The 288,358-nt window shown below is 42.6% G+C and overlaps 1 protein-coding gene across 1 annotated transcript; it reads right to left on the reverse strand.

Annotated features, from left to right (window-relative positions):
• Nucleotides 1-24,125: 24,125 nt before the first annotated feature.
• LOC126162945 (progestin and adipoQ receptor family member 3-like) lies at nt 24,126-145,351 on the reverse strand. The gene is made up of 8 exons (XM_049919781.1): nt 145,236-145,351; nt 99,046-99,136; nt 96,506-96,720; nt 85,126-85,282; nt 77,193-77,345; nt 60,570-60,758; nt 52,950-53,040; nt 24,126-24,850 (listed from the first exon to the last, which is right to left on the reverse strand). The coding sequence occupies exons 1-8, from the start codon at nt 145,304-145,306 to the stop codon at nt 24,708-24,710; spliced, it is 1,110 nt and encodes a 369-aa protein (XP_049775738.1). The 5' UTR covers nt 145,307-145,351; the 3' UTR covers nt 24,126-24,707.
• Between the last annotated feature and the right edge of the window lie 143,007 nt (nt 145,352-288,358).

Genomic DNA, 288,358 nt, shown 5'->3' on the forward strand with positions numbered 1-288,358 from the left:
TTCTCTAATGTTATTCCACAGGTCTGAAATGTTTATAATACGCACTTGAATGGCAGTTTGTTTACAGGCACTAAGTTGAACGCGAGAGACGCTCTGAGGTCGTTTAATTTGTCCATCAGGCTGAAAGAAATTGTTTAACATAGATGATTTTTCTTCAGAGTTTAAATTCTCGCTTTTTCTTTGCTCTGATGACAGTGTAGACATAAACAGGTTATTCTGTAGTCATCGGTACTTTTCACAGAAGAATAGTGGAAGATTTTTTTACAGTTTTACACAGGGTGGACATATGTAGGCTTCTGAATTTTGGTCGTATGTAAACGATGGCGATACACATTGTTGGATGTCGCAAAATAATGAGATGCAAATTGTGTCCTGCAGTCAAACATAAAAACTGTACCAATTTTGCTCATAAACTAAAAGAAAATGGACTGTTCCTATTTTTGTGGAAAGAAGACATTTATTATCATCGTGATTGTGTTTTACTTTTTAAAAGATGCTTGATATAAGAGATGTGTTGACATTAAATGAAAGTGTCCTCTATTTCATAACTGCAGTCACTTGCAATGCGGCAGTGTGGAGGATGGTACAATGTTAGTGGTGGGCAGTCGCACTAGGCAGCTGTGTCCCTACCAGGTCATGGCCTATGGGGCGGGGTGGCCTTTATTTGTCTCCTACTGATTAGTTGGGTACACATGCTTTTGTGTTGGTAAATGACCATCGCCTCAAGGAGACTGCGAGATTGTGGCATGCCATCTCATCTGCGGGCGGAATGGTGGTAGGTCACAGAAAACCGCCAGGCGCCCGGCGGTAGCAGCTGACCGTTTGAAAAAGCGTGTGTCCCGTGTAGGTGGAGGGAGGGAGGAAGGGAGGGAGGGGAAGGGATGAGGGGAAGCAAGAGGGCCACCAATTTTCTGCAGTTGGTAACTGTACATCGAGGAGTACGCACATTCAACTATCGCCCCCTCTGCAGTCTTTTATCATGACGATTTTCTGCAGTACATGTGTTGCATTATAACATGTTCATTACAACGGCTGGTGTTTTTCAAGACAGTGTCGATGTGTAATTAGAACAGTGATGCTTTTTCCATCAGTTGTGGTAGAGTGTATTTGCTTCGATTACCTGGGCTGCAGGGTGACTGCTGAGCGGGGGTCTGTAGTGACCTCTGATGTCAAACAGCAATAGATACAGTCCTCAGCTATATGCTTGTAGGCTATACGCTTATTAAACTCCTCTCTGTCCAATACCACCATCTTATCAGTTGAATATACACTCCTGGAAGTGGAAAAAAGAACACATTGACACCGGTGTGTCAGACCCACCATACTTGCTCCGGACACTGCGAGAGGGCTGTACAAGCAATGATCACACGCACGGCACAGCGGACACACCAGGAACCGCGGTGTTGGCCGTCGAATGGCGCTAGCTGCGCAGCATTTGTGCACCGCCGCCGTCAGTGTCAGCCAGTTTGCCGTGGCATACGGAGCTCCATCGCAGTCTTTAACACTGGTAGCATGCCACGACAGCGTGGACGTGAACCGTATGTGCAGTTGACGGACTTTGAGCGAGGGCGTATAGTGGGCATGCGGGAGGCCGGGTGGACGTACCGCCGAATTGCTCAACACGTGGGGCGTGAGGTCTCCACAGTACATCGATGTTGTCGCCAGTGGTCGGCGGAAGGTGCACGTGCCCGTCGACCTGGGACCGGACCGCAGCGACGCACGGATGCACGCCAAGACCGTAGGATCCTACGCAGTGCCGTAGGGGACCGCACCGCCACTTCCCAGCAAATTAGGGACACTGTTGCTCCTGGGGTATCGGCGAGGACCATTCGCAACCGTCTCCATGAAGCTGGGCTACGGTCCCGCACACCGTTACGCCGTCTTCCGCTCACGCCCCAACATCGTGCAGCCCGCCTCCAGTGGTGTCGCGACAGGCGTGAATGGAGGGACGAATGGAGACGTGTCGTCTTCAGCGATGAGAGTCGCTTCTGCCTTGGTGCCAAAGATGGTCGTATGCGTGTTTGGCGCCGTGCAGGTGAGCGCCACAATCAGGACTGCATACGACCGAGGCACACAGGGCCAACACCCGGCATCATGGTGTGGGGAGCGATCTCCTACACTGGGCGTACACCACTGGTGATCGTCGAGGGGACACTGAATAGTGCACGGTACATCCAAACCGTCATCGAACCCATCGTTCTACCATTCCTAGACCGGCAAGGGAACTTGCTGTTCCAACAGGACAATGCACGTCCGCATGTATCCCGTGCCACCCAACGTGCTCTAGAAGGTGTAAGTCAACTACCCTGGCCAGCAAGATCTCCGGATCTGTCCCTCATTGAGCATGTTTGGGACTGGATGAAGCGTCGTCTCACGCGGTCTGCACGTCCAGCACGAACGCTGGTCCAACTGAGGCGCCAGGTGGAAATGGCATGGCAAGCCGTTCCACAGGACTACATCCAGCATCTCTACGATCGTCTCCATGGGAGAATAGCAGCCTGCATTGCTGCGAAAGGTGGATATACACTGTACTAGTGCCGACATTGTGCATGCTCTGTTGCCTGTGTCTATGTGCCTGTGGTTCTGTCAGTGTGATCATGTGATGTATCTGACCCCAGGAATGTGTCAATAAAGTTTCCCCTTCCTGGGACAATGAATTCACGGTGTTCTTATTTCAATTTCCAGGAGTGTATTTCTGCCAAAAAAATAAAGATTGTACCTTACACCCCAGCCTTTTTCCTGCCAGCTTGCAGGTGAGGGGTAAAGTTTGAGTGGTACTGAGTGGTATTGTGAAATTTTTTCCCAGCTGAATAACAGCAGCTGCAAGGGATCATCAATTTTTGAGCTGTATTGCGGCTGTAGGTAAGCCTTGTGCAGCCCTACACATATAGCTGTGAAATTAATACCTATCTGCATGATTAATTACGTAATTATGACCAATCTTTACTTCTGTTCACCAAGCAAAATAAATAAAGTACACTAACCTATCCTTCCTCCCCAGCATATGGGCAGTTAACATGTGTTGCGGAGGGTGCACTTGGACTTTCTGTCCAGAAGGACCAGGGTTTGAGTCCCAGAAAGGCCACCGCCATTTTTAATTCCCCGGCAGTTCTCGGATGGAAGGGAGGAGTGAGACGTCAGCACAGCCCTGAACAATGAATTCCCGTCAAAATTCGAAATTCCCACCATTTTTTAAATTCCTGTGAATAGGGTAGATGGGGTGTAGTGGGGAGGGTGCGGAGACCCACGTGCTGGCTGTTGGAAACATATGACGTCATCTGGGGGGTGGGCGTGGTTGGGGTAATTAATTGATCAATTTAATTAATTGGCATATCGATTTGTGATCAATCTGATATCAAAACTGCACTAGCAGCAACATCTCGCCACTACTTTAGTAGCGTGAGTACATTGAACCTGTTTAACGAAGTACGGTTTGATTTCAGAAGTGGAAGAATTCCAGTATCGGTAACTGCAGAGTTTACAAAAATGGTACACTGCTGAGTGCACGAAGTGAGTGCAAATACCAGTCTTTGGTGCGTATCAGGGAAAATATTACTACACACTGCACTAATAGTTTTGTACATAATCGTGGAACAAGAGCCAATTTGGAGTTATATTTACTAAGAAAGAAAACTAACAAAAAAACTGAAACATCGTTTATATCAGAGCATAAAATTGTATAATAAATTGCCAAACGGAGCGAAAAAGATTACGGAAACACATGTTTAAAAATGCAGCTAATACGTTATTCACAAGTAACGCATTTTACACAATTTAAGATTACTAAGAGGACTCAGAGTAGTAGATAGTGATGAAGGGAGATAATAACAACAGCTCGTCACATATCAGTACATGGTTATGGTTTACTGCTTTAACTACGATCATGTGTCAAGATGTGTAAGGAAAAGAAATACACTGCTGTAAAAATACATTTTTGATGAAAAATTTCTGGAAACAGTATCTACAGTAAAATATCTAGGAATAACTATACAGAACGACCTTAAGTGGAAGAAAATGTAATTGATTCACGAAGGAACCGGCTTGTAAGGCGCTTTTTCTGCCGATTCTTGACTATTGTTCATTAAACTGGGAGCATTACCTGGTAGGATTGACTGAAAAAATTGAGAAGATTCAACGAGGAGTGGCGCGTTTCGTCGCGAGATCGTTTAGGCCCGCGCGAGAACCTTACAGAGACGCTCAAAAAATTCCTGTGGCAGACCCTGCAAGTGACGTAATATGCATTGCGGAGAGGCTTACTATTCAAAATTTGTGAGAATACTTCCTGGTGACAGTCGGACAACGTATTACCACTACGAGAATATTCGAGAAATTAGAGCCAATACAGAGGCTTACAGACGACCATTCTTCCCACGCGTCATTCGCGAGTGGGAAAGAGTATGGGGATTGACTTATTGGTGCCAAAAGCACCCTCCGCTGCATACCGTTAGGTGGCTTGCGGAGCATGATGCAGATGTAGATAATGCGTTACTGTAATGTCGGTTGGTTTAGTTTCTCAGGTGGAGAGTCGCTTGGAGTCACCGGTGGGCCTTTTAGTATGAGCAGCAATGAAGATTGGATCCATCTTTTACACAGCAAGTGACTAGATACAGTCCAGGCGTCACCAACGGGTGTCCTCAGTGGGTGGGCAGTGAAGAACAAAACTATATTTTATACTGCAAGTTACCTGAGACCATATGGGTAAAAATGTAGGAACACTATACGACAGAGAATTAGCGAGTGAGGAAGTGAAGCTGTTAGGACACTTAACTCATATTTGGGAAGATGGAGCTGTTCTGTCAGGTCATTCTGATTTGGATATCCCGTGGTTTTCCTAGATCGCTAAGGCAAATGCCGGAAGGCCGACCACCTGGCCCATCCCCATAGGCTACCTGTCGTACCCTCTTAAAGTGTGTTCAGTATGCTATGATATTTTGGCCTGTTTAACTGGCATTGTGCTACCTTGACAAATCCTTCATAATTGTGAGATGATAATTTGATGAATAAAGATAAAAAAATAAAAACTTGGCCAGCTGCGAGTAGGAGACGAGCACTGAGGTTTCCGTATAAACTTAATTGCGTATATGGACAGGTCATCCGTTCTGGGACTCGAGGTTCTCGAAGATTTTTGCCCGCTGTCGACATTGAGGGTCCCTGGGATTCTAAGACTTTCGAGAATGTTTTCATTTCAAGCTTTAAGTCGGATAACGCAAGAGAAAAGAAATATTTTTTTCGTGCGATATGATAATAAATTAACATGTTTTTTCGGATTTTTCCTTTTACTTCTACTGTGAAACCTTTTCTTGGCGCCAAATTTCATGATGTCACGTCAAGGGAATATACCCTATAGGTTTTAATGAGTGAATTTGCGAGTATCAAAGTAAGTGAGATAAATGGGCGTATTGTTTGATTGTATTGACTTATAAACTAACGTTTATTATACCGCCAAGGAGCCACAGACATTAGTATGTGATATAAATGTAACCCCATACGTTTACCTGCTTCCCTGGTACTTTAAATATGATGCTGGCAATAAACAGAGCAAAATGCCTCGGACCTTTGGAGGTGACGGAGTCCCACCTCTAACTGACAAACCAGGAACTCCTAAGATACGACTTGGCAAACAAATGGTAATGAGACGGGGAGCTATTAATATCAATGGGGGCTACTCTGGGAAGAAGGTAGAGATGGCAGAGGCTGCAAGTAAGATGGGGCTGGACGTTTTAGCTGTTAGTGACATTCGGTGAGAAAGAAGAGGAAGTGGGAGAATACAAGGTCTACCTGTCAGGAGTCAAAGCAGGAATAGCACAATGGGGTGTAGGGCTTTACATCAGGAAAGAAATGGAACCCAGCGTAGTTGCAATAAGGTATGTAAACGAACGACTGATGTGGCTAGATTTGACAGTGTGTAGCAAGAAAATTAGGATTGTGTCAGTATATTCGCATTGTGAAGGGACAGATCAAGATAAGATGGATAGCTTTTATGAGGCACTTAGTGATGTAGTTGTCAGAGTAAAGGACAAGGACAGTGTTCTGCTCATGGGTGATTTTAACGCCAGGATTGGAAATCGAACAGAAGGGTATGAAAAGGTTATGGGTAAATTTGGAGAGGATATGGAAGCCAACAGGAACGGGAAACAACTCTTGGATTTCTGTGCCAGTATGGGCTTAGTAATCACAAACTCCTTTTTTAAACATAAGAACATTCACCGGTATACTTGGGAAGGCAGGGGAACCAGATCTGTCATTGACTATATAATAACAGATCAGGAATTCAGGAAGGCTGTGAGGGACACACGTGTATTCAGGGGATTCTTTGATGACACTGATCATTATTTAACCTGCAGTGAAATTGGGATTGTGAGGCCGAAAGTGCAGGAGGTCAGGTCCATATGTAGGAGGATAAGAGTGGAGAAACTTCAGGATAAGGAAATCAGGCACAAGTACATAACAGCGATCTCAGAAAGGTACCAGTTAGTTGAATGTAGTCAATTACAGTCATTGGAAAAGGAATGGACAAGGTACAGGGACACAGTACTAGAAGTGGCTAAAGAATGTCTTGGAACAGTAGTGTGTAAAAGTAGGATGAAGCAAACAGCTTGGTGGAATGATACAGTCAAGGCAGCCTGTAAAAGGAAAAAGAAGGCGTATCAAAAATGGCTACATACCAGAACCCAGGTAGATAGAGAAAGTTATGTTGAAGAAAGAAACAAAGCCAAACAGATAATTGCAGCATCGAAGAAGAAATCGTGGGAAGACTTTGGAAACAGGTTGGAGACTATGGGTCAAGCTGCTGGAAAACCATTCTGGAGTGTAATTAGCAGTCTTCGAAAGGGAGGTAAGAAGGAAATGACAAGTATTTTGGACAGGTCAGGAAAACTGCTGGTGAATCCTGTGGATGCCTTGGGCAGATGGAGGGAATATTTTGAAGAGTTGCTCAATGTAGGTGAAAATGCGATCAGTAATGTTTCAGATTTCGAGGTACAATGGGATAGGAATGATGACGGAAATAGGATCACATTTTAGGAAGTGGAAAAAATGGTCAATAGATTGCAGTGCAATAAAGCAGCTGGGGTGGATGAAATTAAATCAGAACTCATCAAATACAGTGGAATGTCAGGTCTTAAATGGCTACACAGGATAACTGAAATGGCCCTGGAGTCGGGACAGGTTCCATCAGACTGGACAAAAGCAGCAATCACACCAATCTTTAAACATGGAAACAGAAAAGATTGTAACAACTACAGAGGTATCTCTTTAATCAGCGTTGTGGGTAAAATCTTCGCAGGTATTGTTGAAAGGAAAGTGCGAGTATTAGTTGAGGACCAATTGGATGAAAATCAGTGTGGGTTTAGGCCTCTTAGAGGTTGTCAGGACGAGATCTTTAGCTTACGGCAAATAATGGAGAAGTGTTATGAGTGGAACAGGGAATTGTATCTATGCTTTATAGATCTAGAAAAGGCATATGACCGGGTTCCTAGGAGGAATTTATTGTCTGTCCTACAAGATTATGGAATAGGAGGCAAACTTTTTCAAGCAATTAAAGGTCTTTACATGGATAGTCAGGCAGCAGTTAGAGTTGACGGTAAATTGAGTTCATGGTTCAGAGTAGTTTCAGGGGTAAGACAAGGCTGCAACCTGTCTCGACTGTTGTTCATATTATTTATGGATCATATGTTGAAAACAATAGACTGGCTGGGTGAGATTAAGATATGTGAACACAAAATAAGCAGTCTTGCATATGCGGATGACTTAGTTGTGATGGCAGATTCGATTGAAAGTTTGCAAAGTAATATTTCAGAGCTAGATCAGAAATGTAAGGACTATGGTATGAAGATTGGCATCTCCAAAGCGAAAGTAATGTCAGTGGGAAAGAAATATAAACGGATTGAGTGCCAAATAGGAGGAACAAAGTTAGAACAGGTGGACGGTTTCAAGTACTTAGGATGCATATTCTCACAGGATGGCAACACAGTGAAAGAACTGGAAGCGAGGTGTAGCAAAGCTAATGCAGTGAGCGCTCAGCTACGATCTACTCTCTTCTGCAAGAAGGAAGTCAGTACCAAGACTAAGTTATCTGTGCACCGTTCAATCTTTCGACCAACTTTGTTGTATGGGAGCTAAAGCTGGGTGGATTCAGGTTACCTTATCAACAAGGTTGAGGTTACGGATATTAAAGTAGCTAGGATGATTGCAGGTACTAGTAGATGGGAACAATGGCAGGAGGGTGTCCACAATGAGGAAATCAAAGAAAAACTGGGAATGAACTCTATAGATGTAGCAGTCAGGGCGAACAGGCTTAGATGGTGGGGTCATGTTACACGCATGAGAGAAGCAAGGTTACCCAAGAGACTCATGGTTTCAGCAGTAGAGGGTAGGAGGAGTCGGGGCAGACCGAGGAGAAAGTACCTGGATTCCGTTAAGAATGATTTTGAAGTAATAGGTTTAACATCAGAAGAGGCACCAATGTTAGCACTGAATAGGGGATCATGGAGGAACTGTATAAGGGGGGCTATGTTCCAGACTGAACGCTGAAAGGCATAATCAGTCTTAAATGATGATGATGATACGTTTACCTCTTATTGAGAAAACAGGGGTCTTAACAGAAGGAAGAACAGACAGAGAGTCTGATAACAAATAAGGAAAAAAAATTGTGTGATGTAATTACAAATTAACAATTTTCAGATTTTCCTTTGGTTGTAGTGTGAAATCTTGCTTCTTGATGAACTGCTTGTTTCTAGGTTAACGGCTCGGATTATGTATGTTTTGACGAGTGAAGTTTGATAATGACTGGGTCCACAGTCTTTGTGAAATTTTTGAATGTTTGTATCGTTATTTGACCAGCTTTTTAACGTGCGTGATATATGGAACAGCAGATAAATTCACAACACCACATACAACTGCTCTTACACAGAATGTCACAGCTTCAGGGTACTGAGTGGATTGCAACATAAGTAGCTTCGAAATTTCCGCTTTAACGTTTGGAAATTTCATAGTTACGTGTACTATATTTGACGGCTGACTATTTTCAAAATGCTAAAAAATGACCACGTGTCGAAATTGCAGTCGTAAAAAATAATGTTTTAACAGCCTAAATCGGAATTATTTCATTTAAAAATTTGAAGAGTGAGCTTAAGAGTATCAAAATATGTTGCATAAACGGCCTATCTTTTGATTGCATCGCCAAGAGACCGCAGATCTTAATATGTGATATAAATTTCAAGTTCATACGTCTGCCCGTTCCCGAGAAAAAGTTTTTTGAGTTGTCGGACAGACAGTCGGACACCAAAGTGATCCTACGAGGGTTCCGTTTTTAGCATTTGAGCTACCGAACCCTAAAAAGCACGCGGAAGGGGAGGAGGAAACGGAATGAAATTTCACGGTTTGAAAGGGTATGTGACGTTATTTCTGTGATTACCCGATCGAGTCGAATTTACAAAGAACTTGATAGTAAGAGCGCACTTATCACTCACTATGACGTAGCACACCGACTTTCCTGGATGCCTACAATAATGCAGTGCCGATGTGATTCTGATAACGGTGCACTGCGGCGACCACAGTCGTTACTAAACACATCAGATGAATTCTCAATTGCGAATATTGACTACCATCAGCTGTAGAATGGAATGACGACAATGAAAATTTGTGTCAGGCAGGGACTCGAACCCGGATTTCACGCTTATCGCTAGCGGTCGCCTTACCATTTTATTATTATTATTATACAAATTTGGCCGTTAAAGACCGTGAAAACAGTTATTTCTTGCGCTTCTGGGAAGTCTTCTTTCTCTCAGTCCACACTTCTTTCATTCTTGCGCTGAAGGCGGCTTTTCTCTCTTCAGACCATTTAGTTCCACAAGTCTTCTTAATTTTCACACCGAAACCCGTGAATGAATTCAGTTTTTTTCTAAAAAGGTTTCTGTTAAATATTGTTTCCTGATCTATGTCCATTTCTTTTAGATCTCTTTCTGTGTTGATAAACCATAAATTTTTTTTTAGATTTGCGATGTACGAAAATATTTGTTTTGTAAGCCTATTCGGGTTCATCCTCATGATGTGAGCATAAAAGGAGCATCTTCTTTTTCTAATTTCGTCTGTAATTTTGCTGCACTTCGTATACACTTCTTTGTTGCTTTTTAGTCTGTATACAGGCTTGCCTTGATCATCTGTTACTTACCATTTTATTATTATTATTTTGCTTATCTCATTTAGTTCGTAATTGCTCGTTGGATATGTTCGGGGCGGACGTTTCGTGACACCTGTTTAGTTCACCGTTGATCCGTTCACAATTTTTTTTTTTTTTTGTATTACAGAAGGCAGCTAACGCTCTGACCGAACACCACTGAGCGGGCTACCATTCGGCTATACGCGCACGACTCACGGCCAGCCCCAAACGTCCAGAAGTCGTCGACCATACGTCTACGATCTGTACTCGTACATCCATTATGTGTATGCTCGTACAGGTCACACATTGTGCTGGAAAGTCGCATGGCCGGTATCGGCAGAAAAACACGATATTGCTGTTCTAGTTCCGGCCGGGGACCTTTTTTTTGTCGTCATTCTATTTTACAGCTGATGGTAGTCAATATTCGCAACTGAGAATTCATCTGATGTGATCCTGGATATACGATCTGATAAAGGGTGTTATAAAGCTGTTTTAGCCTCTCTTGTGGCAAGATGGTCCACAATTGTTGTTAGCTGGTCCGTGATGTCCTAAATACTGGCATAGAGAGTCAGAGAAGTTCCCACACATGCTCTGTCGGGATCACATCCGGGTATCTTGCTGGCCATAGGAATACCTCAATATCACGCAGACGTTTCATATGTGGACGAGCGCTGTCCTGTTGAAAAATGGCACCACGATACTGGCCCATGAGAAGTAACACAAGGGGACGTGGGATGCCCGTGACGTACCGTTCTGCCGTCAGAGTTCCATCAATCACTAAACGCCGCGATCGGAAGTCATACCCACGCCCGGGTTCCCGGGTTCGATTCCCGGCGGGGTCAGGGATTTTCTCTGCCTCGTGATGGCTGGGTGTTGTGTGCTGTCCTTAGGTTAGTTAGGTTTAAGTAGTTCTAAGTTATAGGGGACTTATGACCACAGCAGTTGAGTCCCATAGTGCTCAGAGCCATTTGAACCAGAAGTCATAGCCGATGGCCTACGCACTATGACGTGAGGAGCAACACCGCTGGGCTTCTCCAGGAGATTCGAAGAATGGGCCCGAGCTGCGACTTATCGCTGAAAACAATGTGACGCCTTTCATCAGTAGTCCATAATTCCCGGCGATGGCATCACTCCAAGCGTAACCATTTCGGTTGTGGTATTACCGCAGCCTACGCCTGAGACGCCTTTTCCTTAGTCCGGCTGCTACGAGAAGACACAATATATTGCAGGGAGACCATTACTTGCACTCATATGGCGGGCTCAGATTTGAAAAGGTTACGATGAACTTGAAACACAGTACAGTCATCTTCCCCTGTGATGGTCAAACGTGGTCGGCAGAAAGCTTGACGGCGAGTATGCCTGCCCCTCACGTTCCCATGCAGTCAAACATCGTGCCACTGTCACCGACCAGCTGGGCAAATGAAGACCCACATTGAGACCCCTTTGAAACTCTGTCAGGTGACGCTGTTCCACACGTGTACACGGCATCACGGTGTCGTCCGCGATCACTCAGTATCTGACGCTGTTGACGCCTCCTGTGTACCAAGCCTCGTAACAACACTAAATACGAACAACACTGAAGCACTCTGGTTAGCGTTCTACCTGTCATAGACAACCCGCAACTCTAATCATTTACATTCCCACCGATGATGTGTACGTGTACGGAGTTACCGTGACATCTGACCATGTCTTCCGTGCGCTTCGCGGATTTTTTTTCAGGCAGTGTATGTAGGAGTAATGTCTTTAATGTTGTTGGATTGTCGATCTTCAGTTGCTAGTAACATGTTACATGGCATACGTCGTTCTACTAGCCTTATTTCAGTAAAGTTAACTTTTTTGAACCTTAAAATTTTTGCGGCCACATTACTTTTCAGCCAGGCAAACATACCCATTTCAAGGTTGCTGGATAAAAGCTTCCTACTCGATGCTGCTCCGTGATTCCAGCTGGTTGTCGTTAACTGTACTTCTGTTTGTAAAAAGTGAAACATCAGAAGCAATGGTCTGCAACACGCCACGATAAGGGGACGCGTAGAACAGCGGAAACAAAGTAAGTGATCTAAATGGAGGAGAGGTCGCGTGCACATAGGTCCAGCAGCGCTTTGTTTTGTGTGGCAGGACAGGTCAGTATTATCCAATGCTCAGTCGGTGTGGAACCGTCATACGAAGTGGAAACATGTAACCAAGTGCCACTATGCCTCGTCAAGATCACAGCGTTGAATATCAGCATGTGAGTGCATTCGAACTGTGCAGTATGGCAGGTCTCCGGGAGGCAGGTCTGTCGTTCCTTGACGTTGAGGCTCATACAGGGCATGCTGCTTCAACAGTGTGACGTATTGGAACCAGTGGGGAGAAAAGGGCCGTACACAGCACCGACAAGGCACTGGACGATACAGTGTAACCACAGCGCGAGATGACGGCCGTCTTGTCCGCATGGCCGTAACGGACGGAATTGCCTGTGGTGGCACGCATGCCATTACGTCGTCTTCATCTGAACAGAATCCAACAACGGCGCACACTGCAATTTGTACGTGAACGCCGTGGCAAAATGTACTAGTTTCGGATAATTCTCACTTCAACTTGTCCTAGAGTAATGGCCATATGCGCGTTCGACGCAACCATGATGAACTCAATCGAGCAAACTGTATTGTTGGGGCCGGCCGGTGTGGCCGAGCGGTTCTAGGCGCTTCGGTCTGGAACCGCGCGACCGCTACGGTCGCAGGTTCGAATCCTGCCTCGGGCATGGATGTGTGTGATGTCCTTAGGTTAGTTAGGTTTAAGTAGTTCTAAGTTCTAGGGGACTGATGACCTCAGATGTAAAGTCCCATAGTGCTCAGAGCCATTTGAACCATTTGTATTGTTGGGCGGTATAGCGGTCAAACGCGAAATGTGATGGTTTGGGGCGCCATTGCCTATAACACGCGATGTCGCCTCCTATGTCTTGAGGGAATCTGAAAAGCTACCGCCGCATCAGCGAGGTTGTACAGCCAGAGCACTGCTCCTACTACAGACCGTTCCACATTCCATATTTCAGCAGGACAACGCCTGGCTGCATGTAGCGAGGAATATGCAAGCCTTCTTCGCAAAACGACGGATGCCACTGTTTACCTGGCCTGCCAGTTCGCCTGATATGTTGCTCATCGAACATGTCTGGGATATGGTCGGTAGGCCACTTGTTCGTTAAGGTCCTCCTACAGCCGCAGTTGATGCTTTGTGAACATGCCTACAAACCGCGTGGCAGAGTATTCCCCAGCAGCATATTCAGTCGCTCTTTGATTCCATCGTGCGGTTCTAGGCCCTTCAGTCTGGAACTGCGTGACCGCTACGGTCGCAGGTTCGAATCCTGCCTCGGGCATGGATTTGTGTGATGTCCTTAGGTTAGTTAGGTTTAAGAAGTTCTAAGTTCTCGGGGACTGATGACCACAGATGTTAGCCGGCCGCGGTGGTCTAGCGGTTCTAGGCGCTCAGTCCGGAACCGCGCGACTGCTACGGTCGCAGGTTCGAATCCTGCCTCGGGCATGGATATGTGTCATGTCCTTAGGTTAGTTAGGTTTAAGTAGTTCTAAGTTCTAGGGGACTGATGACCACAGATGTTAAGTCCCATAGTGCTCAGAGCCATTTGAACCATTTTTGAACCACAGATGTTAAGTCCCATAGTGCTCAGAGCCATTTGAATCATTTTTGATTCCATCCCCTGACGTCTAGCGCTTGGTGCACGTGGTGGCGCTACTCTGTACTGAACTTCCAGTCACAGTGCTTGTACAGGTCTGCAACGCTAACCATTTGTGTAGTGTCATGTCCCTAATCGGTGGAACAGATTTCATTGTGATAATAGCTCTCGTTCTTGGTGTTTCACTTTCTCCAAACAGTAGTGTAGCAAACACGATGTTTGATCTTGGCATCTACCATATATCTTCAGGTGAGCCATCCAAGACAGCTGACCTGCAGAAGTCTGGTAGGAGCATAGATGAAATAGAGTACCTGATAGTGAATGACAACACTTATAACCATGGAACAGCATCGGTTGTTCAGTACGCAGGGAAAATATCAAGATTCAAGTTGTTCTTATTCATCAGCCTTAGCTTTGCCTGGAGAGTATCAGGCCATGTGAAGAGCAGCCAATCAAAAAGCGAAGCGGCGGCTTGATACTTCACCGATTCACTTCTGTACTGGCTCTCCGAGAGAAAAGACTCTCTCTCAGATTTAATCCCGCTGTGCGCTGCGGCTCGCCGTTTTTCACCTTTCAGTTTGTGAGGCACTTGCCCAGGAGTTCTGTTCCCTAATATCAAATTTTGCCGTTATTAATCTGTGGCCGACTGGAGCCCACAAGTGGCGCGGGATGCACCATCAAACAGAAGGGATTTGGCGCCTATCATCTTGGCTCAGGGCAGTTGGTATGAGAGGGATTGAAGAATGAGTCGCAGGCGAACGGAGTGCGGAAAATAGGCACCATTATTAATAACTGTTGATTCACGTTACTTTTGTATGAAATGAAAGAACATACAATAGTTTACTGCGAACGGACTGAATTAGAAAACCAATGACTATCTGGAATGGAGTTGTGGATGACATGTAAACATCGTCGAGACGTGTTCTATAAACTTACAGTATTAGCAGCTTTGTAAAAAACCACGCTGGTCTTAGGTTAATGTTAGTTTGGCATCAGACTCTTGATCTTGACTTCAAAGGTACATGTATTTCTGTAATACAGTTACTAACCGTGTCCCTAAGTGAGACGCGTCCTGTCAAACTCCTAATCTTATTACTCCTATAATTGATTCAGTAACACATACAAATATGAGAAATGTATCTTGTAATCAAACACTTTGGGCTAACCACTGTGTTTATTCGTGTTACTAAGTCAAATAGTCATGAAGTAAGAATGGGAAGTTGATAGGGGACGTGTCACTTACTTGGTAATCACGTAATCTGAACGCTCATAATTTTTTTAGTTACATATACGTAATTAATTATCAAAATTAAGAAGTGGGAGAACGTGTGATAAAATATAATGTGATTTTATTACGGCTTTGTAATTTCAAGTATATTTTGGAAACTTGGTGTTAGCTACTCTAGTGTATGTTCCAGAAATGTTGCCAAAGACGGATGAGCTCGCCGATCTTCAACAGTAACATTCAGAAGCAAACGGAAGCTTTCTTTACCTGCCACCAGGTAACAGTACCCCTGATTCACACACTGCCGTCACTTTTAGCTCCCATTCGCCAAACACTTAAGACGGATGCGAACTCGTAAATTTTCCTCCGTAACACCTGGGAGGCGTAGATAGCCTTCATTTAAAGTTGGTTTATTTTGCGAGCTTTCAGCCAGAGTACTACCGGGATTTCTTCGCGTATTCCGGTATCGTTGAACAACTTGCTTTTTTTCGGTTGCTGAAAACTTTTGACCCTTATTATTATTTAACATTATTTACACCAGATGTACCAGATTACACTTTTTAACATTTCTTTCTTACCGGCGATGGCACTATGTCGCATTCATCGACGTCTTTTCCTAATGAGTAGCGGAATAAGTTTCATCTCTCCCCTATTTGTTTGGTAATCCTATTAGTATCAGCTATATTTCGATATCTGTAGTACACACATTTACAAGGATAGTAAACTGTCGTGGAAAGCGCACGCTCAGGATCTTGTCAAAAGACTTAATGCTGCCATTTTTACTATTAGAACGGTGTCTGAAGTACGTGATAGCTCGACACGAAAAGTAGTCTACTTTGCTTATTTTCATTCGCTTGTGACGTATGGTATTATATTTTGGTGTAGCTCCTCCCATTCTCAAAGGATATTTTTGGCTCCAAAACGGGCGGTTCGGGCAAATTCTGGTGTTACGTTCGCGGCCCCTGTTCATTAGTCTGGGTATTCTGACATTGGCTTCTCCATACAGATATTTTTTACTGTAGTTTCTTTTTATCAATATCAGCTTATTCCTAAGAATAGCAGCTTTCACTCAGTTAATACCAGGCAGAGATACAATCTGCATTTGGATCGCACTTCCTTACTCTTATGTAGAAAGACGTGCAGTATACTGCTGCATCCTTTTCAATAAGCTACCACAAGAATTCAAAACTCTTAGCAGTAATCTAAACTGAAGAGTTTCCTCATGGGTCACTCCTTTTTTCCAGACTAGGAGTTCCTTGAAAAATTAAGCTGATTCCTTTGTTATAATGTTGATAGCGTTTACATAAACTTAGGGCTTGTGGTTTTTTGTATTCATACACATTTTATTTTATTTTTTATTACTTTTCTGTTGTAGTTTCATGTACTGACACGATCCATGACTTTGAAGATTTGCTCCTCAATTTGGTCCTACGGAACTAGTACATATATACATCTGCTTCGTACTTGCGTAATACTGCTGAATTGTAAAACTTCTGCAGTAACATGATGTTATCTTTTCAGCAATTACTATGTATGCCTTCAATGGGTCCTGTTTGGTAGGCAAAGCTTTTACTATGTATCAGCTGATCGTTCTTCATGTCAATCGGTCCCATATGAATAATCGTAATGAAAGTGGGTTTGCCGTTCCTTTCCGCCAATCTGTTATGAAGCCTGACGGATATATTTATGTGTGTATGTATGTGAGCGCGCCATGATACAACTCGTAAAGGTTCGGTTCTTTATACAGGGCATTTACACAAAGAATGGCCACCACTGGGATTTGAACCAACTACCTCAAAGTCGATAACTGACCCATTACCGCCAGCTGCGGCCATACGGCAGCCTCTGGGAGGATTCCAGCGACAGCCAGTTCATTCAAATGACAGTACAGATCGACCAGGACATTTCAGACCCTAGAGGCTGGTTTAAAAGAGGAGGAATTTAGTATCCTCGTCAGCTATCGACATGAGCGCGGATGACGATAGACTCGACTCCATAGAGGGCGCCATCTGGAAGTAGCGCAAAGCTCCACCATCGTCCATGCCGGCAGCACGTCACCTAGGCTGATTGAAGACTGGCTGTTAGTAAAAGAGTCGCTGAGCATCTGCCGTCTCCAATGCTGTCTTCATAATTACTTCAATATTACCAAGTCAGCATTACGTGCCTGTGCTCTCCACAGTGCGGGCGTATGAAGTGACGTGCGGTTATGGCAAGGTATATATCGGCAAAACTGAAAGGACAATAAAAGAACACGTAAAGAACACAAATGCCACATACGTTTAGGCCAAAACGTAAAGACTGCGGTAGCAGAGCCAGAAGCAGAAGGCGACCAAATTATGGATTTTAACAACAAACGAGTACTAGCCAGAGAAAGTAATATTTACGGAAGAAAAGCCCGTGAGTAAATGGAAATATTGAAGCATGAACTCAGTTTCAAACGAGATGGGAAAATACTCTGTGTCTTTCGATTCGCCATATTTATCTCCCTTGATATCCGAAAGCCATTGACCACACATGGCATTCTGGACACATGTCATTCTGGATTGTTATTCAAGACACAAACCTACGCACTCACAGTCACCTATGCCCGCCTTATAGCATTCTTCACCACCGTCCTACATATGTCATAATCAACCACACCTTCCCCCAAGAATTTCACCCCACTGCAGTTGTTCCTCAAGGCGTTGTCCTGTGCCCCTTCCTTTACATCCTGTACGCTGGAGACCTTCCTATATCATCACACCCCACTTACCTCCAGCTGACCACAGCGCCAAACTAGCCATTCGCCACACCCTTCATCTGTCCCATGGCGACCCTGCCAGGACCCATATGAATCATCCCCTTAGAAAAATTATACATGACTGTGCTTAAACTGACACACAATATTTTTAGCGCAACGCAATCCGACTTTCAGAAATCCCTACAAAAGAATGGCCCTGACTAACATTAACCTATGCATTTCACAAATCGCTTACCTCACAAAAATCTTGGTTACTCGAACTACTGCAATACAGCGAGCGCCACTACTGCCAGCTAAATAAAAGATTCAACCTACGGAAGGCACTAACTACTGATAGGCATAGTTAGCAAATGAAAGATTTTGATAGAGAACAAACAATGTATTTACCTTAATAATCATAATATATATAGCAGTTCATGCCATCCAGTCTTACAAATTTCAAATCTCCGCCATTTCTCTCCCCACATCCACCACTGCTGGCGGCTCACGTCCAACTGCGCAACGCTACATGCTGTTCACATCCAGCTGCCCAACACTACAATGGCAGACAACAATGCAAACTAGCCACAGGCTGCACATAGCACAGCCAGTAATTTTCATACAGAGCGCTACGTGGCGTTACCAATAAAAAAACCTATACAGTCTACTTACAAAAGTAATTAAGACTACTCCTTGACAAAAAAACTTATATGATATGTATAACGGAACAACTATACCAAGCACATTATATAACAAATTTTTCAAAATCTTTTTCGATGCAACTGTCGATCGACTAATCTCGAAATAATATGTGAATATTGGTAATGGAGATACCTTTTAACTTATAAAATGTGTTACTTCTGTTGTGTCGGCTGCTAAGGGAGTCAACACTCACACAGACAAGGAAGGAAAGAAGTTGCGATGGCTGGTGACAAAGAGTCCAAAATGATCTGTACATTAAACTTGAAGAATAATTGAACATATTACTTTTAAAAAGAAGAGAAACTTAACTTCTTGATTCGTGCCCTTACTGTGCCTCCTGTGTACAAGTACTTTACTTTATATCACTAATCGCACAACGCAGTCTAAGTATCGTCTTCGTATTACTCAATACTGATGCTCTCGAAGTCTGCGACGAAATGGGACCGACCAGTGATGGGCGGCTGGTTAAGTCAGCTTTGACAGGGAGCGCTGAACCCTGTCTTCCTGGAGTTGTGACCCTGCCCGCTCTTTCAATTGGCGCGCAGGTCAGCACCTTCTTGACGCCGTTTCACGGCCTGCGCTGGGCGGTGTGCAGTCGATGCTTTAGTACTGCATAACTTTTGAATGTTCATTGTCATAAGAAGATAAAAAGGTGCAACAATTATTTTTACAATAGGAAATGGCAGCTGTACTCCAAGGGTTTAAATATTGACTGAATTAGGTGTAAAAATATTACCCTAAAAATCAGACAATTGAATTGGACGACTGGCTTGGCATACTCAATGGTGACGTCCGCAGCATTAGCAGGAAGTTAGGCAGTGGCGAGGCCTTGAGGTGTGTCGAAGCTATTTCGATGGCGGCAGGTGTAAAATTGTTGTGGTGGTAAACTAGGTGTCGAAACGGTTGTAACAGGTATGACTTTCACTTGCACAGTATTAAGTCGTCTCTAATAGCATCAAAACGCGGATACAAGAATTTGACACTGTGAAGTTGTGTGAACGATGGCTGCCTCTGGAAAAATCTCTCTGGAATCGTCAAACTTATTGGCTTATACTCATTAATCAGAGACATTGTAACACCCAAATTACAGAAACCCTAATAAACAACCCCTTGTTGTAAAAGAAGTACGAAAATTAGTCGTCCTGACAGTGACGACAGCTACTGACGATAAATTTTACACTTGTGATAATTTGATCAACAGGAATGTCATATGAATAATAATATTTATCATGAAATAGAGACTGAATGAAAGAATACGCTAGGATACGCAACAAAAAACATCAAAGAAAGAATTGCAAAATAATTAATAACGAAGGTTAAAGTCCAGATGGTAAATTGGCCAAAGATAACATTTGCCATAGAAGAGAGTTGTAGCCGCATCGAAAAGGAAGTTCGATGTGACTACAATGTAACTCGGATATGGAAATGTTAGCTTCAGTTGCTATCTAGTCGCTCTCTAGTACTATTGCCATCGTAGCATGCATGTAAGCGCTACTAGATTGATTTAAGCTAATCGGAAGTTTGAAAGTTTTGCGATATAGACTGAAGCATTATTCAGAAGTCATACTAAAGCAAAGTCATTTTTACCGTTAGCAAGATAACGGGATACGGAGATTCACGACGAAGTTAAATCGTGTGAGCTTTGTGATTGGTTTTAGCCTTCGTGATACTGAATAAGCACGAACATTCAAGGACACTGAAAAAGGAAAATCTCCGACAGAAAAACAATTATTAGTCTCGAGTAGGTACATACAAACGCCAACACGAAGAACGTACAATTGCGCCGAGTTGTCAGATGTTGTCGTCAACGACAGGATTACTCATGCAAAAGGAAGCAATTCCCTGAGTGAGAAATCGGTGTGCGTGCTCAGCATAGGGACAATTAATTACAAGGAACAATAAAATTGGTTTCAAACTTTAAATCTTCGTGTCACCTACATAATTGAATAGATATTATCAAGTGTATAGTGAAAATTAATTGGCTGTTAGAATATTATGAAGTGAAAAGTGAATTCTTGATTATTTAGCAGTGAACAGTCATCGATTTGTCCCAAGATTACGACGCATTCTGAACATTGCTTAAGAATATGCCATTCTGGAATTACGTCGTGTAGTTACTGAACACGCGACGTAGCGAAGTTTTGACGACGGCATAACAATTTATCAACTTAACATCCTCGCAGTTCCATAATGTGGCCACGACTTGGGTGATGGATTGATGATTGAAGACTTTATATTATTAATATTCAACATCCATTATCTAACCGGGCATAATAAAAAGAAGAACTACAGGTAGCCAGTTCGTGCAAGCTCAGAAGTCTGTCGCGGACTCACAACAAAAGAGAACCACGCGAGGAGTTTGTGTTTTTCTATTAGTTGCAGGGTGGCGCTGTCGTAGGCGACGGACGCCGTTCCACGTCATACCGACTGGGTCAACCGTCACCGCCGAGCCGTGTCGACTCTAAAGAGACGCAAACGCCACAACATGAAGCCATATGAGACCATCGTCCACCACACTTCCGATGACACAATCACGACGGATAAAACGAGCTAAATGTGATCATCAGGTGATGACCTCGTCCCGTGTCTGAAAGGTTTCTTACTGACACTGCCAACGAGCTTAGAGAGGTTAGTGATTCAGATTTCTCTTTAAACGAGAAAGCTGTCCTTGGAGACACTGGAATGAGCCAACAAATCGGAACGAGAAGAAAATGATCGTTTCAAGGCCTGAAACTGTTTACCTCTCCCCACTTCTGACTTCTTTGTAGATAAAAATAAAATATTCACCAGTTTTCTAGTTTCCCAAGTTTATCTTTGCATGTTAATTGCCTGCAGAAAGGCTGTTTGAACAGTGGAAATGGGAAACGTTCTAAGAGCCAAATCTGACGCTTGTCAGGGGAGTGAAAAAATAATGTGTATCTGTTTGTACATAACAGATTTGTATCCAAAAAACAGAATTATGCTGCTCACCACTTCACAGCAAAAATAATGGGACAAATTAGAAGATATACACTGTATTAAGGAAGTTATAAGTACCATACCAGGAAACCGACCGGTTCTGTATGCCAATATGCAAGTCTTTATAAGTCGATTCTTGTAAAGAAGAAAACAACAACCAGCTACTGTTAACAATGCTATAGGGTCATTACCTGTTTTGATCTGACAGGTTCATTTTCAGATGGCTGATCACTTCATATTACGTTTGTTGTTGTTTTACATTATTTGTTGGCCGTTTTTTTCCAACAGCTAATGTAACAGCGCTTTTCATGTAATTGAACAGAATTGTTAATAACGCTGGTTGCTATTTCCTTCTTTGCAAGAACCAGCTTGTATTTTATGCACAGTTACGGTCTCAGAAATGTCAGTTTTCGACAAAATAGTAGGAAGAAAGTCTTTGTTCCAAGCGCAATTAATATTGTGGCACCATGTTTATTCATGATGATTCAAGTACAGAAATACACATTAGGTTTCCAACTAGCAGAAATATAACCAACGAAAACCACTTCTCATATTCTCTCAATACTGAAACTCCAGTGGGCATAGCTTGACACAAAAACAATGTGCCACATACTAACGCACATTTGAAAGACTTTCTCCATGGTTTCGCATCTGGATGAAATCTAGGGATATGCAACAGAGTACTGAGAATACAGCAGCACTGTAAAAGCGTTTTGTGGAAACACAGCACTTAGAACGTTTTCCATTTCGACTATTTCAAGGACAGCAGACATACAAAGCAAGCATTTAACGAGTTCAGAAAGGAACTGTAGCAAAGAATAAAGAATTTAAATAACATGTGGCACACTAAATAATTACACAAAAGAGATGTACCAGGTGAGACATTAAATCCCAGTAAAGGTGCCATAGAAATAAAATTAACAACATTGATAGGTAAAAGAGGCACATAAGTAGGGGAGCCTGAGGCACATTTACGTGGATTTCTTTTCGCAATTTAAAAAAAATTGTAGTTGGATTTATCGTGTTTAAAATTGTTTAGTCTTATAACATGGTTATTAATTTGGTATATATGCTTTCAAATCAACACTACACCTAAGAGTGCAAAATGATTTTATGTGGCCTCAAGTCGAGCATATCATAGAACACAATAATGAGTTAACAAAACTTGCTACTAAACTTTTCAAAATGTTTTGTTGGCAATAAAAAAATGCAGTCTTACTTACACCAGTTAACATGGTAAAACACAAGAATTTCGCTGGCATTCACTTGCAAGAGAATGAAAATGTTAAAATTTTACTTGTAATACTGGTTGATCCATAGGGAAAGTAGGTTTGTAATCATATAAAACTTGGGGGAAGTCAGTGCGCAAGGGAATTGGCTAGGTGAGAATAGAAAAGGGGGAGCTGGCGATCGAACTGCAAGACTCCTGTGTGGCGTGAGTCAGTCGGTGGCTAGCAGGCAAGGTGTGTGCATCTTGTGGACTGAAAGAGGCGAGAAGAACCGCAAGACGATATAATATAACGTCTGGTACGTCTAATATCTTATCAGCAAAACAGAATTTCAGATCAAGTAAAGTCAATCCCAATAATTAACTTTCTTTACGAATCATGTTAATACTCGGTATAACTTTGTCTGGTTAGGCTGGCGACCGTTTCCTTTTACGTAATTACAGTTTACTTGATTACTAATAGAACCATGGTTCGATTCCCGTTAGTTCTGCTATTGCTTCCTTTCTACAGAAATCTTTAGAGATACAAAAAAAAGTCCGATACCTTTCTATTACGGACGACCACAGTCAAATAAGTATTCTTTCACAAGAGTAACATTATCGGTGTATTTCTAATTTAGTATTAGCCGGTAGTATTAAGTGCTCCCTAGCAGCTTCAATATTTGAGTAACAAAAATTTACTCATCTTGCACAAAAATAGGAATATGATCTTTGCGCTAAGAAGTTCACTCAACAGGTACCGTGAAGTTTGTGAGAGCTCTCAATAGATGGCAGTACTAATCTATTGGCAGTAGCACTCTAGTAAGAAGGCTCGAGTAAAGTGATCTGGGTAAACTTGCTCCGGTATCCCCTGCTTGAAACGTGTTTAGAAGTACTTTGGATTTTTGCTTGTAAGGAACATAACAGGTATCGATAGGAAGTACGCAGCTAGTCTTAGCTGGTGTCTGATTGAAAGACCCAGGCACGTGTGAAAGAGAAACAATACAAAATTGCAGCTGTTGATTTGTGGGGAATTAAAAAACTACTTGCAAAATCGGTAATAAGAAACAAGACCATTGTTCGGATTTTTCGCTACTGGTTCCCTATTCAGGTTGCACATTTCGTACGATCATAGTTTTTACGCAATAAACTGACAATAATGCAAAATATATTTTAAGGCACAGTATTATGGAGATTGTATTTGTACAGTATTCATAAAGGTACTATATAATTTTCGTCTTGTACTTAATAACGACGTGCCGCGCGGGATTAGCCGAGCGGTCTCGGGCGCTGGAGTCATGGACTATGCGGCTGATCTCGGCGGAGGTTCGAGTCCTCCCTCGGGCATGGGTGTGTGTGCTTGTTCTTAGGATAATTTAGGTTAAGTAGTGTGTAAGCTTAGGGACTGATGACCTTAGTACACATTTGAACATTTTAATAACGACGGAATGCTTTTTATTGTAATTGTAAACACAATTCTGGGTGCTTAAAATGGGGCAAATGATAAGATAAGAACAGGAAAAGACATTTTATTACACTATTTACAACAAAAATAGACAAACAAATAACTCAACTGAAAAAAGAATCAGAGGAAAACTTGCTAGGTGACTTACATGTTGAGGGGAATAATAGAAAAGGTAAACAAAACTGTAATTGTTAATAACGACGTGACACTGAAGGATAATACGACAGCTCGAAAAATCTGAAATCTGTACAAAGGCAACAAATATGTTGACGATAAATTACTGAACTATGATATAATACATAAAAATATCACGCCATGACGATAGTGATTATGGCACGGTGCTTTACAAGCGTAGTGACTGTATTCATTATGGTGCTGGAGGAGAAATTAAAATAAATAAGTATAATGGTAGTTACAAATGAACCTGCAATATATGATACAAAGCATTACAGAATACTTCAGGGATATAAGACGAAAAGAGAAGAACAGGTTGAGAATGGAGAGCTGTATCACGTGACTTGGGAAACCCGTTTGACGTTATGAGGTAAACAGGTGTCAGTGCACAAGGGCAGCAGGTAGAGGACGAGCGGCTGTTGGTTCTGGGGCTACAGCATGCCCGTGTAGGCGGGGCAGCCGTGCGTGATCCGGAAGACGACGTAGAGGGTACCGGTGTTGTACCAGTGGTACAACGCCAGCACGACCAACGCGTGCCAGATCTGGTGCGACGAACCCACCACGTCCAGACGACCTGCAACCAACAACACACGTTATTCTCCCTAGTTCAATACTACTTGTTTGTGATTGTGTTGAGTTAAAGCAAAGAGGACTCTAGCGTAACTCTAGCGTAGTACAGGTTTTTGACAATGCAGCTGAACGTCATAAAATGTGCATGAATTTTAATTTTATTACAGTGTTTAACACATCACATCGCTTTAATTTTATCCATAGCTGAATGAATGTTAGGTCGCCGTTGTGATTCAACAATTTAAGAGGGGTAGGACGTCAAACGGGCCGTCTTGGAGAAGGAGAGACACCACAGGACATTTTATTTTCCACTGTCTATACTTTTATGAATAAATTCAGAAAACTTTGTCAGCATGACCAGGAAGGATTCAGGATTCACAATAATAGCAGTGGGAGTTCAAAAAAATAACAAAATAATTTTTTTTACATTTGAAAGTTCATCATTTTTTCACTTCTATTTGCTGCGTTTGTTGCTATAGGTACACGTTTCATCATAAGTAAGAGAGATTCTTCGATGAATTTTGCACAACATACAAACCATACTTACAGGTGTATGAAACTCTAGAAATTATTTAATTTTTGAAAAAATGAATGTGCTGTTACATTTTAAACTTCATCTTTAGAAAAGACTCAAATTATATATGAAACTTCCTGGAAGATTAAAACTGTGTGCCCGACCGAGACTCGAACTCGGGACCTTTGCCTTTCGCGGGCAAGTGTTCATATCAGCGCACACTCCGCTGCAGAGTGAAAATCTCATTCTCAAATTATATAGTTAATAATCTCGATTTTTACGACAGTTTTTAATAGATTTGGAAAATTCTAGAGTTTCATACATCTGTAAGTATGGTTTAAATGCTGTGCAAAATTCATCCAAAAATCTCCCTAACTTATGAAGAAAAGTGTACTTATAGGAACAAATGCAGCCAATGATAAGTGAACAAAAGGTGAAATACAAATGTAAAAAATAAATTATTTTCTTATATTTTTGTACTTCCACCACTATAAGTGTAAATCCTGAATCCTTTCTGGTCATTCTGACAAATTTTTATGAATTTATTTTTAAAAGTATAGACAGTGGAAATTAAAAATTCCTGTGGTGTCTCTCCTGCTCCAAGTCGTCCCGTTTGACGTCCTACCCCCTCAAAGGTATATTTAGGCACAACCACAGTTATGAAGTTACGATCACCTTAATACCTGATCACATTAAAACTAGGGATTCGGCAGAGCAAGCTTCCAGTTTCACGCATGACGAGAATCAGAATATCTTATCGAACAAGAGCTTCAAAACACATATTATGTGTACAATTTTGCTTCCGCCGTTTTTTTCTCAAAATTTGAGGCTTTGTTACGAAAAATTTACAAAAAACTTACGATTCGAAGTGTTGGCCATCGCTGGTCACTACTGTCTCCCACCTTTCTGTCAGCAGACGAACTGAGAATAAGTCGAAGAAAGACGAAAGTAATAAGAAGTAGCAGAAATGAGAACAGCGAGAAACTTAACATCAGGATTGGGGCTCACGAAGTAGACGAAGTTAAGGAGTTCTACTACCTAGGCAGCAAAGTAATCTACACTCCTGGAAATTGAAATAAGAACACCGTGAATTCATTGTCCCAGGAAGGGGAAACTTTATTGACACATTCCTGGGGTCAGATACATCACATGATCACACTGACAGAACCACAGGCACATAGACACAGGCAACAGAGCATGCACAATGCCGACACTAGTACGGTGTATATCCACCTTTCGCAGCAATGCAGGCTGCTATTCTCCCATGGAGACGATCGTAGAGATGCTGGATGTAGTCCTGTGGAACGGCTTGCCATGCCATTTCCACCTGGCGCCTCAGTTGGACCAGCGTTCGTGCTGGACGTGCAGACCGCGTGAGACGACGCTTCATCCAGTCCCAAACATGCTCAATGGGGGACAGATCCGGAGATCTTGCTGGCCAGGGTAGTTGACTTACACCTTCTAGAGCACGTTGGGTGGCACGGGATACATGCGGACGTGCATTGTCCTGTTGGAACAGCAAGTTCCCTTGCCGGTCTAGGAATGGTAGAACGATGGGTTCGATGACGGTTTGGATGTACCGTGCACTATTCAGTGTCCCCTCGACGATCACCAGTGGTGTACGGCCAGTGTAGGAGATCGCTCCCCACACCATGATGCCGGGTGTTGGCCCTGTGTGCCTCGGTCGTATGCAGTCCTGATTGTGGCGCTCACCTGCACGGCGCCAAACACGCATACGACCATCATTGGCACCAAGGCAGAAGCGACTCCCATCGCTGAAGACGACACGTCCTCGCCGATACCCCAGGAGCAACAGTGTCCCTAATTTGCTGGGAAGTGGCGGTGCGGTCCCCTACGGCACTGCGTAGGGTCCTACGGTCTTGGCGTGCATCCGTGCGTAGCTGCGGTCCGGTCCCAGGTCGATGGGCACGTGCACCTTCCGCCGACCACTGGCGACAACATCGATGTACTGTGGAGACCTCACGCCCCACGTGTTGAGCAATTCGGCGGTACGTCCACCCGGCCTCCCGCATGCCCACTATACGCCCTCGCTCAAAGTCCGTCAACTGCACATACGGTTCACGTCCACGCTGTCGCGGCATGCTACCAGTGTTAAAGACTGCGATGGAGCTCCGTATGCCACGGCAAACTGGCTGACACTGACGGCGGCGATGCACAAATGCTGCGCAGCTAGCGCCATTCGACGGCGAACACCGCGGTTCCTGGTGTGTCCGCTGTGCCGTGCGTGTGATCATTGCTTGTACAGCCCTCTCGCAGTGTCCGGAGCAAGTATGGTGGGTCTGACACACCGGTGTCAATGTGTTCTTTTTTCCATTTCCAGGAGTGTATGAGGGTCGGTGCAAGAAGAACGCAAAAGCTGACTAGCATCGGTAAAAAGGGCATTTCTGGCCAAGAGAAGTCTACTGGCATCAAACCTAGGTGTTATTTTGAAGAAGAAATTTCTGAGAATGTACGTTTAGAGCACAGCATTACACGGTAATGAGACATGGGCCATGAGAAAACATGAACAGAAGAGAATCAAAACATTTTAGAGGTGGTGCTACAAATGAATGTAGAAAATTAGGAGAACTGATAACGTAAGGAATGAGGAGGTTCTCCACGGAATCGGCGAAGAAAGGAGTATACAGAAAACACTGATAAGAAGAAGGAACAGGAACTTCCATGCTACTAGAGGGAACTGAAGAGGATAAAAACTACAGAAGAAGACCGAGATTTTAGAATACATCCAGCAAATAAATGAGGACGTAGTTTGCAATTGCTACTCTGAGATGGAAAGGTTGTCACACGAGAGGAATTCGTGGCGGATCGCATCAAATCAGAAAGAAATCGAATTGGGCGTCTTTTGAGGAGGTCCATCAGTCGATTCAATTTAGCATTTTTTCATATGATAAGAGATACTGATCAGCCAGACCGTGTGCCTTGGATCGAAAGAGGTGGTAGCCAGAGGTAGCATTGTCTGGAGGATGCGGTGGATGGGGAACGATTTCCCATTTCAGCGTTTCCAAGTATGTTTTGACCGGACATGGGGCCGAGCATTGACATTCTGCAAAATCTCCTTTTCTGCATCTACATCTACGTGATTACTCTGCTATTCACAATAAAGTGCCTGGCAGAGAGTTCAATGAACCACCTTCAAGCTGTCTCTCTACCGTTCCACCCTCGTACGGCACACGGGAAAAACGAGCACTTAAATTTTTCTGTGCGATCCCTGATTTATCTTATTTTATGTGTGATGATCATTTCTCCCTATGTAGGTGGGTGCCAACAGAATGTTTTCGCAATCGGAGAAGAAAACTGGTGATTGAAATTTCATGAGAAGATCCCGTCGCAACGAAAAACGCCTTTGTTTTAATGATTGCCACTCCAATTCACGTATCATGTCTGTGACACTATCTCCCCTATTTCGCGATAATACAAAACGAGCTGCCCTTCTTCGTACTTTTTCGATGTCATCCGTCAGTCCCACCTGATGCGGATCCCACATCGCACAGCAATACTCCAGAATAAGGCGGACAAGCGTGATGTAAGCAGTCTTTTTAGTAGATCTGTTGCACCTTCTAAGTGTTCTGCCAATGAATCGCAGTCTTTGGTTTGCTCTACCCACAACATTATCTATGTGATCGTTCCAATTTAGGTTATTTGTAATCGTAATCCCTAAGTATTTAGTTGAATTTACAGCCTTCGGATTTGTGTGACTTATCGCGTAATCGAAAATTAACTGATTTCTTTTAGTACTCATGTGAATAACTTCACACTTTTCCTTATTCAGGGTCAATTGCCACTTTTGGCACCATACAGATATCTTATCTAAATCATTTTGCAAGTCGTTTTGATCAACTGATGACTTTACAAGACGGTAAATGACAGCATCATCTGCAAATAATCTAAGACGGCTACTCAGATTGTCTCCTATGTCGTTAATATAGATCAGGATCAATAGAGAGCCTATAACACTTCCTTGGGGAACGCCGGATGTTACTTCTGTTTTACTCGATGACTGTCCGTCTGTTACTACGAACTGTGACATTTCTGACATGAAATCACGAATCCAGTCGCACAACTGAGGCGATACTCCGTAGGCACGCAGTTTGGTTAGAAGAAGCTTGTGAGGAACCGTGTCGAAAGCTTTCTGGAAATCTAAAAATATGGAATCAATTTGACATCCCCTATCGATTGCACTTATTATTTCATGAGTATAAAGAGCTAGTTGTGTTAAACAAGAACGATATTTTCTGAAACCGTGCTGACTATGTGTCAATAAATCGTTTTCTTCGAGGTACTTCATAATGTTTGAGTACAGTATATGTTCGAAAACCCTACTGCAAATCGACGTTAGTGATATAGGCCTGTAATTCACCGGATTACTCCTACTTCCCTTTTTGGGTATTAGTGTGACTTGAGCAATTTTTCAGTCTTTAGGCACGGATATTTCTGTGAGCGAGTGGTTGTATATAATTGCTAAATATGGAGCTATTTTATCAGCATACTCTGAGAGGAACCTGACTGGTATACAATCTGGACCGGAGGCCTTGTCTTTATTACGTGATTTAAGCTGCTTCGTTACTCCGAGAATATATACTTCTATGTTTCTCGTCTTGGCAGTTATTCTTGATTGGAATTCAGGAATATTTACTTCGTCTTCTTTGGTGAAGGAGCTTCATGCCGATCGCTGTGTTTTGGCCGTTTGTCTTTCAGTGCTCTGCTCAAACGCATCAACAGCTTTGGACAACGATCTCCTGCCATTGTTGGTAGCTTCGTAAACCTTCTTACTTCCGTTGCCATGCCGGTCTTCGATGACAAATTCACTAATGTTGAAGCTTTGAAACCAATCTCTGGACGTTCTTTCACTAATAGGAGCCTCACCATAGGTATCACCCAGCATTTTATGAGCCTCAACCGCAGATTTCTTCATGTTAAAGAAGAAAATCAGCACTTCCCGCAAATGAAAAGTATTGGTCACGAAGTTGACATATGCAATCGAGAATAACCTTATGACGCAATCACAAATCGTCTAATACTTCGATGGCGTTATGTTTACAAATGCCTAAGCTTTCTGCTTGACACTTACGATCTACCACATGCAACACCATTTGCCGCTACTGACATCTACTGCAAAACGGCAGAAGCAAGATTGTATACATAGTAAAATAGTCTGAATTTTTTACTCATGAATAATTTTTGTAGCTCTTATTTGACGAGGGATTGAAATTTTTGCGAATGATAGCTTGCTCTTTCGAAAGGACCAGATTTAATGTAATCATATTTTAAAATGATTAACAGTAACGGAAACCAAGAAAAAATTGGGGAAAAGGAAGTGAAGTTCGTGGAGAAGAGTTAAAAACATTCATCTTTGTCGATGACATCGTAATTCTCTATGCGACTTAAAAAAGCTTGGTAGATCAGCTGAAACGGATGGATAGGTCTTGTACACAGGTTGTAAGATACACAGAAAGAAAAGTGAAACGAAGGTAACGGAGTCGTGTCGATTTAAATCAGATAGCACTGAGGGAATTAGGTTAAGAAATGGGACAACAGTAGCAGTAAACCAGTTTTGATATCTGCACAGAAAAATAACTGACTATGCACAAGTCACAAGTAAAGAAGACGTAATACGCAGACTGACATGTAAATACAAGAATTAAGAAGTTCTCTCTAAAAGTATTTGTCTGGAGTGTATCCTTATATGGAAGAGAATGTGAAACATAAACAGTACATGGACAAAAACGACAAGTTTTCCTGTTATTAATCACTGTTTGTTTATATCCACAGTGCGTTTCAAAGGTTTAAACCTCCTTCATCCGCTGGATTCATATGTGTTAAGATGACGTGTGTGTTGTATTACGACTTTGGGGTAACCTGTGGCACTGTCTAGTGAAAAAACACAATTTCAGAACACGGCTCTGTGGAGGTCTTCGACTAAAAACTAAACGTAAATGTAAAAGTGAAAAATAAAAAAAAAACAAAAATAGAATGTCTCCACTGGTCACGGGTTCCTTTCACTGTCGTAATGAATCACACATAATTTCAGATGTTTTATTTTTCACACTTACAGTTACGTTTAATTTTCAGTCGAAGGCCTCCACAGAGCCATCTTCTGAAATAGTGTTTTGTTACTCCACTAGACAGAGGCACAGGTTACCCCAAAGTCGGAACACACATGCCGTATTGGCACATATAAATCCACCGGATGATGGAGGTTTAAATCTTTGAAACGCTTTGTGGATATAAATGAACAGTGACTGGTAACAGTAAAAGCTGATATTTCATTTGATATCGGTAACAGTCACGGTAAAGCCTAACACAAAATGTTCGCGTAAAAAATAAACAGTATAGACAAGAATAGAACAGCCGCTTTGAAATGTGATGTTAGACAAGAATGCTGAAGGATAAGTGGGTACATCAAGTAAATAACGAACAGATACTCAATCGAATTGAGAGAAAAGAGCTTAATGGCACAGTCTAACTAAAGAAGAAGTTTATACGACACACCCTGAGGCATCAAGGTATAGGTATTTTGCTAACGGGGGGAAAATTTTTTTGGGGGGACGGGTAAAAAATGTAGAACGAGACCAGGATTTGACTAGAGTAAGCATACTCAGGGGGATGTGAATTGCAGTAGTTATGCAAAGATAAAGAGAGTCACATAGGATAGATTATCATGGAGAGCCGCATCAAATCTTCTTCTAAATGAAGATCACAACAATATTATCATCTACTACGTTAAACATTTCTATATTTTAAAGCTTCCGTGATGTAATACCTCGTAAGTTGTTCCCGACGTTATGCTAATGGCATACTTTTAGTTTTGGATCCTCATTTGTTGCTGCTGCATGTTGGTTCTCCTTCGAGAGCTATGATTTCATGCATATACTTAGCAGACGTAATTTCGCATTAATCGATTGTTCCACTGCTTCTCGGCAGAGCAGTTACATACTGAAGATCGAAAAGCAAGCAAGTTGTACTTTGTTCAATTAACGTATGTTTATTTTCAACCGGATTTCACCATATTATGCTATCATTTGGTAACAATCGAGTAATGTCTGCAAAGACAGAAGTGTGCAATAAAGCAACCCTTGAAAACTAAACGCGTTAATAACTGCACTGGCCGCGCGGGGTAGCCGCGCTGTCTAAGGCGCCTAGCCACGGTCCGTGCGGCTCTCCCCGTCGGAGGTTCGAGTCCTCCCTCGGGCATGGGTGTGTGTGTTGTCCATAGCGTAAGTTAGTTTAAGTTAGATTAAGTAGTGTGTAGGCTTAGGGACCGATGACCTCAGCAGTTTGGTCCCATAAGACCATACCACGAATTTCCGAAAATAGCTGCACTGAATTCTTGATCACGATATTAGACGGGAATGCCAAATCGAGAGTTCACGACTCGTGTTACGTATCGAATATGTTATGACCAGATCGAGGCTTTTACTCTCTGGTGCGTGGTACAACTGTATGGGGAAAAAGAAATTGATACTAACGGACACATTTAAATACAAACAACACATGAAGTCTAATTTTTAACATGAGACAGATATTGTAAGTTTCCGGAGATATGTGGTTCCAGATTTCCACCCATAGGTCACGAAAATCCAGTACATTGCGGGTGGTTTCCTTATACGCGAAGAGATGGGGCCTGCAGAATCGCAGCTGTATTGCTTTGCCCGATAGTGTCCCAGATATGACCCATCGGATTCAGATTGAGCGAACATAGTAGACAAGACATAAACGTGAATACACTATCGTGCTCCTCAAACTACTGTGGCACTAGCCTGGCCTTGTGACAGGGACAATAATCTTGCTTGAAGGTTCCGTAGCAGTCGGAGAAGACATCTACATCTGCATCTGTACTCCGCAAGCCACCTAACGGTGTATGGCGGAGGGTACCCTGAGTACCTCTATCGGTTCTCCCTTCTATTCCAGCCTCGTGTTGTTCGTGGAAAGAAGGATTGTTGGTATGCCTCTGTGCAAGCTCTAATCACTTTGATTTTATCCTCGAGGTCTCTTCGCGAGATATACGTAGGAAGGAGCAATATACTGCTTGACTCATCGGTGAAGGTATGTTCTCGAAACTACAACAAAAGCCTGTACCGAGCTACTTAGCGTCTCTTTTGTAGAGTCTTCCACTGGAGTCTATCTATCATCTCCGTAACGCTTTCGCGATTACTATATGATCCTGTAACGAAGCCCGCTGCTCTCCGTTGTATCTTCTCCATCTCTTCTATCAACCCTATCTGGTACGGATCCCACACCGGTGAGCAGTATTCAAGCAGTGGACGAACAAGTGTACTGTACCCTACTTCCTTTGTTTTCGGACTGCATTTCCTTAGGATTCTTCCAATGAATCTCAGTCTGGCATCTGATTTACCGACGATTAATTTTCTATGGTCATTCCATTTAGATCACGTCTAACGCCTACTCCCAGATAATTTGTGGAATTAACTGCTTCCAAAACGAGGATAATGGAATGTAGTCGAATTAAGTCGGGTGATGCTGAGGGAATTAGATTAGGAAATGAGACACTTAAAGTAGTAAAGGAGTTTTGCTATTTGTGGAGGAAAATAACTGATGATGGCCGAAGTAGAGAGGCAAGGCAATGGCAAGGAAAGCGTTTCTGAAGAAGAGAAATTTGTTAACATCAAGTATAGATTTAAGTGTCAGGAAGTCGTTTCTGAAAGAATTTGTATGGAGTGTAGCCATGTATGGAAGTGAAACATGGACGATAAATAATTTGGATACGAAGAGAATACAAGCTTTCGAAATGTGGTGCTACAGAAGAATGCTGAAGATTAGATGGGTAGATCACATAACTAATGAGGAGGTATTGAATAGGATTGGGGAGAAGAGGAGTTTGTGGCACAACTTGACTAGAAGAAGGGATCGGTTGGTAGAGCATGTTCTGAGGCATCAAGGGATCTCCAATTTAGTATTGGAGGGCAGCGTGGAGGGTAAAAATCGTAGAGGGAGACCAAGAGATGAATACACTAAGCAGATTAAAAAGGATGTAGGTTGCAGTAGGTAATGGGAGATGAAGAAGCTTGCACAGGATAGAGTAGCATGGAGAGCTGCATGAAACCAGTCTCAGGACTGGTTCAAATGGTTCAAATGGCTCTGAGCACTATGGAACTTAACTTCTGAGGTCATCAGTCCCCTAGAACTTAGAACTACTTAAACCTAACTAACCTAAGGACATCACACACATCCATGCCAGAGGCAGGATTCGAACCTGTGACCGTAGCAGTCGCGCGGTTCCAGAATGAAGCGCCTAGAACCGCACGGCCACCGCGGCCGGCCTCAGGACTGAAGACCACAACAACAACAACTGCTTCCAGTTGCTGACCTGCTATATTGTAACTAAATGATAAAGGATCTTTCTTTCTATGTATTCGCAGCACATTACACTTGTCTACATTGAGATTCAATTGCCATTCCCTGCACCATGCGTCAATCCGTTGCAGATCCTCCTGCATTTCAGTACAATTTTCCATTGTTACAACCTCTCGATATGCTACAGCATTGTCCGCAAAAAGCCTCAGTGGACTTCCGATGTTATCCACAAGGTCATTTATAATTATTGTGAATAGCAACGCTCCTACGACACTCCCCTGCGGCACACCTGAAATCACTCTTACTTCGGAACACTACTCTCCATTGAGAATGACATGCTGCGTTCTGTTATCTAGGAACTCTTCAATCCAATCATACAATTGGTCTGACAGTCCATATGCTCTTACTTTGTTCATTAATCGACTGTGGGGAACTGTATCATACGCCTTGCCGGCCGGTATGGCCGAGCGGTTCTAGGCGCTACAGACTGGAACTGCGCGACCGCTACGGTCGCAGGTTCGAATCCTGCCTCGGGCATGGATGTCTGTGATGTCCTTAGGTTAGTTAGGTTTAAGTAGTTCTAAGTTCTAGGGGACTGATGACCTCAGATGTAAAGTCCCATAGTGCTCAGAGCCATTTGGACCATTTGGATCAAACGCCTTGCGGAAGTCAAGAAACATGTCATCTACCTGGGAACCCGTGTCTATGGCCCTCTGAGTCTCGTGGACGAATAGCATGAGATAGGTTTCACACGATCGTCTTTTTCGAAACCCAATTAGTTAGTATTAATAACGCTAGTCTCCAGAAAAGTCATTATACTCGAACATAATACGTGTTCCAAAATTCTACGACGCATTAAGGGATGCAGGAGGTCCACAATAATGTTCACGTAGTCCGCAGCTTTCATGTGTCCTTCGATTGGTAACACAGATGTCATCGGAGCCCAGATGGATGTCGTCCATGGCGTAAAACTGTCCCCATCGGGCTGCTTCCATGGAGCAGTGCATTGTTCCGAACAGGAGCTCATCCTGGCGAGCTGCATATGCCGGCACGGTCATCGAACTGCTGTAACAAGAAACGTATCGTCCGACTAGATGACACATTTCCATCGATCCATGGTCCACTCTCAATGATCCTGTACCCACTGACACATTAAGGTCGTAACTGACGATATCGTACGATCAGCATGGGAACACGTAGGCGGCGCCAGCTGCAGTTCCCTGTGTTCAATAATGAGCGCTGAACGGTGACTTCCGAAATACTTGTCGTGAGATCGCTGCCTATCCTGCATTACAGAGTGGACAAGCCTCAGGTCTACTGTACTGATGTGTGGATGTCCAACACCTCGTCGCCTACGCGTAGCCTCAACATCTTTCAACCTCCTGTAGAAGATTCAAGAGTAGCCATTTCGGAGATATCTGTTCCCAGGCATCAGACCATAACAGTCTGTCCTATGTCAAAGTGGTTTTCTTCATTTCCGTACTATCAGTAGAATCATTCATCATTCGACTCTGGTACCTCACATGCTTTCCTTATGAGGTTATGTACTGGTTATGTACGCCACCAGGTGGCATTCTGCGTCGCCTTGCGCTGCGGGCATAATGTTTTATACACTCCTGGAAATTGAAATAAGAACACCGTGAATTCATTGTCCCAGGAAGGGGAAACTTTATTGACACATTCCTGGGGTCAGATACATCACATGATCACACTGACAGAACCACAGGCACATAGACACAGGCAACAGAGCATGCACAATGTCGGCACTACTACAGTGTATATCCACCTTTCGCAGCAATGCAGGCTGCTATTCTCCCATGGAGACGATCGTAGAGATGCTGGATGTAGTCCTGTGGAACGGCTTGCCATGCCATTTCCACCTGGCGCCTCAGTTGGACCAGCGTTCGTGCTGGACGTGCAGACCGCGTGAGACGACGCTTCATCCAGTCCCAAACATGCTCAATGGGGGACAGATCCGGAGATCTTGCTGGCCAGGGTAGTTGACTTACACCTTCTAGAGCACGTTGGGTGGCACGGGATACATGCGGACGTGCATTGTCCTGTTGGAACAGCAAGTTCCCTTGCCGGTCTAGGAATGGTAGAACGATGGGTTCGATGACGGTTTGGATGTACCGTGCACTATTCAGTGTCCCCTCGACGATCACCAGTGGTGTACGGCCAGTGTGGGAGATCGCTCCCCACACCATGATGCCGGGTGTTGGCCCTGTGTGCCTCGGTCGTATGCAGTCCTGATTGTGGCGCTCACCTGCACGGCGCCAAACACGCATACGACCATCATTGGCACCAAGGCAGAAGCGACTCTCATCGCTGAAGACGACACGTCTCCATTCGTCCCTCCATTCACGCCTGTCGCGACACCACTGGAGGCGGGCTGCACGATGTTGGGGCGTGAGCGGAAGACGGCCTAACGGTGTGCGGGACCGTAGCCCAGCTTCATGGAGACGGTTGCGAATGGTCCTCGCCGATACCCCAGGAGCAACAGTGTCCCTAATTTGCTGGGAAGTGGCGGTGCGGTCCCCTACGGCACTGCGTAGGATCCTACGGTCTTGGCGTGCATTCGTGCGTCGCTGCGGTCCGGTCCCAGGTCGACGGGCACGTGCACCTTCCGCCGACCACTGGCGACAACATCGATGTACTGTGGAGACCTCACGCCCCACGTGTTGAGCAATTCGGCGGTACGTCCACCCGGCCTCCCGCATGCCCACTATACGCCCTCGCTCAAAGTCCGTCAACTGCACATACGGTTCACGTCCACGCTGTCGCGGCATGCAACCAGTGTTAAAGACTGCGATGGAGCTCCGTATGCCACGGCAAACTGGCTGACACTGACGGCGGCGGTGCACAAATGCTGCGCAGCTAGCGCCATTCGACGGCCAACACCGCGGTTCCTGGTGTGTCCGCTGTGCTGTGCGTGTGATCATTGCTTGTACAGCCCTCTCGCAGTGTCCGGAGCAAGTATGGTGGGTCTGACACACCGGTGTCAATGTGTTCTTTTTACCATTTCCAGGAGTGTATATAACGTAGCTATAAATTGAACGAAACGTTAATCTAAGCATGTTTTTGGACTGGTACTGTCACTGCAATAAACTTAATTTTCATTGCACTGATACGGTCGCTCTATCGCCTAACACGGTAGTAGATACCGTCGTTATCTACTTAACGCCTTTGACGGAGGTTTCGTCTCATCTCTGCACTGTCTCTAACCAGCGATCGGACATTAAAATTTCAATTCAAAAGCTAGATTTCTTGTTTTGTCAGGATGCTTAACGCTCGTAATAAGCTATCATCATGAATAAAATTACATACACTATACGCTAGTGGGTTGATCCGCCTCTTCCAGATGGAACAACTCCTTAATTAAGACTAGTTTTCAGCTCCTGTCTCGTATGGAAGCAATTAAAGCCTTACTGGCATAAAAATTAAAAGCGGAGCATTAACGAAGTTTCGGACAAAGACGGGAGACGCTTGAAAGAAACACTCTGACAAATCAACGCCTTAATATACTTCCCTAAAAGTGTGTCTAGTTAGCTGTATTATGTAAATGGGTGCTTGTAGAGTGTAGTGTTCGTTATGGATGAAAATAAGAGGGAGGGTGAAACCCAAAGCTGTCGCAAAGCGTTCATGGATCTCGACATCTCTATACGATAGACGGATGATCCGACAGTGTAACTTGTCCGCACAGTGGAAACGCTTAGAATTTTACCCTGGAAATTTACGAATAGCATGGAGATCAAGAACTGTACACCGTTTCTGGTCAAATAACAGGGATGAAACTCATCGCCTCCGAATTTTGCTGTTCGCACCACACACGCTGGCAGATGACGTTCGCCGGGCATTCGCCATACCCACACCCTGCCATCGGATCGCCACATTGTTTACCGTGATTCATCACTCCACACAACCTTTTTCCACTGTTCAATCGTCCAATGTTTACCCTCCTTACATCATGCAAGGCGTCGTTTGGGATTTACCGGCGTGATGTGTGGCTTATGAGCAGCCGCTCGACCATGAAGTCCAAGTTTTCTCACCACCAGCCTGTCATAGAACTTGCAGTGGATTCCTATGCAGTTTGGAATTCCTGTGTGATGATCTGGATAGATGTTTGCTTATAAAACACTACGACCCTCTTCAACTATCGGCGATCTCTGTCAGTCAACAGACGAGGTCGGCCTGTACGCTTTTGTGCTGTACGTGTCCCTTCTCGTTTCCACTTCACCATCACATCGGAAACAGTGGACCTAGGGATGTTTAGGAGTGTGGAAATCTCGCCTACAGACGTATCACACAAGTGACACCCAGTCACCTGACCACGTTCGAAGTCCGTGAGTTCCGCGGAGCGCCCCGTTCTGCTCTCTCAAGATGTCTAATGACTACTGAGGTCACTGATATGGAGTACCTGGCAGTAGGTGGCAGTACAATACACCTAATATGAAAAAATGTTTTTGGGGATGTCCGGATAGTTTTGATCACATAGTGTAATTAATTCCCACGCTAAGGTTTTCTGCAGGGATCTGAAATCTGCCACTTCAACCTGTTACGTTTCGTCGAAATACAGAGGCGACTTTACTTTCCGTTCATTCGTAACTATTCATAATCGTTACTATTATTTTGAAAAGCCATTGCCGGCCGCGGTGGCCTAGCTGTTCTAGGTGCTTCAGTCCGGAACCGCGCTGCTGCTGCGGTCGCAGGTTCGAATCCTGCCTCGGGTATGGATGTCTGTGATGTACTTAGGTTAGTTAGGTTTAAGTAGTTATAAGTCTAGGGGACTGTAGACCTCAGATGTTAAGTCCCATAGTGCTTAGAGCCATTTGAAGCATTTGAAAAGTCATTGCAGGTCTGATAATAACCCTTTTGAAACTTTCTGACAGATTAAAAGTGTTTGCTTGATCGGAACTCGAACCCTGAACTTCGCCTTGGACGGACAACATTGTTAGCGTCTGAGCTTTCCAAGATCGAGTCACGACCCGCCCTCACAGCTTCAGTTCTGACATAAGTCATTCCCCACATCCCAAACTTGGCAGAAGCGCTTCCACATACCGTGCCGAACTAGCACTCGTGAGAGAAAGGTTGCAGTGGATAAATGACCTGGCCACAGATTAGGGATTGTTTCCATCATGAATATTTCCCTCTGCAGCAGAATATACACAAGAGTACTGCATCCGCACATTGAACCGAGTGACTGGCAGTTTGTTCGCCATCATCGATATCCAAGCGATTTAGCCAGGTCAGCGAAAGAAAATCAGGGGAAAGAATTCGTGCAGTCAATTTTTGTGCAGTTGTAAGGGGAAGTGTAATGAATAACATATAAAAAAAGCCCTCTCCGGAGTGGGGTGTGACCGTGGGGGTGGGGTTGGGGCTGTAACACCGGAAATGCATATCCTCCTATTTCCATCTAGTGTACTGTAATTTTTTTCCTTGTTTTGTTACCTGAATATATGACATTTCTGTGTCTTTACATATTGTAATTGTTCTACTATATATATATATATATATATATATATATATATATATATATATATATATATATTTATGCATTTATGTCGATGTATAATTGGTTTGTTTCGTAAATATTATTTGTATTTTTACGCTGGGTCTTGCCTAGGGAAAACTGCTATCGAACGATTACATCGATAGGTCGTGTGAAGAACGAAAGTGTTTAGGATCTTTGGTAGTGTTAACTCTGCCGCGTGGAGCGCAGGCTGAATAGAGAGGGAGTCTGGCTGGAGGAGTGCAGTGGAGCAGGTGTGTTGTGTGAAGCTCCCGCGAGTTGCCGCGCTTTCGGGGTTGGGCAGCATGTAATTGTGCTCGACTTGCGATGATGGTTTCTGACATGGTGTCGCGGACGGGAAGCATTAGCTGGCGCACATCAAGAGCCCGTTTCGCCTGCTGACCGTGTCGAGAAGAAGGCGCGCCAACATCCAGCTTCTGCAACAGCGACGGCCGACAATGAGTGACTGTCGCCACCTCCTCGATCGACGGCTTCAAACCTTCAATCAACCAACAAGGAAGACTGGAAGCACGTAAAGTTTTAGAACTGTATGGCAGACCTCAGCTTTTCAAACTTTTAAAATTGTTGCATCAAAATTACAACAACTTAGCATGAACCTTTGTTGCTCATTGTCCCCATTGCATTACCAAGCAGGGTCCCTTCCTTTTCCGGAATGAACCCGAGTGTCGTTGAAATTCAAATTCGATTTCACTGCTTTAATTTCAAAGTTCAGTTTAGGTATTCATAGCTGGCTACAATATTTAGATTACACAAGCACGAATTAAGAGTGCGAGTTTTGTTACCGTATTTTAGCTTACCTGTGACTGCAGCTCAGCTTGGTACGTACTAAATTTTACTATTGTTCAGAATCATTTAATTCAAGTTTAAAGTTAAATCTCTTATTTCTAAATTGCGTAGATTCAAGTAGCTTTTGAAATGATTGTTGAGGTAGTCCAAGACTAACCGTGTTTTACTGAATTTCGATGTGCTTCAGAAAGAAAGCTCACTATTAACTTCAGTCACTAAATTAACTTTCGATTTTCCGGTTTTATTAATTCTTTTGCTAAATTAAGTCAGGGTGTAGCGAAATTTATTACTTCTGACAAACTTTCAGTTTTCACATTACACGTGTCAACCTTCAGTTGCCACGCTTCTAGTGCTAATTATATGTGTAATAATCTTTCTTTTTCAGTTACTATAGTAATTGTCCTTAGGACTGGCGACCGTAATTTCCCCCAAAACTCAAATATCTAATTACCGCTAGTTAATTGTTGACGTAACGGCCGCACATTTACTTTCTTTATTAACTTTACCCCTTTTCAAAATTAATTTCCACCAGTTTCATTAGCATTTTTCCTTTCATTTAGATGTAACCCTTTCCTCCCTCTTTACCGACAGATTAACTTCGGTGACGATTGCTTTTCCCAAATTTCCATTAGGTACACGCGGTTTAACTTTTCACTGTCATTAAGGTCGATAAGTGAGGAGGAGGTTACAGGGCGACCTTTTTAAGTTCACGTTTTTATGTTTATCTTGACCATCTAGAAAACCGCGGCTTCTAGCGAAAATGTTTCCCAGTGAAAAATTAAACTGCATTAAATTTTCTACAGTACAGGTCCCATTCATGTTTTCTCTAGGACTAATAGTCTCGGAAAAGTGCAGATTATTAAAAATAGTGTTTCGATGGTATAAAATTGACGTAAAAGATTATTCTAAATTAGTTACCCAAAAAGAAACAGTTAATAATTTCGAAACCATTGATTGACAGTTCTCCGGGAGCTCTTCAAGCCTCGTGCCGTGTTCTCAAGTTTCAGTCCTACGCCTGCAGATGTCGCTCGCCATGCGGACACAGTGTGACCGCAGTTGCAATGGAGACGTATAGCGATGCGGAACATGCTAACAATGAGCTGCTTGTGGTACCACGAAATGCAGTTACCTACTGTTGTAAGAAGACGCTCCAGAACGGAGTACACAAAGCTCCGCCTCAGGCAAAGACTATAAAAGCTCGGTATCATCAGTTTGTGGAAACAGGTTGTGTGACACATAGAGAGAAAGGTCAAAGTCGCCTACGGGTAGCAGATCACATTGTGGAAGCTGTGAGGGAGGAGTATGCACGGAGTCCAAGGAAGTCCACAATGAGAGCAAGTTTGGAGCTAAATGTTCCTCATGGAGAATTTTACGACAGTGACTGCAGTGTAAATCGTACAAGTTCCAACTGTTTGTTTGATCGGGACACGAACTAGTGCTAACAAGGGGGCCGCACAAACTTCCCCTCACCTGAGAAAATCGAACTCCAAAAATTATAGGTGTGCTTATGCTGTATGTGTTGTAGGGCGCCTAATGCTCGTGGAGTGAACAGGCGAGGGAGTCGCCGGCACGGTAGCTCAGCGTGTTCGGTCAGAGGGTTAGCTGCCCTCTGTAAAAAATCTCGCTGCCGGTACTACTTTTTTTGTGCCTACCTGCGCCGGTATTCGGTTCTACGCTTCGATATACGTGACGACCAATAACCGTTCATGATTATAAAGCAAGTTGTAAGAGGTATGCGATGTATGCGCTGCCTGCAACAGGCAAGACTTAGGAGAGTCTCTGACCAGAGAGCAGTATGTAGTTAGTTGTTGCTTGTCGCTAGTCGACAGTAGTCTGCGTGAGTCGGCAGTAGTCTGCGCGTGTCTGCGCGTGTCGGCAGTCTGCTCTGGTCGGGACTCTGGAGGATGAGTATTATTGTAGAAGGTAAAGAAGCAGCGTTGCGCATATCTAGTAATGTATGTTAACTGTCATCCAATTTCTTTCAAAAAATGCCCCAATAATAATTTTTATAATATAAAGTAATTTTTTTTAAAAAAAGGCATTCATTTCAATTTAAAGATTTTATTCATGCCGGCCGCGGTGGTCTAGCGGTTCTAGGCGCGCAGTCCGGAACCGCGCGACTGCTACGGTCGCAGGTTCGAATCCTGCCTCGGGCATGGATGTGTGTGATGTCCTTAGGTTAGTTAGGTTTAAGTAGTTCTAAGTTCTAGGGGACTGATGACCTCAGATGTTAAGTCCCATAGTGCTCAGAGCCATTTGAACCATTTTTTGATTTTATTCAATAGATTATCTTTCCTTTCATGAATCACAAAGCATAGGCCAGTATTGCACGGAGCTGAGCCGAAATTTTTTTACGTAAGAGCAGATATATTCGCAGTTTTTATTGAGGTAAGAATTTTTGCTTTTTTATTCAGAGTACAGGGCCGTGGCGCAGCGTTGCTGTCGTCATAAAATTTACCAGGTTCCTGATTTTTTTTATTATTTCCGGGTTCAGGAATTGAATTTTGTGGTTACATTAAATGTGAATGCATTTCTGCACAGAGATTATAAATGGGAGCCAATTTTGTTCAGAGGTTAATTAATATTTCCGTGGGGAGGTTACAAAGTTTGTTTTGTAATAGACACACTGAAAAAATCCACGGACATGCAAAACTTTGGCGTTTCTTACATCTGCTGTACGTCGCGATAACTACTGTTTTTCATGTTCCTACGGTCAGTATAATCCTGGTTCGCACAGTGCTGCGTAGGCTACGCATAATACTTGTCACAAATGTAGATTCAATAATGTAAATAAAATTATTACACTGATTTAATTGAAAGTTCTCCTGTATCCTTTCTTCATTTAGAATCTCTTTCAGAAAAAAAAGTTTTCTCCTTTTTTATGTTAAGGATTAGGAAAATAGCGAATGGATTATTAAATATTGATACTTTGTTGTTGTAAATACACCGGAATGAATGAAAAAGCAGCAATATTAGATGCAGAGATGAAACAAAGCGCTTGTTCGTTCAGCTGATGTGCCACCGCTGTCAACGTTATTGGCCCCACGAGGCATATAGCACAAGCAAGCCTACAATTTTCAAACTCAGTTTTCTCAAACAGATTGAGAGTTGCGTCTTCCTGTTTATATATGTTCAAGTCCTAGTCATGTTTTGCAGACACTGCCAATATGAATCAAATTGTTGAGGGGCAGTTAGTACGGTCCCCTTGCAGTCAGAGACGTTACGACTTCTATATGGACATGATGAACAGAATTGGAAAATAAAGAAAAATTTTCTTGACAAGACAATTTTCAGTGGTATGGAGGGTACACAGAACCGGAATGAGGTCTTGGAAGATACACTCGACTCGCTGAAAGTGAATGACTTTTATGCATTGACGACCGTCAAAGTGTACCAGCCATATTTTTCAGTCAGCAGATGTCAACGCAATCACACATCTAGATATGTTGCAGAAGTACCTGATACCACAAGTTCAAGAGGACAAGGGTGTATTCACTTTTCACCGAACTGGGCCCCTTCCACGTTACCACCGAGCGGTGACAGCATACCTACGAGGGTGAGTCAAATGAAAACCTTAAATATTTTTTAAAAATATTATTTCATGTGCAGAAATTGTATCACTTTTCAACATAATCTCCCCCACGTTCAATGCAAGCCCTCCAGCACTTACAAAGTGCATAAATTTCTTTAGAAAAAAATTCTTTTGGTAGTCCGTGCAACCGCTCATGCACCGCGTGGCGTACCTCTTCATCAGAACGGAACTCCTTTCCTCCCATTGCTTCTTTGAGTGGTCCAAACATATGGAAATAACTTGGGGCAAGGTCTGGTGAGTATGGTGGATGAGGAAGCCACTCAAAATGCAGGTCTGTGATTGTCGCAACTGTTGTACGGGCAGTGTGGGGACTTGCATTGTCATGTTGCAAAAGGGCACCTGCTGACAGCAATCCACGTCGCTTTGATTTGATTGCAGGCAGCAGATGATTTTTTAGGAGATCTATGTATGATGCACTGGTGGCAGTGGTCCCTCTAGGCATGTAATGCTCGAAATGACGCCTTTTTCGTCCCAAAAGAGAGTCAGCATAACCTTCCCTGCTGATGGTTCTGTTCGAAACTTTTTTGGTTTCGGTGATGAGGAATGGCGCCATTCCTTGCTCACTCTCTTCGTTTCCGGTTGGTGGAAGTGAACCAAGGTTTCGTCCCCAGTAACGATTCTTGCAAAGAAGCCATCACCCTCTAGTTCAAAGCGCCGAAGAAGTACTTCAAAAGCATCTACACGTCGTTCTCTCATTTCAGGAGTCAGCTGCCGTGGCACCCATCTTGCAGACACTTTGTGAAACTGGAGCACATCATGCACAATGTGATGTGCTGACCCATGACTAATCTGTACACATGCTGCAATGTCCTTCAGTGCCACTTGGCGGTTTTCCTTCACTATGGCTTCAACTGCTGCAACGTTCTGTGGAGTCACAACTCGTTGTGCCTGACCTGGACGAGGAGCATCTTCCACTAAAGTCACACCATTTGTAGACTTGCTGCTGTGACAAACATGCATCGCCGTACTGAACCTTTATTTGTCGATGAATTTCAATAGGTTTCACACCTTCACTACGCAAAAACCGAATAACAGAACGCTGTTCTTCCCTGGTGCAAGTCGCAAGTGTGGCGGCCATCTGCCATTCTGCCCGCTGTTTGTAGCACGCTTACCAACTTACAGGATAACGGCGCGAAATGTTATTACAAATTTAAGGTTTTCATTTGACTCATCCTCGTATATCGAACTGTTCCCGTCTGGATTGGACGAGGTGGGAACATAGCTCGGCAAACCGAGGTCTCCTGATCTGATACCGTCAGACTTTTATCTGTGGGGATATGTTAAAGAAAAGGTGTACAACGCCGCACTTTCTGCAACTATCGATTAACTTCGCAAACACAACGGAGCGTTGGCTGAGTTTGATGCTGGCATACACTGAGGTGACAAAGATCATAGAATACCTCCTCCTTATATCGTGTCTCACCTCCTTTTGCCCGGCATAGTGCAGCAGCTCGACGTGGCATGGACTCAACAAGTCGTTGGAACTCCCGTGCAGGAACAGTTAGCCATACTGGCTCTGTAGCTGTCCATAATTGCGAAAGTTTTGTCGGTGCAGGATTTTGAGCACAAACTGAGCTCTCAATTATGTCCCATAAATGTTCGACTGCATTTATGTCGGGCAGTCTGGATGGGCAGATCATTCGCTCGAACTGCCCAGAACGTTCTTCAATCGAATGTGAACAACTGTTACCCAGTGACATGGCGCATTGTCAAAATGGTTCAGATTGGTTCAAATGGCTCTGAGCACTATGGGACTTAACATCTATGGTCAGCAGTCCCCTAGAACTTAGAACTACTTAAACCTAACTAACCTAAGGACATCACACAACACCCAGTCATCACGAGGCAGAGAAAATCCCTGACCCCGCCGGGAATCGAACCCGGGAACCCGGGCGTGGGAAGCGAGAACGCTACCGCACGACCACGAGCTGCGGCGCATTGTCATCCACAAAAATTCCAACGTAGTTTAGGAACACGAAGTCCATGAACGACTGCAAATGGCCTCCTAGTAGCCGAACGTAACCTGTCCTGTCCTACCTGATACGTTCATCGTACTTCCCATTTTGATATCTACGGTTGTTTCAAGAAATGTTGCTTGTCTGTTAGCACTGACAACTCTACGGAAACGCCGCTGCTCAGTATCGTCAAGTGAAGGCCATCGGCCACTGCGTTGTCCATGGTGAGAGATAATCCCTGGAATTTGGTATTCTCTGCTTACTCTTGACACTGCGGATCTCGGAATATTGAGTACACTAACGATTTCCGAAGTGGAATGTCCCATATTAAATGTATGTACCACATCTAACCCCCCCCCCCCCCCCCCCCATGAACCATGGACCTTGCCGTTGGTGGGGAGGCTTGCGTGCCTCAGCGATACAGACAGCCGTATCGTAGGTACAACCACAACGGAGGGGTATCTGTTGAGAGGCCAGACAAACGTGTGGTTCCTGAATAGGGGCAGCAGCCTTTTCAGTAGTTGCAAGGGCAACAGTCTGGATGATTGACTGATCTGGCCTTGTAACAATAACCAAAACGGCCTTGCTGTGCTGGTACTGCGAACGGCTGAAAGCAAGGGGAAACTACGGCCGTAATTTTTCCCGAGGGCATGCGGCTATAGATATAGTGGGAATTAGTGAAGTTCAGTGGCAGGAGGAACAAGACTTCTGGTCAGGTGACTACAGGGTTATAAACACAAAGTCAAATAGGGGTAATGCAGGAGTAGGTTTAATAATGAATAGGAAAATAGGAATGCGGGTAAGCTACTACAAACAGCGTAGTGAACGCATTATTGTGGCCAAGATAGATACGAAGCCCACACCTACTACAGTAGTACAAGTTTATATGCCAACTAGCTCTGCAGATGACGAAGAAATTGAAGAAATGTATGATGAATAAAAGAAATTATTCAGATTGTGAAGGGAGACGAAAATTTAATAGTCATGGGTGACTGGAATGCGAGTGTAGGAAAAGGGAGAGAAGGAAACGTAGTAGGTGAATATGGATTGGGGCTAAGAAATGAAAGAGGAAGCCGCCTGGTAGAATTCTGCACAGAGCACAACTTAATCATAGCTAACACTTGGTTTAAGAATCATGATAGAAGGTTGTATACATGGAAGAACCCTGGAGATACTAAAAGGTATCAGATAGATTATATAATGGTAAGACAGAGATTTAGGAACCAGGTTTTAAATTGTAAGACATTTCCAGGGGCAGATGTGGACTCTGACAACAATCTATTGGTTATGACCTGTAGATTAAAACTGAAGAAACTGCAAAAAGGTGGGAATTTAAGGAGATGGGACCTGGATAAACTGAAAGAACCAGAGGTTGCACAGAATTTCAGGGAGAGCATAAGGGAACAATTGACAGGAATGGGGGAAAGAAATACAGTAGAAGAGGAATGGGTAGCTTTGAGGGATGAAGTAGTGAAGGCAGCAGACGATCAAGTAGGTAAAAAGACGAGGGCTAGTAGAAATCCTTGGGTAACAGAAGAAATATTGAATTTAATTGATGAAAGGAGAAAATATAAAAATGCAGTAAATGAAGCAGGCAAAAAGGAATACAAACGTCTCAAAAATGAGATCGACAGGAAGTGCAAAATGGCTAAGCAGGGATGGCTAGAGGACAAATGTAAGGATGTAGAGGCTTATCTCACTAGGGGTAAGATAGATACTGCCTACAGGAAAATTAAAGAGACCTTTGGAGATAAGAGAACCACTTGTATGAACATCAAGAGCTCAGATGGAAACCCAGTTCTAAGCAAAGAAGGGAAAGCAGAAAGGTGGAAGGAGTATATAGAGGGTCTATACAAGGGCGATGTACTTGAGGACAATATTATGGAAATGGAAGAGGATGTAGATGAAGATGAAATGGGAGATACGATACTGCGTGAAGAGTTTGACAGAGCACTGAAAGACCTGAGTCGAAACAAGGCCCCCGGAGTAGACAACATTCCATTGGAACTACTGACGGCCTTGGGAGAGCCAGTCCTGACAAAACTCTACCATCTGGTGAGCAAGATGTATGAGACAGGTGAAATACCCTCAGACTTCAAGAAGAATATAATAATTCCAATCCCAAAGAAAGCAGGTGTTGACAGATGTGAAAATTACCGAACAATCAGTTTAATAAGCCACAGCTGCAAAATACTAACACGAATTCTTTACAGACGAATGGAAAAACAAGTAGAAGCCAATCTCGGGGAAGATCAGTTTGGATTCCGTAGAAATACTGGAACACGTGAGGCAATACTGACCTTACGACTTATCTTAGAAGAAAGATTAAGGAAAGGCAAACCTACGTTTCTAGCATTTGTAGACTTAGAGAAAGCTTTTGACAATGTTGACTGGAATACTCTCTTTCAAATTCTAAAGGTGGCAGGGGTAAAATACAGGGAGCGAAAGGCTATTTACAATTTGTACAGAAACCAGATGGCTGTTATAAGAGTCGAGGGACATGAAAGGGAAGCAGCGGTGGGGAAGGGAGTAAGACAGGGTTGTAGCCTCTCCCCGATGTTATTCAATCTGTATATTGAGCAAGCAGTAAAGGAAACAAAAGAAAATTTCGGAGTAGGTATTAAAATCCATGGAGAAGAAATAAAAACTTTGAGGTTTGCCGATGACATTGTAATTCTGTCAGAGACAGCAAAGGACTTGGAAGAGCAGTTGAACGGAATGGATGGTATCTTGAAGGGAGGATATAAGATGAACATCAACAAAAGCAAAACGAGGATAATGGAATGTAGTGGAATTAAGTCGGGTGATGCTGAGGGAATTAGATTAGGAAATGAGACACTTAAAGTAGTAAAGGAGTTTTGCTATTTGGGGAGCAAAATAACTGATGATGGTCGAAGTAGAGAGGATACAAAATGTAGACTGTTAATGGCAAGGAAAGCGTTTCTGAAGAAGAGAAATTTGTTAACATCGAGTATAGATTTGTCAGGAAGTCATTTCTGAAAGTATTTGTATGGAGTGTAGCCATGTATGGAAGTGAAACATGGACGGTAAATAGTTTGGACAAGAAGAGAATAGAAGCTTTCGAAATGTGGTGCTACAGAAGAATGCTGAAGATTAGATGGGTAGATCACATAACTAATGAGGAAGTATTGAATAGGATTGGGGAGAAGAGAAGTTTGTGGCACAACGTGACCAGAAGAAGGGATCGGTTGGTAGGAGATGTTGTGGGGCATCAAGGAATCACCAATTTAGTATTGGAGGACAGCGTGGAGGGTAATAATCGTAGTGGGAGACCAAGAGATGAATACACTAAGCAGATTCTGAAGGGTGTAGGTTGCAGTAGGTACTGGGAGATGAAGAAGCTTGCACAGGATAGAGTAGCATGGAGAGCTGCATCAAACCAGTCTCAGGACTGAAGACCACAACAACAACAACCACATCTAAGAGCAGTATATCCGTATTAAGGGAAAAATTGTGAATTAGAGGTATAACATAGTGGAAAGATGGCGGTGGTAGTTAGAAGCGTCAGGGAAGGGGGTTGCCAGATGCACTTCCCTCCTTCATAGTTCTGCAAAATGAAGAGCGAGCAGGAAATTCCCCATTTTTGCTACCGCACTACGTCATAAAACGCAACTACAGGGTATTTCACAAAGTTATATTTATAAATCACTAATTACGCAGTGTGCAAATATTCCCAGGGTGTTTATTTTCTGCAAAGTGCGATAAAGCTACATGAAAGAGAGATATGAATCACTAATAATGCTAACGCAAGAAACACATGTATGGACAGAAGCTACGTAAATCTCTGCAAACTGTTCTACAATACTACACGGAAATTGATTCTTAGTCGACCTGTGCGGCAGCTATAACGTTGTTCCGGGAGAGGCAGCTTGCCCTACCACGATTCCGGATCGCTTTTCAGTTTACAGAGAGACTATAGCTCCCAACATTTCCTGTACAGTTCTCTCACGCGAACAGACAAAATAACTTCACTAAGCTAGTGTTTATATAGTACAGTTATTTTGAGTTTAACGAGTAATAACCGCAACAACTGGAGCTGTCAACTGCCTTCTACAACGAAGAGCCTTCGCCAAGTGTAACATGCTGTCAACATGTGTTCGACAATGTCGATGTCATTGTCTCCGCTATCAACGACTGGAACACTTTTAGCAGCTTGAGAGTATCAGATTCATCACCCCGGCCTCAGATCTCCCAACATATGAAGGCTCTCCCTCTAACAGAGGTAGGTCACCTAGGTGTTATGGAGCTTCAAATCTTTCAAAAAACGTCAGACAGTGCATTACAGCAGATTACTATTCTTGATTTAAACGTGATCAGCCCTGTTTCATGAAACTTATTGACAGTCACCTTTAAAGATATCTACATATACATGGATACTCTGCAAATCACACTTAAGTGCCTGACAGAAGGTTCATCAAATCACCTTCACAATAATCCTATGTTATTCCATTCTGGAACAGCGCGCGGAAGAAACGAACACCTATATCATTCCGAGCGACCTCTGATTTCCCTTATTTTATTATGATTGCCATTTCTCCCTATGTAGGTCGGTGTCAACAAAATATTTTCGCGTTCTGAGGAGAAAGTTTGTGATTGCAACTTCATGAAACTATCCCGCCGCAATACTGTTTCACGTCAGTCACACTCTCCCCCTATTTCTCGAACTTTCTCGATGTACTCCGTTAATCCTATCTGGTAAGGATCCCACACCTAACAGCAGAACTCGAAAACAGGACAGAGCGTAGTGTAGGCAGTCATTTTAGTAGGTCTGTTGCATCTTCTAAGTGTTCTGTCAATAAAACGCAATCTTTGGTTCGCCTTCTGTAAAACATTTTGTACGTGTTCTCGCCAGTTTAAGTTGTTGGTAATTATAATTTCTAGGTATTTAGTTGAATTTACTGCCTTTAGAGTTAATTGGTTTATCGTGTAACCGAAGTTTAACGGATTCCTTTTAGCACTCATGTGGAAGACCTCACGCTATTCATTATTTCGGATCAATTGCCAATTTTCGTACCATACAGATATATTTTCTAAATGGTTGTGCAGTTTGTTCTGATCTTCTATATCTAAATCGTTTTGCAGTATGTTTTGATCTGCTGATGACTTTACCAGGCGGTAAACGCCAGCGTCACCTGAAAACAACCTAAGACTGCTGCTCAGATTGTCTCCTAAGTCGTTTATATGGGTAATGAACTGCAGAGGGCTATAACATATAGATGTTTTGTGTGTGAAAGTGGCTCGCCTCAGCACAGCCCACCCCAAGTGCCAGCAATTTCTGAGTGGAAGAGTTTTCTGAAGTCTACCAGTAACACAATTAATGGTGAGAGAAGTGCAATAACTTCACGGTCATACATTAATTCAGCACCAAGTTATTTCAGCACAATTACGTGGCTTAACAATATGCTATCAAAGACAGATGCCAGCAAGATGTCACATTTAAGAAAATGATTAAAATGGCTCTGAGTACTATGGGGCTTAACTTCTGACGTCATCAGTCCACTATAACTTAGAACTAATTAAACCTAACTAACCTAAGGACATCACACACATCCATGCCCGAGGCAGGATTCGAACCTGCGACTGTAGCGGTCCCGCGGTTTCAGACTGTAGCACCTAGAACCGCGTGGCCACTCCGGCCGGCGATGTCACATTTACCAGTCAAATCCCTTTTCCACTAACGTTACATAAGTCACTGACAACATCACACAAATGTAGCACTTGTCAGCCATTGTTTACAGTGACGTATTTTCCACAATAGCCCACTTAACTGTAAGTAAGTACTCACTAAATGAACTGAAATAACGCCACTATGTAAACACGAGTTCAGAGATTCTGTCCATTCGCATGAGAGAACTGGATAGGAAATACGTAATAAGGAGGTATAGTCTGTCCGTTAACTGAAAAGCGAGCGGCGCTCAAGGTGGAGGAAGTCGCCTTTTCCGGAAGAAAACTACAACTGCTAAGATGCAGTTTCCCCTACAGCAGTGCAGAACAGTGTGCAGAGATTTACGTAGAATCTGCCCATATGCTTGTCTTGTGTTTGTATTATTAGCAACTCATATCTGTATTCAATGTAGTGCCAACACACTTTATGAAAAACAAACACTCTCTCCGGGAGTGTCTGCGCAGTGCATCGACAGTGATTCATCTGCGAAATTCTGCCTCGTTAGACATAAAACTTTAAACGAAAAGGAAAAAGAGATCCTCGCAGGCTGAGAAAATGATGAATACCGTAAGAGTTTGCTGTTGACCTTCTATGGGAAGTACATAAAAACAAGAAGAAGAATATCCATATTTAAGGAATGTAAAGCGAAGTATGGAAAATGTGTTTCCTGTTTGCGGAACAGGTTAGCTAGTCTCGTCTGCTCTTACCTGGAAACCAACGTTCCGGGATCTTGGTGCAGTAGATCAAGAATGCAGTGCCACCAATCGCATAGAGTTCGAGGATTCTTGGTAGGAATATCTGAAACACAGAAAGATGCCAACCTTCATTTGTATTGTAGCTTTTAATACTGTACAACATTAGTAGGTCTTACTTGCTATTGGCTAGAATGCCAATTAATAAATACTCCAAAAAGCATAGAACCGGTTATTGATCCATAGCTGCTATAATCTGGGTGTAAAACAGCAAAAATATGTTCGTGTATTTTGTGCTAGTCTGCCTTATGATTTTTACCAAACTGCTGGATCTGTGTTTGAATAATTGTTCTCCTTCACGCTGTATTATGATCGATTATGATAATTATACGTCGAATGCTTAGTAGTTACGTATCTCATTGCCGGCCGCTGTGGACGAGCGGTCCTAGGCGCTTCAGTCCGAAACCACGCGGCTACTACGGTCGCAGGTTAGAATCCTGCCTCGGGCATGTATGGTGTGATGTACTTAGAGTAGTTAAGTTTAAGTAGTTCTAAGTCTAGGAGACTAATGACCTCATATGTTAAGTCCCATAGTGCTTAGAGCCTTTTGAACCATTTTTACGTATCTCATTACTGTATATTCAACTACAGAAAAAAATTATAAAGTTACATAACATTTTATTGTTACTGCTATTTCGCAGTTTCCCTGATTTACTCAGAAAATGGCATCCACTTTTCTATTTCGTATCTTGCCTCACAGGAAACTAAATTTCCTTCGTTACTGTCTCAGTGTAGCTATCCACCTATTATTTTGCTGTGTAACACATTGCTACTGTTTTGTCTTTAGATATAACTAAGTACAAACGTTTTATTTATTTGCGAATATCAGTGCACTCCTTTAAAAAAAAAAAAGCACTCCGTCTTCAGGCCACAAGTGGCCTACTGGGACCATCCGACCACCGTGTCATCCTCAGATGAGGATGCGGTTAGGAGGGGCGTGGGGTCAGCACACCGCTCTCCCGGTCGTTACGATTGTATTCTTGACCGAAGCCGCTACTAATCGGTCGAGTAGCTCCTCAATTGGCATCAGGAGGCTGAGTAAATCCCGAAAAATGGCAACAGCGCATGGTGGCCTGGATGGTCACCCATCCAAGTGCCGACCAAGCCCAACAGCGCTTAACTTCGGTGATCTTACGGGAACTGGTGTAAGCACATTATTTATAAGAACCGGTTATCATAAAACATGAAGTAATTTCCGGAAGGCTCTTCTAGAAAATTGTAAGTGTTCAGCTGTTGTTTCCACTGATCTTGCTTCTCCCATTTTAAAATAGAGAAATTTGTAACACACTGCAACCTTGGCTCACGCGGAAACGCCACATGAGTCCCAATCTATTATCTGTTAGAGCGATTGAAATGTCATGTATATTACCGATGACGAATAGCCGTTCAGTATAGCACTATTCACAAAACCATCTGCTTTTATATTGTCTATTGCACTTTTTGATTGTTAATGTTAAATTCCTTATTGCTTTCAGTTTCCAGGCGTGAAAATTTTCCACCGCCATGTATGTTTTCGTAAAGACCTGGTTTTGCTTCATAATAGATATACACTACTGGCCATTGAAATTGCTACACCAAGAAGAAATGCAGATGATAAACGGGTATTCATTGGACAAATATATTATACTAGAACTGCCATGTGATTACATTTTCAGCAATTTGGGTGCATAGATCCTGAGAAATCAGTACACAGAACAACCACCTCTGGCCGTTCAAATGGTTCAAATGGCTCTGAGCACCATGGGACTCAACATCTTAGGTCATAAGTCCCCTACAACTTAGAACTACTTAAACCGAACTAACCTAAGGACATCACACACACCCATGCCCGAGGCAGGATTCGAACCTGCGACCGTAGCAGCCTCGCGGTTCCAGACTGCAGCGCCAGAACCGCACGGCCACCGCGGCCGGCTTCTGGCCGTAATAACGGCCTTGACACGCCTGGGCATTGGGTCAAACAGAGCTTGGATGGCGTGTACAGGTACAGCCGCCCACGCAGCTTCAACACCATACCACAGTTCATCAAGAGTAGTCACTGGCGTTTTGTGACGAGCCAGTTGCTCGGCCATCATTGTTCAGACATTTTCAGTTGGTGAGAGATCTGGAGAATGTGCTGGCCAGGGCAGGAGTCGAACATTTCCTGTATCTAGAAAGGTCCGTGCAGGACCGGCAATATGCGGTCGTGCATTATCCTGCTGAAATGTAGGGTTTCGCAGGGATTGAATGAAGGGTAGAGTCACGGGTCGTAACACATCTGAAATGTAACGTCCACTGTTCAAAGTGCCGTCAATGCGAACAAGAGGTGACCGAGACGTGTAACCAATGGCACCCCATACCATCACGCCGGGTGATACGCCAGTATGGCGATGACGAATACACGCTTCCAATGTGCGTTCACCGAGATGTCGCCAAACACGGATGCGACCATCATGATGCTGAAACAGAACCTGAATTAATCCGAAAAAATGACGTTTTGCCATTCGTGCACCCAGGTTCGTCTTTGAGTACACTATCGCAACCGCTCCTGTCTGTGATGCAGCGTCAAGGGTAACCGCAGCCATAGTTTCCGAGCTGATAGTCCATGCTGCTGTAAACGTCGTCGAACTGTTCGTGCAGATGGTTGTTGTCTTGCAAACGTCCCCATCTCTTGACTCAGGGATCGAGACGTGGCTGCACGATCCGTTACAGCCATGCGGATAAGATGGCTGTCATCTCGAATGCTAGTGATACGAGGCCGTTGGGATCCAGCACGGCATCCTGTATTACCCTCCTGAACCGAACGATTCCATATTCTGCTAACAGTCATTGGATCTCGACCAACGCGAGCAGCAATGTCGCGATACGATAAACCGCAATCGCGATAGGCTACAATCCGACCTTTATCAAACACTGGTAGCAGTTACATCTGTAAAATATCTGGGAGTATGCGTGCGGAACGATTTGAAGTGGAATGATCATATAAAATTAATTGTTGGTAAGGCGGGTACCAGGTTGAGATTCATTGGGAGAGTCCTTAGAAAATGTAGTCCATCAACAAAGGAGGTGGCTTACAAAACACTCGTTCGACCTATACTTGAGTATTGCTCATCAGTGTGGGATCCGTACCAGATCGGGTTGACGGAGGAGATAGAGAAGATCCAAGGAAGAGCGGCGCGTTTCGTCACAGGGTTATTTGGTAACCGTGATAGCGTTACGGAGATGTTTAACAAACTCAAGTGGCAGACTCTGCAAGAGAGGCGTTCTGCATCGCGGTGTAGCTTGCTCGCCAGGTTTCGAGAGGGTGCGTTTCTGGATGAGGTATCGAATATATTGCTTCCCCCTACTTATACCTCCCGAGGAGATCACGAATGTAAAATTAGAGAGATTAGAGCGCGCACGGAGGCTTTCAGACAGTCGTTCTTCCCGCGAACCATACGCGACTGGAACAGGAAAGGGAGGTAATGACAGTGGCACGTGAAGTGCCCTCCGCCACACACCGTTGGGTGGCTTGCGGAGTATAAATGTAGATGTAGATGTAGATGTAGAATGTCGGAAACGTGATGGTAACCATTTATCCTTCTTACACGAGGCTTCACAACAACGTTTCACCAGGCAACGCCGGTCAACTGCTGCTTGTGTATGAGAAATCGGTTGGAAATCTTTGTCAGCACATTGTAGGTGTCGCCACCGGCGCCAATCTTATGTGAATGCTCTGAAAAGCTAATCATTTGCATATCACAGTATCTTCTTCCTGTCGGTTAAATTTCGCGTCTGTAGCACGTCATCTTCGTGGTGTAGCAATTTTAATGGCCAGTAGTGTATGTTATCATATGTTCATGTCTTTATGGAATATCTACAAGATAAAATGTATCTGCGTCATTAAGAAGACTGTGGATTATTTTCATCAAAACATACACATGAGTGGAAATTTTCTAGATTGACTCTGTCTACAATCTAGAAAAACGCAAGAAGTCTTTTTTCGGATGTCGAGTTTATTAAGCAGTGTGTGGCAGAATGTCCAAGCATATTGTGGCCTGTTCTTAGCATCAAACTTGAAAGCACTCATTGTCAAGAAGATCTACAGTGCGGCATAAGGATTGAGTTAGTGATGGACTCACAGAACAGTTGAAGACTGCGAGCAAAGATTTTGTTGTGTCTTCTTTGGCAATAGATGAGAGCACAGATAACGAAGACACTGCACAATTACTTATCATTATCAGTGGAATTAATGAAAACTTCGTCACCACAAAGGAGTTACTTGGTCTATAGTCAATGACAGATAGAATCACTGTTTGGGACTTGCTAGAGCGTGCTGTGTGTAGAGAAAAGAAGCTTATTCTGGGTCGAACCGGCAAGCATACAAAAAATGAGGCCAGAGTGTTCTTTGGGAAAATTGTAGGTATATTTCAACTTTAAAAAAAAAACAAGATATATGCATAAGACACACACTGTGGCAGTTCGTATTTTTCATTGTATTTTGCATCAGGAGAGCCTTTGTAAAGCAGTACTGGACTTAAAGTATGTGGTAGAGATATGTTCTAAGTTGGCGTGGTCCACACAATAAGAGCAAGGGCGTTACAGCATTGACATTTCAGATCTTTTCTTGAGGATGTGGAGCCACAGCGGCAAGGGGTAATTTATCACTACAGCTTGAACTGCTTGAGCCTTGTCAAAGTGATAAAAGGAGTTTGGGCATTTCAGAATTTCTGGACAAGAAAGAGATAGCTTATTAATTTGTGAGATAGTGTTTGCAGCCTGATATATCCGAGATATTGAATGAAATGACTGTGACATTCCAGGGGAAGGAATTGTTTGTTCATCAAATGTGGAAGAATGTAATATCTTTCAATGCAAAAGTAGGTCTACTGGAAAATCAAGCAGATAAAGGCAATTTTTGTCATTTTCTTCATTAGGAATAAAGAAAGTGCCTGAAAGTGATTCGGTTAATATTAGCGGTTTCTGCAGAGTCTGTAGGAGTAGATTACAAGAAGATCTCAGGACTTAAAGAAAGCCAGCCGGTGTGGCCGAGCGGTTCTAGGCGCTTCAGTCTCGAACCGCGCGACCGCTATGGTCGCAGGTTCGAATCCTGCCACGGACATGGATGTGTGTGATGTTTGGTTTAAGTAGTTCTACGTTCTAGGGGACTGATGACCTCACATGTGCTCAGAGCCATTTGAACCATTTTTTTTTAACTTAAAGAAAATTATGCCTAAATTCAGTTCTCTCTCTCATCCCATCACTGTTGATTTTCACACAGCGCCTGAGAAAATACAACTAGAAATTATTAATATGCAGTCAGATCACACTGTGGAAGAAAAGTTTAATGCTGTGATGTTCATGAGTTTTACAAATCTTAGTTTGCTAAAAGATTTCCATACGTGAAGAAGTTTTCTGTACTTGGCTCAACATATATTTGGTGGCAAAGTTTTTCTTGCTTCAGGATCAACATGGATAAACAGAGATGGCCCTTGAAAGACATTATCTAGTAGGCAGTGATGAGTATCTCAACAAGAAAAGTCACTCCTGATTACAAGAAATTGTAGAAAATGGTGACAGGATGCATTTGTTTAATTAAACTGATTTTAAATTAAATGCGCTTGAAGCTACAGATGATATGAAATTAGCACAATAAGTAAACTGAATATAATTGTCAGCGTTTTATTTTTTTTCACTTATTGACTTTCATGGTGCAATTTACACATTTCCTTAAATACAAAGTTAATTATCAAATTCAGTCTTTCCAAAAGGTGCAGCCCTTCGCTAATCTCCGCTTCCACAATGTGGCTCCCAAGTCAAAATAATTGCCCACCCCTGCTTTACTGAATTATCCATATTGCTATCAGTTCACATAACAGTCACAAATTTCCAAATACTAATTAAGTTTAATAACAGTGTTTCAATTGTTTTAACATACTGTTATGAACACTTCACACTCCTTTATTCACAAAAATATGATAATGAAGCCTAAATAAACTTTTAACGGTTTATAAGAAACGAAGTATCTCAGTTTCAATACTCCAACCAAAGGATATCTGACCAATTCCTCATATCTATTCAATGTAATTTTATTTCTATAGTGACTTTATTACTTTCTTATTTAGGTATTTCTGATCTTATTGTTCGCAAGACCTAAAAATATTTCACATATGCCACAGTGGGCAAGACAGGAAAGGAACGTATCAATATGTTTCTGCCAGACTGAACAGTAACTGATTATATAGAGCATAGTTAATAATAATTAATTTTTGTGATATTTTTCATTGGAAGTTCACCAATTCATACTGTATTGTTTTTTTCAAACCGTCTGTTTGAAATTCTTCTGAGTGAACTTTTCATTAGTCAAGGGTAAGACTGCTACCTAGAAAAAACCTGTAGTCTTTGATCTGTACTGTTGTAATTCTGTTTATCTAGCACTGATACATAGAAAAAGAAGAAATAATTGTTTCCTAGGACAAAGTAACCTAAATTTGCCGCAAAAATCTTTTCCCTACAGATAATTGCATTCCCATAATCCGTATATCCTGCTAATGCATGGATTGAGTGTTCAATAAGGAAAAAATGATAAACAATATTATACAGCAAAGAAGATTGAAGTTATGCAATTCACAAAACTAGAAGCATAATGTAGATGAAACATACAAATTTTTAAGTGTAAAAAAATAAGCATATAAAATGGTGAAACTAGCAGTGAAAAACTCTTATGAGTGTTGTAAATAAATTACACCAAGGCACATTAAACACAAGTAACTGGCATTTATATAGTAGAAGGAGGAAACACAAATTAAAAGAAAAGAAAAATAAAATTATTATGCAGAATGTTTGTATCAATATTACTTGTAGGTTTCATCCCAAAAAGAAGCAATTGGTGAACATTCTGTTGTGAAGGAGTATACAATTTGATTAAAAAGATGAACCAGGACTGCAGCAAAATGAAAATGAATGAAAGTACTAGTAAAGATTAACATAACGGTATCCAGAGGAAAGCAGGCAAATGAACTGATAAATTTAACAGATTAATATATATGATCACCGACTATTACATGAAGTTTGGAGTGGTGTTCTGCTTCCTACACTTTCTTAAAGGTTCTCTGTAGCTAACCTGTATTCTGTCTCATAGTCAAATGACAGTGAGCGAGAGGTAATAACTGCTTCTGTTTATCGTTCCTCACTGCCTTAATAAACTATCAATAGGGCACATGCTATAGATTTTTGGCAAATTTCGTTACTTGCATCAAAGTGAGGGATAGAACAGAACACGGACAACTTCTTGAACTCCAGTACGTCAGTTGAGCCCCACTTATGTGTTCACCAAATTGTCCTAGACAACTCGTTCTCCTCAAGATGTAGTACGAGACCTTGACTGACCGTAGTTTGAACAATGGGGTTGTAAGCAGGTGTCTGCCTGCCTTAACAACGAGCGAGTGGGGACTGAGACTGAACACTAACAACCTCTGGAACCCCAGTACACGAGTTGCACCCAGATTACGTCACATGTCCACTGAACTGTCCTAGATGCATCATTCTGCTCATACTATTGTAGGGTAACTCGACTAACTTTGAACTGATTGATGAGGTTTCAAGCAGCTCTCCGCCTACCTTGACAACAGGCGAAGCCCACCCGCCGTGCATGGCGGCGAGGTGTACGGTGGGCACCATGCCGTAGCCCGCCCACGCCAGCAGCACCCCCTGGCGCACCAGCAGCGGCACCCGCAGCCACGGAAGCTGCGCCACCAGCGCCACGCCCAACATCAGAGCCACCGTCGCCGTGTAGAAATGCCGCCACCACTGCCGGCACCACAGACACAGTCACTATAGTTCAGTTCTTTTATCTTGGCGGCTCGCGCATGCCCGCCCAGACGCGGGACATTGCTGCGTTGCCAGTTGCACACGACGCACGCGCCAATGGAAGCAGCGTCTAGTATAGCATAGTTCGCAAGCTTACGTTTAGGGGGGAGCGCGCAGTTCATGAAGTAAAGCCACCACGGCCGCATTAACCCTTTCGCTGCTACAGAGACGTGCTCCCTGCATTCCGCGCTGTGCGCGATTTTGTCACTGCACTGCTCGCGTGTGCAGACACATGGTGCTCCGACTGCTTTGACACTCTTATCATTCGCGCCCGGTGTAAATAAAACTTTTATTACAGTCGCAAAAGACGGAATATTTCTCAATATTACATACGACACCTATGTGGTACTTAAATTAAATGAGATATTGTTATACAGTAAATTTTATATGAAATTTAGGTATCTTGTCCACATTTCATTCTCAACATTGTGGCAATTAAAATCGACCATACGGAAAGTATATGCTATGGACTTTTACCTCTGCAAACTCTTCAAAATTTCGTGCAATGGTTTACTACATTTAATGCTGCACAATAACTGCGTTGAACATCGAAACAAAATTAAGACATTTATGGGGGGAAGGTATCAGTCAACAAGATGTGTAAAAATCAAATTTTCTGGCCAAATAGTTTTTGTGAAATCGAATGATAAGAGTGTCAAAGCAGTAGGAACACCATGTGTCTGCACAGGCGAGCAGTGCAGTGATGACAAAATCGCGCACAGTGCGAAATGCGGGGAGCACGTGTCTTCAGCAGCAAAAGGATTAATGAAGAGACAAAGCATTAGAAATTTCAAAAATTGCATTCAAACGAATAAAATTCGTGAAGTAAGACACTTCGATATTGTTTTTAAATAATGAAAATATTAAGCATCACACAAGGATCGAACCCACACCCTTTCACTTCATAGCCCAATACCTTAACCATTACGCTCACACAGCTCGTTGGTGGACCCCAACACGTCACGCAAAATACTGTCAAACACTGTTGGCATGACTATGAATTACTCATGCTTCATCGAAGTACAATAGGAAATAAACAATTACCACTGTTCTTTATTGCGAAAAACAGTTCGTGAGATTGATACAAACACCTTTCCTTGCTATCGCCTGAATTAGGAGGCTTATTGTTTGTTTGGTTTAATTAATTAATAAAATATGAAGCAATTGGTATAAAGAATGCTTTTTCCAAACTTTCTATAAAAGAAAGTCTGCTATCAAGACATTGCTTTTGTTCTATTACTTTATTTATGACTGAACGTTTCTAAAACTGAAGACACTCGTCTGTGCTCTGCACTGCAGTCGAGATCTGGCAACGTCGTTCTCTGTTCATTGGCTGACTGTGTTTTGTGACGTCAGATGCGCAGAACGCACCTAAACTCGGCCGCCAACATAAATGATGCGCACTCTAGTCGCCTCCTGAACTTCGCTTCTTTGCGCAAAATCCGTGTGGCGTAAAGTGTGTCAAGTGTTTCAATTCTACACTCTGAGACACAGAAAGCGACAGGCCACGAAACAATGATCCGAATCTGATGGAAATCTGTATATCCAATGTGCATATACAAATAAACGAATGATTATAGTTTCAGAAAAATTGTATGATCATACAGGAGTAGTTTCACAAAGTGAACAAGTTTGGCCTTTATACAAGCAGTTACTCGACTTGGTACCGATTGTCTGCGTTGTTCGATATCTGCTTGAGGGATATAGTGCGAAATTCTGTCCTATTTGCACGTTACATCGTCAAAATTCCGAGCTGGTTGGAAGACTCTGCTCACAAGGTTCCAAACGTTCTCTTACTGGACGAGGTAGCGTTTGGCAAGCACGAAGACAAGCGTTACAAATTTTCACTATGTGCGGTCGAGAATTATCTTGCTAAAATGTAAGCCAATTATGGCTTGCCGCCAGCCGCTGTGACCGAGCGGTTCCAGGCGCTTCAGTCTGGAACCGCGCGACCGCTACGATCGCAGGTTCGAATCCTGCCTCGGGCATGGATGTGTGTGATGTCCTTAGGTTCGTTACGTTTAAGTAGTTGTAAGTTTTAGGGGACTGATGACCTCGTATGTTAAGTCCCAGGTTCGTATCCTGCCTCGGGCATAGGTGTGTGTGATGTCCTTAGGTTAGTTACGTTTTAGTAGTTCTAAGTTCTAGGGGACTGATGACCTCATATGTTAAGTCCCAGGTTCGAATCCTGCCTCGGGCATGGGTGTGTGTCCTTAGGTTAGTTACGTTTTAGTAGTTCTAAGTTCTAGGGGACTGATGACCTCGGATGTGAAGTCCCATAGTCCTCAGAGCCGTTTGAACCATTTGATGGCTTGCCGTGAAGGGCAACAAAATGGAGAACAGAATATCGTCGACGGATCGCTGTGCTGTAGGGTGCCGCGGATGACAACCAAACGGTGTCCTGCTATGAAATGAAGTGTCATCCCAAACCGTGTCTCTTGATCGTCGGGCCTTATGCCCGGCGACGGTCAGGTTGGTATCTCACCGCTGTCCAGGGCGTCTCTAGACACGTCTTCGGCTTCGATTCTCATTGATTGGAATAGAATTATCTCCAGTGATGAGTCCTGCTTCGAATTTAGCCCCGGCGACCAGAGACTTTGCACTCGAGACGCCCCAGATACCAGTGGGTACCAACCTGACTGTCGCTCGCCATATGATCTGACAGCTACAAGTGATGGTCGTGGGTCCCGTTCCTTTTCATAGAAGGACACCTTTGGTTGTCATCCGCGACAGCTTTACAGCACAGCTGTAAGTCGATGATATTTTTCACCCCGTTTTGTTGTCCATCATGACAAGCCATCCTGGGCTTACATTTCATTCGAAAGGTAATTCTCGGCCGCACACGGCGAGACTTTCTATTACTTGTCAGCGTGCTTGTCAAACTCCACCTTGGCCTGCAAGGTCGCCCGATCTCTCCCCAGTTGAGAACGTTTGCATCATTATGAGCACGGCCCTGCAACCAGCTCGGCATTTTTACGATCTAACGCACCGGTTGGACAGAATTCTGCATGATATCCCTGAGTATCCAGCAACTATCTGACAGTCCCAATCCGGATAAATGCTTGCATAAGGGCTAGAGGTGGACCAACGCGTTACTCAATTTGTGAAGCTCTTTCTCTTTAATAAATCATTCAACTATGCTCAATCTGTAATAAGCTGTTTTCCTTACGGTGATTATTAACGAATCTGTCAACTGTTCCAGTAATTATATTTAGCGACTAGTTTGAAGCCTGGCCTCCTGAGGCTGCGCTGAAAGAGCCTGGTCTTAATCATGAACATCAAGCCAAAACCAAACTGTTGACAGATTCGCTAACAAACGCTTTATGAAACCGAATAAAATTGCTGGTTTTCAGTCAACAAAAGTGTTGAAACTGAAAAATTTGTTTTTCTGTACATGTACATCACTTTTACGATTTCTGTCCCGTGCGGTTAATTACTTCGTGGTGCACGCTATTTTTTCCCCTTAGAGTGTTTTTTAATGATTTAAAATGTGTTGCGATAGGAGATAAGTATCAAACGTAGAGTGGTATATGTAGATTATGGGCTGAAATTTGACTGGGGCGACTGCAGTGAATAACTGAATGGGGAATTCAGCAAGATTCTCCCACGGAACATTAGGCTCTGGAGAAAAAGACAGGAGAATCGCCGAACAGGAGACAAAGACATGTACCTTTCAGGCAGAATTAGACTGCGTGAAATTTGAAATGAAAAGGTTCAATTGGGGGGGGGGGGGGGGAATAGATCGTGTGAACTGGGTGAAGGTAACAAGTAGTGGACGAACGGGAACAGCTCTGTGACTTCATTTGCATTTGAGCTAACAGTATCGAAGCCTCATCCAGCTATAGGTTACAATAGAGTGCAGCAGACTTCTAACGAAGAAATTAACTGTAGGTCAGTAATAAAAAAAGAGGAGGTCGAAAAGAGTCTTGATGTTAGGTACTAGCCATGAGGGGGATGTAGGCTAGATAATACAGTATAAACTAGAAACAGGGTATCAGATCACAAGTACTACGACGCCCAAGTGCTAACCTTGACAAGTAAATCTTTGTAAAGATTACGACAAGGAGGATCCGATTATCATATCAGGTGTAGCAGGGAACAGCCTCGTTAAAGACAAAAATTACAGAATTAGGAGTGACCTGGATGCTCTGTACACATAAACATGAGTCTTGTGGAGGTCCAGCAGTGCCATGACCGTGCCTGGGTTAGCACTAATGTGAGCTGTGTGAACACAGAGCTGCGCGGGCAGCTGCTGACCGAAATGAAATCGTACGTGAGTGCAGTGCCTTGTTGCTATAATTGGGAAATGGGGATATCATAGACATGACGTACATCTGAATAGCATAGGGAAAGATGGATTAGCTGAGATTCTTGCAGAAAATGTATGGTGCACCACTCAGTGCAACATCCCTGTGGTTACTGGTATCAGAATCAGCATTCAGCCACCCTGTTATGAAAGAAGTCAAAATAGCGGAAGACCCACCCAAAATGATTAAGGACTCACAGAAATGTAACGTTAGATTACTTCGTCACAATATTAGAGGACTAAGTAATAAGGTAAAAGAAAATTTAGACAGCTCTGAAAAGACAGATATCGTGTGCCTATTCGAGCACCACACAACCACCAGACTAGAGAAGTTAAATATAAAAGATTACGTTCTAGCGCCTTACTCACGCAGAACTAATGTGGGAAAAGGAGGCACTGTAATGTATATTAAGACAGTTTTTATTTTGATTAGTACATATAAGTCTGTACTTGTAAATTACTGGCCAAATAACAGGGTAACAACACTACTGAATTACATAGAAGGCCTGTAAATGACGAGTCGCAGACACGAAGTGCAGTTAATAATCCTTTCTTAAATATTGTGGAAAATATAGGACAAACAGTTCAAGATAAAAAGCACAGCAGTATTCTGAAAAAGCAATTCATAAAATTCAATCAAATGAACGTATGACAGACTTTTCCCTCTGAAATTAATAAAATGGTTTATTTCCTCAATAATATAAGCTCATACGGATTTGATGTGTTTCTAAGTATTAAAGACGGAGCATAAAAGATTTGCTGCTATATAATAAGTCCAGTCTTATCTGAAATATGTAATGCATCACTTACTTAAGGCATTTTCCTAGAGAACTTGAGATATTCCATTGTCAAACCACTCTAGAAGAAAAGTGAAAGAATAGATGTCAATAATTACTGTCCTATTTCACTACTGACATTTTCCAAATTTTCTGAGCAACAATAATACCCTTAGTAAATCGCAGTATGAAATTCAGAAGAGTTGTTCTACTGAGAATGCCATTTACATGTTCACTAACCAAATTTTACAAGCATTAAATAACGAAATAGCATTGGTTAGTATTTTCTGCGACCTGTCGAAGGCATTTGACTGCGTTAACCACAATATCCTCCGAGAGAAGCATGTTTTATGGATTTGATGGTACAGCCTAACAGTGAGAAATGTAATATCTAACTAAAGAATGCAACTGTTCGAATAGACATCACCTCTCAGGTGTATAAACATGCCTTCCAATTTTCGTTTATGTCACACAACACCTTCTTGGCGTTGCGATTTTTTTCCGTCATTGTATTAAGACAGAACACAAGTTCAAAAACGATGAGACAAGTAGCTTTTGCAGTGATCAGCACACAGAAGTGTGTGGCTGTGAATTAACACTGTTCGCTTCTAATTGTAACTGTATATAGATCCCCACTGGGAAATTTTGAATTGTTTATGAGAAATTTGTGTTCCTTACTATGCTATCTGTCAGACAGCAGGAAGCAGTTAACAGTATGTGGTGATTTCAATGTAGAGTTTCCGAAGGATTATTATAACAAAAATGATCTGGGAACCTTATTTAGATCCTATAATTAATTAATTAACTTTCCAGTACAGGTGGATAAAGACAGTAGTACTCTAGTAGATAACATTCCCTCTGATGAAGCTTAAATCAAAGAAACAACTATATATCCAGTACCAAATGCTCTCTCTGATCATGATTCACAGTGAGTTAGAATAAATGAGACAGTGCCTTGCAGTATAGTTCTCCCGAGTGGAAATCAGTTGTAACAAATGTTTTTTGGAGTAGTTTACAGGAGATAACTTGGGATGAAATTTACAAGGAACCAAATACAGACAAAAAAATTAATTTATTCAATAATAAATTCATCTCATTAGATGAAAATATTTTTCCACATAAACCAATCACAAAAAATATAAAACAGCCTTGTAAAAACTATCGATCACTAGAAGGATTGAAATAACCTGAAAAAAAAGGAATTGTATCTATTCGCAAGAACAAGTAAAGATTCTGCGGTGGAAGCACACTACAAAAACTATTCAAAATTACTAAGAAAAGTTAGTAAAAATCAAGGAACATGCATATTATTTCAAAACTCCGTAATTTTGAAAACAGTAAAACGAGAGAAAGGACAACTAGCCAAAGAGCATGATGATAGCACTATTAAACCGAATGGAAGGACTATAAATGATAAGTCTCATGCAGCAAATTCATTTAATGATCATTTCTTAAATAGCGTAGAAAGTACATGGACACACAGTTCAAGAGAAAAAGCACAGCAGTATATTGAAAAAGCCACTCTCATAAAAGTCAGTAATATATGTATTACCAACTTGTCCCTCTGAAATTAATACAATTGTGCATTCTCCCAACAATAAAAGCTGATATGGAGCTGATCGTGTTTTCAACAGAGTACTCAAGATGTCCTCCAGTATAATAAGTTCTGTGTTATTTGAAGTTTGTAATGCATTACTTAAGCAAGGCATTATTCGAGAGAGATTGAAATATACCATTGTTCAACTCCTCTATAAGAAATGTGATAGGAGGAAAGTCACTGAATACTGTCCTGCTTCACTGCTGGAATAATTTGCAAATAACAGGTCGGATTTCAGAAGAGTTGCCCTACTGAAAATGCCATTTACACGTTCACACATCAAATTTCGCAAGCATTCAATAACGAAATACCCCTAGTTGGTATTTTCCGTGACCTATCTAAAGAATTTGATGTTGTGAACAACAATATCCTGCTAGATAAAGTGAGGTTTTATGGAATTGCTGGTATAGCCAATCAATGGATAATGTCATATCTAACCAAAAGAATCTAGAAACTCGTACTTAGTAATCCAACTTTCGTAATCAGGTGAGATTCCTCTGAGTGAGGAGAAATCAAATACAGAGATCCGTAAGGAACAATATTAGATCCGAAATTACTGCTGGTATATGTAAATGATGTTCCATCTAATGTAGAACTAACAGAATTAGTTCTTTTTGTGGGTGACACTACTACTATAACCAATCCAAGAATACGTAGAGCATCAGAAGAAATGGTAAACAGTGTTCTTAACAGTGCCATTGACTAGTTTTCTGGGAATGGTCTCACTCTCAATTTTAAAAAGACACGGCGTATTCAGTTCCGCACATCTAGAGATACTACACAAATGATATTAGCAACACGCAATGCGGAAATAATAGGAAGGGTTGGAACTTAATAATTTTAGGTATCCATACTGATGAGAATTTAAACTGGTAAAAGCTCATTTCGGAACTCCTAAAACAACTTAGTTCAGTCACATTTGCAATGAGAATCACTGCAAATCTTTGCTAGAGGCAGTTCAGTAAGTTGACATATTTTTCATATTTTTGTCAATAATGACATATGGAAAATGTTCTCGGGTAACTCATATTCAAGAAAGGAAGTCTTCATTGCTGAAAACGAGCAGTAGACATATTAATGTATGTTTTGCTCACCCCAATCATCTTGTAGACATCTGCTTAAAGAGTTGGGAATTCTGACTATTGCATCAGATATATTTATTCCCTTATGAAGTTTGTGGTAAATAACCCACTGCAGTTCAAACGGAACAATGAGATACATAACTTCAATACCAGAAGGATAAATGACGTTCACTACTCCATGTTAAACTCTGTTTTAGTACTAAAAGGGGCGGACAATGCTAAAAGGTAAACCTTTTGATCACTTACCCAGTGATATAAATTGTCTGACAGACAGAAAAGTAAAATTTGAAAACAAACAAAAATTTTCTACTTGACAGCTCCTATTCCATAGCAGAACTTTTGTTATTGTAATGTGTAATAGGTGTTTGGTACATGCTTAATAATAATGACCATAATAATAATAAAACTTATAAATATTCAGCATGTAGCCATAGTTACAAATTAATTTGTGATGTGAATGTAAAATCACTCGTTCCACATCATTACGATTTATTGCGCAAATGATCCAATGAACAAGAACCTAACTAATTATTAACTAACTAACCAACCGTCTTTGTAAGAGCTGATTTTGGGCCCAGTCCTATATTTAAGCTTTTTAATTTTCTTTGAGAAGAAAATATTGGTAATTGCTAAGGACAAGCAGTGATTGAAAAAGAAAGAAGGAAGAATAATTTTTAATGTCCTGTCGACAACGATCACATTAGAGGATCACAACCTCCGATCGGTGAAGCCTGGAGTAGGATATCGATTAGCCTGGAGTAGGATATCGATTGTGCCCTTTTGGAAGAACCATCCAGGCTTTTGTCTTAACTGGTTTATGGAAACGGTAGAAAATGTAAATCAGGGTGGTCGGAAGGGGATTTGAATCGTGATCGACCCACGTCCAACGTGCTAATCACTGAGCACTCTCGAACGCTGTGGCTGAGAAGGGAGTGAGCCAGTATTGTACCCTATCCCGATATTATTCAATATGTACAATGAACAAGCAGTGAAGAGAACCAAAGAAAAATTTGGAGATGGGATTAAAGTACAGGGAGAAGAAATAAAAACTTCAATGTTTGCCTATGACATTATAATTCTGTCAGAGACAGCAAAGGACTTGGGAGAGAAGTTGAACAGAATGGACAGTGTGTTGAAAAGAGGATATAAGATGAATATCAACAAAAGAAAAACAAGGTTAATGGAAAGTGGTCGAATTAAATCAGGCGATGTTCGGGAAATCAGATTAGGAAATGACACACTGAAAGTAGTAGATGAGATTTGGTATTAAGGCAGCAAAAAAAAAAAAAACTAATGATGGCCGAAGTAGAGAAGATATAAAATGGAGACTGGTAATGACCAAAGAGTCTTTTTGAAGAAGAGAAATTTGTTAACATGAATCATAAACTGAAGTGTTAGGAAGTCCTTTCTGAATATCCTCTTGTACGGGAGTGAAACGTGGACGATAAGAATCTCAGGCAAAAAGAGAATAAAAGCTTTTGAAATGCGGTGCAACAGGATAATGCAGATCGCGTATGTAATGAAGAGGTATTGAACAGAATTGCCGTGAAAAAAAAATTGCGACACAACTTGACAAAGAGAAGGGATCGGTTCTTATGGTGCATTCTGAGACATCAAATAATCACAAATTTAGTACTGGAGGGAAATATGGAGGTTGAAAATTATATAGGGAGCCCAAGAAATGAATGCAATAGCAGATTCAAGAGAATTAGGTTGCAGCACTTATTCGGAGATGGAGAGGTTTGCGGAGGACAGAGTAACATGGGGAGCTGCATCAAAAAAGTATTCAGACTGAAGAACGAACAAAAACAGTGAAACTGCTGTCAAAATAGCGTAATTTTTAGGAAGTATCTGCAGAATGTTCTTGAACTAATACCAGATATTATTCTTATACCAAGCTTCTATACACTGAAAATTTCATCGCTGCAAGTGCAGTTTCCCATAAAGTGATGGTATAAGGCATTAGTGTATGATAACATGCAGAATAAACTAGCAGTAAATATACGTATTGTAAATGTAACTGATCTAAGATTCTCCATCCAATCTAGGCTCTGAGTTTTCTAATTAAAATTGTAAATTATGTGCAGTCCATAAAAGTTAACATTTTCTGTTTATTGTATTTAGTCTTGTAGCTATCGTCAACTATTTGTCTTCTTTGGAGCCAGCAGCTTAATATATACCTCATAACAACATGGTTATTACAGTAGATGCACCAAATAACTGCTTATAATAATTAATCTGTATTCACGATAGACTGTTTCAGCGTTATCGCCATTGGCAAGTACGTCTAGATTGATGTGACGTCCGTATTAAGTAGTTAGTGGACTGTCTTACAATTTCCACTGTTTTCATAAGATGATAAATGATAACAATATTTTGAAACTAAAATGTTAATTACGATGTGACAGTAGTCTGACAATACCACTCTTACGACGCTATATGTTTACCAACCGGAAGAGTGGAACTGTCAAACTACTGTCACATCGTAATTAATATTTTATTTTCAACATATTGACATCATTTACCATCTTATGAAAACAGTGGCAGTTATAAGACAGTCCTTAACTACGTAATATGGACATAACATCAGTCTAGACGTACTTCAAAATGGTGATAAAACCAAAACAGTCTGTCGTGAATACAGATTACGTATTATAAGCAGCTATTTGATGCACCTATCGTAATAAAAGGCTTGTAGGTTTCTATTGGAAGCACTATGCCTACGGATGGGCCAATAAAAGACCTACAAACAAACATTTCCCGACAAAAAGGTGAAATATCCAGAAGACATGATCAGCTGTCAGCGTAACTTTGAACACCTGCACACTGTAGGTGCGTATGTAAATGATTAGATACACAATCCTCTGTGACACGTAGAACGGAGACCAGAGTGCATTAGCGTCGTTCGAGTAAGTGTTGTTACCAGGTCTAATGCGTGAAGAACGTCAGATGTTTGGCGGTCACAGTAAAGGACCAGAGATGTCGAGTACCCGTATGAGACAGCGCTATCAGCGCCAGACTTAGAATTAATAGAAAGAAGAAGCCTCTATTCTGATTTACAAAATAAATTGAGAATTTTAATTTTAGTGTGTGCCAAGTTATCGACAGAACTTAAATTTACCTAACATCAGGAGTCACGGTAGCTCGCAGTGAAAGATCTGGCCTCCTGTTGGAAACCGGCGAGCTTTTCGTGATCTTTCTCTAGATCAAAAATAACAACAACAAAAAAATACCTGAGGTGGACGCTGTCGCAAAGCAGGCTAATGAGTATATATCTGATTTGTGTTGAACCCGATGTCCGTATGAAAAATACTGATATCGTCAACGTTTTTGCGAATACTAAGGCTACGAAAGAAAATTTTCTGCGAATATGTTTGTTATTTTAAAACTGAATGACTATTTGTATATATGTTAGTATTGTACGTAAGAGGAATTTGAAACAAAGAAATGGAGCTAGATCATAAATAATAGATAAACAACTTACTATAGCTATTATAACATACCAACAAAGAAGTTAAAAGGCACAACGGACCTTGATTACGATACAGTGATATACAGAGGAGTAACTAAAAACATACGAGCGAGATACGGGTTGCCAGTCCTAACAAATAACAAACGGAAAAGAAAAATTATAGAATATTCCTTCATCAACGAACGATTTGTTAGATGTAAATTCAAAACTGACAGAAGATGTTTAGGCATTATAGGTGTATATGCACCTGAAGCCGGGAAGAAAACAGAAGTAAAACTGTTCTCTGACAAACGGCAAAGGGTGCTAAATAAAGTAAATAGGAGATATCAGGTTCTCATCTGCGGATACCTAAATGCTACAGTCGGTAACATACCCACCTCAGGAGCTGTGGGTATATTCGGTGAACAACACATCCATGAAAATGGTGAAGAACGTAGACAGTTTGCAACCTTCAACCAACTTAAGATCACTAACGCGTTTCTTAGGAGAAAAGCGGTACACAAGTTTACATGGAGTGCGTAATCGCAAACGACAGGATATGTAATCAGGTTCAAGATGTACACATACGCTGAAGAAGCGATATCTGATTTGATTAGTCTTTAGTTGTCACAACACTTACAATGATAGCTAAATGGAAGAAACTTAGGCCAAGACGAGAAACAAAGGTTGAGGATGTCTTTAAGCTGTACCATCCGGAACAAGGGAGTATTAGGAAATTTTTTCAAAACCTTCTGCAGAAATATCTGCTAGTCATTCCAGCTGTTCGGGATATAGAGAAAGAATGGCAAAATATTTAAGAATGCTTAAGCGACATATCAGATATTGGGGAAAAAGAAGAAATTAAGGAAAAAGAAAGGAAATAACTAGGTTAGCACACCAAGAGCCATGGGACCATTTCATACCTAAAGGAGAACAAGATATACACGGGAGGTAAACTTTTGCCTGTAAACTAATGAATGATACTGCAGAACTAAATACAATTAGCGAAGATCAATGGAAATTATTTTATAAAAATTGTGCCAAATAGATCTAGAATTGGAGGAGGAGGGGATAAGATTACGTAATAGTATGGTAAATTCAATAAGAATACAAGAACTGTAAGTAGTTCTAAAAAGTATGAAAAAACAGAAAAGCAATTGGATCGGATGGTATTAATATGGAACTTTTAAAACACGCTTGTCCCTTCTGTGATTTTAGATCATTAAATTTATTTAATGAATGCTGACACTGATGTAGAACCTCGGACTCTTGAAAAATATCAGAAATTATATTAATTGCTTAAAAAGGTCAGAGACACAATTCTAAAACTTATAGAGTAATTTGCCTTCTAAACTCAGCCTATGAAATATTTGGAAAAATAATCAATTATCATCTAAGAATCATAACAGAGACTCTCCTATCAGAAGAACGATGTGAATTCCGGTAAGGCCGTTCATGCAGTGATAACATATTCATCATAAAAATAACTTTAGAGAAACAATGACAATTCGGTTTAGAAACACATATGGCTTTTATTGTCTTCGAAAAAACTTTTGACATTGTGAGCAGAAATAAGCTAAAGGAGATGACGATTAAAAATGGGTACCCTAGACATCTTATTGAAACTATAAAAAGCTTATACATGGACACAAAAATAATAATATACGAGTAATTTTGTAGTAAAAAACTGAAGAAATCACTATCAATAAGGTGTTCTGACAAGGCTTAACCTGTCATCGACCTTATTCAATGTATATATAAATGACATTAAAAATTGGAGTCAAGGAGAAAAACCAGGTATACAGATTAATAGAAATAAATCTGTTAATATTCCTACAATATCTTTACGTACGCAGGTGATGTTACCGTTTTCGAAGAAAGTGAAGATGAGCTACAAAAAGCAGTTTACAAAATATCAATTAGCGATAAGAGATTATGATCTTCGAACATCAACAAAGAAAACTAAAATCATGGCTCATCACAGGAAATGCACCATGTGCTCAAAAATAAAGCAGAAAATTCGCGACTTGAGCAGGTTTCCTACTGTAGGCTAATTTTTTAGGGTTCCATGCAAGCTAGACATGGTCAAGGACATAAAAAATAAGATTAAAAAATGGCAGTCAATATGCAGAATAATAAATAAAACAACCAAAATAAAAAAAGAAGGAAAGAAAATTAAAATTTTATAAAACCATGGCTACACTTGAATTGCCATATGGAAGTCTGTCACGGATCTTTAAAAACGCGATGAAAGCAAACTACAAGCGGCAGAAATGAGATTTCTTAAGAAAATGGGAGGTGTTACGAGGGAAGACTGTATAATAAATGAAGTAATTAGGAATCTAATAAATTTTTATAACATTAATGAAAAGAATGAACAAAACAAAACATTATAGAAACATCGCCTACAAAGAATAAATGCAGAGAATTCCGCCTCTGGGCATGCTATACCAACAAAGAGAAAGAAGGGGCATAGGAAGATCGAGGATGTGATGGTAGTGAAAAGTGAAGACGGAACAGTCACACTAGCCTAAGCCTTGAAGTGCAGAAGGAGAAGAAGTATTGCATGTGTAATAAATGAAGATTTAACAAAACCTGTTTTTCTGTAAACACTTAAATAAAATTGATATACCATTAAATTTTTGAATATTAGGGATGGATTATGTAATCAGTCTAGCTTCAACATCAGCTGGGGGCATCATGTATTGCTCGCAGTCCTGTGACGAATAGGCTACAGCCGTCTGTACATATGGCTGTGCCGCTGCGGAACAGATAGTAGGAAATATTGTGGAGAAATTCTCGCTCTGTGCATTTAAAGGTGGTCGCAAGACTTGCAGCAAATCATACATAGTGCTGCCGCCTGTTGGTCAAATTTAAACATTAATCTGTAAAAATATTGTGTACACATATGAGAATGTTGTGTGATGACATACAATAATAATAATAATAGGACAATGTTATATATGAATGGATAGTTCTGCAGCGATATGTACTGAAAAAAATCCCTCAGGCCTGCAGTCGCTTCAAGTGGTTTACAATCCACGAGCTTTCGACGGAGCTGTCACCGGTGAGGAGTCCAGCACCGTACAAGCAAACGTTTTGGTCACAAAACCGTCGCGCCCACTTCAACCTTCCGATGGCCAGATCCGAAGCTGTGCTTAGCTGTATTTGGGGGCTATTCAGAACTTTTGTACTCGATCGCTTCTTTTATGGCAGACGTTTTGTCGAATGCAACTCGGTGTGCCATTTGCAGAGCATGCTTTGCTACTGCTGATTTCTCGGGATACCGTAAGTCCGAACAACTCTTATTTTATGTATGACGCTGTTCAGTCGTGCTCACAGACGGTCCAATATCCATACGGTATTCCCTATATTCCCGGCATTCTGAGGCCTGATGTGTTGCCGATACTGAGCCACAGAACGCCAAAAACACAAGCTTCTTCCTGTCCTTCTCAGCGGCCTTCTGCTTGCGAGTCTTCGGTGAGATTGCTTGCGTTCTTTTTATTGTTGTTGTTGTAGTACCCGTTTTCTTTCAAATCTTTCCGTATGTGGCTCAGATTTACAGCGTCTGAAACGTCTCCCGCTCGATGTACCAAGGTCATCAGAACAGAATGTTTATGTGCTGGATCGTGGTAGCTGGTAGTGTGCAGATACCGGTCTGTGAGGATGTTTTCTATAAACATTCTGGCTCAGGCACTATTTTGCTTTTCGGTGGACAAGGACATCAAGGAATGGCAAGACACCGTCCGTCTCTATCTCGTCGTGAATTTGATGTGGCCATGGATATTGTCGATATGGTCCAAGAACTCTTTCGATTTTTCAAGTCCATGAGGCTGGAAGAGTTCTTGGACCGCAGCAGATATATTCAAGATCCGTCAAGTTCACTACGGAGGTAGAGATAGGGTACCTCAATCACAGTGTTTACAGAAAAACCACCCACACGAACCGGTGTCTGCATGCAACCAGCTACCGCCACCTAGCATAGAAACATTCTGGTCTGAGGACATTGATACATCGATCGGGAGCGTTTCAGACGCTGTAAACCTGTCGAAGGAACTGAGCCACGTACTGAAAGTGAGGAGGAGGAGATTAGTGTTTAACATCCCGTCGACAACGAGGTCAGTAGAGACGGAGCGCAAGCTCGGGTGGGGGAAGGATGGGAAGGAAATCGGCCGTGCCCTTTCAAAGGAACCATCCCGGCATTTGCCTGAAGCGATTTAGGGAAATCACGGAAAACCTAAATCAGGATGGCCGGAGACGGAATTGAACCGTCGTCCTCCCGAATGCGAGTCCAGTGTGCTAACCACTGCGCCACCTCGCTCGGTCGTACTGAAACTTTCACCGAAGACACGCAAGCAGAAGAAGCTTGCGTTTTTGTGGTTGTGTGGCTCAGTAACAGGAAAGAATAGCCGACACAAAATCGATTCAGTCTTCAGGAAAGCAGCATAAATCTGACAACACAAGAGGCCTCAGAACGTCAGGAATACGCAGTATACCGTGCAAGTGTGAACAGTTTTATGTTTGATCAACAATGCACACTGCCGGCCGAAGTGGCCGTGCGGTTAAAGGCGCTGCAGTCTGGAGCCGCAAGACCGCTACGGTCGCAGGTTCGAATCCTGCCTAGGGCATGGATGTTTGTGATGTCCTTAGGTTAGTTAGGTTTAACTAGTTCTAAGTTCTAGGGGACTAATGACCTCAGCAGTTGAGTCCTATAGTGCTCAGAGCCATTTGAACCATTTTTTTAACAGTGCACACTATTGAACAATGCCGTATAGAACATGAGAGGTGTTTCTGCTTACAGTATCCCAAAAAAGTCAATAGTATCAGAACGGACATTGAATATCATTCGAAACAACTGTTATTAAAAGGACAAATGGTTTCTGGGCTAGCATTAGGAAAAAAGCCAACGAGATTAAGCACAGCATCGGATACTCCCATCGGAAGGTTGGAACGGGTACAGCGGTCGCGCGAGCGAACCATTACCTTGTATGCCACTGGACTGGGCACCAGTGACGTCAGCAGGCGGCAGCGCGGCTATGTAAAGATAACAATGGTAACCTCGTGACAGTCACCACTTGACAAAGTACGAACAATACTCAGCCGAAAGCTTGTGGATTTTAAACCGCTTGCCGCGGCTGGAAGCTGGAGAGAATTTTATTTACCTCGTGACACCAGAAACCGTACTGTACTCCGGACAGGAACATGGAGAGCAGCGAGATGATGATGCCCAGCATGTCCAGCGTGAGGAAGAGCTCGTGGCAGCGCTGTGACGCGCACACGAACACGTGGTACAGCGTCGACAGCGCCATCGTTATCTGCAACGCGGGCACACATTCTCTCAATTAAATATCAGATGCGGTTCATACTGAGACCCGTGATACGACATGTTCCCATAATAGTTGAGCACGCTTATCGGTGTGACACTCGTGTTTCTGCTAGGATGAATTACTTATTTATTTATTGACTGATTGATTTATTTTTGAGTCATCAGTCTTCTGACTGGTTGTTGCACCACCCTATGATATCCTCTTTTGTACCAATATTTTAATCTTAGAGTAGCTCTTATAACATACGTCCTCAATTATTTGCAGTATGCATTCCAATATCTGTCTTTCTCTACAGTTTTTAGCCTCACAGATGATACGATATGAACTATGATACACGATGCAACTCGCCTTACAATAAGAAGCAAGACAGCATGAATCATGTTTCTGTTTCAGTTTCGATAAGAGCTCACCTGAAGAGTACGACATTGTGGTTTATCATTATTTTAAAGATCAAAAACCTGAAAAAGAAAGAAAGTCGTGGCTGCACCAGTACAATGTTATAAATGTCTAACATAGTTCAGCTATGACATTTATAGCATTGTACCGGTGCATCCCGGCCCGCAGGTTAGCTGAGGGCACTAACGCGCTGCTCCCTGGACTCAGGTAGGTGCGCCAGCCCAGGATCGAATCCGCCTGGCATATTAACGACGAGGGCCAGTGTGCCGACCAGCCTGGATGTGGTTTTTAGGCGGTTTTCCACATCCCCTCGGTGAATACTGGGCCAGTCCCCATGTTCCGCCTCAGTTACATGATTCACAGACATCTGCAACACGTTTTCGCTATTTCATGGATTACACTAGATGCAGACAGCTGGGGTACACTAATTCTATCCCGTGGGGGGGGGGGGGGGATGGGATGGCGACAGAAAGAGCATCCGTCCATCCTTTGAGGCTGTCATTTCCAAATCCATAATAACAGGGCCGACCCCGCTTTGAAAGTGGGACAAAGGCCCCAGGAAATGATGATGATGTACTGGTGCATCCAGGATTTCAGGAGTTCAGCTGTGGATTTTCGGGAGATCTCCCAACACGAATAGAAATTCCATGAGTTCTACAGAATGACCACAGACAGTTTCCACTTTTAGGAGCAACTAGTATCAGCTACTCTGATGAAGCAGGACACAAATTTTCGAGCTGCGGCTTCTCCTGCTGAGACGCTATTCTTTACATTGAGCTTAGTTGGTGGTAGTGTTTGAGTGACGATAAAAATGCCGCCAAGAAAAGTTTATTTTTAGTAAGGCCACCTAGTATGGCACTTCATTCAGTATGTATATATACACCCTGAGTTTACCCAGTAACGCCACCTCGTATGGCACTATATTCAGTATGTACACACTGATCAGCCGGAACATTATGGCAGTCTACCTAACAGTCGGTATGTCCACCGTTGGGACGGATAACAGCGGTGCCACATTATTGCATGGAAACAATGTGGTCTTGGTAGGTCGCTGGAGGGAGTTGGCACCACGTTTTACACTCACAACTCACTTAATTTCCGCAAATTAGCGATGAGCTCTTAAGCCACGTTCGATCAAATCCCAGATGTGTTCTATCGGGTTCAGATTCGGCGAGTTGTGAGTCCAGCACATCATTTGGAACTCACCACTGTGTACCTCGAACTACTTCATCACACTCCTGGCCTTGTGATATGGCACAATATCTTGCTGAAAAATTCCACTGCCATTGGGAAACATGACTGTCATGAAAGGTGCACGTGGTCTGCAACCTGTGTACCATATTCCCTGGCCCTCATGCCAGCTTGCTCCAGCTCTATTGGACCCACGGATGGCCACATGAATGTTCCCCAGATCATTATGGAGCTGCCGCCAGCTTGACTTCGTCCCAAGCACAGATGTCTAGGAGCTGACAGATTCACGCCCTCCCATCAGCATGATGAAGAAGGTATCGGGATTCGTCAGGCCATGCAAGACTCTGGCACTGCGCCAATCTCCAGTGCCGGTGGTCACGTGCCCATTTCAGTCGTAGTTGCCGATGTCGTGGTGTTAGCATTAGCACATGCTTGAATAGTCGGCTGCAGGGGCCCATGGTTAGGAGTATTTGGCGCGCTGTGTGTTCAGACACACTTGTAGTCTGCCCAGAATTAAAGTCTGATGTTAGTTCCAGCGTTGTGGGTAAAATCTTCTCAGGTATTGTTGAAAGGAAAGTGCGAGTATTAGTTGAAGACCAATTGGATGAAAATTAGTGTGGGTTTAGGCCTCTTAGAGGTTGTCAGGACCAGATCTTTAGCTTACGGCAAATAATGGAGAAGTGTTATGAGTGGAACAGGGAATTGTATCTATGCTTTATAGATCTAGAAAAGGCATATGACCGGGTTCCTAGGAGGAAGTTATTGTCTGTTCTACAAGATTATGGAATAGGAGGCAAACTTTTGCAAAGCAATTAAAGGTCTTTACATGGATAGTCAGGCAGCAGTTAGAGTTGACGGTAAATTGAGTTCATGGTTCAGAGTAGTTTCAGGGGTAAGACAAGGCTGCAACCTGTCTCCACTGTTGTTCATATTATTTATGGATCATATGTTGAAAACAATAGACTGACTGGGTGAGATTAAGATATGTGAACACAAAATAAGCAGTCTTGCATATGCGGATGACTTAGTTGTGATGGCAGATTCGATTGAAAGCTTGCAAAGTAATATTTCAGTGCTAGATCAGAAATGTAAGGACTATGGTATGAAGATTAGCATCTCCAAAACGAAAGTAATGTCAGTGGGAAAGAAATATAAACGGATTGAGTGCCAAATAGGAGGAACAAAGTTAGAACAGGTGGACGGTTTCAAGTACTTAGGATGCATATTCTCACAGGATGGCAACATAGTGAAAGAACTGGAAGCGAGGTGTAGCAAAGCTAATGCAGTGAGCGCTCAGCTACGATCTACTCTCTTCTGCAAGAAGGAAGTCAGTAGCAAGACTAAGTTGTCTGTGCACCGTTCAATCTTTCGACCAACTTTGTTGTATGGGAGCGAAAGCTGGGTAGATTCAGGTTACCTTATCAACAAGGTTGAGGTTACGGATATGAAAGTAGCTAGGATGATTGCAGGTACTAGTAGATGGGAACAATGGCAGGAGAGTGTCCACAATGAGGAAATCAAAGAAAAACTGGGAATGAACTCTATAGATGTAGCAGTCAGGGCGAACAGGCTCAGATGGTGGGGTCATGTTACACGCATGGGAGAAGCAAGGTTACCCAAGAGACTCATGGATTCAGCAGTAGAGGGTAGGAGGAGTCGGGGCAGACCGAGGAGAAGGTACCTGGATTCGGTTAAGAATGATTTTGAAGTAATGGGTTTAACATCAGGAGAGGCACCAATGTTAGCACTGAATAGGGGATCATGGAGGAACTGTATAAGGGGGGCTATGCTCCAGACAGAACGCTGAAAGGCATAATCAGTCTTAAATGATGATGATGATGATGATGATGTTAGTTCCAGCACAGTTCGCCACCTGTTCTGCTTCACCAGTCTACCCAGCCTACAATGTCTGACGTTTGTTATGAGAAGTGGCCGCCCAATTCCACAACGTCTGAACGTGGTTTCACCTTTGCTTTCGTCATGTGTTGAAGACACTCACCACAGCACTTCTTCAGGCCATCACAATCTGCCTTCGGTCAAACCTAGTTAGATGGCGCGCCTTCCCCATTTTACACACGGACAACACGCTCAGTGATATTACATGCACTATGCGTGTGTCTGACTAGCAGGCATTCCTCGCCAGGTGATGCTGCTATCGCCTGGACGAGGTTATATCGATAGTAGGTCGGTGGTCATAATGTTCTGGCTGATCAGTGTATACACACACAGAATATATACAGGGTGTGTCTCGCATGAGTAGTTGGACGCATTTAGTTTGGTGTTTCGGCAGATATTAGTAATGGTTACAAATTACTAAAGCTGGGATAGAATTTCTATAACTGTTTAACTTCGTAAAGTAATCCATGATTCAGGTTGAGGAGTATTCAGAAGAAACATTGCTGGATCTGAAGAGAAATCAGATACCATCGATGGTGTAGCAGTGGATGATGAACTCTGCCTAGGGGTAGGCAACGTGTTTTAAGAAATGGGTGAAGATAACGATGGTAAAGAAAATCTCGACGTATATTTCTCTGCTTCGTCCACCTGTTTCTCTAGAAGTAACAGGAATTTAGTTTTCAGATCAATTCTACGGTTGTCACAAAGTATTGTGAAATCAGGGAGCATAGACTGAAACACCATCCAGTCAGCATCATCAGCTGATGAGTCCCTGTGTCTCCTCGTTCCAGAAAGTTTTCCATCTCAAGCTTCGGCTTGACTAGGCAGCTTATGAAAAAGGGAAAGACGAGGTAGCCCCCAACTCTGCATAGCAGGCCACAGCAGCCAGCAACCTCATCACGCACAGCCTTCAATAAATCTCAAGTATTTTCTCGAGAACGAAAAAGAGACATGGCTCTCCTTCCACAGTCAAAAATAATTTCGACAAGTTAGCTACATTACGTATCCAGACATGAATTCCAGAAAATACATCAAACGTAAACTGGCCAGTGACTACCTTTTTCCACTGCTAATTTTCAAAATATGTGGTGTGTTTGGCTTCAGAGTATCACAATGACTATAAGCAATAACTAAAAAATCAATTTTATTTATTGATAAGTTTCCTCAAAATCGAACGAGTATGACTGCATAGTAGAGAATGTGCATGAATCGCACACCGGGGGCTTTTAATTTCTTATGTGAAAAGTAGAAGTTTTACTGAAAATGGTTCAAATGGCTCTGAGCGCTATGGGACTTAACTTCTGAGGTCATCAGTCCCCTAGAACGTAGAACTACTTAAACCTAACTAACCTAAGGACATCACACACACCCATGCCCGAGGCAGGATTCGAACCTGCGACCGTAGCGGTCGTTCGGTTCCAGACTGTAGCGCCTAGAACCGCTCGGCCACTCCGGCCGGCGAAGTTTTACTGAGAAACTAAGTATAGTGACCGATGTAGGATTGCTTCATCTACACAAAACAATTTTCTTAAGCACCTAGGATTCCATGACTCTAGCGTCTCTAGACGTCTCAGCGGATCAGGTTACCGGACAGATTACATCAAATGGTTGTAGCATCAGCACTTTCTGCTAAAAAAAAAAATCATTCGCCGTATTTTTTTTATCACGCCTCGTGCATCCATTCTCTTTAAATCATGTAAAGTGTATGGAGAAGGACGCTGTTGATTTGAGCGTAGCAGTTGTTTCTGTTTCTATTACAGGTGCTGCTTGCTAAGAATAGCAACTGATTTGTCTCTGTGATGGCTGTGACTAATCTAATACTATATTTTAGAGAACTGTACTAATAACCCTCCGTGAGAGACAAGGCAGTTCCAGATTTTTCTCTGAAAAACAGCGATAACATTTTCGTATGTGCGTTATATGGAATATAAATTTCCTTTGATTGGTTGCAGTGCAGATATTTTTATTCCTCCACTTCATTAGTTGAGCAAACAGCTGTTTTATAACACTGTTCCGCTACCCTGTAGTAGTTCAGTATGTCTCCCGTTAATAGAAATAATACGGGATATAAAAATTACGCCAATATTTGAGTACAACTGTTATAAATACATTTTTCAAACAGGCAGTCTTACATTCATATAGAGTATACAATGAAATTATCCAGCCGGCCGGAGTAGCCGAGCGGTTCTAGGCGCTACAGTCTGGAACAGCGCGACCGCTACGGTCGCAGGTTCGAATCCTGCCTCGGGCTTGGATGTGTGTGATGTCCTTAGGTTAGTTAGGTTTAAGTAGTTCTAAGTTCTAGGGGACTGATGACCTGAGAAGTTAAGTCCCATAGTGCTCAGAGCCATTTGAACCACTTTTTTGAAATTATCCAGAAAACAAAACAATATCATTATTCAACTGAATGAAAGTATCGAAATCGATCATTCACATCTAGTGTTTTTAATACATTTGTTAAAAGTCCTAGACAAATTAGTGTCAAGCACTTCAGAAATACACTCCTGGAAATGGAAAAAAGAACACTTTGACACCGGTGTGTCAGACCCACCATACTTGCTCCGGACACTGCGAGAGGGCTGTACAAGCAATGATCACACGCACGGCACAGCGGACACACCAGGAACCGCGGTGTTGGCCGTCGAATGGCGCTAGCTGCGCAGCATTTGTGCACCGCCGCCGTCAGTGTCAGCCAGTTTGCCGTGGCATACGGAGCTCCATCGCAGTCTTTAACACTGGTAGCATGCCGCGACAGCGTGGACGTGAACCGTATGTGCAGCTGACGGACTTTGAGCGAGGGCGTATAGTGGGCATGCGGGAGGCCGGGTGGACGTACCGCCGAATTGCTCAACACGTGGGGCGTGAGGTCTCCACAGTACATCGATGTTGTCGCCAGTGGTCGGCGGAAGGTGCACGTGCCCGTCGACCTGGGACCGGACCGCAGCGACGCACGGATGCACGCCAAGACCGTAAGATCCTACGCAGTGCCGTAGGGGACCGCACCGCCACTTCCCAGCAAATTAGGGACACTGTTGCTCCTGGGGTATCGGCGAGGACCATTCGCAACCGTCTCCATGAAGCTGGGCTACGGTCCCGCACACCGTTAGGCCGTCTTCCGCTCACGCCCCAACATCGTGCAGCCCGCCTCCAGTGGTGTCGCGACAGGCGTGAATGGAGGGACGAATGGAGGCGTGTCGTCTTCAGCGATGAGAGTCGCTTCTGCCTTGGTGCCAATGATGGTCGTATGCGTGTTTGGCGCCGTGCAGGTGAGCGCCACAATCAGGACTGCATACGACCGAGGCACACAGGGCCAACACCCGGCATCATGGTGTGGGGAGCGATCTCCTACACTGGCCGTACACCACTGGTGATCGTCGAGGGGACACTGAATAGTGCACGGTACATCCAAACCGTCATCGAACCCATCGTTCTACCATTCCTAGACCGGCAAGGGAACTTGCTGTTCCAACAGGACAATGCACGTCCGCATGTATCCCGTGCCACCCAACGTGCTCTAGAAGGTGTAAGTCAACTACCCTGGCCAGCGAGATCTCCGGATCTGTCCCCCATTGAGCATGTTTGGGACTGGATGAAGCGTCGTCTCACGCGGTCTGCACGTCCAGCACGAACGCTGGTCCAACTGAGGCGCCAGGTGGAAATGGCATGGCAAGCCGTTCCACAGGACTACATCCAGCATCTCTACGATCGTCTCCATGGGAGAATAGCAGCCTGCATTGCTGCGAAAGGTGGATATACACTGTACTAGTGCCGATATTGTGCATGCTCTGTTGCCTGTGTCTATGTGCCTGTGGTTCTGTCAGTGTGATCATGTGATGTATCTGACCCCAGGAATGTGTCAATAAAGTTTCCCCTTCCTGGGACAATGAATTCACGGTGTTCTTATTTCAATTTCCAGGAGTGTAAATAGTAAAATGTAGGCATGCTAAATAATATTAGACATGTAGGGGGAAAAGAATTTTTTCTGCTGGAAGGCACAGTTCTACAAAATGTGATCTCGGATTCAGTATTGTTTCTCAAGTGTGTGAATTACCCATGTAGAAAAGACCATTTTGATTATAGCATGTATGTGAAATAATATCAGATACCTTCTTCACCACGTTCTTTAGGTTCTCTAAAGTGACTTGCAAGTACTGATAATGTGGAATGATTCAGATGGCTGAAAGTCTTAGATAACATATAACAGCACCGATTTTAGGTCAATGTCCTTCATTATAAAACATCCTTGAAAAGATTATTGTTTCTCTGCCTGCCAGAGAAAACCAACCTGGGCACACACGATGACGCCGATGAAGACGACGAGCTGAGCCGGGGGGATGATGTCCCGGTAGCCCAGCAGCACGCGAGCGCCCAGACCTCCCAGCAGCATCCAGCCGAACACGTGGCTCCAGATGTTGATCGTCTCATTGGTCCACCAGAACACGCTGTTAAACACACGCACCATCACCTCTCTTACCAACATTTAAAAATTACTTTGTAAGAACTCAGTGTACCCCTGTATGATTACGTTGTTCAGTGCCATGCTATGGTAATACACCAGTGTGTAAACTTAAGGACGAAAGTACGAGTAAATGTCGCACCATGTGTCACTGCCAAGTAACAAAGCTCGATGGACTTGGACCATACATAGAAAGAACAGCTGTAGTGTAGTGCAGAAGATAGGTGAAATAAATACTGAATCAAATGAGCAGCCGCACGGAGTAGCCGCACGGTCTAAGGCGTCTTGTCACGGTCCGTGAAGCTAACCCCGTCGGAGGTTCGAGTCTTCCCTCGGGCTTGGGTGTGTGTGTGATCCTTAGCGTAAGTTAGTTTAAGTAGAGTGAAAGCCTAGGGAGCGATGACCTCAGCAGTTTGGTCCCATAAGACCTTACCACGAATTTCCAATTTTCACACGAGCAGATATGTGTTGTCTGTTCTTTGTGACACGTCCGAAAGATCCTGAAGCCATTATAAAGAATTAATGACTTTACCTGCTAGTGGGCATTGATTTAATTCTATCGGACATATCCGAAAGAACACACACCATATATGTACTCGTAATTAAGGTGATGACGACCATTCACCATTTCAGTGCAGATTCACACCACACTCGAACCCTCACGGGAATCGGCGAAATGCCACAAAAATCTTCGTTACTCGAGCTACTGCAATACAGCGAGCGCCAATACTGCCAGCTAAATAAAAAGACTCTAACTACTGAAGGCAGTAACTACTGATAGGTATAGTCAGCATATGAAAGATTTTGATAGAGAACAAACAATGTATTTACCTTAATAGTGTTCAAAATTCAATATATACACTCCTGGAAATTGAAATAAGAACACCGTGAATTCATTGTCCCAGGAAGGGGAAACTTTATTGACACATTCCTGGGGTCAAATACATCACATGATCACACTGACAGAACCACAGGCACATAGACACAGGCAACAGAGCATGCACAATGTCGGCACTAGTACAGTGTATATCCACCTTTCGCAGCAATGCAGGCTGCTATTCTCCCATGGAGACGATCGTAGAGATGCTGGATGTAGTCCTGTGGAACGGCTTGCCATGCCATTTCCACCTGGCGCCTCAGTTGGACCAGCGTTCGTGCTGGACGTGCAGACCGCGTGAGACGACGCTTCATCCAGTCCCAAACATGCTCAATGGGGGACAGATCCGGAGATCTTGCTGGCCAGGGTAGTTGACTTACACCTTCTAGAGCACGTTGGGTGACACGGGATACATGCGGACGTGCATTGTCCTGTTGGAACAGCAAGTTCCCTTGCCGGTCTAGGAATGGTAGAACGATGGGTTCGATGACGGTTTGGATGTACCGTGCACTATTCAGTGTCCCCTCGACGATCACCAGTGGTGTACGGCCAGTGTAGGAGATCGCTCCCCACACCATGATGCCGGGTGTTGGCCCTGTGTGCCTCGGTCGTATGCAGTCCTGATTGTGGCGCTCACCTGCACGGCGCCAAACACGCATACGACCATCATTGGCACCAAGGCCGAAGCGGCTCTCATCGCTGAAGACGACACGTCTCCATTCGTCCCTCCATTCACGCCTGTCGCGACACCACTGGAGGCGGGCTGCACGATGTTGGGGCGTGAGCGGAAGACGGCCTAACGGTGTGCGGGACCGTAGCCCAGCTTCATGGAGACGGTTGCGAATGGTCCTCGCCGATACCACAGGAGCAACAGTGTCCCTAATTTGCTGGGAAGTGGCGGTGCGGTCCCCTACGGCACTGCGTAGGATCCTACGGTCTTGGCTTGCATCCGTGCGTCGCTGCGGTCCGGTCCCAGGTCGACGGGCACGTGCACCTTCCGCCGACCACTGGCGACAACATCGATGTACTGTGGAGACCTCACGCCCCACGTGTTGAGCAATTCGGTGGTACGTCCACCCGGCCTCCCGCATGCCCACTATACGCCCTCGCTCAAAGTCCGTCAACTGCACATACGGTTCACGTCCACGCTGTCGCGGCATGCTACTAGTGTTACAGACTGCGATGGAGCTCCGTATGCCACGGCAAACTGGCTGACACTGACGGCGGCGGTGCACAAATACTGCGCAGCTAGCGCCATTCGACGGCGAACACCGTGGTTCCTGGTGTGTCCGCTGTGCCGTGCGTGTGATCATTGCTTGTACAGCCCTCTCGCAGTGTTCGGAGCAAGTATTGTGCGTCTGACACACCGGTGTCAATGTGTTCTTTTTTCCATTTCCAGGAGTATATATATATATATATATATATATATATATATATATATATATATATATATATATATCGGGGCGGTTAGTAGACCCGCAACCGAGCGCCTCCGCAGGTGGCGGATAGGGGAATGCCTCCTAGATATAGGTGATACCGAGGAAATGAAATACTCGGGGTGGACCAAAACTACTAGTAGCGTCTGTTCCCACAGTGGGCGGCTACAAAAGGCGTCTGCCCCACATGTCAGTGGCGGCCTCAACCAACCTCCTGATCTGGAAAGTCAGGTTGTACTCGGCAGCATGCCATACATTCAGCTACTAAACATCATGATGGTACAACGAGAAAAATCTCATTACCCCGGGCCCCAGCCAATAGACTGGGATTGTCGTGAGCATCGGATTCCGGGGGCTCACGGACATCTTGAGAAGTATCGGAGCTTCTCAAACTCCCTCAAGACCAAACGCAAACACTACATCGGCACACTCAACGTGAACACACTGATGAAGACAGGAAAGATGAAACAACTGACAGACACTCTCGAAAAATTTCAAATCAAAATATGTGCACTGCAAGAAACACGATTCACAGACGAAGACCATTTCAACACGGAGAATTTCAGAATATACAAAGGAAAACCATCGAGACAACTGAAAAACCTAAGGTTTTTTGGCACAGGATTTGCAGTACACAGGTCCATCACGGACAGCATAATCGACTTTTCGTCACCAAACGAAAGAATCAGCACCATCACAGTGAAATCAGCCAATAAATCCTACACAATAATCAACGCACATGCACCGACTAATGACTACAACAGGAAAAACCCGGACGAAATTGATGACTTCTGGACGACAATGGAAGAAACTATCAGAAAAATTCCTGCACATAGAGTCAAAATAATACTGGGAGACTTCAACGTCAAACTCGGAAAAGAAAAGATATACAGACATATCACAGGAAAACATACTCCACACAAGGACACCAACAAAAACGGAAAACATCTGATAGACTTTTGCAAAAGCCACGACCTCGCCATTATGTCAACAAAATTCAAGAAACCAACACGAAAACTTACCACATGGAAATTCCCCAGCGGAAAGCAAGAACTACAAATCGACCACGTAATAGTGCAGAAAGACTCACAAAAAGAAATTTTGAACATAGACACCCGTAAAGGCTACTTCGACTCAGACCACCACCTACTACAGATCAGGATTCGTCTTTTGCCCAAGAAAAAGCTCCAGAAGAACAAAATTGTTAGACTAGATCCAGAATACGTTACTTTAAACCAGACACAAATATTACACAAAATTAAAATGGAGAAAACGACAGACTGGACACAACTTTCACGAAGAATCCGAGAGGCCATGAAACTAGCACAAGCACCACGCACACCGTTGGTGGAACCACACATGTGACCAAGCTATTGATCAACAAATCAGTGCATGGAAAAAATTTAGTAGCCATAAATCCCAAGAGAATTGGATGAACTTCTTGAAAACACAGAAGCAATCAAGCGAAATCACTCGCAGTGAAAAACGAAAGTATGACAAACGGCGACTGACAGAGATCGAATCGGACTTCATGAAGAACAATACAAGAAACTTCTACAGAACGTTCAGAGAAAATATGACTGGATATCGACCACCCAACTTGTGCTTCAGAAGACCGGATGGAACCCTAGAAACCAACACCAAAAACAATTGTGACATTCTGGCAAAGTACTTTGAAAAACTGCTCAACACGGACCCCCCCATGGAAGAAATGATGACAGAAACGAGCACATACAATCCAGATAGTGAACCTCCAACTCTAGAAGAAGTTAAAGAAATAATAAAGTCAAGAATCGTAGAGCACCAGGAGAAGATGGCATCATCGTGGAAATCTGGAAGTTACAAGACCCAGAACTGACCAAAGACATCCACAGGATCTTGGAGGACATCTGGAAGACCATGAAAATTCCTGACGACTGGAAAACTGCCCTGATACACCCACTACACAAAAAAGGTGACAAGACTGACCCGAACAACTACAGAGGAATATCCCTACTACCGGTCACATACAAGATCCGCTCTAAAGCTTTACTGAACAGACTAGAATGCCAGACCGACCACTTGATTGGGGAATACCAAGCAGGCTTCCGTAAAGGGCTGTCTTGTGCGGAACAAATTTGGAACCTGAAAATGATTTTACAACACAAACAGAACCTGATCATTACCTTTGTTGACTTCAAAAAGGCGTACGACTCTATCGACCGGAAAACTCTCTTCAAAATTCTAGCAGAATACAAAGTAGACAACAAAACACGGGCTATCATAGAGCAAACTTTAACCAACACGACCTCCAAAGTGAAGTTCTGTGGGGAACTATCAGAGCCCTTTGAAATTCGCACAGGTGTCCGACAAGGCGATGGCCTCTCACCTCTCCTTTTCAATCTGCTGTTAGATATGGTCATAAAAGAATGGGAAACATCACAACAGGGGATAACCTTAGGAAACCTACAGATTAAATGCCTGGCTTTTGCAGACGATTTGGCGATTGTCATGAAAGGTATAAAGGAAACAAAAGACGCTATTGAAAAACTGCACGAAATCGCTTCCAAAACTGGACTACAGATCTCTTACGAAAAGACACAGTTTATGAGCACAAAGAAACTCTCATCTCTGAACACAAAGTATGGCACGATTTACAAAACGGCAAACTTCAAATACCTCGGTGAAACACTACAAATGAGTGGACATAACAGAGACTCAAACGAAGAAAGAAAGACTAAACTGGACAAGGCATACAAAGTAGTGTGGAATCATTACAACAAGAAGTCTATCTCACAAAAAGCCAAATTATGCCATTACGACACGGTGGTGTTACCCGAGGCACTATATGCAGCAGAGACCACACTAATCCTAGGGCATACACGTATCAGACAATTAGAAAAAGTAGAACGGAAAATACTTAGGAAAATATTTGGCACAACTAACAACAATGGAATATGGATCAAGAAACCTACAGAGGAACTGTACAAACATACGGAGACAATCACAGAAAAGATTAGAAAACGCAGACTACAATTCTATGGACACCTACACAGAATGCCATCACACAGGCTGACCAAACAGATCTTTGACTGGGTAACCACTAGAAACAACAAATGGGTGGCAGAGGTAGAAAACGACCTGAACCAACTCAACATAACAGCAGACACAATAAACGACAGAATAAAGTTCAGAAACATCATTAAGAAAAGTAAACCACATGAGATACAATGTGACAAACGAACAGGCATAAAATGGACCGAAGAACGCAAGCAAGATCACAGCCAGAAGATGAAAGAAATATGGGCAACCAAAAAGGCAATCAAGATGAAGCCGAAGACACAAAGCCGACAAGAAGCATGGACAGAGGACCGGAAAGAGAAACACAGCGAGCGAATGAGGGAAGTTTGGGCAGCAAGGAAGGCAGCAAAAGGAACTGGCCATGTAGTTTAGTCCAAATGCGCTTATATCCAACTCTCCTACGAAATTCTCGTTGGACATGAGAACAGATAAGAGACGGTGCACCTCGAAGTGTAAAGCCGCGTGTTTGTTTTATGAGGTTTTATGAGCAAGAAGGTATTGCGTCTGTAATTTTAACTTTTCTGTAAATTTTGAAATAAAGAGTGTCTGAGTACAGGTGTCAGTGGTTAGATCAAGGACCTTCATGGATCTGTTGCTATGATGACTGTTTAAATTATGAAAAAATGTGTTGAGAGGTCTTGTAGTGCCTGGCCTCAGACACAGTACATTATCTTCAAAACAACAGTTTTTAATATTTACCCTCAAAGGCTATTTATTCAAGAAACGTAGTTCAGAATTGTCCATGAATATTTCAGCCAGAAGTGGACTAAGACGGAACTCCCATAGCTATGCCTTCAGTTGTTTATGTAGGATCCCTTTCAATTGGAAACAGTTTTGTGTTGAGCATGTCTGAGTGGCCAGGCTCAAGAACCCCTCAACTCCCGATTTGCTTATTCACCGTTGCACTTTAAGAATCTATTTAGCTGTGACCCATCTATGGCGTGTCTCATTTTGTGTCAAGAGATCAAAACCACGAAATTTACTTGAGAAATGTCACACAGCTTCATCAGTCATTTCGACTATTCACCAAGAGCGATGGAATCAGAAGGAAAGATCAAAACTAGGTAACTGTTATGGGATTCGGAATGACCTATGCTAAATTTTTGTTTAGTGCAACGATTATCAGCTAGCCTCAGGTGTGCTTAAGTGAAGAGTAATCAGGATTATCTGGAGAAATAATCCAGCTGTATCGGATTAATAATAAGCCTGTAAAATTAGTGAGGGCGATTAAAAATTAAGAATAACGTTATAAAATTTTATGAACTGTAATAAGACATACAAATTCAATTGTATGGGGAAGTGTAAGGAGTTTTGCAACACAAGAGGCGGAATGCTCTAGTGTGCTCGCGTGGGATCGTAGAGTATTCCTAATGCATCAGATTGGAGGAACGAGTCGTTCAACCACGAGTGGTTTATTTCTGACCTATAATACATGTGTATTTCAATAATGATAATCGACGTGACTGGAAACATGTGGCAGTAAACTGAATTCATATTTGATATTTTTCGTTTCACTAATAACTGTCATTGAAGAGGTGCATTGAAGAATTCCCAATATACTGTTTGTGTATTTTTTGCATTCTGTTTTACATATATCGAACTTTCCATCCCTTGGACGTTCGAAATGTGGGAAGCTGAATAAGACATCACGGGATTCCTTTTGCGAGACGCAGTCAAAATTAACGTTTATCAACAAGTGATAACGACACGTCGACTGCGACAGCCGTCGATACGGAAAATTCAGTACTAACGGATTTCCAGCATGCTGGAATGTTGAAGGCTCAACATCCAGTGATACTATTTCCATATGACAGTCAAAGTTGCAAACTAGCTCTTTTCATTACGTGATGAAGATTACTTTCGGTTTTTTATCATAACCCATTCTCATATCATCCTGTGAAACAACAGGCTAAATTTACAATTTGTTACATAAAGGGCCAAACAGTCCACGCGTGTCACAAAGTCCGATGTCTAGCGTATTGACATACGTACGATACAATCGTTACCCAAAGCAGTACAATGTAAGTGGCCATGAAACCGGGTCAAACAGAAACTCATACCGGACGTTTGGGGAAATCTTTATCATCAATACAACTAAATAATGAATATATGAGTGTGTAAGTCACACTACGAAGAAATTATGCATCGTGTTTTCTTCATACATAGTTTCTTAAATCGAAACAGGAGGTCACTTTATAAATAAGTCAACACACATAGCGCCACACTCGATGCGCAAAAGCATTACAAAAGCCATCGTATACAAACAAGCATAGGCCAGACCAAACAAATATAATAAAAACAATTTTATCTTTTTTAATGAAAAAGTGTCAAACTTTAAAATGAAAATCACAAATGGTCTAAAAACAAAATTTTATGATAAAACAGATTTCTTTATCTTTTCGTAATGAAGAAGATGTATTTTAAAATGAAAACCACAGTAACAACTATTAACAACGTTAACAAATATTAAACCCTTAGTCGGTTACTGCGTATTAATCAACATATTTTTCCACCATATGTCGAAACCTTTGGGCCTAAATCGAAAACAAGACCATCTGCCAACACGTATCACTGAGGTGTACTACCCCAGATACCAACGTGGTAAGACAGTAGGAGGGAAGAGAACATACTAACGGATACAACCACAATAAACGATTTGGGAGACAATCTGAGCAGCCGTCTTCGGTTGTTTGCAGTTGCCACTGTCGTTTATCGACTAATAAATTCATCAGAAGATCAAAACAAACTGCAAAACGATTGAGAAGAAATATCGAAATGGTGCGAGAAGTGGTAGTTGACCTTAAATAACGAAAACTGTGAGGTCATCTACATGAGTACTAAAAACTTCGGTTACACGATAAGTCAGTCTAATCTAAAAGCCGTAAATTCAACTAAATACCTAGGAATTACAATTACGAACAATTTAAATTGGAAGGAACACATAGAAAATGTTGTGGGGAAGGCTAACCAAAGACTGTGTTTCATTGGCAGGACAGTTAGAAAATGTAACAGACCTACTAATGAGACTGCCTACACTACGCTTGTCCGTCCTCTTTTAGAATACTGTTGCGCGGTGTGGGATCCTTACCAGATAGGACTGACTGAGTACATCGAAAAGTTCGAAGAAAGGCAGCACGTTTTGTATTATCGCGAAATATGGGAGACAGAGTCACAGGAATGATACAGGATTTGGGATGGACATCATTAAAAGAAAGGCGTTTTTCGTTGCGACGGAATCTTCTCACGAAACTCCAATCACCAATTTTCTCCTCCGAATGCGAAAATATTTTGTTGACACCGACTTACATAGGGAGGAACGATCACAAAGATAAAATAAGGGAAAGCAGAGCTCGTACGGAGAGATATACTCGTAGATGTTTATTCTTCCCGCGCGCTATACGAGATTGGAATAATAGAGAATTGTGAAGGTGGTTCGATGAACCTTCTGCCAGGCACTTAAATGTGATTTGCAGAGTATCCATGTAGATGTAGATGTAGAATAGTTAAGTGGCATATTGCGGCACAAAATTCTTAAAGCATTATTAACTTAAAAATAAACCTCACTCACCAACCACCGCTAGCTCTGCGCTGATAGTTCGTTATGAACGTGATTTCCCCGTAAAATACTGTATGACAGACAAATGTAAAATCATCCTCTTACTCAGAGTTACATTTAATTCTCTTACAGTAATTGGCCTCGAAAGGAGCATCCGGTTACCCCAGCAAAACACATATGTACAGTGGAAGAGCTGCAATCATTCAAAGTTGCGTCAAACATGAAGCATTACTATAAAAGGACCCAAGCACAAATGAGAGTAATTAAAATATAATTAAAAGAGTGGTAAAGGGGCTACTAATAGGGGACGGGACTGATTCTGTGGAGGAATGTGGGACTTTTCTACCGTGTTTTTTTGAATACATCCAAAGGATGCATGTTTGTAAACGGTGGCTCATAAAATGCTTCCGTGCGCCGAGCGTAGGGCTATGTGTTGTAGTGGGACGAAATTGAAGCGTCACCCATCTACCAGTGTCAGCCCAGTTTGCAGGTGAATATAAGTTTAATTTAGTTTTTGTTTATGTATTTTTGTAATATTTTGTAATGGTTGTGAATTGCCTAAAGTTTTGTATTTTTTTTATGTTTCATGTACGGAGAGGGCGGCGCAACGAACGGAGACAGCATCTTCGCTGCCGCGACCAGAGAGAAAATTGCTGGCCACTATACGTCGCGGGTCGACAGCCAAAGAGCAACAGAAGATCCTGGAACCGAGTTGTTGCGTCGTGCTTCTAAAAATCGATAAATGAAAATATGTAATTTTTTTGTACAACAATGATATCATATGAAGTTTAATCTTATTGAAAATGTTAGTTTTGTCTCGTCAAGGCTCAGGTTCACGTCTGTATGTAGGAAGATAATAAACTAGTGGATGCAACTAAAGTTGAAATACGTGTTCTGAGGATTTATTTATGAAGAATTATGTGAATGGATTAATAATATATTTGACAAGATTATTGAATTTTGACAGCGTTCATCGCAACTTTGAATCTCAAATGGTTTATTCAATGTGGTTCTAATATCGATTAAATCAGATAACGTGTATCAATATAATTTCTGAGGAGAAAAAAAAAAACGACGTCTAAAATTGAAAAAGTTTACGCAAACCAATTGGCCTGAGTGACGTAATTCTGCGCATACGACTCAAATGATGTTTTACAGTTTCGTTCAAGAACCATTCTGAGACAATTTAAAAAGAATATGAATAACTTTCAAGTGGGTTGTAACTGACGTAGGTGACGAAGTTACACATGGTCATATGTCAAAAGAAAATCGTTTATAAAAAACTTACGTCGTTACACTACAGTGTGTTGCCCTATTTATAAATTAACTCCTGTTTGGATTTAAGAAACTCCGTATAAAAAAAAGCGGTGTATAATTTCTTAACGCTGTGACTTAACACACTCCTGTATTTATTGTTTTGTTATACTGATGATGGTTATAGCACGCAATGAAGACTTCCCTAAACGTCCAATAGGGACGCCATCTGGAGGAAAATTTCGTCAGGTTAACTGAGTTCAGGCTGTCAGTTTCTGTTTGCATCTAGTTTCATGGGCACTTGCATTGTACTCCTAGGATAATGACTGTCATGATTTTTTGGTATGTGGAGTAATATTTATTGTGTGTGGATGGTACGTATGTTGATACGGTAGACATTGCTCTTTGTGACACCCATTGGCTGTTACGTACTTTATGTAACAAATTGTAATTTTAGCCTGCTGTTTCACAGTATAATTTGAGACAGATGAAAACCCGAAACTAATCATCATCAAGTAATAAAAAAAACTCTTTTGCAACTGTTTGTCATATCCAGAACATCTCATTGTGGCCAATTGCTGTTCCTCCACTGAGAGAATCTCTGCTCTCATAGACGATCACCTTCGGCTTATTATCCACAACCTACCCTCCTATATATAAGATACCAACCATTTCCTGCGCCGACTCTCCACAGTTCCTTCTTTTACCACACGGTTCCCTTCTCGTCACTACTGATGCCAGTTCCCTTTACACTAACATCCCTAATTCCAATGGCCTTACCGCCATTGAACACTACCTTTCCCAGTGCCCAATTGATTCCAATTTTTCAATTCATCTAAATGAGATGGCATGAATTAAATCTCAAACAAATAGTTATTAGGCAAACAGGAGTCGAGCTATTTTCTTACAAGTCTTCGTGCAGTGCTACTTGCAAAGTACTAAAACAACTGGAAAAGAGGTTAGTTTGCATGTTCACGTAATGTACTTAAAGGATTGTGTCGCGATGTGCCGTGCAGTGTTTGTTACCTTTCGATGCAGGCGGCTGGCGACAGTACGTCGCGGTAGCCGGTGCGTATGTAGGGGTTGAAGCGCATGTGCTCGGGCGCCTCATCCACGGTGAGCAGCCGCGGCTTGTTCGCTGGCGAGTCTTCTGGCGCCAGTAGCTTGCTGGCGGGGTCTTCGCCAGCCGGGGACGCCGACACCGGCCGCAGCTGCTGTCGGCAGCGCTGCAGTCGCTGGCGCTGGTAACACGACACCTGGCTCTTTATTTTACGTAGGCAATGATGCTCTTGGCACAAACACGGTACTTCTTTCCACTTCTACGGGGTATATAACATTACGTGACGGGAATGTAGAAGACAGTGCAAAAGGCTGAACTAGCAGGTCGCTTTCACTTCCTTGTTGGGAAGCACACTAACACGAATAACACTGGTTGAGAACGAAATATTTTCTTAAAGGTAAAAGGTGGCCCAAATGTAGTTTCGATTGTGTGTTTCAAATAAAATGCTTAAAATGTCTAATCACAAGCAGTTTTGACACAATTTGAAAATTTCTGTGCGGTATTGAAATTATAGCTATTTAAACATTATAATAACGCCAGTAGTATTTTGTGATGTTTGGCAATGCAATCTGCTATAAAAAGGTGTTTTACTTTATAGTCTATGATGCGGCTACCTTAAACTAGGTCTATTTGAACTATGGGGATTAACCTGACTCAAAAAAAAAAAAAAAAGAAGGGGCTGTTTGTGGGGATTTGAAAGTACTGTCCATCATGCTCAGTCAACACTAACCGTGCTTCTTGTGCAAATGGGACAGTCACGAAAAAGACAAGCACTGGTCTCAGAAAATCAGGCAAAGCAGAAGGCCAGAAATTGGATGGAGAAAAGTACTATTCGAATCTTTGATGGACCTTTCGAAAATACTCCTGTCTCCACTTCACATAAAACTTAGCATTACGAAACAATTTATTGAAGCCCTATCACTTTAAAGTATGTACCAAGTAAGTTGCCGCGGCTATCAGGAACTAAGCTGAAAGGTGTTATGGTCGGCCCTGACATTCGAGAACTAATGAAAGAAGGAGCATTTGAAGACAAAATGAAAATAAATGAACGATCAGCTTTGATATCTTTTAAAGAAGTTGTCAACAAGTTTGTCGGCAATTGCATAGCCCTTCATTATGAGAACACAGCAAGAAAATGTTGGATAACTTCAAAGTTTTGGGTGCGTTGATCCGCTTGAGATGCACTTCCTGGACTGCCTCGTCAACTGTTTTCCAGGAAATCTGGGTGGTAAGGGTGAGAAACAGGAAGGAAGGTTCCACCAAGATATCAAAGAAGTGGAACGGAGGTACCTAGGGCCGCTTGGATGTCAGAATGATAGCGGATTACTGCTGTATATTTCACAGGCAGTGCGAAAAAGAAAAAGTGCGTAACAGAGATTTGAGGCGAAAAAGAAGAGGCACTAAGATTTATGACACTGTATCAGTACTGAGTTGGGTAGTTACATGTTTCACAGATCATTTCAACGTTTCTTTTATCGGAATGATGAGTAATGAGTCAGAACATAACACTTCGTTATAATTTTAAGAGTGCGATTACTCTACCACTTTTTTAATAAAGATTTTTTTTAAATATATGTATTATGTAAGAATTTTCTGAGTCTACATCGTCGTTTTGTGACAAAAAAAACCTTTAGGTCGTAGAGAGAAACATTTAGCATTTCTGAACTTAGCATATCAAAACACATTACGGCCACCTAAAATAATTAAGAAAAAACTGCAATACATAAATTGCAGACCTGCCTAATGAGCTGTCTTTGCGCTTGCAGAAAGAACAACGTAACGAAGCAACATCAACAAATAGTTGAATTTTTATTAATGTTGTGAGGAATTTGTTGATGTTCTACTAACTTTGTAAAATAATTTTTCTGCTTTAGTCACTTTTTATCAGTAGTTGTTATCACGACACGCTTTGTCGACATGCTGCCAATATCAAGCGCCTTGCAGTTACATATATATTAATTTTTAAATATGAAATCTTGCATTGCACCAGCACCCCTTGCGCATTTATGGTAATATAATAAAAATATTTTAATCGTATTTTAATCCCGGTGTAAATTGCAGTAGACTTCGCGAAATTTTTAAGAAAACGCCTTTTTGCATGATGCACATGAATTTCTTATTATATTTATACACCCAAGCCATCTTCAATAAGTTTTCTGGAATATAACTTAATTTTGCCTCTTCACTTATTGCTTTTTGTATTTAATACAGTTCACGGATATATTTTCCGAGGAAATGAAAAGTAACTTGCAGGAAAATGTCTAATTTACTTTTAGACAATGATGTGATTTTCCCCTGTGGAAAAACCGCGTGAAAATCTCCACTTTTTCTTGTTGTCACTGTAGTTCCGCAGGATAACATTTTCGGTGTCATTTGTTCTGTAAGTGATGCCAGCTTTTCCTCTCTTTTGTTTTGACTCGTTCTCTTCCCGTTTGTACATGTGTTTATTTAAGTGTACGCGTGCGTGCTTGTGTGTACGTATGTGTACACAGGTGGAGTTCCTTACCAGGATTCCGCGGACGGTGTCCATTAGGCCGGGCCTCGACGTCTCCAGCGTCCTTTCCCATGGCATCAGCATCGTGTCCGCCTGCGCCCTTCTGTGGAAAAGTCGTTTTCACATCAGTAACGCACTAAACCAGTTTCTGGTGCAATGTCTGATTCATGAAGTGTCTTACAATGAACACTACGCAACATAGACTATCACATCCCTACAAATAATTCAAGTAATTACTTGTCTGAAATGTATTCGAGTTGCGAATATGGACAACCATCAGCTACAATGGAATGATGGCAGTGAAAAATTGTGCCGCACCGCGACTGGAACCTAGATTTCCCGCTTAGCGCGAGCGATCGCCTTGCCATTAACACTGGACTCGCATTCGGGAGGACGACGGTTCAATCCCGTCTCCGGCCATCCTGATTTAGGTTTTCCGTGATTTCCCTAAATCGCTTCAGGCAAATGCCGGGATGGTTCCTTTGAAAGGGCACGGCCGATTTCCTTCACCATCCTTCCCTCACCCGAGCTTGCGCTCCGTCTCTAATGACCTCGTTGTCGACGGGACGTTAAACACTAATATCCTCCTCCTCCTCCTCCTTGCCATTAGGTTCCATGATGCTACTCCAGGCAGGTGTAAAATACATGTGCGCAACAGAAAATAATAAACGCTAAAATGATGATTTGGCCCTGTCTGACTACCCCCTGAAGCAGATCTTTCGATCTCTTAATGTTTTCGTTTCTTTTTTTTTACATGTAAATTACAATCTAAACACAAATGAAGGCAAGTAATACTACTAAATGATAAACGTTGTTGTTCAGTATATTTATTATAGTTTAAAATCTACCGTTTAAGTACAATTCTCTATATTTCCTAACTAAAATTATTAATCAATTGCCCAACTCTGCCCCTTATTATGACTGCGCGGTCTAATATCACTCTCGCGAAATGACTGACATCATCTACGCAGCAAACACTAGAAGACAATACTTTCAAAAATGATCTACGGTGGCGTGGAACCTCAGTGGAAATAAACTAACGTGATCACAGCTGTTTAGCTTTATAGCCCTAATAAGCCGTAGCAATTTCCGATATCACAGTACGTACTGCGTCTGGTGCGTCTAAGTGATGGTTCTCGTTCTCGTCTGCGACGATGGAAGAACTCCGGCTTCAAATAGTCTTTCAAAACTAGGACGGCAGAAGGCTGTCCTCTGGCTAATATACTCTAGTACTGTCTTCTCCTCTCTGTGTTCTACAGACGAGAAACGCGAACTCCCAGCCACAAGGACGGAGTTCAGGTAACGTCTCAATGTAAGTATAGGCAGAAGAAGTGTTCTCAATTACTGAACGCTGTGTACTCAACGACGACTTCCAGCCCAGAGGTGAAGTCCAGAATCGTGTAGGTTCGCAACAGTACAGTGCCTAACTGTTTTAACTATAAACTCTCCTGAGAGCAAAGCCAGCAAGTCCGTCTGTACCAACAAAGCTGATACTGAGCGACCGCCACACACAGGCGCTCACAACGGAAGACCTCGTCTCTCCACCGCTGGCTTCCCAGCGAGGCTTGGCTCCCCGCCCTCGTAATTCCGAAATCGAATCACATTCCCGAAACCACGGAGTATTCTCCATCTCTACAAATTCTTTCGAACGCCGACCAACCATATTTTAGTCTTTTCTCGTCCAGCGCGGAAAGTTTGCGAGGAAAAATCTATACTCGTACAATGGTACGCTTCTGAGTAAAAGTCCTTGGAAATAACCCAGTCTGCGTGGTTTCCGAGGTGGCGCTTCTTCGTTCCTCTCACCAGCGTCCAAGATTTGCAGAGTTCCTGGTTATCCCCCTGCTCCTGCTACAATAGTGGCCGGCCGTCACCCTATTGTGCTCCAGAGCTCAGGAGCCATGACGTCCGCGTCCGTCAAGCTACTTCCTGTTTTTAAGCGGGACCAACACCTGTGCAGGTATTTTACCAACAGCTTGAGCTCTGCCTACCGTTTCATCTCCACTGGCGTTCCAACGTCTACTAGTATAGGCAATCATTCATTACGCCGTTCTGATAACAAAGACAATCCGTCCCGTTTGATGCAATAAAATTGAGATTTCCACTCTGCAGCGGAGTGTGCGCTGATATGAAACTTCCTGGGAGATTAAAACTGTGTGCCGGACCGAGACTCGAACTCGGAACCTTTGCCTTTCGCGGGCAAATGCTCTACCAAGGCTGTGGCTAAGCCAAGTCTCCGCAATATCCTTTCTTTCAGGAGTTGTGGTTCTGCAAGGTTTGCAGGAGAGCTTCTGTAAAGTTTGGAAGGTAGGAGACGAGGTACTGGCAGAAGTGAAGCTGTGAGGAGGGGGCGTGCGTCGTGTTTGAGTAGCTCAGTTGGTAGAGCTCCTGCCCGCGAAAGGCAAAGGTCCCGAGTTCGAGTCTCGGTCCGGCACACAGTTTTAATCTGCCGGGAAGTTTCAAGTGTTAACAATTAATTACAAGGCGTACGTGACAATGTCATTCTCATGTAAATATTCGTATATACGATGTACAACCTATCCAATCATACCTAATTGTGGTTTTAGTTCAAGGCAAAGTATGTGGATGAGTGCTTGTAAGGTGCGGAATTATACCCACCTTATAAGGCTATCCGAGCATGACTCATGGCCATAATCAGATTTACGTATGTCGTGAACCATGTGCTACAACCTGTATTCGTACATTCATTATGCCTATTCCCGTACAGAGGAGACATTTTAATTGAAAGTCGCTTGCCCGGTGTCAGTGGGTAAATACGATATTGCTGTACCTATGTATTCAGAAGTACTATGCAATGTCCCTTCGGACATGCATGTATGTAAGACATCTCACACGCCAACACTGTCCAAGAATGCACGCGTGTCCGAATGAACAGTGAATCGTACCTCTGAATACTACAGACACTGCATTCTCGATATTATATGACGAACAGACCGACAGAGCCGTGCTGCGGCTCGCGTTGGTGCCATGGCTAGGTTGGCATGGTGTAATTTGGATAGTGAGCTCTCGGTTCCTTCTTGTGTTCGCTGGCGCCACTACGTTTGCCAGCGTTCTCTGTCGCGAGTGGCAGCAGTAGCGCTTATCGATAGCTAACACTGCGCTACTATCTTTGGAGCGACCTCTAGTATTTCCGGGTCGTCGTGTGTCGGGGGGGGGGGGGGGGGAGGGGGGGAGGCAGATGGGAAGGAGCAGCAGTGAGGTCCGACAGCGCCAGTAGTCGCCGGGACAGCTGGCGATACATGCACTGCCCGATGGAAGGATGTGGTCGCGAGAGTGCACGACCACGTCGAGTTCAGGATTCAGCGGGTTTAAGTTCAAGTTCGAGTAGTGCAACCTTCACTTGTATCTGTGTGTGTGTGTATGTGTGTGTGTGTGTGTGTGTGTGTGTCCGTGGAAGAGACCCAATGGCGATAAACTGTCAGTCGACCATTCATACTGGCACCTTTTCCTTGCCTAACTTGAACGGGGACGATCGTAGGTTGGTCGTTCGGTCGGTCTTCTCATCGGACGACGTGTATTTCGTCTTCCGATTGCTTCTGGGCCCTCGGTCTGTGTCGACTTGTGATTCGTTCTTGTTGTTCCACAGAGACTGGTTTTCGTATTGTCTGAGTTGTTGGTGGAATTGTTTTCGCGGGTCCGTGTGTATCTGTTGTGTTTGAATGAGCAGTTATTTTAACGCTGTCTGCGCACTGCGTTTGTGAGGTAGTTCCTTAGGCCTTTCGGTGTTTTAAAAGCCAGATTCTCCAGACGCAGTGCTGTCTGTCACTTCACCCTCGCCTGAATTATTCCATCGTTGTATCGGTTACCTGAAGTTAGGTGGATTTGGTAAGAGGGTTAGTCGGAGTTTAAACTGTCCCTAGTTTGAGTTGCCATCCTGTTATGTCAGCATAACTCTTGGCTGCCTCACTCACTGCTTACGCAGGTGTAGGGACTTTTCTTAGGTCGATCCTTGGAGCACTGTCTGTGGATAACTCCCTTTTTTTATTTGGTATGATTATGTCAATTGCTTAAAAATAATATTTTGTTTAAATTATCCCTATTGATTGTGGCCTATAGCCGAAAAATAATTTGAATTCTTCTTAATAAGGCCTTCAGCCGTCAGTGCAGCTTGTGTTATTTATTTTGGTATTTTAAATGTGTAATTGTCTTCCTCACTTGTAATTCAGGCCTTCAGCCGTTAATTGTTCTGAAGTGTTGCTTGTAGCCTTCAGCCGGCAACTAATTTTGAATCCTTTCGTAATAAGGCCTTCAGCTGTCAGTGTAGCTTGTATTACAGTCATTTTTTTAAATGATCGTTTTTAAAAAAATTATTTCCGTAAATAAGGTTTACATGTTTACGGTGCAGCCAGCGGTAACTGTTTAGGCCGCTTCCACGCCTTTTCCTGCCTTCCCTAAGTCCCACATCTTACTGGTATTTTGCAAACTGAGAAAAATAGGAGTTAGAAATTATTCGTGCTATAGTAATAATTTCGTAGCACGAGTAAAAACAGCATCAAGGAATTTAATTTTCCATTTAGACATTGCATTCACACAAAAACGAAACTAATTTGCCAGAAATTATGGTTATCGTTAAATACACTGCCCGATAAAGGGAATGAAGCATCCAGAAGAGGAGAAGTAAACGAAATGAAACATTCGGCGTTGAGAGGTCATGTGATGTTATTTCGCTGACCATATAGTAGTCAAATTTACAAAGAACTTGGCTGCATGAGCCGACCCCGTCTGGCCTGATGCATGCTCTAATTCGACTGGGAAGGGGTTCGTAAAGCAGTTATACACTTTCCTGGGGCAAGCTGTCTCACAACAGTTGCAGCTGCTCCTCGATATACAGGATAACGGCACTGAGACGGAGTTGACTTCCGAGCTGGTACCACATATGTTCTCTCGTGGATAATGGGACCTTGCTAGCGACGGGAGTAACTAAGCACCACGCAGACAGTCCATACAGACAATTGCCATGTTTGGGAGGGCATTGTCAGATGGTTCAAATGGCTCTGAGCACTATGGGACTTAACATCTAAGGTCATCAGTCCCCTAGACTTAGAACTACTTAAACCTAACTAACCTAAGGCGAGGCAGGATTCGAACGTGCGACCGTAGCGATCGCGCGGTTACAGACTGAAGCGCCTAGAGCCGCTCGGCCACAACGGCCGGCAGAGCATTGTCCTGTTGAAAAATGGCACCACGACACTGCTGCATGAGAGGTAAAAAATCGGGATGCAGGATGTCTGTGACGTACCACTGCGTCGTCAGAGTTCCCTTGATCCCCACCAGCCGTGGGAGTAACACCGCTGTACTTTTCCAAGGCATTGGAAGAATGAGACTACTCTCTATGTAGCCGCCATAGTCAACGACGATGGGCATCTGGAGCAGTGCGGAACCACAGTTCATCGCTGGACACAAAGCGTCGGCGTTCATCGTCAGTTCCTGCTTCCCGGTCACGGCACCATTCCAAACGCAGCCGTCTGTGTTGTGGTGTTAATGGCAGCCTATGCATGTGACAGTAATTCCCTAGTCAGGCTGCCGCTAGTTTCTTGCTAATGGTGTGTGTGGTGTCACCTCCAGACACCACACTTTCTAGGTGGTAGCCTTTAAATCGGCCGCGGTCCGTTAGTATACGTCGGACCCGCGTGTCGCCACTATCAGTGATTGCAGACCGAGCGCCGCCACACGGCAGGTCTAGAGAGACGTCCTAGCACACTCCCCAGTTGTACAGCCGACTTTGCTAGCGATGGTTCACCAACAAATTACGCTCTCATTTGCCGAGACGATAGTTAGCATAGCCTTCAGCTACGTCATTTGCTACGACCTAGCAAGGCGCCATTATCATTTGCTATTTATCTTGTGATGCATGTACCGTCAGACCGATGTTCACCAATTATGGATTAAAGTTAAGTATTCCAGAAACTACGTACCCTTCTTTGCTACTATAAAATCCGTGTCCTGTTCCAGACCTCACGCCAACCTGCGTGAGCTTAAACGCGTGCCTTTCGGCTTCCTCTCATAGTGGCTTGGCTGCCTTGCCAAGTCACAACAGTGTGGATGATGCAGAATGTTGCAGCGAGTCTATTACGTGTTCTCACATGACAGGCACTATCACATCCCAGTGCCCCACATATCGGGATATTGCACGTTTCGTCCAATCGGCCGAATGGAGACCCACAATGAGGCCGCTTTCAAACTACGTCTAGTGCTGATAACGCTGTCTCAGATCAGTATGCGGCATCTCTGTGTTCTTCGGAGTGATCACTCGACAGCTGGCGCTGTTCACGCCGCTTGACGCCCTACCAGACCTGGCAACAACACTTAGCACGAACTACACTAAACGATTCCGGTGGCCGGCCTATCTGCCACAGAGAATTATTGCAAATCCAAATCCACCGATAGTTTTCAGGTGTACGAAGTTACATTGATATCCTACCATATCTTCTGGGCGATTCACTTTTTTTGACAGACAATTTATTTTCCATACGGCGGAAAATAAACTCAGAGGAATAACTCGGGCTATTGTAATACACTCCTGGAAATTGAAATAAGAACACCGTGAATTCATTGTCCCAGGAAGGGGAAACTTTATTGACACATTCCTGGGGTCAGATACATCACATGATCACACTGACAGAACCACAGGCACATAGACACAGGCAACAGAGCATGCACAATGTCGGCACTAGTACAGTGTATATCCACCTTTCGCAGCAATGCAGGCTGCTATTCTCCCATGGAGACGATCGTAGAGATGCTGGATGTAGTCCTGTGGAACGGCTTGCCATGCCATTTCCACCTGGCGTCTCAGTTGGACCAGCGTTCGTGCTGGACGTGCAGACCGCGTGAGACGACGCTTCGTCCAGTCCCAAACATGCTCAATGGGGGACAGATCCGGAGATCTTGCTGGCCAGGGTAGTTGACTTACACCTTCTAGAGCACGTTGGGTGGCACGGGATACATGCGGACGTGCATTGTCCTGTTGGAACAGCAAGTTCCCTTGCCGGTCTAGGAATGGTAGAACGATGGGTTCGATGACGGTTTGGATGTACCGTGCACTATTCAGTGTCCCCTCGACGATCACCAATGGTGTACGGCCAGTGTAGGAGATCGCTCCCCACACCATGATGCCGGGTGTTGGCCCTGTGTGCCTCGGTCGTATGCAGTCCTGATTGTGGCGCTCACCTGCACGGCGCCAAACACGCATACGACCATCATTGGCACCAAGGCAGAAGCGACTCTCATCGCTGAAGACGACACGTCTCCATTCGTCCCTCCATTCACGCCTGTCGCGACACCACTGGAGGCGGGCTGCACGATGTTGGGGCGTGAGCGGAAGACGGCCTAACGGTGTGCGGGACCGTAGCCCAGCTTCATGGAGACGGTTGCGAATGGTCCTCGCCGATACCCCAGGAGCAACAGTGTCCCTAATTTGCTGGGAAGTGGCGGTGCGGTCCCCTACGGCACTGCGTAGGATCCTACGGTCTTGGCGTGCATCCGTGCGTCGCTGCGGTCCGGTCCCAGGTCGACGGGCACGTGCACCTTCCGCCGACCACTGGCGACAACATCGATGTACTGTGGAGACCTCACGCCCCACGTGTTGAGCAATTCGGCGGTACGTCCACCCGGCCTCCCGCATGCCCACTATACGCCCTCGGTCAAAGTCCGTCAACTGCACATACGGTTCACGTCCACGCTGTCGCGGCATGCTACCAGTGTTAAAGACTGCGATGGAGCTCCGTATGCCACGGAAAACTGGCTGACACTGACGGCGGCGGTGCACAAATGCTGCGCAGCTAGCGCCATTCGACGGCCAACACCGCGGTTCCTGGTGTGTCCGGTGTGCCGTGCGTGTGATCATTGCTTGTACAGCCCTCTCGCAGTGTCCGGAGCAAGTATGGTGGGTCTGACACACCGGTGTCAATGTGTTCTTTTTTCCATTTCCAGGAGTGTATTTTATAAGACGCGTAAAAACAGCGTAAAAGCATTGAATTTCCATTTAGGCATCACATCCGTGCAAAAACGGAACTAACCTGCTACATATTCACGTTATCTTTAAACAAGAAAATGTAATATATGAGATGTATTCACAGCTGCGAATATGAACAACTATCAGCTGTATAACTGAATGACGACAATAAAAGATTTGTACCGCTCCGGGATTCACACACAGATTCTCCGCTTATCGCGAGCGGTCACGTAACCATTATGCTATTCGAGCACGATTAAAGGCTAGATCCAAACTGCCATATATCGTCAACCATGTGTCTACAACCTGCACTCTTACGTCTATAATCGATTTTAATTTAAAGTCGCTTGCCCGGTGTCGGCGGATAAATACGATATTGCAGTGCCCGTGTTGTTAAAAAGTACGATGTAGCGCAATGTCAATATCATCTTGACGCACTTTTGCAATGCGTTGTACTTCAGAATAACATAGGCACTGCAGTATCGTATTGTATAGCAAATGCAATATTAGTAAAAACGTAAGTAGCACTGCTTAATTTTATATATTAATAGCATCAGCATTCGTTTATGTGAATGTGGTCTCCGTAAATAACCGACTAAAACTGTTTTGAAGAAACATACGTGAAGCTATCAGACAAAAACTTAAACTTAAGTTCAGCTCAAAGAATATAACGATGGAGTGGAATAGAAAAGTGTCCAGTTTCGTCGTCTTGTCGCAATTTTGCTTCATGCTTTACATCACTTGTCGAAGAGAGACACTACCCGAGTAACTTAGGCTCGGCACACTGCTCTCCCATTCACTGTTGTCGCCTTTTGAAATGGAACTACTACTACTTGCATTTGTATTCCTGAACGGATCCTGTTACAGTCATCCCACGAAGGAAAACTCCTTGGAGTCATCAGGGACCGGACCATTGTCTCCTACGTGGCAGTCACACACCCTAACTGCTCAGTCACGTTGGTGGACAAGGGAATGACAAGTCATGCCTTTGGAGACGTCCAAGCAACTGTGCTGTCAATTTAAGGCTGCATTAATAGTCTTCGCACACACTTCAGGAACTTGATGTCAGAATCAACGCACGTTGGATCTTGAAGCTGTACAGCCGTTCACAAACATAACTGTCACAGAATACAAAAGTTTAGGGTACTAGATAACATAGTTTCGTTTAAAAAGAAAAAGGAAAAAAAATTAGCCTCGTGCGAATTGGACTCACTCTCTGAGGTTTCCGCACAAAATGAATTATGTATACAGACAGTTCATCCATGCCGGGAACTGAGAATCTCGACGATTTTTACCTTTATCGACATGGGTATTGGCAAAATATCGGTCACGAGAATTCCAAGCCTTTCGAGAATTTTTAATTTTGAGGTCGAATAACAAATGACAAAGCAAATATTTTTTTCGTGTGATGCAATTACAGATTAACAATGCTCTTATTCTTTTCCTTTATTTGTACTGCGAGACCTTGCTTTTTGCCAAACTTCATGATTCTAGGCCAACGGGAAGTACGCTACAGGTTGTAATACCCGAATTTGCGTGTATCAAAGTACGTGACATACATGGCCGTATCTCTTGATTTCACTGACTTAGAAACATTGGTTTTTTGAACCGCCAGAGTACCATAGACTTTAGTATCTGACATAAATTCCAACTTGATACGTCTACACAAGCAATTCAAGTTCGGGAGCCTTTTTCTCCTTTGATTAATTTTGTGATCTAATTGTAGTGCTCAGATATTTTCAGATACGTTCCAGCGAGCAGAGATTGTGGCGGAAAAGGTTCCCAACCGGCAAATATTTTGAAGGAGATTTCCCATTCCAGCATTTGGCTTAGAACCAAGGAAAACTTCCTAAAACCATTGTCAGAACCGAGGGTTTGGTTAAGTCAGTTTGTTACTAGGACAACTTGTGTGTGTATCAAAATGGAGATGTGAGAACGTGCTCAACTTGGAATGAAGTGTATTTTGCCTTTCAATGTTCAGTCTACTTTTTTTCCTTCATTCCCTAACCATGAGAGCAGGATTGGTTACAGCAAAATTTGGTTCATGTATATATATATATATATATATATATATATATATATATATATATATATATATATATATATATATTCTGTCCATCTGTCTTTGTTGGGAGTTGGGTTGTTTTGGGGGAGACCAAACAGCGAACTCATCGGTCTCACCAGATTAGGAAAGGATGGTAAAGGAAGTCGGCCGTGTCCTGTCAAAGGAACCATCCAGGCATTTGTCTGAAGCGATTTAGGGAAACCACGGAAAACCCAAATCAGGATGACCGGACGCGGGATTGAACCGTCGTGCTCCCGAATGCGACTCCAGTGTGCTAACCACTGCGCCACCTCGCTCGGTACTGTCTTTGTGGTAAATGGAATGGCTACCACTAGTTTACTGACACTTGTACGAAAGTCATTCTTCCTATTTTCCTCTTGCGGGCGTATATACACTGAAGCACCAAAGAAAGTGGTACAGGCATGCGTATTCAAATACAGAGAAATGTAAGCAGCCAGAATACGGCGCTACGTTCGGCAACGCCTATATAAGACAACAAATGTCTGGCGCAGTTGTTAGATCAGTTACTGCTGCTACAATGGCAGGTTACCAAGATTTGAATGAGTGGTGTTGTAGTCGATGCACGAGCGGTGGAAAAGAGCATCTGAGATAGCGATGAGGTGGGGATTTTCCCGTACGACCATTTCACGAGTGTATCGTGAATATCAGGAATCCGGAAAAACATCAAATCCCCGACATCACTGTGGCCGAAAAATAAATCCTGCAAGAACGGGACCAACGAAAACTGAAGAGAATCGATTAACGTGACAGAAGTGCAACCCTTCCGCAAATTGCTGCAGATTTCAATCCTGGGCCATCAACAAGTGTCAGCGTGTGAACCAGTCAACGAAACATCATCAACATTAGCTTTCGCAGCCGGAGGCCCACTCGTGTACCATTGATGACTGCAAAAAATGGCTCTGAGCACTATGTGACTTAACTTCTGAGGTCATCAGTCGCCTAGAACATAGAACTAATTAAACCTAACTAACCTAAGGACATCACACACATCCATGCCCGAGGTGGGATCGAACCTGCGACCGTAGCGGTCGCTCGGTTCCAGGCTGTAGCGCCTAGAACCGCACGGCCACTCCGGCCGGCTTGATGACTGCACGACACAAAGTCTTATGCCTCGTCTGGGCCCGTCAACACCGAGATTGGACTGTTGATAAATGTAAAAATGTTGCTTGGTCGGACGAGTCTCACATATTGTATCGAACGGATGGACGTGTACGGGTATGGAGACAACCTCATCAATTCATGGGTCCTGTATGTCAGCAGGGGACTGTTCAAGCTGGTGGAGACTCTGTAATGGTGTGGTGCGAGTGTAGTTGGATTGATAGGGGACTCCTGATACTTCTAGATACGACTCTGACAGGTAACCCGTACGTAAGCATCCTGTCTGACCACCCGCATCCATTCATGTCCATTGTGCAAGAAGGACTTGGTCAATTTCACCAGGACAATGCGACGCCCCACACGTCCAGAATTGCTAGAGTGGCTCCAGGAACACCCTTCTGAGTTTAAACACTTCCGCTGCCTACCAAACTCCACAAACATGAATATTATTGAGCATATTTGGGATGCCTTGCAACGTACTGTTTAGAAGGGATCTCCACCCCCTCGTTCTCTTTCGGATTTATGGACAGTCCTGGAGGATTCATGGTGTCAATTCCCTCCAGCACCACTTCAGACATTAGTTGAGTCCATGCTGCGTAGTGTTGCGGCACTTCTGCGTGCTCGTGGGTGTCCTACACGATATTAGGCAAGTGTACCAGTTTCTCTGGCTCTTCACTGTAGTTCCATACACTTGACGATGATTTGCCAAGTACAGCTGTATATTCAAAAAGAAAAAGTTAACTAGTAAAAATTATCTGTGTTACCAAAAACTGCTCGAGTTATATTCAGTTGGTTCTTGAGAGCACAAATGAGGGAGGTATTCTGCGAACTAAGTATTTTCTATAAGATTTTTAAGCAGGAACAGTTTCAAGCATACTACCAAATGCGCATCCAGTTCCGTGAAAAAGTTCGAGGTACATACATGAAGGCTCATTATTAATAGAGAAAACAGGCAATAATAATAGCAGCAAAAAAGTTCCAGTAATATTGTATTCGCAGACGAGTAGTTTTAGAGGTGACTGATGTGTGTTTAATTACGAGCCAACATGGACTGTAGTATGAGATATTGTGCTAATAATTACAAACGTAGCTCGAATGTTAACTTTTCGATTAAATCCCCATCATATTTGGTTGAACAACAAGTGCAATACTAGTCAGTAAGACTGTATGTTACAATTCACTATATACAGGGTTATTACAAATGACTGAAGCGATTTCACAGCTCTACAATAACTTTATTATTTGAGATATTTTCACAATGCTTTTCGCATACATACAAAAACTCAAAGAGTTTTTTAGGCATTCACAAATGTTCGATATGTGCCCCTTTAGTGATTCGGTAGACATCAAGCCGATAATCAAGTTCCTCCCACACTCGGCGCAGCATGTCCCCATCAATGAGTTCGAAAGCATCGTTGATGCGAGCTCGCAGTTCTGGCACGTTTCTTGGTAGAGGAGGTTTAAACACTGACTCTTTCACATAACCCCACAGAAAGAAATTGCATGGGGTTAAGTCGGGAGAGCGTGGAGGCCATGACATGAATTGCTGATCATGATCTCCACCACGACAGAGCCATCGGTTTTCCAATCTCCTGTTTAAGAAATGCCGAACATCATGATGGAAGTGAGGTGGAGCACCATCCTGTGGTACGTTTAGCTCCCTGCTTGCTTTATTCGTCGACTTCCGCGGGCTACGCATGAAACTTGGCCGCACGCGTTCAACCGTTTCTTCGCTCACTGCAGGCCGACCCGTTGATTTCCCCTTACAGAGGCATTCACAAGCTTTAAACTGCGCATACCATCGCCGAATGGAGATCTTTGTTGAACGTCGTCCTGAAGTGTCGTTGCACTGTTATGACTGACTGATGTGAGTGCATTTCAAGCACGACATACGCTTTCTCGGCTCCTGTCGCCATTTTGTCTCACTGCGCTCTCGAGTGCTCTGGCGGCAGAAACCTGAAGTGCGGCTTCAGCCGAACAAAACCTTATGAGTTTTTCTACGTATCTGTAATGTGTCGTGACCATATGTCAATGAATGGAGCTACAGTGAATTTATGAAATCGCTTCAATCATTTGTAATAGCCCTGAACTCTTGCCCGTTAGAGGAGATATATCACGAGGCGCCCTCATCTTTGGATGCCATACTGCACTTGTCTCTGCAGTGAATTACGAATTCTTTCAGGCATCTTCGGATCACCTCACAAATCTTGAGAAGACTGGCCATTCGCTGCTTCTGTTCTTCAGCCATATCATTGGAAGTGCTACACACTTCAACACACTTCATTTGTTACATAGACAGAAAAAAAAACAGAGAACTGAGCTCAGGTGATCTTGGAGGTTAAGGTTCAGTCCCTATTCGACCTATCCAGCTTGTGCCATGTTGTCGCGCGACAGGTAATACGTCCGGTGCAGACCAGTTGCACACGAAAGAGAAAAACATCATTTTAGCGTACCCATGCTATTTACCATATACCCGAGTTGTGTATGCCCTTGAATATTAAGATATCCGAGAGCCTTGTTGTACATTTTCCTTCCCACTTAACCAGACTGAGGACTGGCCACCAAATGCACTACGACTTGGTAAGTGTGGTTAAAATGTAACTTTTACGGCAAATTTGTTTGCTTCGTCTTCTTGTACGGCATCATTTTGTGTTTCCTTCTATGTTAGAAATTTGTGTGCTACACCTCTGATACACTGTAGTCTGCTTATTTCGCCTTGTCTAAATGGGATCATTTTCAGTTGTAGAAGTTCCTCCTTGTTCACTGTTTTCTTAGTTCATCTTACGTTTTTCAAATTCGCGCTATTTAATTTTTGCGTAAGCGGTTGTTTGTACCTCAATGATGACTTCCAGTAATTGAAATACTGGTATGTTGGGGTGTGAATTACAGAACATATTGTTCAGCTCCGAATGAAAACTTCCGCACGCATTCGTCGTTCGTACCAGAGATGAGGAGAATTCTGCCCATTGTGATGGTGAAAACCGGCAGCCGGCTGGATGTACTATTCTAACACATAATCTGGAAACTGACGTGCGGCCTCTTCGTCTGGTTGAATGACCATACTCTCGTTTACGAAACAATCGTCTACATCGCCAGGTGAGAGAAAAAGAAGACCTAAAGTATCTTTAGAAAGTATGAAACGTCACCCTGACTATTATATTTCTTTATGTGACCCAAAGATTTATTTTGCAAAACCAAGTCCGAAAAAGGTGGAAACGACATCCTTTCAGAGACGTATTTGGCCAAAAAGCGAAAACAGCAGAACGAATACCCACTTCAATGATAACATAAACAGTCCTGGGGAAAAAAATTACTGGCAAATTATTACTTAGATGTTGAAGGGGCCGCTAGCAGGAGATTTCCTTGTCAATGAAGTAACAAATAACGGTAAATATGTACAATTCTTAAAACCATGGACCACGAATGTGTTTAAGAAGGGCAGCTTGTAAAAGCACCGTCTATAAATACCGTATCAAACGTTCTTAAAGACGACAGATTTTTTTGCTGCGGCCAGTCCTTCAATGCTGTTCTCAATATCGTTAAGAAATAACTAATTTTAATGTTAAGTAGTTACTTGGGTACTAAGGTACAATCACGTGCAACTCCGATAGGTCCCCTGGCGGCTTACGACAAAGCTTCATACGAGCAGAGTGTATATTTTTTGTAATCAGAATGACATCTTTGTTATTCAAGCTAACTATATCATCGCTGGAGACCTGCGCCACGCTTCACTGTAGATAACCAAGGTCGTGCACGCAACTAACATGTTTACGGTTGAAACTTCCTGGCAGATTAAAACTGTGTGCCCGACCGAGACTCGAACTCGGGACCTTTGCCTTTCGCGGGCAAGTGCTCTACCATCTGAGCTACCGAAGCACGACTCACGTCCGGTACTCACAGCTTTACTTCTGCCAGTACCTCGTTTCCTACCTTCCAAACTTTACAGAAGCTCTCCTGCGAACCTTGCAGAAGTAGCACTCCTGAAAGAAAGGATACTGCGGAGACATGGCTTAGCCACAGCCTGCAGCTGCAGAGTGAAAATCTCATTCTGGAAACATCCCCCAGGCTGTGGCTAAGCCATGTCTCCGCAGTATCCTTTCTTTCAGGAGTGCTACTTCTGCAAGGTTCGCAGGAGAGCTTCTGTAAAGTTTGGAAGGTAGGAGACGAGGTACTGGCAGAAGTAAAGCTGTGAGTACCGGACGTGAGTCGTGCTTCGGTAGCTCAGATGGTAGAGCACTTGCCTGCGAAAGGCAAAGGTCCCGAGTTCGAGTCTCGGTCGGGCACACAGTTTTAATCTGCCAGGAAGTTTCATATCAGCGCACACTCCGCTGCAGAGTGAAAATCTCATTATGTTTACGGTTATCTGTGTATCCGTTACTCGGACGGTTATTACAGCGCTTCTCGTGGATCCATCCGCAAATAGTATCCGGCTTTTACATCAACAACAAAATGTCCACCTATCCCATCACACATTTTGTACATCCCAGAACCACGCGAAATGGATGGAATTTCAACCATATCAAAATTTTATAATTTAAATGTATTTGCGCTAACAAGGGCAATATTGCACACTGGCAGCAATGGTGGCTCGTAACCACACATTAGCAAATATCTCGCAAACTGACCGTTTCTGGACCGATATTTACTGGAACGTTCCTGCTTATACTGACGTATTCTTGCACCCGTGTCAGTTTTCCTATTAATTATGAAACACCGTAAATAAATTCAAACACTCACCGACTACCCAACGAGCACCTACCGACCTTTGCGGACTCTTCCCTGCGCGCTGAAAAGAAACCTTGTCCCACTGTTTCTGCAGACCGACTACTGTGCTCAGAACGTAGCTGGATTGCCACGTTATCCCCAGAAAGCTCCTCTCTCTCTTTCCCTATTTGAAGACTTCAGAATACAGCGTGAAGACGCAAGCCTGACCGCAGCAGACAACCATTGCGGCGTTGACTGCGGGTTATTACGGCGCTGCCAGTGCTGGATGCCGTAACCGCGATTCGGCTTTGTCTTACTAATAGGGACTACGAAATACTGCCGTACGCCATTGTCACGAAAACGATTACTTCTCTAAAGGTGCCAAAACTGCAAGTGCTCCTTATTAACTCTAATGAGACACCCTGTCGTTATCCACATTTTGTGGTGTACGCGTCATGACTCCTTTGCCGAATTCTTAAACTCTTCGTGTGGCTGAGGGCAGGGAATGATCTTTGAATAGCAGAATCAGGAAACTGTACTTTGGCATCCTTCAGTTATAAGGAACAGAATACTGTCGCTGTCATTGAACGTGGCGTATAACAGTAAAGGCAGAAAATTAAATACAGCCAGCAGAACATACACTGAGCCAGAGTGTTACTACATCTACATCTACATGGATACTCTGCAAATCACATTTAAGTGCCTGGCAGAGGGTACATCGAACCACCTTCACAATTCTCTATTATTACAATCTCGTATAGCGCGCGGAAAGAATGAACCCCTATGTCTTTCCGTACTAGCTCTGATTTCCCTTATTTTATCGTGGTGGTTAAAAAAAATGCTTCAAATGGCTCTGAGCACTATGCGACTTAACTTCTGAGGTCATCAGTCGCCTAGAACTTAGAACTAATTAAACCTAGCTAACTTAAGGACATCACACACATCCATGCCCGAGGCAAGATTCGAACCTGCGACCGTAGCGGTCGCTCGATTCCAGACTGCAGCGCCTTGAACCGCACGGCCACTCCGGCCTGTCTATCGTGATGGTAGTTCCTCCCTATGTAGGTCTGTGTCAACAAAATATTTTCGCATTCGGAGGAAAAAGTTGGTGATTGGAATTTCGTGAGAAGATTCCGTCGCAACGAAAAACGACTTTCTTTTAATGAAATCCTGTATCATTTCTGTGACACTCTCTCCCATATTTCGCGACAATAAAAAACGTGCTGCCTGTCTCTGAACTTTTTCGATGTACTCAGTCAGTTCTATCTGGTAAGGATCCCACATCGCGCAGCAGTATTCTAAAAGAGGATGGACAGGCGTAGTGTAGGCAGTTTCCTTAGTAGGTCTGTTACCTTTTCTATGTGTCCTGACAATAAAATGCGGTCTTTGGTTAGCCTTCCCCACAATATTATCTATGTGTTCCTTCCAATTAAAGTTGTTCGTAATTGTAATACCTAGGTATTTCGTTGAATTTACGGATTTTAGATTAGACTGATTTATCGTGTAACCGAAGTTTAACAAGTTCCTTTTAGCACTCATGTGGATGACCTCACACTTTTCGTTATTTAGGGTGAACTGCCACTTTTCGCACCATTCATTTATCTTTTCTAAATCGTTTTGTAGTTTGTTTTGATCTTCTGATGACTTTATTAGTCGATAAACGATAGCGTCATCTGCAAACAACCGAAGACGGCTGCTCAGATTGTCTCCCAAATCGTTTATATAGATAAGGAACAGCAAAGGGCCTGTAACACTACCTTGGGGAACGCCAGAAATCACTTCTGTTTTACTCGATGGCTTTCCGTCAGTTACTACGAACTGTGACCTCTCTGACGGGAAATCACAAATCCACTTACATAACTGAGACGATATTCCATAAGCACGCAATATCACTACGAGCAGCTTGTGTGGTACAGTGTCATAAGCCTTCCGGAAAACCAGTAATACGGAATCGATCTGAAATCCCTTGTCAATAGCACTCAACACTTCATGTGAATAAAGAGCTAGTTATGTATCACAGGAACGATGTTTTCTAAAACCGTGTTGACTGTGTGGCAATAGACCGTTTTCTTCGAGGTAACATGTTGTTGTTGTGAAGTTACTGCGGTTGTTTTCAGTCTGGAAACTGGTCTGATGCAGCTTTGCACGCTACTCTACATTGTGCTAGCCTTTTCATCTCTATGTAACTACTACAACTTAAATCCTTTTTAACCTGCTTACTGTTTTCATCCCTTCGTCTCCCTCTACTGTATAATTTCTCCCCCCCCCCCCCCCTCACGTACACACAAACACACCCTACTCCCACGCTTCCTCCACAACCAAATTAACATTTCCTTCACATATCAAATGTGTCCTTTCAACCTATCCCTTCGTTTACTAATGTTGTACCATAAATTTCTTTTCCTCTAGTTCCGTTCAGAACCTTCTTATTAGTTCATAGGTCTACTCATATATTTGCAGCATTCTTCTGTACCACCGCCTTTCAAACGCTTCTATTCTTTTCTTGTCTGAACTGCTTATCGTCCACGTTCATTTCTACGAAAGGATACGCTACAGAAAAATACCTTCAGCAAAGACATCCTAAACTTAAATTACCTTCTTATTAGTTCATAGGTCTACTTATATATTTGCAGCATTCTTCTGTACCACCACCTTTCAAACGCTTCTATTCTTTTCTTGTCTGAACTGCTTATCGTCCACGTTCATTTCTACGAAAGGATACGCTACAGAAAAATACCTTCAGCAAAGACATCCTAAACTTAAATTACAGTAGGAAGATTTCTTCAAGTAAAACTAAAATAATAACATTTCCAAGATCAGAAGCAATAAGAGCAAAAATTGTATTAAATGAACAAATAATTGGAAGTGTAAACGAATTTAATCTCTGGGTATCATTATGAGTATGCAAAAGGATATGAAGCTGCAATGAAGCTTCAAAGATTTAGGCTTTTCTGTGGTACAATGCGACGAACATTAGAACGTAATATTCGAAAGGAAACGCTAATCAAACTCTACCAAGCTAAAGTTCTTCTGTTTTTGCTGTACGGATGCGAAAGCTGGACTCTAGCTTGTTACTAATTAACGTAAACTGGATTATCTGAAATGAGGTTTGTCCGCCATGTTGTCGCATACTCGCTTCTTGATCACAAGAAGAGTATTGACATTAGACAGGATTTAAAAGTGGAGTCAGTTACAGATGTTGCAAAAAAGTGCTTAATAAAGTGGAGGGAACATGTTCGACGCATGGAAGACGACAGACTCGCTAATGATGCTTTGCAATATAATGCCAGAGGAAATCGCAAGACTGATCACTAAAAAGCTGGCGCGAATAGTTCTGAAGCGAAGTAGGCTAAAATGCCCAATTCATGATGTCGGTTATGATGACCTATACTGTTAGTGATTAGACAATTAATGTACACTACCTGATCAAGAGAATCTGGGCACTTATTAGTGGATTGAATGTTCACCTTTCGCATTTATAACTGCTTGAACTCTCATGACTAAACTTTTACTGAGGTATCTAAATGTCTGTCGAGGCATGGCAGCTCATCCATCCTCAAGAGCCGACATCGCAGAACGTAGCGATACTGGACGCTGGGGCCTGGAGCGAAGGCGACGTTCTAATTCATCCCAAATTCGTTCTGTTGGGTTCAGTTTGGGACTTGGGCAGGCTAGTCCGTTCCAGGACTATTATTGTCCACAGATAATTGCCTAACAGGTGCTGCTTTATGACAGCGTGTGTTGTGTTGATCAAACAACAGTCGTCTCCGAAATGTTCCTCTACTTACGCAGTAGAAAACACTGCAAGATGTACACTACTGGCCATTAAAATTGCTACACCACGAAGATGACGTGCTACAGACGCGAAATTTAACCGACAGGAAGAAGATGCTGTGATATGCAAATGATTAGCTTTTCAGAGCATTCACTCAAGGTTGGCGCCGGTGGCGACACCTACAACGTGCTGACATGAGGAAAGTTTTCAACCGATTTCTCATACACAAGCAGCAGTTGACCGGCGTTGCCTGGTGAAACGTTGTTGTGATGCCTCATGTAAGGAGGAGAAATGCGTACCATCACGTTTCCGACTTTGATAAAGGTCGGATTGTACCCTATCGCGATTGCGGTTTATCGTATCTCGACATTTCTGCTCGCGTTGGTCGAGATCCAATAACTGTTAGCAGAATATGGAATCGGTGGGTTCAGGAGGGTAATATGGAACACCGTGCTGGATCCCAACAGCCTCGTAACACTAGCAGTCGAGATGACAGGCATCTTATCCGCATGGGTGAAAAGGATCGTGCAGCCACGTCTCGATCCCTGAGTCAACAGATGGGGACGTTTGCAAGACAACAACCATCTGCACGAACAAATCGAAGACGTTGAAGCAGCATGGACTATCAGATCGGAGACCAAGGCTACGGTTACCCTTGACTCTGCATCACAGACAGGAGTACCTGCGACGGTGTACTCAACGACGAACCTGGGTGCACGAATGGCAAAACGTCATTTTTTTCGGATGAATCCAGGTTCTGTTTACAGCATCATGATGGTCGCATCCGTGTTTGGGACATCGCGGTGAAAGCACATCGGAAGCGTGTATCCGTCATCGCCATACTGGCGTATCACACGGCATGATGGTATGGGGTGCCATTGGTTACACGTCTCGGTCACCTCTTGTTCGAATTGACGGCACTTTGAACAGTGGACGTTACATTTCAGATGTGTTACGACCCGTGGCTCTACACTTCATTCGATCCCTGCGAAACCCTACATTTCAGCAGGATAATGCACGAACGCGTGTTGCAGGTTCTGGATACAGAAAATGTTCGACTGCTGCCCTGGCCAGCACATTCTCCAGAACTCTCACCAATTGAAAGCGTCTGGTCAATGGTGGCCGAGGAACTGGCGCGTCATAATACACCATTCATTACTCTTGATAAACTGTGGTATCGTGTTGAAGCTGCGTGGACAGCTGTACTTGTACCCGCCATCCAAGCTCTGTTTGACTCAATGCCCAGGCGTATCAAGGCCGTTATTACGGCCAGAGGTGGTTGTTCTCAGGATCTATGCACCCAAATTGCGTGAAAATATAATCACATGTCAGTTCTAGTATAATATATTTGTCCAATGAATACCCGTTTATCATCTGCATTTCTTCTTGGTGTAGCAATTTTAATGGCCAGTAGTGTATTCATAGCCATACGCATTTAGCATTTTCTTAAGCGCAGTGACGTGACCACACTCTAAGAAATGGTAAACACTCCTGTACAGATACACTACCGCCTCCATCCTTCACTGGTAGTCCTACACATCATGGCAGGTAACGTTCTTCAAACTCAACCCCTTCCATTGGCTTGCCGCAAGGTACAGCGTGAGTCATCACTCGAAATCACGGACCAGTCAACCGATATGCAGTCTACTATAGAAATATGCGAAGTACGAGTAGTTGTCAGGGCATTGTGCCCATCACTGTGTTGTGCAAGCTGAACTGCTGGCATCACTTAGAAACTCACGAACGGTTCCTTCCGCTGATTTCGTGAGATTTTTTACAACCACCCTCTGCACTGCTAAACGGTTTCCGTCCCTAAGCGTATGAGGTCTCCCTGCTCTTGGTTTAGCTGCGGTTCTTCCTTCACGTTCCCACTTCAGAATCACATCACCAGCAGTTGTCTAGGGCGGGTTCAGAGAGACTGGAATGTCCCTGATGGATTTGTTACTCAGGAGACAACCAGTGACTAGTCCACATTCGCAGTGACTGAGCTTTCTTGATTGACTCATTCTGATGTTGCCGCTTCTGTAGTGACAACTCAATACTCCCCACCCACTTTTATATGGCATTTCTTTTGATAGTAAACGTGTAGTACGTACAGCTCAAGTACCCGTTCAGTATCGTCAAATACTTTATCTCTTCATCCTCTGCTTGCGATGTCCGCATGTATACCTGAACTATCGTGGTCGGTGTTGGTTTTTTGTCGATTCTAACGAGGACAACTGAACTGTTCACAGTAATTTATTCTCTGCCCTACCTTCAAATTCATTATGAAACCTACTCCCCCTATATTATTTTCTGCCGCTGTTGGTATTACCTTGTACTCATCTGAGCAGAAATCCTTGTCTTCTTTCCATTTCGCTTCACTGACCCCCACTAAATCTAGATTGAGCCTTAGCATTTCCCTTTTCAGATTTTCTAGCTTCGCTAACACGTTCAAAGTTGTGACATTCCTCGCCCCGCCTTATAGAACGTTATCCTTCCGCTGGTTATTCAATCTTTTTTTCTCATGGTCACCTCCCCCTTGTAAGCCCCGTCCCGGAGATGCGAATGGGGACTGTTCCGGAATATTTTGCCAATGGAGAGTACAGCATGACACCCGTTTTTTTTTTTTTTAAGTTACAGGCCACAGGTCCTGTGGATACACTTTAAGTGTCTGTAATGCATTGGTTTCCATTGCCTTCTGCATTCTCATGCCGTTGATTATTTCTGATTCTTCCGCCTTTAGGAGCAATTTCCCACCCCAAGTGCAAGAGAGCGTTCTGAAACTCTCTCCGCTCTTCCGCCCCCTTTGATAAGGTTGTTGGGTGCATGAGAATGATTTCTTACGCCGAAAGTATGCGTCTGCCATTGATGATAATTTTTATTCGAAATTTAATCTGTGGCGGGGTTCGAACCCGCGACCGAGCACGTTTTGATTACGAATTATAGACGCTACGCTTAGGCCACGAGTTGTAGGGGAAACAGCAAAAGGAAGGATGACGGGAGAATATGGGCACTACGAATGTGAGAGAATGAGGATTAAGTTCCGCAATAAATTTTAGTTAGTAATAGCGAATGCCCTGTTCAAGAGTCACAAGAGGAGGAGACATACTTGGAAAAGGCCGGGAGATACGGGAAGATTTCAGATGACATCATGGTCAGGGGGAGATTCCGAAATCAGATACTGGATTGTAAGGCGAATCCAGGAGCAGATATAGACTCAGATCACAATTTAGTAGTAACGAAGAGTAAGCTGAGGTTTACGAGACTAGATGGGAAGAATCAATCCGCAAAGAAGTGGGATACAGAAGCACTAAGGAATGAAGAGGTACGCTTAAAGTTCTCCGAGGCTACAGATACTGCATAAGGAATAGCTCAGTATGCAGTCCTTTTAAAGTGGAATGGACTTCTCTAAAAAGGGGAGTTAGAGAAGACGGAAAGAAAACCGTCGGAACAAAGAAGGTAACTGTGAAAAACTATGGGAAATAGAAGGAATACTTCCGTTGATCGGTGAATGAAGGAAGTACAAAACTATTTAGGGAAATTCAGGAAAACATAAATACAAGTCACTTAGAAATAAAATAAATAGGAAGTGCAGGGAAGCTGAGACGAAATGGTTGCATGAAAAATGTGACGGTATCGAAACAGAAATGATGGACGGAAGGACTGACTCAGTATATAGAAAAGTGACAACAGCGGATGTTGCTTTTGTATACAGAATAATAACTGGCCGGGTGCTCGTAGGACTCGCGCATGAGTGTTGCGTACAAACCTAATTACGTACGTAGACAGTTCATCCACTCTGGGAACCGAGAATTTCGACCATTTTTGCCCGTTCTCAGCATTGATACGGGTAAGATATCGATCCCACAGATTTAAAGATTTTCGAGAATGTTTTCATTTCAATAATATACATGTGACTTTTTAAGTCATGAAGGAGGCAGGCAACCATTACTACGAGGGTAATCCCAAAAGTAAGGCCTCCTATTTTTCTATAAGTACATAGACCTGTTTATTTCTACAATGGTTTACATCAGTTTACAGCTTGAACATTTAGCTATTTTTCGACATGATCACCATTTCTGTCGATGCATTTTTGTAGACACTGTGGCAGTTTTTGTATGCCCATGTCATATCAGCTCGCCGCCATGCCGTTCAGAAAGTTATGAACCTCTTCTTTCACCTCGTCGTCGGAGCTGAATCGCTTTCTGGCCAAATGTTCTTTTAACCTAGGGAACAGGTGATAGTCACTGGGGGCCAAGTCAGGACTATAGGGTGGGTGGGTGATTATGTTCCACTGAAACTGTTGCAGGAGAGCAGCGGTTTGCCGAGCGATGTGTGGGCGAGCGTTGTCATGGAGAATGTGTACGCCCTTGCTCAACATTCCTCGTCTTCGGTTCTGAATTGCTCGTTTGAGTTTTTTTCAGAGTCTTACAGTACCTGTCAGCATTAGTTGTGGTCCCAGTGGGCATAAAGTCGGCCAACGGCGCCCCTTTTCCATCCCAAAAAACGGTGTCATGACTTTACCGGCAGACTGTGTTTGTTTGAATTTCCGCGGCTTTGGCGGCGAAGGATGCCGCCACTTGCGTGATTGTTGTTTGGTCTCAGGTGTTAAGTGGTATGCCCAGGTTTCGTCACCCGTGACAATTGAGTCCAGAAAGTTGTCCTGTTCGGTTGCAAGGCGGTGGAGAAATGCGCGGGAAGCATCAACTTGTTGCCGCACGTGGCCCTCAGTCAGCATGCGTGGCACCCATCTTGAGCACACCTTCCGGTAGTTCAATGTTTCCGTTAAAATTCCGTGAGCGGTGCTTCGGGAAACCTCAGGAGCCAACGTGCAGAGATCATCCAGGGTGATCCGCCGATCTTCAGGCATGCTTTGCTCAACCTTCAACACTGTCTCCTCAGGAATTGACGCTCTCCCTCTCCTTAGTTCGTTGTGAATTTCGGTCAGACCAGCTGCAAACTCTCTACACCACTTATGAACATTTTTGACATCGATGCACGACTCACCATACACTTCCGTCAATTGGCGATGGATTTCAATCGGCGCAGTGCCCTTTGAGTTCAAAAACCGAATAACTGCGCGCAATTCGTACTTGGCGGAAACATCCAACGGGAGCTCCATTCTCAATGGCTGCCAAGCCAAGTCAGCGTCTCAGCGCAGCGTGCGCATGTTTACACACAGCGCGTGAAGCACTCTTCATAACAGTGTGACCAACTGCCACACAAACAGAATTCTGTACTTATAAAAAAACAGGAGACCTTACTTTTGGGATTAACCTCGTATAATAATCAGTAATCCTCCATTCAGGACGACTGCGTCGCAACGGTAAAAATCAAACATAAGGCAAGAAATGACTTTTGCACTCATATGACGCCTTTCGGAATTCCTTCATCATCAGATATCCAGGAGCAATTACTGCACGTAAATATGGCGTTTCAAGTTAAGTGTGAAACAAACAGTCGCAGAATATCTGATGAACAAAATTCCGAAACACGTGGTATGAGCATTGAAAAGATTCCTCATCTGATGTTTGACTTTCACTTTTGCGACCCAGTCAGCCTGAACGCACAACTACTGACTGTTTTAATTTCAAATTTGACTTCGGATAACAAATGAAAAAAGAAATATTTTTTCGTGTGATGTAATAAAAAATTAAGATTTTTCGGGATTTTTTCCTTTGGTTGTACTGTGAAACGTTGGTTCTTACCGAACTGCGTAATTCTAAGCCAACGGGAAGCATCTTATAGGTTTCATTAAGTGAATTTGAGAGTATCAAAATACGTGACTTACACTAATCACACTATGACCACATTATGACCACCGACCTACTATCGATATAAACCCACGCAGGCAATGGCAGCGTCACCTGGCGAGGAATGACTGCTAGGCAGACACACGCACAGTGTGTGAAGTATCATTGAGCGTGCTGTCCCTGTGTAGAATGGGGGAAGGCGTGCGACTGCACGACTTTTCAGGTGTTCGAGCAGTGCTGTGAGAGTGTCTTCCACACGCGGCGAAATCAAGGTGAAACCACGTCCATATGTCGTGGGGTTGGGCGGCTACCCCTCATTACAAATGCACCGAATCGTAAAACAGGACAGGCGGCGAACAGTGACGACACTAACGTCAGACTTTAGTGCTGGGCAATGTACAGTGTCTGAACATTCATAACGCTGGCTTCCGCAGCCAACAACCCATGCATGTTCCAATTTTAAGGGGGGCAGGACAACAAACGGGCTGACTTGCAGCAGGAAAGGCATCACACGACATTTTAATTTCCACTATCTATACTTTTGCAAATAAATTCATAAAACTTTGTCAGCGTGACCAGGAAGGATTCAGGATTGACACTCATAGCAGTTGAAGTTCAAAAACACAACAAAATAATTTTTTTTACATGTCAAAAATCACCACTTTTTCACTTACTATTGGTTGCATTTGTTGCTATAGGTACACTTTTCTTCATAAGTAAGAGAGAGTCTCCGATGAAATTAGTACAGTATGGCAATAACTATAATTCACCCAGGAACGGCAACAACTATTAAAGAGGGAATAACGACAACCGGAACGGGTACTGGAGAACCAATAGACCGACAAATTATCAACAAAGAAACCACTATCAACAAGCTGAACAAGAAAAGAGAATACAGATAGAAGAGGTGGAGGTAAGACCACTAAACCCCGATAAACGTTCGAATTGACAGCTAAGCGCCCATGAAAAGAGAATGACACACCGACCCAGGACAATTGCAGCACCTTGAACAGAAAAGTAAAAATCTAATCACGAGAAGAGAAGAAGGAAGAAACAAATCCGCAGGGACCAAATGAAAACGAAGACAAGAAAATAACAATATTGTGTTGGGACGAAATTAATTGGGAGGATACTGCCGAGGAAGATGAATTACCAGAGGCATGCACAACGACTGTAGGAGGAAAGGACGAAGTAATGATTATTGCAGAGCTATTTGAGATGGAAACCAGGGAAAGCGAATTCAGTGAGGGTAATGCGCAGTCGACAGAAGTTGAAAATAAGTTACGAGTGGGCACACAACGTATATAATGAATGAAGTTATGAAGCGATAATTACAGCATTTAGATGCGATTATGTGGAAGTAGCGACGAAGAAGAATAAGACAGACGAGGATGAGGAAAAAGTAGAAGATGTTGAAGAAAGCGTAAATGAAGGAAGAAATAGAGAAGAGGAAATAAAAGAGAGAGAAGTAGCAGTCGAAGCTTATCCTACAGAAAGTTCGAATTCACAAGGGAAATTCCTAAAAAGACTCATGTATGATTCAGTGGAGGATTCGTTGATGCAAGAAGAACAGAAACAACCCTTTCAAATTCAACCAATTGTGAAGGCCATGGTAAAGCATATCCCAGTCAATATTGTAATTGATAGCGGAAGTGAACTGACTGCGATCTCACAAAATTTATTCATGCAGTGTAATGCCAATGAGGAATTGCCAGTTCTGAAAACACATAAGATTAAAGTAAGAGGTCCTATTAGAAACAATGCTGCGGAAGTTACGAGACAAACAAGGTTAACTCTTTCGTGTCAAGGTCAAAAGATCGAAGCCAACTTCGTAATTATACCTAAAGTAACTGTAGATTTGATTATAGGTGCAGATTTTTTAAATGAGAGATAAGCAACAATAGATATGGGGAAAGGTAGCGTAACATTCGGGAATGTCACACTTCTCTTTGAGCAAAAGCTAAAATTAGATGAAATACCAGTTATAAACAAACAATTAAGAATGACGCGAGATAAAGAGGATGAAGAATTAGAATGGTATGCACAAAAGGGGGAATCGCATCAACTCATGTTAGAAGTCCATAAAGAACTCGACGAAAAATTGCAAGAAGTTCAAGGTATTTCGGAACACAGTAAAAGAGAATTAGAGGGTATTTTACAAGATAAAGCAGAGGTATTTTTACCTAAGACTGGCAGTATTAAACACTTTCAGTACAAGTTTGAAGATTAATTTTATTACTGATACATAATCAGCACAATATTTCAAGATTATGTTGCAGATAAGATCGTCAGGAGAAAGAAGAATGAAGAGAGAGGAAGGTGGGAAAAAGAAAGTAGTTTCAATAAAAACAAAAACAAAAATAACACCAATAGTACCATAGATTAAGGTGAAGGGATAAAGCGTAGATAGTCTAACAGAATGAAATACTAAAACGCTATACACCACGACACTACACAAAAATAAAAAACGAATTTGAGGATTCTTGTACACGTTAAGATTCAAAATATCTTAGAATGGTAACATGGAAAGGGCGCCAAAATTTGTAAAGCTTTTTAAGAAGGCATGAAACAATGTAGGTACTAGACATATGTTAGATGATTATAAGTAAAACTTTTTGTAAGAACCATTGTAAAAACTCCAGCAAGGACGAAATGCAACGACGCACTAGTTGCAACGAGAGAAGTATCAAGAAAGAAAAGGACGTAATTAGCAAGACACGATTCCTACAAGGCAGAAGTGTCGAGAGAAAGGAAAGGACAGTGAGACCAACAGAAGGCCCTTGTATCGAAAGTGGGCAATAAATCTGCCCGCTAGGTGGAACCCTGCTGGGACGGAACACAGAGCCGCACAGTGGCAGAGCCCTGCAGAGACGTGACAGGACGCCAAACGCCGGAAGGGTCTTCGAGTGCCCCGATTCGGTGGAGCGAGCAAATAACGGCCTGATGAGAAGACGGCTTGGGCAAGCCACCACTGGCAAAAAATATGTGTAAAAGTCACACTACTGCTATTAAACAGCACGCTGATGCACGAAACTGAAGAAAATGTCCACAAAGTAGATATGACATGTCCAAACCATTTATCAAACTGTTACTAGGAGGAGAACTTCAAAGCGACTAGTTATCAATAAATATTTCCATATCCTGCCCAGAGAAGAACCAAGAAGCAAGTAAGAAGCAGAGAAAAAGCAGAAAGAACAGAAGTTGAAGATTCGCAAGATTGAGACCAAGAAAGAAGATGGGTGAAGAATAGACGACATACCTTCCCAAATCCCTATCCTATTGTAAACTAGTTGTCTGCGAAGTATTACAACGAGAAACGACCGCTTTCAGTGACAAATAACGATGACTTTCACGCATACAAAGCCAGTAAATCCTGAGATTCTGCACTCACAGCTCCATTCCATTATGGGACCTCCACAACAGCAACACACACTTGCAAAGCCAACAAGGAATGATGAACGAAGCTGTACATCAAATACTTGCCCACATCCATCTCGCTCAAGTCCATCACCTTCATGCAAAAAACATTCGCCAACCTCATGCTTAAACATTCATAGGATTGTGTGACTGTGTGAAATCAAATTATTTGAGGTAGGAATTGTGCAAAAGAAACGTGTGAAAAACTAAATAAGTTAAGCACAGCAGACAGCTAATAAACTACAAAATAACAGTCATTGACTATGGACTTAAGTAAAAAATAGACTATCGATAAAAATAAGTCATTAGTTCTGAAATGGACAGTATATAAAGAACAAAAGTAAGGCATAATAAACACTAAAACTATATGCCACTTATTTTCTCCTCATAAAAATAAAAGAATAACTATATTTTACTTATTTTCTCCTTATAAAAACAAAGAATAAAAATTATCTTGATGGATGTTTTCTCTTTTTTTTAACATTTGTACCATTTGTTAGGATTATATCTCAATACTTGTGTATGTATATTTCTTTGTCAAAGCAATTCTAGGAAATAATTATTATTTGTTAGTGTAACAATGTTGAAATGAAAGTCTAGAAACAAAAACATTTTACTTGTACATGATATTTAGAAAATGTGTTAGGAATAGACTTTACTTAATTACTACATTTATAAAAAAAAAATTTCTAAGAAAATCGATGTGAAAGACTCCTCACTTTCGATAACAAACTTCTTAAAAAACAAACTTCACACTTAAATAAAGAAAGAAAATAATTAAAAATTAATAATAGCATAAACATATTCTTCTCTTGACATTTTTGAGAATAATGTGGAAGAATATAAAAATATAAATTAGTAATACAAACTAGCATAGAACCAGAATAACGTGGCTGAGCAGTAGGCAACAAAATTTAAATAAAAGAATATTTTTTGACTGACTTAGACAACGATTCAATCATTGCCTAAATTCAGTGCAAAAATTAAGTTCGAAGGGTGGTGATATGTAAGGTGTCAGGCAAATCCAACACCTTCCATGAAAACCCTGACATGATAAGCAAATCCAGTAGTATGTCACATAGCTCCGAATAAATCGAGACATTAAATTAACCAAAGTAATACGAGTAAAGAGTGAGCAAATGGAATACCACAGACTTACACACGAATGCCTAAATGCCTGTCATACCTTCCCACCGTGAGACACACCCAGTTCAGAGGGAAGAAACGAGAACAGAAGCCGAGAGCAGAACCGTGTTAAGCTGGAAGGCCCTACGGTAAGGGACGGACACCCACGTCGTCAGCTAACCGCTAGGACCACACCACCCGCAAGTTTTAGCGTGAGATTTTTTCGCGTCTCTGTTACGTCAGGACCACCCCCCAGCCCATGTTAAAAGATAGAGCCCTCCAGAAGAACAGTATAGATCTTACGATAACGCTAAAAGGACCACACCAGCTGCAAGTTTTAGCGTGAGACTTTTTCGCGTCTCTGTTACGTTGCAAACTTTAAAAACATTGCCCCACCACGAAAAGTATAACGTTTCTCATTGGATAGACAGAATTTTTGTAGGCGGAGCTTAAGGTTGACATTGAGACCCTGATTGGTCAGATGAAAACACAGCCAGATAGTTTTTTTTAAACCAACTTGGGTAAATTGTAGTAAGGAGAAGTTAGGAGAGAGTTGCTTCCGAGACGGCGAGGTGAGCGGAGCTGTGCTGCCCGTCGCCCCCTGACGAACACCGACAAGGTAATGAACGCACGCGATGCCGCATAACAGCGCATAAAGCTTCACTCAGAACTGCAGAAGTATCATCTGTTACACCCCCTTTTTGCGTAATACTAGTGTCGATCGTCAATTAAAGCTCATGGTGTTCACATTTGCCACTTGAAGTAAAAATCTGAAACGCGATGATTTTTCTGTTATATAGTTATTGAGAAGCCACATCAGCCACTGTAATTTATGACAAGTTAGATAAGTAATTAAAGATAATTGAGGGTCACTGTAGACCATTTTGATAGTTTTCTCTTTTGTGAAACTTAATTTAAACCTAGATTATAGATGTGGTATGGCACAGGTCATCCTTCGATCCATTGTAGAACTTGGAAACCCATTCAGGGAATATTCGTTCACATTTTTGTTGGACACAGTTGGTTTTTACCATCCTGTATTAAAACATTTCCTTTTATCAATAGTGCAATTTATAAAGAATGTTTTGTGAGTAGAATAAAATTTCCAATGGTAAACTTAACTGCTTTTTCGACGTTATTTTACCAGCTAACGAAAAACAGGAAAGCCTTGAACCCCTTCCACTAAATTTAGTTAGTATTAAGATTCTTTTACACGGAGTGCAGTGGAGCTGACACTGAAATCATTAAGTATTTGGTTATATCATCGCTAGTCTCACTGAACTCTTCTGAATTCTACATGTCATGTGTGGTCCGACGTCTCCTTACCAGCAACAGGTCCCAGGTTCAAACTAGTCAATTCCCTAAAAAACACACTCAGAGCGTCGTTGCGCGAAAGTGGTAGGGAGACACGATATAGAACAAAAAGACACCACACAGAATGTTAGAAGCATACAAACCATACTTACAGGTGCATGGAAGTCTAGAATTTATTTAATGCATGAAAAGATGATTGAGCTGCTACGTTTTAAATTTCATGTTTAGAAAAAACTCAAATTTTATAGTTAATTATCTCAATCTTTACCATAGTTTTTAATAGATTTGGAAAATTCTAGAGTTTTGGATTAATGAGTTTGTGTTTAATAATCAGTGCAAAATTCTTCGAAGAATCTCTTTTACTTAAGAAGTAAATTGTACCTATAGCAACAAATGCAGCCAATAGTAAGTGAAAAAATTATGAAATTTCACGTGAAAAAAAAAATTTTGTTATGTTTTTGAACTTCCGCTGCTACGAGTGTGAATCCTGAATCCTTCCTGGTCATGCTGACAAAGTTTCATGAATTTATTTGCAAAAGTATAGACAGTGGAATTTAAAATGTCCTGTGGTGCATCTCCTGCTCCAAGTCTGCCCGTTTGACGTCCTACCCCCTTTAACACCACGACATTGGCAACCACGACTGGAATGGGCGCGTAACTGTCAGCACCGGACGCTGGCGCAGTGGCAGAGCGTTACATAGTCTGATGAGTCCCGATACCTTCTCCATCATGCCGATGGAAGGGCGGGAATGCGTCGTCTTCCAGAGGAAACAGCTCCTTGACAGCTGCACTGCAGCGTGGAGACAACCTGGCGGCTGCTCCATTATGCTCTGGGGTACTTTCACGTGGCATGCATGGGTTTCCAGCGCAGCTCGTGCGAGGCAGCATGACGGTCAAGGAGTCTCGTACACTGGTTGCATACCACGTACACCCTTTCATAACGATCATGTTCCCCGACGACAGCGGCATATTTCAGCAAGATAATGCGCCATTTCACAAGGCCAGGAGTGTGATGGAGTTGTTCGTGGAACACAGTGGCGAGTTCCATTTGCTACGCTGGCCAGACCTGAATCGGATCGATCACATCTGGGATGTGATTGAACCTGGTGTCAGAGCTCATCGCTCCCTCCAGGAATTTACCGGAATTAGGTGACTTGTGTGAGTAGATGTGGTGTCAGCTCCCTTCAGCGACGTACCAAGTCCTCAATGCTTCCATGACACGACACGTCGCCGCTGTTAGCCGCGCCAAAGGTGGACATATCGACAATAAGGTAGGTGGTCATAATGTTCTGGCTGATCAGTGTAAACTACAGTATCTTTTGGTTGCATTGACTTAGAAGTTTACATTTATTACACCGCCAAGAGCCTATAGAGTTTACAAATGTGAAATGAGTTGACCCTGATACGCCTCTGTGTTCCTGAGAAAAAGGGCTCTTAACAGACGGACGAACAGACAGACAGATAAGAAACGATAATTTTTTTTCCCATGTAACATAATCATAAATTTTCAGTTTTTGGATTTTTCCTTTGGTTGTACTGTCAAGTCTTCCTTTCTTTGGCCGGCCGTGGTGGCCGAGCGGTTCTAGGCGCTCCAGTCCGGAACTGCGCGACTGCTACGGTCGCAGGTTCGAATCCTGCCTCGGGCATGGATGTGTGTGATGTCTTTAGGTTAGTTAGGTTTAAGTAGTTCTAAGTTCTAGGGGACTGATGACCTCAGATGTTAAGTCCCATAGTGCTCAGAGCCATTTTTTTTTCTTCCTTTCTTTCAAAATTTCATGATTTTATGCCGCCGGGAAGTAGCCTATAGGTTTTGAGGAATGAGTTTCTGAATATTAATTAAAATGTTTGACGTAAATGGGAGTGTCTTTTCATTGTGTTGACTTAGAAGTTTCAATGTTTTACACCGCCATAGATCTTAATGTGTGACATAAATTTCAACTTGATACGTGTACCTGCTTCTGAGAAAAAAGGTCGTTTAACATTCGGACTGAGAGACAGACGGACAATAAAACGGAGCTATAAGGATTCCGTTTCTACCGACTGTGGTATAGAACCCTAAAATTAGCAACACTAGAAAACTGTAGTGAAGTGCAGGAAGACCTGCTGTGAATCGACGCTTTGGTGCAGTGATTGGCAGTTAACCATGGCCCAGCATTACTAGTCAGTCTGAAGCCCTACCAAACATGACTGATAAAAAAAATAGACAAGATCCAAAGAAGAGCAGCACGTTTCATCGCAGGTCCGTTTAATAAGCGTGAAGGCGCCACGGAGACGCTCATGCAGTTCCGGAGGCAGGCACTGCAAGAGAGGAACTGTGCATCACGGCATGATTTACTTTTCAATTTCCGATAGGGCATGTTCCCAGAAACGTCAACTGATATATTGATTTCTCCTACATATATCTCGCGAAAAAACCATCAAGTTATGAGATCCGAGTTCACTCAGGGTTTACCATCAAACATTGTTCTCTCGCATTATTCGCGACTAGAGGAGGAAAACGGGGAAGTGCCATAGTGGTACACAAAGTATTCTTCAGACCCAAGTTTTTTTATTTTACATTATTTTTATAAACCATTCAAAAGCCAAGATCCCACAAAAAATTTGCTTTTGTTAAGGCGACCAGTTTCAACAGTGATTGCTGTCATCTTCAGCTCTTTAACATCTTTTTGCTGTAAAACATGTTCATTTTACGCTGAATCTCATATCAAGTGCATAAAACTCAGCACATTATAAACGGTTGTCCTCGCTAAAACATTTAAAACATAAAGCACCTTGTCCAAAAGACCTGAAGATGACAGATGTGACTGTTGAAACCGGTCGTCTTAAATAAAGAAACCTTTTTATGTGATCTTGGCTTTTGAATGGTTTTTTAACAACTGAAACAGATCACCCTTCAATGCTCTAAAAATGAGGAAATTCAATTGTCTCAGTTTATTAATGAGTCTCAGTCGGGCCGAGCCGAGCAAGGTCATTGCTGTAACCGAAATGCGCAATGAGGACTCATTTTTATTCATGATGTTTCAACTGGTGGTGGAACATCACTTGCCCTTCTATCTTTTTGGGGTGGGTGAGCTGGGGCTGCACGGGGGCCACCTGCGTCGAGTGTGGCAGAAAAAAAACGTGAGGAGGGCTAGGAAGGTTTTCCTGCGAATACAAGGGGGGGGGGGGGGGGGGGAAGTGCCCAACAGCGTGTGCCTGTTCTTCAGGGCGGCCGACTTGGGCCACTATGTTAGACATGAATGAACAGCGAGCGAGACTTTCTGGAGGCAGCGCTAAAAGTTTCACTGACGTTTGCCGTCTGGGCTTCGCTTGGCCGACGCCAGCTGTTAGTATTGCTGCCAGCGGTTGCCGGAATCTGAGGTATGAAGCCACGGGACGCCAGATATACCGGCACCTACCGTCTCGACGCCATTGTGTTCGGTTTGGGCTGCGTTTTTCAGTGCTGCTTTCACGCACCACGCGAAATGCAGGGAGTTGATTGGACAGCTGAAGGAGACGCGATGTTGAATCAGAATGCCCTAACGAAAATTGGCGGCAACGACCACGGTAGGTACAAAAATGTTGCTACCCAGCTTTTGGTGAGTGCACTAAAGACAGATGACTGGCGCATTTTCCCGCGGCCTCCTACCATTGGAAACATTCGAGAGTGGTGGCGTAGTGAAACGCTAGTTTTCGGTGTCGGTGCGCTGTGCACGAGATGCAGGGTCTCCTCTGGACCGCCAGGTGGAGTAGGTGTATTCATGGTCTCCCATCCTGGAGGTATTGTTGCACAGACTTAGGAGTGACATTGTCTCGGCGATGCAAACAGAAGTTTTGATTATTTCCAGAATTTATCTCATCGGATTTCATCCACGATAGTCAGAGAGCCCATTAGTACAGAGGTCAGCGGCTGCACCGTCCGACTGTTTTTTGCTGGCTACAAACTGTCTGAGATATTGGTGGTGAAGTATTTGCGGCAGGGGCGTAGTATGGGCCTGTAATTCTTCTCTGGTGGCCTCAGCGGAGTATGCTCTCGTCTTGGCGCGGGCCACCCATGATCTTTCATATGGATTTTTCAGAGTTCTCATTTCCAGTTGGAATTCTGTCGCACAGTCAGGATTTATCAATAGTTCTGTTGACTGACCTACGCATAATAGATTACTAAATTCAGTATTTCACAGTAGGTGCCCTTTTAAGAAACCTGGCAACTACTTATTCGCAACACCATTATTTTGTGACTTTTTCTATTAAAGTATTTTTCATTGATCGTATATTTACATGGTTATTAGATAAAATAAAACTGTTTTTGATACTTAGATTGTGTATCATTTAGAACTCAGATGATAAATTTCATTTTTACAACTGTTGAGCACAGAGACTGATTAGTAACTTTGCTAAATTACAGCGTGCAACCCTTTCTACTGTTCCTCTACAGGGTCATTTTATTAATTCTCTTAGCGTTCATTTCGAATCCAAGTGTTACACATACGTCTCCGCTCTGGCACCTCAGCAGTTTGCATTTTCCTGCATTCCCGGATGAGATAAAACTTGCATTTTACTGTTCCTTATCGTGCCGTTAAAGCCTTCAAGTCCAAGACTAGCATTTTATCCCTGAAGACTCCCAGCGTCAGCATCAGGCTCTGAAGTCATATCAGCAGAAAAATAGTGAATTGTTTAATATCTCGTCGCGATACCTTTCTCGCGTTATTTATAGCTTTTGTTTTGACTTCCTTAACTGATCGAATTATAAATGAGGTCTTACGTTGGAGAAATGCTAACGAATAATCCTTATTATAGTTCTATTAACAATAATCCAAGGCATAAGTGCGTGCTGTTATTGTATGTTACCACAAGAATGCATAGCTACGGCATTTTTACTGTTTGCTGCCCGTGACGTAATTTTCAGTGTAGTGCTCGTGCTGGCCGTTGTGGCCAAGCGGTTCTGGGCGCTTCAGTCTGGAGCCGCGCGAGCGCTACGGTCCCAGGTTCGAATCCTGCCTCGGGCATGGATGTGTGTGATGTCCTTAGGTTGGTTAGGTTTAAGTAGTTCTAAGTTATAGGGGACTGATGACCTCAGATGTTGCGTCCCATAGTGCTCAGAGCCATTTTTTGTAGTGCTTGTAAATGTGCTTTGAATTTTGTATGTGTGAATTATGAATAGGGAGCTGGGGTGGGGAGTTTGCTACTGTGAACAGTTCAGTGATGGGATTCTTCTCATTAAAATCGGCAGCAAACCTACACCGACAACGAAAGTTCAGGCTTACATGCCGACGTCGCGAACTGAAGACGAAGAGATAGGGAAAGTATATGAGGATATTGAAAGGGTAATACAGTACGCAAAGGGAGACGAAAATCTAATACTCATGGGGGGCTGGAATTCAGTCGTAGGGCAAGAAGTAGAAGAAAAGGTTACAGGAGAATATGGGAATGAGAGAGGAGGAAGACTAATTGAGTTCTGTAATAAATTTCAGCTAGTAATACCGAATACTCTGTTCAAGAATCACAAGAGGAGGAGGTACACATGGAAAAGGCCAGGAGGTACCGGAAGATTTCAGTTAGATTACATGATGGTCAGGCACAGATTCGGAAATCAGATACTGGATTGTAAGGCGCACCCAGGAGCAGATATAGACTCAGATCACAATTTAATAGTGATGAAGAGAAGACTGAAGAGATTAGTCAAGAAGAATCAATACGCAAAGAAGTGGGATACGGGAGTACTAAGGAAGGAAGGGATACGCTTCAAGTTCTCTAAAGGCTATAGGTGCAGCAATAATGCGTAGTTCAGTAGGAAGTTCAGTTGAACAGGAATGGACATCTCTAAAAAGGACATTGACAGAAGTTGGAAAGAAAAACATAGGTACAAAGAAAGTAACTGCGGAGAAATCATTTGTTACAGAAGAAATACTTCAGTTGATCGACGAAAAAAGGAAGTACAAAAATGTTCAGGGAAATTCAGGAAACCGACAATGCAAGTCGCTGAGGAATGAAAGTGCAGTGAAGCTAAGACGAAATGGCGAAAAAAAAATGATTGTGGAAAGGACTGATTCAGCATACAGGAATGTCAAAACAACCTTCGGTGAAATTAAAAGCAAGGATGGTAACAGCGCAACGGGAATTCCACTGTTAAATGCAGAGGAGAGAGAGAATAGGTGGAAAGAGTACATTGAAGACCGCTATGAGGAGTAAGGTTTGTCTGATGTGACAGAAGAAGAAACAGGAGTCGATTTAGAAGAGATAGGGGGCAAGTATTAGAATTAGAATTTAAGAGAGCTTTGGAGGACATAAAATCAAATAAGGCAGAAGGAACAGATAACATTCCATCTGAATTTATAAAATCATTGGGGGAAGTGGCAACAAAACGACTATTCACGTTGGTGTGTAGAATGTATGAGCCTGGCGGCATACCATCTGACTTTCAGAAAAATATCATCCACGCAATTCCGAAGATTGCCAAGAGCTGACAAATTCGAGAACTATTGTACAGCAGCTTAACAGCCCATGCATCCAAGTTGCTGACAAGAATATTACATAAAAGAATGGAAAATAAAATTGAGACTGCGTAAGAAGACGATCAGTTTCGCTTTAGGAAAGGTAAAGGCACCAGAGAGGCAATTGTGATGTTGCGGTTGATAATGGAAGCAAGACTAAAGAAAAGTCAAGGCACGTTCATAGGATTCATCGACCTGGAAAAAGCGTTCAACCATGTCAAATGGAGCAAAATGTTTGAAGTTCTGGAGAAAATAAGGGTAAGTTATAGGGAGAGACGAGTCATGTACAACATGTGTAACAGCCAAGCGGGAATAATAAAAGTCAAAGACCAATAAGGAAGTGCTCGGATTAAAAAGGTTGTAAGACAGGGATGTAGTTTTTCCTCTGCATCGAAGAAACAATGATGGAAATAACAGAAAGGTTCAAGACTTAAATTTAAATTCAAAATGAAAGGATAGCAGTGATAAGATTCGCTGATGACATTGCTATCCTCAGTAAAAGTGAAGAAGAATTACAGGATCTGCTGAATGGATTGAACAGTCTGATGATAGAAAATTTGGATTGAGAGTAAATCGAAGAAAGAGAAAAGTAACGAGAAGTAGCAAAAATTAGAACGGTGAGGAACTTAACATCAGGACTGACACTCACAAAGTAGATGAAGTTAAGGAATTCTGCTACCTGGGCAGCAAATTAATCAATGACGGACGGAGCAAGGAGGACATCAAAAGCAGACTAGCAGTGGCAAAGAGAAAACTCCTGACCAAGGGAAGTCTACTAGTATCAAATATAGGTTTCAATTTGAGGAAGAAATTTCTTAAAATGTACGTTTGGAGCACAGCATTGCATGTTAGTGAAACATGGAGTGTGGGAACACCGAAACAGAAGAAAATTGAAGCAGGTGCTACAGATGAATGTCGAAAATTAGGTGGACTGACAAAGTAAGGAATGAGGAGGTTCTCCGCAGAATCGGAGCGGAAAGAAATATATGGGAATCACTAACAGGAAGAAGGGACAGAATGGTAGGACATCTGTTAAAACATCACGAAATGACTTCTGTGGTGCTAGAGGGAGCTGTAGAGGTTACAAACTGTAAAGGAAGATAGAGATTGGAATATCCCGAGCAAATAATTGTGGATGTAACTTGCAATTGATACTCTGGGATGAAGTTGTTGGCGCAAGACAGGCTGCATCAAATCAGTCAGAAGACTGATTGAAAAAAAAAGTGAAGAATGATAGGGTTATTTATGAGCAAAAGATTATGGAATGGAAAACTGAAGAAAATAGAAGACATCTATATCTGTATTCCGCAGGCCACCTTGCAATGTGTGGTGAAGGGTACTTTGAATACCACTGTCACTTTTTCCATTTCATGTTCTAGTTGCGAATAGTTCTTGGGAAGAACGATTGCCAATAAGCCTTCATGTGGGCTAAAAGCTCTCTAATTTTATGTCCATGGTCTTTTCGCGAAATAAAGGCAGAAGGAGGCACTATATTTGTTGACCCTTGTAGGAATGTACGCTCTCGGAACTGTAACAGTAAACCGCTCCGTGGTGCAGAACGCCTCTCGTGCAGTGGCTGCCACTGGAGTGGCTGATCATCTCTGCGACGCTGTCGTGCTTACTAAATGAACCTGTAACTATAGGTAATGCTCCTCCTTGTATCTTCTCTTTTTGCTTTATCAATCCTATCTGGTACGGTTCCCATACTGACAAGCAGTATTCAAGTATTGGTCGAATGAGTGTTTTGTAAGCTGCTTCCTTTTTTTACAGACTTCATTTTCTGAAGATTCTTCCAATGAATCTGTGTGTGGCATCTATCTGTCTCTCTTGCGATTAGTTTTATTTGGAATATCACTAGATATTATCGTAATTCTTATGGCTGTAAACACACGTCCACTACCAGCGTTCAACCTGTCTTTGCGATATACTTTCGCATCAGAATTTAGAATTTAACTGCTGCTGGCATCTTTTTTTAGTCAGCTTTCTGTCCCTAGTTCCGTGTGGACATTCAGGGAGCATTTCGCCACGTAGAGGCGTAACAGAGCGCAGGGGACGATGCGAGAGACCCGCACCGCCGTACTAGGCAAGGTCCTAGTGCAGGTGGTTTGGCATTGCCTTCCTCCGACCGTAATGGGGATGAATGATGATGATGAAGACGACACAACAACAGCCAGCCATCTCGAGTCAGGTGAAAATCTCTGATACTGCCAGGAATCGAACCCGGGACCCCGTGATCGGAAAGCGAGGACGCTACCGCGAGACCACGAGCTGCGAACCGTTACCGTTTATAAGAGAGACTAATTCCAGGATCTTTCCATAGACGCTCCTGCAGGAAACTAATACTGTATTAACATTTCATTTCTCCAAACTGTTGTAATGAATGCTAACCTGTCGGGAACCAGAACATATGCTTTCGACATGTTCGCCTTTTTGTGTTTATACAGAAACGGAAGGTAGCTCTGATGCCCGAAGCATTCGTATCGTCTGTGGAGAGAACATCACTGTAAAAGCAAGGGAGCATTTCGCCACGTAGAGGAAGGCTAACCGCATTTAAAGATGATCTTGTGTACACTGATCCATGTGCAGTTGTGGTGTATGGTGGTGATGTTGCGCAAAATATAACATGGTATGTTAAACGTAGCACGGCAGTCTCATTAGAACGCCTTCAGTGAGATAAACAAACACAATTCAAAAAAGGTTTTTTTTTTTGGGGGGGGGGGGGTGCGATTAAAAAACTAAACGTATATCTAACAGTTAAAATAAAACAAGTAAAATAGAATACCTTCAGTGGTCACAGGGTCCTTTAACTGTCTAACACATTACAAGTAAACTGTCGTATTTTGTAAACAAAGATGGCTCTGGGAACTATTAGGTGCAAAGAAAATGTAGAAAAAGAGAAACATCACAAAGTACAAAGAATATACATCGTAACAACATTATTATTTAGGAATAAGTTTTAAAATAAGTTTTAAATGTCACGTGTTACACACATCTTCTAGCTTTCTGAAACAATGTGATTGGCAGATATTAAAATTACATTGACTTCACCATCTGGCTGTCCTGTACCTCACCAACACATCAGTGGATCCAGAAAACTGAGAAAATTAATGTATTATTAGAAATTTGCATATTAAGTTTGCCGACTTTCTAAATATCCACACAGTCGACCCGTGATTGCGGTATTAGATTTATGATTTCACCTCTTCCAAGAATTCGTGACTGGAATTACTATTAATCGAATAATTAGGTGCACCTTCTATGGAAGGGCTAGATGACACAGCCACTGACGCCTCTCGACGTGTATGTGGATTATAGTGGAAAGTCTCAAGTTTACACCGTCTACTCTACAAATACTACATGCAGAGGATTGTGTCCAGCCAACCAGTGCAAGGAATGTACACTTGTCGCACTGTGTTCCAAAGTACTTGCTTGCGAATAGATGAAACTTCTCCACAGATAAATTATTTGTGCGAAATTGGCACTATAACCCAATCCTGACCTCCTGTACACAACACTTTTATCAATTGCTGTGCTATAGGTTCAGGATCTAGCTCAACATTTTTAAAGACGGTTACAGGTACTGGCAGGAAGACTGAAGCTCAGAGATGGAATGTGAGTAGTACCTAGATAGCTCAGTCAAGATGGACATTGCCCTTGAAAGACATAAATCCGCCTTCGTGTTACGGATCGGAATCCGGTTTAAATCTGTCAAGAGATTTGATAGCAGTATATACGCTTCTACAGAGTGAACAATTCATTTTGGTAGCATGTGACAATTGCTCATGATTTGTTATCTCATGAACGACATATACGCGTACAGGATCTGGCAAATAAAAGTGGCCTGGACAAATGGATACGACTGGAATTGAATGTATACATATACGAGGGTTATTCGGAAAGTAAGGAACGATCGGTCGCGAAATGGAAAATACTGTGAAAATCTGACGAACCTTTGCACAGATGCGTTGGGCACTGTGTCTAGTACGCCCATCGATCGCATCATGTCGCTCTTTTCAGTTCTGAGCTCACAGTGAGAACGTAGAGATGGCTAGAAATTAGCGTCTGCCACCAAGTATGAGGGCTGACGAAAGATTTTGCCTGAAGCTATGCAATCCATATAACATAACTGTTATGCAGTTCGTTCTACACGCTAATTCTCGGCCGCACTCTGCAGGGGCAATGAAGATGCTCCTTCAGCTTTTTCGATGGGAAGTGTTTGATCAACCACAATACAGCCCGTAATTGGCTACCCGTGATGTTTATCTCTGCTCAAATGAACCGCTGGCTATGAAGACAATATTTTGACACAGACAACGAGCTGCAGTCCGGAGTATAAAATTGTCGGAAAGCACTGGCGGCTGTCTTCTATAAGGAGAGAATTGAAAAGTTGGTACGACAGATGCCTAAGTGTGAGCGGCGATCACGTAGAGAAGTAGCTGTAACGTGTAGATAACTGTTGCAAATAAAACAGTTTTGATTTTCAACGTGGTTTCCACTTCGCGACCTATCGTTCCTTACTTTCCGAATAGAACTCGTAACCACGCCCCGTGACGAACACACAACGTGTACGCCCGCCACGTGATCCACTCCGGTTCAGAGCGTAGTGTGGGTTGTGTCGGTGTGTGCAGAGGAGACAATGGTGCTCACAGTGGAGCAGCGGGTATTCGTTGTGTAAACTTACGTGACAACAAAGTCGTGGAAACGGCGTGGTCAGTTGTTTCCTGAGAAGCAAAGTGCCAGCAAAGAGTGCCATGCAATGCTTCGTCCGAAAACGGCTTCAGACAGAATCTGTTTTGAACAAGTCAAAAAACATTTCGAAACGAGCACCACAGCAGAAAATGTGACTGCGGTTCACCAGAAAATGCTTCCGTGTCCTACCAAATCCAGCCAACTCCCGTCGCAAGAGACGGGCATGTCACGTCCCGCATGGCGACGTGGACCAGCAGTCTGGTCGCGGCTCCACTTGGCCACCCAGGTCACCTGATCTGCCACAATGCGATTACTTTGTACAGGGAGACCTTCGGTCTAAGCTGTATCGCGACAGCCCTCATAATCTTCAATAACTGCCGCAGAACATTTCGGATGAGATTGCAGCAATTCCTGCATTCCAGCTTGGATCCGCCTTGAGCAACTTGCTGACCATGACCCAAAAGTGCCAAGAATGGTGGTCACTTTCAACATCTGCTATTGTCTGGATAGTACTGTATTTCATTTCCTCTGGTATGCTTCTTTGTACCCTGGAACTCTGGTCCCAGGGCCAATTTTCTTTGCACCACCATGTATATTCAACGGGACGGCGTGTAGCAAGAGTTTCTTCTGGTACCGCTATACCCACTCCCACCCCCCGCCCCCTCCCCCCCCTGCCCCCACAACCCTTCGCCCCTCATCCCCGCCCTCACTACCTCCTTCCCATTTCCTTCGTAAGATGTATGTGGGAAGAGTGACTGTCGATGAACCTCCATATTTCTCAGAGGACGTAATATGTTTCCCGACCCTTCCTGGAGCGTATGCTCTCGAAATTTCAACCGAACACCACTCCGTGATGCACAAAGCGTCTCTTTCATCGTTTGTCAGTGGAGTGTGTTCAGCATCTTTGAAATGCTCTCGCGCCTATTAAACAATCGCCAGTGCGACTCCATGTCCAGGGTTTTAACCGTCTGCCATCCTAGTTATGTGTTCAAATGTGTGTGAATTTCTAAGGGACCAAACTGCTGAGGTCATCGGTCCCTAGACTTACACACTACTTAAACTAACTTATGCTAAGAACAACACGCACACCCATGCCCGAGGGAGGACTCGAACCTCCGGCGGGAGGGACCGCGCAGTCAGTGACATGGCGCCTCAAACCCCGCGGCCACTCCGCGCGGCCCATACTGGTTACTGGAGCGGCCCAAAGTGATTTTAGATTTGGTGCGGTACAGGAGAGATAGCACTCCTGCTTCCGTTTTTAATGCGGTCTTTTCTGCCGTTTTATCTGAACACCACGACCAAGTAGCTGTTTTTACGGATGCGTCTAAGCAGGGTGACCCAGTTGGTTGCTCTGTCGTCTTCCCGGATCGTGTCCTCAAGGTCAGACTGCCTCCTGAATTTACTATCTTCGACGCAGAATTATATGCAATCTTGCGGGCACTGGAGCAGATGAGACATTCTCCCAGTGTTAGATTTCTCGTCTGTTCAGACTCTTTGAGCACCCTTTACTTTCTCCAGCGTTTGTACCCAGCAGATAAAGTAACCCAGACTATTCAGGACGCCTTCCTCCAACTACAGCGACTGGTGAAGGATGTGTCTTTCTGCTGGGTATCAGGGAACGTGGGAATTCTGGGGAATGAAAGGACTGATCGAGCAGCCAAGGAGGCGTGTCTGACCGACAGGTCTTTCAGCGTGCTATCCCCCTGCATGCCTTCACCTCGCTGTTGCGGTATAAAGTCCTGTGTAGCTGGGAAGACGAGTAGCTAGAAGTGACCGACAACAAACTCCGTGTCGTCAAGCCCACAACTCGGCCGTGGCGTACTTCCTTCCAGCCACGTCCACGGGACGAGGTCCTCCTTACTCGTCTTCGCATCCACCACAGCCCTACGACGCATGGATTTTTACTCCGGCGAGAGGACACTCCGACGTGTGGTGCTTGTGGCGTGCAGATCACGGTGCACCACATTTCATTGGCCTACATTTTATTTTCTGACCAGCGGACTGCAGCGGATTTGCCGGCGGATCAGTAGTCTATTTTATGCAATGATGAAACGAATGTGGTTCGCGTTTTAAAGTTTTGTGAACTGTCACACGTTTTTAACAAGATTTTGGGGAGATGATTTTAATGTGTCTAATGTGTCAACAGGGTGGCTGGCTCACTTAAGATTTTTGTAAGTGGTCAGCCGGTCACATTTCCCTGTGCTGTTCTTTTAGCTCTTCTGTGTTTTATTTTCCCTTTGTTTCAATTTCTTGATTAGCTGTCTTGCCTCCTCATTGGTTTTAGTGCCTGTGGGAGTGCCCGTGCTATAGAGTACTTGTGTGGTCATTTCGCTTGCATGCGTGTACGACAGTTTTCGTTCTTACCCACTTTCGTTTATTTTAATCATTGTTAGGGCGCTGATAACCTCGCCGTTGGACGCCAATAAGATCCACACACACACACACACACACACACACAAACAAACAATCGCGCGACGAAGCGTACCGCTGTTCTTTTGAACTTATGAGTCTCTTCTACTAACCAAAGATCCCAAACTGATAATCCACACTCAAGAATCGGTCGAACAAGTGTTTTGTAAGCCACCTGTTTCGTGGATGAACTAAATATCCGTAAAATTTTCCCGATGGATCCCACCTCGGCAATGGGTTTTGCTACGATTTTTTTGTGGTCATTCCAATTTGGATAGCTTTGTACAATTACTCCCAGGTATTTCACGGACTTTTCTCTTTCCAGTGATTTATTTCCAAGTGTGTAATTGAACAGTATTAGGATCTCTCCTATTACTTACGCACATTGTATTACATTAATTTATATTTAGGGTCATTGCCATCCCATTGGAACAGTCGTCTATCCTCTGCGTGTCTTTCTGCGTTTCTCTACAGTCTTCTGCCGTTGAACCTATTCACAACAGCCGGCCGCTGTGGCCGAGCGGTTCTAGTCGCTTCAGTCCAGAACCGCTCTGCTGCTACGGAGGCAGGTTCGAATTCTGCCTCGGGCATGGATGTATGTGATGTCCTTAGGTTAGTTAGGTTTAAGTAGTTCTAAGTCTAGGGGACTGATGACCTCATATGGTAAGTCCCATAGTGCTTAGAGCCGTTTGAACCATTTTATTCACAACAGCATCGTCCGCAAACAGCAATACGGAGCCTACAACGATATCTGCTAGACATTTGTATATATTGAGAACAGCAACGGCCCTGTAGGACTCAATTGTGGTAATGCCAACTACCTTAAGATCCGTCGATGTCGTTCCGTTACGCGAGACGCGTTGACTTCATTCTGCAATGTAGTTCTTGATCGAATCTAAGCTCGTATCTTGTTGGCTAAACGACATATTGGAACTTCATCGAAAGATTTGTATGACGCGCCATCAAACTGGGCGCCTATGTGGACGGTGTTTTAGATGGCAAGGCGAAGAGAACGAGTTAAGTTTACCAAGATCTCTATTTACTTATTCCATCTTGATTTTTTAGACGAAATTTTCGTTCTCCAAGAGCATCATAATAATTCACCTTAAAACATAGTCCATAATTCTACTTTATACAGTTCAAAATGGTTCAAATGGCTCTGAGAACTATGGGACTTAACATCTGAGGTCATCAGTCCTCTAGAACTTAGACCTACTTAAACCTAACTAACGTAAGGACATCACACACATCCATGCCCGAGGCAGGATTCGAGCCTGCGACCGTAGCGGCCGCGCGGTTCCAGACTGAAGTGCCTAGAACCGCTCGGCCACACCGGCCGGCTTTATACAGTATATGATGAAAAGTATCCGGGCACATATAAGTGGACATTAACAAGGGATGCGTCTACCTTTCGCCTTGTGACGGCTTGGCTCTTCTCGAGACACTTTCAGAGAGGTATCTGATTGTCTGTGGAGGCATGGCACCCCATTCTTCCGCAACCGCCGAAACCGAAGACGGTTGTGCCGTTGAACGATGGCGTCTGTAGTTAAGGCGACAATCCAACTCGCCCTAAATGTTTTTCCACTGGGCTGTGGTCGGGACACTAGGAGAGACCATTAGATTTCACCTGTATTAATGTCCACAAACCATTGCGTCACACATGCTGCTTTATGAGAGGTTGCACTGTCTTACTCATACAATTACCAACTCCGAACTGTTCCTCTAGCGTACGCGGTATACAATACTGCAAAATGTGTTTATATCATTCCACTCATAGAGTTTTCCTAAGCACATTAACGGGAACACACTCCAACCACGGAAAACACCAAAGTACGCAACACCACTTCCTCCGTACTTCACTATTGCACTACACAGATGGCAGGTAACGTTCTGCAGGCGTTTTTCACAGGATACAACGTGATTTATCACTCCAAATCACTCGTATCCAGTCATCCATTGTCCAGTGGCATCGATCAGGCCTCGCGTAGCATTGACTGTAGAAATGAGGAGAAGTGCAACCATTGTACCCCATTCTTATTAACTCTTTACGCACTCTCATTGTGCTAGCTTGGACTACTGGTAGCACTTTGGAACTCACGTCACGAGAGAATCCAGCCGCTGATTTCATCTGATTTCTTACAACCACCCTCCACAATACTCGACAGTCCCTCTCCATCAGTACATGTGGTCTGCCTCGTCATTGTATAGCTGTGTGACTGTTTCTTCGCATTTAAATTTCACAGTCACATCACCAACAGTCGATGTGAGCAGTTTAAGAAGTTCTGAAACATGCCAGATGTGGCCGGCTGCTGTGACCGAGTGGCTCTAGGCGCTTCAGTCCGGAACCGTTCTGCTGCTACGGTGGCAGTGTCGAATCCTACCTCGGGCATGGATGTGTCTGGTATCCTTAGGTTAGTTAGGTTTAAGTAGTTCTAAGTTCTAGGGGACTGATGACCTGAGAAGTTAAGTCCCATAGTGCTCAGAGCCATTTGAACCATTTTTGAATTCCGAAGAAGGCATGTGAATATACAGAACCTTGTGTTTAGTAAATCATACTTACAAAATAATTGAATGAATTATTTACATAAGAATATGTGTGTGTGTGTGTGTGTGTGTGTGTGTGTGTGTGTGTGTGTGTGTGTGTGTGTTTGTGGGTGGGTGGATTCCTAAGTGACCAAACTGCCGAGATCATCGGTCCGTAGACTAACGCACTACTTAAATTAACGTATGATAATAACAACACACACACACACACACACACACACACCCCTGCCCGAGGGAGGACTCGAACCTCCGGCGGGAGGGCCTTGCAATCCGTCACATGGCGCCTCTAACCACGGGGCCACTCCACGCGGCATACAAAAGAATGGGAAAACTGGTAGAAGCCGACTTCGGAGAAGACCAATTTGAGTTCCGCAGATATGTAGAAACATGCAATCCTGAGCGTACGCCTTATACTAGAGGACAGAAAGGCAAACCCGTGTTTATAGTAACTGTAGATTTAGGTAAAGCTTTTGACTCTGTTGGCTGGAATATGCTCTTATAAATTCTGAAGGTAGCAGGGATGAAAAACTGGGAGCTTAAGGCTCTCTACACCTTTTACACCTTTTATAGAATCCAGAGTGCAGTTATAAGAGTCGAAGGAGATTAAATGAAGGCACTGGTTAAGAAGGGAGTTAGACAGGGTCGTAGCTTATGCCTGATATTATTCAGTCGGTACAATGAGCAAGCAGTACAGAAAACGAAGGAGCAATTTGGAAAGGGAATTAAATTTCAGGAAGAAGAAATAAAAACTTTGAGATTTGCTGATGAGACCGTAATTCTGTTGGAAATGGTAAGGGACTTAAAAAAAAAAAACATTTCAAAATAATGGATGTCTTGAAGAGTTGTTATAATACGAACAGCAACAAAAGTAAAATAAGGGTATGGAATGTGTTCGAATTATATCGTGTGACGCTGAAGGAATTAGATTAGAAAATGTAACACTAAAATTAGTATATGGGTTTTCTATTTTTGCAGCTAAATAAATATTATCGAGTTAGAGAGAATATAAAATGCAGACTGGCAACAGTAAGGAAAGCATTTATGAAAAAGAGGCATGTGCTAACATCTACAGTAGATCTGTTAGGAAGTCTTTTCTGGTTTTGCTTAAGTGAAACGTGGGCAATAAACCGTTGAGGTAAAAGTAGAATAGAAACTTTTGAAAAACGTTGCTAACAGAATAATGCTGAAAATTAGGTAGGTTGATCGGTAACTAATGAAAAGGTAGTGAATCAAGTCGTTAAGAAAGGATCGTTGATATATCATTTAGTTTCTGAACTATGCTTATTTGTATTATAACTGTAACACTGTGCTGTGTTCTTGGAAATTTTTGGAGTGGTCTGATTTATGGGAGCAATGCTACAATGTTAAATGTTGCTTGGAAATAGGTTCAAATGGTTCAAATAGCTCTGAGCACTATACGACTTAACTTCTGAGGTCATCAGTCGCCTGGACTTAGAACTAATTAAACCTAACTAACCTAAGGACATCACACACATCCATGCCCGAGGCAGGATTCGAACCTGCGACCGTAGCAGTCGCTCGGCCCCAGACTGTAGCGCCTAGAACACACGGCCACTTCGGCCGGCGCTTGGAAATAGGGAAAACGTTTTCGGAAAAACTTGATTTTCTGCTGAAAATTTATGGCGATTATCTCTAGGTCGAAAGCAGTGTTAAGAAACGTTCTCTAGATTTTAATGTCGTCGCCAGTCAGTTGTAGATGACGCTGAGCAGGGTAGGAGTCCCACTTAACTGATTACGCCGACATCCAGAAACTCAGTTATCAAATGCGCGCCAACCGTCATCTGACAGAGAACTCGCAGAAAAACTTGGAATTTCATCCGGTTCACTTCATGATATTGCGAACGAAAAACTGAACAAGCAGCGAGTTGTAATAGTTTATTTCTCTTTCGATGACCGGACAGATAAAGGGACATCCAGAGAACGCTTGCAATTGGCCGCTTTTGTACCATCATCGAATGACTGTCCTCCCGGGCCACTGTACTACAAAGAACACAAATGCCGTGACATTTTCTTGTTTCCAGAATTAGTATCAGCGCTGAAAGAATGCCGTTTCCAAATGGCTTTAGACTGCATTAGAGTCCCGGTGATAATTTTTTATCAGATTTAGTTTCAGTCTATAGTTTTGTCTCATTACCGTTTAGATTATTCCTTACCCATTACTACCACTGGCAAGGTTCTGTTTTCTATTGTCCTTTCTGAAGACCGGCTACCTTTGTGAAGAAAAAATTCGATTTTGCTCATTTTATCTTGAAATTTGTAAAAAAATATAAAATTTGTTTGGCAGAGTAATTACTTGAATTCTTTCGACTTAAAAATTACTAATGTTCAAAATCTAAATTGGATTTTCAGTTAATTTAAATTTTCTTACGTTGTAGTTGTTCTGTATGTTTTGTGCATTGCCTAGTGCGCAGTTTTTTAGCGTTGTTTTGTCTTTTGTTGTTGAAAATATACAAAATGTAAATCTCTGAGTAATGTAAAAAAGATTTGACTAGGTTGCTTAAGTGCATTTTGTAACGACAAGAAAATGTGTACTGACGCTCCATGCATTATTGCGTGACAGTATTCACATACAGCAATAAGCTTACCTATTCCCAGTAGATATTTAATTCCAAAGCTACTGGTTACAATGTCTTTATGCACAGTTTTGGGATTCTGATAGAAGCAGAGATCTTTTTGTTGAATAAGCAAGTGCCAGAAATTACACTATACGTCGTGTATGCGTGACTTCAAACCTGTTGGTTGAAACAGTGTAATTCGTCTTCAGCAGTGTGGTGGCCACATTACTATTTTTCAGCTTCTGTACAACAATACATTCCATAAATTCACACCTAAAATGGTCTGCACAACTAATATTAATACGAATTAATTACAATTTTAGGGTTAAAAGCTTGATGGTAGGGCTGTCATTTATGACAATAAGTTGTGCACGTTTCTCTCTTCAATTCAGCTTGTTTCGGAACAAACGCTTTGCTTCCAATATATTCCGACGCACATTCGAAACGCGAACTTTTAGGTAGGAATGAAAAGAACAGAGCTTCGTTGCTGCTCGTATGTACAGTATCGTCGCAAAGGGTTGGAATCCGAGACACCAGAACCTGATAAATACTGGACAACCTAGAGCGAACAGCGCGAATGTGTCAACAAGGCCAGGCAGCAAGTCGTGGGCAGCCTTCAGCAAGGGACACCAAGACGCCCACCCACGGACTGTTTGTCCTTGAAATGGTGAATCGGAAGAGCGTGCTGTTTACGCGTTAACTGGTAACTAATCTTAGTCTTGACTTTGTCGTTTCACAGGAGACGAGATCAGTGCCTAGGACTGGGACAAGTGTAACTTCTGACAATACAATCTACAAAAACTGAAGAAGTGAAAAAATTACTCTCTGATACAGCGTTTCTGAATGTCGTAAAAAGAATCGAATCATATCGAATCGCACGAAGCGCCACGTTTCTGCTTTTCATGTGAAAACAGGGAGCTGCAAATACACTGCTGGCCACCGTAAATGCAACACCGTGAAGGAAGCATCCGAATCAAGTGAAATTTACACCATGAGTTTGCAGCGATGAGATATGCAACTGATTGGAATTTCAGCGCAGACGCACATCACGCGCGCCTGTGGCGCCACCTCATAGCGCCATTTAAGGCTTGGCGATTTCGACTAGTGTACGTTCGGCACGTGTGTTTACCTTGTGGTTGTTTCACAAGACGATCAGTTATGCCTCGTAGAAAACAGCGAACATCCTTTGATCAAGTATCCGAGTTCGACAGAGGTAGGATAGTGGGTTACCGATATTGTGGATTATCATACAGAGAAATCGCTAGTCGTGTTGGACGAAACCAAACAACTGTAATGCGGATATGTGACCGTTGGATGCAGGAGGGTACGACGGACCGACGTGGTCGATCGCATTCACCTCGGTGCACCACTGCACGTGCTGATAGGCAAATTGTGCGCATGGCAGTGACGGATCGCTCAGTGACATCCCGAACCATAGCACAGCACATTGCGTCTGTAACGCATCATCCAGTGTCTGCGCGTACCATTCGACGCCGTTTACAGCAGAGTGGTCTGTCCGCAAGACGTCCATTGCTTCGTCTACCATTGACGCAGAACCACAGACGTCTCCGTCGCCAATGGTGTGATGACAGACGGATGTGGACTGCAGAATGGAATGACGTTGTCTTTACTGACGAGGCACGCTTCTGTCTGCAGAACCACGATGGTCGGATTCGAGTGTGGAGACACCGTGGAGAGAGGATGCTGGACAGCTGCATTATGCACCGCCACACTGGTCTTGCACCGGGTATTATGGTATGGGGCGGTATTGGATATTACTCTCGCACGCCTCTAGTACGCATTGCCGGTACTTTAAATAGCCGGCGCTACATATCCGAGGTGCTGGAGCCAGTTGTCCTTCCTTACCTTCAGGGCTCGGCCACAGCCATATTTCAACAGGATAATGCGCGACCACACGTGGCTAGCATTGTCCAAAGGTTCTTCGTCCATAACCAGATTGAATTGCTTCCCTGGCCGGCTCGCTCTCCGGATCTTTCGCCGATAGAAAACATGTGGTCCATGGTTGCTCAACGAGTGACCCAGATTACATCCCCAGCTGCCACACCAGATGATCTTTGGCAACGTGTGGAAGCTGCTTGGGCTGCTGTAACCCAGGAACACATCCAACGTCTCTTTGACTCAATGCCGAGACGTGTGGCAGCGGTGATCTCCAACAATGGCGGCTACTCTGGCTACTGAGTCTGGCAGAAACCACATGTCACAGACGTCTGTAAACGTAATCATTAGTTACTTGGTCAACATGTTATCTACAAAATAAATTTTGTTGTGCTACCTCTTGTCTTTCTTGGTGTTGCATTTACGGTGGCCAGCAGTGTGGGTTAAAGATTAAAGGAGCAGATGTGGAGTGCAACATTGTCTCTCGCTTAAATGCTTGAGCATAGAACTGGACCTTATGCTGGCGTACAACACTCTGTGTGGACAATAAGAAAAATATTACAGCGACAAACAATGTTCTTCGCTAACCGTTAGCGGGCCACCTGGATACACATCCTTACACTCGGTTCATGTGATATTCAGCAGGCGAATACTCCACATACACCATATTGTTCCCCACACTTTTGCCTACAAAACCGTCTTTTTCAACGTAATCACTGTTCAATACGACGGGCTTACTCCACCTTACTGAGACTGCCTGTATGCCCTAATGGTACCACTCTACTGGTCGACGTCGGAGCCAATGTGTTACTACTTGAATAACCTCCCCACCATCCACGTACTGATTCCCGCGCAGTGCATCCTTCAGTGGACCAAACAGATGAAAGTCGTAAGGTGCAAGAAACGGGCTGTGGGGTGGATGAAGAAGGACAGTCCGATGGAGTTCTGTGAGCTCCTCTCGGGTGCGCAGATTCGTGTGTCCTTGCGTGTCATGGAGAAGGAGAAATTCGTTTCCATTTTTGTGGCGACGAACAAACTGCAGGATTGTTGACATCGGGCGGGTTTGTGCAACTTTGTTGCGATGACGACAGACGCTTTGCCCACCGACTCGCCTTGCTTTTGTTCACTGCCAGATCTCTGTAGAGTTCTGAAAGCGTCTTCGAATATCTGCGATGCTCTGGTTTACCACCAAAAGAAACTCAATGACAGCTCTCTGTCTGGAACGCACGTCTATTACAGACGCCATTTTGAAGGCTGTGTATACCTCTGCCACCTATCGGAACTTCATGAAACTATTGGGACTGAAGCGGAAATATATCGTGCATATGCATCAACAACTCTTATTTGCATTGACCATTCTTATCCAATAGAAAGTGCGTTAAAAATAGCTATTCTTTAAGCAACAACGAAATATTCTAGTGTTGGAAATGCAGTATCGGTCAGAACCAAGTACCCAAGTTTTTGATGTCTCATTCAGCTTCTAAGCTACGGTTATTTGAATGAAAACTGTTACACTGTGATGTGCTCGTGGAAACTTTTGGAGTGATCTGATTTACGGGAGCAACGCTACAATGTTAATTTTTGCATGGAAATAGGGAAAACGTTTTCGGAAAAACTTGAATTTCTGCAGATAATTTAAGGCGATTATGCTCTAAGTCGAAAGCAGTGCCGAGAAAACATGTGTTGCATTACTCATTGAACGCCCTCGAATTACTTCCTAATAACGGCCATTCACTGTTAAGATGTATACTCTCGATGAATTTAATGATTTTTATTTTTAATATATCAGCATCTCAGTGCAGCACGATCCAAGCTGCTCAGGCAAAGTCCATAAAATATTCTTTAAGTTATTCTGCTCAAGTGAAGTAATGCCTGCCATGAAGCTCCGGAGAAAAATAAATGCAGTCTCACAACAATACAAATGACTTAGCAAGTTACTCTATTAAACACAGCTTTAAAGTGAGTTCGTCCCGAACATAATTCAGTACTTATTTCCTCTTAAGTTATAACTCGAATAGCTTAACATCCTTTTGCTTTCATGAATGTTTACTGATGACGATTATCTGTACGCCAGCTACAGATAACAGTGAGGATCTCAAAACAGTCATTCTACTGAGACATTTGTTTATACATTTACTGAGCACATTAAATAAAATCTGTGAGATCTGTGACTTAGCCAAGATATTAGATATTCTCAGTCACAAAATCCTATTAGAGAGGTGAAATTTTTACGCAATATGTAGTTCAGTACATGTATGGTTTTGTTCTTATTTAAGAAAGAAAGTGAAGAACGTTACCTTTGACTGTTCGGATAATACACTGAAGAGCCAAACAAACTGGTATAGGCACGCATATTAAAATTGGTAGGTATATAAACAGACAGGATACGGAGCTGCGCTCGGCAAAGCCTATATAACACATTTGTCCGGTGCAGTTGTTAGATTGGTTATTGCTGCTACAATGACAGGTTATCAAGATTTAAATGAGTTTGAACGTGGTATTGTAATCGGCGCACGAAAACGATGGGACACAACATCTCCGAGGTAGCGATGAAGTGGGGATTTCCCCATACGACCGTTTCACGAGTGTATCGTTAATATCAGGAATAAGGTAAAACACCAAATCTCCAACATCGCTGCTGCCGGAAAAAGGTCACAAGAACGGGGCCAACGACGACAGAAGAGAATCGCTCAACGCGACAGAAGTGCAACCCTTCCGCAAATTACTGCAGATTTCAATGCTGGGCTATCAACTAGTGTCAGCGTGCGAACCATTCAACACCGACATTGAGCTGTTGATGACTGGAAATGTGTTGCCTGGTCGGATGAGTATTGTGCGGATGGACGTGTACAGGTATGGAGACAACCTCATGAATCCATGGACCCTGCATGTCAGTAGGAGACTGTTCAAGCTGGTGAAGGCTCTGTAATGGTGTGAGGCGTGTGCGTTTGGAGTGATATGGAACCCCTGATAGGTCTAGACACGACTCTGACAGGTGACACGTACGGAAACATCCTGTCTGGTCACCTGCATCCTTTCATGTCCATTGTGCTGACGGATTTGGGCAATTCCAGCAGACAATGTGACACACCACACGTCCATAATTGCTATAGAGTGGTTCCAGGAACACTCTTCTGAGTTTAAACACTTCCCCTGGCCAACGAACTCCCCAGACACGAACATTATTGGGGATATCTGGGATGCCACACAACGTGCTGTTCAGAAGAGATCTCCACCCTCTTGTACTCTTATGGATTTATGTGCAGCCCTGCAGGATCATGGAGTCAGTTCCTTCGAGCACTACTTCAGACATTAGTGGAGTCCATGCCACGTCGTGTTGCGGCACTGCTCACGGTGGTACAGCACGGTATTGGGCAGATGCACCAGTTTCTTTGGCTCTTCAGTGTAGAAAAACGAACTCCACATCATCTGCACTGGGAGATATTACGGTGGGAGTCCCACAGGGTTCGATCATTGCACCAATACTTTTCTTCCTTTATGCTAATGATCTATTTCATTTGCGTCAGGAGTTAGAATTAGTCCTTTCTACGGATAATACAAGCATTGTTGAGAAGTCTAGAAAAGAAGCATGAACGGAGAAAACAGAAACAACGTGTTTGTGAATGCTGATGACTGATTTTGGACAAACGGGATAGCTTTAAACTTTGGAAACCACAGCTCATCCAGTCTACTGCCAAAAATATTTCGCTTCCTATTATCCTAGCCCAAGTAATAAACTAGATAGAAAGTTCTAAGTTCGTAGGTGTACACTTTGATGATAACATACATTGGTGAAACCATATAGCAGACCTGCTTAAACAAGTGGATTTGGTTACTTTTTATATAACAATAATCACCAGTTTTGCTGATACAGAAGTTAGTAAGTTAACATATTTTGCATATTTTCTTTGACTAATGTCTTACGGGATAATATTCTGGAATAACTCCTTGCTCAGGCAGAAAGCATTCACTGAACAAAAGAAAGTAAACAGACTTACGTGTGGGGTTCACACATGTACATGTTGCAGGGTCTTTCAAGCAACTGCGAAAACTAACCACAACCTTTATTCACTCAAGAAAATCTGTTATCAACTATCAGTTCGAGTTTGAGAGTAACAGATACTCTCAGTACTAGAAGGAAAAATGATCTGCATTGCCGTTTAATAAATCAAAATTTGGCACAGAAACGAGTGAAATATGCTTTGACAATATACTCCACAGCAGGCGAATTCCTGAATAGAAAATTAGTCATTTATAGAGAAATAAACCTGTCAGTTTCCAGCACATATCCCTATTAATATTAGTTATATGTGTGTTTCGTTCGCACGTCCTATATCGTTTATCGTGAATGCGGTTCATGGAACACATAACTAAAGAATCAACTAGCTCTTACTCGAAAAAAGAAGGAAGACAACTTTCTTCCAGTTCAGACTGAACGCGAAGGCATCAAGGTTTGAAGGAAATGTAAAAACGATTACGATAAAAATAGTTATTAGATGGGGCCGTCTGAAAGTGTGATCGATCTATATTGAAGCCGAAGAATCTGCCTTACATCTACATCTACATCTACATCTATACTCCGCGAGCCACCTTACGGTGTGTGGCGGAGGGTACTTATTGTACCACTATCTGATCCCCCCTTCCCTGTTCCATTCACGAATTGTGCGTGGGAAGAACGACTGCTTGTAAGTCTCCGTATTTGCTCTAATTTCTCGGATCTTTTCGTTGTGATCATTACGCGAGATATATGTGGGCGGTAGTAATATGTTGCCCATCTCTTCCCGGAATGTGCTCTCTCGTAATTTCGATAATAAACCTCTCCGTATTGCGTAACGCCTTTCTTGAAGTGTCCGCCACTGGAGCTTGTTCAGCATCTCCGTAACGCTCTCGCGCTGACTAAATGTCCCCATGACGAATCGCGCTGCTTTTCGCTGGATCATGTCTATCTCTTCTATTAATCCAACCTGGTAAGGGTCCCATACTGATGAGCAATACTCAAGAATCGGACGAACAAGCGTTTTGTAAGCTACTTCTTTCGTCGATGAGTCACATTTTCTTAGAATTCTTCCTATGAATCTCAACCTGGCGCCTGCTTTTCCCACTATTTGTTTTATGTGATCATTCCACTTCAGATCGCTCCGGATAGTAACTCCTAAGTATTTTACGGTCGTTACCGCTTCCAATGATTTACCACCTATGGCATAATCGTACTGGAATGGATTTCTGCCCCTATGTATGCGCATTATATTACATTTATCTACGTTTAGGGAAAGCTGCCAGCTGTCGCACCATGCATTAATCCTCTGCAGGTCTTCCTGGAGTACGTACGAGTCTTCTGATGTTGCTACTTTCTTGTAGACAACCGTGTCATCTGCAAATAGCCTCACGGAGCTACCGATGTTGTCAACTAAGTCATTTATGTATATTGTAAACAATAAAGGTCCTATCACGCTTCCTTGCGGTACTCCCGAAATTACCTCTACATCTGCAGATTTTGAACCGTTAAGAATGACATGTTGTGTTCTTTCTTCTAGGAAATCCTGAATCCAATCACAAACCTGGTCCGATATTCCGTAAGCTCGTATTTTTTTCATTAAACGTAAGTGCGGAACCGTATCAAATGCCTTCCTGAAGTCCAGGAATACGGCATCAATCTGCTCGCCAGTGTCTACGGCACTGTGAATTTCTTGGGCAAATAGGGCGAGCTGAGTTTCACATGATCTCTGTTTGCGGAATCCATGTTGGTTATGATGAAGGAGATTTGTATTATCTAAGAACGTCATAATACGAGAACACAAAACATGTTCCATTATTCTACAACAGATTGACGTAAGCGAAATAGGCCTATAATTATTCGCATCTGATTTATGACCCTTCTTGAAAATGGGAACGACCTGCGCTTTCTTCCAGTCGCTAGGTACTTTACGTTCTTCCAGCGATCTACGATAAATTGCTGATAGAAAGGAGGCAAGTTCTTTAGCATAATCACTGTAGAATCTTAAGGGTATCTCGTCTGGTCCGGATGCTTTTCCGCTACTAAGTGATAGCAGTTGTTTTTCAATTCCGATATCGTGTATTTCAATATTTTCCATTTTGGCGTCCGTGCGACGGCTGAAGTCAGGGACCGTGTTACGATTTTCCGCAGTGAAACAGTTTCGGAACACTGAATTCAGTATTTCTGCCTTTCTTCGGTCGTCCTCTGTTTCGGTGCCATCGTGGTCAACGAGTGACTGAATAGGGGATTTAGATCCGCTTACCGATTTTACATATGACCAAAACTTTTTAGGGTTCTTGTTTAGATTGTTTGCCAATGTTTTATGTTCGAATTCGTTGAATGCTTCTCTCATTGCTCTCTTTACGCTCTTTTTCGCTTCGTTCAGCTTTTCCTTATCAGCTATGATTCGACTACTCTTAAACCTATGATGAAGCTTTCTTTGTTTCCGTAGTACCTTTCGTACATGATTGTTATACCACGGTGGATCTTTCCCCTCGCTTTGGACCTTAGTCGGTACGAACTTATCTAAGGCGTACTGGACGATGTTTCTGAATTTTTTCCATTTTTGTTCCACATCCTCTTCCTCAGAAATGAACGTTTGATGGTGGTCACTCAGATATTCTGCGATTTGTGCCCTATCACTCTTGTTAAGCAAATATATTTTCCTTCCTTTCTTGGCATTTCTTATTACACTTGTAGTCATTGATGCAACCACTGACTTATGATCACTGATACCCTCTTCTACATTCACGGAGTCGAAAAGTTCCGGTCTATTTGTTGCTATGAGGTCTAAAACGTTAGCTTCACGAGTTGGTTCTCTAACTATCTGCTCGAAGTAATTCTCGGACAAGGCAGTCAGGATAATGTCACAAGAGTCTCTGTCCCTGGCTCCAGTTCTGATTGTGTGACTATCCCATTCTATACCTGGTAGATTGAAGTCTCCCCCTATTACAATAGTATGATCACGAAACTTCTTCACGACGTTCTGCAGGTTCTCTCTGAGGCGCTCAACTACTACGGTTGCTGATGCAGGTGGTCTATAGAAGCATCCGACTATCATATCTGACCCACCTTTGATACTTAGCTTAACCCAGATTATTTCACATTCGCATTCGGTAATAACTTCACTGGATATTATTGAATTCTTTACTGCTATAAATACTCCTCCACCATTGGCGTTTATCCTATCCTTGCGGTATATATTCCATTCTGTGTCTAGGATTTCGTTACTGTTCACTTCCGGTTTTAACCAACTTTCCGTTCCTAATACTATATGCGCACTATTTCCTTCAATAAGAGATACTAATTCAGGAACCTTGCCCTGGATACTCCTGCAGTTTACCAATATTACGTTAACTTTTCCTGTTTTTGGTCTCTGAGGACGGACGTTCTTTATCAACGATGATAATGTCCTCTCTGGTAAGCCGTCAGGTATTTTATCGTTTCGCCCAAGGGGGGGTCCCTCTAACCTAAAAAACCCCCGTGTGCACGCCACACGTACTCTGCTACCCTAGTAGCTGCTTCCGGTGTGTAGTGCTGCCTTATGGGAGAAGCACTCTACCAACTGGAACACCAGACCACAGGTAACGGACTGACTCAACTCTTCAAACTGTCACTGTTTCCTCGACTTTCCTTCCTAATTTTTACCCTCGTCCGGTCCTCGTTGCCCGTCTGAACGTCACAGCTTGCAAACATACCTGCCGAGCGCTCTCAGCCTTACGTAACCTAGCGTAATGCCTGCAGGAAACGGGATCAGCACACTTTCTTTAAGCGACGTTCCGGTGATTAATGTCGGTCTAGTGTCGGTATTTACTACCTGTTTCAGGACATTCCACAGTATGTCGAGATGTTTTCACAGTGGTTATACCTGGTGCAGGATGTTCTTAACCTTTTTACTACTAGTTCTTCCATTATTTCGAACTTCTGAACAGACGTAGCACACGAACGTAATAGTGCATGTACAAAAGCGGCTACTTGCCCCGCTCTTAGCGACATGTTCCTCGGAAGTTCAATGCGCTTACCGGTTAATATTTATTCAATTTCACAAATTTGTTCATTACCTGAATTTTTTAAAAGTATGCTCTGGACTTTTTCCTTGACTATTTCACCAACTCTTCCAGGGAGAGAATCAGTTTTAGAGATTGTGGTTAGAACACGCTCAATAAATCACAAAGAGCAGAAATATCTATCTCCGTAGAAACAGCTGCCGCCGGAAGGTGATAAAAATAAGCAGATATACGTATACGCAAGATTAGCTACTATTTCTGGGTTGTTCAGAACATCTTGGGCAGCTTGAATTGAGGTTGCACTCTTAGCATCAGAGGTAGAAACAACGCATTTAAGAGTTTCTAAATGTTCGGTTTAAAGTAAATCTCTGCAGATAACAATTTGCCCCCGCTCTTATGACTGGTTCTCGTGGCACGGGAATATCAGGTGCTGCTGCTCTGAAGGCTTGTTTTCTATAAGGCGCTTTAACGAACACCTTCTTTTCAGCAGAGACCAACTTGTCAACAGGACGAAAACATGTACGCATAGTTTCAACAACGCAATGTAAACCATGAGCAAGACAAGTCAAATGTACTATATTTGGAAATATATTTTTGAGGGCAGGACCAGCTTTGATCACGTAACTTGCTGCATCAGCCACAAATAGGAATCCGTGCACGTCCTGAACGCCTTTTGGCCATGTGTTGTTGTTGTGGTCTTCAGTCCTGAGACTGGTTTGATGCAGCTCTCCATGCTATTCTATCCTGTGCAAGCTTCTTCATCTCCCAGTACCTACTGCAACCTACATCCTTCTGAATCTGCTTAGTGTATTCATCTCTTGGTCTCCCTCTACGATTTTTACCCTCCACGCTGCCCTCCAATACTAAATTGGTGATCTCTCGATGTCTCAGAACATGTCCTACCAACCGATCCCTTCTTCTAGTCAAATTGTGCCACAAGCTCCTCTTCTCCCCAATTCTATTCAATACCTCCTCATTAGTTATGTAATCTTCAGCATTCTTCTGTAGCACCACATTTCGAAACCTTCTATTCTCTTCTTGTCCAAACTATTTACCGTCCATGTTTCATTTCCATACATGGCTACATTCCATACAAATACTTTCAGAAATGACTTCCTGACACTTAAATCTATCCTCGATGTTAACAAATTTCTCTTCTTCAGAAACGCTTTCCTTGCCGTTGCCAGTCTACATTTTATATCCTCTCTACTTCGACCATCATCAGTTATTTTGCTCCCCAAATAGCAAAACTCCTTTACTACTTTAAGTGTCTCATTTCCTAATCTAATTCCCTCAGCATCACCCGACTTAATTCGACTACATTCCATTATCCTCGTTTTGCTTTTGTTGATGTTCATCTTATATCCTCCCTTCAAGACACCATCCATTCCGTTCAACTGCTCTTCCAAGTCCTTTGCTGTCTCTGACAGAATTACAATGTCATCGGCGAACCTCAAAGTTTTTATTTCTTCTCCATGGATTTTAATCTAATCTTCAGCATTCTTCTGTAGCACCACATTTCGAAAGCTTCTATTCTCTTCTTGTCTAAACTATTTATCGTCCTGTAACCTCCCCCTCACCTATCGACCTTAATGACAGTGAAAAATTAAACCGCGTGTACCTAATGGAAATTTGGGAAATTTGGGAAAAAGCAATCGTCACCGAAGTTAATCTGTCGGTAAAGAGGGAGAAAAGGGTTACATCTAAATGAAAGGAAAAATGCCAATGAAACTGGTGGAAATTAATTTTGAAAAGGGGTAAAGTTAATAAAGAAAGTAAATGTGCGGCCATTACGTTAACAATTAACTAGCGGTAATTAGATATTTGAGATTTGGGGGCAATTACGGTCGCCAGTCCTATGGACAATTACTATAGTAAATGAAAAAGAAAGGTTATTACACATATAATTAGTACTAGAAGCGTGGCAACTGAAGGTTGACACGTGTAGTGTGAAAACTGAAAGTTTGACAGAAGTAATAAATTTCGCTACACTCTGACTTAATTTAGCAAAAGAATTAATAAAACCGGAAAATTGAAAGTTAATTTAGTGACTGAAGTTAATAGTGAGCTTTCTTTCTGAAGCACATCGAAATTCAGTAAAATACGGTTAGTCTTGGACTACCTCAACAATCATTTCAAAAGCTACTTGAATCTACGCAATTTAGAAATAAGAGATTTAACTTGGATCTTGAATTAAATGATTCTGAACAATTAACAATAGTAAAATTTAGTACGTACCAAGCTGAGCTGCAGTCACAGGTAAGCTAAAATACGGTAACAAACTCACACTCTTAATTTGTGACTGTGTAATCTAAAGATTGTAGCCAGTTATGAATACCTTCACTGAACTTTGAAATTAAAGCAGTGAAATCGAATGATGCTGGCGTTTGAATTTCAACGACACTCGGGTTCATTCCGGAAAAGGAAGGGACCTGCTTGGTAATGCAATTGGGACAATGAGCAACAAAGGTTCATGCTACGTTGCTGTAATTTAGTTATGAAAATGGATCAGTTTGAAAAGCTGAGGTCTGCCATACAGTTCTAAAACTTTACGTCCTTCCAGTCTCCCTTGTTGGATGATTGAAGGTTTGAAGCCGTCGATCGAGGAGGTGGCGACAGTCACTCATTGTCGGCCGTCGCTGTTGCAGAAACTGGATGTTGGCGCGCCTTCTTCTCGACACGGTCACCAGGCGAAACGGGCTCTTGATGTGCGCCAGCTAATGCTTCTCGTCCGCGACACCGTGTCAGAAACTATCATAGCAGATCGAGCGCAATTACATGCTGCCAAACCCCGAAAGCGCGGCAACTCGCGGGAGCGTCACACAACACACCTGCTCCACAGCACTACTCCAGCCAGACTCTCTCTGCCTGCGCTCCATGCGGCAGAGTTAACACTACCAAAGATCCTAAACACATTGGTTCTCCACACGACCTATCGATGTATTCGTTCGATAGCATAGTTTTCCCTAGGCCAGACCCAGCGTATAAAGACAAATAATATTTACAACACGAACCAATTATACATCGACATAGATGCATAAATATATATATATATACAAATAGTAAAACAATTGCAATATATAAAGGCACAGAAATGTCATATATTCAGGTAACAAAATAAGGAAAATATTTATAGTACAATAGATGGAAATAGGGGGATATGCATTTCCGGCGTTACAGTCCACGTTTGACTTCCATACAAATACTTCCAGAAATGACTTCCTGACACTTAAATCTATACTCGATGTTAACAAATTTTTCTTCTTCAGAAACGCTTTCCTTGCCATTGCCAGTCTACATTTTATATCCTCTCTACTCCGACCATCATCAGCCGACTTAATTCGATTACATTCCATTATCCTCGAGTCAAATGTAATATATTTGGAAATATATTTTTGAGGGCAGGACCAGCTTTGATCACGTAACTTGCTGCATCAGCCACAAATAGTAATCCGAGCACGTCCTGAACGCCATTTGGCCATAGTAAATTCATGAAATCGAGAAAAAAATGAGGAAACTGCGGAGCTATTTGTGATCTGAAACCGCTGTATTAAAAGGAGATACGGCGTAGACCGTAAATTTTTGTTAAGAGACCCAGTTACAATATTTGAAATAAACCGTCCCTCACAGTCGTGTGTTCCGTCGATTGATAGCCATATAAAATTATTTTGGATCTGATCCCTTATTTTTTCATAGTTTGATCGTAGCACTGCTGTACGTAATTTTTATATATAGTGAATTCGTCTGGCACTTCACTCTGCGTATACTTCCTCAATGAAATTTCTCAGAACAGAATTAGTTAATTTCCACAGCGGAATATCCGCCGACGACAAGGCTTCGCACAAATCAAAAGAAAACTGCGAAAAGTACTGTTGAGCATTCACCTAAAAACACCTGCACGGGACCACTTTTTGTGGATTTACTTCTTACGTTCTCCTTGTGTTTATTAATGTCCATATGCTGAACGACTTTCAAACATTTTTCACTAACAACTGTTTTCTCACACGCACAGCAATAAACTACTTTGCCATCTGTCATTATCATCGCTCCTTCGAACTCCCGCTCATATTGTTGCAATCTAGACTGATTACTTGTTTTCGCTTTTGGCGTAGCACTTAATCGTGAAGAACTTAAAACACACCACCAAGCCATTAGCCAGTAGTTGCAGCTCACCGCAAATGTGAACTGATTTTCTTTAGACAGAACATCCAGTCAACTGAAGATAGGTAACAGAGGGAGGCTTCGAAAATGAGTCATTCGACGCTGTTGTGTTGTATTAATTTAGATGTAATGAATATTATGAAATGAAACATTTTAAAAAATCGTATACAAATTAAATAATAATGTTAAAACTTTTGTTTGGTGTTACACTGTAAGCAGGTCCAAAAGACACGGTTCCGACTAATCCCTTAACATCCATGTTGGTGCAACTCTGCGGGGGGACCGGGAAAGTGCCGCAACCAAGGCTACGTATTGTGAACAAGCGCGAAGGCTAGTCCTCAGCAGCCTACCGGGAAAGAACGCAAATTACAAACAAATAGATAAGCTTTCACAATGACCGAACTAATGAACAGAAAATTTAAAATGTTTTTTTTTTAAAGAATAAGTATTTTAATCAAAAAACACGCAAAATATGCAGCACAATTGATTTTCGAAAATATTATACTTATTCACAAAACACGCAAAATTTGCATTTACATGCACTATAGAACCATGCCTAAAACGTAAGAAAAGAAGCAATTCGTACATGTTACCCGAAGAGTACGCTTCTCGAATAATAGAAAAAAAGTATGCGTTTTCATGAAAATCCGGTCCCTAGTAATCACCAGGTTGTGTCCAGCCAGAGAATGGCCCGACTGCTGCTTCATACTTTGCCCTAAAGCGCGACTGCACGGCGTGTAGTTAGCACACCGCTCTCGTGCCTGTTATGTCGGCATTTCGAAACCTTCTCCTTGGAGCACCGCCTCAGTTGCCTTCACGGTGTCGAGTGGTCCCCCTTCAAGTCCGTCTACCGAGGTAAAACGTTTGGCGGTATCGTGAGTGGAATACCCAGATCCTTTGGCAGTCACACATTCTAAACCTCCAATTGCAGGGAAGCAGTTTTGCTTCATAATGAGAAACTCAGTCTCGGTAACGCGCAAGCAGTTCTGCACGGATGGTCCTAGCTCTTTAGGTCTGCTGTTAGGGCCGGCCGCTGTGACCGAGCGGTTGTAGGCGCTTCAGTCAGGAACCGCGTGCCTGCAGCGGTCGCAGGTTCGAATCCTGCTTCAGGCATGGATGTCTGTGATGTCCTTAGGTTAGTTAGGTTTAAGTAGTTTCTATGTCTAGGGGACTGATGACCTCAGATGTTAAGTCCCATAGTTCTTAGAGCCATTTGAACTTTTTTTTTTTTTTTTTTTTTTTTTTTTTTTTTTTTTTTTTTTTTTTTTTTTTTAAGGCTTAGAGGAACCAACGGGCACTGGTGGACGAGTGTGTAAGCACTATCGACAGAGACGTCCTGTTGAGCAGCGACGTGTTTGATTGTCGTCCGTCGATCATCATGAATGAGAGTGTCCGCACGTTCGAACATTGCAGGAGTTAGAGCTGTTTGTGGCCGACACGCAGGAGATCGGATGGGTTTGCGCGACCTTGTTGCGATGAAGAGACAGACGCGTTGCCCACCGACTCGACGCACTTCTATTCACTGTCAGGTCACCACATACATTCTGCAAGCGCCTGTGAATATCTGCGATGCTCTGGTTTTCCGCCAAAAGATACTTACAGCTCTCTGCTTGGAACGCACTTCCATTACAGACGCCGTTTTGAAGGCTATGTTTAGTGCCCCCACTTACCGGGACTTCATTAAACTAGGGGCTGAAATGGACATGATCCACGATGTCCCATAACAAATTCCTCATTTTTTTCAACCGAAATTGGCCGGGAAAAAATGTGTTGCATTACTTACTGAACGTCCCTCGCAACTTTACCACTAATAAAAACTGCACCTACTACGAAATGTATGCCTGTTACTGTAATAAGAACATCAGTTTTTAACTGCCACGTTCAACAACGCACTCCAACACTTCCCGGCAGTCTATACTGTCGATTCCTTGAGCGTTCCGGATGGCATTGTGGCTGCATCTGCATCTTCCGGCCGGCCGCTGTGGCCGAGTGGTTCTAGGCGCTTCAGTCGGGAACCGCGGGACCGCTACGGTCGCAGGTTCGAATCCTGCCTCGGGCAGGGATGTGTGTGATGTCCTTAGGTTAGTTAGGTTTAAGTAGTTCTAAGTTCTAGGGGACTGATGACCTCAGATGTTAAGTCCCATAGTGCTCAGAGCCATTTCAACCATTTTGCCGTCCGCAGCTCGTGGTCGTGTGGTAGCGTTCTCACTTCCCGCGCCCGGGTTCGATTCCCGGCGGGGTTAGGGATTTTCTCTGCCTCGTGATGACTGGGTGTTGTGTGATGTCCTTAGGTTAGTTAGGTTTAAGTAGTTCTAAGTTCTAGGGGACTGATGACCATAGATGTTAAGTCCCATAGTGCTCAGAGCCATTTGAACCATTTTGCCTCTTCCGTTGTCTGGTTCCCTAGTTGCAAGAGACAACTCCTCTGGCCAGAGCGAGCATTGTTGCTCCGGTCAGAAGTGTAGCCACACGCAGCCCACGTCACCTATCACTTTCACAAAGATTAACCCCTGACTCTGAGCTCATATTCTGATTACATCGATGTTTTGTATAAGGGGCAGTGATATGAAAACGAGATGGAAAAAAGCAGTAAACTATTTACTGTTTTAGAAGTAATTGCCGTAACGGTTAACACATTTATCCCATGAGCGACAAGATAGTCAATGCCTGCATAGAAAAATATGCCCAGACATTTAAACGACTTCACTGTGTCAAGCAGAGCACCAATTAGACTGTATCCAAACATTACAGGGTAGTTCTTCCTACCCATCCGCATTAACTTACATTTTTCCACGTTTAGAGATAGCTGTCATTCATAACACCAACTAGAAAAACTTTGTGTTCTGCCTTAGGACAGATCTGGTCATGGGGGAAGCCTTGTCAGAGAGGTCCACCGCATGAGCGTCTAGGGAAGTGATTCCTGTGGTGGTTTCCCGTTGCTTTCCACTGATGATGTTGAAATGATAATGAGGCCAACACAACACCCAGTCCCTGAGCGGAGAAAATCTCCGACCCAGCCGGGAATCGAATAGTCCTCTATCTTCTTACTGTCACTCAACTTCGTCACCTTACCGTACACCACAGCGTCATCAGCAAACAACCGCAGATTGCTGTTCACCCTGTCCAACTAATCATTTATGTATGTAGAGACACACTTCCCTAGGGCAGTCCTGACGATGCCTTTGTTTCTACTGAGTATCTTTGTAGATTCTCCTGTGTGAACGATTTCCTGAATTCGAAATTTAAACACAGCTCTCCAGATCACGATTTACAATTTTCTTAAACTTCGTCCATAATTCCTCTACTTTCATCTTACCGCAAATAAGTGTAGTCAGTTCACTGTCTAAGTAAGATGCTAACAACGACTTATCTACTCTATCTGGCACAAACACTCTCCTTGCCTTCTTGAGCGATTTATTAACTTTCGCAACCATTGTTGCTATAACGAGGTCATGATTGTTAATCACGTTTATATGCCGACTCTGTCGATAAGATCCGGCCTATTCGTAGCAACAAGGTCTAAGATATTTCGATGGCGTGTGGGCTGCTGAGCTAACTGCTCAAGACAGATTTCGGAAAACGTGTTCAAAAGTATTTCGCACCACTGTCTATCTGTACCCCTCCGCAATTAATCCGAAGACAGACATCTCAGTCTATACTCGGTTAAAGTCGCATGATCTGCGTATTTACGCGTACTGACCGTAGACGATCTTTGAATGACTCTAGAACTGTGAAACTTCTTTATTTAAATGCGTGAATTTGTACTTAAGTTGCTGAATGACTGAAAAGATGAAACTTTTACGTTATTTGATTCTGAAACAGCTAAGTAAAACTGAACGTACTGAGCCTACTTTCTCTTTACCTTTTCTTTTCATGTCAACAATGACCCACAATATTCTAGCGCATCGCAATCTGATTGCTCAAAAAAATTACAACCTGAATTCAAACAATTAATATAGAAGAATGGCCCTGGCTAGAAAGAAATCCTAACAATAACCTATACATTTCATTAAGCACCTCACAAAAATCTTCATTAAGCGAACTACTGCAATACAGCGAGCATCAATACTGCCAGCTAAATAAAAGATTCTAACTACTAAAACCACTAACTACTAATAGGCGTGTGGTAAGCAAAGGAAAGATTTTGTTGCAAACCAAATACTGTATTTTTTACCTTAATAATGTGACATCCAGTTCAAACACGAATATAAATCGTCGTTGATATCTAGCACAAAGGTATATAATCATGAATAATATTCCATCTCCAAGTCGAACATGTACAGATCGTTAGCCTACGCTAACACTTCAACCACTACCCTCCATCAATGCTAACTTCTCACGTCTAACATCACTGCTGACTGTTCACCTCCAACTGCCCAACAGTACTTCCATCACTGCTGGCGACTAACTTCCAACTGCCCAACTGTACTGTCGATTAACTTCCAACAACGAGTCCGACCAGCCACAGAGTTTCTTACAAAGAAAGCGCAGTCAGAGATCCAATGCAAAGCGCTACACAACGCTGCCAACACAGAAGCAGCCCACTTACAGTGTTACAGCGGAATCGAGTGGCCGTTAAAAACATCCAACAATTAACTTTGTTTTATCTATACCTGTTAAACGCGACCAGATAACTCCACTGTCATTCAAATTTAGTCTCAATAGAAACAATATTTTTGTCAACTGCAATGAACACTCCATCTCCTATGGCCTTCAATCTGTCTTTCCGATATACATTCCATCATTCGCCAAATATCTCAGAGCTATCCACTTCCGGTTTCAGCCAGCTCTCGGTCCCAAGAACGATTTGACCGCGAGGACTTTCCTGAAGGGCAGTAAATGCGGGAACTTTGTTACGAGTACTTCGACAGTTTACTGACGAAATTTTGACAGTCGAAGTGTCTTTACTCTGAACGCGGCCTGACTTCCCTTGCCACGTATCGACTGGCGAGTGTTCATCAGAGCACCTAAATCTGCCGTATAGTCTAAAAGGCTCCCATGTGCACTCTCATGCTGAGTAGCTGCTTCCTTTGTGGAGTGCACCCCCGACCTATCAAGGAGAATCCTACAAATCCCTACACGATAACACAGGTATGGAAATCTGCGCAGAGTCGACGAAACATCTGGCTGAGACCCTCCACTCGGCTCCAAACCAAAGGACCCCGATACACTCTGGGAACGAAGCTGTAAACTGCGAGCTCTGCTTGTACCCTGCGTGCGAGGCTAGCAGTCTTCACCACCTCCCCCAGCCGCCTGTATCACCTGAGGCTGGCGTCAGAACCCATGCGGCATTCGTCGTTGCCGCGCGGGATAGCCGCGTTGTTTAAGGCGCCTTGTTACGGTTTGCGCGGCTCCACCCGTCGGAGGTTCGAGTCCTCCCTCAGGCACGGGTGTGTGTTGTTGTCCTTCGCGTCAGTTAGTTTAAGTTAGATTAAATAGTGTGTAAGGCTAGGGACCGATGACCTCAACAGTTTGGTCGTATACGAACTTACCATCATGCGTCGTTGGCGCCGACGTGAGCCACAAAATGCAGACGACTGCACCCTGCACGCTCGATAGCCGCAGGCAAGGCCGCCTCCGTATCTCGGATGAGCCGCCCTCACCCCTCAATCCCTCCCTGGCAGACATACCGAGTGTACATTGGCTTTCTTTCGAACCTGTCTAAGGGGCTCCATGACGCACTAGCGTTGGTTCTCCCGATAACCAGTAAACCCCTCCCCGTTGTGCCTGCTCGAACCCTGCCTGAAGGGACGGCCACTTGCCCACTCACAGGGTGAATGGGCGAAGCCAAGCGGCCAGTCTTCACACTGGCACTCCGCCTTAAAGGGAGGTTTACTATCTTTGGTCCGAAGAAAGCATGTTCTTTGAGAATTATTTTCTTGGGATGTAGTATAGATATCAATGTCAAATTTGGTCAAAATGTTTTTGATGTTTGCTCTACAAACTGGAATTTTTTCGACCGGCAATGTCGAAGATAAAAGGCGGAAGTGCCGTCGGAACGAAACAAAATTTCGATGTAGACTCACACGCGCGGTATCACAGGTCATCCGGCTCGTCTGAAATCAAAATTGAGTTGACGATAGCGAAGTATATAAGATTCTTTATGAGTTGTACCTCGCTGAAGTTATTTGGACCATAGGAAAAAAATGGCAGCCATTTAAAGAAAAAGGGGGTTTTTTCATTGAGTTTTCGACTTCGTCGGGCAAATAAAACTATTTATAGTTGATGGATCGGAATAAAAGTGGTTCAACTCCTAGACAGTTAGCTTCGTCGGAAACAAAGAATCATGCCAATCGGTTCAGTAGATTTGAAGTTACCATACCGCGCGATAAAAAAAGAAAAAAAAAAGAAACATCATTTCGAGAAAAACGCGTTTGAAGTTTTGACCACATATAAATACAATATTATGCAACGTACGTTCAATCTGCTATTCCGGGTCCATAAACTAGTCCTTCCTCTTCCTCACAGAGCGCGTTCTGCTCGATCTGGGCCATCCTGCGCTGCTCCAAAGCCGCTCGTACGGCCAGTGACATGCGGTTATTGGCTGCTTGAATACGGTGGTCCACTGCGTCCACTGCGTCGAATAGAGTCCCAGTGTGACGTCCATCATTGTCATGGTCTTCGGAAGTGCTGAATATACTTCGTTGAATCTGCTCACTTCCAGGGAAGTCGCAATCTCCACAGTCTTCGCACCAGAATGCTTATGCTTGGGGGCTAACTTCCAAAGACACGCGTTCAAACTTTCATTTGAATTTTGTGTGTCTCCTCCCAAGCGCCGGTGCAATAACTCGTCCTCCGACAGAAAAAAAACTAGTGCGTGGAAAAGGCCGATTTCAGGCAGGTGCATTTTATTGTTCAACCGCGGATAACGAACATTTCTGTTCCGTAAACCGTTTCAGAGATGGATTCTAAACCCTTTTATGGATCCAAAAATGCAATTTAAAAATCGATTTTTTGAACCAAAAGATAGTAAACATCCCCTTAAGCGACGCGAATGCGTTACCAGCCGCAACTCACCCTGCTCCGAGGGCGGATCCAAGTACAGTTCTCCGGGTACACTAGGATGTGCCTCGGAGGCAGAGCCCATGGGCAACAAAGGCGACGCCTGAGCAGCACTCTTACAAAGCTTCTATTCTCTTCTTGTCTGAGCTGTTCTTCGCCCAGCTTTCTCTTCCATACAGAAGGGTTGCTCTACAGAGAATGCCATTTACATGTTCACACATCAGATATTACAAGCATTAAAATATTAACAAAATAACACCGGTAGGTATTTTCTGTGACCTATCCGAGGCATTTGATTGTGTGAGGCATTTGATTGTGTGAGGCATTTGATTGTGTGAATCATAATATACTCCTACGTAAACTAAAGTTTTCTGGCACTGATGGTATAGCCAACCAATGTATCATGTCATATCTAACCAAAAGAATGCAGAAAGTTTACTTAATAGTTATTCAACCAACAGACTGCAGGGACATAATTCTGACTGGGGAGAAATCACGTATGGTGTTCCCCAAGGCTCAATCGTAGGTCCACTACTGTTTCTCATATATGTAATTGATCTCCCGTCCAATGTAGGGCAAGCAAGATTAGTTCTTTCTGCAGATGACACCATTATTGTAATCACTCCCAGATACATACAGAAATGGAAAAAGTGGTGAACACAATTCTCAGAAGTATCATTGACTGATTTTCTACGAATGGTCTCATCCTGAATTTCACAAAGACACATCATATTCAGTTCTGAACCTCTGGGGCACTGCACCAGTGATACGTGTAACACATGGTGATGAAATAATACATAGGGTGAAAACTTAAAAATTCTTAGATGTCCATATTGATGAGAATTTAAATTGGAAAGAACACATTTTGGAACTCCTAAAACAACTCAGTTTTCAGTCACATTTGCACTTAGAACCATAGTAAATTTTAAGGAGAGGGAAATCAGTAAGTTGACGTATTTTGCTTATTTTCATTCAGTAATGTCATATGGAATAATGTTCTGGGGCAACTCATCTTTAAGAAAGAAGGTCTTCATTGTCCATAAACGTGCTTTAAGAATAATATGTGATCATCTTGTTGACATTTGTTTAAAGAGTTGGGCATTCTGACTACTGCTTCACAGTGTATTTATTCCCTAATGACGTTTGTTGTAAATAGTCCACTACAATTCAAAAGGAACAATGAGGTACGTAATTACAATACTAGACGATAAAATGACATTCACTATTCAACATCAAGGTTGCCTTTAGCACAGAAAGGGGTGCACAACGCTGCAACAAAAATTTTTGACCACTTACCCAGTGATATAAAATGTGTAATAGACAGCTAGATAAAATTTGAAAATAAATTGAAAAAGCTTCTCCTTGACAACTCCTTCTATTTCGTAGAAGAATTTCTATGTTTGTAATGTGTAAATGGTGGTGCGGATGAATTGCTAACTCAATCTGTATATCTTGTTTTCATTTCGTAAAAATAATAATAATAATAATAATAATATGGTGATGTTTAGAGCACAAATAGATGTACAAATTAATTTGCAATGTGAATGTAAAATGACTCGTTCCACATCATGACGCTTTATCGTGCAAAATGATCCATGGAACATGTAAGTAAGTAACTAACTAACTGACTAAGGAGGCTACGCTCCTGACAAATGTCTTCGGGAAAGAGTTCCTAACAACAGGAGCAACGTGGATTCATATAGTAAAGCTGCAATGCCTGAAGAAGTCTGGAGGGTAAGAGTGAAAGTAACATGGTTAACGAAGGTTACGATGACAATGATGATGATGTGATAATCGTGATGGAATTCAAGCCGCTCGAATCAAAATTCATAAATGCGTAGCTACTTACTTTTGCAGCAGAGCAGTTCCAAAAAGCTGATGTAAGAACTTGTTGAGATAGTAAATAGTGCCTGAAGACAAACTCACAAATTTCGAAAGCAGTGTAGATTAATAAAACACGTTTTGTGACAGTACGCGGATTTTGTTCAGCCACGAATATTGAGATGCAATCGTAGTCGTAACCATTCCCACCATGGATTAGACGAAATAAACGCCAGACTAGCCCTCGGTATAGGAGTGCTGTGGGGAAGTAGGACACTGCAGGTGAGATGTTTTTTCAAGCCCGTTGCCTCTTTGAGAAAACTAGCCTGGGCGATCGTAACGGGTTTCGCTCTCTACTTTGCTTTCACTTTCATATTCCCTCGTAACCACACAAAGATCACTTACGCTCCAAATCGACTTGTTACACTCGTCGACACGACGGGTGATTAACTACATGTAAAATACGCATATCCGCGGAAGACTATTACGGAAAATCTCCATCAGGAGGTTGCTAGACACCCAAAGTGAAATTCTTATGTAGTTGGCACACTCAGCTGCCGTAGTGTCACAATCGTCACTTTCTAAACGAGCACGTGAGGTGCAGACTCGTACGTGTACATTTAAGTAGCAGCTGTAAAGTGGCTCAGACACTCCATCTGATATAAAAGTTTTCTGGGTATGGTACCGCATCATAATGTATAAAACTACTGCTGCTGGAGAAAAACCAACGTTTCGGCCACGGTTGCAGCAGCCTACTTCTGGGTCTAATTATATAAACTCCATCTGGTGTGCACGTGAATAAAGGAGCAGCATCTCCCGTGTACAGAAACCCATAGCTGTGGGCGTCAGGTGGAATTAAAGTTTCCAAGACGTATATGATCTTATTGTAATCAGTTGGCATTTGAGAGCGAGCCTCTGGTCTGGTCCCACCAGCAATGCATCAACTGAACATAGCATTGCCAGCTCCAAATGTGTTGCTACATCCGCTGGGCAAAGCATTGTCCCCGCCTTTTTTAAACATCAAAGTTTTCCAGGCGCGAAAATTTCTCCAACTTCAAGAAAAGCCTAATTTCTGGCCCTGATTAAAGCGAAGAACTTTTTTTACGTACTTGGAGACAACCTAGAAACGTACAACACATGTGAATTTCAGAACTTTTTCATGATTTTTGTATAAGAAAGATTTTAAACTTCATGCATGTCACTAGTTAAATAAAGGCAATATTGCAAAAAGAAACACGCTTTTTTTTTCAAAAGGCTACGTATAGCAAACGCAGTGAGATACAAAACATTGGAAGGAAGCGTTGCAGAGCAAGATATTTTGGTAATCGACGGAAAAATAAAAATATTTACTTTCAGTAGTAATCGAAGTATGACATGATAAGTTTGAAACTGTTTTATGGGCTGGAGAAGTTCATCCCTTTGTAACAAAAATGAACACAACTCCAATTGTGATTATAATTATTATAACAGATTTTTGACAAGCTTGACATGATCGTATGGCATTGTTGGCCGGGAGGCCCCATGCGGGGGAGTTTGGCCACCGTATTGCAAGTCCTCTTTAGTTGACGTCACTTCGGCGACTTGCAGGTCAATGATGATGAAGGACACACAACAACCATTCCCTTGCCAGGGATCGAAACCGAGCTCCCTGCGTGGTAGGCAGTAACGCTACCGCTACGTTACAGAGGCGGACGACAAGCTTAGAGAAATTCTAGAAGGCTACATTACAAGTTACGTTAAGATACTTTATTTTTTTTTGTGTAGGGGAGACTTTTGTTACCACTACTGAGTGTACCGACCATTAGTAGCTGCCTGCAGAAATACAGGGGTGTAGAAAAATATGGAAACATAAAAAACACAAGGTATTACCGGGCCTAATATGGTGTAGGAAAACTGTTAGCATTCAAAACAGCTTCCAACTGTCTCTGGGCGGTTATATATAGAACCACTATTCCGGCAAAAATAGTGGCCAGTCCTGGTAACAATGAGGGAGGTGGACAGCGATAACACACCCTTCTCGCCAAAGTAGACCACAAGGGCTCAATAATATTGCTATCTGGTGCCCCGTCAGCTTTCGCTCTTGGATCGTAAACTGGACCAAAAGTTGCAAACAGTGTGAAATAAGACTCATCGGACCAAGTGCGATTCTTCCATTACTCTAGAGTACAGGTTTTATGGCTTCGCCACCATGCTTTCCTGTTACGAGCATTTGTATCACTGATGAGTGACTTTGAAATTAGAGCTGTCCCTGCAGTCCCCTACTTATAGGTTCCCTTCGTCTTGTTTTGGTGCTGACGGGGTTTGTGAATGCGACATTCAGTTCTGCAGTGAATTTTACAACTGTCGTCTTATTTTTCGTCACAGTACCCCGCCCACCCGTGACACCCACTCAACACGCACTTTCGCCCGCGTTGGGACTTAGCGGATAATGTTTTTCCTCTTTCCCTGTGTGCGGTATAAATCGATACGGTGCCTCTTGGAACACCAAACATTTCGGCTATTTCGGTTACAGAACCATCCACTAGCCGGCCGGTGTGGCCGTGCGGTTCTAGGCGCTTCAGTCTGCAACCGCGTGACCGCTACGGTCGCAGGTTCGAATCCTGCCTCGGGCATGGATGTGTGTGATGTCCTTAGATTAGTTAGGTTTAAGTGGTTCTAAGTTCTAGGGGACTGATGACCACAGATGTTAAGACCATAGTGCTCAGAGCCATTTGAACCATTTTTGAACCATCCACTAAACGATCACCACGTTCGAATGCACTGCGCTCCCACATAATGCACTCACAACAACAAAGAACACAGTGCCGAACACGGCTGACATTTGCAACGTATTGAGGACATTGCACAGGTACCGTTCGTCGTCAAATACAACAGCGCAACCTCCAGTTTTGGCTAGCATCTGCGTTTATGCTCAGACACGCATTTCTTGTGGTTTCCCATATTTTTGCCCCCCCCCCCCACCCTTGTAACTTATCGGAAAAACAACGCAACTTCGTACCTTAAACGCCAGATGTCAAGTAATTAAATTTGAACTATACAATGACGTAACAAAAGTCATGAGCTATCTCCTAATACCAGACCGGAACTCCTTTTGCCCGGCCTAATGCAGCAACTCGAAGCGGGATGGAAAGAACAAGTCGTTGGAAATCACCTGCAGATATACTGCACTATGTTTCCCCTATAGGCCTTTATAACTGTGCAAATGTTGCCGGTGCAGGATTTCGTGCACGAACTGACCTCTCGATCATATCCCACAAATGCTCCATGGTATTCATGTTGAGCGATGTGTGAGGCCAAATGATTCCCTCGAATTGTCCAGTTCTTGAAACAAATCGCGAACAATTGCAATTGTGGCACGGGGTGTCTTGTCAAGGTCCGCGCGGCTCCCCCGTCGGAGGTTCGAGTCCTCCCTCGGGCGTGGATGTGTGTGTGTTGTCTTTAGCGTAAGTTCGTTTAAGTTAGTTTAAGTAGTGGGTAAGCTTATGGACCGATGGCCTCAGCAGTTTGGTCCCATAAGATCGCACCACAAATTTCCAATTGTGGCCCGGTAACATGGCGCATTGTCATCCACAAAAATTCCACCTTTGTTTGGAAACATGAAATCCATGAATGGCTGCAAATGGTCTCCAAGTAGCCGAACAAGACCATTTCCAGTCCATGGTCGGTTCAGTTGGACCAGAGGACCCAGTCCATTCCATGTAAACACAGCCCACACCACTATGGAGCTACTACCAACTTGCACAGAGCCTTGTTGTCAATTTGGGTCCATGGCTTCTGCTCCAAACACGAACCCTACCATCAGCTCTTGCCAGCTGAAATCGGGACCCGTCTGACCAGGACCACGATTTTCGAGTCGTCGAGGCTCCAACCGATGTGATCACGAGGCCAGAAGAGGCACTGCAGGCGATCTCTTGATTTAGCATAGGTACTTGCGTCGGTCGTCTTCTGCCATAGCCAATTAACGCCAAATTTCGACGCACTATCCTGACGGATACTTCCGTCGTACATCCCAAACCGATTTCTGCGGTTGTTATTTCTACATCTACATCTACATCTACACCTACATCTACATGGATACTCTGCAAACCACATTTAAGTGCCTGGCAGAGGGTTCATATAACCACCTTCACAATTCACTATTATTCCAATCTAGCATAGCGCGCGGAAAGAATGAACACCTAGATCTTTCCGTACGAGCTCTGATTTCCCTTATTTCATCCTGGTGATCGTTCCTCCCTATGTAAGTCGGTGTCAACAAAATATTTTCGCACTCTGAGGAGAAAGTTGGTGATTGGAATTTCGTAAGAAGATTCCGTCGCAACGAAAAACGCCTTTCTTTTAATGATTTCCAACCCACATCCTGTATCATTTCTGTGACACTCTCTCCCATATTTCGCGATAGTACAAAACGTGCTGCCTGTCTCTGAACTTTTTCGATGTACTCCGTCAGTCCTATCTGGTAAGGATCCCATACCGCGCAGCAGTATTCTAAAAGAGGACGGACAAGCTTAGTGTAGGCAGTCTCCTTAGTAGATCTGTTACATTTTCTAAGTGTCCTGCTAATAAAACGCAGTCTTTGATTACCCTTCCGCACAACATTTTCTATGTGTTCCTTCCAGTTTAAGTTGTTCGTAATTGTAATACCCAGGAATTTAGTTGAATTTACGGCTTTTAGATTAGACTGATTTATCGTGTAACCGAAGTTCAACGAGTTCCTTTTAGCACTCATGTGGATGACCTCACACTTTTCGTTATTTAGGGTCAACTGCCACTTTTCGCACCATTCAGATATGTTTTCTAAATCGTTTTGCAATTTGTTTTGATCTTCTGATGACTTTATTAGTCGATAAACGACAGCGTCATCTGCAAACAACCTAAGACGGCTGCTCAGATGGTCTCCAAAATCGTTAATATACACTCCTGGAAATTGAAATAAGAACACCGTGAATTCATTGTCCCAGGAAGGGGAAACTTTATTGACACATTCCTGGGGTCAGATACATCACATGATCACACTGACAGAACCACAGGCACATAGACACAGGCAACAGAGCATGCACAATGTCGGCACTAGTACAGTGTATATCCACCTTTCGCAGCAATGCAGGCTGCTATTCTCCCATGGAGACGATCGTAGAGATGCTGGATGTCGTCCTGTGGAACGGCTTGCCATGCCATTTCCACCTGGCGCCTCAGTTGGACCAGCGTTCGTGCTGGACGTGCAGACCGCGTGAGACGACGCTTCATCCAGTCCCAAACATGCTCAATGGGGGACAGATCCGGAGATCTTGCTGGCCAGGGTAGTTGACTTACACCTTCTAGAGCACGTTGGGTGGCACGGGATACATGCGGACGTGCATTGTCCTGTTGGAACAGCAAGTTCCCTTGCCGGTCTAGGAATGGTAGAACGATGGGTTCGATGACGGTTTGGATGTACCGTGCACTATTCAGTGTCCTCTCGACGATCACCAGTGGTGTACGGCCAGTGTAGGAGATCGCTCCCCACACCATGATGCCGGGTGTTGGCCCTGTGTGCCTCGGTCGTATGCAGCCCTGATTGTGGCGCTCACCTGCACGGCGCCAAACACGCATACGACCATCATTGGCACCAAGGCAGAAGCGACTCTCATCGCTGAAGACGACACGTCTCCATTCGTCCCTCCATTCACGCCTGTCGCGACAGCACTGGAGGCGGGCTGCACGATGTTGGGGCGTGAGCGGAAGACGGCCTAACGGTGTGCGGGACCGTAGCCCAGCTTCATGGAGACGGTTGCGAATGGTCCTCGCCGATACGCCAGGAGCATCAGTGTCCCTAATTTGCTGGGAAGTGGCGGTGCGGTCCCCTACGGCACTGCGTAGGATCCTACGGTCTTGGCGTGCATCCGTGCGTCGCTGCGGTCCGGTCCCAGGTCGACGGGCACGTGCACCTTCCGCCGACCACTGGCGACAACATCGATGTACTGTGGAGACCTCACGCCCCACGTGTTGAGCAATTCGGCGGTACGTCCACCCGGCCTCCCGCATGCCCACTATACGCCCTCGCTCAAAGTCCGTCAGCTGCACATACGGTTCACGTCCACGCTGTCGCGGCATGCTACCAGTGTTAAAGACTGCGATGGAGCTCCGTATGCCACGGCAAACCGGCTGACACTGACGGCGGCGGTGCACAAATGCTGCGCAGCTAGCGTCATTCGACGGCCAACACCGCGGTTCCTGGTGTGTCCGCGTGTGCCGTGCGTGTGATCATTGCTTGTACAGCCCTCTCGCAGTGTCCGGAGCAAGTATGGTGGGTCTGACACACCGGTGTCAATGTGTTCTTTTTTCCATTTCCAGGAGTGTAGATAAGGAACGGCAAAGGGCCTATAGCACTACCTTGAGGAACGCCAGAAATCACTTCTGCTTTACTCGATGACTTTCGGTCAATTACTACGAACTGTGACCCCTCTGACAGGAAATCACAAATCCAGGCACTTAACTGAGACGGTATTCCTTGAGCAAGCAATTTCACTACAAGCTGCTTGTGTGGTACAGTGTCAAAAGCCTTCCGGAAATCCAGAAATACGGAATCGATCTGAAATCCCTTGTCAATAGCACTCAACACTTCATGTGAATAAAGAGCTAGCCGTGTTTCACAGGAACGATGTTTTCTAAACCCATGTTGACTGTGTGTCAATGGGCCGTTTTCTTGGTAATTCATAATGTTCGAACACAATATAAGTTCTAAAATCCTGGTGCATATCGACGTTAACGATATGAGCCTGTAATTTAATGGTGTTGCTTGTTTGTTAATACTGACTGAGAAAACGCTCTGCTCTCGGTCGTTAAGTAAAGGCCGTCGACCACTGCGTTGGCCGTGGGGAAAGGAAATGTGTGTAATTTCGTATTCTCAGCGCGTTCTTGACACTGCACAAAAAGCAGATTTCAGGGTACCTGACGGCTCAACACAAAAGTTTTGTCTCAAGTACAAATAGTGTTGAGGATCAGTGGACAAAGTTCAAAACCATCGTACAATATGTGTTAGATGAATATGTGCCAAGCAAGATCGTAAGAGATGGAAAAGAGCCACCGTGGTACAACAACCGAGTTAGAAAACTGCTGCGGAAGCAAAGGGAACTTCACAGCAAACATAAACATAGCCAAAGCCTTGCAGACAAACAAAAATTACACGAAGCGAAATGTAGTGTGAGGAGGGCTATGCGAGAGGCGTTCAATGAATTCGAAAGTAAAGCTCTATGTACTGACTTGGCAGAAAATCGTATGAAATTTTGGTCTTATGTCAAAGCGGTAGGTGGATCAAAACAAAATGTCCAGACACTCTGTGACCAAAATGATACTGAAACAGAGGATGACAGACTAAAGGCCGAAATACTAAATGTCTTTTTCCAAAGCTGTTTCACAGAGGAAGACTGCACTGTAGTTCCTTCTCTAGATTGTCGCACAGATGAGAAAATGGTAGATCTCGAAATAGACGACAGAGGGATAGAGAAACAATTAAAATCGCTCAAAAGAGGAAAGGCCGCTGGACCTGATGAGATACCAGTTCGATTTTACACAGAGTACGCGAAGGAACTTGCCCCCCTTCTTGCAACGGTGTGCCGTAGGTCTCTAGAAGAGCGTAGCGTTCCAAAGGATTGGAAAAGGGCACAGGTCATCCCCGTTTTCAAGAAGGGACGTCGAACTGATGTGCAGAACTATAGACGTATATCTCTAACGTTTATCAGTTGTAGAATTTTGGAACACGTATTATGTTCGAGTATAATGACTTTTCTGGAGACTAGAAATCTACTCTGCAGGAATCAGCATGGGTTTCGAAAAAGACGATCGTGTGAAACCCAGCTCGCGCTATTCGTCCACGAGACTCAGAGGGCCAGACACGGGTTCCCAGGTAGATGCCGTGTTTATTGACATCCGCAAGGCGTTCGATACAGTTCCCCACAGTCGTTTAATGAACAAAGTAAGAGCATATGGACAATGAGACCAATTGTGTGATTGGATTGAAGAGTTCCTAGATAACAGAAAGCAGCATGTCATTCTCAATGGAGAGAAGTCTTCCGAAGTAAGAGTGATTTCAGGTGTGCCGCAGGGGAGTATCGTAGGACCGTTGCTATGCACAATATACATAAATGACCTTGTGGATGACATCGGAAGTTCACTGAGGCTATTTGCTGATGATGCTGTGGTATATCGAGAGGTTGTAACAATGGAAAATTGTACTGAAATGCAGGAGGATCTGCAGCGAATTGACGCATGGTGCAGGGAATGGCAATTGAATCTCAATGTAGACAAGTGTAATGTGCTGCGAATACATAGAAAGAAATATCCCTTATCATTTAGCTACAGTATAGCAGGTCAGCAACTGGAAGCAGTTAATTCCATAAGTTATCTGGGAGTACGCATTAGGATTGATTTAAAATGGAATGATCATATAAATTTGATCGTCGGTAAAGCAGATGCCAGACTGAGATTCATTGGAAGAATCCTAAGGAAATTCTATCTGAAAACAAAGGAAGTAGGTTACAGTACGCTTGTTCGCCCACTGCTTGAATACTGCTCAGCAGTGTGGGATCCGTACCAGATAGGATTGATAGAAGAGAGAGAGAAGATCCAACGGAGAGCAGCGCGCTTCGTTACAGGATCATTTAGTAATCGCGAAAGCGTTACGGAGATGATAGATAAACTCCAGTGGAAGACTCTGCAGGAGAGATGCTCAGTAGCTCGGTACGGGCTTTTGTCAAAGTTTCGAGAACATACCTTCACCGAAGAGTCAAGCAGTATATTGCTCCCTCCTACGTATATCTCGCGAAGAGACCATGAGGATAAAATCAGAGAGATTAGAGCCCACACAGAGGCATACCGACAATCCTTCTTTCCACGAACAATACGAGACTGGAATAGAAGGGAGAACCGATAGAGGTACTCAAGGTACCCTCCGCCACACACCGTCAGGTGGCTTGCGGAGTATGGATGTAGATGCAGATGTAGCTGCTGATCTCGGAATATTAAATTCACTGACGATTTCCGAAATGGAATCCCCTAAGCATCTTGCTTCAACTACCGTACCGCGTTCATTCCCCTCTTGCGGCCATAATTCCGTCGGAAACCTCTGCACACGAATCGCCTGAGCACAAAAGACAGCTCCGCCAATGCACTGACATTTTGTACCTCGTGTACGCGATACTACCGCCATCTGTGCATGTGCTGTCCCAAGACTTTGGTCACCTGAGTGTATGCGAGCTGCGCTGAGGCAGAAGACGGGCGGCACGCAGCGGGAAGCAGTGAGAGTGGGCCTCGGTCGGCGGCCTTGGTTACCTGCCTGCTGCCGGGAGAGACGGACGCCCGCGCCGGTGGAAGCTGCGGCGGCGACTGAGACGCGTGGCGGCCAGCGGCAGTAAAAGTGGTCACTCTCTCCGCCTCTCCACTCCACGTCACACGCGCTGCGCTACACGACGCTGCTCACAACTCTGCCCGCAGGCGGGCGCTGCCTCGCACTCTGTGAATCAACTGCGACAACACCACCACACACAAGTGCGTGCGCTACCACTCTCTCTTCATGCTATAGTAACAGAGAATTTTGGAGGAAAGAGAGAGGAAACTGTATGAATATCAGAGCTCGGATGGAAAACTAGTGCTAACAGGCGAACGCGGCATGTGCCGCAACCTGATTTCCCAGAAACTTCGCTTAGTGGAATAGGACGCAAAACAAGCGAACACTTCTCTCGGCTTAGTAATATGTCACTTGAATGATGAATTCTGAGTAATACTGAATGATGTTTTCTAGTCACAGACCTTGATTAATAGTTACAGTATGTTACATTTTCAACATGTCCTATGTCACTGGAATGATCAGTTCTGAGTAATACTGAATGATGCTTTGTAATAATGCATAAATACTATGCCAATAATTTCTGTAAATAATATTTTTGTTATACTCTATAAATGCTATGCCAATAATTAACTCTCATTTTGAATGATAACTTCTGAATAATACTGAATAAGGTTTTATAAAAATATAAGAATACTTTGTAACTGCCCAATGAGTGCCAATAATTATTTTAAATATGTCGTATGTCACTTAAATGATGAAAAATGTTTTGTACTATTCAATACTTGCCATATGTTTAGTAACTGGCCAATGAATGGCCTGTTTCTTATTTTAATTTTCTGTTATGTCACCTACATGCTATTATATATGAATACCAGTAGCTTGATGCTACATTCATTAACTCCTGTTTTGAATGATAACTTCTGATGGTTTGTAACTAGCCAATGAGTACCAATGATTACTATAACTAGATGAATTATGCCATTAATTAACTCTTGCTTTGAATGATCACTTTTAAATAATGTATAAAAATGGTTTGTAACTGGCCAATGAGTGCCAATGTTCACTGTAATCAGGTGATTTATGAACATTATTCTGTAATACTTCATACATGGTACAGAAGTGTTCAGTAACTAGGCGATGAGTGCCACAAATTACTCAAATCGGTTGATAGACTAGTGTAATTCTCAATGATGACTAGCATGAGACTTAATGTCCTTCACCTTCTGACCTAATTACCAGAAATTACTGCAATATACGTTTGTCCTGTCTATCCTTATGATCATGGAGCACTATATTTGGTTTCTGCACTAATTCTACGTTGGTGAATGAGTGTGGTGTTGACACATCATGGTCTCCACCACCTTGAACAATGGAGATGTTACTATGGTTCCACTGTTTGGTGTACCTAATGTACTACCAAAATGATAACATGGGATATTAATACGACATTTCAGTGTCTTGGCTACACTGATTAATACTTCAGGGAGGAGAACTTCAGATTGTCTCACTTGTTGTTGTGCTTCTGCAGAAAGATATGGACTTTAAGTGCAGCTACGTGCAACCTAATGTGCTACAACCATGAAGCAATCCTTCCCTTTCCTATCCTAGTTCTAGTAAAATGGTAACAAAAAATACTACAGTGTGTATGCCCTTTATGTCATTTGTTAATATGTTTTGTACTCATTGCGTATACATTTTGTCATTGCTTGATATGTTCTGTACTACAGTGCGTATGCACTTTATGTCATTTGTTAATATGTTTTGTACTCATTGCGTATACATTTTGTCATTGCTTGATATGTTCTGTACTACAGTGCATATGCACTTTATGTCATTTGTTAATATGTTTTGTACTCATTGCGTATACATTTTGTCATTGCTTGATATGTTCTGTACTACAGTGCATATGCACTTTATGTCATTTGTTAATATGTTTTGTACTCATTGCGTGTACATTTTGTCATTGCTTCATATGTTCTGTACTCGGTGCATGTGCACTCTATTTCATTTTATGTTCTGTACTTATATATATGTATATACTCTGTGACTGTCAACTTAGTTAATTAAGTACAGTTTAGAAAAATTTGTTGCTCATGGCAAGTCCAATTGACTCACCATCGCTGCCAAATTTTTGCCCCCCAGAGGAGGATTATGTAAGAGGTATGCGCTACCTGCGATATGTAAGCTATAAGAGAATCTGAGACCAATGAGCAGTGTTGACTGCAGTACGAACTGTGTAGCAGTAGCAGTATGTTGTTGCTAGCGAGCAGTCGCCTGTCTGCGCTTGTCAGTCCTATCTGGTGTATCATGTTGGGTGGGCCGGTCGCGGTTCAAATGGCTCTGAGCACTATGGGACTTAACTAATTATCATCTGCAAAGAAAAACTTCATTATTCATGTTACCATAACTTCATTACTATCATCACCTGCAAAGGAAAACTTCATTATTCATATTACCATATTCTTCATCACTATTCATCATCATTCATTATCATCTGCAAAAAGACACTTCATTATTCATTATTCATATTACCATTTACTTCATACAACTATTCATAGTATAGAGTTCCGTATTTCTAGCATTTTTCATCACTAAAACTAAGATGTGTAGTTCTGTCTGACAGCCTGCATCAATCGCCTCGTATTCTGAAAGAAAAGATTAGTTAAGACTGCTATCATACGATGTGTATAGTATATTCATGTTAATGTTTGTTAATTCTGATCCATTTACTCTTCGTGACGAGGTACTGCATCTTCTTTCGTTCATTCCGAAGGTGAAATTCCCATTTCATAGTAATCCACTGTGGTTTGCTTCATTTATTTCTTTTACACGTTATTGCTTTCTGAAAATGATTAACAATGATTAATGTCTTGCATTTAAATCATATACCCAATAAATAAAAACTGGTTTCTAGTGATATAATTAAGCATACAGCATAGCACAACAAAAAAAGTAATATGTCAAAAACACAGACAGTGTGCAGGTGCAAAAATGTATAGAGAGTATCATAATGTAGTAGCAAAAAATGTAAAATAGTCACGATGTTGAGATATCATAAGGCAAAAATGTCAAAGTCAACTGGTGTTTGTTATATCTTAAAGATTTCATAGTGCATACAAAGAAACAGGAAAACAATCATACATACATAAAAAATGGAAAATATGCACGGTCTGATACATAACGACAATAAATGACTTTCTTTGTGTTCAGCTTGTATGTTGTGTAGTTGATAGAGGCGAGAGTTGAAGACTTTAATGGAGAGAGAATTTGATAAAATTAATATGTCACTAGATAGAATTGCATAGTTGTTCATAAAATATGTAATTTTATCTGGAAAAATGTGCACGGTCTGATGTGTAACGACAAGAAAAGCGACCTGCTAACCTTACCTTGCCGGGCACTTGCCAAGAAAAAATATGATAATCGTCAGTAAGTAGTCACATAAATATAATTGCATAAGTGGTCATAAAATGTGTAAGTTTATCTGGAAAAATGTGCACGGTCTGATGTGTAACGACAAGAAAAGCGACCTGCTAACCTTCCCTTGCCGGGCACTTGCCATGAAAAAATATGATAATTATCAGTAAGTGTTCATATAAATATAATTGTATAAGTGGTCATATAAAATTCAGGAAATGGCATTACAGTGTAATAAATCGTAAAGTACGTTCATTCAATAAAGGGTTTAATATTGGAGACATGGTGATTGCCTTTACTTTTTCTGGTTCTCAGAGTTTCAACGTTACGACATTGGGGTGAGGAATGCTGCGAATTCTATATGGACCTGCGTATAGAAGCTCAAATTTACTACATCTACTCTTTCCTCTGTTAGATAAATAGTGTGTACGCACTAATATCTTCTGTCCAATGTCAAAGTCACGGCGTGTACAAACCTGTTTTTGCTGTCTTCTCCGGCGCTCTGCGGCACGTTTGATGCTGTTCAGCGCAATGTCAATTATTTCATGGTGTCGTAGTCGACGAGATGTAGGAAAGGATACTAATTCTTTAATTTTGTTAGGTGGTTCAACATTTTTCAGTATAACAGTCGGAGATAGCATAGTAGATTCATTTGGTATGGAATTAATTACATCCTGGAATGAGAGTATTTGTGTGTCCCAATCAATATGTCTTTTATGGCAGTATATTCTACACAGTTTACCAATTTCTTTCATTAATCGTTCACAAGGGTTCGAAGAAGCATGATACTTGGATATATAGATCGGAGAAATGTTTCTAGTTCGTAGCATACGTGTCCATATAGCAGATCGAAATTGTGGTCCATTGTCGGAAATTACTTTCAATACATGCCCTACATGAAATAAAAAAATGTTTTAAAAATGCTTTCGAAACAGATTTAGCAGTAGCTTTGCGTAACGGAGTGAAGGTAACAAATTTTGAAGTGAGTTCAACAGCGACAAAGATGTAGCAAAAACCTCTATTAGTTCTGGGAATCGGATCAAAAATGTCTACAGCGGCCATGTGTCTCAATTTAACAGGTACAATGGGATGTAACGGAGGAATATGTGAAGTCGTGTCTGACTTATCTTTCTTGCAGATTTTACATGACGCTAAAACTCGTCGAATACGTTTCTCCATGTTGGTAAAATAACAGTTCTGTCTCAGTATAAGAAAACATTTTCTGGCTCCATAATGTGCGTGACTTAAATGAGTATACCAAATTAATTTGTTAACAAGCTCGTCAGGAATGCATAGTAACCAGTTGTTGCTGTCAGGGTGAGAGCGGCGAAACAGAATATTATTGCGTACAGTGTAATAGTTTCTAATGGTAACATTATTCCTATCTTGCCAAAGGTGTTTTATTTCTTTCCATACGTTGTCTTTACTCTGTTCTTGTGCTATGTCTCGTAATGACGACGAAATGAAATTTTCAAATGCAACTTGTTGAATATACATGACGCTGAAATTTGCTTTGCAGAAGTTGGTTGCGATGTCTTGCTGATTGTTGCTGAGAGAACGGGATAGTGCGTCTGCTACAATATTTTGTGTACCGGGAACGTGAACAATTGTAAAACTAAATTCCTGTGAATAAAGTTTCCATCTGCTTAATCTGTCGTGTGTAAATTTAGCGGAAAGTAAAAACTGTATAGCTCTATGATCTGTGTAAACGGTAGTGTGTCTTCCATAAAGAAAATGCCTAAATCTCGTAAATGCCCATACAACACATAATGTTTCAAGTTCTGTAACAGAATAATTGCGTTCAGCAGGTGACAGAATGCGACTCGCAAAGGCGGTGTTTTTAATTACTGTAGTACCATCATCTTCAATTTTCTGAAAAATGTGTACGCCCAAAGCGGTGCTAGAACTGTCGGTAGCAATGGAAAAATTTCTAGTAAGATCTGGATGTGATAAAAGTGGTGCATTCAACAAAGCTTCCTTCAGATTCACAAATTCAGAATGTGCTTGGCCATCCCAGGACCAAATAGTGTTTTTACCCGTCAACTGGCATAATCTAGGGGTGTCTAAAGCAGAGTAATGAATAAATTTACGAAAAAAGTTAATTAATCCCAGAAAGCTGCGTAGTTGTTTCTTCGTCGTAGGTACAGTAATGTCACGTAAAGCTTGAAGTTTTTTTCGGGTCAGGCGCAATGCCTTCGGCTGAAATTACATGTCCAAGAAATTTTATAGAAGTTTTGCCAAAGTGCGATTTGCTAAGATTAACTGTGAGTCCTTGTGCACGTAAAGTTCGTAACAGTTGTTCAAGAATCAGATTGTGTTCAGACCAGTTAGCTTCTGCAATAAGAATGTCGTCTACATACGTTGTGATTCTGTCTTTAAGTTCTGTCGGAAGTATAGTATTCAAACCGCGAATAAACGCTGCTGAAGAAATTGTTAAACCGAACGGTAATTTACAAAACTGGTAACAGTCACCAAAACAGAGACAAGCCGTGTACTTTCTGCAGTCCGGATGGAGCTGAATTTGCCAAAATCCCGATTTCAAATCTAACGTGGAACAAAATAGCAGTACCATGAAATTTCTGTAGAAGTTCTTCTAGTGTCTGTGGGCGATCTGTTTCATTAATAATAATGCCATTAATGTGACGCGAATCAAGTACGAGGCGAAGTGAATCATCCTTTTTCTTAACAATATGGAGTGGGTTTATGGACGGACTAACTGCCGGTTCAATAATTCCTTGGTCAAGCATAGCTTGAAATTCTTTCTTAACTTGTTCTCTGTGAATATACGGAATGGGATAATGTTTGGCTTTAAATGTGTCGTGCTGTTTAACTTGAAATTCATACATAAAACCGGACATAGTACTAGGGACGTTGTCAAAAACTGGAGCTTGCTGTAAAAGAATTTTGCGTAGTTGTGTGCGCTCGTCGTCTGTATTGGCACTGCTCTGTTTAACTTTATCAGAAATCATTTGTATAACGTCATAGTCGGCTTCGTCTGGAGTATTATAGTTGTGTACGTACGTATCTGTGAACAATGTGGAATGACAGTCTATGTTACGTGATGCGGAAATGACCTCTGTACGATTAATTGTTTGTTCTTCTGCAGATAAAGAGTGCTGAAATTCTAAAGCCAGTTGAACATTTTCATCCTTTAACATTAAATAGGAGTTTTGAAAGTCAATAATTGCGTCGTGTTGTACCAGAAAATTCGTACCTAAAATAACGTCTGTTGTCAATAAGTGAACAATCCAAAAATTTGAGTGAAATGATAAATGTGTCTGTAATTTTACATCTACTCCTTTATCAGATACTGCTCCTTTTACTTTAGTTTTGCCTAATGGTAACGTAGGATAGGTATTCTCTTTGTTACATTCGTTGAAATTTTCTTCATTTATAACTGACATAGGTGATCCAGAATCGATTACTGCTGAAAATTTAGATGATCCAATCTTTACTTCAATGACAGGGTGTGAAATAGTTATTTGAATAACTGTTTTTTTCTGCAAAAGAGTGTCTCGGATGTCGTCAAAAGAAATAACATTTTCATGAACTAGATTCTGCGTATCTGAAGTATTGCTTGCGTTGCTGGAAGATGCAACCTGTACTGTATCTAGTCAAATTCTATCTGACGTGCTATTATTTGCGGGAGGATGCTGTGGCATTTCGACTATTTGTACTGTTCTGTTATTTCTTCCTGACGTATTACGTTCGGGATGATATCTACTGTCTGGTTCATTCATGATAATCTGTTGTTGCGGATGATTCTGCTGCTGGTAAGACCGACTGTTATTAAACGTACGTTGAAAATTGTGCTCATTACTTTTACGTCTGTCATGATAGTCATTTCTATACGGTGCATTGCGATATGAGTTGAAATTGTGTGTTTTCTGTACGTACTGGTTTCCTTGTTGCGGTACGTTACTATTTGGTGGAGCCGACGCTATGCGTGTAGGCGGCGAGAACATTGAAGCTTGGTTAACCTTGTACATTACATTGTTGGCTAGGTATGCTAACCGGCTGGCTTTGATGCTGTTGCGGTGAAAAGCGCCTATTGTTACCAAAATGAGGTTCCTGTTGCTGATAATTTTGACGATACTGATAATTAAAATTTTGTCTGTTATTAAAGTTCTGGTGGTTGTCGTTCCTGGACCGTCTATTACCTTTGCTATTGAAATAGCGTGACTGATTTTTGTTTATGAAGGAATAATCTGATTCCTGAACTTCCAAAAGCTGTAACAGATCTCTAAATGCCGAAATATTTTCTTTCTGCTGCCCTGTTAAAAGTGATACTCTTAATGATCGTGGTAATTTAGAAATACATAATTGGATAAGTGCAGATTCACTGTATGGCTCACTTAAGTATTGGTTTTGTTGGACCATGTGTTCAAAAAATTGCGTGACAGTGGGAAAATTTGAGTTCTCATAATTCGGTAAACTAATTAGTTGATCCTTGATTCCGCGCCGTGTCGTCTTCGACCAATACGCTGACAGAAAAGCATTCTGAAATTCTTCTACCGAATAGCATTGTCTCGCGATCGGTCTCATACGAGTTGCCGGTTCGCCTTCCAAAAAACTGCAAATAAATTCAAGTTTATGTGTTACGGGCCAAGTCGGTGGAAAAGCAAAGCTAAATTGTTGTATCCAACCAATGGGTGAATCTGTGTTCTGTAATTTTTAAATACTTTAAATTTTCTCACGGATAGAAAATGCTTGTAATCAAAATTATCGTCTCTGTATGTCTGAACAGTTTCAGGATTGATTGAGAATCTATTTGTCTGTGACTGTTCGGAATCTAACTCACGTGCTCTCTGTAAATTACCTGAATTATACTGGCTGTGTGAGTGTGACAAATGTTCGCAAAGTGGCGTATGCTGTGATGTGTTAAAGGCTGAAACATTTTTCATCTCTGTCACTTCTTGCTGTAAAGTTGACAATTTTCTACGTAATATATTATTGGACGAACCTATCTCACTGATCGTCTGTTGTAAATTTTGAAATTCGGGTGTTTGATTAAACGAAACAGGTGACGTATCGTCTGATTTGGTGTCATCATTACTTTCGATAACATCAACACGACTGGCCAATTCATCATATTTTTCAGTCAGTGCTTTTACCTGATCATCGTTTTTATTATCACAAGCATTAATTTGTTTTTGTATTTTACGTGTGGTTTCGTTCAATTTTTTAACGTTTGCTTTGATGGCATCGGGATCCTGTATTAGTTCTAATTGTTCAAGTCTGTCGGTCACTGTCTGAAACTCTAATGTGTGTGTGTCTGTTTTTGTTTTAAGATCGGAAATTTCATCATGCAATTCGGTGTATAACTGTTTGATTTCTTCTGATACTGTAGCAATATTGTTGTCTACGTATGTTTTTGCTTTCGTAAACAATTTACGCTTATCTTCCTGTCACTGTGCAGTAATTGTTTCCATGACTTGTCGCTTTACTTTATTCTGTTCCTGTATAAATTTACGGTAACGCGTTTCACTGTTTTGTAGGTGGTGATTAAACCGTTCGTCAAAATTGGCTGTTCTGCTGGTCAAATTTCGTATCTACTTTCACGTCCAGTGTGTGTGAAAGTTCTGCTGACATTAATTTAAACTCGTCGCGTAACTGTGTCGCGCTTTCAGAGCATTGTTTAGCGACTGCACTAATTTCGTCTCTAAGTATTTTAATTGTGGCTGCATGTGTATTATTTAATTCTTCTGCCACAGATCTAATTTCTTCACTACTGTTCCTGGCACAAGCCTTAATCTCCTCACGTAATTGTTCTTTAGTATCATGACACTGCGCGGCAACGCCTGCAATCTGTTCACTAAGTTGTTTGTGATTGTTGTCTTGCTTATCATTCGACTGTTTAAGACTTTCATTAATTTGTTTATTCGATTCAGTAACTTGTAGCAATAACGCCATAACTTGATCCAAGCCAAAATTAGCGATTCTATTTTTTGTGCTGTGTGATGGTGTATCGGCATTTGTCACGTTTTGTGTGACCATTTGGTCATTCTCTGATTCTTGAAAAGGTTCGCCAATTGGATGTGCACTGTTGGTCACTACCTCGGAATCAAATAAATCTGACGTATTTTGACTACATTGTTTATCTTCATGAGAAAAATTTATCTGTTCACTACGTAAATTTTGCAAATTAGGCGTGTCAAACTGGGCAGCGTTCATTGTAACAGAACGTGCCGCGTCATCAATTGTTACATTTACTGTCGACATCATTGAATTTGTTTGTTCATCATTAGGATCAAAATCATTACTAGTGGTCAGTACGCACTGATGTCTGTAAATGGAGGATTATCATTAAGACACTGAGTGTCGCTAGTATTTATCGGTCAAATTATTCGAATCGGCTATCTCACTGATTGCACATCGCGATGTACTGTTAACAGTTTTTCGCGGCATTTTTCACAAATCAAAATTAAGCACAAGAAACAAAGACGAAGCAAAAATGGAACAAACACAATTACAACAAAGAGCAACAAATTGCCGATGATCTGTAAAAGAAATAGTGACCAATTAGTAAATGCGTTGCGCCAGATGCAAACTACATTTAAGTAAATAAGAGCAGATATATGACTACTTCTCAGAGGTTCACAAAGAAATACGATCCTAGCCGGATGTCGCCAAGTGTAACCTCCCCACGTATAATAATGTAATGAATAATTATTGGGTTAATGTGATTCTTATTTAGTGTAACCTCTCTACAGAAATTCTTTTTCATTTAACCTCCTCACAAAATTTGTTTCCCATTTAATGTAAGCTCGAAACAGAAAATTACCTAAACCTCGTAATAAAAAATAAATTCAGTAACCTGGTAAAATTTGGAAATTTTTTTTCTAGCAAAAAAACACAATCAAATGTGTGTGAATTCCTAAGGGACCAAACTGCTGAGGTCATCGGTCCCTAGACTTACACACTAATTAAACTAACTTATGCTAAGAACAGCACCCACCCACTCAAACACACACACACACACACACACACACACACACACACGCCTGAGATAAGTGCACGCCGAAAGAAAACTAAATCACATCGAACACTTTGACTGCCGCTTTCTCAGAAACGGTCGAGTATCTATGGGTTAGCCGACACACCTGTTCAGTTATTTTCACTCCTCTTCCACGGAGGGAAGTTTCTGAGAAATCGGGTTATGGCACCGTGTTTTCCTCGTATGCAAAGAAGGCAAAGCTGAAAGATGGAAGGAGTATATACAAGTTGTCAACAATCAAAATATGAACTTCAAGGCAATATTTTAGAAATGGAAGAGGACTTAGGCAAAGATGAGATGGGAGATATGATACTGCGAGAAGAATTTGACAGAACACTGAAAGACCTAAGTCGAAACAATGTCCCTAGAGTAGACGTCATTCTGTCAGAATTACGGATAGCCTCTTCCATGTGGCGTGCAAGATGTATAAGCAGGCGAAATGTTGTCAACAATTAAAATATGAACTTCAAGGCAATATTTTAGAAATGGAAGAGGACTTAGGCAAAGATGAGATGGGAGATATGATACTGCGAGAAGAATTTGACAGAACACTGAAAGACCTAAGTCGAAACAATGTCCCTAGAGTAGACGTCATTCTGTCAGAATTACGGATAGCCTCTTCCATGTGGCGTGCAAGATGTATAAGCAGGCGAAATGTTGTCAACAATTAAAATATGAACTTCAAGGCAATATTTTAGAAATGGAAGAGGACTTAGGCAAAGATGAGATGGGAGATATGATACTGCGAGAAGAATTTGACAGAACACTGAAAGACCTAAGTCGAAACAATGTCCCTAGAGTAGACGTCATTCTGTCAGAATTACGGATAGCCTCTTCCATGTGGCGTGCAAGATGTATAAGCAGGCGAAATAACCTTATATTTCAAGAATAATATGGGAACTCCAGTTCCAAAGAAAGCAGTTGCTGACCGGCGTGAAAATTACCGAACTATCAGTTTCATAAGTCATGGTTGCAAAATAATTACACGAATTCTTTACAGAAGAAAGGAAAAACTGATATAAGATGACCTCGGGGAAAACCAGTCTGGATTCCAGAGAAATTTAGCAACATGTGAGGCAATACTTACTCTACCACTCCTCATAGAAGATAGGTTAAGGAAAGGCAAACCTATGTTTATACCATTAGAGATAAGGTTTGACAATGTTGACTGGAATATTCTCTACAAATTTCTGAAGGTGGCAGGGGTAAAATACAGAGAGCAACAGGCTATTTACAACTTGTACAAAACCCAGACGGCAGTTACAAGAGTCGAGGGGATGAAAGGAAAGCGATACTTGTGAAGGGTGTGAGACAAGGAGTAGCCTATCCTAAATGTCACTATATCTATACTTTGAACAACCAGTAAAGGAAACAAAAGAAAAATTTGGAGTAGGAATGAAAGTTCCTGGAAAATAAATAAAAGCCTTGAGGTTTGCTGATGGCAATGTAATTCTGTCAGAGACGAAAAATACTTGGAAGAGCAATTGAACGGAATGGATATTGTCTTGAAAGCAGGATATAAGATGAACATCAACAAAAGTAAAACAGGATTAATGGAATGTAGCCGATAAATCGGGTGATGCTGAGGGAATTAATTAGGGAACGAGACACTTAAAAAAGTAGATGAGTTTTGCTATTTGGGCAGCAAAATAATTGATGATTGCCAAAGTGGAGAGGATATAAAACGTAGACTGGCAATGGGAAGAAAAGTGTTTCTGCGGAAGAGAATTTTGTTAATATCAAATATAGACTTAAGTGTTAGTAAGTCTTTTCTGATGGTATTTGTCTGGAGTGTAGCCATGTATAGAAGTGAAACGTGGACGACAAACAGTTTAGACGAGAAGAGAACAGAAGGTTTTGAAATGTGGTGGTACAGAAGAATGCTCAAGATTAGATGGGTGTATCGTGTAACTAATGAGGAGGTACTGGGTAGAACTGGGGAGACAATAAGTTTGTGGCATAACTTGACTAGAAGTAGGGATCAGTTGATAAGGCACATTTTAGGGACATGAAGGAAGCGGAGGCTAAATATTGCAGAGGGAGAACGAGAGATGAATACAGTAAGCAGATCCAGAAGGATGTAGGTTGCAGTAGTTATTCGCATGGAGCGTTGCATCAAACCAGTCTTTGGACTGAAGATCACAATAATAACAACAACAACGCGGTAATGGTAATTCAGAAGCGAATAAAAGTGGCGAGAGAGTAGGATTCACGAGTGCCCTGAAGCCCCTCCATCCTGCTCCCAAGCCACAAAAGCATTTTAGTAACAGCGTTTTTATCTTCTCAAAGTCCGCCAAAAAAAGCGAAGCAGACAGAAGAACGGGAAGAAACGTAATAAAAATTCACGGGGCATTATTTGATATTAGTTGAGGGAACACAGTACTGAGTCAAATTTACATAGAACTTGGCAGTACGAACCTACTTGTCAACATGACAGTCCACCCACTGTCGATGGGGTGCAGCGCTGATCCAGTTGAGAAGGGTGCCATCAAGCCGTTGTATTTTCCGCTGAAGAAATCTCGCCCACGACGTTTGTAACTTGACTTTTATATCGTGGATATCATCAATGGCGACACCCGAGCTGGTCCTGCAAATGTTCTATCGAGTGCAGATCTGGGGCTATTTCCAGTAACAGGAATACCTCAGTACAACGCACACGGTTCATAGAGATCTGTGACAGTGTTGACAAGCAAAATCTTGTTCAAAAATGACAGCATGATCCTGTGGCGTGAGAGGTAACACATGAGGACGCAGGATGTCTGTGATGTGCCATTGTGTCGTGGGAGTTGCCTCAGCGACTACCAGCTGTGACCTCAACTCATACCCGATGGCATACTACGTGACGAGGCTAAGAAAACAGTGTTGTACCACTCCAACACATTGAAAGGATGGGACCTATCACCAGAGTGAAGCCATCCTCGCCAACAATAGTCATCCAGGGTAGTGCAGAATCACGATTCATCACTGAACACCGAGTGACACAAATCACCAGCACCCCAAGCTTCCCGGTCACAGCACCACTCCTAACGCAGCCGTTTGTGTTTTGTGATGTTAATGGGAGCCTATGCAATGGGGAGGTAATTCCTTAGTCTGGCTGCGTAAATCTCCGATCAGGTGCAGGAGTACACAGAAAATTGCAGGGAGGCTGTTTGGCAGGCGCAGATATGAAGGGGTTACAAGGGGACTACACTGTCCTTGGTACACAATACAGCGATCCTCCCTTATAGTGGTCAGACGTGGTCGAAAGAAACATTGACAACGAGTATGCCTAACCTAACCTTTCCATGCAGTCCGATTCCCCCCCCCCCTCCTCTCATTTAGTATAAAGTCAGTTCGTTTTTACGCATCCTGTAAAGTGATCTATTGTTTTGTAAACAGTTTGATTTTCAATGTTAATCCATGACCTACAGTGCACAACTGCTTACTCTGTAAATGAGTGGTTTTTTAATAGAGGAAGTTGTAAGGGAACCTGGTATATCTATGTGACTGTTCTTCAAAAACGACATTTGCTTTTCCCGAAACCACGTGCTCATTTAGTATCATGGTCTGTTACAAGCCACACACAAATACAGGGTGTCCCAAAAAGAATGACCCGATCCTAAATAGAGTTATTTATCAGAAAGAAGGGCTTAACACCAACAAATTGCATACTAAATTACGCAGAAAAGACAGAAGTTTATAAAAATCCATCATAAATGTTCAATATGTCCTCCATTGGCTGCACGGACGACATCTAGCTGATAGCCAAATTCATCCCAAACTGAGCTTAAGGTGTCTTCCGTCACTGAAGCTGATATTCTGGTTTTTAGTTCATCAGTGTCACGAGGTAAGGGAGGAATGTAAACACATTGTTTAACATATCACCACAGGAAGAAATCACATGGTTTAAGTCAGGCGACCTAGGAGGCCAAAAGGGTAAAACCTGGTCTCGTGGTCCTGTATGCCCTATCCAACATTGACACACGTTGGCATTGAGGAAACTGCGCACGTTGTTGTGGCAATGGGTGGTGTCCCATCTTACTGAGAGATGAAATTGTCAGAGTCAAGTCGTGGGAATAACCTGTTCCATAGCATTGCAAGATATGATTGTCCTGTTACGATTTCTACCTTAAAAAAGTAGGGTCCACAAACCTTGCTTTGCGAAACAGCACAAAAAAACATTCACTTTTGGTGAATCACGTTCGTGTTCAATTGTTTCTTGAGGATTTTCGAGCCCCCATATACGCATATTGTGACTGTGAATCTAACCGCTAATATGAAAAGTTGCCTCATCGCTGAATATCAACCGTGACATAAAAGTGTCATCTTCCATGCCCTCTAGAATAGCACTGCTAAAATCCACTCGCTTCACTTTGTTGGTATCTTGAAGAGCTTGCGCCAGTTTTAATCGGTATGGTTTGAGGGCTAAATGACGCCGTTAACACACGCCACAATGTCATGCGCGGTAACGCAAGTTCTCGGCTAGCACGACGCGTAGACTTGCAGGGGTTCCACTCAAATGCTCGTCGAATTTGTTCCAACTGTTTGTCCAGGAACGTGTGGCCAGCCAGGACTTTCGCCTTTACAGAGGCACCCTGTTTCTTCAAACTGTTTATATCACTGTCGAATGTTCTTTGGTGATGATGGTTTAGCATGAAATCGAATATGAAACGCCCGCTGAATTGCGACCACTGATTGAGTACGACTAAATTCAGTAACACAATACCGTTTCTGTTGCGCGGACGCCATATTGCGCGAGACTGGCTGCACGCTCCAGGTCAGCTTTCGTAGCGATATCTTGCAGATTTTTTCTGAAACTCTAGCCCATGCCGATTACATCTAGCGCTGTTTCAGTTATCTAGTGACATCTGTCTCAATATTATTAAAGTTAAAATCGGGTCATTCTTTTTGGGACACACTGTATTTCGCAATTTTCCCAGCGCCATGAGTATTATTATACACTGTCTGACAAAAAAAAGTGAAGGACACACAAGAGGAGGAGGAAATTTAACATCAGTAATGGTTTTCTTTAAAGAGATGTCATTTATATTAAGAGTTTGTAATAAGTGGCCTTCCTTGTTCACTTCTTCATTTTCAGAGAATTAAGCAGCCACCATTATGTGTAATTATTATTTCCTGTTTGCCGTTGCGCTTGCGAAGATTAACTGCTGTCGGCACACATTTAACAGTCAGATACGTCTTCACAATGATCTGCGAGAAGAACGGCTGCAAACAACTGTAAATACACACATCAAAAAAAGTTTTACATTGCCTCGGTTCCGAGAGTTCCGGAACCTGTAAAGAAAATTGGAACAGAGATCACCATAAACATCATTTCCGCCCTTCTTATTGCTCATGAAAACCACACATTGCACGTTGTACCACCATACAGCGAGACCTTCAGAGGTGATGGTCCAGATTGCTATAGAAACCGGTACCTCTAATATCAAGTAGCTCGTCCTGTATTCTTCGTGGCATGCTATCCACAAGTTCATCAAGGCACTGTAGGTTGAGATTGTCCCACTTCTCAACGGCGATTCGGCGTACATCCCTGAGTGGCTGGTGGGTCACGTCGTCCATAAACCACCCTTTTAAATCTACCCCAGGGATGTTCGATAGGGTTCATGTCTGGTGAATATGCTGGCGACCCTAGTCGAGCAATGTCGTTATCCTAAAGGAAGTCATTCACATGACGTGCACGATTGGGACTCGATTTGTCGTCCATGAAGACGAATGCCTCGCCAATATGCTGCCGATATGGTTGCACTATCGGTCGGAGGATGGTATTCAGGTATCGTACAGCCATTACGGCGCCTTCTATAACCATCAGCGGCGTACGTCGGCCCCATATAATGCCACCTGAAAACAGTAGGGAACCTCCTCCTTGTTGCACTCGCTGGACAGTGTGTCTAAGGTATTCAGCCAGACCGGGTTGCCTCCAAACGCGTCTCCGACGAGTGTCTGGTTGAAGGCATATGCGACACTCATCGGTGAAGAGAACGTGATGCAAGTCCCAGGCGGTCCATTCGGCATGTTGTTGGGCCCATCTGTACCGCGCTGCATGGTGTCGTGGTTGCAAAGAGGGATCTCGCCATGGACGTCGGGAGTGAAGTTGCTCATCATGCAGCCTATTGCGCACAGTTTGTGTGGTAACACAATGTCTTGTGGCTGCACGAAAAGCATTATTCAACATGGTGGCGTTGCTGTCAGGGTTCCTCCGAGCCATAATCCGTAGGGAGCGGTCATCCACTGCAGTAGTAGCCCTTGGGCGGCTTGAGCGAGGCATGTCATCGATAGTTCCTGTCTCTCTGTATATCCTCCATGTCCGAACAACATCGCTTTGGTTCACTCCGAGACGCCTGGACGCTTCCCTTGTTGAGAGCCCTTCCTGGCACAAAGTGACAATGCGGACGCGATCGAATCGCGGTATTGACCGTCTAGTCATGGTTGAACTACAGATAACACGAGCCGTGTACTTCCTTCCTGGCGGGATGACTAGAACTGATCCGTTTAATAGGCGCTGCTCATGCATGGTTGTTTACATATTCGGACGGGTTTAGTGACATCTCTGAACAGTCAAAGGGACTGTGTCTGTGATACAATATCTGCAGTCAACGTCTATCTTCAGGAGTTCTGGGAACGGGGGTGATGCAAAACTTTTTTGGTGTGTGTATTTAACTTGGTCTCTACAGCTCTCTAATTTTTTTTTACATCATCGAAAAAAATAACAGAAAATGTGTTAACAAACAGACGGAGAGGCTTGCTTTCAACACTATTAATTGGGGACCAAAAGAGGATGGCTGAGAGAGCTGATGGAAAAGGCGAGAGAGTGTGCCCCCAGGATAGTGCGCAGCAGGAGAAGTTACGTGATTGTGATATCGATCTGTCTTCCGCAGAAACGAAATGTTCTTAATGTAAGTGTTCTACAGCGTTCTACATAAAGGCGGTATGCTGTATTACCACCACTGTGGAAACTACTTGGCAGCTTTTCTCTTAAAGCTGAATCAAGAAATAATCAGAAAGCTTATTCTGACATGATGAAGATCGTGATAAAACCATGGAAAGTAATTCCACGGGTATGATCAGCATAATGTTGAGAGAGCCAGAGGAAAAGAAAAGGTCCTGCTTGTAATAACTCGGCTGCCACGTAAGTAATTATTCACTCGAGTGGCGTGTCCCACGCTTGCTCGATAGCACACTGGAGTCTATTTGGATTATGGGCATACCAGACAAATAATTTAGTCACCCACAAGAGACAACACGCAAAAACCGCCTCTAATCCTCGTAATAGCCTCAATTCGGCGAGGAAGACAGATCACAAGTTTCTTCAGGTATGGGGAAGACCATTAATTATGCGAGGTTTTTTTTCTAATTTGGACCCCACCCCTTCCCTTTGGTGAGATTTCGAGAGATGTGGAGGGATCCCCCTCCCAAAGAATTATATATAATTGATATGTTCATGATTTTGCTTCATAACACTAAAAATACCTAAAATAGACATTTATCCTGTGAAATTATAAGTGAAAATCACAACTACGTGTAAGGTGCACTGCAACGAATTTAATTCACTGAAATGTCTTAAAAGCTGCCAGATGGCTGTCTACATATCCTGCAATAATTTTCGCAAATAAGCAAATACAAAGTAGGCTTTGACACCAACTAACCCTACTTCTTTACTCACTGCATGGGCATTCATTTGCTTCCTCTATTGTAATGATTGGACATATGAGATCTGTGTGGTTTTTTTTAGTACAGGAAGACAGTCGTTAGACGTATCTGCATCCTCTTCGTGCAGCCACTCCAGTCTGACGTCCACTGCTCACAGCAACATTGTTGGTAGTTGTCTGAGCTGGTCTTGTGTCTACTGCGATTTAAAATAAAGAGAACCGAGTTTCGTGCTATTATTAAATGTTTTCATTTGAAGGGTTGGACTACCGCACAAATCAAGACAGAATTTGATGAAGTTCACTCGGACTCTGCATAATCATTGAAGACTAAGACTTTAGGACTAATGAATTTAAACGTGGTCGGACAAGCACCGAAGACGAAGCGCGCCGGCCGTCATATTGAGGTCACCACAAAGGAAACCATTGACAAAAGCCGTGATATGATAATTCAAGATCGCAGAATAAACCTTAGTAAGATTGCCGAGACTGCAGGCGTCTCAGCTGAGCGAGTACATAATGTCCTGCACAGAGAATTGGCAATGAAGAAGCTGTGTGCAAGGTGGGTGCTGCGATTGCTCACAGTAGACCAAAAGATCATCCGGCACATTTCAGCACTATGTCTGGCGATGTTTGATTGCAGTTCGGAATACTTTTTGCTCCTGTGTGTGACTGTTGATGAAAACTGGATCCATCATTACACAGTAGAGTCAAAACAGCAGTCAAAACAATGGACAAAGGCTGGTGAACGTGCACCGAAAAAGGCAAAGATCATTTTGTAAGTTGATAAGGTGATGGTTACTGTTTTTTGAGATTCCCAAGGAATACTCCCACTAGATTACTTGGAAAAAGGCAGAACCATAACTGCACCCTATTATGTTTCATTGTTGGATCGTCTGAAACTTGCTTTGGTTCAAAAAATACCAAGGCTAGTATGCAAAAACTCGCTCTTTGTTCAGATAATGCACTATCCCACACGTTAGCGATGACAATGGCGAAAGTGAATGAATTGGGCTTTTAATTGGTTCCTCAACAACCTATTCACCAAACGTAGCCCAAAGTGACTTCTTCCTGTACCCTAACTTGAAACTTGGGCTTGCTGCGAAGAAAGTTTCATCAAATGAAGTCAACGAGTATTTTGCAAAATTTGACAGAACCTATTTTTTCCGATGGGATGAAAAGGCCGGAGGATCGAAGGAGACTAGATCGAGAAGTAAGGTGAGCTGTTCACGAAACAAACTTTTTTTTCTTTTTTACCGGATTTACCAAGTCACTACCTTAGATGCCAGAAGTCTTGCAGCATCTATTGAGTATAGTTTGATCATTCATCAAAAGAGACGGACAGTAGTAATCACGCGGCATTTGGGTATACCCCACATGTTTGTCATATACCCTGAGAGATTGCCGAAGAAGGAACGGTGCGAACGACTACCCATCGTGTTCCCCACGCTCGGGCACAGTCGGTCCTCTGGTCAGTTGGAGGATTGGTAAAGCGGAGGCACGAAACGTACGCGAACCATAGTAGGCGGTGCACTCCTCAGTGGAGCAGTCGCGCTTTTCATACTTGACCACCTGCTGATACGGACTAAAATTTGAGTATGAATTCTATAGTTTTAGTGGAGCATTTAATAGGCATTTTACAAAGAAGTGCATATACAGGGTGTCTCAGAAAAACAACGACAACGCTTAGTATGTTGTGCGGGAAGGCACACTGATCGCTTTTCAAGAAGGAGAAGGCTTGGGCGCTGGAGATCAGTGAAGTCATTACGTTAATAAACACAACTTGAGTTGCACATCGAACTGTCTACATTACAAATGGGCTTGGAACTGCGTACCTCCTACCTCAATGCAGAGCCTACATTGGCGATGCTGAGCCTCGCGCACGTGAGTCAATACTTTGAAGTATTTCAATCGCTCCGTTGACTCGAGCAATAAGGTCCTTCGCTGACGTCACAGGTGTGCCGTACACCATATTCTTCGTACTGCGCCGGCCGGAGTGGCGAGCGGTTCTAGGCGCTACAGTCTGAAACCGCGCGACCGCTACGGTCGCAGGTTCGAATCCTCCCTCGGGTGTGGATGTGTGTGACATCCTTAGGTTAGTTAGGTTTAATTAGTTCTAAGTTCTAGGGGGACTGATGACCTCAGAAGTTAAGTCCCATAGTGCTCAGAGCCATTTAAACCAATCTTCGTACTTCCCCACAGAAAATAGTAGAGAGGTGTCAGATCTGGCGACCGTGATGGTAATGGAAATGGACCACGCCTTCCAATCCATCGATTATGATATGCAATGTTGTGTTGATTCCGCATCTCGACATCAAAGTGCGCTGGAGCTCCGTCGTGTTGCATCCACAAGTCCATTCGAATATTTAGTGGCGGTACATCCAATAGGGTAGGCGGAACATCTCTAATAAATGTGAGTTAGTTCAGTCCTGTTCCTCTGTTTGGCAGTAGATGTGGCCCAGCGATAGTCACCAATTATCCGAGTCCATATGTTAATACTGATCCCGTGTTGGTCATTTTCAATCACCTATGCAAGCGGATTTTCGTCCGCCAAACATACATCTTGTGCAAGTTTAATATGCCGTCACTAGTTATCGTGCATTCGTCCGTGAATGGCACCAAGCTCGGGAACTGTGGCCGGAGGATGCATTGGTACCAGACTGTATCTGTCGTGGATAATCCTCCTCCCTTACGCCTGGACTTTCTGCAGATGGTACGGATGGAGACGGTGTTCATGTAGAACGCGACAAACGGCACTTTCAGCTGTGTGCAGCGCCTGTAACACCTGTCGAATGCTGGTGGCTTGGTCCTCGTCGAACATTGTCAGCAAGTCCTCCTCCGACTACAATGTTCGCCCGAGAATGGATGACAGCATCACGCTTCGGCACCTACCAGAAGGCAAACAATAGACTGGAGTAGTATCCGCAAGTCTGATGCACAAAGTGCTACTACTTTACTGTACAATGGACACAACTCAGGCAGAAAATATCTACGTACAACTTTCTGTCTTCTCTGGGGCATCTTCCGATGGCCGCGAACGTGTAACGATGTTGGACACGTCTGTTCGGAAAACTTCCCGCATACAACCTTGCAGCAGCTCTCCTACTACAATCCGCTTTGCCGTATGCAAGCGCCATGCCGTTTGTTTCGGCAGCTATGTATTGGTACATGTCCCAGTGCTGTCAACAACGTTACTGCACTGGCAGACCACACAAGGTCCGCGTTACGATTCGTCAAGGGGTGTGTGGAGGAATGTAGCGCATGTGTAGGAATGTTACTGGGCCATTCGCAGTACACAGATGCTAAAGGGTTGCATACCTTCCATATTCAGACAACAAAACGAGTCGGAACAAAATGTGACAACCGTTCGTTCTCAGTCTTCGACGCTCGCCGGCGCCTAATCCATGCGTTTTCGGATTTGAGTTCCTTCTTGAAAACTGACAGGTTTGCCTTCCCGCACAACAATCTAAGCGTTGTCGCCGCTTCTTGGAATACCCTGTATAAAACACGCAATAAGCACTGTCTTCCTCTAATACAGTCTGCATACCATTGTTCATTGGACAAGTCGGGAACTACAGATTGGCTCTTCTTTTGGCTTCATGTATTCAGCAACGCCTTTTTGCTCGTCGAGCTCCGTATTTCGCCCTGCTTTCTGGAAGTTCTCCAGCTCTAACCTGGGATTCACAGCTTTGCCTCTGTCATTTACATGCGATCCACAAAGGTCTTAAGAAAAAAATCAGGACTGTCGGATCTCAGCTCAAAGGAGCCATTCGCGTTTCTACTTTGTTAAAGAAATTTCCCCCTGGAGTATTGGTCGCTAAGAATATTCTGTCTAAGCCGTTCTTTTTGAAGTGATTCACAGCGTACGCGACCACTTTAGGGCAGCGCGAATTTTCATCATGCCCATCATCGCATGAAATAATAAGAATAGGATTCACTCTGCCCAGACTGTAATTCATAGATGCTTTAAAAGCCTCACAAGGTAAAAACCTAATGAAACGATCAGCGTGCGATTTCGCCGTAGATCAATAGCGCTTGACATTGTGGACAGCGATGTTCGTCGACTCACTGTAATAGCTTCAGTGCACCCCATCTCATTTGGCTTAAGTTCACAGATAACGTACACACTTGGAATTCATTTACGTCGAGAAGCTGTCACGAAGTCGTGATCCGGCAGAGAAACTTTGTATTCTGTGTGTGTGTGTGTGTGTGTGTGTGTGTGTGTGTGCAGTAGTGCCTGCTAGTTTACTATTGTTAGTCTAATGGGAACAGGCGGTTCATCATCCTGAGACAAATCAGTAACGTTAATTGGACCGAGTATTGAAGCGACTGTCTCCAGAGACTCTGTTGGAGACACACAACAAGGCTGGTCTGGGTGAGCAGTATGAAGATCAACTTGTGGGCGTCTGAGCTTTGCGGGAACGGTTACAATGTTCCTGTTCACCTCGGAGGTGTTGCTTTTCCTAAGGAGCAAGCGAATATATGTGCCACTTCCAGAATATTTGCATCCGAGCTCTAGGAGCTTCGCATGTACTTCAGATAGGATATGGCAGGTGCAAACAACTTCACACCGTCGGTGTTCTTCGGCAGAAGCACCGAATGTAGCTATGTCTACGATGGTCTTAAAAAGACGGTTGTTGCACCTCCAAGAGAAACGTCCAGCGGCAGATCGTAGTGTCATTGATTTGGCTGCTTTCGGATTCTGAGAGAAAAATATTTGCAGTTTAGTTTTATGAGGGTCGCGGTTCTTTTTTCGATAAAACAGTGTGCATTTGTTTCTTTTTAGGCGTTTTTCTCACACTGATCTATTTCACGTCGTAGCTATACTATTATTTTATGTTCGGCGCTGTCAGCAGTGGTAGGGCAAGGTTCGTGTCAGGCCACTCTGAATTGTTGCCAAATTTATTCAAGATGGTGGCGATGACGTCATCCAAGATGGCGGATTTTGGCGGGGAAATAGGCCAATTGTGCTACGTCCACTAACCTAACCTCAAGAAAAAATGGCGGGAAGTTTGAATTTTGGCGGGAAAATAGCCCACTTGGGCTAAGTCCACTAACCTAAGCCTCCAGAAGAAAAACTGGCGGGAAGTTTGACTTCCAACACGATAATGCATGCAACAATCGTACTTGTCTTTATTATTATTATTATTATTGATTATCATTTATTAACATCCATTATCATTTATTATTATTTGTTATTATTTATATCATGCATGTGTGTATGCAATCCTACTGTGTTAGTTCTTACCCTTGCCACCAGAGAGCGCCACTATGACGTCATTAAAGATGGTTGATTTTGGCGGGAAGAAAGCAAATTGTGCTACCTCCACTGAACTACCATTACCGTTCTCCTGCACATTCAGTCTTTGCTGAACCGTCGTTGCCATATGTTCGATCTTAGAGATGGATGTCTGTGACAGAGCAGCCTTCAATAACTGCATTTCACGTAGACATTCGAGGTAGGACAGTAGCCACAGTTCACTACATGAGGTGTGGAAGCGTATGATAATGGATGAGTGTCGGAGCAATAAGTACAAGAATTCTGTTCAGCAGATTTCGGCAATGCAGAGAGATGGAACCAGGATGCATCCTGTAACCAGCATATGCTCATGCGCATGCGCAAACTGCAGGCTTATTTACCATCAGACATTCACCCTTTCAAAACGCAAGAGACGTTCAGTTGACACCAACTCGCTTCGGCGTAAGCATACTCGTATACAACGTATATACCATTGAAGACCATCCTGCAGAATGTGAAACGTCCCCTTTGAACAAATTATACACGACTGTGCTTAACCTGACACACAATAATTTTAGCGCAACGCAATCTGACTATCAAAAATCCCTGCAAAAGAATGGCCCTGAGTAACATTACACTACACCTTTCACAAATAACTTACCTCACAAAAATCTTCATTACTGGAACTACTGCAATACAGCGAGCGCCACTACTGCCAGCTAAATAAAAGATTCAAACTACAGAAGGCACTAACTACTGATAGGGATAGTTAGCAAATGAAAGATATTAATAGAGAACAAACAATGTATTTACCTTAATATTCATAATTGACATCCAGTATTACAAAACTCCGCCATCTCTCTCCCCACATCCACCACTGCTGGCGGCTCACCTCCAACTGCGCAACGCTACGCGCTGTTCACATCCAGCTATAGCAGTTCATGACAACAATGGCAGACAACAATGCAAACTACCCACATACTGCACACAGCACAGCCAGTGATTTTCATATAGAGCGCTACGTGGCATTACCCATATAAAAATCTAAACAGCCTACTTACATAGCCCCCATGCTCCCCACAAAAAATTTTACAAATGGTGTTGGGCACTGGCCAATACAGATTTGAAAAAATTTTTCATAATTACAATCACAAAGATATCAAATGCACACACTGATTAATACAAAGTTGGTCAAAAGCTAAAATTTTCTCTCAGTCCATAAAGACAGTCCAGATTGTTCATCACAATAGTAATTACAGTTTTTTTTCATAAAGTCTCATTAGTAAAAAAAATTGCACACAGAAGTAGTGGATTTCCATGCAGTCTTGAAGAAGTAGTGGTGTCCTTCCAACGGAAAGACAGTGCTGACTCTTGACATGCTGACAGGTAATGGGCCACAATGGAGCAAACCCACAGCAGAGTCATTCGAAGTTCTGACGAATATTGGTAGGTAGGTCATCACAGAGCAGACCCACTGCAGTCCTGGTAGAGAGTATTGGTGCGCCACCAGAGATGCAGACCCACTGTAGTCCTTGTAGAAATTGTGGACAGGCCCACTGTAGTCCTGGTAGAGATTGTGGTATTGGTGGGCCACCAGAGATGCAGACCCACTGTAGTCCTTGTAGAGATTGTGGTATTGGTGGGCCACCAGAGGTGCAGACCCACTGCAGTCCTTGTAGAGATGGCTAGCAGCCATCCGTTGCGACTGTGCAGGTGCACAATCACCATTGAAGAGTCTTTCGGATAATATAGCAAGTCCATAACCACCACTTGTGCACTCACAAACTTTTTGGAGTTGTCCTTAGAACCAGCAATGCTGTTATCCAGTCCCTTGCTGAAGTAGTAACACACGTGCAAACACTAACAGTCCCAACTTCTCACATATTGTCCATATAGTATGACCAACAGAAACGTGTGCAGTGAAATGGAACTTACAAGTTACTTAATATGATTAACTGGTGTCAATTACAATATTATAACATAAGAATATAATTACAAAGGTACAAAATACATCATTAAAAACATAACAATACAGATAACATTTGTAGTACAGGCTTTACAACAGAATAGAAATAAACATATACATCAGTGTTACAGGAATTATGACATGAGTACAAAAATAAAAGATCAGAATCACTTTCGAAACATCAACTTCACACATGAGCATTAAAACAAAACAGAATAAATAATGTCTAAGCATCTTTACAAAGAAAATACCATATTATTAATGCAAAGTATATTTGAGGATAACAGTATTCCTCATCATAGTGAATGTAGCTTAATATTAAAAGAAGAAAAAAATTCTATGAAACTACACAGAGACAGGAAGAAAACAAATACACAAGGGTACACAAACACATAGTGGGATAACACAAAAGGAAAGGACAGGGTTTTTTTTTTGGCAGTATTTTGCATGGAGATCTCCCTTCGTTCATCATTATTCCCAAAAGTCCTATCTAAGCCTGCTTTCTGTATTCTGTTCAGATCCTCTGTCAAAAATAGTTTTTCTCCACTGTACAGTATCCCTTTTTTTTTTTTTTTTTTTTTTTTTTTTTTTTTTTTTGCCAGACCATTTTCTGTTAGCTTCTCAATGCATTTCTTCCAAGTCATCATAGTTAGTTTCTTATATAGTCTACCCCTTTTAAGCTAACTTAAATCTACTGAGCTCAGATATATACACCAAGGGACGAGGCAATGCAGCATCACATAAAACAGTTAATATAAACAGCAATGAAAAAAAACGCAGATTTGCGAAGCAAGCAGCATTAAGAAATTAGCAAAAGTCAAATTCAATAACACTATGCCTGGCAAACAGCAGCAACTTATACCTAAACATGACATAGCTCAAGCAGAAAAAAAATTACAGTAAAAACAACAATGCAGAAAAGGGAAATGCCTATTCACATCTTAATGTTTATGTAATTAAAGTGGTGCACCACAACAACTTATTGTAAAAAAAATATTACCATATACTAGAAAAGAAAATTATGTGTTACTGTTACTAGTTCCTTCTTATTGTTCTTTCCTTTCCAAGTGCTCCTTTTTTTTAAAGAATGTGGATCATAAAATAATTATTTCATAGATCTGTTGACAGAAAGTGTTCACATTAGCAAATGCATTTTATTTTATCAAAGCAATGCTGCAACACAGCTGGAAACCAGATATCAAATGAAATAAGCAATTACGCAAACCAAAGCATAAAAATATCATTCAATAGTCATGTGGCATTTCGTAAGTCAGTAGCACTCAACTCTCGGAGAAAGACACTTGTCATAATCAGGTGTGCAGATGTACGAATATTTCCCATCAATTCATAAGCATTTCAGTAATTAGCACAAAGTGCGAGTAATCATATGTTTTCAAGTAACGAGGGTGTCGCATTAGCGATGAAAGGCACACCCTAATGGCTTGTTCTCCAGGTGTTTGACACAGCTGTGTGCCCACAACGCATTACAAAACTCATATGTTTTCAAGTAACGAGCGTGTCGCATTAGCGATGAAAGGCACACCCTAATGGCTTGTTCTCCAGGTGTCTGACACAGATGTGTGCCGACGACGCACGTGCAGGTGGTCACTTAACTTTCTTATGGAAATATTTACGACATTTTTCCGCTACAGAGACAGTCTCATATAAACATTTCACAGTTCGAGAATTTACGTTGCAAATGTGTAGAAACAAAATCCTATGAATATAACATTGTCCAAAAAAAATTTTCGCCGCCATTGTGATACATTCACGCATTTACACGCACATTTCATAACTCTTAAAGTACGATTCTCGGTTTCCAACATCCTTTTTCACAAGTCAAGAGTCCTTAACTTCTATTCATTATTCATATACATATAAACACGTAATCACATTCCTCATATATGGTAGCATCATCTTATTGACATAAACATACCTCAACAGCATAATACGCATCGTCGTCGTAAAAATAACATCATAACACCTCAGTCAAATCTCAAAATCATCGTAGCTTTCTGCAATAATTTCAAAACCTAAAGAAAATTCTCTGCTCATGTCAATAGTGTCATCTACCTCGAACGTACTTTAAAAATCATGATCCCATACCAAATACATCATTCAAAGCTCTCATAGTATCACAATGGTCTCAAAAAATATGAACTGTTCACACAATACAGACAAAATACAATTTCGTAAGTGTGAAGTTACCCAACTGTGTAATTGCGTAAACATGTGTCACTGATGTAGTAAAAAGGTTTGTCTCTCTCAGTTAAATGCTCAGATAGCTGTGTAATTTATGTGTTAGAGAAATATGGTACCGATGTGTAAAGTTGTATAAGCAAATACCATATTAGCTAGGGCTCCTTGTGCTTGCCAAACACATGATACACAAAGTAGGTGTGTACCCCCCTGAGGATTATTGTAATTATACCCTCAGGTGTTACAGATTACAGCAATGGAATGAAATGTATCACGAAAAACTTTCTTTGTAATTCAAAAATCTTTAAAAATAAATGTTTTAAGTACAAAATTAATCACTCAAATACGTGTCCTGTAGCGCTAAATATGCGTCTTGCTGTAAGATAATCTCTGGGAAGTGTCGTAGTTATTGTCCTCCGAAAGCTAAGTTCTGCAGAAGTCAATGTACTTACCTCATGATACACAAAAGTGAAATGCTTTGCGTATAGATAACTTAGTTATTACGTTTATTGCCGTGATGAGGAAAGTACTGTGCTGTAACGTATTGTTGTCCTACGGAAAAGGCTGTCTCCTTGTAGCAATAGCACAAAAGTCACCACTAAAACATGTCTCACTTTATAGAAGAATTCAGAAAAAAACTGTGCAGATATAAAACAGATACACCGCAAAAGCAACATTGTAAATTGTCACGCATTAGCAGCGTCGTGATAAAATCGTGTAGCTGTCACATAAACTAACCACTGTGTCATCTGGCATTTCACAGAAAGCACCTCAAATCCAGAATCCACTCTCAAGCAAACAAAAATGTTGCATGAAAATTTCATTAGCAGTGCTGGTATATATTCTAAGTATGTAAGCCGTATATTCGTTACGTAATCGTGCAACTAACAAGGAGGAATGTATAAATAACAACACTGTGTCGTCTGTTTGCAATAACAATGCATTCGCAATTACTTGTCTAAGTTACCTATGTTCTTGACTGGATGGTTAGTTAGCTTTAAAACATAGTTGCATGTTAACAGTTTCTCAGTGTGACAAATTGTACAAGTAGCGTGAAGTGAAAATTGCAAAGACTAAGTTAAAAAGCAGATTATCTGTCAATAAATGGTTTTACATGTGAAATGTGGTGTAAACCTTTGCTCTTCTCAGTACGCAGAGTTTCAACTTGAATGCAATTATCATGCGGTATTCGTCCGTAAAGAATACTGGAAATTTTCTCAAGGTTAGCGTCTATGTTATTTTTCTCTGAGCCAGCAGGCGCAGGTGGCTGCCTGCGGTGCGAGTTATTGTCTGTTTCTTTGTTGGCGCGCGTCGTTACTGGGATTAGGAGGCCTAACTTCCACAAATTCGCCTTGCCGAGAGGGCCCAGCTCTGTTTAAAGCTCGCCAGTTCTGATGGAATTCAGGTCTGTTGTTTTGTCGGTAGTTTACACAGTTTCTTTCGTGTCGTTCACGTGGTGGAGAATTTCTCCCTGAGTCGTAACTACGCACTGGACCGTTGCGTCTAAAGTTATTCTGTCTCCCTTGATAATAATTATTTAGGTTCCCATATTGTCTGTTTCTCTGATTGTCTCTGTGATTGTCATTACTGCGGAGAGCTGATCTTTCCCTGTAATTATTACTACTCTGCCAATGGTTGTCATACGGGTGGTGTCTATTTTGGTCACGATTTGTGTGGTGAGAATAGCCTTGTCGCGTCCAGTTATCGGTTCTGTCGTCACGGAATTGTGACGGATGTGACCTGTAGTGATTGTTTTCCTGTTTTCGCATCCCTCGACTGTCTGTGTCAATTTCTAATTCTTGTAACAGTCCCTGAAAAGCTTCAATGTCGTCTTTGCAACGTCCTGCCAAAATAATATGCCGTAAATGTTCAGGTAATTTGATTAAGCAAATGCGGATGAGTTCTGAGGGGCTGTATGGGTTTGACAGGTACTGATTCTTGTGCAACATGTCTTCAAAATATTTGACAAGACTGGAAAATTCAGATTGTTCAAAGTGTTTCATCATCATGATGCTATGTTTTACCCGGTCTTGTGTGGCTTGAGACCAATATGCTGAGAGGAAGGCATGGTAAAATTCTCCTTCACTGTGGCAATCGTGAATGACCGATCGCATTCTTACAGCTGGTTCATTCTCTAAGTAGCCACACATAAATTCTAACCTGTGCTCCAATGACCAGTTGGGAGGAAAACAATGAGAGAATTGATGGAGCCACGCTTGTGGATGAATGTCGTTGGCAGAATTCTTAAACGTTTTGAATTTACGTGTAGTAATGAACAGCTTATAATCAAAATCATCGTGTCGGCGAGTAGCATATCGGTCATTGTTACGTCGTTTCGGCGGTTCCATCTCAAAATTCGGTGTACCTTGCTAATTTCTTTCATAATTACCGAAATGCCCTGTGTTATTATTTTGTGGCTTTTCCGTATTTCTATGTCCCTCTTCCCGTGTTGGAGCGTGAGTGTCCTCTGAAATACGTAATTCTTGTATTACCTGTGTCAGCTGATCTTGTACTTCCCGGATTTCTCTTTGGTGTTGCGTATTAATTTGATTCTGATTTTGTTTGAATTTCCTAATTTGTTCGCACTCTTCTGTGTCTTTAAAGACTACTGGTTTTGTGTCATTCAGATTATCATCTACCTTCGTAGATAAGTTAGTGACCTGATCCCAAAGTTCGGTTACTTTCTCTGATAATGAACTAATTTCCTCCATGTGTCTTTCTGAACCAATTTTCAGAGTATCTACTGTGTCCTTTAAGTTTTCCTGAGTTTTTGCAAGTTGCGTAACCGAATCGGTAGATGCATCTGAGTCCATTTTAGCTTGCAAGGTCTCATGATTTTCATGAACAATAGTTTGCAGTTCTTTTATGGCTGCTTCGTGATTCTGTAATGCATTTTCATGACGCGAAAAAATAGGTTGGAAATGCTCACAAATTTGTGCTTTTACGTCATTACAGATTTTTTGACATTTCGATTCGATGTTATGTAGCTCAGTAGTTAAATCTTCACGTGTTTGTTCAAGTGTGGTGTCTAACTTTTGAAGATTTTGTTCCATTGTGTCTAACTTTTTAAGATTTTGTTCCACTGTGTCTAACTTTTGCTGTGTTTGTCTCTGGTATTGTTCCATTGTGTCTAACTTTTGAAGATTTTGTCCCATTTGTTTCTGATTTTGTTCAAGCGTTGTGTCTAACTTTTGTAGCCTTTGTCCCATTTGTTGCATTAACTGTAATAACAATGCACTGGTGTCTGAAACATGTTCCTCAGTGCTTTTCGGCAGTGAATTTGCACCGGCAACATTCACATTTTGACAAGCGGAAAATGTGTCTTGACTCATTTGAGAAAACGGTGAGGACGCAAAACCTGAATCTACAGTATTTGCAAAATTGTGTCCTATCATTTCGGATTCCTGAGGCGAGCTGTTGCCGACCGATCGATCGATAATGCTTCCCTGTTCACTACCTGTTTCACTGCCTACGCCATTGTTTGACGCCCGCTCCATTTCCCTATGCACAGTTACCAAATTACTACTTTGAATATTAGTTAATTCATTACATGGTGGGGCCAACACACTGCTTTCGTCTTCACTGTCATTTCTCAGCTTACTTTGGAGCCGAGTGTTACGTTTTTCACACGCCATTATTGTCACAATATTTCACACGATAACACAGAAAAGCACAATTTGAATAGCAAAAATAAGAGAACACATTAACATAGCACTGAAAATAATATCTAGTTAATTGCAGCAGCGAAATACTTGGCGCAAAGCTACATGCATGCCACAACTGTTTTACTGTACAACAATGAAAGACTGCAACTACAAAGGAGATTCTCTCTACAATTACGCGCTAGCAATAAACAAAAGCTACACTAAATACACAAACTACAAGAACAAAAATCAGAAGATTCCAGTGAGGTATCCTCGGCTAAGGGTCGACATATGAAACGTCCCCTTTGAACAAATTATACACGACTGTGCTTAACCTGACACACAATAATTTTAGCGCAACGCAATCTGACTATCAAAAATCCCTGCAAAAGAATGGCCCTGAGTAACATTACACTATACCTTTCACAAATAACTTACCTCACAAAAATCTTCATTACTGGAACTACTGCAATACAGCGAGCGCCACTACTGCCAGCTAAATAAAAGATTCAAACTACAGAAGGCACTAACTACTGATAGGGATAGTTAGCAAATGAAAGATATTAATAGAGAACAAACAATGTATTTACCTTAATATTCATAATTGACATCCAGTATTACAAAACTCCGCCATCTCTCTCCCCACATCCACCACTGCTGGCGGCTCACCTCCAACTGCGCAACGCTACGCGCTGTTCACATCCAGCTATAGCAGTTCATGACAACAATGGCAGACAACAATGCAAACTAGCCACATACTGCACACAGCACAGCCAGTGATTTTCATATAAATCACTACGTGGCATTACCCATATAAAAATCTAAACAGCCTACTTACAAATGTGTTCAATCGATGAGTTATTGGTGTTTGACCGCAATGAGTTTAACAGCAGTGTAGTTTGCAAGGATACAGCCAAGGACTGCCCCCATAACCTCCTACATGCTGAATGCAAACGTGCATTAATCCCGGAACATATGAATAAGAACAAGAACACAGTCCTCCAAATAAACACCCTCCAACGAAATGCTTTAAAAATGCATTACTCATCTCATGGAAACATCTGCTACTGTTGGAACTGTCTACCTTTTCTAAAGCCCACATATAAGCTCCCAACCCACAAGAGACGACTGCCTCCGATCCAGCAGAGCGACGAACTGATCTAGTTCACGAGTTCTCCACTAGAGGGCACTTCGATAGATCACGTGTTAACCTCATTCAACCAATAGCAGCACATCATCATGATGACGTAGTTGCCTTCTATATAAGGAGCACTCGGCAGCTCCTCCATCTCTGTTCCAGTCGGTCAAGATGAAGCGTCAGTCACAACCACAGCAGAATAGGAGGAGGAGCAAGCAGTATCAGAAAAGTAAGTCCCCAAATTATTATTATTATTATTATTGCTATTATTATTATTTCTCTACCAACATCGCATCATTTCTTATGAATATTCGTCTTGGTCCTCCAGTAGCTCCTCCCATGACGCCAGCATCAGCAGGTCCCAGCATGTTCCGATCCACGCACTTGAAGGCCTCGGACTCGTCCACGAAGGATCCTGTAGCTCCGCTTCTCAACATGCTGGAGCAGGATAGCCAGGTGTTAATGTCGGTGCCAGAGGCTGCACTTGACGGGGCTTCACAGTACCAGGCTCCTTCGTACGCACTGTCCACTGATCATAATCTCACAAGGGACATCCCACCATCAGTGCAAGAACAGCAGGCTAGCAGCGCTGGTGTGGATGTCGTGGATGAGAAGATACCGACCGCCGCTGCACCTCAACCTTTACTATTCGCCTCAAGCTATATGTTAACAGTTAGTGGTTCAAAACGTATCCATGTAGGACTTGAAATTTCACAATCTGGTAGACTCTCAACTGTGTTAGTGCTAGAAAATGTGCTCAAAAATATTAAAGTGAAATTTTCTGACTACGAGTGGGATGAACTGTGTCGTTTAAAAACACACATCAAGAAGCATATGACTACCGAATATTACCCATCCCACTCCTACCAGGACATGTACTGTGGCAGTCTAACTGTGAATATTCTATCAATGTATGATGATACTACACTAAAAATTAAAAGTGCTGATGGTTCTAGTATTTTCATGCATCACCCCACTGTTGATAACTTGTTCAATTTAGACATGGCTCTGACTAGTACGATAGAGAGACTAAATAGATCGTGCCCATATGTTCAGGCAGTGTACACCGACATCATTAACTGTCTTCATACATGTAGCATCCATATAGATGATATAGAACATTGTTTTAGTATGTGTATAACACCAGTGCCCACGTCTTGCGCTATTCCTCGAATAAGTGTTGAAAATGTCGAACTCAAATTTACTGACGGAATACCGGACTATTGTAATTCACCCATAAAATTACGAGATATACGTGCTGAATTTCAAGCATACAAGAATCAGCTATTTTCCAAACACTGTACTTCTGCTGCACCGCTTAAAAAAGAATGTACAGATTTTTTCTCATGCTGATCATATTTGTAAATATTTTAATAAATAAATATACTATTTTATAATATTAAATTTGTCATTGCATGTTTTTTATTTGTCAAGACAAAATGTCACCTACGTTGATCAATATGACAGCCTCCTTTAACTATACCACCTGAAGTTCATTCTATTGTGTAGCCATTGTAGCTCAGTTGGTAAGGTGACTGCGCTGTAATGACTACACACACATTTTTTTTTAATCAGATAAAAGCGTATTCCATACCTTGACCTACCGCAGTAGGTATCATGGCGGGCTGGGTGAAACACCCTCGCCTCAAGGGCTTTGTTGTAGGTGACTGGTCCTGTGATGATGACCAAGACCAGAAGACCAACAAGAATGGACCACTCCTTCCTGACAACATACGAGCTATAATTGTAGGTCCACCCAGCTGTGGTAAGACAAATGTCCTCATGGCTCTGTTAACGCACATAGACGGAGACCGCTTCGAGCACCTTTTCGTCTTCTCCAAAACACTCTTTCAGCCCAAGTACCAGTTACTGAAGAAAATATTAGATGGAGTAGACGGTGTAACGTACAGAGCCTTCAGTGAAAGCGACGACGTCCCCCCACCTGAAGAGGTAAAGCCTAAAACTGCCTTCATATTTGACGATGTCGCTGTTGAAAAGCAAGGTCAAATCCGTAAATATACTCCTGGAAATTGAAATAAGAACACCGTGAATTCATTGTCCCAGGAAGGGGAAACTTTATTGACACATTCCTGGGGTCAGATACATCACATGATCACACTGACAGAACCACAGGCACATAGACACAGGCAACAGAGCATGCACAATGTCGGCACTAGTACAGTGTATATCCACCTTCCGCAGCAATGCAGGCTGCTATTCTCCCATGGAGACGATCGTAGAGATGCTGGATGTAGTCCTGTGGAACGGCTTGCCATGCCATTTCCACCTGGCGCCTCAGTTGGACCAGCGTTCGTGCTGGACTTGCAGACCGCGTGAGACGACGCTTCATCCAGTCCCAAACATGCTCAATGGGGGACAGATCCGGAGATCTTGCTGGCCAGGGTAGTTGACTTACACCTTCTAGAGCACGTTGGTGGCACGGGATACATGCGGACGTGCATTGTCCTGTTGGAACAGCAAGTTCCCTTGCCGGTCTAGGAATGGTAGAACGATGGGTTCGATGACGGTTTGGATGTACCGTGCACTATTCAGTGTCCCCTCGACGATCACCAGTGGTGTACGGCCAGTGTAGGAGATCGCTCCACACACCATGATGCCGGGTGTTGGCCCTGTGTGCCTCGGTCGTATGCAGTCCTGATTGTGGCGCTCACCTGCACGGCGCCAAACACGCATACGACCATCATTGGCACCAAGGCAGAAGCGACTCTCATCGCTGAAGACGACACGTCTCCATTCGTCCCTCCATTCACGCCTGTCGCGACACCACTGGAGGCGGGCTGCACGATGTTGGGGCGTGAGCGGAAGACGGCCTAACGGTGTGCGGGACCGTAGCCCAGCTTCATGGAGACGGTTGCGAATGGTCCTCGCCGATACCCCAGGAGCAACAGTGTCCCTAATTTGCTGGGAAATGGCGGTGCGGTCCCCTACGGCACTGCATAGGATCCTACGGTCTTGGCGTGCATCCGTGCGTCGCTGCGGTCCGGTCCCAGGTCGACGGGCACGTGCACCTTCCGCCGACCACTGGCGACAACATCGATGTACTGTGGAGACCTCACGCCCCACGTGTTGAGCAATTCGGTGGTACGTCCACCCGGCCTCCCGCATGCCCACTATACGCCCTCGCTCAAAGTCCGTCAACTGCACATACGGTTCACGTCCACGCTGTCACGGCATGCTACCAGTGTTAAAGACTGCGATGGAGCTCTGTATGCCACGGCAAACTGGCTGACACTGACGGCGGCGGTCCACAAATGCTGCGCAGCTAGCGCCATTCGACGGCCAACACCGCGGTTCCTGGTGTGTCCGCTGTGCCGTGCGTGTGATCATTGCTTGCACAGCCCTCTCGCAGTGTCCGGAGCAAGTATGGTGGGTCTGACACACCGGTGTCAATGTGTTCTTTTTTCCATTTCCAGGAGTGTATTTCTGCTTTGGCCGTCATATGGGTGTTGATGTATTTTATCTGAGTCAAACGTATTACAGGATCCCAAAACTGCTGGTGAGGGACAACGCAAATCTCATTATAGCATTCAAACAAGACAACCTCAATTTAAAGCACATTTACCATGCTCACGTAGGGACCGACATGTCATACAATGAATTTGTAAAGATATGTGCTGATTGCTGGAACCACTCACAATACGGCTTTCTCGTTACTGATAAAACTCGTAAACTGAATGACGGTAGGTATAGCCGGAACTTCCAAGACTTTCTCCATATATAAACGTACGAAAATACCTTATCCCATCAGTTAACACTTCACCATGGATAAATTCGCACGCATAGCGGACGCTCAGTCTGAGAGATTATGTGTGCAAAGACAGAGTGCCCGAATGTACACCGATATCAAATTTAAAAATCTTGAGTCCAGACTAGTTAAAGTTGCAAGGGAATTAAAGGACACCCAGAAACTTCTTGCCATTAACCAAAACCGGATAGAGAACAGAATTAGCGCAATTGAGGGCATGATAGAAGCCGAGGCCGTTGTTATTGAAGAAGGTGGCGAAGGAAAAATGGAAAAGAAGAAGTACAACAAAGCATATATATAACCACGTGATATTCAGAGCTCTGATTAGTATCCTTCGAGATGTCGACAAAGCATAAAGTCCTTCAGGCGCGCGAAGCAGTTCGAGAGAAATTACGTTTGCTGAAGTTGGGACATATAGACCCCGAGCAAACACTAAATGAAACTTTTAAACCTGTTACCGAATCTATCACCAAGATAGCTTTGCATAATAATGACCCAATCGCAGAATTCACCAACCAGTATCCGACCGTTAAGATAGATAGAACATTTGGTGTCAGCAGGGCGAGACTGTACATGCTGGGCTATCAAACTATAACTTTATCCGATAGCACAATACGCATTGGGGATACAGAGTTTAAAACAACACCTGGCTTAATGAACTTAATCTTCCTAAGACCATCAAAAAACTTAAAATACTCTGCCGATGATCGCAAAATCTATCGGGAAATACTTAACTTGATTGATCTGTACAAAAATCCCGACGGAACACTGAAAAAGCCTGAAAACTCTAAATACACTACCATTATACAACCTTTACTCAATGAGCAAGCTAAAAGTGTCGGTGAGGGTGTAGACTTTCAGCATAAAGTAGTGAGCAATCACGTCCCGCAGTATATATATTACGATGACCCAGATGAACTAGTAGACAGACTTCGACTGTTGAAGGCTTCGGCTGCTGCGGGCAATACTGCCCATTCGAATGAGGTTATATCCATAATCTCCGAGCTTCGAGAGAAAGGTATCATCGAATAAGCATGGAGACCGTGGTTTGAGAACTGCACAAGACAGCACGCAAAACATACCCTCGTAGACACGTCATGATTAAAGGGCTGTTGTCCTCTGGCAAGCTGATCTTGTAGATATGAATCGATATTCACCTCATAATAATGGATTCAAATACATTTTAATGGTTGTTGATACATACTCTAAATTCGCATGGCCATTACCTGTGAAAACGAAAACCGGTAGAGATATTGCTGTGGTGTTTGAGCGTCTGCTGCAGACAGGAACGAATCGATGCCCGACCAATCTTCAAACCGATCACGGTGGGGAGTTTTACAATTATAATTTCAAGACTGTCATGGAGCGGTATGGCATACACCACTACTCCACGTTTACTCACCTTAAAGCTAGTATCGTCGAGCGGTTGAACAGAACAATCAAAGCTCAAATGTGGATGCAGTTTAATCTTCGCGGTTCGTACAAGTGGGTAGATATTCTCCCACAGATAATTGCAAAGTATAATCGAACCAAACATAGTACAATAAAAATGAGACCGATCGATGTTGGCGATAATTCACTCATGGACACAGTATATTTCCGGATTAAAATGCTCGACCCTCGCAAACAAAGGTTCAATATAGGCGACTTAGTACGTATTTCAAAACACAAGACACCGTTCGAGAAATCGTACTTACCAAATTGGTCGGCTAAGATATTCACAGTATCCAAAGTGCAGCGAACCAACCCTAGGACATATATCTTAAAGGACGGCAAGGGCGAAGAAATTGCAGGATGCTTTTACACGGAGGAATTGCAGAAGAGTTCTGAACCAGATGTATTTCTCATCGAGCGCGTGATAAGACGTCGTGGGAATAGAGCACTGGTTAAATGGCTAGGATTTCCATCATCAGAAAACAGTTGGATCGAAGCTGACATGTTAGTATATAACAGGGAGAGTAGACCTCTATCTCCTCAGTAGCGTACCATGCACGATAGGAGGCACATCATAATAAGAGGTGGAGGTGGTGTTCTCGACAGGTTGCCTGTTGAATTGCACATTCCCGGATATAACTTCTGTGGGCCTGGAACAAAGCTTCAGAAGCGCCTGGCACGAGGCGATAAATGTATTAACCTACTAGACGAAGCCTGCCTTGAGCACGACCTCGCATACGCAGCAAATAAGGATCTCCCAGCACGCCACGTCGCTGACCGGATATTAGTAGATAAAGCCAAGCAGATAAGGCGAAGAAAAGATCTCGGAATAGGCCAACGCATTGCTGCATTCGTGGTTGATAAAACCATGCGTGGAAAAATTAAGTTGGGCTTGGGTATGATGAATTTCAAACGAATTATGAAAGCAGCGCGAACAGCTTTGCGAGCGAAGAAGAACAAGAAGAAGAACAACAAACCCGGTTGTTTGAAAAACTGTATTCTCACCTCGATGTCTGCAGCTAAACGTGTGTTAAATGGTGGGAACAAGAAGAAAAACACGACTTCAATTAAACCACCTAGGGTCCTACCACTACCAAAGACTTCGGGCGGAATTATCCCGTTCCTCGTTTCAGCCCTTGCAGCCCTGTCCACTGTAGGTTCACTCACAGGTGGTGCCGCAGCTGTCGCCAAAACGGTCAAAAACGCACAGAATGCACAAGCCGAACTAGAGGAAGCCATAAGACATAATCGCGCTATGGAGGCAGCAGCTATCGGAAAAGGTCTCTACTTCAAACCACACAGGAAAGGACTAGGTCTCTTCATAAATTAAAAAAAAGTCCGTTAGTTATCCTACGCGACCGAGCGCTCACGAATAAAGCTCTAGTTAAAATTCTTAAACAAAAACTTCACATTCGTGGATTCCGCGTTGTCTTTATGCGGAATACATTACCGAAGACCATGTGGCGGGCTAATGAGTGCGGAATTGTAAATTTAGATGTTGCTGGGGGTCCAGGGACCCATTGGGTTGCGTATGTTAAGAAAAGTCCAAATACAGTACAGTATTTCGATTCATTCGGCGATTTACAGCCGCCTGAAGAATTACAACGCTACTTCACCAGCAAAAGACGCGTCTTCTACAATTTCCGGCGGTATCAGGACTTTAACACATATCTCTGTGGTCATCTCTGCGCTATGTTCCTCATCACAGCGACGGCGAACCCCCTCTAGAATGCGTCATCGTCAGATCATGTGCGCGCGATATATAAAAGAGCTGTCATTGAACACACGACCATCATTTGATGTTTAGACGCAATGTCATACACTCTGACTTTAAAAGAGCGAGGATCAGTATTACGCACAAATTACTTTCCGCCGATTGATTTAAGTGCAGGGGACTGGAGTATTGCACTGATTGGTCTAGAGACGTATAACAGCATTCCAAATATTACACAGAGCAACAATAAACTACATCTTGAAACTGACGGCCGGAAGGAGATTCTACAAATACAACCTGGTGCCTACGATATTGATGATTTAAACGAACTCATAAAACAGTGAGAAAAAGGTATTGAACTACAGGCAAACATTAATACCCTTAAATCTGAAATACGGACAGAGAGTGCTACGATCGACTTTACACAGAGACATTCAATTGGCCCACTGCTAGCTTTTGCGAAGGATCGTGTTTTGGTGAAGCGCGGAAGTAAATTTTATGCATCAGATCATGCTGTAGATATACTCCCAGTGAGTACAATCCACGTTGAGTGTAATATTGCTACCAACTCATACCTGAACGATAAATTGATTCACTCAATTCACGGATTCTTTCCTACATTCGGCACAAGGTATTAAATAGTTCAAGCCGCCACAAACGCTATATATCTCCCGGTGACTGTTCAGACACTGGACTACCTTGAACTGCATATTGTGGACCACAATAATCAGCTTGTTAACTTGAGAGGAGTAGAGATCATTGTACGCCTGCATCTAAGGCGAGATGGGAATAAGGTACAAAGCTAGCACACCAGGCTCACAACCCGTTAATGCAATGCGGAAGGGCAAGGTGATAACACGCCTTAATTACGAATTCCTCATTTCAGCAGGTTTAAAGCCGCAGAATGACGTCGCTCAACGTAACTCAGTCAGTAGAGTATGATGAGCGAATTATTCGTCATGAATATTACTCACACAAACCCTACGCTTCAAGCACATTTAACAAAAATGATGAAATTAGGATTGTTATCCAGCATCAGGACGCGGTAACACTGCCTAGCAAGGGCTTCCTCTATCTGTACTACACATTCAAGAAAGCTGGCGGGGCTGCCGTAGCGCTCTCGAAGCTCACTCGAAATGCCGTAGCATTCCTGTTTCAAGAGATACGCTATGAACTCAACAGAATTGAAATAGACCGAACACGTAATGTTGATATTACATCAGCCCTTAAGACGTACGTTTCAGCCTCACCCTCTGATTCAAACAGTTTGGAAAATGCTGGGTGGTTCATAGGTGCAGCGGATGGGGAGGGTGGACAAAGCCGATTTACCGCGTGCGTGCCACTAAAAATGCTTATGGGTTATTTTGAGGATATGCAGCGAATAATTATCAACGCTAAACAGGAACTTATTTTGGTGAGAAGTGCAAGTGACGCGAATTCATTCTCTCAAACAGCTGCAGAGAATGTTCACATCAAGATTAATAGCATATCATGGAAAATGCCTCACATCACCGTTGCCGACGAGGAGCGCTTGAAGCTCTTAAAAGTTCTGAATGCTGGCACCTACCTACCACTAACTTTCCGATCATGGGAGCTTTGTGATGATGATGTTTGGTTTGTGGGGCGCTCAACTGCGTGGTTATCAGCGCCCGTACAATTACCCAATCTTTGCTCAGTCCAATTTCGCCACTTTCCTGGATGATGATGAAATGATGAGGACAACACAAACACCCAGTCATCTCGAGGCAGGTGAAAATCCCTGACCCCGCCGGGAATCGAACCCGGGACCCCGTGCTCGGGTAGCGAGAAGCTGGATGGGAGCTTTGTGAATACCCAGTCCTACCTACAGCGTCCACACATACTTGGGCTATTGAAACATCAGTGCAGTTAGAAGCACCTCAATTCATCATACTCGCATTTCAAACTCAAAGGCGCGCTAATGTATCAAAGGACTCAACTGAATTTGACCACTGCAAGTTAACTAACGCCAGAGTCTACTTGAATTCAGAATACTACCCATATGAGAATCTACATCTACAGTGGGACAGCAATGTTTACAGTCTGGCATTTGACATGTATGCGAGATTCCGAGCATCTTACTACGAAGGTGTTGAAAATGAAGGATGCCTACTCAGCCCACAGAGTTTCAAGAAACTAGCACCAATAATCGTGATTGACTGTTCAGAACAGAATGAGATAATTAAATCAGGACCTATAGATGCACAAATTGAATTTGAATCTTCAGCAAACTTCCCTGATCAGACTTCGGCATATGCTCTCGTTCTGCATGATCGTCTCGTTAACTACTGTCCGCTCACTGGTGTAGTGCAACGAGTTGTATAAATTAATACGCACTCTGCTAGCTCTAGCGTAGATCACGATGTTACCTGAAGGTGTGAGGATCGTAGCTGACGTTCAAGGATTTTACTATGATGAGTGCAGGCGTTTCATAATTAAAGACTGTGTATTAATAGCATTCACGCAGAGTGATGGAGTAATAGGAACATTTGTATCAAGAGTTGAATCGCCGAAACGATTTAAAGACGTCAAGTGCAATAAAACAGTCAGAAGCGCGATGTGGCTAACAAAATTTTATCATGGGATTATGTGGGATGCCCCTGGCATCTCTTATAAACATTTGCTTCAATTGCTGAGAGTATTTGATCACAAGGAGACAATAATCTACGTTAAAGGCGATGAGAAGAGTAGCTGGCTGCGTCGAATCTTCAAATATGCGGCTATCCAGAACCTGGAATACTACGATTGTCCACCTATCCATCAACTTAGACAGCGAACGTGTGAAGAAGAAAAAAATTGTTTTGTGTCTGCATCTGAAAAAGTAAAATTACTTTTAAAATGGCTCACAAATAAATAACTAATTTTTTTTTCTCCATAAGAATTTTTGTTGTTTTCTTTCTGTGACATCTATTTCCATAGAAGTAAGTTTATTGGCGATACTGTGCGTGAAGCGCATTCCACTGGAACTGTCTGAGCCAGTTTACCTGTTTCCACCTCGACAGCGAGGCGATGAGTCAACCGTTGAAAGTGACAGGAACTGAAAGAGAGAGTGCTGGGTTCGGCTTCGCCAGATGCCCGCCGTTTAAAGTGACAGGACCATAAAGAGAGTGGTGGGGTCTGTTTGTGACCAGCGGACGAAGTCCAGCATGCGCCATTCATATTTCATCTCTGTCTTTAAATCAGTAAAAACCTTATAGGTCTCTCTCTGTACCAGTTCAATGTATATGGTTCATGATTGAGGGTGAAATAATAACAAACTCGGGCAATTTTTTTTACAATAAAATAATTGAATTTATAATTCAATTCAGATTTTTTTTTAAACATTGTCTGCGACATATCAGTTTACAGTAAAATGATTCACTCTTTTTTTTCACATTATATGAGTTTAGAGATACATTATTTGTCTTCAAGTAAAAATATGAGAGTTCTGATCTTTGCAGATACGTGTTTTTACGTTATTCATAAATATATAAGCATTGTGCAGAGATAACTATATATATATATATAACTAAAGCAGAGGTACTAGAACGTAATTATAGTATCTTACAAGGTAAATAATATCTCTAGTGAAGTTCCACCGGAAACACTTTTTTAACTAATGGCAAACTTATTTTTAGTTCAAGACAGTGGCTCTAAAACATTTTCCACCAGCAATTTAATTTATGTTTTATTGAAGTAATTGGCTCTAGACATTTTCCACTACAACAAGCAGGTGAACACATATTTCTCGGTATAAAGATTTTTTCCACAGTCAGGTGAACATATATATATATATAAAGAATTTAATTGGTGGAACTCACATTCTTAAAAAACTAGTTCTGACTGGATGGGTAGCGGCAGGTGAAACTTCCAACTACTACTAAGATCAAAGCAGATACGAACTGCAAAAATTGTATTTTCGTCTTCTTCTATTTGATTATAAGAAGTGTAAAATTTATATCTGTTTTCAGTCATATAGCCATTGACTAGTAATAGTAGCGAAAAAATATACAAATATATATAAAGACTTTTTTTATAAATGGGTTTATTTTAGTTTTTTCAGTTTTTTATGAATTTTTTGTTTTTTCTTTGACAGAATAAATAATATTTACACACATGCACACTTAACACAGGCTCGCACACATTCACACACACTCAGACATACACGGAAGTACGCAAGCTGATACACACTACAAAACACTCTCATCCAGTACTCTCTCTCTCTCTCTCTCTCTCTCTCACTACCACTATCTCTCTCTCCCTCTCAATCAGAGTCCCCCACCCCTTCTCTCGCTACAAGTGAGTAGTGTGAGTATGGGCAAGTTTCAATGCCGTCATCACAGATGACCCTTTCATCGTCATGAAGCGACAGACCGATTTTAAACTGCAGCACAGTTTACACCTCGTGCGCTAGTTTGCCGGACCATATGCGGCGTCTGCAGCTCAGCACCGCGACCACCACCACATGTTGTTGTTGTTGTTGTTGTGGTCTTCAGTCCTGAGACTGGTTTGATGCAGCTCTCCATGCTACTCTATCCTGTGCAAGCTTCTTCATCTCCCAGTACTTACTGCAACCTACATCCTTCTGAATCTGCTTAGTGTATTCATCTCTTGATCTCCCTCTACGACTATTACCCTCCACACTGCCCTCCAATGCTAAATTTGTGATCCCCTGTTGCCTCAGAACATGTCCTACCAACCGGTCCCTTCTTCTTGTCAAGTTGTGCCACAAACTCCTCTTCTCCCCAATTCTATTCAATATCTCCTCATTAGTTATGTGATCTACCCATCTAATCTTCAGCATTCTTCTGTAGCACCACATTTCGAAAGCTTCTATTCTCTTCTTGTCCAAACTATTTATCGTCCATGTTTCACTTCCATACATGGCTACACTCCATACAAATACTTTCAGAAACGACTTCCTGACACTTAAATCTATACTCGATGTTAACAAATTTCTCTTCTTCAGAAACGCTTTCCTTGCCATTGCCAGTCTACATTTTATATCCTCTCTACTTCGACCATCATCAGTTATTTTGCTCCCCAAATAGCAAAACTCCTTTACTACTTTGAGTGTCTCATTTCCTAATCTAATTCCCTCAGCATCACCCGACTTAATTCGACTACATTCCATTATCCTCGTTTTGCTTTTTTTGATGTTCATCTTATATCCTCCTTTCAAGACACTGTCCATTCCGTTCAACTGCTCTTCCAAGTCCTTTGCTGTCTCTGATAGAATTACAATGTCATCGGCGAACCTCAAAGTTTTTATTTCTTCTCCATGGGTTTTAATACCTACACCAAATTTTTCTTTTGTTTCCTTTGCTGCTTGCTCAATATACAGACTGAATAACACTGGGGAGAGGCTACAACCCTGTCTCACTCCCTTCCCAACCACTGCTTCCCTTTCATGTCCCTCGACTCTTGTAACTGCCACCTGGTTTCTGTACAAATTGTAAATAGCCTTTCGCTCCCTGTATTTTACCCCTGCCACCTTTAGAATGTGAAAGAGAGTATTCCAGTCAACATTGTCAAAAGCTTTCTCTAAGTCTACAAATGCTATAAACGTAGGTTTGCCTTTCCTTAATCTTTCTTCTAAGATAAGTCGTCAGGTCAGTACTGCCTCACGGGTTCCAACATTTCTACGGAATCCAAACTGATCTTCCCCGAGGTCGGCATCTACCAGTGTTTCCATTCGTCTTTAAAGAATTCGTGTTAGTATTTTGCAGCTGTGACTTATTAAACTGATAGTTCGGTAATTTTCACATCTGTCAACACCTGGTTTCTTTGGGATAGGAATTATTATATTCTTCTTAAAGTCTGAGGGTATTTTGCCTGTCTCATACATCTTGCACACCAGATGGTAGAGTCTTGTGAGGACTGGCTCTCCCAACGCCGTCAGTAGTTCTAATGGAATGTTGTCTACTCCCGGGTTCTTGTTTCGACTTAGATCTTTCAGAGCTTTGTCAAACTCATCACGCGGTATCGTATCTCCCATTTCATCTTCATCTACATCCTCTTCCATTTCTATAATATTGTGCTCAAGTACATCGCCCTTATATAGACCCTCTATATACTCCTTCCACCTTTCCGCTTTCCCTTCTTTGCTTAGAACTGGGTTTCCATCTGAGCTCTTGATATTCATACAAGTGGCTCTCTTTTCTCCAAAGGTCTCTTTAATTTTCCTGTAGGCAGTATCTATTTTGCCCCTAGTGAGATAAGCCTCTACATCCTTACATTTGTCCTCTAGCCATCCCTGCTTAGCCATTTTGCACTTCCTGTCGATCTCATTTTTGAGACGTTTGTATTCTTTTTTGCCTGTTTCATTTACTGCATTTTTATATTTTCTCCTTTCATCAATTAAATTCAATATTTCCTCTGTTATCCAAGGATTTCTACTAGCCCTCGTCTTTTTACCTACTTGATCCTCTGCTGCCTTCACTACTTCATCCCTCAGGCACCACCACATAGGCACTGAAAATAGTCTTCGATAGTCAGAGATCGTGATGCCATCCGTCATACCCCCTTAGCCCGTCTCTGAGTGGGACCTTCCAGTGTGCGATATGCATACATCTTGGACCGAAGACCTACAAAATCCACAATCGGCAATCCATTAGACTCGTCTTTCATGAGACCGATAACCTTCTTGTTTTGCGGAACAATACCATAAGGATTATTGGCCGCATAAGAAGATGTGTTGCATTCATTGGCGTGGTACCTAATTACTTCATAGGATCGCAGTTCTTCACCCAATAGATGAAACTATCTGTATCCATATAAAGTAATTTAGGATCTGCGAAATGAGTGTTCGCGAACTCATAATGAAAGCGGTACGTGTGGGGTTTGGATAGGTCTAGTATGCACATCCCCACATAGATAGGTTTAGTAAACTCTACTGCAGTTTTAGCCATCTCCACAGCAACAAAATTCTTATTGAAAATGGTGACCCGTTTAAAATTTGGTCTGGCAATGCATTTTCGTACGCCAAAACGCCCATCCCATTGCGTTCTAATAAAAATTTCACGTCGTTCCCTCAAATTCTCCATAGTTTTTCCGAAAATTGAATTATTAATTAATTTATAAAAATCTTTCTCAAAGTCACACGACGCGGAAGTTCTCTGTCTCGTATTCAGATCAATATACTCTTTCAACCAGGGGGACTGCTTGAAGGAGATGGCCCGTGTGATTTTAACCAGCTCCATACCCAAGCTGAGGCGTTGCTGGAGGTTAAGATAGTGAATGATGTACCTCCGCTTGTCCCGCAGCGTTGTCATCAGTTTCAGTGTGGAACCTCCTCGCGGAACTAGTTGCTCTGGACACAGCAGCAAATCAGCATGCGCGTCGTGCAAACTAATAGGGTATTTGAGTTCTGCCTCCACAACATACCCTACATCAGAATCGGCGGCCATACACCCCCTGGTTTTTCCACTTAGTCCCTTGCATTCATCTTCGGACAGCCACATAAACTCGCCAATGGGCAGACATTGCTTCATAGTGTGTCCGTATAAGTTATTCACATCGAGATACAACATCAAGTTTGAATCAAGGGATGCGTTAAACCTGTCACCCATCTGTGGGTTATTTGCTTTCACATGTCTATGAATACATTGGCAGAGCCTCCCACGGATCCCTCGCTCAAAGAAAAGAAGCATGTCAGGATCGGTCAATAATTCGATACTGCACTTCGTTTTCTTGAGCATCGCGTCCCAAGACAACCTAGGTGCCGTGTAATAAAGGGCAGGGTCCAGAGAATATGTGGTCATACATGGACTCCGGAACTTCTCGAAAACGTCCGCAAGCAAGCACACGTCTGTGTCCATGTAAAGACGTGCGTACTGTCCTAAATTAGAAATATTGAATTCCTGCCATACATTCACGGCATGCTCATACTCTGCATTTGTTATTGTGTCGCCTGTGAGGTTGCTGGAGAATGCAGTTATGTCGGGTAGCCTGGTTTCGTCGAGTTTGGCCATACTAATCACATACTCGTATGGAAAAACCCCTTTCCTAATCACAAGTTGAAACTTTTCCGCGTCGGGAAATGCAGCTCGATTGATATGCATATCCGCCGGAGGTAGAGTTTGAAAGGTGGCTACACTGAGCCACAGCGCCAAAGATCGCGCCAGAGAGTATTGTTCCGCCGCCTCCACTGGCAGTTCTTATTGAGACGTAGCGGCAAGCAGTGCTTGCCGAGAAGTTGTGGTGGACACTGCTTGTCGTGAAGTCAGAGTGAGATGTGGTAATGGAGAGTGTTGTTCCATGTTTTATGCAGTGGTTTGATGGGAGAGATAGCAGATGTTATTCTAATGGAGATATTGTAATGGTCAGAGTGCATTTCGTCAATATATATGGAGGTATTTTCTTTTATTCTTTTATTCTTTCAGTGACCTGAATAATGTGTCATTACAGGTTCAGTCAACAAAGCATCTGGCGCGTGTTCTTGTATTAGAGTGTAATTCTGGTTTTCTTGCGCAATTATAGTATTTCCAATTTTCTTTTCTCACGTGAGTATAATTGGTATTTAAAAATTCTTGTCTTGTTGAAGAAGAACCGTGCCAGATGTGCGTTGAGTCATACTACCACATACAGAACAGCTACACTTGTTTGTTGTTTCGTAGGTTTTATAGTTGCTGGGGACTTAATTAATTAAGTGTGTTAACGAAAATTTTCTTACATTCTTTGTTGTCATTCTAAGCAGTCAGATTGCGTACTAATACTAATCAGGGCCAGCCGTTTACGAAACAGCGTAATCGGACATACAGCGACAGAAAATTAAAAAGTATTTGCATTGCATTCTTATATAATTATTTTAATTAAGCCCCATTGCACGTGGCGACCGCTGCTTTGGATCGTCCCTTGGAATCTTCTGATTGTAAAAATAGTAGACAGTAGTATTGTAGTAGTAATTTGTAGTTTAGTAATTGTAGTCTATTTTGCATGTGTAGATTTGGTAATTGGCATTCTTCTAATGGTATTTTTCAAAATTTAATTTTTATTGCCTTGTATACGCGTTTGACGATTTGGTGCAATTATTCCAATTGTTCGATTAATCGTGTTTGAGGGAAATATTTCGTGTGAATGGTATTGTTGAAGATGAGGAGTCATTGTGTGTAATTTTCGTACAGTGACGAATTTTTTATGTTTTGTAAATGATTACGCGATCGATAAAAAAGGCAAAAATGATGGATAGTGAGAATGGCGAAATTGTTAACATGGCGAACTCGCCAACAGAAGAAAACAGTGTGATGAATAATGAAGTGGAAAACAATGTAATAAGTCGGGAAAATAGTCCGGAACCATTTCAAAATTATTCTCAATCAGAAAATTTGCAGAATACGAGATTAACGATAGAAGATTCTGAAATAGTATCGAACACAGATAGCTTTACAGCTATGACGAAGGAAGCCGGTTTTGCGGGAAATGTTAGGGGCGAAAAGAATTTTGAAACAGTTAACATGGAGCAGTTGATGAGTGCAATATTAAATTTGGGATCTCGGTTTGACTCACAAAAGGGAACAATGGAAGCACGGTTAGACTCACTGGGATCACAAATGGGAACAATGGAAACACGGTTTGGATCTGAATTAAAAACAGAGATGGGAACTTTGGAAACACGGTTAGACTCACGAATAGGGACATGTTTCAAAAATATGAAAGATGAATTAAAGAAAGAAATCAGAGAAGAAGTACAACCAATTTTGAATGCTCACAATAATAGATTAATTGCAGTAGAAATCAGACAAAAGGAACAGGATAGAGAACAGGAAGAAAGAGATCGCGTGATAGTACAGAAATTTTCAGAGTTAAATTTACAACGTGCAAAAGATAAGGAAGAAATATTTGAGAGAATCGAGGAATCCGTACCAAATGACAGAATAAATAACCTAACACAACAATGTGAACAGTTAACTACCAAATGTGTTAATACTGAAACCCGAGTCGCGACACTTACGGAAGACGTAAATAAACAGAAAGAACAAATAGGTGACTTATCGGAAAGAGTTGAGGAGATTTCAGACAAATTGACAAGTCTTAGTTTAAATGGGGACAGAGATTCAGATGATACAGCACCATTGCCATTTGCAGAAACCGAAGAGTACCAGAACATAAATAAGCATGTTGAAAATCAGGGAAAATTTAATGAACGCGTTAAAAGGGAAGTTGAGGCATTACGAAAGCAAGTCAAACAGATCGAAGGCGAAATCGTAGGAAAAGATAGCAGAAGAAATTTAGAATCACGGATAGCAGAGGGCTTTGAAGAAAATAATTTCTTTCATTTACGGGATGCAACAAGAGATCGCCAGGCGCGCGAACTTGACAATAATCGACATTGGGACTGGGACAGACGCGGTAGGTCTTTGTCGCCACGAGGCGAAAACTTTGACTATAAACACTTTTTGACTGTTTGGAAATTTAAGATCTTTCGCAAATCTAAGAATGACATACATCCATGTTCATGGTTAGCTCAATTTCTGTACGCACTTCCGCCAAATTTGCCACTAAGTCACAAACTAGAAATTATGTACAGCTATTTATGTCCTCAGGGGATTCACTACTCTAAGTGAATATGTGCCGTAGCGAGCATAGGGCCCCGAGCTGTAGTGGTGCTATTTCTCTTTTAGTTTTCTGTACCGCTGCCTACTCTTTTACTATTCTTTGCATCTATCGAAACAACTCTTCGACTATCAATCTATCTAGAGAGCGTGTAAAAAATAACCGGATATGACTATTTTACCCAAAAGTGATTTCGGAAATTACCGTTTGGACTTACTATATTTTCTGCAGCATTCATTTGTAGTTTAAACGAAATTTTACCTGTTCATCTTCGTGACAATATTACTTCATATGTTGACGATATTCTTATTGGTAAACGTTCTTGGAGTGAGCATAACAAAATTTTGGATTCATTATTACGTATTTTTGCAAGAGTTGGCATTATAGTGAACTTAGAAAAATCTGAATTTGGTCGTTCTCAGGTGAAATTTCTCGGCCACATTATTTCTACAGAAGGTATTCTTCCTGATCCAGAAAAGTTAGACGCTATTCGTAATTATGGTGTTCCTACTACAAAACGTGATGTTCGTAGTTTTCTTGGTGTCTGTAATTTTCTTAGACGCTTTGTTAGATTGGACAATTTGGTCACACCTCGTTTTTGCGATCTATCTGGAAAGTTCTTTTCAAACGAAAATCGGTCGACAACTCTGTTTGGTTAGTTTGTATTCCTGATGAGTGGGTCAATAAGCAGATTTGGTATACGCATTTCAGTTATGCACACTTTGGTCCCAGAAAATGCTTCCATAAATTACAGGAAAATTGCTACTTCAGTAATATGGAAAAACGTATTCGATCTGTTCTGGCCAAATGCAAATTATGTCAAAAGGCTAAGCCGCCAACAATTTCTCACAGAGCACCGTTGTTTCCTATCATTCCAGCGAAATTAAAGGACATGGCTGCAGTTGATTTGTTCGGTCCAGTGGTTCGATCTACTAATGGTTTTGCGTACATTTTCGTAGCAGTGGAGTTGACATCAAAATATGTGTGTTTTACATCTTTACGCAAAGCAACAGCTCGTTCAGTATCTAACGCTTTCATCAAACATTTTCTTAAAGAAGTGGGTCATGTTGATAAGGTTATATCAGATAATGGATCACAGTTTCGTTCTAAAATTTGGCTTCGTACTCTACGGCGTCGTAAAATTAAACCAATCTTCATTTCACTTTTTCACCCCCAATCTAACGCTTCAGAGAGATGGATGAAGGAAATCAGTAAATTGTGTCGTCTTTATTGTCATCAGAATCACAGAACGTGGGATCAGTATCTTCATATTTTTCAAAACATTCTGAATGAACTCCCTAATGATTCAACTTCTTTACCGCCTATACTGATATTAAAAAACAAAGCACCGACAAATCGCATATCTGAAATCGTTCTTTTTCCGCCTTCACGGAAGCTGCGGTATTCTGAAGTTGTGAACCTGGCTTTGCAAAATATTGCATCTGCTGCTGCTAGAAGAGAGAAATCAGCTAAACATCCTGGTCGTTTAAAAATTTTGTCAGTTGGTCAGAAAGTGTTAATTAAGTCTCATCGTTTGTCTCATAAAGGAAAAGGCTTGTGTCGGAAATGTTTTCTGCTTTATAATGGTCCATATAGAATTCGCAAAATTATTCATGATAACACTGTCGAAGTAGAAACTCTTAAATCACGACGCTCTAAGGGAATACATCATATATCTAACGTTAAAATTTTTGTGGAATGATATACTTTTGAAAAATTTTTGTAGAATGACATACTTGTGAGAAACTAACAGCTACATGTAAACACGCAGAGAGTACAAGGATACCGCGCTGTGTTTTGCCGGCGGCATATACTCAAAGCAACAGTCAAGTCTGCGCGCCGCACAGGGCAGTCGTTGACTGCAAACAATCACTTTCTACGTCACGCGCCTACAGCTGATCGAGCGCTCAGTGCGAATGCACCGACAGCCGTAAACAAATACACAGTCTTTCTCCGAATAAAATCAGTATAAAGCTATAATGACTTGATGAATTATGTTATTAACATTCAGTATTTTTCAGGATACGGTTCTATAAGATATTTAAGAACTTCAGGTAAATTCTGTGTGTTTCCGACGTTAAGACGACTTGCTATCGAGAAATTTTCAGGAAGAATGTAATTTCCAAGAAGAAACTAATAAACAAAAAAAAGGTAACTGTTAATTGAGTTCATTTTCAGGTAACATATTTCCACTTAGGTACGTACTTTAGACGTAATTTGCTGCTCGCGATTACGTGATTCATACTTTGTGCTAATTTCATGTTCTATGAATTTACTTGTGAAGCGACGTGCTTGCGTACGTTAACTGATTTTGACAATGATTATTAATTAACTGGATTGTAACTTGTGTATATTATGCATCGCTTGGCTGCTATGCTTTTTCACTGATGTCATATTTTTTTTATTATGTGCCTGCTGTGCTTATTTATTTAAATTATAATTGTCACCTGATTAATTGTGCTGATGTGGTTAGGTATGTAAGTTATACTTTGTGATTTATCTGCTTGCGCCTTCATGTTTACTTATTTGCTTGCGCCTTCATGTTTACTTATTAAGATTACATATGAACATTATTTGCTTATGATGATATGATGCTAATGACTTGTTTAGTACGTAAGATATATGTTTGCTGCTATGCGTATGGATTGCATATTTATACATCTCTGTTTGTCGTCACAACTACTCTTTAATTTGGTATATAGAAATGCTGATATACTGTGAATGAACATAGAGTTTAGGTTACACTATGGTATTAGTTATAGATTGTTCGCTTGGCAGAGCCTCGTTGTAAGATTTGTGCTGCATCCACTTGTTGACATTCTGTTCTCTACTGGTGTATTTACTCGCTACTGCTTGTTTTGCTTACGCTCAGTGCTTTATATTTTTAAGATAAGTAAATGAACTGCTATAATTCGACGAATGACATTAGTACAAGAAACTTCATAGAAGTCACATGAGCTGGAGGTTTTATGAAAGCTGTATAAGTGTATGCCAATAGGAAGGAAGCTAACGACATGACATACCAACACAGTCATTACACTGCATTTTTCGTGAGCAATTGAAATAGGAATTGACACTTGACACAAGAAATACTCCACATGTTTGCTTCCGTTTGCTATAATTCTTGAAGTGGTGTACACACTGTGAAATATTATGATCATTCACACTCCGTAATCGTACTTAATTACTGAGAGTTATTCGAACTAAGTCTGTTAGAGGTCATGTATGCATTTCTTTTGTTTATAATTCGTAATGAGTAGAAGATTTGGCTCAGATGGATTACACAGAGGTTGTGTGTTGACAGTGTGTCTTCGGATTGTATGGGATGAGGAGGTTTGCATTAGGATTTTATCTGTACTTGTTCGAGGAGACTGACTAGAGGAAAGAGTTGTTATGGAAGTGAAATGATACTGGCAATAAGGTTTATATGTATCGACGTATTGAAGAGGTATTATTGAGGTATTGAGATTATATGAAGTTGATTGGAGTTTTGGTGTATAAGAGGTAAAATAAGTGAGGTGCATATTTTTTTTTTGTTGGTCTATATGGAACAAGGAGGATGAAGATAGCAGACTAGAACCTAAAATGGAAGGAAGATTGTCTACACACACTTTGTTAAATCACCAAGCAGTATGTACTTTTTTTTTTTGGAGAGAGGAAGTTGCATATCTTGGCACACTGACAGTTGTTCAGCAACCGTACATTTTGATCTGGCTTGGCAAACATTGGTCTTGACATGATGACTATGACGTTGACTTAACTATTATTGACTGTTATACATTGCTGTCGCTACTACTTGATACACATGATGAACATGAAATTTTGACAGAAGTGCATTCACACAGTTAACACTATTCAATTACACAATAGTACTTAATGTGGATGAAAGATGAGTGAGTGTGTTTTGTGTGTTTTCCTTTCCTAATCCTACCCACCTATCTCCTAAATATTATTTTATTTGTTTGTAGTGGCTTGCACTGACACCCATAAATATTATAGGTTTACTGATGTTTGTGTACTTGTAATAGTAATATGACAATTATCTGATATCATTTGTGTGTTTGTTATGATTTGTATGTTTAGTGTAAGAGCATTGTAAAAGCATTTGTATGTGTATTCAAACTATAGTTCATGCTTGAACTGTCTGATTAGTGATGGTGAATATTATGAACTGTTACCTGCACTTTTCAACATGATGTGTGACACTTAGAAATGTTTAATTTCTGCTGATGAACTGTGTGATCAGTGATAGTAAATATTATGGACTGTTACTTGTACTTTTTCTACATGATTGGTGCCACTAGGACATGTTTAATTTCTGCTGATGAACAGTGTGATCAGTGATAGTGAATATTATGGACTGCTTTCTGCACCTACTCAACATTGCTGGGTGCCATTGATGGACTGCTTCTACTAAAATGATGTCACCTGTTGGAGTCTGAACCTACTCCACATTGCTGGGTGCCACTGATGGACTGCTTCTACTGAAATGATGTCACCTGTTGGAGTCTGCACCTACTCCACATTGCTGGGTGCCACTGATGGACTGCTTCTACTGAAATGATGTCACCTGTTGGAGTCTGCACCTACTCAACATTGCTGGGTGCCACTGATGGACTGCTTCTACTGAAATGATGTCACCTGTTGGAGTCTGCACCTGTTCCACAATGCTGGGTGCCACTGATGGACTGCTTCTACTGAAATGAGGTCACCTGTTGGAGTCTGCACCTGTTCCACAATGCTGGGTGCCACTGATGGACTGCTTCTACTGAAATGATGTCACCTGATGGTGTCTGCACCTACTCAACATTGCTGGGTGCTACTGCTGGAACTGTCAACCACTTGTTGTGAAAACATTTTATGTGAATATTTGTATAAACTGATTTTTTGTGTATTACTGTTTGTGAAAAGCTATGAGACTCTTACCTGTACATATTCGTCATTGCTGACGCTATTGATTGAACTGTTTAACCACATGATATTTGTGTAAACTATTATGTAAAGTCATACGTATGAAAAAATTTGTATTGCTTACTGTATTTTATATATTAGGCTATTGAAAGGTCAGTGCAAAGCCAAAATTTTATCTAGTTATATGATATTTACGTATTAATATTATCTTTTATTTTTGTCTGTATTTTTTTGACGAATTTGGTGGTATTTTCACCACCAATGCTGGCAAAAATACCATCAAATTCTAGCCCGTGGAGGAAGGGCATATGAAAGGTGGCTACACTGAGCCACAGCGCCAAAGATCGCGCCAGAGAGTATTGTTCCGCCGCCTCCACTGGCAGTTCTTATTGAGACGTAGCGGCAAGCAGTGCTTGCCGAGAAGTTGTGGTGGACACTGCTTGTCGTGAAGTCAGAGTGAGATGTGGTAGTGGAGAGTGTTGTTCCATGTTTTATGCAGTGGTTTGATGGGAGAGATAGCAGATGTTATTCTAATGGAGATATTGTAATGGTCAGAGTGCATTTCGTCAATATATATGGAGGTATTTTCTTTTATTCTTTTATTCTTTCAGTGACCTGAATAATGTGTCATTACAGGTTCAGTCAACAAAGCATCTGGCGTGTGTTCTTGTATTAGAGTGTAATTCTGGTTTTCTTGCGCAATTATAGTATTTCCAATTTTCTTTTCTCACGTGAGTATAATTGGTATTTAAAAATTCTTGTCTTGTTGAAGAAGAACCGTGCCAGATGTGCGTTGAGTCATACTACCACATACAGAACAGCTACACTTGTTTGTTGTTTCGTAGGTTTTATAGTTGCTGGGGACTTAATTAATTAACTGTGTTAACGAAAATTTTCTTTCATTGTTTGTTGTTATTGTATGCAGTCAGATTGCGTACTAAAACTAGTCAGGGCCAGCCGTTTACGAGACTTGCGTAATCGGACTTACAGCTACTAAAAATATTTGCATTTTTTTATTTAAATTAAGCCCCCATGCAAGTTTCAACAAGTTTCTGTAGTGGTGCCTGCATAAAACGTAGTGTATCGAGGAAGTGCAGCGTAATTCTTGCCGTCATTCGTTTGGACAATGATATATACTTCTCGACGCTCTCAGGTAGGACACTGACCTGATTTTTCTCCCAACTGAAATCTGCCAAGTGCTCAACTAGAAAATGAGCGTCATTCCCACTTAAATTATGAAAGAAAACTGGTATGTGCCTAGGTAATTGGTACTTCAAATTGCATGCATTGTGAGCAGCGCCACGGAATTTCCCTGTAAGATGACAGTGGTCCCTACGAGGAGTTTCCACTTTTCTATCCAACGGCAGCCCACAAATATGACACTCGGTGGCTTTATTATACAAATCTTCATTCTCCTTTGATTTGATCATTGGAACGTTGCCGCTGTACAGCTTATCGATTTCCAGTGAAAATTTTTCAAGCTCAGAGAGCAACCAAATCGATGGATTATCGCCGACATAAGATTTGTATTGGTTAAGGTTGGTGTTATATGACGATACAATTTGGTACGCTGCCGCATAAGGTACGTGTTTTTCTGTAAAGCTGGCGTGGGAGGTCATAGGGCCACCCTCACAGCGGGTCACAGGAGCGAGGAGGCACTGAAAGTCAGCATACACAACAAACGGGCACCGCTCCTGGTGGTGAGCATTCCTAAACTTTATGAATTTGTTTTCCTGGGTAGGCGTAATAACACGTACTGCATCCTTGGAAGTACAGTCAACTAGATGCATAGCTAATAACTGTTCAGAGGAGAAATAATTGAGACACCTTAAACAAATATGTTTTACATTAGGATCAGCTGATGTCCTTGGTCCAGACATAGTGATAATTGTCACCTTCAGAAAAGGGAAGCATATTTACATGCAGCTCACGCTCACTGGCAAATTTTAAGGAATGGAGGGGGCCGACTAAGATATGCTAGTCTTGGTCGTCTGACTTGCTTTTCTTCTTCTCCAGGCCATAAACGTGTACCGATATTCCGTTGTTTTGTGCCTCGAATTTAGGTATGTCCTGGATCTTGACGGGGAACTCAATACCACCAAAGTTGTAATATGTGTTAATATCACTGACTTTGTATGTAGCTGGACGACAAGGGCGATCTCTATAATTATACTTTCTTTCACAAGCCAGGATTGACCATGTAAAACAAGCCTGATCTTTTCTATTTTGGACATTAATGCACGCCCTCTTGTTAACTATATCTTGAGGGAGCTTGATATAGCTAGACTCTCCATTTAACGGATCGTGGGCATGTATATGGATGTCCAGGTTTAGAATTCTGCTGAGTGCCTTAGCTGAGCCGTTGACTTCCATCTCGGAATACCGACCCAATATGACACTCAAGGTGGATTTACGAAACCATTCGGCGATCGATGTGCTCCGCGTTATCACGCCATTATTCACCCAAAGATAATGAATGCTGGTCCCTCCATCACCAGACTGATCTTTGGGGGGGGGGGGGGGTGCGATAACTCAATGCATAGCACTGCACTGCACTTAATGGCGGGATAACGCGGATTATCGACTACCTTGAGGAGATCGGTTTCTAGGACAGGGAGGCACGTGTTTAAAAATCCAACAGGATCGCGGTACCCCCCTGCAGGGTTTTTGATCCTAGTGACCGAGATACGTTCCTCGAAGACATCGGCAATCGCGTATGCGGTATGGTGTCACCGACCTGATCTACTTTACTAAAAGGGTGGGGGAGAGAATGCCACTAGCCACAGGATCACTAATACTAGAGCTATAAGTAGGTGTGGCTCGCTGTACCTCACACAATGGAGGTGATGCACATGCTGGCCACTGCGAGGGACCAGCGGGCGTGCCCCAGTGTGAGCAGCCAGGGGCGGGGCCCATGACAGCGGCTGACGCACGTGGTGGCCTGGGGGAGGTCCCAGCGGGAGAGCGGTCGGGCACGGCGACCTTGACAGAGGTGGCAGCTTCGCGTGAAGCGGCGACAAGGGGCGCGCTTTGACCGGAGATGCACGTCTCCGGGGGCACTGCTGATTTGCCAGTTTAGCCGCCGCGACAGGCACGCGCGCAACAGCGTGCTGAGAGTTGATCTCTGTAGAGATAAAGTAAATAAGTACATCGTATACGTAAGTGAATTGTAACGATCACACACATGGTTATAAGGAGAGGGACTAATTGCCTTTTTGGGACTGACTCCAAGGCGTGAACAATTCATCGGGGCAGTCTACTGCTCCCTCAAAAATCTCATCGAGCCCATCGTCCATTAATTGTTTATAATCATCTAGAACAAACAAACAACATATTTTATAAATAGAATTGTTAGAGAAAAAGAAATAAGTGTATTATTATTATTATTATTATTATTATTATTATTAAAGATAGGTATTTTTTAAAAAATAAGACTTACGAGTGGACTGTTGTTGTTCTATTTGCTGTTGAATGGTCTCGATCTCATGATCAACGGCTATGAGGTCATGAATCGGGTTTCCTATAACAGAACGACATAAAAATTTTAGTTATTAGATAGATAGAGTCAAACAAGATTTAATTTTCAGTATACTCACTTGAGTGGCGGTGTTCTGGAGCTGGGGGCTGAACCCAATTATGTAGGGGGCTACGTGGGACAGCACCGAGCTCTGCTTCTAGCTCGAGCTAAGTGATCTAGAAACAAAGAAAAAAAAATAACCAGTACGAAATAAGAAAACAAAATTTTAAATGGTTAATATAAATGATGAACAAGCTAGAATTAAAATTATACTCACAGGGCAACTCCGGCTGTAGCTGGAGCACGGGGGCCAGTTGGACTCCAGCCCACTCCTCAGACTCGATGATAAAGTCTGCGAGTTCAGCTATAACAATGAGGTATATAATTAATAAGGAGAATATATAAGATATAAAGGAAAAATGATAATGAAAAATAAAAATTATTTACTTACTCGATAATGGCGAATCCTGGAGTCTAAGTCTCTTTGCAGCAGACTCCTGGGTGTTGTTAACGCGCTTCATCTTAACAAAACAGATACAGCACACACACGAGAACAAACGAAGGATGCGGCGGACAACTGAAGAGTGAGAAAGGTGACCAGGGGGTGACTCCTTATTTAAGTGTGATGACGTAGTATGACATGATCTGTCATGGCTGTTGAGAATTCTGTGGGGGTGGCGAATGAGTTCACTAGCGTCCCTAGTAGCTGAAAGCTGAACTATTCAGATGGTTCCTGGACCTGGTGAAGGGCTGGTCATTTTATAAAATTATTGAAAAATAATTGATAGTATTTAGAATGGAGAGTGAATTGAGGTTTGAGATAATAAAGAGTGTTAGGATGGGTGATTTATTATTAAAAGTATGTTACATAGGTGTAATTGGATGTTGATGGTATTAAGAATGGCGCTGAAGGAAATGTTTTTGGAGATGAATATTGTTAGCAGTTTTTTTTTATTGGTAAAGAGAAGGTTAAGTATTTGTGAGCAGATATATAGAATTTGGTTGAGTTCTTATTTTCTGCAGATGGGGATTTGAGTTGTGAACTTCACGCTAGATCGGCTCGCAGAGGGGAGTAGCTACGAGCGTGCGATGGATTGCAGTAGTCGCGGTTAACTACATGTGGAACGAGCGATGTTGTCGGCTTAGGTACTGGAAGGCGTGCTCTGGTCATGTCCTAGATGGCGTGGATTGAACAACCGTATTCGGTTCATAGTTAGAATATTTACAGAGGAGTATGTGGGACAAGCACCTCAGGGAGTCACACCTAGTGATACGTGGCTGGCGACCACGGGGCCCCGAGCTGAGTCCTGGCATTGCTTCCACTTACTTATGCCAGGCTCCTCACTTTTATCTTTCCTATCTGGCCACCCTCGGCCAGCTCTTGTTCTTTTCCGGTCCTGACGCTATTAGGTTTCGAGGGCTAGGGGTCTTTCACTTTCCAACCTATACGTCTCATGCAGCGTCTGACCCGGAGCGGGCGGCTGCAAAAGGCGTCTGTATCCCATGTTAGGGGCGGCCTGCAGAACTGCGGAAGGCAACGGAATACCACCGCAGATTATCTTCCCTGCATAATGCAGTCTCCATTTTATGCACACAAAAAAATAGCTTCCTCTCATGTTAAATCAGTGTCCGGAGGTAAAATAGTCCCCCATTCGGATCCCCGGGGGGGACAACTTGAAAGGAGGCAAAAAATCAAAACGAGAATTGGTACCTGGAATGTCAGAATTCTGCTACAAGCAGGAAAACTAGAAAACCTTAAAAGAGAGATGGAAAAGCATCATATGGACCTCGGAGGAGTTGCTGAGGTAAGATGGAATGGACATGGAGAGTTGCAGTCAGATGAATATGTATTCTACTACTCAGGAGGAGAAGTAAAAGGAATTAATGGAGTAGGAATGATTATGACAAAGGAAATGGCTAAATGTGTGGAATATGTAGACTATGAAAATGACCGGGTTATTGGTGTAAGACTGAAAGAAGCACAAAAAGATTTACTGATTGTCCAGGTGTATATGCCAACTTCAGAACATGATGACCAAATTGTAGAGGAAACGTACAATGTAATAGAGAGAATAATGGACGAAAATAAAAAATGCTGCAAAATAGTAATGGGAGACTGGAACGCCATTGTGGGAGAAGGGAAAAAGGGAAACATAGTAGGCAGTCATGGTCTTGGAAAGAGAAATGACAGAGGTGAATGGTTAATTGACTTCTGCAGGAAAGGCAGCTGATAGCGGCAAACACATGGTTCAAGAACCATAAGAGCAGGCTCTACACTTGGAAATCACCAGGGGATAAATACAGAAACCAAATAGATTTTATACTGGTAGAAGAAAGATACAGGAATGGAATCAAGAAGGTGCACACATTACCAGTGACCACAACTTACTTAGGCAGAAATAGAAATAAGAATGAAAAAACTGAAAAAGGCGACAATGGTGAAGAAGTGGGATCTAGAGAAGATAAGGTTCAACAAAGAACAAATTACAGAAATGCTGTCTCGGGACTTTCTAAACACATTACGAGACAAAGAAGCACCTGATAATGCCAACGAGTACTGGAATATGCTGAAAGAAGGAATCATTAAAGCAGGACAGCAAAATATAGGATATGTAAAAGGGAAAAGGTCAGAAAAACCATGGGTCACACAAGAAATGATTTCCAAGATGGAGGAGAGAAGAAAATTGAAAAACAAGAACACTGAAGAGGCAAGAAAGATATACCGAAGGTTAAAAAACGAACTGCGAAGAGAAACAGAGCAGGCTAGGAAAAAATGGCTAAAAGAGGAATGTGATGAAATTGAAGAACTGGACAGGAAGGGAAGATACGAGTTACTATACAACAGAGTAAAGACTATGACATGGGAACAAAACAGAGCAGGAAGTGCTACTATGGAAATTTTGAGTAAAGACGAAGAGGTAGTGTACAAAGATCGTGACGATGTCCTCCAGAGATGGGAAGAATATATAAAAGAGCTATATGACACAAATAGCAAACCAGAAACTCTGGAACTTGAATCACACAACAGTGTAAGTGATGAAGAGAAAGGACCGACCATCATAATAGAAGAAGTAAAGTCTGCCATTGCTGCAATGAAAAATGGCAAAGCAGTAGGTACAGACACAATACCGGGAGAAATACTAAAATGCTTGAACCACAATGGAATAAGAGAAATATTGAGGTTATGTAATAAAATATATGACAGTGGTGAATGGCCTGAGGACTTTCTGACAACAGTAATGATTCCATTACCGAAAAAACAAGGAACCAAGAAATGCAGCGAGCACAGGACAATCAGCCTCATTTCACATGCAGCCAAAGTGATGTTAAGAATAATTAATAAAAGATTTGAAAAAGTAAAAGGAGAATCTCGGCGAGGAGCAGTTTGGCTTTAGACGGAATACGGGCACCAGAGACGCAATAGGGCTCCTACGAATCTTGGGAGAAAGGCTTATTGAAAAAGGAAGAGACCTATATATGTGCTTCATCGATTTAGAAAAGGCATTTGACAATGTGGTTTGGGACAAGCTGGCGACTATTATGAGGGAAAAGAGAGTGGACTGGAAAACCAGAAGACTTATAAACTCATTATATCTTAATCAAAAAGTTTCAGTTAAAGTGAAAGGAGAAAGTACAAACTGGATCAGACTAGGGAAAGGAGTAAGACAAGGATGCTGTTTATCACCTACTCTTTTCAACCTGTACTTGGAAAATACACTCATGGAAATTGAATAAGAACCCCGTGAATTCATTGTCCCAGGAAGGGGACACTTTATTGACACATTCCTGGGGTCAGATACATCACATGATCACACTGACAGAACCACAGGCACATAGACACAGACAACAGAGCATGCACAATGTCGGCACTAGTACAGTGTATATCCACCTTTCGCAGCAATGCAGGCTGCTATTCTCCCATGGAGACGATCGTAGAGATGCTGGATGTAGTCCTGTGGAACGGCTTGCCATGCCATTTCCACCTGGCGCCTCAGTTGGACCAGCGTTCGTGCTGGACGTGCAGACCGCGTGAGACCACGCTTCATCCAGTCCCAAACATGCTCAGTGGGGGACAGATCCGGAGATCTTGCTGGCCAGGGTAGTTGACTTACACCTTCTAGAGCACGTTGGGTGGCACGGGATACATGCGGACGTGCATTGTCCTGTTGGAACAGCAAGTTCCCTTGCCGGTCTAGGAATGGTAGAACGATGGGTTCGATGACGGTTTGGATGTACCGTGCACTATTCAGTGTCCCCTCGACGATCACCAGTGGTGTACGGCCAGTGTAGGAGATCGCTCCCCACACCATGATGCCGGGTGTTGGCCCTGTGTGCCTCGGTCGTATGCAGTCCTGATTGTGGCGCTCACCTGCACGGCGCCAAACACGCATACGACCATCATTGGCACCAAGGCAGAAGCGACTCTCATCGCTGAAGACGACACGTCTCCATTCGTCCCTCCATTCACGCCTGTCGCGACACCACTGGAGGCGGGCTGCACGATGTTGGGGCGTGAGCGAAAGACGGCCTAACGGTGTGCGGGACCGTAGCCCAGCTTCATGGAGACGGTTGCGAATGGTCCTCGCCGATACCCCAGGAGCAACAGTGTCCCTAATTTGCTGGGAAGTGGCGGTGCGGTCCCCTACGGCACTGCGTAGGATCCTACGGTCTTGGCGTGCATCCGTGCGTCGCTGCGGTCCGGTCCCAGGTCGACGGGCACGTGCACCTTCCGCCGACCACTGGCGACAACATCGATGTACTGTGGAGACCTCACGCCCCACGTGTTGAGCAATTCGGCGGTACGTCCACCCGGCCTCCCGCATGCCCACTATACGCCCTCGCTCAAAGTCCGTCAACTGCACATACGGTTCACGTCCACGCTGTCGCGGCATGCTACCAGTGTTAAAGACTGCGATGGAGCTCCGTATGCCACGGCAAACTGGCTGACACTGACGGCGGCGGTGCACAAATGCTGCGCAGCTAGCGCCATTCGACGGCCAACACCGCGGTTCCTGGTGTGTCCGTTGTGCCGTGCGTGTGATCATTGCTTGTACAGCCCTCTCGCAGTGTCCGGAGCAAGTATGGTGGGTCTGACACACCGGTGTCAATGTGTTCTTTTTTCCATTTCCAGGAGTGTATGATTGACCAATGCTCATTAGTTGACAAAGGAGTTGAAATTGGAGGAAGAAGAGTAGGGTGCTTGAGATTTGCTGATGACATGGTCCTTCTAGCCACAGGGGAAAAAGAATTACAGGATTTGGTGGACACCATTGCAACTAACGGAAAAAATATGGAATGAAAATTAACACAAGTAAAACAAAAGTATTAGCAATAGGAGGAAATAAGGAATTAAAAATTGTGCTGAATGGAGAAACACTAGAACAGGTGCAAAATTTTAAGTATCTTGGAAGCAGGATAGACACCGACTGGAAGTGCACCACAGAAATTAAAACAAGGATAGCAATGGCAAAAGAGGCGTTTTATAAGAAAAGGAGAATCTTCTGCAGCGGTCTGGACAGAGAACTCAGAAAGAGACTCATAAAATGTCTTGTATGGAGTGTTCTTCTATATGGCGCTGAAACATGGACTATGAGGAAAAAAGACAGAGAAAGGCTGGAGGTTTTTGAGATCTGGACACGGCGGAAGATGGAAAGAATAAGTTGGATGGACAGAGTAAAAAATGAAGAGGTACTGAGAAGAGTGGGAGAGAAAAGACAGTTACTAGATGTAATAAAGAGAAGAAAAAGAAATTGGATTGGGCATATATTAAGAAAGAATGACGGACTGATAAAAACAGTTTTAGAAGGTTATGTGGAAGGGAAAAGGAAGCGAGGAAGGAAGAGATTCCAGATACTGGATGACATGATGGACGGTACAACATACAGCAGCCTTAAGAAGGAAGCAATGGATCGCAAAAAATGGAGAGGCAAAGAACCTGCTAATATAGCAGATAACGGATGATGATGGTGTGGGACAAGAGTATAAAGGTGGAGACTGTGACGTGGGCGGCCTTGAGCTCGTGGCACGAGAGAGACAGGCAAAGTTGACTTAGGTTAGCGTCTTTGTTCGTTTGCTAGAAGTGGAGTACACATTAGTACATGTTAGCGAATAAACGTGGATCGGTAAGGGGATGTAGTGGTCGGTAGAGAGTTTAACTATTTCATTCGAAGTCCAGGTGGACGAAAATTGATTCGAGGTCGATGTGGACTGTGCATTTGCGGACGAGAGAGGTTAATTACTTGCTCGATTTAATAAATAGTGATGGGCAATTTGTGTTAAATTAAATTAATTGCGCACTCGACTAGGGACGTGCGATCTCTCATGTGTACAGGAGTGTGTTGGTAATGGAAGGATATTGTTTGGATAATGAGAATAGGGTGATCAGTTAAGTTGGGGCCTAACACACTTGCTGTTGTGGAAGTTTCTAGTCTTAAGGAAATAGCTTTTGGCGCGAAAAGCGTGGCAGTGGGTTCTTTGTGCGAGAAACACATGTGGTAGATGGTGAACGGTTGGTCTTGGTAGGTAGTAACTTGTTAGGGAAAAATAATTTTGGCGGGAAAGGTGTAGACAGCATCTGTGAGCAAAACAAGTTTTTACAAGGGCGGTCGTGAGGCAGGTATGGCCAGGGGGGGACGTGTCCTGCAGGAAGAAAACTGGCGGGAAAGGTGTGGGATGGCTTTCTTTCTTTTGTAGAGATGTGCAGGTTTCAATGTGCTGCTTTGGGGAGGGGGTGGACTCCCCTGTCCGGGAAAATATGTTGTTGTTGACGAGAACGCTGGACTGGCTGTGACGTGGGGGTATGCGGTCGCTCCCTTACCTGCGACGACTGTGGTGAGTAGGAGTAGGTCCCTCTGCTGGCGACGATTTCAACTAAACCAGTTCTTGTGTGAACGTCGTGGTGAGTGCACTGGGTGCAGCTGCCATCTCCAAGATGTGTGTACTAAGTGAGATGGAGAACAAGTGATGACCGTACTTACTGAAATAAAGACTTCCATCCTCTTTTCCTGCCAATTCACAGGAGGTGACTTACGTTAGTACAAGTGCAATTTATTATTATTTGACGCGATTTTGATAGGTTAACAGTGAAAAAAAACATGTGAGTGGGAATGTGGGCAATTTCATACGTGTGATAGTTTATGGTGTTGGAATTTGAAGTTGGGACAGATTTTTGTTGTGGGTGTAAAGTAAATGGTTTTCTGACTGCGGAAATCGGATATCTTGATTCTGTGTTAGTGGAGGGAGGCGAATAATAATAATAATAATAATAATAAATGATAAATAATAATAATAAAAGAGAGGTATGGTTTTGCACACATTATCCCGTTGGAATTTGAATTTGGGACCTATTTTTTCTGGAGGCTTAGGTTAGTGGATGTAGCCCAATTGGTCTATTTAAATAATAATAAATGATAGTGAATGTTAATAAATGATAATCAATAATAATAAAGACAAGTACAGTTTTGCATGCATTTCCTGTTGGAATTCAAACTTCTCGCCATTTTTTCTTCTGGAGGCTTTAGGTTAGTGGACTTAGCTCAATTGGGCTATTTTCCCGCCAAAATTCAAACTTCCCGCCATTTTTTCTTGAGGTTAGGTTAGTGGACGTAGCACAATTGGCCGATTTCCCCACCAAAATCCGCTATCTTGGATGACGTCATGCGATGTTGCCACGTTTACCTGCCGCCATCTTGGATGACGTCATCGCCGCCATCTTGAATAAATTTGGCAACAATGCAGAGTGGCCTGAAACGAACCTTGCCCTACTACTGTCAGGAGGTAAGGAATTTCTGCAACACTCTGTAAGACCAAGTTTTGTACGAAGCTGAGAAATTTTCTCCTTGAGTGTGTCTTGCACAGGAGTATGGCGTCTGGGAGCAGTTGAAGAGGTACCGATTTCACTTTTGTCGTCGCTAATTTCAACAGGTTATATTTCCCGTTTGATAGAACCTGAAATTTAAAAAAAATTTAAAAGAATGGAAAATTAAGACAGACTGGTAGGAGAAAATATTATATAAGTACTCCAAACAATCACCATGTTTCAAACGTTAATGTAGAAATGAATAAAGAAACAAAATCGACTTACATGAAAGACCCTCTTCATCTACGTTACCTATGTGCGTAAGATCGCCTGGCACAGATGTTAAACGATTTTCTTTGGTGATGACGGAGGGTTTCTGGCCTGATGTCCGTTTATACTGCTTAAAGAACCTTTCCCCTATAATCGAAAATAGTAAAACGACAGTGATAAAATCATTAATTTGATTGTTACTTGTCTTGTCTCCAAATATATGAGCCGATGCTTTCGGAGCTTTCAGAGCCGAAGGCCCACTCGTGTATCCTTGATGATTGCACGACACAAAGCTTTAATCCTCGCCTCGGGCCGTCGACACCGACATTGGATTGTTGACGACTGGGAACATGTCGCCTGGTCGAACGAGTGTCATTTCAAATTATATTGAGCGAATGGACATGTACGGGTATGGAGATAACCTCATGATTCCATGGACTGTTCAAGCTGGTGGAGGCGCTGTAATGGTGTGGGGCGCGTGCAGTTCGAGTTATATGGGATCCCTGATACATCTAGATACGACTCTGATAGGTGACACGTACGTAAGCATCCTGCCTGATCACCTGCATCTATTCACGTCCATTGTGCATTCCGACGGACGGACTTGACTAATTCGTGCTTTTCTCATAATGATGTTACAAAATTTACGTTGCTAAAAGCACAGTGTTCGAACAAATAGCTATATCTAGTGGCAAAAGAATAATAGTACACCACAAAAGAGAAGGAGAGACATGGAGAACAAATGTGAAAAAGTTCGGAATACAAAATTGTGCTTTTGTTTCGGAAACAAAGTAGTAGTGCGACCTCCAGACCAGATGAGAGAAAACGCAGATCACAGCAAACTATCCCACTGAAGATGCCCTACAGCAAGAAAAAGGCGAAACGCGTCAGGGAAAAATAAATTAAGTTGCAGCAAGAAAAGGAAGTTTTATTTACAAAACAAGTATTTCTGTGGTGGCTGCGCAGGATGGCCACGCAAACAAACTTGTTAGGATTGAAGAAAAAAATTAAATCGTTGCTAATTCTACGTGTACCCTCCCTAGCCGTGTTGTCAACACGATATACCCTCACGCAGGGGACCCGGGTTCGATTTTCGGTACTACCAGGGATTATTGTTTGGTGGAGGACTGGACCGGGATGCACTGAGCTACGTGATGCCAAATGAGGAGCTGCCTGATTAGAGACGACCGGATCCAAGTTGTTAACGTCGGCAACGGTCTGGAGTGCGGTGTGCTGACCCCATGCTCCTCCATATCACATCCGGTGATGAATAACTGAGGATGATACGGCGGTCGGTCGACTATCGCGTAGTCTTCAGGGCCTTTTTAGTAATTCTACATTACACTTCTAAACCATAAAGAGCGAAACAGCCTGTAACGCCATCCGAATCATCGAGAATGTTTAGCACACAGGGTCATGCCGTGATGATCTTACAAAATTACAGGGATGATGGTGAAGGGTAAATTATCAATTTGAGGCATGGAACCCTTGTCCGGAAACGACTGGCTCAAAAGATATAAGCGAAAACCGTCCTCATATCTCTGACAGTGGAATACATGTACCGGTACTGTTAAAAAATGGCTCTAAGCACTATGGAAATTAACATCTGAGGTCATCAATCCCCTAGACTTAGAACTACTTAAACCTGACTAACCTAAGGACATCACACACATCCATGCCCGAGGCAAGTTTCGAACCTGCGACCGTAGCAGCAGCGCGGTTCCAGACTGAAGCGCCTAGAACCGCTCGGCCACAGTGGCCGGCCCGGTAATGTTGTTGCAAATATTCTAGGCTAGACAATCCAGTCGAGCACTTAAGTGTAGAGGTTCGTTCTAGCATAGATGGAACCCACTTCCCTTTGGACTGAGGGTTCTTCAACACTTGAATCAGACATTCCTGCAAAGTGCGTAGGCACAGGAGATCCTGTTTCGTGGCAAGCACGTTCGCTTGATTCCGCCCCACTTGGCTTCTTCTGGAGGAGTCATGTGAAGAGTTGTGTACGAGACGCCTTTCGAGACCGAAGAGGATCTCCTGGCAAGAGCTCTCGCTGCCCACGGCACTGTTCGGACGACACCAAAGATATTAGAACTGGTACGACAGAACTTCATGCGACGATGCCATGCATGCATTGGCATAGGGGAACATTATTTTGAACAACTGTTGTAAATGTAGCAGGTGCAGGTAAATGGAATTCATTATTACTGCACCGTAGACGATTGAGGATTTTTGATCTCTTTGGAGTCAAGTTACGTACGCCGTTACAAGTCCAACAACAGTGGAAATTCTCTGAGCGTGCTGTGGAATACTCAGTAGGAATCCTGTACGTCTCGATCACATTTCGGAAGCTGAGTCCCTTAGTTTGAGCGCAGTACGGGGCTGAAGCTGAACTTAAGTCGATTTCTCCTTGTAACTTTCGATTCGGTCGTTTTCAGACTCGGGTCCCTTGCCACAAATCGATATGTTTACCATTCTGCACCGTCCCTGAAATTTTGCAACATCATCAGGGGATCGCCCTGTATATAACACGTACAGCGAGAGGCAGCAGCGATCACCAAGGACCGTAGATTTGTTTGTCTTGCGAGAGAAAGGCGCAGAAATTCTGAAACGTCGTAAGAGAAACAGCTTGGAACTGTCACAAGGATCTATCTGAAAATGAGAAAAATTTCTTCTGTCGATTTGACATATTTCTCAGATGTTAGACGTAGGTTCAAGTAGAAATAATGACAAATATACGAATACCTCATAAATCTACGGAAGAAAAAACGGAAGGGGCGACAAATATAAACCGAATGTGACGTGAAATGGGTTAAAGACCTCGGCTTCGAAGGCAGACTAAGCTAATATAGAACACAAGCAAGCAGAATTCAATAGGTGAGGCGATGATACTACACTGACACATTCGATAACATTTTAGAAACAATGCTCCATCGCTCAACAATATACCGAGTAAAATTAAATTATCTATAACATGTAGCCTCCTTGGATAATTGTATAAAAACAACTAACGAACCCCATCTTCACGGGTAACATGCACTTACTAAGTGATAGTAGCTGACAAAATACGTACAAATGATAAGCTCCTCAGGAACCACCGGAATTTCTCGTCAACCTATGAAGCATGTGACGTCACTGAACACTGATCCTCAGATTCACCGACGTCAAAGCCTCGTTGATAGTAGCAAATCGGTTCAGAAAATTGGCTGTCACTTACAGCACAACCTATAATTATGTAAATTTTTGGGATTTAACTATATATTGGAATCTCAGATATCGACAGAAGAAACATGGTGCTTCAATCTGGATCGTTATCAGTCGTTTTGTTTATTTTCTTGTATGACTCAAAATCTGATGCAGGCCTAGCCTCCTAACAACATTTGGGCGGCTATGGTGTCAAATGTATTAAGTATAACTGTTTAGGTAGGGGAGTTTGATGATGCATGTAAAGGGTAGTGTCTTGTTTGTTTTGTTGATTATAAGGAGGGGAGAGTGTTAACTCTGCGTCAGCTTGTTGCCTACTCCATTTGGCTGGCCCCAAGGAGACCTCAGAACATAAAGTCCCTTAGGGAGGACATATCATCAGCAACAATGCCTTTGACCACATACCTTGACGTGCTGAGGAGAGGTTTGCAACTTACCCACGACATTATATGCTGATCAGCAACCTGAAGCCATTCCTAGAGACGTACTGGCGACGAAATTTCTTTCCAGCACCTGGATTCCAACCCGTACCTACGAATTGTGCACTAACGTTCAAAAATAAGGTAATGAACTCGGCTTCGAAGGCAGAGTAAGCCAATGTAGAACACAAGCAAGCAAAATTCAATAGGCGAAGATACTACACTGACACACCCGATAACATGTTAGAAGTAATGCTCCATCGATCAACAATACACCGAATAAACTTAAATTATCTCTAACATTTAGTCTCCTTGCACAATTGTATAAATACTTATAAACATTTGTTTACAGAAAACATCAAATCCATGTGCCAAAATTATTAAAACTTTCAGAATCATAATGAGTCCTACTGAACATTTCATCATAACATCCATTCTTGCATTTTGTCATGAATTGTTCCATGTTTAGTATTATCGTTTGTTCATCACTTAAAATGTATCCGCGATGGCGCTGCGCGCTCGCAACAAAACTACTCTACACTAATAACACTCCTGTCTGCTACTTCTGTACCATAACCTCAATGCTAGAAACAGGTTGTGACATAAAACTATTTTGTAAAAGCAACTATGGCACAAAGCAACAGGACAGTGTTACCCTCTGAGAGGAAATTTGCTAGGTTGACCGTGTTGTACCTAACGGAGGTGGCTTATCGGAAGTGAAAGTGAGAATTACGTAAATATTTGAATAGTAACAAACAAAATTTTGCCTAGCTATACTGTTTATAGAATAAGGGAAACGGTCGCCAGCCTAATTAGGCAAGAGAAAGATTAACATTCTCGTTTAAGAAAGTAGGTATAAGCAACTATAATGGACAAACACAACCTAGACTTAACCACACGCGAGTGCAATGAACTCTGACACACACATACGTTTTAAGATTGAAGCTAACAGTTAGAGCAGCACAAACTATTTGCAAAATTATAACATATACCGAAACACACTATTACTTTCAGGGCTTACACAAAGTGAATGGTCTTTATAACATTACTCTTAATATGCGCTTCTAATACACAAGAGAGACAAACACTTAGCAATCATGAACATATAGTTTTCTACTATTGCAGTTTCCCACTTTTTACTACAGCGAAACACAATGTTGACAAAATTGCAAGAAACTGACTCACCTTTTAGAATTTACTACAGGCAACAATGTGATCATTTACTTTATAAGCCTCAGTCTTAAGAACTTTTAATTTTGAAGTTGACAACAGCACTTTAATAAGCAGTTTTAATAGGAATATTTTCAGCAAACAACATTTACTTTAACTCACTCTATTGCCCCATTAACTTTAACTTTCTTTTTACTAAGTTCAAGAGGCATTAATTAGCAAAACTCTAGGCTTTAATTTCTTTTAGTAAGGACACTCGGATATCACTTTAGCTCAAACGGAGAGGAACCTGAGAGGTGTTATGATGAGGAGAAAAATCAAGGTAGGTACATAAATTCAGATACAAATTACCTTATATTTCAGCACATTAGCACGTCCATTAAGCTGATCCTTCACTGTACATCATTATAGTATTACGTTGCAATGATTGCGCAATGTGGTGGCAACTGCATGTTGGTAGGTGGATTCGCAGACAGAATTGCTGGACTCTGTCATTTCTTGGTGGCGACGACAGATACCAATTCCAGAAGAGTTCCAGCTATTTATCCATCCATCCGAGGCATTGGAAAGTAGCAGGAAAAGCCTCTCTCGGAACCAGCGCAATATGCATCTGTTACATGGCAGTGCAGGGACTCGTAGCTCGTCTCCGACTCGTCGCTCGTCTCCGACTGGTAGCTCGTCTCCGACTGACTATCAGTTCCACCTTTTCTACCTAGGCCAACCACAATTTGCGCGCGCTACACAGTTCCGTTCCCGAGGGGAACCACTACACCTTTTACATACAGAATAACTAGGAGCCCTAAGTGAGGATCAGCAGTTTACATAACAGCAAACAAATATATTAAATAAGACAGAACATTTGCACATATTGACATTTCTAAAAAAAATTATTCACACAGAATTACAATTATATACAGTAAGTTTTGTTCCCTCCAAATGGGACAAAGAATTTAAATTAGAGATACACTACTTTGCATAGAATCAAATCACGACATCAAAGGTTTGACAAAGAAAAGAGTATACAATTTTGTGTTATCTGTTCAATCAAACACATTTACAGATACTCAATGTTATAACATTAAATAAAACAAAAGCAAAATAAATCTGTTCAGCAGAAGAGGTATGGTGTTACACACTCACTTCGTGCAGACTTTCCCACAGTCGCAAGATATTTTATAGCACAAGAAAAATACTTTATGATTTTTCTACCTTGATTTTTGTTTCGAAGAATGTAAAGAGAAATTTCAAGAAAGGATAAACAGAAACGGTAATGAAACCGGTATTACCTCGGCGTGTGATAAAACGCCCAAAGGACTAAGCGGAAAGACTGGACCTTGGGGCGGGGGAGCATTAACGTTTCATTGCTCACAATATTTATGAAAATCAATCAACAGATAACAGTTGTCACATTACAAGTGAGAACATTTGTACATGAAACCCATCAGTTAGTTAACAGATTCTTCCGCCAGTTCTTGATAGAACACCTTTATAATAAATGAAAAACATTAGTTTGCTTTTGTTCCACAGTATTACTTTTATTGTGTTAACCGGTTTTCGGCTTACAAGGCCATCTTCAGACATTTACTGAGTACTGTCACCAAAGACGTTACAATGTTTGCAAACAACATTGGACGTGAGGTAACACGTCTAGATTGAAGCAGAAAAGAAACATACAGTAAATGTAAATGTCGTGTGACTAGGGCCTACCGTCGGATAGACCGTTCGCCGGGTGCAAGTCTTTCGATTTGACGCCACTTCGGCGACTTGCGCGTCCATGGGAATGAAATGATGATGATTAGGACAACACAACATCCAGTCCCTGAGCGGAGAAAATCTCCGACCCAGCCGAAAATCGAACCCTGGCCCTTAGGATTCACAGTCGGTCGCGCTGACCACTCAGCTACCGGGGGCGGAGGGAAACATAGAGTAAGTAACATATTTGACAGTGTGGTGGTAATGCAATGAAAAAGTAAAAAATTGAACAGTAAACAAATAAAAATTGAGTACACAGGAAAAACTTTAACACAAAATAGGAACAGCATGCCTACATAACAGTTTCTATTAATAAACAAAACTAATAAAATAAAATTAGTGCTTGACAGGGCTATATCAGGAGGTATAAAACATGGAGAATGATTAGCCAACAGTGGGGTATATAAAATCACCTGTCCTGATTGTGACAAGCTTTACATTGGTCAGTCAGGCAGAGACATAGCAACTAGGCTGGCTCAACATAAACACAGCTGGAGGTTGCAGAATTCTGACTCCTCATTTGCTGAGCATGTGCTGACTGAGGGTCACAACTACCAGCCAGTGTCCCATGTACTTCACTTAGCAACAAAGACCATAAACGCAACCTGCTAGAAGCCCTGGAAATTGATAAATATCTAGCTCACAGTCAAGATCTAATCCTAAATGACCAGACACAGCTCAACACTTCCCCTCTCCTAAACGTCATATAATCATCTCTGTTGCTCTTTACTTCCCACACTGACTCTTCCTACATATTCCCATTTTCCTGTATCCATTAAGTTCTTTTGTTTTATTGAAGCTGTTTACGTATTCCATGTGGACAGTAGTTTTAATAGGTAAGGCTTTCTTTTAACTGGTTCTTGAATTACTGTCCAAGTTTAACACCTCTTGTAGTTGTCTCATCGGATAATGTTTATATTTTACTTGGTTCATTTATTTAATGCAAACTGTTACGGAGTCACAGTTCTGAATATAATGTTAATGTTAAAATGCTGTATCATGCCGGCCGGTGTGGCCGAGCGGTTCTAGGCGCTTCAGTCTGGACCCGCGCGACCGCTACGGTCGCAGGTTCGAATCCTGCATGGATGTGTGTGATGTCCTTAGGTTAGTTAGGTTTAAGTAGTTCTAAGTTCTGGGGGGACTGATGACCTCAGATGTTAAGTCCCATAGTGCTCAGAGCCATTTGAACCATTTTTGCAGTACCACCGCACTGTCAAAGATTGCATTTACTGTGTGTTCCCTCAAACTCCTCCATTTTCGTGCATTTATTTGTTTCTGTTTATCTTATTGAAATTGCTTAAGTTCCTTATATATTCTGAAGCCACATTGACAATTATTATAATTGGAAGGAGAATCAGCATTATATATATACATATATATGTGATCGCTCTAAGCTTGTTGATACGTATACGTAAGCTTGTTGGTATGTATATATTTGATCACTCTAAGCTTGTTGATACCAGTGCCTACCAATTTTAATTGTATATTACAGCACTGAGGATGGTCACTAAGTGACCGAAAATCGATTTTGCGGATAATAAAACAAAAAAATTCGAGCAATGCTGATTCTCCTTCCAATTATATCCATTATCTGGTCATGGTGCAGAGAACACTCCATGGAGTCGCCAATCAATTGATAATTGTTTCTTTCTTTTAATTGCTTTGTGTATCACTCTCCATGTTTTATACCTCCTGACGTAGCCTTGTCAAGTATTAATTTTATTTCTTTTGTTTATTAATAGAAACTGTTATCTAGGCATACTGTTCCTATTTTGTGTTAAAGTTTTTCCTGTCTACTTCATTTTTATTTGTTTGACTTTCAGTTTTTTACTTTTTCTTTGCATTACCACCACACTGTCAAAGATGTTACGTACTGTATGTTTCTGCTTCAGTCTAGACGTGTTACTTCTCTTCCAATGTTGTTTGCAAACATTGTAACTTCTTTGGTGACAATACTCAGTAAATGTCTGAAGATGGCCTTGTAAGCCGAAAACCGGTTAACACAATAAAAGTGATATTGTGGAACAAAAGCAAACTGGTGCTTTTTCGTTTATTCCCATCAGACAGCTTTCGATAGCAAAGCAGTTATCACTTTTCAGATGAGAGAGACAATACCTTTTAATATTAAAAAAATGGAATACACTGAACGCCTAAAGGGTTACAGTGAGTTCGCTTACAATTTTAAAACCTTGCCCAAATATACTCATTTAAAAGAAAAATTAACCTTACACATGAACAGTGATTAACTATTTTGCATTAACAAATAGTGACGAAATAACATTTACAATAATAAACTCCCAGTCAGAGAACATTTATACATGAAGCCTATCAGTTGACTTTAGTTACTAACAAATGTATAATAACTTTTCAAATGAGACAGGTAATACCTCTTTATAGAAAATAGAAAATACTGCACGCCCAAAGAGCTATCGTAAGTTCACTTACAGTTTTAAGACCTTGCCCAAATATATTCATTCAAAAGAAACAGTAGCCTTGCACACGGACTCTGAACCAGGCAGGCAATAATATACATTAGACACTTCTCTTTCAAATCGTTCCCAGCCCACGGAATCGGCCATGTGCGGGCATGAAAGTCCTGCGGAGCAGCCAACATGGGCCGCATCTGGTTGTGCCGCTCGGTTCCGATTTATCGGCCCGACCGAGGGCGCGAAGTACAGTAGGTGCTCCCGACTTCACTTCCCGGATACCGATATTCAAACCTCCGCACCAATTTCTCATGGAGTTAGCGTACTTTGGTACATCATACAGTTCAAGATGCACAATATTGTCTGGAACAAACTAAACACTTAATATTAGAACATTATACACAACAAGCCCCACGGCTTAGATGGTAAGGCAGAATGCCGACGCTACTAGACACCAAGCAACAACAGTTTGATCAGAATAGTGCAACAAATTGCGTAGTATCCGACGCCAACATGGATTACTAACAGATTTTCGTAACTGAGCACTTGCTTAACAGTTTGTCTCAGGTGAGGTACACTTGCAATAGGAAAGGCAGGAAAGTGCATGGCCAGTGAAGGACATAAACAGCCATTACAACTCTCGCCTGTACAGTGCCTTTTCAAAACACCTCCTTGGGCAATTGCACTGTCTTCTCTCCACCTCACAACTAACTGCTGCTGCACCTCGCCACGGCTCACAAGCGCCTCAAGTTTAGCACCTCTGAACAAATATCGATAGCCGCAAAGCCGGCATGGCTCAGGTAATTTTCGTGCACAAGAGAAAAAAATGAAAGTAGAAAGAGACAAAGCAAAGGGAGAATATACAGAACCGTCCAAGCCTCTTAGAAAGGGCATGAAAGAGGACATCAAAAAAAGTATGAAGAACATGCCCTAAAAGCCAGTCTTGAAAAGAAATCTACTTTTTAAATATCCAAATGGAAGCTTATGATCGGAAAGAATCAGCTAATAGCGTTAGACACAGACCAAGGCCGAGTTACGGATAAGAAAGAAATACTCGAACACATTCAGAGTTTTTGTTAGCCCGTACAATAAAATAATTGTAATACCCTAATCGGAGACGAACTGGATGCCTCGGTTTCCCAAATCACAGAAACACCCTCCCTCAAAAGTCAAACATGCTATAGACAAGATGAATGGCAGTACTAAAGATATAAATAATTATCGTCCTATCAGCATCCTGTCCACATAGTACAAATTTTTACTAGAATTTACTGGAATTTTGAGCACTACACTTGACCTGTCCCAACCCAATGAGTAAGCTGGTTTCCGCGCAGGATTTAATGCAATCGATCATATCTTCACTCTACGCTAAACAACCAGTAGAACAAATAGTACTATCACCCTCTTTGCCTTGCCTTCATAGATTTTAAAAAGGCATTCGATTCGATCAGTCTCCCAGCTGTGTTTAAGGTTCTAACAGAGCAAGGAATAGAACAGGCCAATCTTAAAGTTTAATACGCCATAAACAAAATATCCACAGCGTTTGTGAATGCAGTTGAAGAAACAAATGAATTTCCCTCCTGGCAGATTAAAACTCCTGAAAGAAAGGATATTGCGGAGACATGGCTTAGCCACAGCCTAGGGGATGTTTCCAGAATGAGATTTTCACTCTGCAGCGGAGTGTGCGCTGATATGAAACTTCCTGGCAAATTAAAACTGTGTGCCCGACCAAGACTCGAACTCGGGACCTAAGCCATGTCTCCGCAATATCCTTTCTTTCAGGAGTGCTAGTTCTGCAAGGTTCGCAGGAGAGCTTCTGTAAAGTTTGGAAGGTAGGAGACGAGATACTGGCAGAAGTAAAGCTGTGAGTACCGGCCGTGAGTCGTGCTTCGGTAGCTCAGATGGTAGAGCACTTGCCCGCGAAAGGCAAAGGTCCCGAGTTCGAGTCACGGTCGGGCACACAGTTTTAATCTGCCAGGAAGTTTCATATCAGCGCACACTCCGCTGCAGAGTGAAAATCTCATTCTAGAAATGAATTTCCCATCTAAAAGGGCATAAAACAAGGTGGCTCTATACATCCAAAAACTATTTTCTTCAGTCCTCGAAAAAGTAATGTCTAAATTAGATTGGAAAACAAAGGAAATCCGACTTCTAGGAAAGAGATTAAATAATCTGGGGGTCGCTGATGATATTGTACTATTTGAAAATATTCTAGGAGAACTCAAATAGTGGTTGGTGAACTCGCGCCAGTCTGCTCCTCGCGACGATTCAATGGGCACCAGAAGGAAGTATATCTGTTGGATGTACGGAACTTCAGAGGGTCATAGAATAATCTCTCTGGGTCAACTACTAAATATGAAAGGAGACTTAAAGCCACAAATATTTCGGCGTATTGAATTAGGCTGGCAAGCTTATAAAATAAACTCTCCAGTTTTGAAGTCCAAAACGTCGGCCGAGCTGAAGAAAACTGTTTTTGACCAATATATATTGCCGCTAATAACTTATGGCTGTGAGACATGAACATTAAATGAGTTCATTGTCATAAAACTAATAGTAGCCGAAAGAGGAATGGGAATATCGATGTTGGGCTGCACAAAGGAAGACAGAAAGAAAGCAGTTGATATCGAACAGATAAGAAAGGTGAGTGATATAATGGAAACAGTGAATACTCTGAAATGACAATGGGCTGGTAATGTTGCCCGAGGCAAAGATGGTAGGTGGTCAAAACCAAAGTACTACATTGGAGCACAATATACCTAAGGGAAGACCAGCAGACAGAGGGGATAGAGACTTAAAAAGAGACAGCAGCGCTGAAACGGCAACGGGAAGCTCAAGATAGGCAGAAATGGAAGAACCTGCACGGGTCCTATGTTACACGCCGATTCAAAGAGGCCACATCACCGAGTGATCGTATTGGCTGATAATGATGATGATTTGTGCTGTAAACCGTGTTTTAAATTGCACACCGGTTGTCTTCCTACAATGATTAGTTTTATTTTTGTCAATGGTGTTCAGTGCTCTATCATAGTTCACCTATCCTCTCATGAAGTCAGTTCTCCCAATGCAATGGCTTGTTCAATTGTTCCACGCTTTGCGAAGTATAAATACTATGATTTCCATTGTGTCAATATTCTTAGTTCTGTGTAGAAACTGAAAAGAATTCGTGCAGGAAAAACTACAAAACTTCTGAATTAAAAGAAATATATCACGAAAAATGACCATATTGTTAGTGATTTTGTGAGTTCTTGTTGATGGTGGAACATCCATGTGTTGCAGAACTTCGTCTTCCATGACGTATGGAAGTATTGGAAAGAACGGTATTAAGAAGCCGTTATAACGTTTGTCTTTTATCTCCTTATTTAGTAGCATGACCAACTATGGAAGCGTACCCACGGGCCACGACATCTCCTCCCTCACAAGAAACATACGTATGAACATGCCACTGACGTCATTTGCTTCTAGGAATGACCGTCAGATGGCAGCGGGTGTTGGGATCACCAGTTCATGCTTTAATCAACAGATGGTGCGCGAGACTTACTCGTGCTGTAGCGGCGTCTACATCGATTTACGTAACGTGCTGACTCGATAGCTCGACGCAGAAGTCCGCAGCGAGTGCGACGTTCCGCTGCGGACTCTGCGGAATGGGACCGCGTTAAAGCGGTGCTCCTGTGATAAATGTTTGTGGCTGGTGCCTTCCACGTGTATAGAGCGAGTGATCAAATGGTGAACTACTAGCTACCGCTGGGTGCGCCAAATTCTTTTTCCAGTAGTTTTCATGTACTTTTACAGCAAGTGTAAAGGAGTATAAGCCTTTCGACATATCTTTTTTCTTACAAAAAATGCTCTTTTCTTGTAAATGAAATTTGCGTGTACACCTGAAGAGTTCGGTTATTACATTCATTATTCTCTCGCAAGTAGTTTAATTGTTTTAACTTAAATTTTATCATTGCTCTGAAGTAAAACTCAGTAAAAGGCAACTGAATTAGCAAATATGTCATGTGGTTTGAAAATAAAAGAGAGTCAGTTAATAGTTACGGCATGGATTTGATGTTTCTATCGATGTAAGTTACCGTTATGAAAGGAAAATCCATGGCGTCTGTAAATGACGTCATGGAAATATCACAAGACATTCTGTTCGCCAACTTTTTCTGAGTCACGCTCCGACATTTTGCAGGCGATTGCTCTCTTTAGTAGCTACGGTATTTCTGCATTATGTAAGCGCGTCCGTAGAGGAATTATACTGCACAGTATTTATTGCCCGCTTCAAAAATAAGCCGTAAACGTTTAACGTTGTAATAACTACACATTAGTGACTTCAGTAGTACAGTTTCTTCAAAAGCACCGTAGAAATGAATATGTTTCCGAAACGTAAAGCTGTTATACATACAGATCTTCTAGCTTTGTTGCAGGCTCTACATTTTTTTCACATTGTCCACTGTTTTAAAATCATTTGTTCCTGAATGTAGATACAATAAAAAAACTTGTTGTTAGTCACTGCCTGCAACAACACACAGGATAACATTCAAATCAGTGGCAACTCTAATATCCAACACTGCGATTTGACCACTAGTGCAGCGTTTGCTTTCAGCCTCCGTCCAATCGATTGTAATGCATTATGTTTTCGCCAGAAGTTTGCGACTCTTAGAGAGCAAGACTACTGTAACAAACGTATTCACAATACACTCCGTGCATCTAAATTCTTCAGGCCATAACGATAAAATTACTCTCACAAGCATTTGAAGCCATGTTGGGGGAGAAAAGACCGATCGGCAAATGCGTAAGTTCAATACGATTTACCAGCCTGACTTCCCTAACTCAAATCGTAAATGTAAATCTTTTCGATTTTTTCCTGAATTTCCAGAACACGAATCGTACACTACAAAACAGAAAAACACTATCGCCGTTGGACAAAATAGTACGCAGGTCTTACGTTAAGTAAACAATGAACTGACTTGATAGTTAGAAATAAAAAAATTATACTGGGAATAACCACTACAACTACAGTGTGTTTAATGTCACCTATACGTGGGGAAAATAGACGAATAAGATAGACTGTAATGGTTGCAGAATTATTATTGTTGGTTAGTGCCTACAAAATATAATTAAACTTTACAGAAGAACAGTAAATTCAAAATTAATAATTCAACGTGTACAGAATATCTCAGAGAATTCAACAGTGCACAAGACCTGGTATCTGTTACAAACAATATTTTCCATAAAACGCTGTTAATTTGCTGCCTTTACGACACGTCAAATCCTATAGCCGACTAGAAGAGGGAAGCAAATCGTCGAACAAGAATGGAGAAACTGCTGACTTTAAATGAGGCAGTGAATAAATTAAGATATAGGTCGCCAAATCTGATCAGAACTGATCTTTTTGATTGCCCTCGGAAACACCAGTGTAGGCAGTTCAGATATAATAGAAGGCTGCATTTCCATTGATTGCATCGATACTTGTTTTGCACGAATTGCTGTGTAGTTTAAAATACACTAATGGAAAAGAATAGTAACACCGAGAAGGAGTTGTGCGACATAAACGAAAGGTGATATAAGTGTTTCTACACCTGAAAGATGATGTCTATTCAGATTCCGCCCCAGTCGCCTAAGAGTGGCGAAACAAACACAGATATACGCCACAGAAATCTTAAGTTTTAATTTGTGGGAAGGACTATGGGACCAAACTGTTGAGGTCATCGATCCCTAGGCTTATGCACTACTTAATCTAACTTAAACTAACTTATGCTAAGGACAACACGCACACCCATGCCCGAGGGAGCACTCGAACCTGGGACGGAGGGAGCCGCGCGAACCGTGACAAGACGCCCTAGACCGCCTTGCTACCTCACGCGGCCAAATCATAAGTGATCGATTATATTTTAATGCCAAAACAAGAATTTCAAGAGCAGTATGTAAATATTTATACACACTGCTGTCAGGAAGTTCTTGTTCCATTTTAATAGTGTCGTAAGTAGCCAGTCCGAAGCTTCTGTATCAAGAGCAGCCTAAGTATATCTGGTTCATGTTCCTGGATCTCCACGCCATCGTATGGTTAATGGTATCACGTGAATTCTACGGAGATGACATCGTAGAAACCATGGTCATTAGTAAAGCCTCTAATTGCCTTTATCAGAAGTGTGACATTTTATTTGCAGATTTTCAGCGTGCCCTTGTGCCTTAGGTATATGTGAGCAGATTTCTCTGCACCACTAGCCCTTGTGCAGATTTCCGTCTTCCACTCCTTGTTCCATTCCCATTTGTGGAATTTGATCAACAGCTGGAATGCAGGTCTTTTGTATTCCATTCATTGTTCCCGTTGTTATGAGGTTTTTTTAATTCACAAATGTTCCGAATATAACGTTAAATCGTCTTGTACGTACTGTTTCATGGCTGTGAACGTTCTGAGAAGTATTTGCTGTAGGTGTCACTATATTCATGTATTAATGTCGCTCTTGATAACAGTAATGTTTTAATGTTGTTGCATTAATTTGCGGTGAAAGCGGTGCTGATAACCAACAAAAGCGGGTTAAAAGCTGTGAGCTGTCTGGGAAAGTTAACCTTGCATTATTGCGCAACTGTTTCACCAGGTATCCAGTCTAGCTTACCAAATTCCCAACCAGACTAACATTAATTATAATCTTTTAATAGTCATATGACAACTGGTGATATATATATATATATATATATATATATATATATATATATATATATATATATATATATATATATATATAAGAGAATTTAAATAAAAAGAAATAAATCAGTTTATATTTGAAAATTTATTTTAACATTGATCATTGAAATTTCAGCATATTAAACGTGAGTCATAACTAAGCTGGTGTCTTATTTAGGACTGTGAAAATGTGAGTTTGTAATCTTACGGAACACACCAAATATGGAGCCAAGATTGGGAGACTGCATACAACACTGCATTCATAAAATAACACACGAAGATTGTTGGAACATATGCAAGAGGAAATTAACCACAACCAACCGATTCAATTTTCACCCAAAGAAGTTACGTTCGTAGCACAATCCTGTCCGTCATGTAATTACCACACACTGGTATACTAAATTCATACTAACTCTCTGTGAAATCTTCCCGAAAAGAATAGCTGAGGGCTACTTTGATGATTACACCACATGCTTCACGTGGGCAACTTGGTTTACACAAAGAGTGTAACTCCACAATAATTTTGATAATTAAAATAAATTAGATCGAAAAGCAATTTACTAAAGAAAAACCTCGAACTGGTTACTATCGTCTTACTATTAACCTGATGGGTCAAACAATTGTATAAGCACGTGGTACTGGTCTCACAAAGTACACCCCACGTGGGTTGAACATAAAGAAAAGTTGCTATATTGAAAAATATTGTCAAGACGAGACGTTATAATCTCACGCACATTCGCATTTAAGATTGATGAACTTAGTTAGAGTTACTGATCAACACGTGGTTCCACCTTACTCACAAAGTAGTGACAAAGCAACTACCGGAATATATTCTGAACTTCACACTCGAATTACATTGCGTTGCAATTTAAGATAACATTAGATATTTTAGAACTAAATCTGAAATAAAGGTGATTAAATTTTCAGTTAGGCTGAACTTAAGAAATCCATTGTCCTACGGACTTAGCAGACACGCGCTTAGCCGGAGATCTTACCACTTCAGACACTCGCCACGGACAGACTGCCCTGGTCCCTTCCTGAGGGTGGCTCACAGATACAAACGGAAGTGGCCAGAGGGGCAGCTTCCTATACCAACATGACAAGGGACGGACAGGACCATACTAAGGATAGAAACCACTCTGCTTTTAGAAAGCGTAGCTACCTGTTCCGACGTTGGTCCTACTGTTCTCTAGCAGACAGGCTTGTCTGCTACCCTCAAGCATGCAACTAGAAATACATTTGCTCATTCATCCTCTCACACAGAAGGGAAGGGGGATGACAGTATCTTATCATATACAGTATATAAAAGAAAGCGGATGTAGGTTCCGTATGAGACTGTGTGACATGAATTACATATAAACTGTGTTTTAAAGTGTAGTAGTGTGACAGATCGTTCTTGTTTATGTGTAAAAGTAACACGCTCCACTACTCAGTCTCCTCCCAGATAGTCAGAAACGCCACAGTAAATTTAGAAGAGGAAGTTATGCCGTAAATGACAACAGATTTTAGAAATTAACATGAAAGGAATCCAACAGAGGCCTTTCAATGTGATGAGAGAAAGTGAAGCCGAATTTCCAACGAGACTTACTTCAGTTTCGAAAATAAAGATGAATACATTACCCCCTACCCCCCTTCCCCCCTTCACACACACACACACACACACACACAAATGGTCTTACTAACTCAGCCGACAAAAAATTAGGCTGCAGTCACAATGACACCGACGTCGGTTGATTCCGCCGATGACCGACATCACCCGAAGGCGACCGACATCGGCCGAATACGGCTAATTTTTTCAAATAAGTACCCACTATGCGCGCGATTACAATGCAGCCCATCTCCTCGCCTCAAAGTACAGACTTCGGGCGAGAATCCGTGAAATTCAAATGCATGTGCTCAGACAGTAGGGCACTTGCAGCGAAAGGCAAAGGTCCTGAGTTCGAGTCTCGGTCCGGCACACAGTTTCAATCAGCCAGGAAGTTTCATATCAGCGCACACTCCGCTGCAGCGTGGACAACTCATTCTGGAAATGCTCCCCATGCTGTGGCTAAGCCATGTCTCCGCAGTATCCTTTCTTCCAGAAGTGCTAGTCCTGTAAGTCTCGAAGGAGAGCTTCTGTGAAGTTAGGAAGGTAGGAGACGAGGTAATGGCGGAAGTAAAGCTGTGAAGAACTGTTGTGAGTCGTGCTTGAGTAACTCGGATGGTAGAGCACTTGCCCGCGAAAGGCAAAGGCCACGAGTTCGAGTCTCAATCCGGCAGACGGTTTTAACCAGCCAGGAAGTTTCATATCAGCGCACACTCCGCTGCGGAGTGAAAATCTCATTCTGGATCAAATGCATGTTTCCTTCGGTTGAATCGGCAGACGTAGTCATGTACGAAATATGGACTGCGAGAAACTTGTGAGTTTATTCGGAAAAAGAACGAGTTTGTGGCTTTAAGGGAGAAAGAGGTTAGCACCCTCTATATCTAAAGCGGAACAGCCAAATTGTAATAACCATGCATCTGACTGATTTTTGGCGCCATCTATGAACTATTTAGTAAATATGATGAACAATATACTTATCAAGTTTTAATAAAGGGAGATATAGTATCAAAATAAGTATATTTACGCCATATCAACTAATAGATGTATACAGCACGTGTCTTTTATTAAAAAAAGTTTAAAAATTTAAAAAATGTTTTACTCACCTGACGTAATTTAAATGTTTTCATTATAATAACGGACTCACAAAGAGTGAACATGGAAATTTTATTACTTGATGATAAATATGAAATAAGTCGGACGACAATGTAAGAATTTTTCTTACGCTTCATTTTAGGTAATTAAATTTGAAGTGGTTTGCTTCCCTTGAGGTATACACGTAGTTCACATAAATGGCGCCATGTAACCAACCGATGTGTTCTCCATACAGCCCGCCTTCCGCAAACGGTAGTATTCAATGATCTGTGGATGAAGCCCGACCAACAGGCATTACATGCATTGATCAAAAATGATAGTGGTATGTAATATACAAACCATATGAGTTAAGCCATTAATTGCAACTTTTTTTATGACATCATTTAACTATGTACCTCTTGTATTCTTAGCATTGAGAATGGCTACTTTCTAGCTGAATGTAGATCTGCGAATAAAATTTAAAAAGGACGACCGATAGCTGAAATCTATTATTTACAAGTCAGTATAACAGTCGCTGCGTGCAACAGCCTTCTGAATGGAAGGTAACCTGATGAGAAACAGTAGTGTTAAAAAAAAGTACTAAATTGTATGATGTAATGAGCGAAAACTTTAATACTCTTCTTATTTTGTGAATGCACTTGTGGCTCCAAACTACTTCTTGTCCAGGGGAGCTTGTAAACGTCCAGGTATTGTCGAACATTAGCGAAGATACTCATTCACACATATTTATAAAAGTTAAGTTTTTTTTACTCGTGTATATTGGTCCTTATTCAATCACCCAATGACTATAAACACAGATCGATCAACCGATCGATAAGGTGCACCAATACTGCGAAACAGTATTAAAAGACCTACTACTACTACTACTACTACATGATCAGGCCCAGTGGACCGCACGCATCTACAAGTTTCCTCCTCCACTATATTCAGTCCATTGCTGCTATCCGCCATCCGTTCACATCTATTGACACTTGGTTTAAATCTTCATGGAGTCCATCCCTCCGACGCTTCTTGGGTCTCCCTGGCGGTCTCTTTCTTGTAGTTGTGAAATCCAGGAGCTTCCGAGGCCATCTGTGATCCTCCGTCCGGGCCACATGGCCGGCCCACTGCATTCGTTTGGCTTTGACTGTTCCTGTTATGTTGGGCTGCTGGTATAGTTCCTCAAGCTCTTGGTTGTATCTGATCCTCCATTCCCCTGTATCTGCATCCAGAACCGGACCCAAGATCTTCCGAAGCACTTTTCTCTCAAAACCTCGTATTTGTCTCCCACTGCTAAAATTTGAATCAAAGGTGCGGACTGCCTTCCTCTGTAATGGTGCAAAAGCGTGGCGTCCTGCGATGTCACCCTAGTAGTGATGGGGAGTTCGTGAATGAGTCGTTCAAATGAACGCTTCACTCCAGTGAAGTGTGAACTACCCACTCAATTTCAATGAACTGGTACTTCAAACTCTTCACAGGTAGCACACTCCACACCTTTTTCTAGTTCACTCACTGTCTTCCCCTCTCCCTCTCCCATCACATCGGCGCTACGTCACTCATCCTCCCTTCGCTTCAGTCCTCCCTCTACTGCCTGTCGACGAATCGCACGGTGTTTGTGGGGAACGAAAAGTTTACGAGGGGATGGGGCGGTGTGGGGCGAGTGGAAGGCAGCGTCAGATGCTTCCTGCAGTGCTGACGTCATTACCCGTGACTATTTGTGCAGTTAAACTTCGTGTTTACGGGTATCCTGCCGTTGGCAGCGCTTGCAGACCAATGAATATTAAAGATACAAACGAAGAGGCTGGCTGTGTGAGCACGCACAGCCAACGTGAATATAAAAGGTTTCTTAATAACACTGAAATAGGGATTTTACCTGAAATCGTACCAATGACTACAGGTGACAGTTTACGTTTTGAATACGGGGGGTTATTATTCTCAACAAAAATAAAATCTACTTGAAAACTTCTGAGTAATTACTTAACGTAGGTATATATACTTTGTGACAGTGGTAAACATACTCATTCTATTTTGGATTAAACTTTAAAAGGAACATAAAATTGGACTGCATTTCGTTGGTAGCCCAAGTTTACAGTCCATGAATACAACAAATTATGTTTCATTTGGCAGATAAAGACTTTTTTGGGGGCTTCACGAGAAAATGTCGAGCAAGATTAAATGTAATACTTCTTTATATGTGACAGGCTTCTCTACTTATCTTTCCTTCGTCCCCTTCGACCATGCTCTATTTCAGTTAACTCAGACACTGTAAGAGCATAAAACGTTGCGTGCACGTTACTGCATAGTTCGGCCATCTGTTGGTAAAATTATGAAGTATTACGAAGTTTTATTGCACGAGCGAGGCGAAGCGAGCGTAGCCGCGGCTGAGCGGCGAACTGGGCAACTTCGTCAGGCTTCCTTACTTCATGAATGAACTACTTCAGTTGAACGCTTCACGGTAAAGAGTGAAATGAATGAAGTAGTTCGCGGGAATGAACGAGTTCAACCCATCTCTACACCCTAGGGCTCGGCGAAGCTTCAAATAACAAGCCGTCGACATATGCGAAGAGAGGGCCGCAGCTCAGAAATTCATGTGAGGTGTTAGGCGGGTTAGTGATGTCACATTGGCCCTAAATGTCACACGATGGAAAGGTCGTCGTATCTCATCTTACCACTGTTTCACTCCTTGTTTTGACGCCTCAGCCTTCAAATCACACGGTTTTCTTATGGGTGACCGAGGAAAACATTTCAGACACACTGCCACTCAGAATCAACACGAAAAGCGCGTAGGGGATGGCAAAAAGAGCGTCAATGGAGCCACCCCTTCCCTTGGGCCGTTGATTCCCACCATTTCGCAGATGAAAACGACAGTTCGCAATGCGATGAGGAACAGGACGATGTTCTTGACAACCTTTGACGCTGCTGACCCCCTCCCCTCTCCCCCCTCCCCCCCCCACCCACACTTGTCTAAGGACATGGCGAGGCTGCAACCACATTGAAGGTGATCTGAATCCTTTGGAGTGCACTACGACCTCAATTTTTGCTCCGGTGTACAGGGTGGAACCAATAGAGAGCATTCGAAATCACTCGACGAAACCTGAACCCAATCCGAAAAGCAAAGGTGCTTACGCTTTGTCAGCCCTTAACAGACAGAAGCCTTGACGAGAGTCCGAGCGCCCGCCCTTGTGCCTTCTAGCAGACCATCCGGAATCAGAGGAGTGTCAAAGTCTTCGCTTGACTGCAAGCGCCTAGGACACGGGGGGACCAAGATTTCGGCTCGCGGGCCGTGCCTTGGCACGAGGGCCATACTGGCCAGCTTCGCTGCACATTTCCTCAACCGCCACAGCACGCTGTCAGAGCGGGAGGACGGGGAGAGAAGAAAAATTGCGAACGCACCGCATTTAAATGATAGACTACTCGCACTGCATACGACTTTATTTTATATTTCACGTTACTCAGCAACACAGATCACAAACGAAACAAATTTTTTGTATTTACTATTATTATTATTTTTTTTTTGAGCTTTTCCTCATCACAGAGGCTTATCTCCAACATAATAATTTACTTGGAAATTACAATACAAACAATAAACGTTCTTAAACTATATTTTCAAAATATTCCTCCAGGTGATTCTTGCCGATCTTCTCCAGAAGTCCATCTCTAGAGCTTGTAAACGGCTCGAAAACAGACGTAAGATAGACAGTGTCCTCAAAACGTGTAGGAAATTATTTTTGCAGTTCTTTCAAGGCGACGATGAATTCTTCAAATCTTTTTCCTTTTCTTTTTTTTTTTTAACGGCAGTGAGGTTGGGGAAATGGACCATGTTTAACAAAATGCGTCCTTGATATATCGCGATATTCTTTTTAAACAGAAAGAAGTTGTTTCTCACCTTGCAGTGTTTTTCTGTGAGCAATATGCAGGCGAGTCCGTTTCAAATGCTAGGTCTGCAATCCGTTCCGGACGTTCGTATTTTCGCTCGCGCATTACTCTGTCTACAAATTCAACAACAGCGAGTTTTAAATCTAAAATTTGTTCCAGGCTTGCCCCTTGACTTAACCGAAGCTCTTAGAAGTAATATATGGAGTCTCCAGACTCATTGTGTCCGCCAATGCTGTTGAAAGCACAGCTGCTTCTTCAGCAGCAGAAAAGTTGCTGTCATTGTGAAAGTCATAGTCGATAGCAGCTTCAGTAGTTCAAACATACATTTTCTTATTTATGTTTACGATGTTCCATATTACTTCCATTCTCGCTCTGACAGTCGTAAATTAAGACTCGGTAACTCACTTCCATGTTCACAGCACTTTTACGACACAAGCTGGCGTTATCCAACGAATTATGCTTTGCAACGATGTATTAGATGGCTTTACATACCGAAATGTGTCCATACGTTGCATTGTTGAGGTTTTTGCTGTATGTGCAAAATAAGAATAATAATGTTGATTATTGTTTTTAAAAATAATATCGAAGGCATATGTGAGGCTACTGCGCAGAAAAGTACAGTTTCATCAGTAGACTAAGGAACGCAGGTGAATAATGAATCAATTTTCATTCGAATCACTACCAGCAAGCAGCTTTCGTATGTACGTGACGCAGAAGTACGGCGCAAAAGCATAGCGCGGATCAAACGCAGCAGTGTACGCGGAAAACTTTCCATCACGTAATGGACTTCGCGGAGGCATCGTCTGACGATCTACATAATGGTCGTCACACACACACACACACACACACACACACACACACATTAGGGCGTGCGCTTGCGCACGAACGTTACATGCAGGTACACACACATGTACATATTTTAAAAATAATATTCCATGGAAGTTCCGCGTGCCTTCGTAGGGAAGGTCGGTAAGCAACACTACCCTAATCGTCTGCAGATAGCCAGCTCGAATTTTGGAGGCGAAAGAAATTTACAACAGTAGTATTTGGTCCTCAAGAGTAGAAAAGGTGCTGATACACACTTATTACCGAGCGGGGTGGCGCAGTGGTTAGACACTGGACTCGCATTCGGGAGGACGACGGTTCAATCCCGCGTCCGGCCATCCTGATTTAGGTTTTCCGTGATTTCCCTAAATCGCTCCAGGCAAATGCCGGGATGGTTCCTCTGAAAGGGCACGGCCGACTTCCTTCCCAATCTTTCCCTAATCCGATGAGACCGATGACCACGCTGTCTGGTCTCCTTCCCCAAACCAACCAACCAACCACACTTACTGACTACTTGACTACACCTGACATGGATTCCTAACCTTCCACTATTTTCACAGAGTAACAACAAGTGACACTGTTGATGGTGATTGGTCCGCCAAGTGAGTATGATGGACTCCTCTGGCCGCTGGATGATTTCAAGACATGCAGGAAATGTGCCAGGGTTTGGTTTCAGTCTATCGATTTCAATGTGTCCTTTGCTGGCATTTAAAACATACCCATCCAAATACTAATGCAAGACAGAATTACAAAAGCATTTATCGCACTTCATAACAGGTCGAATGGAGGCAATTATCTCCACTGGGACCTTCTCCAGGACAACAATGTTGGGTTCCTGTGCAGCATCCAAGGCAGGCTGATGAGTGAAGGATATAGTTCGACTTTTTTACTGCAGTTGTACCTACTGTTACTCGTTCGTAAACATAGAACCTTCAGTTAAGAACCTTCTTCTACTTATGAACAAGGCTTTTGAAATATGAGATTAATATTGGCATTAAAAATGATCATGAATTCTTCCAGAATCTCTGTTTTACGAAATATGGTCAAACAACTGATATCAGTTGGTGGCATAAACATCGACGGTTATGAGTGGCAGCAGATGAATAACACCTCGATGAATAATTGATAGAGACAAAAAAGTATTCTGTATCTTTTTCAGCATTAGGCATCGCAAGCCTCTAATCAGTACCAGTAGGTATTTTCGTCTTAGTCGACACTTCCTGAGATTTTGTGGCACATCCGTTGTAAAAAGATTTTGACAATGAAACTTGTTTTACTGAAAAATAAGTTTTCTGTCCATATTTACTACACTAAATATGGCACGACGACAATAATAAGCAATGTAAACACTCTTCGCCATGCCGTACCAACTCCCAGGCTGATTAAAACACATCACTGAACAAAGCAAATAATTACTCTTATGCAAACAAAAACTTGTACATAAAATGAACAGAACAAAATTCATTACAAATAAAGGAAACGAATTTCCGGTCTGAGTCCACGGATCATTATGAATATTTTATGAATAAAAGCGTCTAGATAGTTAAAGAAAATGTGTTATTTATTTATTCACAAAAAATAAAAAAAATCGTTTCAAAAGCCAAATCTTTGCTTATTAAAGTGCTGGATGGAACACAAAATGAAATCAAAATACTCGCACTCACCTCGTATACACTATTTGATCAATAGTATCCGGCCACATATTAGTGGACATGAACATGGGGTGTGCCCATCCTCCGCTGTCAGCCCCGAGAGCTGAGTGGTCAGCGTGACGGAGTGTCGTCCTACGGGCCCGGGTTCGATTCCCGATTGGGTGGGGGATTTTCTCCGCTCAGGGACTGGGTATTGTGTTGCCTTCATCACCATTTCATCCCCATCCGGGGCGCAGGTCGCCCAACGTGGCGTCGAATGTGATAAGACCTGCACCAAGGCGGCCAGACCTGCCCCGTAAGGGGCCTCCCGGCCAATGACGCCAAACGCTCATTTCCATTTCCATCCTCAGCTCGTATGATGAGCTGAACTCTGCTGTGGAGACTCAGTGAGGTGTCTGAATATCTGTGGAGGAGGGGCAGCCCATTCTTGCTCAACAGCCAAACCCAGAGAAGGTTATGGAGATCGGGACTCTGGGCAGGCCAGTTCATATCGGGAATGTTATTGTCCACAAACGTTTGCCTCACACATGGTGCTATATGACAGCATCCATTCTCATGCTGATACAGCCTCTTAACTGTTCCTCTACTGTACGCAGTACACAATACTGTAAAAAGCGCTTATATCCTTCTGCAATTAGCGTCTTCTATCACGCAATACGGGGACCGTATCTTCACAGAAATACCAGTCGCTGAGGAATGAAATGAATAGGAAGTGCAGGAAAGCTAAGACGAGATGGCTGCACGAAAAATGTGAACAAATCGAAAAACAAATGATTGACGGGAGCACTTAGACGCAGCATATAGCAAAGTCAAAACAACCTTCGGTGCAATTAAAAGCAAGGATGCTAACATTAATAGTGCAACGGGAATTCCACTGTTAAATGCAGGGGAGAGGGAGGATAGGTGGGAAAAGTACATTGAAGGCCTCTATGAGGGGGAAGATTTGTCTGTGGTGATAGAAGAAGAAACGGTAGTTGATTTAGAAGAGACAGGAGATCCAGTATTAGAATACGAATTTAAGAGAGCTTTGGAGGACTTAAAGCGAAATAAGGCAGAATGCGTAGATAAGATTCCAACAGAATTTCTAAAATCATTGGGGGAAGTGGGTACAAAGAGACTATTCACATGCTGGTGTGTAGAACGTTTGAGTCTGGCGACATACCATCTGACTTTCGGAAAAATATCATCCACACAATTCCGAAGACTGCAGGAGTTTACAGGTGCGAGAAATATCGCGCAATCGGCTTAACAGCTCAAGGATCCAAGTTGCTGACAACAAAGGTTCAAGAGTGGAATTAAAATTCAAGGTGACAGGATATCAATGATACGATTCGCTGATGTCATTGCTATCCTGAGTGAAAGTGAAGAAGAATTACATGATATGCTGAACGGAATGAACAGTCTAATGAGTATAGAATATGGACTGAGAATAAATTGAAGAAAGATGAAAATAATGAGAAGTAGCAGAAATGAGAGCAGCGAGAAACTTAACATACGATCAATGGTTACGAAGTAGATGAAGTTAAAGTATTCTGCTACCTAGGCAGTAGAATAACCAGTGACAGACGGGGAATAGGACATCAAAAGCAGACTAACACTGCCAAAAATATTTGGCCTATGAAACGAATTTTCTTATTTTTTATGAATAAATAGATAAATAACACATTTTCTTTAGCGATCTAGACGGTTTTATTCTTAAAATATTCATAATGATCCGTAGACTCCTACCGGAAATTCGTTTCCTTTATTTACAATGAATTTCGTTGTTTTCAAGTCCACTAGTCTCAAATATAGGCCTTAACTTGAGGAAGAAATTTCTGAGAATGTACGTTTGGAGCAAAGCACAAGTGAAACATAGACTGCGGGGAAACCGGTACAGAACAGAATAGAACCATTTGAGATATGGTACTAGAGACGAATGCTGAAGATTAAGTGAACTGATAAGGTAACGAATGAGGAGGCTCTGTGCAGAATCGGAGAGAAAAGGAATATGTGGAAAACACTCATAAGGAGAAGGGACAGGATGATAGGACATCTGTTAAGACATCAGGGAATGACTTCTGTGGAGCTGTAGAGGGCAAAAACTGTAGGTGAAGATAGATATTGGAATACATGCAGCAAATCATTGAGGACGTAGATGGCAAATGCTGCTCTGAGATGAAAAGGTTGGCACAGGAGAGGAATTCGTGGCGTTCCGCACAAAACCAGTCGCAAGACAGAAGACTAAAAAAAAAATAATAATAAAAAATCAATCAATCAATCTAAAACGAAAAACACCGCAATACTGTCACATCACCTCCTCCGTATTTCAGAGTTGGCACTGCACATGATGGTAGGTATCGTTCTCCAGATATCTGTCAAAGCCAAACCCTTTCACCGGATGGCCGCAGGATCACTCCGGATCACCCTACTCCAGTAATGCACCTTCCACTGGCGTCGCTATTTACAGCACCTCAACCTGCTCTTAGGACTGAGGAGTTGTTCAACATTGTATCCCGTTCTTACTAAGTACATACGCGCAGTCTTTGTGCTATCAGGTCTGCTGGTAACACTTTCCAACTGACGAGTGATTCCTTCCGCTCATTCTGGCCATTTCTTTACAACCAGCCTCGACAATGCTCGGCAGTCTGTCCGTCACTACATGAGGTCTGCTGGCGTTGGTTTACCTGACTTCGCGATCGTGTGAACAACAATCGATTTTAGCAACTTATACGATTGAAATGTCCCCTATGGATATTTTACTCGGCCACATACAATGGCTAGACCACGTTCGACGTCACTGAGCTCTCCTGACAGACTCATTCTGCTGTTCCTGCTTCTCTACTGACAATAAAATCCTCCCCGACTTCTTTTATACTGGCGGGCCCGCCTCTCGTAACATCTAGTGGTCAATTCTGCATTACGTGGTGGCGAGTGGATACTTTTGATCAGATAGCGTAGGGAGTTCAGGTAAATCTCATTCCTTTTGTACGAAAAACTCTTACAAAAAAAAAAAACAAAAAAAACAAAAAAAAAACCACCGAATGCCTTTTAGGCCATCAAGTCAAAATAAAAGACAGTTTTCACAGAAATATACAGCCAGTTCAACTCGTTTGTAAAGAATAGTTTCTATAAAGTAGCGTACAGGATAACCCTTAAACAAGCATGTAACATATACCAAGTGCATTTTCAAGACCACCCTTTACAACCATAAAAATAAGTTTCGCGATTCATCACCGTTAAACCCCTCCCCCCCCCCACTTCGTTTTTCGTTTTTCCACTCCTTCCCCCTTTTCTTTCCCATCATCTGTCCAGGTTCCACCCATCTGTCCTCGGCTGTGGGGTGTCATATTGGTGCCAACTTTTTAGTGCAGTGTTCAAGTGAGTGGTCAGTGTTGTGCGTCTTTTCCAAAGTGTTGCGAACAGATATCATGCTGTCGCTGGGTGTGATTTTTATATCTCTTGCGAACAGAAACCAGACTGTCGCCGTGTTTTTTAATTGCCTGTCTATTATTTTACCTGTCTGCTTCCTGTGTATTTTATTAGCATCGCCAACCCTTTGTTTTATGTTTTAAGTTCCACAATTTTCCGCCATTTTACCATTTAAGTCACCGATTTTATCGCCTGCTTTTATTATTTATTATTTTCATTTTAAAAAAAATTCTGTAGGCTGAAGAGCGGCGTACTAAGCTGCTGCCAGCCCGCCCCCTTCGGGGGGAATCGAATCTCAATAAAGGGAAAAAAAACCGTTGAAATAAAAGTAATGTAATATTTCTGCTAGGGAATTAGAAATGTTATGATCGGTAAAACGCTTTATTTTTTGCTGATTATTGTACTGTTATACAACTAACTTCTACAATTATAGTAAAATTTTGATTCTTTCTTATCTCTAAGAATCAATGTTTTATGTAACATATTGTAATAACTTTTAACACTCAATACGTGAAGAAGCATTAGTTATATCTTTGCTTTTGTACATTCTTCATGACAAATATCTACGATTGAATACTCTTTGATATGTGTACACTTAGCTGATGATCAGTTATAACTGTGATTTCAAGTCGGACATACCACCTCTTGTGCAAGGATACCTCTTTGGTTCGGTAAATTCAGATGGGGCGTTAATTATACGAATTGCCATAATGATAAGATTTGTTATCGTTCAAATGGCTGTAAGTACTATGGGACTTAACATCTGAGGTCATCAGTCCCCTACAACTTAGAACTACTTAAACCTAACTAACCTAAGGAATCACGCACATCCATGCCCGAGGCAGGATTCGAACATGCGACCGTAACAGCAGCGCGGTTCCGGACTGAAGCGCCTAGAACCGTTCGGCCACAGCGGCCGGCTACTACCTGTTATGGCAGCTGATTAATATTTAAACTAAAACAAATAAAATTATTAGTATTAATTGACACTGGTGAATCCGGCCTTGAGCTAAGTAAAGTTGGCCGCTTTTTTCAGGGGTTTTAGGGGTAAGTAGCGCAGCCACTGCGGGATTAGAGAATGTGAGAGGGGAATGTTTTTCTGTTTGTCTTCCAGTGTTGACAACTCAGTGGCGTATGTGCTTCGTACCGATCAGCTGTTATGGTGTAAATGTCAAACAAAAGCAACATGGATTCGAGATTGCGGATTATAGAGACGGCCCTCTTCAAATTCGGCACGTTTTTGTAGCATGGAATATGAAATTAAGTTAAAGCTGTCGTAAACAACGCAATGAGTAGAAAAAATGGCATTCAAAACATTTGTTAAACATTTGTGATGGTGCCCCTTATTTCATAACGGCTTTAAATACTGCTGTACACATTTGACTGTCAATCCCGTCAGCTGACGGGACGCAGAGATTCCGGTAGACTACCGGTCCCGGCAAGCAGCGGGATGCAATTTCTTCCGCTTTAAATTGCGAAACCACGTATATTGTCGGACTCGATCAGTCTCCACTGTGTTTTAAGGAACATGTAGCTTCTAAAACAAACCGCGTTTTGTATGATGTCAAGCTACTGCATAGTGACAGCTGTTCGTCCAGCGCGTAAAGAAACGAAAAGCATGGCTTCAGCTTATGTAACGGTTGAGAAACTTTCCCTGAATTGGAGCAAGATTTTGCTGAAATGGCAGTGATGATGACGATATCGACGAGTCAGGGGATGATCCTGAGCCGGCCGCGGTGGCCGTGCGGTTCTAGGCGCTGCAGTCCGGAACCGCGCGACTGCTGCGGTCGCAGGTTCGAATCCTGCCTCGGGCATGGATGTGTGTGATGTCCTTAGGTTAGTTAGGTTTAAGTAGTTCTAAGTTATAGGGGACTGATGACCTAAGATGTTAAGTCCCATAGTGCTCAGAGCCATTTGAACCATTTTGATGATCCTGACTCGTGCAAAAAGAACTATATCAAACTTCGAGTGAGAATTTCTCGTTTTGCTTTCGTAAATGTTTCGTTGAAACATTGCGTTCTTTTCTGATGTTTCTTCTTTTTCTGGAGCATGAAATAATTTTTTATTTGGTGTGGGCAAACAGGAAAGGCTACGAGGAACGGCTTTACATACCATTACAACGAGTGTAAAAAAGTCATGTAGAAGAAGCCTTGTGACAAAGTCTATCACACAAAAAATTATACTATGTCAAAGAAATGTCTAGCAGTGTATATATGTAATCCAAAATAAGATTAGCCTCACAGTTAAATGTTCGCTACTGTTCTTGGTAAAAAAAGATATTGAAGACCATACAAACGCTCGTTACACATTCCAACCGAGGTACTGCCCCATAATGTCAGTATTTTCTCATGAGCAAAAAAGTTTGACGACCACTGGTGTAAACCGTACTCTGCAGTTATAATAAAAGGCGATTATAAAGCTGCGCGTCATGCATTAAAAAATTATGTGGTTACATATAATGTAAATCCGCTGGTCAAATATTTGCGAAGTGTGAGGCGCTAGCGGGACGAACGCGAGCAGTGGTTTAGTGGTTAGCAGCAACAGAGGTCGACAGCGCGGGCTGGAGTGGAGTGGGCCAGTCACTCGTTAACCTTCGTGACACTTCCTAAGGCTTCACCACTCAGACGTTAGCGGGTTGAGGTGACCGCAAACACCCTCAACTAAACAGAGGGGGCAGATTGTGTTCCGCACACGTTAGTTGCATGTGAAACATTTTACTTACTCTTGAATTGTTTTGCTGCGTTACTCTTGAATAATTTTGCGTTTCAAACACGTTACCTCTTTCGAAACATTTCGATCTGGGACGTTAACAGAACAAATAATACTGGAAGATTCTTCTAAGTCCAAAATAAGTTTTACGTAATAAACCCGTAATTTCGTCATTGTCGTTTGAAGCAGTAATTGCTCCATTTCTTGCACATGACGTCAACAAAATGATTTATTTGTCCGTCGCACGCTTTTTATAGAGGGTGTCCCAAACATGTGTGGTAAAAATTATGCAGACAGTAGAGTATCCTGTTTTGAGCATTTTTGATATAAGATAGTACTGATCGGAAACAAATATTTAGTTTTTGTAGAACATAAGCGATTTACAATTTATGAAACAAGTAAACCGGGTAACTTAACCCATTTTTCGTTAGGGTTTGCGGAAGTTTGCTAGTTAAATCACATCGCGTTATGTATATGATTATTCGCTGTCTAGTAGTATATTCCAGGGCATAAACTTTGTTCACTCGTGTGTAGCTTCAAAAGAAGTAGCAGCTGGCAACCACATTCACCTATAACTGCCATTCGTTGCTCACACTGACTGGGATAATAGTGCTGCAGATTCCCACACTTCCCACCATAAGGAGTCAGTTTAATGAAGTCATCCGTTCGTTCCGCTACGGTAAATCAATGACACCAACAGTTTTTAAAAATGTGACGCAATACCAAGCCCAGCAGAGCGTTCATGACGGAATATCAGTGGGCCTCGACACCACGGTGCGGCAGCATAGGTACACTGCACACGTCGATCAAGTCACAGGCTTTACTCTTTACACACATAAACAAATACATTAGGCGTTCATATCTTATATCTGGAACATGCTCAAACCTCACTTCCTGAATAAAAACAATCCATCCAGAAGGGAAGGAGATAACGAAATAAAACTTCACTGGTTGAGCTGTTATGTGATGTTGTTTTAATCATTACAACGTCAAGTCAAATTTACAGAGCACTTGGCATTGTGAGTCCACTTATCAGTATAACATTGCACCAGCCTCTAGCTTGGATGCATGCACTGATTCAGTTGCTAAGGGCATCATAAAGACGTTGTATTCTCACTAAGCCAAGTTTGTCCCCAACTGTTGTAATTGCTCCTTGATATCCTGGACACTGGCAGCAGGACTAAATTGACGTCCGAGCTAGTCCGGACACTACTGGTCTCCGAGCAATGGTGCAGGATGACACAGAAAATTACAAGAAGTCCATTACTTGATCTTGGATGGCAGGCGCTGATGTAGCAGCGTTTCCACGTGTTCGTCCACAATAATGTGATCCTTCCTGTCAGACATGGTACCGGACCCCTTGACGATGAGCGTGCCGGACTCCGATGAATTACAACACAGCTCCGCTCTTTATCTCAGGTCTCGGATCTGGTTCACTAATATGTTTAGTTGGTAGCATACACTCATAAAAATATGGCACACAGCCTGATGCAAGGATTTCTATTTTATTTTGTTCATCTGCTTGGGCTTAAATTTTACTCCTTCATTTCTCAGCTAGCTCTTGACGCTCCTCACGAAACTAAGCGGACAGCGATAGAGATCTTCCTGTAGGAGAGACCGTCAGAGACGGAGCACCTCGTGCTCCTGGTGCCAATAATCATTGACTACAGCGATATTATCCTACAAGGCCTCTCTCAGGAAAATTCGCGACATCTGGAACTGCTCATGAATGCCTGCGTCCGATATATCTGTGACGTTCGACTTTTTGATCATATTTCACCAGCATATGCAAAATTGTCCTGGCTGCGTACAGACAAACGCAGAGATTTGCATACACTCTGTCTCATCTACTGCCTTATAAATGTACACTGTCCCTCGTATCTCTCCTCGTCCTTAACTCTTGTCGGAACAACATGACAGAAACACACGTTCCCATCATAATAAAATCCGCTCTGTTCCACTGCATCGCTCAGTCACCTTCTCCAAGTCCTTTTCAGTAGCGGGAACCCGACTCTAGAATAACCTCCCTCGTTATGTTAGAGAATTTAAGAACATGTCCAACTTCAAAAAACAGTCAACGACGTATCTACTTAAGCAACAGTAATGCCTTCCTCTGTACATGAATGCACTTCACCTCATTACTTCCCTCTTTCCCCCTCCTTAAATCGCCCCTCCCCAAAACTCGCTATGCTAGTAAAATCTACTTTACATACTAAGATATTAATGTACATCTGCACAAATCATTCATTACTATTGCCAATTTTTCTCATGTTTATCATTATTATTTGATTTTCTTTTTCTTTTTTTTTACTGTTATTATTATTGCTTTTATCATAATTTGTATGTATAGCACCTGTTTTAAAAATACTACCAGCTCTACTTTATTAGGTCTTAGTCATTACTCTTTATTCATATTGCCACTAGAGTCTAAGTTTCTTATTTAAACTATTGTCATGATGTAACTCTGATGTGTGAAATTCTGTGTGGAACACTGGTCCGATGTAAGAGAGGGCCTGATGGCCCTAATCTGATCAGGTTAAATAAATAAATAAATAAGGCGCGTACACCGTTCGTTTGTTATATTTTTTTACGAGCTTCCAAGAAGAGCGACTTATTTTCAGACACCTGTGTAGTTACTAGATTATTTTTGTAATGTCTTGCATGTTCGGCACAAGCTTTTATTTTAATAACAGCGTAGCACACAGTACCACTGTTGTTATCGACCTTGTATCGCATAGGCTTTTGTTTGTTTTGGTTAGTGTAGCTCAGTGTCGTTTAGACCATTAGTGAGAGAGCACTTTGAATTCCTGCTGCTAATAAGCTGAGTACACCGTTCGTTTGTTACACATTTTTACGAGCTTCAAAAAGGAACGACTGCAGTAATGGATAGGAACTGTGATTGCCGTGTACAGATGCGAGCTGAGATGGTGACCCTTCGCTCAAAGCTCCAGGCTGCGTTGACTTACATCACAGGCCAAGCGGTTCTAGGCGCTTCAGTCCGGAACCGCGCGACTGCTACGGTCGCAGGTTCGAATCCTGCCTCGGGCAAGGATGTGTGTGATTTCCTTAGGTTAGTTAGGTTTAAGTAGTTCTAAGTTCTAGGGGACTGATGACCTCAGTGTTAAGTCCCATAGTGCTCAGAGCCATTTAAACCATTTTGAACTTATATCACACTGCAGGGACGCGAGGGACGTCGAGCACGTCCCACATGCCCCCTATCAGTACACTGCTATGGCTGCCCCGGGTACTGCCTGCACTTAGGTTGACCCCTAACCTGTGGTCGAGTGGGAGATCATTCCAAAGTCTGGCAAGCAGTGAGAAACTTTCCGAGGGACCAACCATAGGGCGTCTCCGGTTTATTTGACGAACAGGTTTCGGGCGCTATTTGTGGCTGATGATGTCTCTGAGCCGGATGCAGTCGTCCACACTGTTCCACAGGACGCTTCTCGGCCCGCAAGGTCTGGGCATTCACAGAGGGTGGGTTTGCTGTTAGTTGGGAGCTTCAACGTTAGGCGCGTAATGGGGCCCCTTAGGAACATGGCTGCCAAGGAGGGGAAGGAAGTCAGTGTGCACTCTGTATGCATACTGGGGGGGGGGGGAGTCATTCCGGATGTGAAAAGGGTGCTTCCGGATGCCATGAAGAGTACAGGGTGCAGCCAACTTCAGGTTCAAAAATGGTTCAAATGGCTCTGAGCACTATGGGACTTAACATCTATGGTCATCAGTCCCCTAGAACTTAGAACTACTTAAACCTAACTAACCTAAGGACAGCACAGAACACCCAGCCATCACGAGGCAGAGAAAATCCCTGACCCCGTCGGGAATCGAACCCGGGAACCCGGGCGTGGGAAGCGAGAACGCTACCGCACGACCACGAGATACGGGCAACTTCAGGTGGTGGCTCATGTCGGTACCAATGAGGTGTGTCGCTTTGGATAGGAGGAGATTCTATCTGGTTTCGAGTGGCTAGCGGACATGGTAAAGACTGCCAGTCTTGCTAGCGAGATTAAGGCGCAGCTCACCATTTGCAGCATTGTCGATAGAACCGACTGTGGACCTTCGGTGCAGAGCCGAGGGGAGGGTCTGAATCAGAGGCTCACGCCGTTCTGTGAAGTGCGCCATCGGGTATTCGGTTTCCGGGTTCCACTTAATAGGTCAGGAGTCCACTACACACAGAAAGCAGCTACACGGGTAGCGGGAGCTGTGTGGAAGGGAGTGGGCCATGTTTTAGGTTAGAGGGCCACAGGTAACCACAGAAAGGTCGTCCATCTAAAAGGGGACAGGTAAAACACAGTAAGGTGGTTGTAGAAGCGATCGGTACTGTAGTTGTAAATTGTCATAGCTGTGTCGGGAAAGAACCAGAGCTCCAAGCCCTAATAGAAAGCACTGAAGCTCAAATAGTTATAGGTACTCTTACCAAGCTGTTGTTCGAAGTCATATTCGTTCATTGTACTCCGTCAGTATGTCTCCGGTATCATATAGGCCAACGATGTGATGTTTCTCTCAATAGAAAAGATTGAGATAACCTGCAGGAACATGTCCTTTGGCCATTCTGTGTTCCGGTCTCAGGCATATTGAAAATACTCAATACATGCTAGCATAAGGATGAAATTTTAATCTGATGAAAAGTATACGGATACCGATATGTAACTCCAGAATGACCAGTAGAAGTAACGAAAGGTGAACCCACCAATATCGTATTCTTAGCAGAGAAACAGCAACAGGAGAATGATTAAGTCTAGAGAGATCTTTGACTTCATACGTCGACCAGTCTTTGGATCTCACCTAAGTAAATTCCATCAGGAGCAGTTCAGCCCTTCTAAAGCCGCCCAAGTCGACTGTTGGTGATGTTACTGTGAAGTGGAAATGCGAAGGAGCAACCACAGCTAAAAGACGATCAGACAGATCTCATTTAGTGAGGGAGAAGGAATCACTCGTGAGTTTCAAATTGCTACCAGCAGCTGCTAGCGCAAGGACTGTGCGTATTGAGTTAAAAAGAATGGGGCACCACGTTCGAGCAACTGCTCATAAGCCATACATTGCGATAGTCAATGCTAAGAGCAGGTTGATGTGCTGTAAAAGGCGAGGCCACTGAACAGAATGATTAGGAGTGATGAACCATGCTATACCGTTTGGGTTTGGCGAATACCTAGAGCACGTTACCTACTTTCATGTTTATTGCCAACAGCGAAGTACGAAGGAGGTGGTGTTAGGTATGGGAGTGTTTTTCATGGTTAGGGTATGGTTCCCCTACAGCGCGTTAGAAAACGGTAAATGCGATAGGATACCGACACATCCTGCAATATTGTGTGCTGTGTACAGTAGAAGAACAGTTCGGGGACGATGGTTGCTCGTATCAGCATGACACTGCACAGTGTCATAAAGCAGCAATGGTTTGTGGACAATAAAATTACTGAAATGGACTAGGCTGTCTACCTGAACCCAATGGAAGATCTTTGGGATAGTTTAGAATGTCCACTTCAGAGCCCAGTGCCCTTCATCACTACCTTCTTTAGTTTTGGCTCTTTAGAAAGAATGGACTGTCATTCCTCCACTGACATTCAGACACCTCACTGAAAGTGTCCCGAGCAGAGTTCAAGCCGTTTCAAAGGCGAAGGGTGGACACACCACCATACCTCTCTCTGCGTCCGAACAGGCCTCGCAAGGCCGTGTGATCCTCAGCTGAAGGGGTCACTGGATGTGGATATGGAGGGCATGTGGACAGCACACCGCTCTCCCGGTCGTTGTCAGCTTTCGTGACCGAAGCCGCTACCTTTCAATCGAGTAGCTCCTCTACTGGCCTTACATAGACTGTGTGCACCCCAGCTGCCAACAGCGCTCGGCAGACATGAACGGTCGCCTATCCTAGAGTAGCAAACCCGACAGCGCTTAACATCGACGATCTGACGGGAACCGGTGTTACTACCGCGACAAGGCCGTCGGCTGCACCGCATCTTAACATCCACTAATTTGTTTTCGGATACATTTGATCAGATAGTGCACGTATTTCAAAGGCACGGTCAGTGTATCAGCAGCAAGCAACGGTAACCAGTGGATAGCAAGAGGCCGCCATCAGCGCCTAATGACGTTCCTGCTGAAGCTCTGAGCCACTGCTGTGCTGACACTGAGGACCCAGTGGTGAGAGGTGAGCGACCAAGGGCACGTGGGATTCGCGAGGCGCCGTGCGTGGGCGTGTGCTGGCCGCCGTCTCCCCCCGGCGCTATTTTTAGCGCATATGAGGGCAGCCGCGCCGCGCCGCGTGTCTCGCTAATGCGAGCGCCCTCCTCGCTCATTCCGCCTGCAGCGCTTGCACTGCGCACACGTGCTGACGCCCACGCCTCGCCCTGCGTGCTGCTGCTCTGCTTGCTGTTGGTATAGCAGACGCAGCCGGAAAAGATGCGCTGCGGATCGAGGTCTTGGGCTACAGGAAACACAGCTTGCTGGATACTAAATGAAGTCGTACCAGAAGCTTAAACAATTTCCTTTTGTGGCTTTCCAATAAAAAACTTCTGTTTACATACTCGTACTTTAATTATTTAATCGTATGGTGATTGTATACAATATACAGTTGATATAAGGCAAATGATTTTATACAATGTACATATGATATAAGATAAGATTAAACCTTAAAGTCCGTGTTTTTCAACCAGTTAATTAAGCTGGGTGTGAGAGTGAACAAGTCATCGGGAATTCCAGGGTATGAATGAAGTGGACAGCGTTGGACTAAATGTTCAATTGTCTGCTCTTCTTAATTACATTCGCACATTGGTGAACTGATCCAGCCCCATTTGTACCTGAAGTAGCTACAACAACCATGTCCAGTCCTTAACCTGCTGAGGCGGCACCAAAGTTTCCTCGGTAGGTCAAAACCTTTTGGCTTCTTTATGGGATCAAGGTGATGGGCTCTTGTTCCCAATGTTTTTGTTGACCATTCGTGCTTCCAACTTTCATTTAGATCAAAACCATCCGCGACGAGTTGTCCTGCAGTAACACTTTGCTGGCCTTCTTGATCGCAGTCGTTGCTGCGGCGGATGACGGAATTCCTGGTGCAGTCGTAGAGAAGGTGATGCAGAGATTTTCTTGGCCTCCCTCAGTAGAGCTTCTTTCCGCCTTAAGTGAGGTGGAGGGATGTGACTCAGTACAGGTAACCAGTGGCATGGGGTTGATTTGATGGAACCAGTAATGCAGCGCATTGTGTCGTTAAGTTTTTTTGTCTAACTTCTTCACATGTACACTTTCAAACCAGACATGTGCACAGTACTCGGCAGCAGAGTGCACAAGACTGATGCACAGTTAAACGCAGACAGCCAGCAGAGGTTCCCCAGGTGGTACCACTGAGCTTATGTACTATGTTGTTCCTTGCAGCAACTTTATGAGAAAGCTTGGTGATGTGCTCTTTGTAGCTCAGGGTTCTATCTAGAGCGATTCCGAGAAATTTTGGGAAAGGACTGTACCTCAACGTTTGTCCATTGAGCAGAACTCTTGGTTTGTAGTTCGCAGCACGATTCGCTAGGTGGAAACAAGAGACTTCAGTTTTTGATGTGCTTGGGATCAATCTCCAGATCTTAAAGAAAGTTGACATCTACTCCAGGTCTTCCGTAAGAATTCGTTCACCATCTTCGAAATTACTGCTCTGTGTTACCAGTGCAATGTCATCAGCATACTAAAAGTATTTAATAAAAACAAGATTTTCCAGGTACAAAAGCTCATCTTAAGGCCACAACGACAATACAAAAAATGTTTTACACAGATACACTAAGATATTACAGTTGTACTTTATAATCTTGGTATGTGTTTTGACCATCTTGTGCAGAAGGAGTACAATAACATAATATGAGGGTATATTCACTTGGTTTTTTGTTCTGCTCTACACAATTTAGAAAAAAAGTAATATCTAATTTTGTATATACGAAACGGCGTCTACTTGTGGTATGTCCAGTTACCTCCATTGCTATGACTCCATGGTTCTTGTTGACCATTCTTTATAAACTTGCAAGGAGCTCTGAAAACACGCCGTCATCGTCAGCTCTAGTGTGCAGTAGAAACAATACAGCGGTCAAAATAATGCTTGCTTCGATCCAACTATCGATCTGGAGATCCATGTGTTATCTGTCACTTGCAATATCTTCTGCAGATCTTCCTGGTGCATCACTGATACTGCTCGACGAAGTACAAGTGTAATACGTGTATATTTCTATTGTCTATTGTCAAACCACAATTTATGAAAGATGTTTATATTTTATTAATAGGATTAACTAGGAATGATTAATATTTGTCATGTTGGAAGTAATTGTGGTAGCAGGGAATGTCTACACCAAAGTTGTTGTCAGGAGAGACCGCACATTGATATAATTTTAAAAAGGGCGGGAGAGAGCGCGTATGGATACATTTTAAAAAAAGAGCGGGAAAGACCGCGCATTGATTCATTTTGTAGTGGTAGCAGGGATTGTCTGCACCAGGAAGCATTGTTGACGGGAGAGACCGCACTTTTGCGTTCGTAGGAAGTCAGTAGTAAGTGAGAAGTGAAGCGAGTCGGCGGCAGGTCTGAAGCGGGAGGTTGAGAGGAGTGGTGTGCCTGCCAGCCACCAGCTATGATTTACAAGAGATTATAAACGGTTGTACAGAGACATCAACTAACTATTATCATAAGAGGAACTAATATTATTGAATTATTTTTTGAGAAACTCAAAACTACTGAAGGTATGTTTGCGCAATGCTAGTTGTAAGATTATTGTAAAAAGTAACTCCCATTTGAACGTTTGTAAAATCATTTCATTCAGAATATAATTAATTTTTGCCAGCAATATTGCATTACTGATTATAATCGATCCCAAAAACCATCAACGTAAAACTTTGCAAAATTTTATTGTTGTCAAAAAAAGTTTAACTATGAATTAAGTAACTTCAGTCAAATTAATTCAAGAATAATGTCACCTTTGCTATTAAAGAATAACGTCAGCTTTGGTAATAAATGCAACCACTTATTATGACAGCCCACCAGCAGCTAATAGAGTATAGTAAAACAGATTAAGTATATTCATGTCGCAGTTCGATGTAGCAGTCAGATGGCGATCGAGTAACAAAAAAAGGTAAGGAACAGTTTTGGGTTATTGCAGGTAACGACTGAGGCCCACGACGACGACACATTCTATGCTTCGTCGAAATAATCAGAAAATCACTTTTAATAAGCAGGATTTAAATTTGTATGCAAAGATTGAGAAAGAGAATTAATTTCAAAGGGGAGATTTCATTTGTTATTATGAAGCAAGAGATAGAAATCCTAAGGGAAGGTTTTGTAGTTTATTGTAGAAGGGAAGGTTGCGTAACAAAATAAGGATATAGAGGAGACGGGAAGGATTCACAAGTACGTTATAATAAGGAAGACTGTGACAAGTTTGACGTTAACAGCGACAGTACAATGGGCGTTCAAAAAGTTTTGCACAGTCGTCTCTACTTTTTTTATTTTTTGCAGGAAGAGAATGAATTTTGTTTGTAAACATACTTGGAACATTTAGCTATTCATTGAGCCTACCCAATGTAGCCTCCATCAGCTGTGACGAATCTAGCCTATCGTTCTTTCCTTGATGTACATGCACTTTGGTAAAATTCTGGGGGTTGACTTTTACACCATCGCTTGACACAGGAAATAAGGTCTTTCTCACTATCAAATGTTTTACCGCGCAGGTGGGCATTCAGAAGAGCAAAGAAGTAAAACTCAGACGGACCCAAGACCGGACTGTAGGGAGGATGAGAAACAATTTTAGTAGTAGTAGTATTAGGTTTATTCATCCCTAGATCTCTTTTTCCAAGGATATAGGACATGTCAAAGTATTTACAAATTTAGATCAATTTAAAATAAGCTAATTCGTATACAAACATGTTTACGGACTTCTAGTTAGAGACGATCATTAGATTTACTCCTGGTATACAATACCTTTTTTACAAATAACTTATTAAACAATGTAATGCCACATTGTTCACTCATATCTCACTATCAATCACTGCACACACTATACACACATTGTTTCATTTGTTATCATAAAAATCTGGCTCAGCATCCCTCCATAATGAGTTAGATGTTGAGCTCAGAAAGAGGAAGAGGTGTTAGTATTGTGCCATGTATAGCTTAGGGGTAAGTATTTCTAGAAAGGAAAAAACAGAAGGAAAAAGACATAAAGTGAAGGTGTTATGTGGAGTGTTGGATATTTTATAATCATTATTATTATTATTATTATTA

The sequence above is a fragment of the Schistocerca cancellata genome, chromosome 1 (assembly GCF_023864275.1).
Source record: "Schistocerca cancellata isolate TAMUIC-IGC-003103 chromosome 1, iqSchCanc2.1, whole genome shotgun sequence".
Lineage (NCBI taxonomy): Eukaryota > Metazoa > Arthropoda > Insecta > Orthoptera > Acrididae > Schistocerca > Schistocerca cancellata.

Excerpts from the sequence above, each read along its gene's own strand:
- LOC126162945 (XM_049919781.1), bottom strand. The coding sequence starts at position 145,306 with ATGCCTCCACAGACAATCAGATACCTCTCTGAAAGTGTCTCGAGAAGA. Across the intron at positions 99,137-145,235 it reads AAGCCGTCACAAGGCGAAAG|AAGGGCGCAGGCGGACACGA; the intron begins GTAGACGCATCC and ends ACTTTTCCACAG. Across the intron at positions 96,721-99,045 it reads ACACCGTCCGCGGAATCCTG|CGCCAGCGACTGCAGCGCTG; the intron begins GTAAGGAACTCC and ends TCGTGTTACCAG.